The 288,358-nt window shown below is 34.5% G+C and overlaps 4 protein-coding genes and 2 pseudogenes across 10 annotated transcripts; 2 read left to right on the top strand and 4 right to left on the bottom strand.

Annotated features, from left to right (window-relative positions):
• Positions 1-747: 747 nt before the first annotated feature.
• LOC107519541 lies at positions 748-1,009 on the bottom strand (annotated as a pseudogene).
• A 12,716-nt stretch (positions 1,010-13,725) lies between these two features.
• On the bottom strand, positions 13,726-25,940 carry SIX4 (SIX homeobox 4). 2 transcript variants are annotated; one of them, XM_016162430.2, is made up of 4 exons: positions 25,851-25,940; positions 24,819-25,642; positions 21,495-22,180; positions 13,726-18,051 (listed from the first exon to the last, which is right to left on the bottom strand). In XM_016162430.2, the coding sequence occupies exons 1-4, from the start codon at positions 25,851-25,853 to the stop codon at positions 17,258-17,260; spliced, it is 2,307 nt and encodes a 768-aa protein (XP_016017916.2). In that variant the 5' UTR covers positions 25,854-25,940; the 3' UTR covers positions 13,726-17,257. The 2 variants fall into 2 exon arrangements, with proteins under 2 accessions (XP_016017916.2, XP_016017915.2); XM_016162429.2 differs by lacking the exon at positions 25,851-25,940 and having other exon boundaries at positions 24,819-25,832.
• A 6,424-nt stretch (positions 25,941-32,364) lies between these two features.
• MNAT1 (MNAT1 component of CDK activating kinase) lies at positions 32,365-199,414 on the top strand. Of its 3 annotated transcripts, XR_004950088.1 has the most exons (9): positions 32,366-32,586; positions 85,228-85,380; positions 86,770-86,843; positions 95,668-95,771; positions 101,041-101,181; positions 105,717-105,842; positions 136,754-136,875; positions 141,198-141,313; positions 198,956-199,066. XR_004950088.1 is itself a non-coding variant. In XM_036218195.1 (8 exons), the coding sequence occupies exons 1-8, from the start codon at positions 32,498-32,500 to the stop codon at positions 151,573-151,575; spliced, it is 852 nt and encodes a 283-aa protein (XP_036074088.1). In that variant the 5' UTR covers positions 32,365-32,497; the 3' UTR covers positions 151,576-151,590. The 3 variants fall into 3 exon arrangements, 2 of the variants coding, with proteins under 2 accessions (XP_036074088.1, XP_016017850.1); XM_036218195.1 differs by lacking the exons at positions 141,198-141,313; positions 198,956-199,066 and adding an exon at positions 151,533-151,590 and having other exon boundaries at positions 32,365-32,586; XM_016162364.2 differs by lacking the exon at positions 141,198-141,313 and having other exon boundaries at positions 198,956-199,414.
• Positions 71,134-71,252, bottom strand: LOC118601187 (annotated as a pseudogene).
• Positions 199,415-203,868: 4,454 nt separating the features above from the next.
• Positions 203,869-211,615, bottom strand: TRMT5 (tRNA methyltransferase 5). 2 transcript variants are annotated; one of them, XM_016162358.2, is made up of 5 exons: positions 211,484-211,615; positions 209,695-210,347; positions 208,106-208,230; positions 204,949-205,603; positions 203,869-204,583 (listed from the first exon to the last, which is right to left on the bottom strand). In XM_016162358.2, the coding sequence occupies exons 1-5, from the start codon at positions 211,486-211,488 to the stop codon at positions 204,507-204,509; spliced, it is 1,515 nt and encodes a 504-aa protein (XP_016017844.1). In that variant the 5' UTR covers positions 211,489-211,615; the 3' UTR covers positions 203,869-204,506. The 2 variants fall into 2 exon arrangements, with proteins under 2 accessions (XP_016017844.1, XP_016017842.2); XM_016162356.2 differs by lacking the exon at positions 211,484-211,615 and adding an exon at positions 211,226-211,458.
• Positions 211,616-211,701: 86 nt separating this feature from the next.
• Positions 211,702-262,649, top strand: SLC38A6 (solute carrier family 38 member 6). Of its 3 annotated transcripts, none has more exons than XM_016162359.2 (16): positions 211,702-211,836; positions 212,920-213,050; positions 214,851-214,924; positions 225,831-225,883; positions 229,027-229,066; positions 239,313-239,391; positions 247,948-248,030; positions 248,509-248,567; positions 252,465-252,530; positions 252,778-252,831; positions 254,699-254,814; positions 255,118-255,218; positions 260,319-260,443; positions 261,632-261,776; positions 261,883-261,977; positions 262,162-262,649. In XM_016162359.2, exons 1-16 carry the CDS (start codon positions 211,732-211,734, stop codon positions 262,240-262,242), a joined length of 1,407 nt encoding a protein of 468 aa, XP_016017845.2. In that variant the 5' UTR covers positions 211,702-211,731; the 3' UTR covers positions 262,243-262,649. The 3 variants fall into 3 exon arrangements, with proteins under 3 accessions (XP_016017845.2, XP_016017846.2, XP_016017847.2); XM_016162360.2 differs by having other exon boundaries at positions 254,699-254,778; XM_016162361.2 differs by lacking the exon at positions 212,920-213,050 and having other exon boundaries at positions 211,724-211,836.
• Positions 262,650-288,358: the final 25,709 nt, after the last annotated feature.

Consider the following 288,358-nt stretch of genomic DNA (forward strand, 5'->3'; position numbering starts at 1 on the left):
CATCCACTTACTTCCAATGAATGAGCTTATCGATATTATTGTGTTTCAGTCTACCATATTCTGTTTTCTCTTCATTTTACCTTGCATTTATTCCTCCTTCCTGTCTTCTTTTGTAGTAGTTAATTAGTAGTAAAGTTTTCATTTTATCTCCTTCATTTAATTTTTACTTTTTAGTATTTTTTTTTTAGTAATTACAAAATGACATATTTAAAATATTAAGTCCTATTCAAGAACATAGTATATTTATTTATTCAGGTCATGTTAAGCCTGTAATGGGTTGAATAATGTACCCTAAAAATTCATGTATATTCAGAACTCCCAAATGTAACCTCATTTGGAAAAAGGGTTTTTGCAGATGTAATTAAAGTAAATATTGAGATGAAGTCATACTGGATTGAGGTGGTCCCTAAATCCAATGAGAGTCCTTATAAGAGACAGAAGAGGACACACAGAACAGCATAGAAACCTATGTAAAGGTAGAGGTAGATATTGGAATGATGCCAAGGGATGACGAGAATTGCCAAACAACCCACCAGAAGCTAGGAGGGAGAAATAGGACAGTAATTCTTTCAGAGCCTCCATAAAAGAACCAACCCGGCTGACATCATCACTTAAAACTTCTAGCTTCTGAAATGTGAGAGAATAAATTTCTGTTGTTTAAAGCTATCAAGTTTGTGGCGATTTATTACAGCAGCCCTAGGAAACTAATACAAAGCCCTTCAGAAAAGTTGATGTTCCAAGACTGCTCTAACCACTTATTGGTGTCTCAGCTAAGAATGCCTATCTCAGTTCCGCCTGAAAATTCACCACAGATACTTTCAGCTACTAGATTGCCTCAGGTACAACTGATACTCTTTGTTGCTCAATGAGGCTTTTTTTATGCCCTTCTATGTTTGACTTGGATTTCCACCTCTGACACAAGCTGGTCTGTAGCCCGTCTCATGTGTGAGTGGTCCCTGGCCTGCTCTATTGCACCACTGATGACTTCTCTGGCCAGAACAGCAAGCATCTCCTACAGCTGCTCTGCTGTACCCCATTGCTTTCTGGAACCCCATGTGGCAATAAGATCCCTGAAATTGTAATTTGTAGTAATCTGTTCACCTAACCTCTCTCCCAAAAGCTTTAGTGTATTCTCTTTATCCATGGTGTTCTGAAATTTCACAATGTGTGTAGGTATGAAATTTTTTTTTTTTTTTTTGGTATGAACTTTAAAAAAAATTCATCCTGTTGTATTTAACGGGCCCTTTCCGTCTAAAGTTTTACACCTTACATCAATTCTGGGGAATGTTCTTCTATTATTTTTACAATTATTTTCTCCGTTCTCTATTTCTGGAACTCATTTAATTCTTTTAGTGGGTTCTACCTCTCTTGACATTCTCCCATGTGTTTTGTCTTTTGGTCTTTTTGTTCTATGTTCCAGGAGATTTTCTTGGCCTTTTTTTTTACATTCTTTAGATTTAGTGTTTTATTTTGGTATTTTTAATCTCATGAACTCTTCATTGCTTCTTTATTGCTCCTTTTTCACAGTAGTCTCTTTTAGTTTAAATTGATACAATCTCTTCTCTTTTTAGACACAAATAAAAATTCTGTGTAGTGACTTATGTTTTATAAATTATTTTTAATTTTACTGTCTTGGTCAGTTCTGTTGACATTTATTTTGGTTATTCCCACTTGAGCTACAGATCCCATCGATCTATGGCCTTTTAAATATCTTTTTGTGAATCAAGGACAAATTTGTTTAATATAGATGTCTTGAGCGGTGTTTCCTTCAGCCTTCCCCTGAATTAGAGCTAGATTTTATGTTTTGGGGTAGGAATATGAATTATAGGATTCACTTTAGGGTGCTGGAGGCAGGTGGTCAGGCTGAACTTCTCCCCAAATGCCAAAGAAAGTGGGTTCTCTCTAGTGCTCCAATCTGTACTCTGAATTGTTATTGCATAAATACACTACATACACCGCCTAAATTTTTCAGAGATGTTGTTTCCAACTTGGCCTGGAGTCAAAAGCCATTCCTGTATACAAGAATAGGAGTAGGGGACCTAAGACCATGGGCAGCAGGACTCCATGCTTTGGCTCCATTAGTCCTGATACATGTATCCATCTTTAGAGTTGGAAATAAGCATCAGCACTCATGACACCGTGGATTAAGCAGGAAAATTGTATTTCTCAGAGAAAATTCAAATGCTTTTATCTGAAGATTAAGACAAAAGCAATAACTATGCACTGTAACAAGCAATGTGATTAACCCCATTTTATGAGTACATTTGGTGAAATATTATGATGAATCATGGAGGTTAGGAGTGAGGAGCAGCATGATATAGTAAACCAACCTAATACAAATAACACCATTGCTCATAATTGCACTGATCATTGTGGGGAAAGCTAGACAGATGGTTAAAAGCATTTCTATCATCTTAATCTTGGTCCAGTTCACACTAGTTGAGGGAGGGTAGGAAGAGGCTCTGAGGGGGTGAGAGGCTCTGCAAATCACTAACACCATAGCAAAGGTGCTGTAGACTTCACTAGAGACCAATTTCCAGTTTCCAATTCACTGACTATCATTCCCAAAGCATCGAGTTATCATGAGAGGAAAATGTAGCTGTGGTAAAGACATTTGGAATCTTACAAAATATTTGATACCTTATTTACTCTACTTGTATTTCCCCTTCCCTTGTCGAGTTCCTATCCATTTCGAAGACTTTTCTGAGTGCTGACAGGAAGAAAGTTATGCTAAATTGGAAACTTTTAAATATATCAAGATTTTCTACACATCCAAAAAATGGTTAGATTCAGTACAGATAAATCTCAGCCACATCACAATGTTGATGGGATCATTTATTTCCTTTCCTTTTAGCAGAGTAACTGTCAAACCCAAACACAGATCAGGCATTTAGCCTTAACAAATGTAGTTACCAAAATAGAGAATGACCAACCTATTGAGCTTTCCATCTGTGTTTTAGCTGAGATGTTTAATTTTCATTACCTCTTTTCCATTGACATCCTAACCTAGTCAGGGAGATCTGATAGCCCTTTTCAGGGGATGTTGTTACTTCCTCATTTGTACATAAGAGCCGGAATTCCATTTGGAAAGAAATTACGTTGGGCTTGATCAATAACCTCAAAGAACTAAAAGAAAAAAAAAATTACCTGTTATTTGACTTTAATATGTACTTGAGGTCCATGATTTGTGTTCTTATGTTAATTGTAGGGTCACTAGCAATTAGATTAGCCATTGATTTAAATGCAGAAAGAATCAATACTTGAGCTAAATGGTTAAATATCATGACACTAACAAGAGAGGAGTCTTCTCAATTGAATTATTCTTTGCTTTCTGCATTTTAGAACACTGAGAATATGTAAGAGAGGTGAAAATTACCTACTGCTGTAAAGGACAATGTAAATATCTTTCTGTGGTCATAGAAATGATGGCAGTGGCATAGGTATGAGCAGTAAGTGGTAATTGTAGTTCGTGAAACTAAAATATCTTAGAATTAAATTTGACAAAAAATTATAGTAATTACAATGGCTGATGTTTTTAAGTACTTACTGGATGCCTGACACTGTTATTTTGCTTTTTTCTCATTTAATCTTCACAACAATTTTATCAAGCAGATGCTAAATGAGTCTAGAAGGGTGTGCCTCTGACAGGTCACAAGGTAGGTTGAAGACTAAGTCTTCTAACTATAGGTCCAGAAACCATAACCTGTCTGCTATATTTTAGCAATTGTGATTCTAGATATTCTAAACAAATGGAGTCTTGATGGAACTTTAAAGGGTGGAAAGTCCAAAAGACTGATATATACTAAAAGATATTGGAGTTTACCAATTACTTGCTCTTGTATTTCACTAATTTAAGTCTCAGAAATTATCTTGGTAAATTTCAATACCCCAATAACCTTAAATTTTGTTTGTTGACTTGGATTCTACAATTGTAATAGTGAAATTTATAAAAAAATTTAAAATGTTCAAATCTTCTGACTCTCACAAGTTCTCTAACTGAGAACTATTAGAGTATATACAATCATTGATCAAAGAAATATTTATGGATTTGAGTTGGGGGATTAAACCTAGCTCTCTCTCTCTCTCTCTCTCTTTCTCTTTCTCTGTGTGTGTGTGTACACAGCCACATGTGTGACTGTATGTCAGTGGTGAGGTTGCCTGGTTATGCTTCAGCCACATAAATTGCATTTAAACATTGTCTTTGTTTAAAAACAGCAAGACACCTTGGTGCAGATTCTCGTTCTTTTTTGTTCTCAAGGATTACTTGAGAAGTTAAACATAGTTGTGCAGGTACATGTCAAACAGGCCCCCCAGGTCCTAGGGAAAATGTTTAACAGGATCTTTTGTGGCTTGACAAAAACTAGTTGTAAGGAGCCCTTGATTTGCAGAGCTGGACCCTGAAGAGGGCAGATGGTGGTAAAATGAGTAAATCTGCTGAAGTTCCGGAGAACCAACACTTCTTTTTCTGTGGCTCTATATTATTAGACTCTCTGAAGGACTGAAATAATCACCAAGGCAGCCAATCAGTAGGAAAGGACACCAACAGCCTCCAGATGAAGTGACTGACCCTCAAGGCAAGGAAAGTCTGACCTGGTGGCCTGGCACTCAGAAGGTCTGGGTGGTCCTGCCTGGTACAGAGTGCTTGCGCTCCTAACATTGTCACCTCAGCATAGAGAATGTGCTTTAGAAGCAAATAATTGAGGATTTGAGGATAAAGCAGCACAACTGATACCCCAAGCCTGCCACATTCTGGGCTGAATATAACATTGGAAGCAGTGGTTCATCCTTTTTTAGCTCAATGATTCCAAAACTAGATAAATTATTTGTACTCCCAGCTATTGTAGTGTAAATCACAGCAATATTTTTAACACACACATTTAATATTTAATTTAGGTTTTGACTACATTGACAATTATATATTCGAGTAAAACTTTTACTTTAGATGAATATATGCTTTATTTGGGAATATCTTAATAGTCTTAATATTTATTTCTTTTCAACTCAATTTGCTTTGTTAAAGATTATTTCAACTTAGGAACTACTAATTTCCATCATTTCGTCAAAAATGTTTGTGTTGGATCTCAAAGAATTCTGCCCATCTTTTTTTTTTTTTTTTTTTAATCTCTGCAGCCAGGGAAAAGGTATTTCTTCTCCACAAGCATGTCTATAGAAGTGTTTGTAAGAATTATGCAAATCACACCGAGAGATAAATACGATAGGAATTATTCTTTCTATTTCTGGTCGAGGAAAGTGAGATAGATGAAGTGATTTGAAGAAGGTCTCACAGCTGGCTATCAGCCTCCCTGGAACTTGCAGGAGCTATTCCTGACGTTTATAGCAACAGGTCCTCCCCACCCACTGCTAAGTGCTGATGATCCTTATGAATAGTTTTCTAGACTGAAACATGCTCTTCAAAGAGGAAGCAGATCTGGATTCACATCCTAAAGCTTCCACCTCTCATCTTTGGTTTTGCAAGGTACCTAAATTCTTTGAGCTCTAGTGTTCTCATGTGTAGAATGGGAGAAAATGATATAAACTTTGCAGGGCTGTTAGGATTTAATGAGCTAGCTACAAGTACTAAGTGCCTGGTACTATAGCATTAATATAAGAAACACTGTGCAGTTAAGTGGGTCATAAGAAAATAGAGTACATTATATAATTTTTTCCAAAATATTGAAATAAGTTATTTTAAAAGGCATCTACAGGGGAGGGAGGAAGCAATTGATCATTTTTATGAACATTGTAGATGTCTAACCAATGTACTGTATACTTGAAACTAATTTAAATAAATAAATTTATTTTAAAAAGGAAAGGTATCTAGTATGTATACAGAAAAGGGAAAATTGATTTCAAGTCCTAGTCAGAAGGTGAATATAATTGTTTTTCCAAGTGACCAGAAGGCCTATAAAGAAGTATCACTAAACTCCAGGGCAAAAGGATGAAAGAAGGAAATGGTATCATTTTTTTAACTGTACAACTTTTCCCATGATTATCCAAGTAAGACATGGTCATTGAAAATACAGTGCAACGGACGATTGCTATTTTGATGGCCCAGCAACTCTCTTCTAGGTACATACATCACACTAACTCATCACACTAACCAACTGGCAGAATGGGTACTGATTTTTTTTTTTTTTTAATTCTGCTATAGCAAGGGGGATGTGGGAGGCCCTGACTTGCCCCAAACTCAGAATAGATCCTGTTACCTCCCCTTGGTGCTGTCTTCTTTCATAAGCCTACCTTTCTGTTCATGGTGATTGATCTAAGAGTAGAAACCTGACCAAGGTTAATCAATCAGTTTCTCACTTCCACCACGCTGGCCAGTGTGATTGGGCAATGGTTGGACATATGGTCTAAAGTGGAGCAATGAGAATTTTTCCTTGGGATTCTTTTAGCGGGATATTTCCCCAGCCTATCCCAAAGAATGGGGGAACAGTCTTTGCTTCTCTCCTGGCAAAACTAGAAAGTATGAATCCAGGAGCTGCTTGCAACAGTTACAAGTCTTGTGGAGAATGTCTGCCATAGGAGACATTGACTCCAATGTGTAGAGAAAAGCAAAAGGTAGAGTTAGAAAGAGTCCTTCATTCTAGTCAGGCCTAGTAACCGGTTCAGCGAGCCAATAAATATCCTTTTAATTAAACTATTCCGATTTTGGTTTCTATCATTTACAGTCAAAAGCTCTGACCGATATCAAATAAAAAAAGCATAAAGAAACAATAACACACATACACAGTGCTACTCTCCAGTGGCAACAACTGATAATGCTCTGTTATATGTACTTATGGGTTTTTTTTTTTTACTAAGGTTTCTTCTTGTTTTTTCATTATATCAGTTTCCAGTATTATTGAAAATGTTAATAAATAATCATATTTTCCACAACTATTCCCATAATAGTGGACATTTAGGTTACTTCCAAGCTTTTGATGCATCATAGGCATAAATTTTGGTTTTATCTCAAATTATTTCCTTGGGATATATTGCTAGAAAGAGAATAACAGAGTCATAAAGTATTAATAGTGACTTTTAAAGTTTTCTACTTTTCTTGAAAAAGTGACATATGATAAAAAATAATTAAATAATTTAAAAGGATATAAAAGTGAACAAGTTATGCTTCTAACTTCAATCATGTTTCATCATGTTTCTTTTTCCCCAGACACACTCTCTCTCTTTGTCTCTCTCTCATCTTCCTCTGCCACCTTTAAAGAAACCAATCAAATTATGGTATTGTATAAATACCCTCGTGTACTTTGATTTTCATGATTTTAACAATATATTTTTGGTAGCTACATGGCATTTAATTTCCCCCTTCCAATGATGGACATTTAGGCTTTTTCCAGTCTTTTGACAGTACAAACAAGTCTGTATTGAGTACCTTTATATATAGAAGTTTCACAAATGTGTGAATATGTCTGTAAGACAAATCTCTAGAGAGAAAGTACTGAATCAGAGTATGTGCATTTTTTATGAGTGCTAGGCATTCCCAAAATATCTCCACAATGGTTATTCCAAACAGACTCCCACCAGTAATATACAAAAGAGCATGCTTCCAGATACCTCACTAAGATAATGTATTAATAAATTTTTGTCTTTTGCCCATGTGATCAACAAAAGTTTGTTTCTTTTTGTAGTTGTTTTACAAATTGCCCTCTGGAAAGGTTATATGAATTTATACTTCCATCTGTAATATGTGAAACTTTCTGCTTTATTGCATCTTCATCAGCGTTAAGTATCATTATTTTAAATCTTTACTAATATAATAGGAGATAATAGTATCTCATTTTTAAAGCTTGCACCTTATTCATTCATGCAACATTTCTTTTCCAAACACCTATAGTGTGGGACATTGTTCTGACAACAATGGTAGGACACTTCCTTCGCCCTCAAGAAGCTTGAATTTATTTGATTACTAATGAATTTGAACATTAAAAAAAAAGAAGCAGTTTTGATTTGTATTTAAAATAGGAATTGTGCGTTACATCAGACTTTTTTAATGGTAGTAATTTAACGATGATTTTTACCATTCTTTTTTTTAGAAAAATTAAATGTATTGGGATGACACTGATTAATAAAATTATATAGGTTTCAAGTGCACAATTCAATAATATGTCATATGTATATTGCATCGTGTGTTCACTACCCTGATCGTTATCTTTCTGATTGAAAGCAGAATCTATAGATCAGTAGTGAAAAAGTGGCATTTCCTGACTCATTGATATGACTAATTCCATTCTGTTATCTAGAAAGGAGAGTCCATAGGCTTCAAGAAAGTAGGCTAAATACAATGGCAGATACTACTCTTTTACCTGCAGTGTCTATTGTCCCCTTCTTCTTTTTAGGAATAGAATTATCTCACTTTATAGTAGGATGTATGGCCACTCAGCTAGAGACTGTATTTCCCTTAGAGCTAGACATTGGACATGTGACTAGGTTTGGGCCAATGATATATAAGAAGTGATATAATCATTATTTTGATTGTTTCTTAGAGAGGAAGTTCCTACTCTAGACTTCTTTCTTCCTCTGGGCCAGGAAATAACAGGGATTGGAAATCAATATTGAAGGTCACAGAGACCAACTGCTAGCCTGGGATCCTTTATGACCTCATGAGGCAGAACTGCCTTTTCGACCTAGACTATTCACCTCTGGACTGTTCCATGAGAGAAATGAACTTCTAATTTATCGAAGTCACTGTAATTTTGGGCCCCTGGAATAGCAGATTGGCTTTGTCCTAATTGATATACTTACAGAGGCCAAAAACATCTATTCTAGTTGGCCTGTATGATGCCTGAAATTTCCTCATTAGAGAGTCCTCCTTCTAAGTTAAGGGGTCACAACCTTAATATGATCAGCAGGTGTATGAAGTAATGTGGTCAGATTTAGGATATTATATGAAAGATTGCACTTAACTATTTCATTTTTTTTTAGAAAATTACCTTGGTTTACAGACACATCTAACAATTTTTGCGAAGAGATCTTATAAAGACTGAAGTCTCAATTTGAATTATTAAAAACTTTTGGATTACAGAAGAAAATTTAAGTTTTCTTTATAAGCCATATAATAATTAGGAAATATTTTCTTTTAGGCTCCATATGGGTATCTGCTATGATAAACAGAGAGAAATACTTTGTATTTAACATTTTAATGGGTACTATATTTGAGAATGCTTCTAAGGTCTTATAGTGCTTAAATTGTTTGATAGTTTTCCACCTTAGATACTTTACATAGGGACCCAGTCTTGTCCATACATTTAATTTATGTTGTGAATATGCACCATTTAAAATAAAATAACTAAAGACAAAATTTAGCCTAACTTATCCCTCCTTGAAAAACCACAAATTCTTTATTAACATAGCTTCACTCATACTGAGAGATTAGTAATACTATCCATTTTGCTACCTGATACGAAAATCTGTGCTTGTTTTTGAGAAAGCAGATATGTGTTCAATAAGATATCAGAGTATTGACTGTGTGATGAGACTAGAAGTAAGGGACTCTTATTAGATAAGATTGTAGTGTATGTTCATCAGGAGATTTTGGAATCTACCTGGAATAACTGGGATAGGCTACTTGGTCACTTAAGGGTTAAGGCCTCCAAGATTATTCATGCAGAGGCAGGATTAATCCATCCTCATCCCCATTAAGTGCTAATAAAACAAGTTTGCCAAGGAATGAGTAATACATTTGTACTAAGATATTCAAGGCTATTCATCTGTTAAAGAACACAGTAAAAAGTACTTATTAAATAAATAAATAAATACAAACTTATATTCTCTGATTTTCAACCAAATATGTATTTAAGGTTTCTCTTCGGCACATCTACCTAGCTGACATCTTAAAAAGCAAAACAAAATAAAACAAAAAACCAGAAAAAACTTTTTTTTTCCCCCTATGGCTAATTTTTATGGTTTTATTATAGCTAATGATTTTTTAACCCAGGAATCTTCTTGAAGGAAGTTTTCCACGCTCTGGATCAGAATGGTGTGGAGAAAACTACACTGTTAACTGTTTTCAGAGGATCCTACAGCTTAGATGCCTCTGATACACAGTGGGGAAGGGGAGCACACAAAGAAGAGAAATGGTGACATTCTCTCTTTTCCTCTGTTCATTTATCCTTCTCTCTCTATGCCTCACCACTCCCCCATGCACACGCTTGCTCCATCTAGAAATAGGGAATACCTTGCTTAGTTTTATTAATCTGCATCTTGTCATCCATGATTACAGCTGGGTTCTTTTGAGTCTTTAAAAGCCTTTCTTGAAATGCGGATTCCCCAGGGGTTGAGGGTGTGTGTGTGTGTGTGTGTGTGTGTGTGTGTTTGGGTTTGGGTTTGGGTTTATTATACCTTAAACTGTTAACCACCCACACCAGGATTATCACTTAAGGCACTTAAGGAGATAGGGCAATACCCAGAGAAGGGCAGACCCATTAGTGAGCAAAGTAAACAAAAGTGAAGTAAGTAGAAGAGTATAAAACCAGACCTACCTCACCTAGCTCTACACCTCAAATAATTCTTGGGGGTCACAGGTTGTTGACTCAATATCCATTATTTTATCTTTTATGTTTGTAGCCCTTGGCAGTTCACAGTGTACTTTCACTCTGTAATTGATTTGATCTTCTTAACCTGAAGAGAGTGGGGGTTGTGATGGGGGGAAGTGCATTTTATTAACCCTTCTCTCTTTTTTTTTTTTTTTTATAACTACATGGATCTCAAATATAGTCAAAACCAACAAAGCCATTTCAATGGGGGGAAAAATAAGTTCAGAGAGGTGAATTGATACATCCCATATCTAAAGGCTAATTAGAATCCAGATTTCCTGGTGCCTAAACTCTGCGTTCCATTTGCTATTCCACATAGACTCTTTAGACATCTGCTCATTTCAAATACAAGTAATAAGAATATATCCTCAGAGAGCATATTTTTAGAAAGCATATCTATTCATAATTAATAATAGCTTTTCTATACATCACCGCTATTTTTAAACATTGATCTGAACATGCTTAATGAGTACATTTTTGCTAATGCCTCAGTTGTCTGTCAAAATTTAGCCAACCTCTATCATCTGGAACTCAGCCTATATTTGCAAGTAAGTGGAAAAAATCTTGGAGCAATAAGAAAAATAATTACTATAAAACCATCCACTAATGTTAGAAAATTCAAAGAGCCACTCTCAGGCCTTACCCCACAATGTATTGATTTATTTTTATTCTCTAAATAGGGATAATACTTTAACCAGTTTAGCCATAAAGTTCCTTAATTTATAGTGAGTGACATGATTTAAAGGGATGAATGACCATTAGAGTCACTATTCATTCAATAAATAATTTTTGAATGCCTACTATGCTCTATTATACTAAGTGCCAGAGAAAGAAAGACAAAAGTGTAGAAATGCAGACACATAATTCCAGTGATGTGATAAATTCCACATTAAAAGAAGGTATAAAAATCCCTGTTTATCACTGAATGGGCCATGTGCTATTCTGCCTATGAGGGCGAGACAAAGCTTCCTGGAGGCTGTGACCTCTACTGAGTGAGTCTTGGAGACTGGGTAGGTAAGAAAGAACCTGGTCCCTTTGGAGAATAGTTTCATATGGCTAGAAATGTGACTAGGCAGAGATATAGGGTCTGGGTCTTAGAGACCCAGGAATTTAAATGGTATTTCATAGGCAATGGAGAGCCATTGAAGGTTCTAAACTGGAAAATGAAGCTGGAATAAGAAGTCTTGAATTATGAAAGTTCCATTTGAATATAGTTGTAATGCAGCCTGGAATGAGGACCAGAAACTGGGATACCAGGTAGGAACTGGTTGTGATAATTTAGTCAAGAAATAGTAAGTGCCTAAACTATAGCGGTAACTTAGATGTGATGGTGAAGGAACAGAATCAAAAGATAGAGAAGACATGGAACCACATAGATCTAGTGGAAGAGGTGGGAAGAAAGGGAGATGGCTCCAGAATGAACCCTAGGTTTTTTTTTTTTTTTTTTTTGGTGAATGGGGAATGAACACTAGTAAAATGAGGAACACAGAATGGGAACAGGTTCAGGGGAAAGAGAATAGTTGGAATTTTCATATATGGAATCACAATTAACTAGGACATTCTGAAAATATACCTTAGGGAAGTAGATCTACTAGACTGGAGTTCAGGGACAGATTCAGGCGGGGACAATCCCAGCAGGAAGCTGGCAGCTTTGGCTAACAGCAGGAGGCAGAGTAGACAGAAAGCTTGGACAGCACAAAATTCTGGAGACATTTGGGAATGAACTGCCATACATACTTTAAATATTTCCTGTCCAACAGCTTAGGACAATCTGACATAGTTTCGTAATTCCTACCTTCACTCTTGCCTGCTGTAATGCCATTTTCCAAGGAATAGGCCAGATGATATTTTAAGGTGTAAATCATGTTTTATCATTCCTTGCTTCCCAGACTCAAATCCAAATTATTTGGCACCGAACAATAAAACTCTACCTGTGATGTGATCCCTGCCTATCTCTTGGCTGCATCTCCTATCACATGATCCCTGGAGTTAACACAGCCATCCGGTTGCTCTGCTCCTCCCTCAGGGTCCTGCTGTTCCCTGTCTGGAATGCTCTTTTCTAGGTTTTGCTGGCTGGGTTCCTCTCATCATTCAAGCCTCTCTCCTGATGATACTTCCTCAGAGAACTTCTTTGACCAACCTAATGTATATCCTCACCTTTACCATTCTCCATTCTCAATCTCATTATCTGTTGACTTTACAGCACTCACCATGATCTGAATGTATTTTATTTACAATCTCTTGCATTGGAAATGGTGATGTGCAAAGGTAAATTTCTACCTTTATTATTTCCTAAGAGAAATGGGCAAAGTAGGATGGAATCAGAGAGCACGGTCTTGAATTGTTATTAAGCGGTTTTATTTAATTCGCTAGTTTTCAAGGAGCCAAAAAAAAATGTTTGAAGTAGGTCAGTGACCTTGTCAAATATTTTGAAATATTTGTTTGGTTAAGATGTTATAAAATGTAATCACTCTACAATACTCTGACCCTATACTCACTTGCTGAGACACTACTCGCTTTTAACTGGCTTAGCTACATAGAAAATTGTTAAATAAACTGAATGACAAGAATATACAAAAGTCTAGGCATATCTAGAATTAACTTGATGGCTTTAACTAATTTTGTAATAGAATTGTACATTTCTACTTTATTACTAGTCTCCTTCCTTTCAGTGTGGGAGGCATGCAAAATCAGATACCATGTAATTTTTAAATTAGGACCAAACTGTACCAAAGCTGAGTCTTCTACACACTCAGTAATGCAATTCTGCCTATAACTGTAAAGTCAAACCCCTGTAGACCCAACTGTGGCGTAACCAGACTTTGGCTAATGGAAGTGCTTTAAAAGATGGGATATACTGAGCTCTTTCAATAAGATCAAGAACGGAAAAATGTCTTTGGATCCTTCAATTTAATTCTATTAAACCTTCTAGAGTACCAAATTCAGATTTTGGGACACCCAAGTGAGTAAGACACATTTCTTCTCTTTAAGGAGGATGAAATCTAATCATTTAGTTCTGAGTATGCAATACAGTTAAGTGAATTACAGAATTTTGTAGAGATCAACAGAGTTTATATTTCCAAAATGACTCCCGTTGTCCTGATATTTGCCAACCTATGAAGTGTATAGGATTTTTTCCCCCCTTCTCTGTTCTTTGCTTTTTTGGGATAAATAACTTTCAACACAAGGTATGTATAAATATAAAGTTTATTTAGCATAGTGTTTAGAAAAATAAGTTCACATCATTTCAAAAAACAAATAAAACACTTAATAGTCCAGGCATAAACCCCTATTACAGTACAACATACATACTTTAGATCTCTTTGGTTGGGTAATTAAGCACAGAAATGTTCTGGAACATGCTCTGTGTGCCATCACCTAACAGTGCAGTACAGATTCTATTACCCCACCCCATGATATACATTCTGTATAGATTTTCTCTTTGTGTAAGGCACAGTAAAAACATGAGTATATAACTGGTTGCCTCTAAACATACAGTACATGCAACTAAAGAATAAAAATTTTTTGAGAACCCTGAAAGCCAAGAGTCACATGCTATATAATTTTGATTAATAAAATGTATGGTGGTTAATGTTAAATTAACACGACAGTATCTAATTAACAATCTAACTAATTGTTAATATCTAATTAACAATCAATTAGAGACAAAATAAATGTTAGGCTCTAATCATCTAAGTTCTAGGAAGACTTTGAAACATCTTTTATAAAGCGTAATTCTTTTCCCCATAATTTCCTGAATTATTTATATTTTTATGAGATGATGTCAAAACCATTTTAAAGAATGAAAAACTTTTTGCTATGTACTAATGCACACTTGTCTAACATGTAGCAGGGCAGGCTGCAACACATGCCCAATAATCCAACTTTTAACATGCAAGGTTAAGGGCATATACAAGGAGATTTAAGGTCAGTGTGCAGTTTAACTACGGATTTTTACCTATGGCTATAACGTCTACCTGCCTTTCATAACAGAAGGCACTGAAACGTGTATACGATTCAGTCTTTTCGTTACTATAAATATGCATAAAGCAATACAACACAGGTGCTTTTGCTTGATTGAGGAATGCACCTTCTTTTCAAACAATAGACTGTCCTTTACCAGATGTAACTAAAAGCTAAATGTCAAATTCTAGCTGATAAGAGTGCATAGTTAGGCTCACACCAAAAGTCCCACAGCCAGCAGTAGGAGTTTGCTCGTTGAATAATTTACCCCATCCTGATTGTTCTGTGGGGATCATTAAAAGGTCATTTGCAGCATCTTCAAGCATTGGTTTATGTAAGAGAGAAATTCTGCCACATGAACTCCAAGGGTTCTGAGTTTGGCCCTTGGTATTGCAAAAGACATTTGCAATTCTGTGCATGGAGACCATGGGGTTTATCTTATTTCATTCACATATATATGGGCTATATACAAACTGGCCCGTATTTTACTAAAAGAACAGAAAAGAACAGTAAGTTCTTTATAATGTGCATTGATTCTTACCTGGTATATTGTGTAGCTACCTGGAGAGATTGTAGGGGTATATTTTATCATGTTGAAAGTATGAATGAGTTTCCTAGGTATGTCTTTAAGTTTTGTGCTATCTTTTAAGGGAGAAAAGAGGAAGAACTTTGAATAAGAGGACTATTATATTTTTGGAAGACATACAAAACTTTTCTAGTTATATATGTAACATATGTAACTTTTAAAACTTTCCCATTTCCCTTATTAGATGGGTATTTAAAAATAATTAACAAACTTTTGATAACTTCAGCAAATAAGTGGAAAATATCATTTTCATGTAAACTATACTATAGAACCATGTAATTAATCTCAGTGATATCATCAGCACACACCTGAAGAAAAAAACAAGCCGTGTAAATAGTGGTGGAGTAGAAGAGAACTCTAAAACACGTGACTTTGTAAAAAAACAAACCAAAAAAAACATGTAGTTTCAGCAGTTTAGGAGCATTCACCAATTCTATAAAAGTATGGGATCTAAATTCTTTATCAAAATGATGGGAGAGGAATTCTTCATAGGGTTTTCGTCTATGCCTGCAAGTTCCATTTGCAATAACAAGAGAAGTTAAATCCTCTATGGCCCTTATTCAACATGCTCAGCATGTAGAGATCTAGAGTGGACCCTTTGTTCTGATCTTAAAGAAAGCAAGATGTGGTGACACTGGTATGTTCAACTTTAAGTCATCTCTGAAGAGATCATTTTCTCACTTTTCATGCTTTTCAGAGACCAGAGACTTTACTCACTACATAAATGTATTTGCAATATTACATCTTGTGTTCAGAGTTCTAACCATGGCTCACAATAATTATCAAACAAGCTTCTTACAGAAACCCATAAATATTTACTTTTAAAGAGGACATGATGAGATAGTGCAAACAACAGTCATATGTCATAATGTAACAACTGATTCAAAATATTTAGAACTAAGTTTCAACAGGACAGAATTTTGCTCAATATATTCTACATATTCTTTGTTTACTTAAAAATGATTGTTTTCATAGCCTACAGAATTGATTTGACATGGTAGTCTATACTTATTTTCATTGTAAAGAAAAGCATTAACAAAGATTAGTTGTTCACCATTTGCATCATAAACATTATACGTAATAAAAGTGAAACTTAAGTTTTTTGGATTTAAAGCAATTCTGTGGTGAAATTAACCCTGTTAGACTAGTAGAAAAGAGCCATCAGTGCTTCTGTTGACACTTCTGTACCTTAGTAAGAATAAAAAGGCCACAAGGTAAAAAGGCACATAGAAGTCTATATAAAACATATTTAAATGAATCAGAGACCTGCTAAAGAACAAAATGTGAAAAAAAGTACCAAAATTCTAATATTAGGAGTTGGATTTCCTGTTTCAGTGTTATTAATATTGACCTTATAGATTTCTGATAAAAATCATTACTTTTAAAACCTTACAAAAAGTAAAATTTTGTTGGAAATAATTATGTTCACTTCCTGTTCAAACAATAAAAATAAATTAAACAGTAAGAAAACATTTTTCTTTTCAGTTCATAGTGTCTGAAGTATAAGAGAAACATATACAGCATAAATAAAATTCACTGTAATTACTCAAATCCTCACTTTTAGGACTAATGTATTTACACTCATACTGAAATTTGTTTCAGAGTTTTTAGTGGAGTTGCAAACTTTCTCAGCCACACAGATTAGCAATCACATTTGGAACTTTGTAGAGACAAATCAAGAGTTTCACAAAAATGTTGAAAAAAAGAAATGCATATATTCATAAATATACTCTTAGAATAGTATGGAGTACCATTTATGCTTCTTAACTTTATCAATGCCCATGGAGTATAAGTAAACAAAAAGAATCATATTGTTTCTAATGCTCTGTAGCGATACTTAATTTTGTTAGATGTATACATTTTTAACTTTAAAACTATCAAGTTCCATTTGACCTTAGAATTATGTTAAGTCAACCAAATGATACACTTTGACTTGATATATTCCATCTTGTTCATCTCCATTATTTAAAAGAGAACATATGTGAACAAAAAGGCTGCAGTAATGCAGTTCTACTCTATATTTAACTGTGATCTTCATGCAGATCAATTCAAAGTCTCTTGAATGCATTTACTTGTAAAACTAGTGTTTCCCTTTAAATGGGAAAATGTTTTATGTCCTGGGGCTTCATGAAAAGATTTGCTAACTGATGCCAGAAAAAAAGGGGGGAGGCGCTGTTTATAAGTCTTGCATATCTTCATCCAATTGGACAGTCTGGAGCTTGGCAAGCTCCTTTTTGTCTGTTTCTAAGTCTTCACAGACAGTCTCCACCATGCCCTCTAGGACATACTTGGATTTAGAGTCCAGCATCATTAAGTTGCTTGTTGCTTTACTCTCAGAATTTAAAAAATTCTCTTTTATATTAGCTACTGATTGTAGAACCAAACGATGTTCTCTGACAAAATCCTGGTGTACTGCTGGGGAGGGGTGACCCACCTGGTCTTCAGCTGTAGGAACTATTTCCCCAAGGGCAGCCTGGGTCATGGGGACCGACAACAGATCTTGACCAGTAATAAGGGAACAGTTCTGAAGAGTTGCATAGTTAGTGTTGCCGACGGATGTCACAGTAGATTTGCTTGTCACAGGTGCAGACATTGGCTGGCTATCAGCAATGTCGGGGTTTAGCTCAGTGGGATTTAGTAGGGAAGGGGGAGTCAGGGAAAAATTGTGAGTTGGGGATACATTAACTAATGAGGAGGCCAGTGGATGGAGGCCACTCCCGGAGATATTTTCAGAAGACAGGTTTGTATTTACTTGTGCATTCTGATTGACAGGCATCAATTGAGAAAATACCAGGCTCCTCTCCAAGCCCTCCTGTTTAACAGATCCTATAGTCTGGCCTGAATTAGGAACAGTGTATACCACTGCACTGGGAGCAAGAGAGCTCAAGAAAACCTTTCCTTGCTGGACTGTGGTAGACTCACTTGTAAATGTGCTCCCATCTGAAGTGCTTGAATTTACTGAAATACTACCTAAAAAAAAAAAAAAAAAAGTTTAGATTATCATTGATGGAACTGATAAGGAAAGAAAAAAGTTACTTTTTTCACACATGATTTTTCTCAAGTTCAGTAATCACTTTGAGCACTTAAAACTACAGATTCCCAGGCACCACTCCTGAGAATCTGGCTCAGTAAGTCCCAGAACACGTGTATTTTTAACTCCCCGAGGAATTCTGATGACCAAGTGGGAGTGAGAACTACTGGTTTAGAAACCAAATGTGAAAAAAAATCTTTTCCAAGTTCTAATTTCAATCATGTTTCTGGTTCATAAAAGATATACATTATTTTCCGTATAAATCCCAACTTGTTATCTTTTGATTAGGTGCCAGTTATCACTGGTTTGCCAGTCAGAATAGAAAACACAAATGCATAATAAAATGCCTTGGTTCAGGACGAGCTCAGTAACTCACATAAAATATAAATGGAAATGTAGAAAATACCACATAAAATTAGTTACCCTGGGGCCGAAAGTTAACCATAATAAACCTGTACAGACAAGTTGCAACCTTTTGCCAAACTAACCATAAAGAAATGATAAGTCAACAAAACATTCAAGATGGTTTTTCTTTTCTTTTCTTGTGCCAGTACTGAATTTTCAGTGTTGTAGTGATAGGAAGAATTAATGATAATAATGAAATATGCTTTTAAAAATCTAGATTAATATAAAGAACTAAAACCAATGCTTCTCTAAAAAGGTTGTATCTTTTGAGGCTCTCACTATAATGGTCTGCAGGGAAATGGAAGTAGAAAGCTGAGAGATTCAAATCAGGTAACTCAGACTATGTAGATGAATCAGACCCTCCCCCCCATTCCTACCATCAAATAAAACCCTTTTCTATTTTTTATGAAGGCACAATAAAATGATGATGATTACCTTGCCACTGAAGAAAAGGTGGAAAAGGGGGAATTTCGTGTCATAATAGTTTCAGAAGAGCTAATTACCCTGATCTTGAATTAGAAGTTCAGTAAATTTTTTATTGTTATAAAAAACCAACCTAAATGGTAAAGGTAATTTACCTAAAATATTTCCCTTCTGGAATTACTACAGTAATTGTGATATTACTACCTACATTGATAAATCAATGTTGCAAGGCTGTTTATCTATCTTCTAAACACTTTCAAGCATCCTAAATGCAAAGGAATGCCTTCAAATGAAAAAAAAACAAAAACACTATATATGAACTATAAAAATCTTGACCATCTGAAGTATTCATCATGGAAATACTTGTGTTAAGAAAAACATTTCTATGTATGTTTGGGCTCTTCCCTAACAGAAATGTTTGTTCTAGAGCAAACAAAAAAGGTTTTTATTTGAAAATGTTTGACTTCAACTTAAGTACGCTTTAAAATTCTTGTCGGTTGCTAACTGTAGCAAAAAACATCTGAAATAGACATTTATTTTTTTGTGTTATGTGTTTGTAATGTTTGCCAGGGGATAGGTAAATAAAATGATGTTATTTTTTGATGGAGCCATAAATAACATGAGAGAGGAAACATTTTCCCAACTGCTATTGAATGTAATTAAAGTAGTTTTTCTGAATGTGTGGAAATTATATATAAGTGAAGGAGGGAAAGCAGATATGATCTAAAACTTGATATTTGAATGTAAGTGCAATTGAATTATAAGTTGGACATAATTTCAAAATCAGCTAAAAAATTCAATTGAAAGTGATAAGTATAACTTTGTAATGATGGTAAAGAAAAAAATTTTCTCAATTATAAAGTGAGAAAAAGATGTAGATATTCTGCTTTTCCATATAAATTCCAACTATAAAAAGATAACCAGATAACCTACTTTCTCCAGATATTTTTAAGAAAGGCTTGGTATCTGTTTTTGAGAAAGGCTGAATCCTCAAATGCTTTATTAAGAGCTCCAATACACAACTACTAGAAAGGAATACTGCTTCCTGGATCCATCTGGTTAAACTTAAGCCTTCAACTCATCCAGACAGTCTAAGAATTGACGGCTATGTCATTTGATCTTAGCTTTTTAAACTGAAAATGGTATTCTTATTCATATTAAATGCTCCATTAAAAAAATTAGACATTAGTTTGTAATAATTTTCTATGGTACCATGCTTCTAGATTACATGTGAAAAGTTTTCTGCTTTTCTCCTCCCTCAATCTATATACCATGCTTTTTAGTCAAATATGTTGTATTTAAAATGTTACATACTGTTTGGAAATTTCCTAAAGAGAGAAAGGGGATTAGATCCACATTATAAAACTAAGCACTTTGGTTTTCCTGCTGTGGTTTTCATAGTTTTGCTCTATATTGGATAGTGACTTAGCTCAATCCTTTCCATAACCTAGAACAATGAAAAAAAAAAAATAGTATGCTGCAGGACTTTTGTGTTTAACTAACATTTTACCTAAAGAGAAACAAATGTACAAAATGAAATTTACTCCACAATCATTTTTCCATTAATGCCTCAAAAATAAGCTGAAGTAGATCACAGCTGTCCAAAAAAATAGTACATAAATTTACTTATTTTTTTTGATAAAACCATTTATGGGAAGCTAATCTTTAAGGCAAACAATTACTTATTTTGCTTTGGTAAAAAATCTGGACTTTCAGATTTGCTTACAAGAAGGTAAACATGCACTAACATCTCCCATTCCGGAATTCAAGGGGCTATGCAACCTCCACTGCCATTCTGACCATCCTGTTTCTATATAGAGAAAATGACAGAGCCATCCAGACTTGCTTAAAGTCAGTGAAGAACTGGCATATTAGCTTAAGGTTTCCTGAATTTTAGATCAGTTCTTTCTTTAGCAGATTACCTTTAGTAAAGCCACAAACATATGAAGTAAGGCTGACAGTTGCATTCGTAAACAAACCCACACATTTAGGAGGTGAGTACATTTCATGAAGAACAATAGCCACCCAATCATATATTCTTCTGATTTTCTTTAGGGCCTGTTAATCTTAATTATAGGAGGAACATGAATTAAACACAGTTGATCCAGTCTTGCTCATCTAAAAAACTTTTAGTCAAATAAATAATGCTTAGGGAAAGTATACACATTGTTACCAACTGCTCCACTAATTTTGTGTTCTTAGCAATATTATTAATTTTTAATCTTAAAATGTCAAGCAATGGGTTATTTTGTAAGTACCAATTGACATCATTTTTCTGTAATTGTAGAACTGGCAAGATTTGCTAGGAACTGTATTTTTCCATTCAGTTGTTAGGAAAATAAAAGCCCATCCCCACGATGACAGAGAACCAAGCAAGCTGGCTATTATTACATGGGTGTTATGAAGGAGAAACAAATCAAGGCTATTCCGCAGCTGTGGCAGCCAATAAGGTACCTGAACAGTCACATCAATCCATAGCTCTCACCAAATGCGTCACTTACAGCAGCTGGCTAAACATTCACTGGTGCATTATGGTACCAAATGAGACTTTTACCTTGTGAAGCTGCCACTGAAACAGGAGGCAGCTGCAGTGGAGAGAATCCAATGCTCCCATTAAGGAACTGGCTGTTTGCTCCGGAATTGGGGATCTGGACAATGCCATACTGATTAATTTGCACTGGTGTAGTAAAAGTCACGACAGAGCTTCCCTCCTGGGAAGCCACTGTTTGAATGCCTTCTCTTTTCACCTCAGTGCTGGGGATCAGCCCTGGGAATGACACGGGGGCACTGGGGCTGTAGGAGGTGGTGGCTGCTGAGTTAGCTGAAGAACTCTGGAGGACTTTGAATTCCTTCACATCCTGGGAGGTAGTGCCCAGTATGTCAGTCATGGATATACCATTGCTCACAATGTTTGATGCCATTTTTGGTGGGTTCAATGACACCGTCTGTGTATTTCCCACATTTAATCCATTTAGGATAACTCCATTAGGTCCCTGAATGAAAGAATTACCATTAAGGAAGACAGGTGAAGTACTTGCAGGCACCAAGCTTCCATTCAACAAAACTCCAGAAGAGCTTAATATCTTAGCATTTCCAATTTGTTGCATATATACTGGCTCCATGTGACTGGAAAGGCTGAGGTTGGTGACACCGTCAGAAGAACTGGAGAGTGGATGAGGAGACAAATCTTCATGGCCCTTGCTTGATTCATCTTCAGTGCTGGGATTGCCATCTGACTCACTGTATTGAGAGGAAAATCAAGACATTAAGAAAGTCAGGAGGCTGACATTCTACATAGTGCCATTTATTTGGGAAACTAGCTTCTAACCCCATTAAAGGCAGTTTTTAAGGAAAGCACAGCAGGAAGTCTTTTAGTCCTATTAGCAGATTCTGACCAGACAGAAAATCTGGGAAGATGTAAATTCAGCTAATACAGGAGAATTATGTATGTTTTCCTAACGTGGAAGTTATTCCTTACTTTTAAATATGCCACTACCTATACCACAGAAAAAACTCATTAAGTGATTGGTCAGTCTTTCCTGTATAGGAACTCCTTCCCCTCCCCTCAAACCAATTCGGATTAGTGTAATTTTGAAGGTAAGTGAAATTGCCAAAGGAGCAGGAGGTGGAAGTGTTTTGTTTGCCAGTTAGTTAATAAGAGATCATTTTCTCACCTGCTCCCAAACTTCTATTCCACCAGCCTGACAACTCTTTCATTCCACAAAGTGGATGGCCTTGTTGTAGGAAAGGCACTTTCAACCCAAGAACTGTTATGTGCAGTCTCCTTTGAATCCAAAAGAAGCCATAGGGGCCTATTTAACATACACGTACATCCAGTGCCCTGGTGAGGTGGGAGGGAAAGGGTGTGGGTCACTCAGCTGCCCTGGAGCTATCAGACCGGCCCCAACACCGTCGGTCCTTTTATTCCAGAGGTTCCTCTGCTCCCCGATTTAGGGGTAAATGCCAAATAGGAAGGGGTAGTGGTAGGGGTTTCCCATTTGGTTTGAGGCTGGGTGGGGAAGAAATGGTGAGAAGAACACTGGCAGTTTGGAAGCGCGGCGGTACTTGACCCAGCGTAAGATTCTACATCCTTGCAGAGCCAGGCGGTCGGTTCGCTTTCATGCCGAGGGGAGGGGATTACCCAGGCTTTGGGCTGCGGGGCCAGGAGCGAAGAAAGCGCTTTGATTTACGAGCTGAGGCTGAGCCGCCGTCGCCGTCTGCGAGGGTGACTCACCGGGGGTGCGGGTGGGAGGTAGATCCGGAAAGGGGCCTAAACCAGGCAACTGCTCCTGGGGCGGGGGTGTGGGGTTGGAGGGTGGGTAGTGAAGCCGTTAGAGTGTGGCGGGGGAGACCCGGAGAACGTGTCCGCAGGGGAAAGGAGGCTGCAGGACAGCGGGCGAGTGCCCCGCGCCCGCTCCCCTCTCTGCCCTGTCCTCTGGATTCTGTCGGGGTTCGGAGCGACGGGATCCGCGGCCTCAAGCCCGCGCGCGGGCAGGTGGCGTGGTGTTACCAACGCGCCTCCTCTGGGTCTCCTGCAAGCCTGCGGAAGGGTGCACGCTGGTCGTAGTGTGTTTTGTTTTGGTTACCGCGAGGCTGGACTTGGACTAGCGCCTGCCTCCCCTCCCAGCCCGAGGTTAGGAACGCCGGAGACGTCGGGCCCTGCGGGAGCGCAGGAGCCAGGGAGGGCAGCGGAGGGTTCTGGAATGCTCCGGGTGATCACCTTCGCCCGGCTGGGCAGGCTCCCAGGTTTCCTGATTCCTTCCCTGGGCAGAACCTCCGTGCTCCGCTTGGATTCTTTCGCCCTTAACTCCGAGGGGCTGGAGACGCCATCTCTTTAGGCGACCTTCTCTTTACCTTACTTCGCCCAACAATACACAGAGAGCCACACACCAGGTGTCTAACTCGGGAGGATGCACAAAAGAGGTGGAAAACCCGATTATATCCTGCCAGTCGGGGGGAAAATACCCCTTCCAGTCAAAAAGTTCGAACCCGCCAGGGTGGGCGCTCTGGAGGTGCAGAGTTGATAGCGCCCCCACTCCTTTTCTGCTGTCCGCCTTATGCCAGCCTGCCCCCGCCCCCGACCACTGTACCGCGAGGGAGGCAAGCGGCGTTCCGCGGCCCAGGAAGCAGCCCTCCAGCCCCTCTACCCCCGCGGCGCTGAAATCCGATCCGAAGGAGTTCAGAATCAGGTTTCAAAACACCGCAGAGCCGAGCCGCATCAACACCCCACGTTGCCGCGGCCGCGAAGGGTACCACGGCTGGCAGAGTGAATGATTAACTCTGTCATATAAAACCTCGACGGCCCCAGACCCCCTTCTGCGCCGCCAGCCCCCACCGATACTCTCCTTCCTCCAGGGCAGCCACGGTGACCTCCAGTGCAGACCTGGGGGCAGCTGAACCCTGGGGATCGGGGAGCCCCGGCACGCGCCGGGCTGGTGTGACTCCCGTGGAGCTGCGGACCCCACCGGCGCGGGCAACCTCCGTGGGCCTCTAGCGGCAGCGAGAGCGGCCTTTCCGGCGCCTACACACGCTCCTTTGCCCTGCCAGAACCCGGGAGAGAGTGGCAACTTCAAAGACAGCGGGATGGGGGTGGGAAACCCGGCAGCAGTGACCAGCCGAGGTGGGGGCGGGGAGTGAGACCAAGGCGGGCGACGAGAAACTTCTGGGGGGGAGGGTAAGGAGGGAGCTTCCCCCGCCCCTTGCCACCGCCGCCCCCCCTTCCCCGGTCGCACAGAGAGGTGGGGGGCGGGGAGAGGTGGGCAGCCGGACCAGGCTGGTGGGGAAGGTAAGCGCCATGTTTGCGAGCGCTTGGAGGAAAAGAAAGCTGGGAAGGGGGTGGGGGAGAGGAAGGGGGAGGAGGAGGAAAGTTGGAGCTCACCTTTTGGACTGGGTCTCAGAGGGGTTCCGATCGCGTTGCCGCCGGTTCTTGAACCAGTTGCTGACCTGAGTGAGGGAGAGGCCGGTGATCTTGGCCAGGTGCCGCTTCTCGGCGGGCGAAGGGTAGCGATTCTGCTTGTAGAGCTCCTTGAGCGCGTTGCGCGACTTCTCCTTGAAACAATACACCGTCTCCTCGCCGTCCCAGATGGTGCGGGGCAGGGGAAATTTCCTGCGGAGCCGGTACTTGTCCACAGCGCCCAGCGGCCGGCCGCGGGCTCGCTCGGCCTCGGTGTAGCGCGCCTTGTACCAGAGCTGCTGCAGCATTGGGTGGTTGGCCGACTCGAAGCTGTGGCTCTCGAGGATGCTGTAGAGCTCGGGGTAGATGCCCTGGTGGAAGGCCACCAGCGCCCGCGCCTTCAGCAGGCTCTCGTTGCCACGTAGCAGGTCGCTCTGGGGCAGGGACCACAAGAACCGGGCCAGGCGGTCCAGGTTGCCCCCCTGCTGCAGCGCTTCGCACACGCAGGCGACATGGTCCGGCGAGAAGGCCAGCGGGGTCTGCGCGGCGGCGGCCGCAGCGTGGTGGTGCCTGCCCAGAAGTTCCGAGTGGAGTTGTACCTGATCCGCCGCCGCTGCCGCCACTGCCCCTTCCTCTTCACTCACCCTGGCGGCGGCGGCCGCGGCGTCCCCCCGCTCCAGGGGAAAAGGGGCTGGAGCCGGGGGACTCAGCCCCGCCGCCGCGCCCCCCGCCACTTCTCGGGGCGCCTCCTGCCCTTCCGAGGCGCTTTCCATCCCATTCTCCTGCTTGATGTCCGCCGCGCTTGCAATCTGCCCGGTGGGGGAGGAAGAGGACATTTTTTGTTGTTTATTTTCCTCCCTCCCTCACTCCCTCGCACTCTTTTCCTCTTTCTTTCCCCCTCTCTTACTCCTCCTTCTTCGTCTCCCTCCCCCCTCCCCCGCTCCGGAAAGCCCACTCCCTCCCTCCCGGTTTCGGCTGGATCTGGCCGATCAGGTTTCCCCCCGGCCACGCAGTCACCATTAAGATAGCTGCTAGAGCAAAGTAGTGTAAAAGGATAGCTGCTTTCTGCCGTTCCCCCAACGTGACTCCTCGGGTTGCTGCATACTATATGGCACTGGCGGCCCGGCCGGCCCGGCCGCGCCACCTCATTGGTTATTTCACATTCAGAGGGAGGAGGAGACACCATTTCTATCCCTGTCGATCACTCGCCTTCCACTCCACCCCTTGCCTTTCCCTCTCCCCCTGACCCCCAGGCACCTATACCTGAAGGAAAACACCGACATTCTTTACAGGCCAAGCTCCTGGGCGGGAAATTACCCAATGTGGCCTGAAAGCTGGACAACAGACTCTTTCAAAGACAGTCCTTACGATTCCAGAGGGAATATTAATTGTGTGGCCTAAAGGTCCAGATGCTAAACTCTTAACAAAGAGACCACCCTCAGCATTCAGATGACAAAATTTCAAAGAGGACAATCAGAAACTTCCCTATCTCCCTGCTCCCCTTTACTCACCACCCCGCTCCCCGCCCTCCTTACATCTTTATTAAGGATTTTGTATTCAAAAGGGTCAAGAATAGAATGGCACTAGAGAATGTTCTAAGGAGGAAGCATTTACAGTAAATTAAAATTCCAAAGATGAAAAACACTTGAAAACAGTAAAACAAGCTGTATAAATAGCCCACTGAGAAGATAAAAAACAAGAAACCTTCAGTAAACGTGTTTAATCTTAAAAGTCACCTGAAGGACTGGCAATTCAACTGAGTTAAGCATAAGCATACAGAATATTGAACCATATGTTTATCCTGGGCAAGTCCAATGGAAGAGATCATAATAACAGTATGGAAACATGTCTTCTATGGGAACATTTTTAAACGTAAGTGTATAAATAGTTCTTCAGAGATGATATTACTGGTGGAAAGACCATCTCAGTGTGCAGGTGCCTTGGAGAAGATCAGTGCAGGATCAGCAGCCGTTTCCACAGCATAGACAGATGGAAGATTGCCCTCTGGTTTGAGGTGAAGGTCCTGGGGGCAGAGGTATTGGAATCTGCTGCTCTTTGCAGTTATCTCTTTCTTTCATGGTTTGCACAAGGTCTTAGTTCCAAAGAGAATGAACTCATCTCTGTCTCTCTGGTTATTGTGGGTCAGATAGGTCTGCCTACTGGTGTTTTTTTCTCAAAATTCAACATTTTAATGACATCATCCTAACCTTTATTTCAGGGTGGCCTTGTGTCGTTTCTGCTTCCCAATTACTTGTAACTGCCCACTTCAGCATATTATAAAGCAGCTGTTTAGGTCACCTGCTGTTGTAATGAACTTGGTGAGGTTTACTTTTCTATAAACAGGCTTCATTTTATTGCTGGTCAACCAAGATGTCGTTTGATTTTGTACTTAACTTGCTTTTGTACTACGCTAATGAAACTAGCACTGACTTGACTTCTCTGGCAGGTTTAAAATTCTTAATCATGGAAAAGACCATATGTTTCTACCCCATTGGAAATATCTAGTTAGGTATTAAGCTTCAGGACAATGTCGGAGATTCATAGCTTCCTTGAATTTTTTAAAAATTTACTTTTTCTTTTAGAATAATTTTGGCTTACCGAAAAGTTACAAGAAGAGTAGAATTCCCACCTACTCTTTATTTAGTTTCCCCTAATAGCATTTTACATTTCAATGGTACATTTAACTAAACAACAAATTAACATTGGTACAATACTATTAATTAAAGTCTAGTTTTTCTACTAACATGTGTCTTCTGTGTCTTCTGTTCCACGATCCAATCCAGGAGACTACATTGCATTTAGTTCCTTGAATTTGAAAAGCATATTTATCAGAGCAAAGTAGACAGGGGGTGGTATGGTTTAGTAGAAAGGACATGGATTTTGGGATCGACTAGCTAGATGTAAGTTTAATCCTAGCTCTGCCATTTATTAGCTACTTGACTATAAAAAGTGGACAGGATTGTTGTGAATGAGATAAGATGTGCCAAAAAACACTGGGTATATAATTAATCTGTTAAGTGTTCATTATTTTCCTACTGATAGCGCAAAGTAGATAACTTTTCAGTTGTATATGCCTAAGGAAAATTCATTCGACTGTATTATAGGGCTATCCAAGTTCAGGTCATAGAAGTCTTCTTCAGGTGTGTTATCATTTAAATATAGCACATTTACTTGGAAAACCATGTATTGGGTTTCTGCATATATTCAGTATAGTGCCTCCAAAGCACCAAGTTCGACAGATTATATAGAAGCAGCCGTGACCTTTTGTGATATCTGTAGCCTGCCTGAGCTATGTTGGTATTCTATAGCTCCAGGAGGAGATTCCTGTAGGACCAGAAGTGAAATCCAACACCAGGCTCTGGATTCCTTTAGCAGGCTGAGCCTCAGAGCTCGTTCTGGCTGCAATTTAAAGTGGACTGGAAGTCCTCGATGCAAATGTGGTCATCTACAGTGGAACACCAGACTTGAGGGTGTGTAGAGTTAATCTCAAAGCATTGGTTGTGCCAAATGATTTGTAAGATTGATGAATACTTTCTTCTATTTCCTGCATCTACCATGCTGTGAACGTTGAGTCTGCTGTGCCGATATGCAGTCTAAAGCTGTGTTGTGATTTGGAGAGACAGTTGAAGCTGGGATTGTGTGAGAGTGAAAACCAAGCTGCTTGTTTCTGTATCTTTCCTTTCTGCCCAAAGAGAGTGATGAGGGTGTATAGAAATGTTTTGTCATTTTAATGTATTGAAGAAAATTTGTTTCCGCACAAAATGTTATACTTTGCTAGACTATATTTAATGATGTTGCCACCAAAAATGGAGATTTCCTTTTTTTGGTGACTTTGGCTATCTGGAAGATAGAGGGAAGGCCATGTAACTGTATCTTGGTGGGTTCTTTTTATTTCAGAAAACTATGTACTGGTACTATTAAGGAAGTTAGGTTCTAAATTTATCTTTCAGGTAGGGGAAGTATTCTATTGTTATTGTGACCAACAGCTGATGATATGTAGTCAACATTTCTGAAGATCATTCATTTGCCAAAAATTTAGCGAGTCCTCATGAAGTACAAGGTATTGCCTCAAGTACTGAAGGATAGAAAGATGAATAAATTGATGAGCTTAACATAATGTGAGGGAGATAAGACATTCATAAGTAAATACTTTACAGGGTATGGAAGTGGTGAGGATAAAGAAACTAATTTTGAGAGGCAGAGGACAGTAGGGAGTGGATTTTTAGCTAGGCCTTTAAGGACAAGAATTTTGAGAGGACAAGGATAGAGTTCATCAGAGGCAATGGGAACAAAATGACTAAAAGCATGGAGCCACGAAGGTATGTGGTGTATTTCTGAAATATCGAGTAATTCAGTGTGTCTGGAGTGTGCATTTTATGTAAGTGTGTGGTGGGAGATTAGCTTAAAAGGCAAGTTGGGGACAAATTATGAAGGGCTTTGAGTGAAATGCTCAGTTTGCTGTGGTGTTATGGACAGAGAGGTCCGTCTCTAGTGGCTACGGCAATATAATAACATGGCCACAGTCAGTTGGTCCAGTGATGGGAACTTGACCCAAACTAAAACGATCTTTTCCTGGGTCTTTTTAACATTGCAAGGGGAGAAGAGTTAGGACTGGTAGAAGAAGACTTGGATGTAATGCTTGACAGTTCTCATTGAACAAGCTATCTCCCTGTGGGGATGCTGATGAGCAGTAAAAGTGAGAGGGAAGGTGACTTAGTGAGTTGCATGGGGGAGAGTGGAGGGAAAAGATCCTGGCAGAAATGCAATGTGTGTCAGGTTCTAGTCATCTCCCAGGTACAGCAGCATTCTCCCCTTCTTGTGGTGATATGAATTTCCCCAGAAGCCGAAAACCCCATTTGAACTGGCCTAGGACAAAAGATAAATTTGTTGGATCATGATACCAAACAATGAGAAGAGCAAGAATGCAGCTGTTTGGACTTGAAGATGCATTGTCCCTGCCTTTCTCATCAAGTTAATTTTAGACTGTCAAAAGAGCTTTCCCCAAAAGGGTTGGAGTCATGGCTCTGAATAACTTCCAGCTCACATTTTCCAACTTTATTAGAGAGGTCTTCTGCTGCTTTTTCCTTATCGCCAATTTGAAAAATCCTAGGGAAGATTTCTGATTGGTCCAATAAGGACTGTATGTCAACTCCTAAGCCAGAAGGCCAGCTTTGTGTTGGTAGATCCATTGGAACACCAGAAGCTTGTGGGAGAGGATCTGTTTTCCATAAGATGGGAGAGGGATGATAAATGTGCCCTTCAGATGGGGAAAGCCTAACCTGAATCCATGGCCTTGGGATTGGTAAAGGAGTCTGCATTTGAGAAACACTGCCTGGAGGAGGTAGAATCTACTCTTAACTGAGATAGGAATGCTAGAGGATAAATGAATTTGGGAAGAGAAACAGGCTTAGTAGGTTCATTGTTAGGATGCATCTGTCTTCAGAAATGTAGGAAACTTGTTAGTTTGGTGGTATTAACATAGGCTGAGGTTCTATTTGAATCTGAAGTCTAATGCTGTCAGTACTTCTCTTTTCAAAACTTTCTGACCATCTGTGTTAGTGAAGCCCATCAGTAATAATGGTGTACATTTCAGAGTTTCTGTTAAGTATAAGACATTGTAGCAAGGCCTTTGAATATAAACATGTCATGTAATTATTACAGCAGTCTTGAGTGTATTATATGGAGGACGGAAACAGGTAAGAGAGATTAAGAAATTTAGCTGAACAAACAGACCTGTTTCAAAGGGATAGGCTCTTCCCATTACATTATGCTGCCTCTTTTAGATAGTACTGCTAATAATACTCATATTACTATTAATAAAAGCTGACAGTTATTGAGCTTTTACTCTGTGCTAAGTACTGTGTTAAGTACTAAAAATGACATATCTCATTTAATCTTTACAAGTATTATCCTCAACTTATAGTTGGGAAAATTGAGGCCCAAGGTCATGTAGCTAGCAAGTCATAAAGCCCACACTCGAATCTAGTCGAATCCATAAGCACTACTTTCTACTGCCTCTAGCTCCATGATTATTGTAGTAATTAGTATTGGTTAAAAATTGTATTTGCTCACTGACCATATTCACTCTTTCACCAGAAGTTTCCTGTTCTGTTAAAATATCATGATCCTAAAAATGCCTCTATTTTTAGAGAGCTTCACTCTGAGTCATGTAACTGGTTTGGATGTGGCTCTCTTTCAGTAAGACAATAGCAGCATAATAAGCCTCCAGGTTAGCCCAGCATTTGGTATTGCCTGTTTTAGTAAACTTACTTTTGGTTTGCTGCTGTTAATGTTATGATCAAGCAGATGATATGATTTGTTTATTGGATGAATCTCTGATATCTATATACTAATATAAAGCCCTGTGCTGTCATGGCCTGCTTCGGTCTACTAGTTCCCAAATGTGGTATCTAGCTGTTCGTCAGGTTCCACCTTCCTAACCCATGGAAATCTTGACTGTATTTCCACACTATGGGTTGCCTACTGGGTTTATTGTTTAAAAAGGTGGGAGTTTAAATGTTCTTTTTTATGTTTTTATTGAAAAGAGCAAAAGTGCCATGAAAAGTTTAAATTAGTATGAGTGTATACAGCTGGTATTCATTGTATGGGTTAATTTGAAAAGCTTTGTCTGCATGCCCACTTCCGATGAAATTTGGGTCCGATTACAAGATAATGCTTGGCATAAAATTTGTTTCACATTACACTACTATTTGATAGTCATTCATTAATTTTTTGTTTACTTATTCAGTATCAACAAATCCTTGTTATGGAGATAAGACATGACCCTTACAGTGGGAGGAGTTTATTATTTAATAGAACTGTTTACAGACTGCACTCTGCAGTCTTGATAAATGCAGTGCACATGGCTTACAATTTACAAAGAGATCCAGGCTCTCAAATCTTGGAATTGCTGAAATAAAGTGTATATTCTTGTGTGGTTTCAACCCCCGGTATTTAGGGGAAATAAATAGTATCTTCGATGGGGGAGGGTAGAAGATATTAGAGCCAGGTGACGCCGGTAAACCAGGTAACACTGTTATAATCTCTGCAGAGCGGATGCCAGATATTATTTATAGAAGTATTCTGACATTTAGTGAGAATCTGTAATATTTAGGGTCGGTGCAGAGACTTTCATTTTAGATAACTTCTCCAAACTTTCTTTTTGCGAATGCATAGTATTTTGTGCTTGCATGGCAGCAAGTATAGAGAATTACAAAGCACAGAAATCGTACTGTTCAAAAGAAAATACTAGTTTGAATTATTGAATATCTTATGTACAACGGGCATAAATCTTTGAAGCCATGGGGATTTTTGTTTAGACGGAACAAGATGGAATGTATATTCTTTGAAAAAATACAGCAAGGTGCACAGAGATGAGGCTTTGTGTACAATATGCCTTTTTAAAAGTCCTCCCCTGATATCCAAAGTATTGCGCTGGTTCACGGAAGCTAAGACTGAGCACCAGCGGCGGGACCGGAAAACTCGCTGCCGGAACTTTTGTGCTGCAGTGCCTCGCCCCAGCCGGAGCTCGTTCGTAAAGGGACCGTCTCAGCCAAGTGCCTGTTGGTAGAAATCTGCCTGGCGTCGGGTCTGGAGGGGCTTGGAGGTGACTGTGGCCGTGGCTGGAGCAGACGTCCGGTGGAGTTCTTACGAAAGAAGGCGCCATGGACGATCAAGGCTGCCCCCGGTGTAAAACCACCAAATACCGGAACCCCTCCTTGAAGCTGATGGTGAATGTCTGCGGACACACTCTGTGAGTCGGGAGACAGTGGGTATCATGGGAGTGAGACGCGCAGGTTTGGAGGAGAGATATTTGGCCTCTGTTCAGGGGAGAAAAGGACGTCATTAGTTTCGACACTGGGGAGGAAAATGGGAAAAGGAAACATTTCTGTAAATGGACTGTAGCCGCTAGCTGTAAGCCGCTTTGGCCTGCTTTGGACTGCCGGTACCCAGATGTCAATTTGTCAAGTTCCTCCCTCGATTGCCGAAAACATTGACTATTTTCAGGCTGTGTTGTCCATTGGGGTCCGGACATTTCGTTGGTTAGAAACTTGGGAGTTGGAATGTTTATTTTTGCATGATTTTTTTTTTATTATTAAAGAACGAAAGTGCTATGAAAACAAAATTACTGTGAGTCTATACTGCTATTGTGTGAGTTAGTTTGAAAACCCCATCTATATGCCCACTTGTCCTGATGGAGTTTGGTTAGATTCTCATCACTGGAAGGAAGAAAATACAGACTCTAGGCAGTTAATTTTTGAGATATAATAATGGCTGGCATTTATTGAGTGCACATTATGTGCCAGGCACTGTTCTACACTCTTTACCACGAATACTCTCACATCGTTCTCTTAACAGCCCCGTGAAGCAGATACTAGTGGTATCATTCCTATTTCGCAGGAAAAGAGAGATTGCCCCAAGTCCCTTATTAGGTAGGCTCTGCTGGAATTAAAACACAGGATGTCTTACTGTAGAAAGCCCATTTTTGGGGTGGGGTTGGGAATGGGGGAGGAGGGTGGTTGAGTTTGTATATTTTGAAGAATAAGTGCAGAAACTGGTTAAAATGTTACCACATTTTTGTGGTCAGGAAAGGTGGTTCTATAATAATGAGATGTAAGGTGCTATAATGGTGAGCATATATTATATTCCTGACGTTTCTCTGAGGTTTCTTAGAGATGAAAAATGTTGGAATATCTACCGTGTAGTAAAAAGGTGTTTGGGTAAGCATAAATTGCATAATTAGTTGTAGTTATAATGATTTAATGGGGTTTATTAACTTAATGGATCTCTTCTTTTAATTAATCTTTATTTTATCCCTTATCTACGATTGAATGGTTTAAGATTAAAAATAGGGTAAAAGTAATCAAGTAGAATGCATGGGAAAGGAAAGTGAGGCAAACATTGTATATAGACTATTAGGTTTTTAAAGAGATTTTGTTTAATTTCTCTTCATTTTCCTATATCAGGTTTATTACAGTTGGTGCCCAAGGAAAGAGAGTTTGCTTTTTTTGGCAGGATACTAAATAATTGACTGGAAGAGATGTCTGTCTAGCAGAAATTAGCCAATCGGGGAAGATTATTTGACTTCACTAAAACAAATGGCATTTTTAAAAAATAATTTTTTATTTTTCAATTACAGTTGATATACAATATTATATTAGTTTTAGGTGTGCAACATAGTGGTTAGACATTTATGTAATTTATGAAGTGATCACCCTGATAAGTATAGTTAGTACTCATCTGACACCATACATAATTATTACAATATTATTGACTATATTCCCTGTGCTGTGGTTTACATTCCTGAGACTGTTTTTATAATTGGCAATTTGCACATCTTAATCCCTTCTCCTTTTCCAACCATCCCCTTGGCCCCCTTCCCATCTGGCAACCATCAAAATGTTCTCTGTTTCTATCAGTTTCTGTTTTTTTTTTTTTTAATTTTATTTTGTAGAGTCTACATATAAATGAAATCATATGGTATTTATCTTTCTCTGTCTGACCTTTTTCACTTAGCATAATACTCTTAGGTGCCATCCATGTTGTTGCAGATGGCAAGATTTCATTCTTTTTATGGCTGAGTAATGTTCCTGTGTGTGTGTGTGTGTGTGTGCGTGCGTGCGTGCGTGCGTGTGTGTGTGTACGTACCACATCTTTATTCATCTATTGGTGAATACTTACATTGGTTCCATATCTTGGCTATGGTAAATAATGCTGCAATGAACACAGGGATGCATATGTCTTCGAGTTAGTGTTTTAGGTTTCTTCAAATACCCAGAAGTGGAATTGCTGTGTCCTTTGTCTCTTGTTACAGCCTTTGTTTTAAAGCCTGTTTTGTCTCATATAAATATAGCTACCCCAGCTTCTTTTTCACTTCCATTTGCATGAAATATCTTTTTTCATCCCTTTACTTTCAGTATGTGTGTGTCTTTTGATCTGAAGTGTGTCTCTTGTAGGCAGCATATATACGGGTATTGTTTTCTCCATTTATCCTCCTGATATCTTTTGATTGGAGCATTTAATCCATTTATATTTAAAGTAATTATTGGTAGGTATGTAGTTATTGCCGTTTTACCCTTTGTATTTTTTATCTTCTTTTCTTTGTCTTAAAGATGTCCCTATAACATTTCTTGTAATACTGATTTGGTGGTGATTAACTCCTCTAGCTTTTTCTTGACTGGGAAAATGACATTTTTTTTTTCAATTATAAAATACTTATTTTTAATTAGAAATTGCTTTTGTTGTATCCTTAGTCTTTTTTGTTTTCTTATAATAGTTCAGAATTGTCCAAGTCATTCTGGTATTGCATTTATTTTGGTTTATTTGCTAACCTGTTAGATGGTTATAGACCACATTTATAGTCTTTTTTTGACGTGAAATAGGAATAAAATGAATAAAAGACTATAGGGTATTGGCTAAGAGAACAAATTTGTGATTTTGAATTATTTTATAGCCTTTGTGGCTTAGGGCAAATTACTAACTCCTGTGCTTCATTTTTCTCATGTGTCCAATAGAGAGAATAGTGCTACTACCTATGTTAAGTGAGGATTAAATAACACGTGAAATATTCAGAGGTGTTTAGTAGAGTCTCTGTCACATAGCATTTGTCCTGTTTATTGGCTATTATGTTTTTTTTTTGTGGGTAGCATGAGTGTAAGCAAAAATGAAATTAAAATAGGGTCTATTTGGCTATGAAAGACTTGAACAATAGTGATTATCTTTAAATTAATGAGACTATAAAATTTGTAAATATAGCTTTAATTATAATGACCCTACTGTAATTTTCTCATGTTCGCTCATGAAAATGAGATTTTGTGTGTGTGTGTGTGTGTGTATTCTTTTTTCATTATCTTAGATATCTTAGGTATCTTTTCTAAATCAGTATTATATATTTATATTTAAGAGTTGGATGGTAGTCCATTGTTCATTTGTACTATAATTGATTTAACCAAACATTTTTTGATAAATATCTAGATTTCCAGTTTTTCACTGGAGTAAATTGTCTATCTCTTTGAACACTTATGCAAATATATTGTAAGATATAACAGACAAACCATAGTGTAAATGCCTAGTAGTGCGTGTGACTTTTAAATTTTGGTAAATTTTGCCTAGTTCTCAAAAACGATTGTATCGATTATGCTTCCAGCAATGATGTATAATAATTCCTATTGCTACTAATCTTGCTTTTCTGATAGGTAATAAAACATGGATTTTGAGGTGTAATACTTCTGATGTGCTAGTATGTTGAGTTTGTATAGCATGTATTTCACAGGGTTGAACTTGGGGGCATTTTTATAATACACTTGTATTAGTTCTCTATTGCTGTGTAATGATTTAGTAGTTTAAAACAAACATTTATTATCTTATGCAGTTTTCAAGGTTCAGGAATCAGAGAGTGTCTTAGCTGAGTGATTTGGGCTCAGGGTCTCTCTTGAAGTTCACTCAAACTGTCATCTGAGGTTGGAGTATCTGTTTCCAAGGTCACTCATGTGGCTCTTGGCAGGAGGCTTCAGTTCCTCCTCCTGGGCCCTCCATAGGGCTATTCATGACATGGCTTTTCCTAGAGTTAGTGATTAGAGAGAACCAGAAGCCTTTTATAATCTAATCACAGAAGTGCCATTACCATGACTTCTGCTATATTTTGTTTGTACCGAACAATCCTTTTATAACGTGGAAAGGTATTTATACACAAAAGTGTGAATACCAGGAGGCAGGGATCCCTGGCTCATCTCGATACTGGCTATCCCATAATTTTACTCACTTTGTTTTTTGTTCGTGTTCTCAAGTAGCAAAGGTATTTCAGGAGGCAAGTGATAAGAGTGTCGCTTCCCGAAAGACAGGAGGAATAGGATATAGAAAGGTTAATTAAGGGAACTATTTATGGGAGAAAATACAGGAGCAGAAAGGAAAAAAGGTGAAAATACTTTTTTGTTATGAAAATACTTTTCTCCCTTAACTGTTAGCAGTTGAGGAAGCATATTCCATATGTATCAATTTAATCCAGCAAACACCCAAATGAATTGATTGCACATCTAAGAAGATTGGATTCTATAGTTTTTTTTGTTTTTGTTTTTTTCAATTCGAAGATGAATTTTGTCTTAATTACAGAAAAGGATAATTTTTTTCTTTGTTTATCAGGGCCACCTATTTTCATAAATGAGCCTTTCATAGAATTCTTTTTAGAATTCTGAAGGCATATTGAATTAGGTGGAGTCAGTTATATCTAATTCTCATTTCACTATAGTCTTTAATGATTTTATTTCTATCCCAACCATTCTTAGCAAAACTTGTCTCTGAAACCTTTACATTTATTTGACTTTGCTAAATCTACTTTTTTTTTTCATTTTAAACATGCATAAGACAAAAAGTAGTGGAATAAACAAAAACATGTCCAGATATGTAAAAGTCAATATTTTGCTTTGTTTACTTAAGATCTTTCTTCTCTCTTTCCTTTTTTCTCTGTTCCTCTCTCTCTTTCTCCCTTATTTAGTGATGTTACCTGGTAGCTTGTTTGTAAGTTTCCAGTGTGAATTTTGCTGATTGCATTTCTGTGGTATTGTATAATGTTTCTCTGTATTTTCTCTATATTATTAGCTACATTTAGAAGCTTTAACAGATTTAGGTCATATTTATTTATTGTTGGAAAGAATAACTCACCAGTGACATTCAATTGTTTTAACTAACATTCTGGGCTTATATAGCACATTTGTGTAATTTAAGAAACGGTACTTCTTCTAGGCAGAAAAATTAGGAAAAGGCACTTATTATAATTAGAAAAGGGAACTTTCTAGATTTATTGTTGGTAATTTCTAATTTTATTCTTTCGTGGTAATAGACATACTCTGTTAAATTTCAATCTTTCGAAATTTTTTGAAAACATTTATAGTCCAGCATGTAGTCTGTCTTGGTGAATAATCAGTGTATTTCAAAAGAATGTGTATTCTGTGACTGTTGAGTATAGTGTATAATGTATGTTAATTAGGGCAACTTGGTTGATAGTGTTGCTCAAATAGATCCTTGCTAATTTATTTATCTATTCATTTTATCAATTACTCCAACCAAATTGTGGGTTTGTCAGTTTCTCCTTTTAGTTCAGTCATGTTTCATTTATTTTGAAGCTCTTATTAGATACATAGATATTTCGAATTGCTATGCCTTCCTGGTCAATTTCTCCTTTTGTCATTATGCAATGTCAGTTTTGTCTCTTGTATACTTTGTCCTTAAGTTTAGTCTCATATTAATATAGTTATGTCAGCTTTCTTATGCTTACTTTTTGATGGTATTTCTTTCTCCATCTTTTTGCTTTCAACCAATGTGCCTTTATTTTGTAGCTAGTATATAGTTGAGTCTTTATTATCTGGTCCAACTATCTATGCCTTTCAATTGGTGTTAGTCCCTTTATATTTAATGTAATTATTGATAATATTGGGTTTAAGTCTATTTGCTTCTCGTTTGTCCCTTTTGTTTTTGTTGCTGTTCCTTTTCTGCCTTATTTTGGATTAGTTCAGTATTTTAAAGTATTGGCATATTAACAGTAGCTCTTTATTGTTATTTTTATTATTTTTTAGTGGTTTCTGTAGGTATAACAATATGTATTGTTAATGATCTATTTAGAGTCAACCTCTGACACACCCTTGTCATTTCCCATTTTAATACCTCACAAATGTGAACAAAATAATTCCATTTTCTTACCCCTCTCATCTTTATGCTGATGATTCATATTTTTTACTTCTACATATGATTTAATATTGTTGCTTTTGTGTTTAAGGAAATGTAGAAAATAAAAAAAGTTTTAAAAAATACCTTTATTAAGATATAATTCACATACCACAGAATTAACTCATTTAAAGTGTCGAGTTTAGTGGTTTTTAATATATTCTCAGAGATGTGCATCTATCACCACAGTCACTTTTAGAACATTTTTCGTTACCCTACAAAGAAACCCCTCACCACTTAACTATCACCAACACCTCTCACCTTCCATTCATGTTGTGCCTCAGCCCTAGGCAACCATTAATTTACTTTGTCTTTACAGACTGCCTATTCTGGACATTGCATATAAATAGAATCATACAATAAATATATGGTCCCATGTGATCAGCTTTTTTAGTATTGTTTTCAAGTTTCATCCATATTATAGCATGTATTAGGACTTCATTTCTTTTTTGTTACTGATAACTTTTCTATTGTATGATAACATCACATTTTATTTATTCATTATTTGACAGACACTTTTTAGTTGTTTCCACTTTTTAGCTATTATGAATAAATGCTTCTGTAAACATTCATGTACACGATTTTATATGGACAAATGATTTTGTACCCTTGCATATATATTTGGAAGTATACTTTTTAGAGCATATAACTCTGTGTTTAACCATTTGCGGAACTGTAAAAGATTGTTTTCCAAAGTGGCTGTTGCATTTTATATTCCCACCTGCAGTTACTGTTTTAACTACATCTTTTGCTAACACTTATTATTTCTCTTTTTGATTATAGCCATCCTAGTAGGAATAGAGTGGTGAAACGTAGTCTTTTTCATTTACCTACTTATTTATCACCTTTGGTGTCCTTCCTTTCTTTGGGTATGATTTTACAGTTGAATTGATTTTCTTCTGCCTGAAGAACATTTTTATCATTTCTTATAGTCCAAGACTGTTGGTTAAGAATTCTCCCAGATTTTGTTTATCTGTAAGTGTTTTTATTTCAGCCTACTGTTTGACGAATATTTTCACTTAATATGAAATTATGAGTTGGCATTTCACTACTTGAAAGATACCATTCCATGGTTTTATGATCTTCATTGTTTATGAAGAGAAGTTAGCTGTTACTCACATCTTTTGTCCTCTTTATGTAAAAATCTTTTGGAGCCACTTCAAAGGGTTTTCTTTATCATTTGTTTCTAGCAGCTGAATATGATAAGGCTCAATGTGGTTTTCTTTGTATTTATCCTAGTTGAGGTTTGCTGAGCTTAGATATGTAAGTCAGTGTTTTTTTTTTTAAATCCTATTTAAAAAATTTCAGCAGTTCTTTCTGCATTAGTTTTACTCTCTTCTTATTTTGGAACTCAGATTACATGTATGTTAGACTCTTTGGTATTGTTCTATAAGCCCTGAGATGCTATTTTTCTTCAATCTTTTTTCTCTGTGTTCTTCAGAATAGGTACTTTCTGTTGCTCTGTCTTCATGTTCACTGGCTATCATCTGCCATTTCCGATCTTCTGTTAAGCCCATTTAGTAGATTTTTCATTTGTTATTATACTTGTTGTTCTAGAGTTTTCATCTTGTTCTTTATCATTGTCATTTCTCTGATTAGATTTCCTATATTAGCTGGTTTAAAAGTTTCTGTCTGCTCCATCCAAATATATTGGCTGCTTCAGGGTTCGTTTCTATTGACCGCTTATTTTTTTAGACTGTGGGACACTTTTTTTCTTTTCCTTTCTGCATTTTTAATACTTTTTTCAACTGCATACTGAGTCATGTAGATGGTACATTTTAAAGATTCTAAATTTTATCTTTCTGTGAAGAATGTTTTTTAAAAAGAATGTTTTGTAGGTAGTTCAGTTACTGGCTGAAAACCTTGAGCTTTGCAGGCTTATTTTTAATATTTGCTAGAATGTCTTTATGGAGGGCCCAATGTATTTCCTTTCTTTAGTGCAACTCAACCTCCAAGATTTTAATTCCTTGCCAAAACGTGTTGGGGCTTGATTTTAGGCGTTGTTAGGGCAAGTTTAGAGTAAGTCTTATTCTAGGATGTGGTCCTTACTTTTAGTTGAGTCTTTTTTGGTATCTCAGCTGGATCTGAGGTGTTAATAAGGTGTTAATGCGGTTTCTCTGCTCTAGCAGGGTGGGGATTCCAAAGTATACCCAGCACTTCTTAACTACCCTCAATTCTTCTCTCAGCCATTTTCTTTTAAGCCTTGTTTGGTTTTGTACTCCACATGTATAGCTCGTTCCTTGGCCAAGGACTTATGGCGGTTCCCTACACAGACTTCTGGACCCAGTTCTAGAGATTTGGTATCTCATTTTCTGAATATTAATTACAATGAAGATCTCAAGATCATTCTTTATGAAGGAAGTAGTTTTTGTTTTCACTACATAAGTAAGAGTTGGTGTCTCATATGTAAGAGTTGGAGTCTGTATTTTAATAATCCAATTTTGGGAGTAGTGGAAAGAACCCTAAATCATAAGTTAGAAAATCTAGTTTTAGTGCTGCAATAGACTGGCCAGTTTTACAATTTTAGACCAGCCATTTAACTGTAATTTGTTCATTTATTTAGAATAGATAATATTTAGCTCCCTTCAGTCTCTTAGCATTTGGGTAATTTAGTTAATAGTTCATTAGAAAATCATTGTAGTTTTAGTCTTTTTTTTTTGTTCTTATGCCATTAATAAAACTTGTAAAGTTAAAATTTTAGTTATTTTTGTTAGCTGTGATTTTCTCTTCCAATATGGGGGAGAGTACTGATCACTGTATCTACAGAATACGAACTGTGAATTGGTTATTTTATGGCTGTCATATATATTTTTTTGTTTGACCAAAAGTGATTATTAATGCACTTTAGTCTTCAGGGTGCCATGTATGCTAAGATACTCATTTCTGTTCCTTTTCTTATCAAGTATAACTTAATGTTGTAGTTCTTAAAACCGATTAATAAATATTTAGTACTTAAGTTATTCATAATGTTTCTCTTTATATGTGTGTATATATAGCTCTATCCTATCTAGCTCTTCTCTAATTCTTTTGTAATGGGAATCCTTTTAAGATTCATTTTATCTGCTGACTTGTTTACATTCTATCATCCATCCATCTATCTTATCTATCTATCATCAATCATCTATCTATATCTATCTATCTATAGCTGTCTATCATTTGTCTATATCTATCTATCTATCTATCTATCTATCATCTATCTAATCTTTATCTGTTTCTCTCTCTATATTTTTGTTTTCTGTCTTAGAGGAAACCTTTTATGAAATTTTGCCTGCAAGTATGTTTCATAGGAACTTTGGCTTCATGGATGGGCACCCTTTAGGATCTCTTTCTCTGGAAGTTACCAAATTTGTGTTGCAAAAGTCAAATAGGTAATATGAAGCGCTCTATTAGATGGTAACATTTATTTGTGAAAAGCAAATTATTTTATTCTGCAAGAATCTGAAACAATAGCTCATTAGTTTCTTTTAGGGATACAAGTATGAACAGACTTAATTTTCTCATTGGCTTTTTTCTACTGTGGGCTGTGTAATGGTGTGTAATGATAGCCTGCATGAGTTTGAACCCTAGGTTTGCTACTTATGCTTAGCTGTGTTACTTAGGGAAATTAGTCATTTTCTTTAAGCCTTTGTTTTCTCATCTGTATGGTAAATTTACCAGTAGCCTCACCGGGTTAGTGTGAGGATTAGTTCACGAAGGTTAAGAAATCAGATAAATGTAAGAGTAAACTTACATTTAGTTTAGTACATATAATCAGCTATAAAGTGTTAATCTTTATTATTCTTAATGCAGAAGTATAGTTTTTAGGAAGTTTCAGGACTCTTTTGACAATTTACTTCTTGTATACTTAGCAACTAGTACCTGAGACAGTAGATAGAATGAGAAGTGAATGAAAATTTAACCTAGTGATTTAAATGGTTTTAAGTCTTAAATGTGTTAAGTCTATTTTCAAAGAAACAAAGTAAAGCTCAACAATAATTTATTAGTTGTTGGTGTTTACTAATAAATACAAGTTTTCAGTCTTATATACTAAATAAATTTTCCAGACCACTGATTCTCAAACTTGCCTATCCTAAGAATCATCTAGCGTGCCTATTTAGAATACAGATTTCTGGGCCCCACCAAAGATATTTGGAGGAGTGACCTTGTATTTTATATTAGCTATCTAGGAGAGTCTTGTGCTCAAGCAATTTTAGAAAATACTGTGCTGGGTATATACTGCAGTGAATGTGGCAGATGTTACTACCCCCCCTCCCCTGAGTTTTATAGTGAGTGAGTCATTAAAAGGAAATTAATTTTTATCTCTTCTTTATAAAGAAGAAAAGGGAAGTTTAGAATTGTAAAAAATATTCTTTGTAATTAAGGAGTGAAAGTGAGCTTTATGCAATATGTGAAGCAAAGAGTTAAAAAGTACTGTTAAAGAAACAAACCTGAAATCTTGAAACCAAATTTGTAACCATTTCCCTGATTTAGATAAAGGACCTTTAGGGAAGCAAATACTTTTGGTGGGTATATCATAAACTTCAAAATTTGTATCAAGGGAACAAAAATGTTAAAGTGATTCCAAATGCATAAACATTTTTGTAGAGCAGTCACTGAAGATGAAAGTTCTGAATATTAGACCCGTTAGGAAAGTAGAAGGTGATGTCTGATTTGGCTCTCAGGCTGAGGATCAAAACCTGTACTATAAATAGTACATGCTACAAATTCTATTTGTTTTGTCAAAAGGATTGATAGGAAACTAGCAGTCTCAGTTAATTTAAAATTGGGAAGAGTTTAGGAATCATCTTTTTAGTTCTATTCTATACCTGTCCCCCACCTTTTTTTAAAACAGTGGAAAAACTGAAGCCTAAGAAAGGTTATATGGTTGTATTGCCTGCCTAGCCAGTTCCATTTTTTTTATTTCTGTGTAAATCCCAGTTAGGAATTAATTAAATTTTGATCACATTTGCTAAATAAAATTTTTATTAATGTAATATGAAATTGCAACTCAAACCTTATTTTATATAAAAATGAAAATACAGTATTATCAAAATCAATTTGATATGTTAGAATGATTTTCTCTTTATAGTTTAGTTTCCAGGATACTAGCCTAGAATAAAAAAAAATACCTTAAACATTCAATATTGATTTTCCCACCAATCTTGTATTTCGCCGTATCTTTTTCTTTGATTGATAATATATAAACAATGTCATAGTATGTTGTTTTTGAGGTATAGTTGTATGCAAAGTAGGAAGCCTAAATGTGTTGTATTATGCGATAAAATAGATTTGGAGGATAACTTTTTTTTAATCAGAGGCAAATCTTATTTCCTTTTTTTTCTGTCATCTAGTTTCTTTGGAGAGCAAAAGATATCACAATATCTCTGAAAAATACATAATTTAGACTATTTTGTGTTATGTTCAGGTGTCTAGAAAGATTATATCAACTACTTCATAAGGATAACTAATTTTATAGTATATTTTGTGTATTTCACTTTTTGATATTGTGAATCAAAAATATGTTATATACATGTACAAATATATTTTCTATAAAAAGACAAAAAATTTGATGAACATCATTAGAAATGTTTTGGATTATTAGTTTTCCTTTTATTTACTAAGTTAAAATATGTGAAAAACAGATGAAGAAAAATGATTGTATACCTCATTCAGTTTTTTTAAGAACACAAATATGATAGTGGCTATATCATTGAAAATTAATGAGGGCTCCATCAATATGGTGCAGTGCCTCTGCATCACTGATTTATATATTTTTAATAAGCCTTCTATTCTAATTTCAGGTAACTGAAACAAACTGCACCTAGCACTAACTCTGATTTACTTAGAAACAGTTCATTTTATTAAAATATAAATGTTGTGAAATCTATTACTGTTAAGTATAATTTTTTCATAAATATTTTTAAAATGCTTACTATCTGACTATAACTAACTTGTCTCTAAACAAAGCATCAGTTTTTAGTATTATTTCAAATAATGTTACCAAAACTCATTGTTTTATATGCCCTTGCTTCTTGCTACAGATCTGTGGAGTTGGAGTAGAAAGTATGAGGGAAAAAACTTTAAAAAATAATAGGATTGTGAAGTGTGACATGGAAGGTGTTTTATTTTTGAGATCTATTGGAGCATACATGAGGACCATTTAAGAGTATATTTCTATATTCTATGGCATTAGGAATATAATTTTTAATATTTGCATCCTTTTTAGTTTTATTTTAAAACTTGTTTTACAATGTCTATTTTGTTAGTTTTATTGAAAATATAATATTAAAAAATATTTTGACAACAAAAAAATTGTATATAATACTTTTACAGAGCATTTATTTTCATTTTTACCTTCTTGTTCTTATGTCTACCCCTCCACACACAAATGAACGATTAGATAGAAATCAGTGTCTTATTAGGTATAGGAATTTGCTGAGCTACATTATTACTTGGTTTTCTAAAAATGCTAATATTCTAAAAATGCTAATACGTAAGTGATATCTTAAATTTTAATAAAATATAGGGTTAGCAGGTAAAAACTTTGTATTGATTCTAATGCCAGTCATTTGATAGCAAAGGGAGTTGTTTTTTAGAAAGATTAAGTTGATAAGCAAAATATTAAAGACAAAAATTCTTACTCTTAAGGTAGTTTAAATATAATTCTAAGATGTAATATGTTACAATAGATGTTTCTCCATTATTCAGATTGTGAATGTCTTATTTCTTATAAGCGTATCTGGCACATTTATTAATTTTTAACTTCTTTTGGAAGTTAATTGCAGAAAAAACTGTAATGTGCTGAAACTAAATGCAAAAACATACAATTTATAGTAGGAATGGTGTCAATAATAATAAATTGTCATAGCTAGTGTAAGTTTAGTATTTGTAATTCCTCCTTGGGAAATACATTATTTGTGTCTCCTGTTTGCTTTATTTTAGGTTTATATTATTTGGAATTAGAATAGAAACTAACTTTTATATATTTTATGTAGAAGTTAGAATGTAATAAAACTAGAAGTTATTTAAAACATATGGCCAAAGCAGATTGATTAATAAAATACCTCACAAAGGGCAATTATATACACATGTAAATACCAAGGTATTTTTTCTACCAAAAGATAGAACCAGAAATTAAACCCCTGCTTTTATTTATATTCTCTTTACTAACACTGTGTACCTAATTGCTGTATTCATTTATGGATTTTTGATTTCTAGATTATGCTTATAGGGAGACATTTTGGTGCAGTGGTTAAAAGCATCAACTTTGGAATCAGAGAAACTTGGGTTAAATCCTTGTGCAACCACTTACTAGTTATGTGACCTTCAGCAAGACTTTTTTCGACTCCTAGATTCCATTCCTAAAATGTTGATAAAAATAGTATTACCTACTTTACAAGTTTGTTGTGAAGATTAAATAAATGGCAGATTGTACAAAGGGCTTGGCATATTATGCCTGGCATCCAGCTGTTAATATTTATTGGGTAGTTACTGTTATTATTATTAAGAGTGATGGTGTCAGTCTTAACTGTTATATAATGTTTCTTTGTGAAAAATTACAAAATATTTGCAATAATAGAAAATTTTAAATGTGCTAAAGATGTTGGTTAACCAGACATAATCATAGCTTGCAATTTCTATGCATATGCATTTCTTTTTTTAAAATAAATTAAACACTAATGGGATTGTGGTATATGAATTTCTCTGCAACTTAGTTTATTCATGTATCAGTATATCTTGGATAACTTCTCATATTCAAGCATGTAGATATATGTCATTCTCTTTTTATGGTTGTAGAGTAGTCCATATTTTGAAAATGCATTACAGTTAGCCCTTGAACAACACAGAGGTTGGGGTGCTGACTCCCTCACAGTCGAAAACCCGCATAAAACTTTTGAATCCCTAAAACATAACTACTAATAGCTTACTGTTGAACAGAAGCTTTACCGATAATATAAACTGTTAACACATATTTTGTATGTTATATGTATTATATACTGTATTCTCACAATAACGTAAGGTAGAGAAAAGAAAATGTTAAGAAAATCATAAGGAAGACAAAATACATTTACATAATTTATTGGGGAAAAAAAAATCAGTGTATAAATGGACCTGTGCAGTCAAACCTGTTGTTAAAGGGTCACCTGTAACTTTTTAACCAGTCATATATTAATGGAAGTTCTGGTTGTTTCCAGATGTTTAATATTCTATGTTTTCAGCACATACACATATCTTTGTGTGTATGTGTGTGTATGTGAGTATATTTGTAGGATAAATTTCTAACATTAGAGTATGCATTAAAAATTTGGTAGATATTACCACTTTCAAAAATTGGTAGATATTACCAATTTTTTCCTTTTAATGTGTTTAGCTTTTTTCAACTTTATTGAGGTAGAATTGACATTCACTAAACTGCACATATCTAAAGTGTATAATTAATCAGTTTTGACATATTTATACATCTATGAAACCATCACCATGATTAAAATATTTCTTTCACCCCCACCTCCAATTTCCTTATGCCCTTTTGTAATCCATTCTTCCCTCTACTCCCATCTCCAAGCAACTGATTTGCTTTATCTTATAGAGTATTTTGCTTTTGCAAATTTTATATAGAATCATATAGTTTATATTTTTTTGCCTGGCTTCTTTTACTCAGCTTAATTATTTTGAGATTCATCCATGTTTTTCTGTGTAGCAGTGGTTCATTCCTCTTTATTGCTGAGTAGTATTACATTGTATAGATATGCTAATTTGTTTATTCATTAACCAGTTGATGGACAGTTGGCTTGTTTCTACTTATTCGCTAGTGTTACAAAAGAATTACTATGAACTTTCATATAAAAGTCTTTGTGTAAACATTTGTTTTTGTTGCTCTTGGATAAATACCTAGGAGTGGCATGGCTGGGTTGTATGGTAGGTGTATGTTTAGTATTTTAAGTTTTATAGTTTTAGATTTTACATTTAGATCTGTGATTCATTTTGAGTTAATTTTTATGTATGATATGAAATAGAGTATTTTTCTTTTCTCTACAAAGATATCTAGTTATCTAGCACCATTTGTTGAAATATCTTTCCTTTTTTTCATTCGGTCACCTTAGCCTTTTTGTCAAAAATCAGTTGACTAAATAAGGGTGAGTTTGTTTGTGAGCCTTTTTATTCTATTGATTTATGTGTATTTTTGCTGATACAACCAAACTGTTTTAATTGCTACAACGTTATGGTAAGTCTTGAAATCAGGTAGCATAAGTCCTCCAACTTTGTTTTTTATTTTAAAAATTGCTTTAGTTATTCTAGGTCCTTTACATTTACATGTGAATTTTAGAATCAGATTGTTAATTTTTATAAAAATGCCTGCTGGAATATTGATTGGGGTTGCTTTAAATTTGGGGCAAATTGCCATCTTGACAATATTGCGTCTTCTAATCAATGAAGATGATATATCTTTTCATTTATTTAAGTCTTTAATTTCACTCAGCAATATTTCGTAGTTTTCAATGTAGAGGTCTTGGCCACTTTTAATTATATTTATTCTTAGGTAATTTCTATCTTTCACTTCTTCTACATAGAGTGCTTTTAAAAAAAATTCACTTTCCTATTGTTTCAACCAGTATATAAAAATACAATTGATTTTTTTAAGCATTTTATTTTATTATTAGTTTCAAGTATACAGTACATTGGTTAGACATTTATATAGTTTATGAAATGATCCACCTGATTACTCTGTCATCTTTCTGGCTCTACACATAGCCATTACATTACTGCTGACAGCATTCTCTATGCTGTACTCCCCATCCGTGTAGCCATCTATCAACTACTAATTTGTACTTCTTTAACCCTTCACTGCTTCTCTTATTTCCCCACCCTCTCCCCTCTGGTCCTCACCAGATTGTCCTTTATATTTGTGAGTCTGTTTTCAATTAGTTTGTTCTTTTTGTTCCTTTGATTTTGCATATAAGTGAAATCATATGGTATTTATCTTTCTTTGTCTTATTTCACTCAACATAAGAATTCTAGGTCTATCCATGTCATTGCAAATGGTAGGATTTCATTTTGTTAATGGCTAAGTAATATTCCATTGTATATATGAATTATAACTTCTTTATTCAGTAGCCTGTTCATGAGCATTTAGGTTGCTTCCATATCTCGGCTGTTGTAAATAGTGTTGCCATGAACATAGGGATGCATAGGTCTTTACAAATTATTCTTTTTCTTTTTCTTTTGGATAAATACCCAGAAGTGAAATTGCTGGGTCAAAGAGTAGATTCGTTTTTAATTTTTTGAGGAACCTCTAGACTGTTTTTCACGGTGGCTGTACCAATATGCAATCCCACCAACAATGTATGAGGGTTCCCTTTTCTCCACATTCTCTCCAACACTTGTTTTTCTTTGATTTGTTGATGATAAACCATTCTGACAGGTATGAGGTGATATCTTGTTGTGGTTTTAATTTGTATTTCTCTGATGATTAGTGACCTTGAGCATCTTTTCATATGTCTGTTGGCCATCTGTATATCCTCTTTGGAGAAATATCCATTCAGATCTGCCCATTTTTTAAAAAAGGATAGTTTGTTTTCTTGTTGCTAAGTTGTATGAGTTCTTTGTATATTTTGGATATTAACCCCTTATCACCTTCATAAGTGAATATCTTCTCCCATTCAGTAGTTTGTCTTTTCATTTTGTTGATGGTTTCCTTTGCTGTGCAAAACCTTTTTAGTTTGATGTAGTTTATTTTTTCTTTTGTTTCTCTTGCCTGAGGAGATATATCTGAAAAGAAATTACTAGTAGCAGTATGAGAGAAATTACTGCCTATGTTTTCTTCTAGAAATTTTATGGTTTTGAGTCTTACATTTAAGTCTAATCCATTTTGAGTCTCTTCTTGTATATGGTGTAAAAAGGTCTAGTTTCTTTTTTTTGCCTTTATCTGTCCAACATCATTTATTGAATAATCTTGCCTCCTTTGTCACATATTAAATGAGTGTGTGGACATGGACTTATTTCTGGGCTCTCTATTCTGTTCCGTTGATCAATGTATCTCTTTATGCCAGTACCATGCTGTTTTGATTACTGTAGCCTTATAGTATGGTTTGATATCAGTTAGTATGATACCTCCACCTTTGTTCTTCTTTCTCAAGATTGTCGTGGCTATTTGGGATCTTTTATGGTTCCATATAAATTTTGAGATTATTTGTTTTAGCTCTCTGAAAAATGCCATTGGTATTTTGATAGGGATCACATTATATCTATAGATTGTTTTGGGTAATATGGCCATTTTAATGATGTTGATTCTACCCGTGAACATGGTATATGCTTCCATTTATTTGTATCTTCTTCAATTTCTTTTTTCAATGACTTATAATTTTCTGAAAACATTGGTTAATTTGATTCCTAGATATTTTATTGTTTTTGATTCAGTTGTAAATTAGATTATTTTCTTAATTTCTCTTTCTGAAAGTTCATTGGTGTATAAAAATGCCATTGACTTTTGAAGATTAATTTTGTATCCTGCTCATTTACCGAATTAATTGATCAGTTCTAACAGTCTTTTGAGGGAATCTTTAGGGTTCTCTATGTATAGTATTATATCATCTGCAAATAATGAAAGTTTACTTTTTCCTTTCCAGTTTGGATACCGTTTATTTATCTTTCTTGTCCGATTGCTGTGGCTAGGACTTCCAGTACAGTGTTGAATAGAAGTGGTGAAAGTGGGCATCTTGTCTTGTTCCTGATCTTAAGGAAAATGCTTTTAGTCTTTCCCTATTGAGAATGATGTTAGCTGTAGATTTGTGATATATGGCCTTTATTATGTTGAGGTATGTTCCCTCTTTTCCTACTTTGCTGAGAGTTTTTATCATAAATGGATGCTGGATATTGTCAAATGCCTTTTCTGCACCTATTGATATGAACATATGATTTTTATCTTTCAATTTGTTAATGTGGTGTATCACATTAATCGATTTGCAGATATTGTACCAACCTTGCATCCCAGGAATAAATCCAACTTGATCATGGTATATGAATTTTTAATGTATTGCTGAATTCAGTTTGCTAATATTTTGTTGAGGATTTTTGCATCAATGTTCATAAGAGATATTGGCCTATAGTTTCCTTTCCTTTCCTTTCCTTTCCTTCCTTCTTCCTTCCCTTTCCTTCCTCCCTTCCCTTCCCTTCCTTCCCCTTCCCTTCCCCTTCCCCTTCCCTTCCCTTTCCCCTTCCCTTTCCCTTTCCCTTTCCCTTTCCTTTCCCTTTCCTTTCCTTCTTTCTTTCAATAATGTCTTTGTCTGGTTTTGGAATCAAGGTAATGGTGCCCTCATAAAAGGAATTAGGGAGGCTTCCCTCTTGAATTTTTTGGAATAGTTTGAGAAGAATAGGTGTTAATTCTTTGAACGGTTGGTAAAATTCTCCTATAAAGCCATCTGGTCCAGGACTTTTGTTTTTGGGAGGTTTTTGATTACTGATTTGATTTCATTGGTGGTAATTGGTCAGTTCATATTTTCTGTTTCTACATGACTCAGCCTTGGGAAATTGTATATTTCTAGGAATGTATTCATTTCTTCTAGATTATCTAATTTGTTAGGTATAATTGCTCATAGTATTTTCTCATGATCCTTTATATTTCCTGTAGTTACATCACCTCTTTCATTTCTGATTTTATTTATTTGAGTCCTCTTTCTTTTTCCTTTGATAAGTCTGGTTAAGGGTCTGTTAATTTTCTTTATCCTTTCAAAGAACCAGCTCTTGGTTTTATTAATCTTTTGTATCGTTTTTCTATACTCTTTTTTTTTCTACTTTTACAATTGATTTTGTATATTAACTTTGTATCCTGCAGTCTTGCTAAGTTCATTTATTCTCATAGTCGGTTTGTAGATTCTCTGGGTATGTAAATGATATGATTATTATATAAATGGTATTGGGAACTGAATGCAACTGAGAGAGCAGCTGACCGATATCTCCCATTTTATGCTTTACTCTGGAGCATAAGCATAATAAGAAGAAAGGCAGGTGATATAGGCTGCTTTAAAAAAATGTAATGCCATTTTATAATAACAATGCCTGTGAAGTTTGTCCTTTTTGGGAAAAGAGGGCTTTTCATTTACTTAATTGTGATTATTAGATTATCTGATAGAATATTGAATGGAATGTTACATGAAAGGTTAAATTGTTGATTTTCATTTAGCATGTTATGGCAACCTCTGTTCATAATGAGGAGTCTATGTCACTAAGAAAAGTTTCAGTTATATTTAGCTAGCACACAACCAATATACTACATATTTGTTGAATACATGTATTATAGGAAGAGTAACATAAAGTAGTTTAAAATAAAACTTATGCATTTTGGAGTATGCTACAGTTGTCTGGAAAAGTTACCATCTGATAATGTCTTATTACTCTTGGAACATGCCTTAATGTACATGAAATCCTTAACTTACATTGCAGATAAATTAAGAAGTGATTTTTCTCATTACTAAAGAGATGAAAAGAATTGATTTTTCTCATTACTAAGGAGGCTAAATGTTCAGAAGTGATCACCAGGGAATTTCTTTAAATAGTACATTTTTATATTTCACATCTTATGGATTGCTGCTCATCATTTAATATCCAAACATCACCAGGTTCTACCCATACTGCCCCTTAAATAACTTTCAAATCACAGATTTTATAATTATTCTGTGATTTAAAAGGACTTTTTTTTTTTTTTTTTAACTTATAAGAGCAATTTCTACTTAGAGTTTTTGTTCTGCTAGGGCAATATACTATCATATGGATGTAAGTCTTCTAATTAGATTTTATTTAAATAACAGCAGAAAATTGAAGCCAATTTGGATAGGGAGAAGATAAAAAAATTAGAGGAACTGAAATATTAAAGATGAAAGTTTCATACAGTTTTTGTGCAATTAAATAATATATATGTATTTCAAATGGAAAATATAGATTTATATCTTAAGGAAATAATATGAAATTTTGATAGCCCTTTTTAAATTGTTCTTTTTTTTTTTTTAAATAAAGTACACCAGTCAACTCCCTGCAGTAGTATATAAGAGTTCCTGTTTCTTCACAGACTTTTGCAACACTGAAGATTTCATAAAGGCTATATTGGTTTTAATCCACTAAAATCACAGATATACTTATTGCATTTAATATTTGTATTTGGCAGCAAGTCTCCAATGTGATTGTAAGAATAGACTTAAGGTATTTTTCCTTGATATTTGTGCTTTATGCAAGTATACAGATTGAAGTTATAGTTTAAAATTGTTTAATTTTCTGAGTAATTAAAATCTGAAAAACGTTTAGAAATGAAATTGTATGAAAAAACCATTGTTTGTAAGCATTTTATCCACCTTTTATTTCTGTAAAAGAGTCGTATTACAGTTAGTATGAGGTCTATTCTTTTGACAGCTGGGAAGCAGGACAAGGAAAAATCATTCTCCTCTTATCCGGTAAAAAGTACATTGTGCCCTCTAGTACCAGACTTGGGCTTTTTTCAGAGGATAATGGATTCCACACAGGTGAGTCAGTCTTTTGTGTTCTTACCAGGTGCATTATTAATTTTCATGGTGACAGCCTAAGTGCTCTCATTTAACAGCAATTTTAGCAAATTCTCCAAAAGCAGAAAGAATCAGAGATTTTCATATCTTGAGTGCAAGAAAATGAATTTCCTCAACTTTTTTGGCCATTTTACTTTTTCCTGATAAAAGCTTATCAACTCTCCTTTGAAAAATTATGTAATGTATATAAAAAATAACCTTTTTTTTTTTTTTTGGCTTAAGTTGTATGCCCTGATCTATTCATTTAGAATGTGAAGCAAAATATATTGATTTATAGTTCTTTTTCCTGCCCATAAACTGGGTTAAATTATGGGAAGGATTCCCTGTGTCCTAGATTCTAGGAATAGTCAAGTTCAGATAGTCATCTAGGATTACCAATCATTTAATATTCACTTGGCCCTTAAGTGACAATACTAAAATAAAATACATTTTGTATTTTAACTAAGGCAGACATTTCAGAGTATTAATGTAAGAACTCTTCACAACCATTGGTGGGACTGCAAACTGGAGCAGCCCCTGTGGAAAATAGTATGGAGATACCTCAAAAAATTAAAAATGGATATACCATATGACCCAGCAATTTCACTTCTGGGTATTTATTTAAAGAAAATGAAAACATTGGAAAAGATATATGCACCCCCATGTTTGTTGCAACATTATTTACAATCGCCAAGCTATGGAAGTAACTTAGGTGTCCATCGATAGATGAATGGATAAAGGAGATGTGAGATATATGGAATATTATACAAAGCAAAGCAAAAATAGACGCATAGAAGCAAAGACCAAAGGAGGATAGTTACCAGAAGGGTGGATTGGAGGGGAAGGGTGTAAAGGGGAAGGGAAGTATAGTCAATAATATGGTGATAAGTGTGCATGGTGACAGATGATTACTAGAATTAGTGGGGTGATCACATCATAAGGTATAAAAATGATGAATCACTGTATTGTACACCTGAAGTTTATATAATCAAATAAGATTATATACGAAATATATACTTAAATAAATTAAAGAAAATCTCTGCGCAGATTTTTGAACGAAAGCTATAATCTGCCTGAGAGCCCTTAGTAATTGAGGAAAAGAAAATACCTACTGCTTTAAAGTTTGTGATTGTCTTTTTTCAGGTTTGCAAGTTGTTTAATTTTAAATTATTAGCACTAAGTAGCTTAAACTATCGCAGCACTGTGAGTTTATTTTATACCGATGTTGAGAAAGTATTTCAGACAGTTAATGATGAAACCTTATTTAGGTACATTTCCTTTTTTGGTACATTTCCTTTTAGGGTTGTATTTTCCTTTAAAAAAAAGTGTTCATTGCTTTTTTCATTCAACAAATAGTACTACTATGTGCCAACCATATTCATAGTTACACATTAATATTATCTTATGCTCTGGTTATTAGGTTTCTTTGGTTATCAAATATAACTCTAATTAAAAGTTTTATGAGTTGCTTTTCTTGTCTTAAATCTTGTTTTGTAAATAATAGTTTAGTTTCAATGTGTTATTTAACATTTTTGTGTGTTGGTTGGTAATTTTTAGTATATATAAATTAATGTCCTGGCTAACCATGGGATCAGACTATTTAGATCTGAGTTAATAAGTTCTAATTCTAGTACTTTATATGTTGCAGCATTTTCTTTTTCAAATCAGATATTTATATTTTATTTTCCCCTATCCTTTATTGATTCTAGTTTTCCTCCTTTTTCTAGTACATAAATAATTTGCTGTCTTATTACGCAGCAAATTGCTATTTCAATTTGAGTCAGTGACTTGAAGTTTGTAGCATATGAACGGGGAGACCATAATCTTCTTTCTTTGTTAGAAATATCATATTTAGTTGTTAGGAGAAAAACACTAGAATTCTTTGATGTAATTACTTTCTGGTGAAGTCTCTTCTTCATGAGAAAATTTTTAGTTCTTTACTACAATGCTGTATAATAGACTATAATTGGTGTCAAATAGATTATCAAGAGAGAGTGAATGTTGGAAAGTATTTTAAAGACATTCTGGTAAAATAGTTCTATGTTATGGTATTTTTAAAGTGGTTTTTCTGTGTTTTATGTATGCTTCATCAAAAACTAAATTGTGACTACCACTTGGCTAGAAATTTTTACGGAGCTGTGGTATTGTATATCAGCAGACTACAAAAAGAAAACTAAACAGGTTTCCTCTAGCCCAATTTGCAGTTCAGTTTATCAGTTGTTGTATAGAGATAGCTTATTCTCTTATATAGACTTTTTAAAGCCGAAAAGAACTTTAAAAATCATCTAGTACAATTTCTTGATTTCAATAGATAGATTTTTCTTGTAAAGTTGTTCTGGCACTAAAACTTTGCAAATTCAGAGTGGCCTCTTCCTCAGTTAAACTAAATTAGTGAAGCTAAAAAAAAGAGTTTAATTACACAACTCTCATTGGTGCTAATGAAAATATCTTACTGAGGTTCAAATGGGCACAGTTCTTTTTGTCACTTATCTTTAATTGTTAATTTGTGGATGAAATTAATATTGCTGCATTGTTGGTTAGAACTTTATTTTTTAGTGGATGCAACAGCTACAGTTTATGTCATTTTAAATGAATAATTGAAGAGGAATGGCTTATTATCTTCCAATATATACATATAGTATGTTGATTTCTTAGAGTCGTACACTATGTTGGAAGAGATCTCAAAGCATCTAGTCAGTGTTCTTATAAATGAATAAACTAGGGTATGCTTGCCTCCACTGTGATTTAGTAAGGTTAGAGACCTTAATGCTATCTGACTTCAACTTTCACTTGGTTAAATTCCAGTTTATGAATGTGTTATCTGCTTTCCTACTTAGTGTAAGTTATCAAACAATGAAAACTCAGAACTTATGGTGAGTAGTAATTGATTGAGCACAATCATTTCTTGAAACCTATCATTATCTGTAATTTAGAATTACAATGACCAGGAAGCAGTGTTAGTATAGGCATGGTGTAATATATCCGTATTAATCCACCTGGCAGAATATAACATTTTAACATACCTTTTAGATCCACAGTGATGGAAAAAATGATTAAATTGCTTATTGTCAAAACAAAGAACTGCTTTAGATATGGTCATTTAATAAGCTGTTTTGCTTCATGTAAACTAGTTTTGCTTAAGCTCTAGAGATAAAGTCACTTGGAATTATCTTTCAATGACAGTCATTTACAGTCTGGGTTTATGTTTAATGCAGGTGTTGGTGTTAGTTTGAGATTCTTGACTTGCTGCCCAGGATAGAAAATGATTGGTTTTGCTAGCTATACACTGTCTTAATGTTCACTTTTTAATGCAGTTAAACCTGTCTTAATTATTCTATCTTTATAGGGTTACGAAAGAGTTGTTAGTAGTATATCTGTTGAATTAGTGTATATGTGTAAACTACTATATATATATGTATGTATATATAAAATGAAAAGTTTATTTGTACATGGTACTTATTACAGTAATGAAAGGTTGAAAAATAGAAAAACATTAGGTTTACACATTTATACATTTAACTTGTACAATATTTTGTAGTCCTGTTCTTCTGGAGGATCTGTTTGTGTTCGTCTGTTTTCCTTGTTTATGATTTTATGTCTGCAATAACAGTGACATATTGCTAAGGAAGCCTCTCATCTGTTTATCAGATACTGAAGCTAATTGTCTTATGAGTTCATATTGCTTACTAGCTATCAAATAATCTAATAAATAAAGTTTTTTTGCAAATGGTTACAAGTTAATGGGCTATTTGGTTTTAGAACCCATACTTTTAGCCATTGATGTTGAATAATATGTGAAGAGGATATTAACTAAGGCGTCAAAATTTAGTTGAAGAAAGTAGGGAAGATTTGAGGCAGATTTAGTAAATAGATTGAAAGAATTTGGTGATTCTCTTGGCTATGAAGTTAAGTAGGACTAGTCTAAGATAATGCTTACATTTAGAATTTCAATGATTTGGGTGAAAAATGGAATTTTGAAGATTCGGTGAAATTCTTTCTGAAACAAGATGGAATAATGTATCAGTAAATAAATAGGCAAATAAATTAGCAAGTGGTAATAGCTGAAATGGTATGTCTTGGAGTATGAGCTGATTATGAAAGGTAGTGTAACTAGGAGTAAGCTGTAATTAAGAGAAAAGGAAGTATCAAAGGATTGGAGGTCTGGTTGAGATCAAGGGGGCCAGTGTAGGTAATGAGGGATTGAGAGCTGGTAGTTCAGAAGTTTGTGGCCAGAATTTAGAATATAACAAGGTGATGTTGTGTCCGGTGCTGGAGAAGATGGCGGCAAGAAAGCTAAACAATGGACAAAAAATGTTTAAAAGATTAAGAAAAAGAACGTTCTTAAAATTAAGATTCCTTGGAAAACAGAAGCATAAGCAGAATAGTTTGTTGCTGATTGCTTCTATTTCTATTAATATGACCTAAGACACACTGTGTTGCGTTAAAAATTAGCAGGGGTTGGATCTTAGTTTCTTTAAAGTGTAGAATCCTTTTCTGTCTTTGTACAATTTAAAACCTGTAATTTTAGAATATATATATTAATATGTTAATATATTTTTATTTTTAAATCTTGACATACAAAAGCATAAATATAACTTAAAAATGGTTATTTTAAAGTGAATCTCTTAACTTTGCAATGTTTGTTTTTGCTGGTGTCCTAAGATTATTCAGTTAATGTAAAAGAAATACATCTGTTAAATGCAAACTACTCCCTCCCTCTTTTTGGGTTCGCATCTTGATTTTCAGAATCGAGAAACTCAGATATAGGACAAACAATAAATTACTGAATAGTGAATGCCATTAATTATATGACTAGATTTTATTTTTGGGAGGTTTATTAATATAGTTTAATAATTTATTAAAAGCCAAATGTATTGGGTAGCTACTTGTTAGAACCTAAAATGTTACAGTTGAAATTTGAAACAATAAAAAAAGAATACATGTTCCTAAGAAGTAGGAAATATTTTCCAATAATATGGAGAAAGTGTGGAAAATTACAGTTCAATAATAAAAACTAATGTTTGTAGCTAAATCAAGTTTGCGAGTTTCTGTTTTAATAAATTATTAAGGTTTGGGTTTGGAGATCTGTTTCTTTTATAGTAAACATTTTTAATATAGGAACAGATCAAGGAAATGGTTTCCATATGCTTCTCGAGGTGTTAACAATGCACTTTTGGATTGGGACTGCAATATAAACCTGAACTACATTCTGAAAGGTGAGTGGAAGAGCATTTCAATGGTAATATGTACAAGAAACCCTTGTGCTTTATGGATTTGTGACTTATGTTTTTGTGAGTTTCTGGTACATGCAAATTACTCCCCCACAAACCTGGAGTCTAACACACCTTGCTCTGTCTGGCCAGCTTACAACCTTAGTCTGGCTCAATATTTCTTTTTACTACAGTTCATCCCTCTGGGATCTTTCTTGGATAGCCTTACATTTGGGAGAATTTAAGCCAGTTTTGGGGCTAGTCTAAGGGACTCAAGATACATGGAACATGGAACAAAGAGGATGGCTGGGGATAGAAAAACAAAATCCAAGTGGTAGTTATATCTGTCAGACACTTCTGGATTTTCTAATTATCTTTGAGGCAAGAATAATTCAGTTTTTGAATTATATCTAACTTTATTAATACTTGAGATTGGCTATATAATATTATATTATGCTCATATTAAGAGCTCTAGAATATATTCATTTAAAAATAAAATGGTTGTCCTTAATGATGTATGTAATTTTGAACACCTGCATGTTTAATAAGTTTATTCTTGGTTGACTTTTAAAAGTCTTGGTTTGACATCAAATATATTTTTTTGGTCTTTGTAAATATGGCCCATAGAAACACAAGAAAAAATTCTAATGGGTTTTAGCATTATATTTCTGAACAAAATTTTTCTAACCTACCTTTTAGGATAACAACAGAAACTTTCAGATGGAGGTAGGGCAAGAGGAGGATAACCTAGGAAGGTCTTAAAAAGTACTATTACTTCTTTAGAAATGCTTATTGTATCCTAGGTATAATACTGAATGCTCTTTATTCATTATTTCATTTAATCTTTATGATAACTCTAATTGGTAGATACTATTAATATCCTCTTTTTATAGATGCGAGAATTGAAGCTGAGAGACTTTAACTTGCCTAAGGTAACAAAACTAGTAAATTGGCTCAGCCTAGATTCACCTAGGTCTAATTGACAACAAATCTCTGCTTCTGAGTTACCATGCTATAATTCACTTCCCACACACCCTTTTTGTCTGTCCTCTCTGTATCAGAATGGGGATGAGAGCAAGGCCATGTGCATTTTTTTTTGTGTGTAACTTGTATAACCTAATAAATACCACTTAAACACTTGTGTTCTTACCACCTAGATTAAGAAATAGGATATTACCAATAATTTTGAAGACCTCTACCTTTCTCTATCATATTTCCTCCTTTTATAGAGATGACTACTACCCTGAATTTTGTGTTAACCATTTTTTTGTTTATAGATTTGCCACATATTGCTGGATCTCCAAGCAATATTAGTTTTGAATTTTACGCATGTGTATATATTGTATATATGTGTTCTTTGTAGAAATATTTTTAAAAATGTACAGTAGTGTGAAATATATTTACATTGTTGTGCAAGAGATCTCTAGAACTTTTTCATCTCGTAAAACCGAAACTATACCCATTAACACTCATTCTCACTCCCCATCCCCCTGCCTTTGACAGCCACTTTTCTATTTTTTGTTTCTGTGATTATGACTACTTTAGATACTTCATGTAAGCGTGATCATACAATATTTGTCCTTTTGCAGCTGGCTTGTTTCACTTAGCATAATGTCCTCAAGGTTCACCTTTTTTGTTGCAGTGGTAGGATTTCCTGTTTTTAAAGGCTGAATTCCATTGAATATGTATTACCATATTGTTTATTCAACCATTGATAGACACTTACATTGTTTCCATATTCTGACTATTGTTAATAATGTTATAATGAACATGGGAGTGCAGATATCATTTCAAGATCCTGATTTCAGTTTTGTTGGCTATGTAACCAGGATAGGATTGCTGGATCATATAGCAATTTCTATATTTTTAGGGACCTCCATTCTGTTTTCCATAGTTTACCTGCTTTTGCCCATGCCCCTCCTTATAGTCTATTTTCCACACAGCAGCCAGAGCAATCCTTTAAAAAAGTAATTTGTATCATGTCACTCTGTCTTCTAAATTCTACAGTAACTTCCCATTTCATGTGCAGTAAAAGCCAGAGTCCTTACAGTGTTCTTTTGTCTCATATGATCTTTCTACATACAGCCTCTCTGATAGCCTGCATGAAGGCAGGGATCTTTGTTTTGTTTGGTGAGGCATCCCCAGTACCTCCAACAGTGTCTGTCACATAGTAGGCACTTAATGAATATTTATTGGCTGAATTTGAATTTGGCAACTAAAATAAATGCCCATTTTCTACGGTGTGTAGATTTCCTCACAATATTTTAGCTCTTCGAGTAAATAGAGATTTTCTGTAAAACTAAATAATAGACAGCACTTTTATACTTTCAGTTATACTGGGAGTTTTCATTTTCCTTTGTTAAATACTTATTTAGGTGAATTAAAGAGCACATGTCTAAGGGATCGACTTATAATCACTTATGATCAAAATTGATTATGATAGTTTTATAACAGAATAATCACTAGGTAATTTTAAGATCAACACTAGAATTTAGGTCAGAAACTCAGATTTCATTGTTGGTTTCATCACAAAAATAACCTCATTTCATGTTAATCACGACTTGACAACCTAATGAATCCAAAAGTGAAAAACCAACTTGAGAGTTCTTGGATGTTTTCTAGTGCAGGATGTGGTGTTCCAGGGTGCTGGGAAGAAATGAAGGGTCATTCCAAGACTCTGAGGTGTCTAAATAAGCAAATGAAGAGAGAAAGGCAAAGTCCAAAAGCTACTGTTTTTAATGAGATGAAATTTTGGTAGATGATAGAGAAACTTTGAGAGCTGGTGCTGTTATATGTGATGTAGTGAGTGAAACTATACTTTATTAAAGTTTTCTATTCATTCAACTAATATTTGTCCTGTAATACAGGGCTCGAGATACATAATGAGCATAACAAATGTGATTCCTGTGCTTGTCAATTAATCTAGGAAAGACAGATATTAAACACAAAATTAGCACTTATAAAATTATTGATTTTGATAAGTGAGTGATAAAAGAGCAGAATGTGTATCACTTGGGGTTTAGTCAAGAAAATAAAAGCTGGATGGATTGGAGGAAACATGGCGGAGTGAGAGAAGTCCTCAGATCTCTCCCTTTGAAACAACAATAAGCTGAACATCTAAAATTCAACAAAAAACACCCGAACTGCACACCAGCATGTCTGTGCGCGGGATCTGCACATAAGAGCTACCACAGGTCAGAATTCCAGGTGTCAGGCGGTGGATTGGGAGGAACAAGGAAGCTGCCTCTTGAAGCCACAGGAGCTCCTGGTAGGGGTAGGGGTAGGGGAGAAGGTGCGGTGACTTCCCTGAACAGCCCTGCCTGGGAGAGTTTGTGAGTTCCATGCAACCAGTGGCAGGGCCCAGTCATCAGGGCAGAAAGCAGAGAAGTGGACGACAGAGAAACAACAGTTCATTTTTATTGTCCGCAGTTAAAAAACCGAGACTGAGCCACATTCCTCGACCCCCAATCCAGAGGGCATCTCCCCCCTTACCCTCCGAGACTGAACACTGTGGAGCCCCAGGGGGAATCTGAGAAAACACTTATGAAACTGTTGCGAACACTGACGGGGACTGAAACTGAGGGTAGCGAGCGCAATTAAGAAAATCAAAGCATTGTATAAAGGTATTAATAAGGCTTTATATAAAGCAGGGATCCAGGAGGCTTAGACGCCACCTACTGGAAACCAAAAGAGAAGCGCCTTCTTTGAAACGGCTAAAGAGAGACCTTTATATAATAAATCTTTCTCAAAAAAAAAGCAGAATATGTTTCCATTAATGCCCAGGTAGAGAAATAGTCCATTAAACACCATGAACAACCAAGGTGACAAGGCATCTCAAAGAAAGAGAAAAATCCTGAAAATAAGCTTACAGGTGTAGAAATATGCAACTTAAAGGACAGAGAATTCAGGATGGTACTTCTGAAAAAATTCAGTGAGTTGTGAAATGAATCATATCAACAATTTCAGGAACTGAAGAAATAACTAGATGAACAGAGCAAGGAGATTGGAACCCTCAAAAAGAACCAAATAGAACTTCTGGAGATAAAAAAACACACTGCAAGAGTCGAAAAATGAAATAGCTAGCTTGAGAAATAAAATTGACCAAATGGAGGAAAGGATCAGTGATATCAAAGATAGAAATCTAGAAATAAATTGGAAGGAAGAAGAGAAAAACTGAAGAATGAAAACTAATGAAAGAGAAATACCAGCTGAAACCATCAGGAGAGGAAACATGACAATAATGGGTATTATCAAAGGCGAGGAAAAGGAGCAGGGGCTAGAAAGCATTTTCAGACAAATAGTTGTTGAGAATTTCCCAAATCTAAGGAATGAGCTGGAGCTTGGAATTCAAGAAGTCAACAGAACATCCAATTACCTCAACACAAAAAGGCCTTCACCAAGACACATTGTATTAAAATTATCAAAAATCAATGACAAAGACAGAATTCTCAGGGCAGCCAGGGAGAAGAAAACGGTAATTTATAAAGGAAAACACACCAGATTATCCTCAGACTTCTCTGCGCAGACCTTACAAGCCAGAAAGGAATGGAATCAAATATATAAACTATTAAGTGAAAGGAACTACCAGCCCAGAATAATGTATCCAGCTAATCTCTCTTTTAGATATGAGGGAGAAATTAAGACCTTTCCAGACATACAAAAATTGAGGGAATTCTCCACTACGAGGCCTGCACTACAGGAAATACTGAGAGAGGTCAGCTCACCTAAAACAAAAATGACAACAAAAAACCCACAACATAATTAGAAGTAAAGCAACTATATGGCAGATAAAAGCAGAGGAGTGCTGCCCTTACTGAGAATATGGCACTATAAGCTTAAATAATATGAAGAGAATTGCTATGCAAGATAGTAATGAACGTTCAGCATACATAGGGACAAATTGAGATAACAGTGACTGAAAAGAGGAGGATTCAAAGATCCAGATATATATATATACACACACACACACATACATACACACACACACATACATACACTATCCTTTACATATTTGTAATGGTAACCACACACCAAAGATTCAGAACTGAAGTATATAACATAAAACAAGAAGAACCAGAGGGGAAACTCACAAAAGCCAACCCAAATAAAGAAAACAGAAACACAGGGACAAGGGAGCATTGGAAACACCGAGCTACCAGAAAGCAAAAGATAAAATGGCTGTAAGAAGACCTCATATTTCAGTAATCACCCTAAATGTAAATGGACTGAAGTCCCACTAAAAAGGCATAGAGTTGCAGAATGGATCAAAAAACAAAACCCAACCATGTGCTGCCACCAGGAGACCCATCTCAGCTCCAAAGACAAATATAGACTCAAAGTGAAAATGATATTTCAAGCAAATGGAATTCAGAGACAAGCAGGAGTAGTGGTACTAATATCAGATGAAATAGATTTCAAAATAAAAAAGGTAAAAAAAGATACTGAAGGACACTTCATAATGATAAAGGAAATCATGCACCAAGAAGACATAATACTTTTAATATCTCTACTCCCCATCAGGGAGCCCCGAAATTTGTAAAGCAATTACTAACAACTAAAGGGAGAAACAGACCAAAACACTAATGTAGTAGGGGACCTAAATACCCCACTGTCAGATAAGGACAGATCATTCAAACAGAAAATCAATAAGGAAATAACATCCTTAAATGACACATTAGTCCAATTGGACACAATTGACATTTACAGAGCCTTCTGTCCCAAAACAGCTGCTTATACATTCTTCTCTAGTACACATGGAACATTCTCAAGAATCGACCATGTACTCGGACACAGAGATAGCCTCAACAAATATAAGAGAGTTGAAATCCTACCAATCATATTCTCTGATCATAATGCTTTGAAACTAGAGATCAACTGCAAAAAGAAATCAGGAAGAACTACAAATACATGGAGATTAAACAATATGCTACTGAAGAATAACTGAGTCAGAGAAGAAATAAAAAGAGATCAAGAGATATATAGAAACGAATGATAATGATAGTACAACATATCATAACTTTTGGGACATGGCAAAAGTGATCATAAGAGGAAAGTTCATATCATTACAGGCCTATCTCCCAAAACAAGAATGAGCCCAAATAACAAACCTAATGCTTCATCTTAAAAACCTAGAAAAGGAAGAACAAATGAAGCCTAAAGGCAGCAGACGGAAAGAAATAATCAAAATTAGAGCAGAATTAAATGAAATTGAAAACAAAACAAAACAAAAAGATACAATGAAGAGCTGGTTCTTTGAGAAGATTAATAAATTTGACAAACTCTTGGTTAGAATAAAGAAAAAAGAGAAAGGACACAAACAAAATCAGGGATGAAAGAGGGGAAATGACTGACATCACAGAAATACAAAGGATTATACAAGAATACTGTGAAAAAATATTTAACACCAAATTTAATAATATAGAAGAAATGGACAAGTACTTAGAAAGATACAACCTTCCTAGACTGAATCAAGAAGAACTGGAAAGTCTAAATAGACCGATCAGCAGTATGGAAATTGAAACAATCATCAAAAACCTACCAAAAAGTAAAAGTCCAGGACCAGATGGCTTCACTAGTGAATTCTACCAAACATTCAAAGAAGATTTAATACCTATTCTCCTCAAACTCTTCTAAAAAATCGAATAAGAGGCAATACTTCCCAACTCATTTTATGAAGCCAATATTACCATGATACCAAAACCTAGTAAAGATAACACAAAAAAGAAAACAACAGGCCAATATCTCTCATGAACACAGATGCAAAAATCCTAAATAGGATAGTAGGAAATCGAACACAGCAACATGTTAAAAAGATTATACACCATGATCAAGAGTGCTGCTTTGCAGGGGCACAGGGATGGTTCAACTTATGTGAATCAATTAATATGATACACCACATAAACAAATTAAAAATAAGAATCACATGATCATATCAACAGATGCAGAAAAACCCTTTGACAAGATACAGCATCCTTTATGATCAAAACACTTAACAAAATCTGTATAGAAGGAAAGTACCTTAACATAATAAAGGCCATCTATGACAAATCCTCAGCCAACATTATACTTAATGGTGAAAAACTAAAAACCTTCCATTTAAGATCAGGAGCAAGGCAAGACTGTCCACTTTAGCCATTGTTATTCAATATAACATTGGAGATCCTAGTAAGTGCAATCAAACAAGAGAAAGATATAAAAGACTCCAAATAGGAAACGAAGAAGTCAAACTGTCACTATTTGCGGATGACATAATTCTCTGTAAACCATAAAGATGACACAAAAACACTACTAGAAACAATAAGCAAATACAATAAAGTCTCTGGATACAAAATCAACGTTCAAAAATACATAGTGTTCCTATACTCTAATAATGAAGTGTCAGAAAAAGAAGTGGAAAAATAATTCCTTTTGCAATTGCGACAAAAAGAATAAAACACCCAGGAATAAATTTAATGAAACGTGTGAAGGACCTATATAATGCAAACTACAAGACCTTATTAAAAGAAATTGAAGAAGACCCAAAAAAATGGAAAGATATTCCATGTTCTTGGATTGGAAGAATCAATATAATTAAAATAAACATATTACCTAAAGTATTATACAGATTTAATGCAGTCCCTGTCAAAATCCCATTGGCATTTTTAAAAGATAGAACAAAGAATCATCAGATTTGTATGGAAGCACAAAAGACTCTGAATTGCCAAAGACATCCTGAGAGAAAAGAACAAGGCTGGAGGCATCACTCTGCCTGACTTCAAATTATACTACAAAAGCGAGAGTAGTCAAAAAGGCATGGTATTGGCAGCAAAACAGACACGTGGACCAGTGAAACAGAATCGAGAGTGCAGAAGTAGACCCATATTTATATGGGCAAATAATTTTCAACATAAAAGCCAAAAACATACAGTGGAGAAAGGAAAGCCTCTTCAATAAACGGTGGTGGGAAAACTGGAATGCCACCTGCAAAAGAATGAGAGTAGACTGTTGTGTATCACCACACACCAAAATTAACTCAAAATAGATTAAGGAGCTGAATATAAGACCTGAAACAATGAAATGCATAGAAAAAAACAGGAACTAAACTCAAGGATTTAGGAGTTAAAAGTAGATTTTATGAGTTTGACCTCAAAAGCAAGGGAAGTAAAATCTCAAATAAATGAATGGGACTAAACTAAAAAGATTCTGCTCAGCAAAAGAAATCATCAACAAGGTAAAGAGATAACCATCCAAATGGGAAAATATATTTGCAAGCAACATCTCCGAAAAGGGCCTAATATCCGAAATATTCAAAGAACCTATACAACTCAATAACAACAAAATGCCAATGATCCAATGAAAAAATGGGCAGAGGACCTGAACAGACACTTCTCCCTAGAAGGCATACAGATGGGTAACAAATATTTGAAAAGATGCTCAACATCACTAGTTATTAGGGCAATGCAAATCAAAACCATTATGAGATACCATCTTGCACGTGTTACAATAGCTGTAATCAACAGGACAAATAATAACAAATGCTGGAGAGGATGGGGAAAAAAAGGAAACCTCATACACTACTGGTGAGACTTCAAATTGATACAGCCACTATGGACAACAACGTGGAGGTTCCTCACAAGACAAAGAATTGATCTACCATATGATCCAGCAATCTCTTTACTGGATATTTACCCCAAAGACTTGAAAACCCATATCTGAAAAGATATCTGCACACCGATGTTCATAGCAGCGTTATTCACAGTGGCCAGGTCATGCAAGCAACCAAAATTTCCTACAATAGATGATTGGCTAAAGAAGCTGTGGTACATATATATGATGCAATATTACTCAGCCATAAGAAGAGATGAAATACTGCCATTTGTGACAACATGGATGGACTTTGAGATAATCATGATAAGTGAAATAACCCAGACAGAAAACGTTGAAAATCACATAATATCATTTATATGTGGGAAAGAAACCTAAAAGCAACAAATGAACAGGACAAAAAAACAGAGGCTCATGGACATGAACTATAGAGTAGTGGTTACCAGAGGGTTGGGAGTGGTCAGGAGTGGGGAGGTAGATGGCGTAAAGGGGGTTACACATGGGGGGTAGGGAGAGGGTGAAGTGGGTAAAGGGGATCAAATATATGGTAGCTGAAGGAAACTGGACTTTGTGTGGTAAACACAATACCAAATACAGAAGTCAAGTTATAATGTACATCTGATAATTACATAATTGTATTAACCATTGTTACCCCAATAAACAATTTAAAAAAAAAATGATAACAACCTAAATGTCCATCACATAGTAAACTGGTTAAATAATGGTACATGCACTAAATACTATGCAGCCCTAGAGAAGAATGAAGCTTTTTATGTATTGATAGGGAAATAGCTTCAGGATATAGTAAATGGGGGGAAAAGTGAGTTGTAGAATTGTGCATAGTGGGATATGTTTTTTGTAAAAGAGTTGGGGAGCACTTTGTGTGTTTGCTTATAATATGTGTAAAATATCTTGAAGGGTCCACAAAAAAATTAACATTAGTTGCCTATGGGAGTGGCTGGAGAATAGAAGATGTTTTATTTGTACCCTTATAGAATCTGACTATATGAATGTACTATTACTTAATATTTAATTATAAAAAATAATTTTAAAGAAAAAAAAACAAAAGCCATTCTAGATTTATTTATTAGGAATTTAATATAGGTAGTTACAGACTTATAAACCTTTTACAAGGACTGGAGCAGTAGGGAAGGGAAACTCCCACATTCAGGAAGCCAGGAAGATAAACACTACAGAAAAACTGCTGCCGCTAGTCTCAGTTGTATTTATCATTGAAATCAGTGATTCATAGAACACTTGAGAGCTGTGTGTCTTTTGCTGATGTCCACATGTCTGTCCTTTGCTGCTGAATGAGTAATGATGCTTCTACTGTCCTTTAGCCTTCCAGATCTTTTACACCTGTTTATCAAGAGGTGCAATCAAAACTGGATTTCTGCTGCTAGGGATTTTGGAAAATGTAGTCCCCAGATTTCCCAGAGTCCTTGGGAAGACAATAGAATGATAAAAATGGGGTTGAGTTGCCATAAGACAATCTACCATAGTTAACTATGAGAGAAAATAACAGTGTTACCAGCTTTAGATTGGGTAGTAAAGAAGCTATCTCTAAAGAGGAGACCTCTGATGGATAAGATCTTTTAGAAGATGGAGGGATCAATTTCTAACAAGAATTTTGGCTATTTCATGGTACAAGTGGAGGGACAGTTTTTCAACAAGATTCTGAATAGATGACATTTGGTTTGAGACTTGAGTTATGAGAGTGGACAGCCATCGGAAGATTGGGGAGAAGAGAGTTTCTGGTAGAGAAGTGCAGTTGCCCTCAATCTTCAGTGACCTTGGCATTTTGGAAGGACAGAGAGAAGACAGAAGTATGTTGATTGATAGAATATGAAGCTTGAGAGTTCGGTAGGGGTCAGGTCATATAGTGTCTTCAAGGCTTTAATAACATGAGGCACCATTGGGTCATGAACAAGGAAGTGAAATGAGCTAATTTACAATTTAAAGAGATTATTCTGGTGTTCTATAGAGAATAAATTAGAGGGAGGTAGGTGAGGGTTGGGAGCAATAGCGGAAGCAAGGAGATCAATTTGTAATCTTTAGCAGTACTTCAGGTAATAAGTTACAGTGGCATATAGCAGCGGAGATGGCCAAAAGTGGATGTATTTTGGCAAGTATTTTAGATGTGGTCAGTTGGCCTTGTTATAAATTAGGAAGAGAGAAGTGAAGGAAGGTTTCTAGATTTTTGGATTGAGCAACTATGTGGATGTTGGTGACATTTACTGAAGTAGGAGTACTTGGGGAGGAGCAGGTAGAACAGGATGAAAGGATCAAGAATTCTTTTGGAACTTGTTATGTTTGAGATAGGCCTAGATATCTGAGTGGAGTTGTTGATTAAATAGTTGAGCTGGAATCTGGAGCTCAGAAATGAATTTAGATCTGTAGTCTAGTTCTGAGAGTCATATTTAAAGTCATTTATACTAGATGTGATCATTTGTGGAGAGAGAAAAATACCAAGGACATAACTGTTGATGCTTCAACTTTTAGATGTCTTACAGAAGAGGAGCCAGGAAAAGAAGTGAAAAAAGAGCAGGCATGTAAGAGGAAAACAAGATAAGTGTGAGGTCACAAAAGCCTGTGGATTATAGTGTTCCCAGATTGAGAAAATGCCAATTGTGTTAATGCTGCTAAGAGGTGGTGTAAAATAAGGACAGAGAATTCTCTGTTAACTACTGGCTTTGGCAAAACTGAGGACATTGGTGAAATTCTTGAGAACGTTTCAGTGGAAAGTCAGGAATGAAAGATGGATTGGAATAAGTTAAAGAGAGAATGGGAGGTGAAAGCAGAATTGTAGACAACTATTGCTTCAGGAATTTTGCTGTGAATGGGAGCAAAGAAATTGGGTGATAGCTGGAAAGGAATGTAGACTCAAACTTGTGCACCTGTGTTTTAAGATGGTGGTTAATACTAAGACGTGTTCATATTTCAATAGAAATGATTCAAGAGAGGAAGAAATTCACAGTGCAGGAGAAAGAAGGGAAAATTGTAGAACTAAAGTACTTAAGTAGAGATTAAGGAATGGGATGCAGAGCACAAGTGGAGGATAGAGGTTGATCCTGGGTACGAGCAGGGATACTTTTTTTCATTTTAACATACAGAAATGCACACAATCCGTTATAGGAGCAGTTAGATCGATGATGTTCAGAAATGAGGTGATTTTTTTGTCTGACCACATCTCACATTAATCTGGTATGAGGCTAGGTTAACAGGTATGATCGAGGTAAGAGTAGGAAGTATTGGAAGTCTGAGGAGAGAGAAGAAAGTATGAAATAGTTCTCCCAGAGACTGGGAAAAGGAATTTACTTATAAAGTGTGGTGGTGATTTTAAAATAAATATAATCCATAGGGTTATGAGATGTTTTCTCTAGCAGAATTCAACAGCTCAGATAATAGCGTGGGCTGGAATAGATGGATTCAATCTCAGACGATTAGGGTGTGAAACAGTGGAGGGAGGGGCCAGTGAGTTAAGTGTATTTGCAAAGGATTGGTTATACTAAACGCTGAAATCCGAGCTTGTTTAAGTTAGGACCTACAGAGGGGTGATCAATGGGGAAGAGTAGTAGGGTTAGTGGATGGGAAGTCCTTGTTGGGTTAAAGGTTAGAGTGATATTAATTAGTGCAAGTTACCTGAAAGAGGAAGACATGTTCAGAGACTCGAATGTTAGAAATAAAGAATCCAGAGGAGATATATCTACTGATAATGACAAGGTTGAGTGTTGAAGGAAGGAGAGTGGATGACTGAAGTAGGATGGGGCACGAGATCATTAGGGTTAAGGAAGTCAAGGAATTAAGTGGTTATTATAATGACTGGCTCATTTTTGAGGATGTTCAAGTTGCCAAAAATGATGGTAGGCATAGTGGTGAACAGGAAGACCTTAAGCCAGATACAGAAAACTGTATTTGGGAGAGAGAAGTGGATACTGTTTGGGGAGTCCATAACTGAGGATAAAGACGATGGGATTCACAGTCTGTATGGCAGTGGTTGAAATATCTGGACAATATCAATACATATTGGTTAATTTTTGTATATGGTGTGAGGTAAGGGTTCAACTTCATGTGGATATAACTTTGATTTTCAAAATAATGAATTAATATTTTTGGTTGTAAATTTCTACAAACATCTGCTTTATAGTTTTAAAATATAGTTACATTTTTTAAAATTTGTTTTTTGTCTGTAAAAATTAGATGTGATAGATGATTAGTGGAGGATTCAATGAAGAATATTGCATATGATAGCATATTATTATTATTTTTTTATTTTTATTATTTTTACGCCTACAGCACCTGGTCTTCCTTGGTGATCTCCAATCCAAGTACTAACCAGGCCTGACCCTGCTTAGCTTCCGAGATCAGACGAGATCGGGGATGTTCAGGGTGGCATGGCCGTAGACATTATAGCATATTATTAACTAGTGTTTTAAGTATTAGATTTCATTTGCCTAAGAAAGTGTGCCAATATGTTTCACAAAGCTATTTTTACTTCGTCATAAAAATAATGCTTCATATTTGAAAATAGAAAGGCCATTGTTAATATATGGATTATCTTTGGAAATTCAAAATAGCAATGAGGAGATCTTAAAAAATAGTTTATTTTATCTTAAATTCTTGAAGATAAACAATGATTTTGCTTAACTCTGGCGTTTTTAAAAAGAAACAAATCTTTCTTCAAAGTTTTGACAATAGAAACCCTAGGTATCAGCTATAACCTTACTGAGGTTTTCTTCTTTATGCTGAGTTCTAACTACTTAACTCCGTCTAAGCCTTAAAATTTTTTTCTTAAATTCTGGTGGCCACACGTATTTGAATAATTAACCAAACCACTAAGCTGTCTTTATTAATGGAGTTAATAACACCTTCTCAGTCTAACAACTCAAGAATTTTTATCAGAAGTAATGCTTATTAGCAATTACGGTTAAAAAAAAATTGGGAGAGATGGTTTGTGAAATAAATCCTTTTCCTAAGATATGCCCTTGGTGTTAATGAAGATGGGGAATATCCATTAATTGTGTGAAAATGCCAGAATTCAGGGTATTGGAGGTTGGAAAATATTCTTTCTTGAAGTTAGTCTCTGGACAGTTTAAGAATTATTTGGTCAGATGGAAAGGACTTGATAAATGTAGAGATATAGCTAATAATTATTGACTATTTACTTAGTGCTAGATTCTGGTTTAAGTTTTTAATATGTAATAACTCATTTAATTGATCAGATGGCCATTTGATTTCTTAAAAGGTTTGAGTTTTCCATCTTTATTAGTGAAATTTAAAATGAATTTTCCCTACCATTAAAAAACTTTAGTAAAAAATTACAAATTTAAATGTGACTTAGATCTTAAAGCAATCTGGGAAACAGGCCTCAGTATTGTCTATTATATTAATATTAATATAATATAAACATATAATAATATTGGATATTTAGATTAATTGAAAATATTAATATATGTTAAGTAAACTTTGATATACTTTGCTTTCAAGAAACAAAAATTAAAACATTTTTAAAAATAAATTTATTTAAATTACTTTCAAGTATATAGTACATTGAAAAAGAAATTGAAGAAGATACAAATAAATGGAAGCATATACCATGCTCATGGGTAGAAAGCATCAACATTGTTAAAATGGACTTACTACCCAAAGCAATCTATAGATTCAATGCAATCCTTATCAAAATACCAATGAAATGTTTCAGAGAGCTAGAACAAATAATTCTAAAATTCATATGGAGCCATGAAAACCCTGAATAGCCATGGCAATCTTGAGAAAGAACAAAGTTGGAGGTATCAAACTATACTACCTGATATCAAACTATACTACAAGACTACAGTAATCAAAACAGCATGATACTAGAATTAAAAACAGATAAATTGATCAGTGGAACAGAATGGAGAACCCAGAAATAAATCCACGCCTATTCGCTCACCTAATATATAACAAAGGGGATAAGAATATACAATAGAGTAAAGACAGTTTCTTCAATAAATGGCGTTGGGAAAATTGGACAGATACATACATGCAAAAAAACCCAAGCTGCATCACCTTATATTGTATACAAGAATAGACTCAAAATGGATTAAAGGCTTAAATGTAAGACCTGAAACCATAAAACTTTTAGAAGAAAACACAGGCAGTAAACTCTCTGATATTACTAATCGGAATTTCTTTTCAGATAAAACATTTATTAAGAGACTCTTTAGAGCAGTTTTTTATTTACAACAAAATTGAGAGGAAGGTACAGAGATTGCTCAAATAACCATTACCAGCATCACATATCAGAATGGAATGGTACTTTTTTTTAACCAAGGATAAACCTATGTTGTCACATCATTACCCAAAGTCCATAGTTTACCTTAGAGCTTACTCTCGGTGTTGTATATTCTGTGGGTTTGGACAAAAGTATAGTGAAAAATATTCATTATTATAAAATCATAGAGAGTATTTTTCTATTCTAAAAATCTTCTGTGCTCTGCTATTTCTCTCCCTGCTCACTGCAACCCCTGATCTTTTATTGTCTTCACAGTTTTGCCTTTTATAGAATGTCACATAGTTGGAATCTTACACTATATAGGCTTTTCAGATTGGCTTATTTTCATGGCTTGATAGCTTATTTGAATAATATTCCGTTGTCTGGATATACCACAGTTTATGTATCCATTTGGCTATTGAAGGATATCTTTGTTGCTCTCAAGTTTTGGCAGTTATAGAAAAAGCTGCTATAAGCATCTGTGTGAACATAAATTTTTAACTTTATGGGTAAAACCACGAAGTGTAATTGCTGGATCATATGGTAAGTGTCTTCTAAAGGTACTGTGCCATTTTGCATTCTTAGTAACAGTGTATGAGAGTTCCTGTTACATCTTTGCCGGGATTTGATGTTATTGGGTGTGTAGTATATCTTGTTTTAACTTGCATCTTCCTGATGACATGATGGAGAGCATCTCTTCATATGTTTATTTGCCAAATATATATTTTCTTTATTAAGGTGTCTGTTAAGTCTTTGGCCCATTTTTTAATGGGGTGTTTTCTTGTTGCATTTTAAAAGAGCTTATTTATTTATTTATTTATTTATTTATTTATTTTTTATATTTTAGATAACAATCTTCTATCACGTGTCTTTTGCAAATACTTTTTCCGTATCTGTGGTTTGTCTTATTCTCTTGACATTGTTTTGAGTAGAGCAGAAGTTTTTAAAGAAGTCCAGCGTATCAGTTATGGCTAATGCTTATGGTGTTATATCTAAAAATTCATTGCCATTCCCAAGGCATATCGGTTTTTGCCTGTGTTATACTCTAGGAGTTTTATAATTTTGCATTTTACATTTAGGTCTTTGGAGCTTGAGTCTGAGTTGATTTTTTGAAGTGTGTAAGGTCCGTGTGTAGATTCCTTTTTTTTTTTCTGGTGGTTGTCCAGTTGTTTCAGCACCATTTGTTGAAGAGATTGTCTTTGCTGCGTTGTGTTGCCTTTGCTCTTTTGTCAAAGATCAGCGGATTATATTCATATAGGTCTGTTTTTGGGGACTCTGTCTCATTCCATTGATTGTCTAATCTTTAACCAGTGCCACACTATCCTTTTTTTTATTCTTTTTTTCGAACTTTAATTTAACTTTTTAATTAAGTTTATTGAGGTAACATTGGTAGTGCCACACTATCTTGATTACTGTAGTTTTATAGTAAATCTTGAAGTCAAGATGGTAGCATCAGTACTCCAGCTTTGTTCTTTTCAACTTCTGGTGGCTATTTTGGGCCTTTTGACTCTCCATGTAAACTTTAGAATTAGTTGCCAATATCCATACAATAATACACTGGGAATTTGATTGGGATTGCATTGCATCCATAGATCAAGATGAGAAAAACTGACAACTTAAAGTATTGAGTTTTCCTATCCATGAACAGTTCCTATCCATACACATGGAACATCTCTCCATTTATTTAGTTCTTTTTTGATTTCGTTGATAGGAGTTTTGTAGTTTTCCTTATATAGAATTTTACATGTTTTGTTAGACTTAATACCTAAATACTATTTTTTTTTTGTGGTAATGTAATGGTATTGTGTTTTTAATTTCAAATTGTACTTGGGGTTATATGGGAAAGTAATAGACTTTTGTATATTGCCTTCTCTCCTGTTACTTTGAGTTTTTTTTGGTTGATTTTTTTGATTTTCTACATAGATGATCATGTCATCTGTGAACAAAGACAGTTTTATGTCTTCATTGCCAGTCTGTATCTCTTTCATTTATTTTTCTTGCTTTACTGTACTGGTATAAACTTCTAGTACTATATTAAAAAGGAGTTGTGAGAGGGGATATTCTTGCTTTGTAACTGATTTTAGTGGGAAGACTTCCAGTTTCTCACCATTAAGTATGATGTTAGCTGTGGGTTTTTAAAAATCTGTTCTTTATCAAGTTGCGAAAGTTCCCCTCCATTTCTAGTTTACTGAGAGTTTTTATCATGAATAGGTGTCGGATTTTGTAATTTTTTCTGTATTGATATGATCATGTAATTTATCCTTTTTAGTCTATATGATGGATTACATTAATTGATTATTGAATATTGAACTAACCTTGCATACCTGCAGTAATTCCCACTTGATGATGGTGTGTAATTCTTTTTGTACTTTTTTTGATTGGCTTTACTAATATTTTGAGGATTTTTCCATCTGTGTTTATAAGAAATAATGGTCTGTAGTTTTCTTGTAATGTCTTTGCCTAGTTTTGGTATTAAGGTAATGCTGGCCTCATAGAATGAGTTAGTAAATATCCCTACTGTTTTTATCCTCTGAAAGAGATTGTAGGGAATTGGTATTTCTTCCTTAAATGTTTGGTCGGATTCGCCAGTGTATCTGGACCTGAGGCTTTCTGTTTTGGAAGGTTGTTAATTATTGATTCAATTTTTAATAGAGGTAGGCCTCTTCAGATTGTCTATTTCTTCTTGCATACATTTTGGCAGTTGTGACTGTAAAAGAATTTGCCTAGGTTATCAAATTGGAGGGCATAGCATTGTTTATAATCTTTTATTTTGAATTTTCATGGGGTTTATAGTGATATGCCTTCATTCATTTAATATATATATATTTAATGCTGTAAAGATCCCTCTAAATTCTGCTTTCAGTCTAGTCTACAAATTTTGATGTTTTATTTTCATTTATTTCAAAAGATTTAAACATTTTTCTTGAGAGTTTTTCTTTGGCCCATGTGTTATTTAGAAGTGTGTAGTTTAATCTCTAAACATTTCCCAACTGTCTTTGTTACTGATTTCTAGTTTATGTAATTCTGTTTGTGGTCTGGGAGCAGATACTGTATATTTTCTATTCTCTGAAGTGCCCTTTGATAGATAATTGTATAAAGAAAATGTGCTAATATATACAATGGAATACAACTGTAAGAAAAGATGAAATACTGCCATTTGCGACAGTTTGGATGGATCTTGAGATTATCATGCTAAGCAATATAAACCAGACAAAGTTGAGAACCATATTGTCTCACTTATATGTGGGATATAAAACTGAAAGCAACAAATGAACAAGATAAACAAAACTCATAGACACAGAAGACAGTTTAGTGGTTACCAGAGGGAAAGCAGGGAGGGGCGGAGGTAGATAAGGGTAAAGGGGGTTAAATATATGGTGACAGGAGGAGATTTGACTTTGGGTGGGTAATGAACACACAGTGCAATATACAGATGATATATTATCAAATCATACACTCAGAACCTATATAATTTTATTAACCAATGTCACCTCGATAATAAAAATAAAACTTGGAATATAGTAAAAAAAAAAAAAAGAAAACTGAAACTGATATGTTTATGTGTGTGTGTGTAAATAAATTTGTTAAGGTATATTTTATGTCCAGAATGTGATCTGTCTTGGTGAATGAATGTCCCAAGTGATCTTGAGCAGAACGTGTAATCTGCTGTTGTTGGATGAACTAGTCTATAGACATTAATTACCACTTGAGTGATAGTGTTGAGTTCAGCTATGTTGATAATCTGCCTTTTGGGTTTGTCCATAGAGAAATATTAAAGTTGCCAAATGAAATAGTGACTGCATCTGTTTTTCCTTCAGTTCTGTCAGCTTTGGCCTCACATATTTTTGATGCTCAGTTGTTAGGCATATGCAAATTAGGATTGTAATGTTTTCTTAGAGTTTTGTCCCCTTTATTATTATGTAATGCCCTTCTTATTCCTGATAACTTGCTCTTAAGTCAGTCTGAAATAAATATTGCTACTCCTGCGTTATTTTGATTAGTGTTAGCACAATATATTTTTCTTCATGCGTTTACTGTTATTCCGTATATGTCTTTATATATAAAGTGGGTTTCTACTAGATAACATATTGTTTTGACTTGTTTTTTGACCCACTGTAACAATTTTTGTCTTTGTGCATAATTGGCGCATTCTGACTATTGACATTCACATCGATGACTGATATAGATTAATATCTAACATATTCACTACGATATCCTATCTGTTGTTCCTGTTTTTGTTTTATACTCTGTTTCTGTCTTTTGTGTTTTTAATTGGGCTTTTTATGTGATTCTTTTTTCTTAGCACGCATTTTTTTTTTTTTTTTTTTTTTTACTTTTTGTAGTGGCTGCCCTAGAGTTTGCAGTATACATTAACAACTAGTTGAAAGCCACTTTCAAATATCACTGTACTACCTCACAGAGAGTGTGAGTGAGTACCTTATAACAAAGTAATTCTGATTCCTTCCTCTTGTGTCTTGAATCATTGCTATCATTCATCTCACTTATGTATCATCATACATAAGCATATATGAGCACATAATATATATACATAAGCATCCATAATCAAATATATTATGATTATTATTTTGAACAAGATGTTGTTAGATTAATAAAGAGTAAGAAAAATAATAATTTTCATTTAACCTTCACTTATTCCTTCTCTGATACTCTTCATTTATTTAGATATGAGTTTCTGACCCATTATTTTTCTTCTCTTTAAAGAACTTCTTTTAAACATTTTTTTGCAAGGGAGGTCTATTGGCAACAAATTCCCTCAAAATTTGTTTGTCTGATAAAAGTCTTTATTTCTCCTTCACTTTTGAAGGATAATTTCTCAGGGTACTGAATTTTAGGTTGAAGGTGTTTTTCTTGAAAAAACTTTATTTCATACCATCCACTTCTTGTGCAGTTTCTGGGGAGAAGTAAAATGTAATTCTTATCTTTGTGCCTCTATACATAAGCAAAGTGTTGTTTCCCTCTGGCTTATTTCTTGACTTTGGTTTTATCTTTGCTTTTCTGTAATTTGAAAATGATATACCCAAATGTAGCTTTTTTTTTTTTTTTTTTTTGCATATTTATCCTACATGATGTTTTTTCAGCTTCCTAGATCTTTGGTTTGGTGTCTAATGTTAATTTGTTCAGTTATTGTTTCCAGTATTTCTTCTGTTCTTTTTCTGGTATTCCCATTACTCATATATTATTTCTTTTGCAGTTGTCCCATAGTTCTTGGATATTCTGGTTTTTTTTTTTTAGTCTTTTTGGCTTTCAGCTTCCAAGGATTCCATTGATATATCATATTGCTCAAAGATTCTTTCCTCAACTCTGCCCAGTCTACTAATAAGCTTATCAAAGGCATTTTAAAATTTCTGTTGCAGTGTTTTTTTCTTTTTTATATCTCGTATCTCTTTTTGGTTCTTTTTTAGAATTTACATCTCTGTTTACATTGCCCATCTGCATTTCCATGTTGTCTACTTTATTTGTTACAGCCTTTATCATATTACTTACAGCTGTTTTAAAATCCTGGTCTGATAATTATCACATTTCTGCCTTGTCTGGTTCTGATGCTTTTCCTTCTCTTCTGATTGTGTTTTTTGCCTTTTGGTATGGCTTGTAATTTTTCTTTTTGATAGCTAGATATGATGTACCATGTAAAAGGAATTATCGTAAGTAGATGTTTAGTAATGTTGTTGTGAGGTGTATAGGAAGGGAGAATTTTATATTACTATGGTGAAGTCTCAGTCTTTTAGTGAGCCTGTGCCTCTGGACTGTGAACTTCACTTGTATTTCTCAGTTTTTTCTTCCCCTTTAGATGGGAAGGGACAGGATGATTATTAGAGTGAGTTCATGTTGGTTATTGCCCTTTTCCCAGATGAGCTAGACTCTGATAATGCCCCACCCGGTTAGGCTCTGGCTAATTAGTTTTCCCTGAGGTCAGGCCTTGTTGAGAAGAATAGAGGGTGCTGTTGTATTTCTAAATGGTTCTTTCCTGGGCCTTCCTGCCTTTACATGCAAATTATGATTGTATTAATATTCATTTTTTTTATAAGTAAACCTTTATTGATCACATATAGTCTGGTTCTCAGATAATTCGGTAATCTTGAAAATTACTCAGGACTCCCTAAGAGCTTTATTTATGAAGGTTATGTCTGTTAACATTTACTATATTGGAAATTAAAATTGAGAAAATTTGAAAATATTAAGTACTTATTGCATATTAACATAAACTGTGTTTTTATGAAATATAACTATTTTCCAAAACAAAAAAATTTTGTGAGCGAGTAGCATTGCTTTACGTTTTTGCAAATCTCTTTAATGTTTGGCTTAAGAGAAGATAGATGGATTGTGATATCTGCTTCTCTGGTGAATCTGTTATTACATGTTTTGTTCTAAATATATGAGATTGATTTGGACTTCATATATATGTAGTTAGAAAAGAGAAACCTGTCTATAGCCTTTTGAGATAATTGTTGGTCTAGTTAGGTAAATATGTGTTTAGTTTCTATGGATCATTGTGAAAGTAAAGATGATGTTTTAGTGCAGAACCTGCGTTTCTGGAAACTGTAGTATTAATTAAATTTGCCTTTTCCTTTCCAAAACTGGAGTTTATTGTAATGGTCCCTATGAGATGCATTCTTGACTTAGTACACTGGCAACTTGTTTCTTTTAAATTCTCCAAAACCCTGAATGTTCTGATGGCCATTGTGTGTTCCTTTACCATTTATATAATTATTTGTTAGTTCTCTCAGTCTGTAGTATTATTTCTGTAGCCCTTCATAAAGTTAGCTAGAGGTCTTTTCTTCTAATTCCTAACCAAGCTTCACCCTGTTTCCTCAACAGGGTCCTTAAGGGCGCATCAAGCTGCTATAAAACTTATGTCCTAACATCCAACACTATCAGCTGCACACAACTTTTTTGCCTCTTCTGGGTCAAAACTATTAATCAGTGGCAGAAATAATGGGTACAAAGGAGTAGAGTCTACATACTTCAGAACATACTTCACTCAAGACAAGTTAGAACTATCCTTGGCTGAGAGCATTTGGAGTATAATGTGTTAACACTCACTGGCCAAGAGTGTGCAGTATAATTTGTTGAGCTATTGCTCATTGAGAGCTTATGATACTATTCAGATATACGTTTATTAACGAGTTTTGTTTTTTCTATTTCTACCAATATAATATAAACCCTTATGCACACAGTTGGTGTTATTCTCTTTATATTCCTCAGGAGCAAAAGATATTGGTTTTAGATATGCTGAGTTTGAGGTAACTTTATTTTTCAAAGCAACAACAACAACAACAACAACAACAACAACAACAACAACAACAACAGTAAAATACCTGTGGAACACCAAAGAGGAATTGTGCAATAGGCAGTGCCTAACAGGAACTCTGGAAAGACATTTGTGCTGGAGATAGACACTGAGGATTATTATTATAGGTCATTGTAAAAGTTGAGAGTAAAAATAAAATTAAAGAAGAAAATATGGAATGTGAAGAGGATTGATGTCAGTTCTTAATAGATATATGACTTTAAGCCAGTTTTTGACTCTCCCATGCTCATTGTCCTCATCTATATATAAGGAAAATAATATCTACATCACGAGATCCTCAATACATGTTATCTTCTTTCTAGCTTTCTTGTATTTTGAACCTCTTTTTAGAAATTATATACAATATTGTTCAATAACAGTTTTAAATTTGGCTTAGGAGTTTATTGGGCAAGAGGGCAAAAAGGGAAATTGGTTATACTCCATGATCCTTACCATTTGTAAGAATGGTACAAACACAGTTTTTTGGGAATGGGGAGCTCATGTTTTCTTGGTACAACTATACTAAATTATTGGCTCTTTTTTCCCCCCCTGTATATAAATATTTATTTATATAGTTCTTTTTCTGGCTTAAGGTGGGCTTAAACATATTTGCTTGTTGGTTGTAAATTCCTATGCTAAATGGTAATAGCCAACAGAAGATTGATTAATTATAAATGTTGAATTCTAAGACAAAACAATGGGTAAACATAAGTTTTTCTTCTTAATTTTGAGAATGAAATCTCCCCTCGCCAAGTCTATTGTCTCATTATAATGTTTTTTAACACCTGTCCCAAGCTGTCACTTCCTTTTTTTATGGATGAATTCTTTGCTTTAGATCCCAAACCACTGTGTTGCAGTAGTTTATGAATCTCTTTCCTCATGCTTTGTAATAGATTCTGAATTCTCTTTTAGATATAAAGTGACTTATACCAATGTAACCTAAAGGTATGAAAGAACTGATTGTGAAATTTAACAGCAAATGTGTTAAGATTTAAGTTGAGAATGTTGCATAAGTAAATATAATGCATTCTTATTTTAGTTGCTAGGAAATGATTATTGGAATAATGAAGGTTAACTGGATTCCATGACTAATTGGCTTGAAATTTACATTATGTGCAAATAGGTAACTCCTCACTTAAACAAGATTTCATGTTCCTTCTATCAAATATTATTAAATTTAGAGTTTTAAAGTAATCAAAAATTTGTTTTGACTACAAATAGCAGAAGTTTAAGAAAATCCAAACCTTTTTAAGACGAAGATTCAAATTTCTACCCAGACCACTGGAATACTCTTCTTTTACCCCATTTTAATTCCCATTTGAAAGCTGATCATTATTTTTCTGGTGAAGGGAGAGGAGAGAAAAATTGAAAAAAAATTGCTTAATACACTGTTCATCTTCTGTAGGCCAGTATAATTTAGTTGAAAACCTAACCATCATATATAAGTTTTTTGGGGGAAAATGTATTCCAGGTAGCAAGTTAATAAGCAGAGTATTAGAACAAGGTCTATTTGTAAATTGGCTATCTTTTTCAAAATGCAACAGATGTTATTTTTATTTATTTATTTATTTTTTAAACACCTACAGCACCTGGTCTTCCTAGGTGGTCTCCTATCTAAGTACTAACCAGTCCTGACCCTGCTTAGCTTCTGAGATAGGGCATGTTCAGGGTGCCATGGCTGTAGACCAGATGTTATTTTTTGTGGGTTTTCCATGAACTCTTGAATTATTTTATTAATGTATGTTAGTAATATTTTATTAATTTAATTAACTAGTGATCATTTAGGTTATCTACCTCTAAAATTTTCTAATTCACTTAGGGCAATTTTTTTCAAATGATTTATTTAGTTAAATTAAGATTCCTAAAATTTTAATGTTCAAAGACATAGCTTTACAATCAATATTCACTGGTACAGAAAAGTTAGGCAGCATATTTTGGGAGAAAAATTTCCTTAGTAATATCAAGATCCTACCTTAGAGAGTTCAGTACACATGGGTTAAGAAATAATTTATTTTAGGAATAAAATTTTTAACAAAAGTTGTCACTTGTTTTTTTATCTTTTAAGACCATACGCTTCTGTTTTGAGTTGTTTCCAGAAGCCAAGGAGTTGAAGAGTGAAAAGTGCTGATAAAACTAGGTTACTTCAAAGAAAGTCTTAAATACAGAGTTTGTGATTAATTATTTATGTTTTCCTAACTCAGTTAATCTGTTTTAATAATTATTGAAATTTCGTGCGGAGTGTAACTGCTTTCGAAAAAGTAAAAGGAAACAGGACTATTAAAAATGTTGACAAAGTATATAAGTAGTTAAATATTCTTGATACAGAAAATTAAAATCTAACAGAAAAGAGGATAGGCACCATTCTGGTTTTTAAAAACAAAATAAAACCATAAAAATATCTTTTGAAATGGGTAATGACCAAGGATTTGGGCTTTTGCAGCAATTTTCCTTTGTTCCACAGAATGTAAGATTTTGTTTGGAAAAATTTGGAGCACTCTTTGAGGCAAAAGATTGCCCACATACTGCTGTTTTGGTTTCTCTGTTGCCAAATGAAGTAAACTAGCAATTATCAACTTTTTCTAATTTTTTTTATATGACTACATGCATATAATTTGTAAATATATATTTTATAAACATTCAGAAAAAGGTCTGGCTGCATAAACTCTAACCAGTAGTATGTTACCTGTGGGACATGGGATATAGAACAGAAAGAAGTAGAACTTTCAATTTTCCTATATTTGAGCCTTAAGAGAAAGAATGTTCTTTCAGCAGTTATAATCAGAATGGGAAAAGGTTGTATAGGAAAATAATCATTTAAAAAATTCTTCAATACTGCCGAAGTCCTTATAAATTTAAGGCAGATTTGTAAAAAGTGGAGATGTAGAACTGATTGTGGAAACATAATATATTATGTATAATATACAGTATGACCTTTAGAAATATTAAAGTGTTCTATATTACCTTGTTAAGTGAATTATCAATGAAGACTACTCTCCAAGACCTTGGTATATTGAATATTATTTGTGGCTCAATAGTTTTGAGTATTTTAAAATGCTCCTTGCCTATAAATATCTTTAGTCAGTATAAAGTGTGCTCACTTTCAACTTCTGTAGTTGGATTAATTTTCTCTAACTACAAGATTAGGGGAAATGCACCTCTCCCAATCTTTCCAATCTCAAAGCGAATTTTCTGGTATTTTGTTGATCTTGATAATGACAACTGTGCTCTGTTCTCCTTCTTAGCGATTTTACCCCTCTATTTTTTAATGGCCCTATTATGATAGAATGATGCGAAGGTGAATGTTAGTATTTTATAAATTATTAATCAAATTAATAGCTTATCAATTTATTCATAATTAAAATTTCTTATTTCCCTATTTCTCCTCACTGAGCTTATTTCTTAAGTCAACTACTTATTTGGGAGAAATCAACTTTTCCCTATTCATTAGAATTTTTCTTTTTTTCTTTGTCTTATTTATTTTGTTATGTGTAGTTTGAGTACTTACTAGATGTCAGACACTGGAGATAGAGAACAAGATTGTCCAGATTCCTGCTCTCATGGAGTATACATCCTAGTGGAGATTGCAGAAAAATCAACACATAAAGAAATAAATTATTTTAGGTAATGCTAAGAAAGGAGTAATTAGGGCTTGTGTGGCCCCAGCATGTATGTAGTTGGGCAAGATTACAACTGGATGACTACATACCAAAATGTTTAAATATTTAAAAGTTATGATTCAAAGTACATCCTTGGGGGCAGCCTTTGTTTCCACTCTGCATCCCAAGTTCCCTGCTGTGTGCATCTTCAAGACCAAGAGGCTATAGGAATTACTCTTTTTTTCCAGTCAGCCTTTCCACTTGCCAGTCTCATAGTAGCATAGATCTGTGGGGGCAGGCCAGAGATGATTGGGTGGTAGGTACCTGGACCTGGACCCATCTAAAACAATATAGGAACTGATCCCGTCAAATCCCTAGAATTTAGTACAGAGAGGATAACCTCTCCAGCTCCTTTCTTTTCCAAATCAGAATTTCTAAGGTCTTCCCATATTGTATTACCAAAGAAGAGAGGAGAGAAGGAAGAATATCTGGGAAACCTGTGTAGGCAATCACTTTGGTTGGCTTTGGGGCAGCCAGCTTTAACCAGTTAAAATTTTTATAAGTAGCCATCTTTCTAGTATTTCATGGGAAAAGCTATGATAATTTTCTCCTTTCTCCATATATATGGGGACACTGTTAAGTTCTTTATCCTCTGGCCTGGGCCAGGGGCGGGGGTTGGGGGGGGGGGAGGCGTGCCTCTTTAGCTAGCGCCTCTCCCTTGTGATTCTCATTTGCACCATTGCTTCCCGAACTTTCAAAATACTTTTTACAAGGCTGAAAGGGAAAAAAGTCTTGGTTTTAGTGATTGTGGTATGCAGGGCTTTCTTCCCAGGTCTAAGGATGACTGAACTGAGACTGCTCTTTTACCTGTCTCTTTCTTTGACTTCTCCTTATCCTGCTACTTCTGAATCTTCCTAGTCCCCAACTCAATTTTTTTGATTTGTAAATTTATTTAATTTGAAAACCAAATTGGTATCCCTTGGGACTATGTCTGAAAAGTAAGCTCCAAATGAAAATGGACATTTTCCAAAAGATTTTTTGTAAGATTTTAAGTAGCTATTTTTGACCCCCAAAAGCCCACCCAAAGAAGAAAACACACACACACACACACACACACACACACACACACACACACACAGAGGCAAACTGTATGCAGACTTGTTGTACATTTGAATACTATTATATACATATAAAGTATATAAAGTTATATTTTCTCTGTACAGGTGTGAAAGTTGTGTGGATTTACTGTTCGTGAGAGGAGCTGGAAACTGTCCTGAGTGTGGCACTCCTCTTAGAAAGAGCAACTTTAGGGTACAACTCTTTGAAGATCCTACTGTTGACAAGGAGGTTGAGATTCGGAAAAAAGTTCTAAAGATGTAAGTATTATTGCTTGAATGATTCAGTACATAAAGAGGACAGTTATTGCAATAATCGAAATGTGGACAGTTTGGCAAGTGAATAAATAAGTATAATTTCATCTGTGTATTTTTTCAGCAAACATTAAGTTCTTAGAGAACTCAATAATATTAATTATCTAACCTTGGTTAGAGTAGATCTACTTCATCATGGCTTTCCAATTCATTTATTTGCTGTGTATCCCTTAATTTAATTAACAAATATATATTGAGTACCTGCTGTGTGCAAACTGCATCATACTTATTATGTACTGCTTATGAGTTAAATGACTATGAACCTTGCCCTCAAAGGCTTAAGTATAGTAGCATATGATAGCATAGAGATAGATAATTAAAACAGGCAAACAAAACAGTTGATTATAAATTGAGAAAAATGCTGTGAAGTTAGTAACTGAATTTTGGCGTGGGTCATTGTTGTCAGATAAGGCCTGACGAGGTAATGTTTAAGTTGAAATTTGAAGGCTATTAGAGAAAATCATGTGTTAGCTATAATTTAATTTGATATATATATCTATATCCATGTATGTATGTGTGTGTACATACATTTTTAGAAATTTATAATTTAGGTTTTTACTCTTTGTTAGTAGTTTTGGGTTTTATTTTATCTGTACTCTTGTTACAAATCACCTTATTGTTTTTGAAGTTTAAAGAATACATATATTTAATTTATCATTGTTTTGTTTGTTTGTTTGTTTGTTTATTTATTTTCAGTTGTTAGGTGATTTCAACCTTGGCCAACATTGTTTTGTCAGCATCTTTCCAGATACTTAACCAGTGTTACTATATCAATGTTCCAAGCTGTTCTTTTATTATTTGGATTACTTCTCAGAGATAGTTTCTCTTAGATTCTTATCTTTTTTTCATTAACACTTGTGGTTTTCTGATTATTCATGGGCATATTCCAATATTTACAGATTTTCCTGATCTAACATTCCTTAGACTATAACTGTTATGAAAAATAGAAAGTTATTTTTTTGAATTAATTTTTAGCTTTCTGGAAATTAATTAATCTATAAGAAGTAAACAGTATCATAATTTCTAGTGATAGACCTGGTTTAAGTTCATTTCCATTCCTCCAGGGTCCTAATTTCTTTTTCTTTCCCTTAAGTCTTGGAAGGATTTTGCATATTGTACCATTCTCTCCTGATTCTACTCCTTCTCTCTAGTGACTATATGAATTTAAGAACAACATTGTTGGTCTGGTTGCAAACCTGGTGTCAAGAAAACAGTATTTTACATAGTCAGCAATCCTTTTCTATGTATCATGTGTGAATTAAGTACGAAGAAACAAACTAGTTAGATAATACTGAAAGCAAGTGATGTGACATGTTGATGTTTCTTCTCTTAAAGATATAATAAAAGAGAAGAAGACTTTCCTAGTCTAAGAGAATATAATGATTTCCTGGAAGAAGTGGAAGAAATCGGTATGTTTTTAATGCCTGAACTTCTGGTGTGCTAGCCCATGCGCTTCTATCCTTTAGATGCCTAGGAGAACATTTCACAACTCTCTAACAAGTTTTGTTGTGATAGCTGATGTTTATCTAATTACTTTTGCAGTTAAATCATGTTTGTTAAGTTGGAGGTATACTTAAGTAAAGGACATACTTTTAGGTAATAAACATTTCGTCTTAGGAAAAATATGATGAATGGAGGTACTACTACTTTATAGCTGGGAAGGAAGGCTGTATTGGTATGCTGCTGATGTATTAGAGTAAACAAAAGGAAAGAATATTCAGATTTTTAAACAGGGTTTCCATTAACTATATTCATGGTGAATAAAGGCATATATTTATTGTTTATCATCATTTATGCTTCCGTGTATACAGTAGTTTCAAAATACTTTGAAACAGTTCACTGTTGAAGTGGCATTCTATTATTCAGTGTTATTCTAGAATCAGAGGTTAGAGTAATAATCTAAGTTCCTTTTCTTTCTATTGTGATTAGTTAAAAGGATGCTTTCATCAAAAGAAAGTATTGTTTCTGTTTTCTTAAATACTATTTCAGAGATGTTAAAACGTGTGGAAGTTGTTATATATCAATTTAAAAAATTAGTGGTGTTTTTAAAAGTTGCCACAAGTATTATTACTCAATACATGTTTTGAAATGATACCAAAAAAATCATAAACTGTGAAAATTAGAATAAGACTAAGAGAATTAAACAGTCATCTTTTTTTCTTCTCAAACTTGATAGGCAAGCCATACTCATATTATTACTTATTTAAATTAAATGATTATAATAAAATTCATAATTCTTGAGAAGGTTTATACATGGTAAATTTTTAGAAGACTCAAATTCCTAAGGAATGAAGTATTCTAATTCCTTTTATGTCTTTATTAACTGAGAAAAACCCAGAAAATCTTTATATTTCAACTGTTGCTGAAACTTTTCTAAAATATCTAAGTTCATTTGTTATGTCATAGCAAATAGCATTTACAGAACATAATGTAGGCTTTTTCTGGGATCTTGTAGTGCTTTGGAGCCATTGCTTTTTCATTCTAATTGTTCTTCACACTTTGTATGTAATCTTAGTAACCAGTAATGGCTATGGATTTCAACTGAAAAGATGGTAGAATTGGGAGTGCCAAGGCAAAATAAAGAAGTTAGGATATAGACTGAGAAGATAAACAAGAAAGAAATTGTAAGAACTGGGCAAGTATGCAGATATGTAGAAATATGGGTATACATAGACGTTAAGTATAGTATAAACAGTCTGATCAGGTAATAAAGAGAAAGGAGATAATAGATATCACAGAGCATGTTCAATACATGGTCACAAGTGCAAGCAGTCAGGAAGGATAACTGAAAGAAACTGATGGATAACAAAGGTGGGGAAGAAGGGATCTTGATTCTGGAACGAGGTTCTCATTGAACCACGAATTAAAAAAAAAATACACGCGCGCGCACACACACACACACACACACATCATTTACTATAAGATGAATTAGTTTGAAGATATGAACTACCTGGGAACTGGGGCCTATGTCCAGGAGTTGGAGCTAAGATTGACAGGTAAGAAGAGCAAATTTAGATATTAGAGCTATACAATATGTAATCCTTTCTTTAGCAGATAAGGAAATGGTGGTTCAGTGCATTTGATTTGAAAGTGATTCTACTATTATGCATATTTATGAAGGGCTCTCTTCAGTTGCAGTATGTTCAAACTCTCTTAATCAACCTCCACTTAATTGACTCATTAGAGTGACTGACATTTCTCAGGTTTTCTGTAAAATGTACTTACTGATGCCCAAAGTGTGATGACTATATCATGAATCCTGACCATTAGAAGAGGTCCTCAAGTACACCTATGTACTTCTCATACTAGTTCAGTTATATACCATAAGTTGGTTGCATTAGTAACCAAACTGTCTTTTGCCAGTGGTACTTGTTATCATAATTATGTAATTTAATTAAGTAGTTTACATGTTCGGGGAAAATTGCAAAACCTCAGAAGGATTCTGCTTCTCAAGTTCTTGATATACTTTAAAAAAACCAGAAACTGAACAATATAGATGACAGTTATGGTTTATACAAGATACTCCAATTAAAGACTAGACCTTGGCTGTATGTAGTTAAGTTAGAAAATGACTGTACACTTACTAAATATGTTTTAAGTTAAAGAGTTGAAAGAGTATTTATGTGTTTCAATTATAATCTTGATTATGTTGGGTAAAAAACAGTTCTCTTGTATTTGAAGATATTGATAAGGTTTGGGACCTAGTCTAGTGGACTTATAGTTTATTTTCTGAACTTCAGCTCAGTTTAGCAAATATTAATTGTTTTATGTGAACTACTTTACTTGCTGGGGACATATGATCTTTGCCTTCAATAATTCAAACCCTAAAGGGAGAGATAATTATGTAAACTGATAACTATAATGTGAAAATGTATAGGCATTTATTTATAAAGTGTTACAGGAATACAGATAAAATAATTTAGCATTAGGAAATAGAGGTGTAGTTTGCTGATGTTCAGAGAAGAGGTCACATTTGAGTTTGATCTTAAAAAATGAATATGAGTTTACCTGGTAGAAAAGAGATGGAAGAACCATTCGTAGCAAAAGACAGTCACAGAGATACAGGTATTGAGCATGTTGGAGAATTAGCACATAATCTGTTATAAGTAGATAAAACTGGGTAATGACTAGAAATGAGGCTTGAAAAACAGACTAGATCTTGCTTGGTTAATGAGGGCTTTGTAAGCTAGGCTGTCAGAGTAAGAATTTATTCTATGAACAATAGTGAGCCAGTGGAATAATTTGGCAATGATGTAGAATATTGACAGGAGATACTCAAGGCTTGGAAACCATTTTTAAGGGACTATTACAGCAATTTGGATGAGAAATAATGAGAGCTTGGATTAGGTAGCAGGGGTCATAGATAAAGAGGATGCTCTAGAGATATAATTTTCAAATGACTAATTTGCTATAGGAAAGAGCAGGCAGGGATGAATTAAAATAATCTGACCTTGAGTAGTTGTATGGTATTTATCAGGAAAATAAAAACTGGAGAATAGGCAGTCTTTTTTATGGTTTTGTTTTGTTGAATGGAAAGTGTAGAAATGAGGGGAAAACTAGGTTGTAGCCCTTTTAATTTATATTAGGGAGTGGCTCTACCACTTAGTTGTGTGTCATTATTTTGATTGTTGTGGTATAAATCAAACTTCCTTTTAAAATCTTGTTTCAATAGCTGTCTACCTTGTGTTTTATTTATACTTTTAAAGATGATTAGTTAGATGTTTGTTATATCTGTATTAGCCAACTGCGTTAATCAAAAGTATAAAATGTTAATTTCATAGGCATCTGCTAAGTGCTAGACTGAGCTATACTCATATTATCTCGTATAATAATTTTTACGACTCTAAGATTAGAGACAGGCATTTTTATCCCAATTTTGCATATGGAGAAGAAGCAGAGAGAGCTTAAGTATTGTGCCCAAGAACACATCGCTAGTAAATATTGGTGCCAAATTGTGAACATAGGTTTTTCTAACTCTCAGAGCCCATGAAAGTGCTTGACAGTGTCCAAGAGTAGTAAGTAGTCTGAATCTGGAACATGGGGTGCTGATTGGTAGAATAGTGGGAGATGATGGGGGGTGAGGGGGGGAGGTCGGCTTTGGGTATATTTTGAAGGATCTTAAAGAAGTTAGAACTCAAATCTTACAGGTAGAAGGATGCTCTTGAAGATCTTTAGGCCTAAAATGAGAAGAATGAAGTTGTTAGAGTGGCTAAGGAATCAATGTTTGAGGACTTATAAATTGAGGATTAGTGTGATTTGGTTATATAAATTTTGTTATGAATCCTTTGAACATCACAAATATACAAATTTAGAAATACTAGAATTTTGAATAATGGCATAAAATTACAATATAAGCGGCACACAAGAAGATGAACTTTCTTATAGCGTTAACAATAGGCTCTTTTCTGTGGTTATGACAATCTAAACATAAAAATTCTTGTTCTTTTGGCCCCAGGGATTATCTCAAAGGTTTGTTCTTAGTTCCATAATAAACAGATTATTCTTTTGGTTTAGAGTATGCTTATTTTAAAAGGGTGAGAAAGTCCTAAGGGCTTTAATTATGAATTCTAGATGTCAAAAAGACTTCAAAATTGTGCTTAAGTAACATTAAATCTTTCAGAAAATACAATAGGTTTTTTGTTGGCTTTTAATACTTGACTAAAGGCAGGTCAACATCTGAACTAGACCAGTAACCAGATAAAGGGCCAAGTGATTCTATAGAAAATTATCTTCTATTCCTTTTTCTTCAAGGCTATTATACCAACCTGATTCACTGTGGGAGTGAATGAAACTTGCTTTATGTAAAAAGTCTTTAAAATAGTAATCCACTTTTGTGTTTTTTTTTCTTCTTTTTAAAAGAAGAGATTTGTATTATTTGTGATTATGATTCACATCTGTTATATTGCTATTACCTTTGCCTTCTAAATAAAAAAAATGAATTAAACAAACTGTTATTTAAGTTTTATTGGAATTCATCAAAATTTATAATAAGCATAAGAAAAAAGAAATTCTATGTAAACAGTTACTTAGAATCTGCCTTCAAGGGACACTCTAGTGGGTCAAATAGATATGTACATTGAAAATAATTATACAGGGTAGAAAGTGGATGCGCACTACCAGAATGATATTAGGTAACATATTATGGACATTTGGAGATGGAAAGATTGTACCTGCAAAGTGATTTGTAAGGAAGATCTGGGGATTAAATTGGATATGGATATCTACAGTTGTTCTGGGTTGAGGTTGGTACTAAGATAGGCCCTCTGGGAGCAGTTTGATCATAGGTATGGAGGTAGGGAAGTGTGAGGCCTGTATAGATGCAGAAGAATAGTTAAACTGGACCAGAAGTGGCTTTTTAGGAATTGAGAGAAGTGATACAACTAGTATTATAGAAAAAAACTCAGGCTTTGGAATCAGCCTAGGTTAAAATCCTGGTTCCATATTTACTCGCTGTATACCTTGGATGTAGTTATTTAATATTTTAAAACCTTATCTGTAAAGTGTGAATACTTATAAGGTTGTTAGGATTAAGTGATATAATTTGGTTAAATGCTGGACATAATGCCTAACGCCTGTCATATGTATTTTATAGTTGTTTGATTGATACACACACACACACACACACCTTACTGAGTATATAACTCAAGCAAAATTTGCAGATCAGTTCAAGTAAATAGATGAGGGAAAGCCACTCAGTTTGGAATTGTACTCTGATTGGAATTGCTTGGTCTCTCTTATCCTTGCTTCTTGAAGAGGCTCTGAGGAATCTGCAGAACTCACAAAGCAGAGAGAGAAAAGTGATGTGAGAGATAAGATTAGATTTTTTTTAAGATCCTTATGGATGTAGAAGCAATGAGTGAATTTAGTGACTTATGACTGAATAACATAATCTGAACTTTGTTTTAGGAGGGTTATTTGGTAGTTGATTCCATTAAAAGGAAGGACAATTTATTCCTTTAATAAACATTTATCCACCAACTAGCACAGTGCTAAAGATTACTTAATGAATGAAGCAAGGATACTTTTAGTTTTCCCCTATCATCACTTGATCGTTTAGTGTGTTGTATTATTACTTTAATTTCATGTGTGTAGGGGTGATCTCCCTAATAAGAGTGTTAGTCTTTGAAAACGAGAAGTCCTTTTGTATGCTCACAACACCACAGTGTTGGGAACCTAATATATAATCATTAAATTCTTTTCTCATTTCCTATTTTTCCTTTATTTCTGGATGATATAAAAATTGTATAAAATATAATCTTCTAGTACAAGATAAAGTACAAAGTAAAGAATGCTATATATGTATGTACAAATCATGTAAAACACTGATTTTTATGAGCTGTAAATAATGTTTTTAACATTTATAAGAGAAGGTAGTTATTTCTTGTTGGGGAATCAGGGAGAACGTTACGGAAAAGTATTTGGGTAGACACATTAAGATTGGGTATATTTTCAGTAATAAGAAAGGGGGATAAGGCATTTTAGGTACAATGGTATGATCAAAGGAATTGGAGCAGAAAGTGTGGGGGACATTTGGGAAATGCAGAGCTGTCTAGTTTCAAGAGAGGTCTTTATTAAGGGGAGATGAAAGTAGTTATAGCCAGATTGTTAGTTTATAGCCAGTAGTTAATAGCCAGAAGGGTTCTGGATTCTGAAAGTCTTTGATTTTTAAAAATTTTTTCTAGCAAAAGGGGAGAAGGTAGTGGGGATGAGAGAGGACTCTAGGATGGTAGAGGTGGAATTAGTCTGGCAGCATTGTATATTATCGATGGGGTTAAGGTATAGGGTAAGATGCAAAGACTCTGGAGGTAGGAGGTTAAATCAAGAGATTATTATAAATTATTCCTGGAAAAATACGATCCTGACTTGGTGTATTGACAAGGTACTTTGAGATTAAGGTCAGTTTTAAAGAAATATTGGTGGTAGAGTTCTGTGGGATTTGGCAACTGGTGCTTGTGGAATGCAAAGGAGAATAGGTCAGATGAATGAGTGTTAAATTTTGGTGTTTTAGCATGATAATCCTATCATTAACAGATAAAGAATTTACAAGGAGGAGCAAATTTGGAGATGGTTATATGTTTAGTTTTCTAAAATGCACTCTGAGACATTTTCAGCATTTCCTGGCATTTATTTGATTGAAACTTGGAAGTGATGAGATTGTCCAAAGAACATGGAGGAAAGAGGGCAAAAGCCAGTCATAGAGATTACTTAGAGACCAAGCGGTGCCAGATGGAAATAAGATGAGTATTTGAAGTAGTAGGAGGAAAGTAGATCGGGAGAATATTACCAGATTAGTCAAGGGAAGGACGAACCTGAGGGGAAAAATGTGATCAGCATTCTTACACAGATGTTGAGGATAGTGAAGGTTGTGAAGGATTATTGGATTTGGATGACCTTTTAAGTATAAGGAGTAAATTGTGAGTGGTTGGCAAAAATAGTGAATTCAGACAGTATTAACTAAAGGATCACAGTTGCCTTGCTGAGGGCCTCTGCCATTGGGAGTTTTCTTCCCTGTTTTGTGTTGGGGCCAGAATGTGATTTATGGAGAATGCCCTGCATTGCATTCTACCTAGATTTCCTAGTTTACCGCCATCACTACTTTCTTTTCTACTTTGTGGTAAAAAAGCTGGAAAAGTATCTACAAGTCTATTATTGCTTATTTTCTCTCATTTCTCCCAGTTTTAAAATTGCATATAGAGGAATTGAGGGTTGCTTTTATTTTCCTATGTATCTAAATGAGCCTGGATTTTCATCAGTGATTATGATAAATTGATATTTTGAAATAAGTTGGCCTTTGAAGAGATAAAAAATGGATTTATGGATTAGATTGGTCTTTCAAATGTGTTTGATGGCCTTTCTCAACAAAACAGGTAGCCCCATGTTGGGCCTCCTATATTACTTTTCAAATCTTATAGAACTCTAAAATCCAAAACTCTGGGAATTATTTTAGATGGTTGTTTAGATGGAGTGAGATGGGTAATGAATTTTAGAAACACGGAAAAAAGCAGTTGTTTAGGGTAAATCAAACTTGTTTATAGGACCAGCAATAGGAAGCAGTGGTAAATAATTGGAGCAAGGGTAGAAGGGCTAATGATAATGGATAGAGAAGATTACAGAGGAAGCCAAGGACGGTCCAAATTGAATTATGTAACAGGAGAGTCTTAATGATACAGATCTCTCTTTAAACAGGCTGATGCAAACACTATAAGGGGTGGGTGAGTAGGGCTATACATTATAATATGAAAATTATATATACCAAAAGAGGTGTTTTTTTTTTTTTTTTGTTCAGAATATTGTAGCAGCCTTTTGATTTATATATGTAAACTTAGAAGGGAGTAAAGCATTTGTAATTCAAATTATTTTCAGTTGGAATTGTAAAAAGACAGGTCATTAAGAACTTAGCGTATATCTTAACATGTCTCAGCACCATCTATGAAATTATTTCAGTTTTACGTTTCAGTGCCAGTTTATCCTTTACCTTCCTTATTAAGTTTCAGCTTTCTTCTATTTCATACTTTTCCAGCTCTAGCCTGTATGAGAAATAATTCAAGCTGTGACTAGTCATGTTGGAGACCATTAGAATGTAAATAAAACCTGTTTTTTTAAAAATATAAATTATATAAGTATATAATATTTTTTATTCTTTTAGATATTTTTTCCTGTTTTTGGAGCACAGAGTCTTTTTTCCCCACTATTATTTTTTTATTCTTTTTTTAAAAGTTATTTTCAAATATGCAGTACATTGGTTAGACATTTTATATAGCTTATAAAATAATCCCCCTCATTGTTCCTTCTCTCCTCTGATTTTCCACCTCGCCAATATATATTAATGCTACCTGCCTTCCCTATGTGGGGAGCACAGAATCTTTTGAATATTGATTCTGACCAGTATAGTAGCTTTCATACCTATTCTTTTTATTTAAAAAATTTAAAGCATTCTTTTATATGCTTTTAAAGTTAAAGTGGGGACTATAAAAGTAAAATTTAACGTGATTATGGCAAGCACATATTTTGTGAGAGTCCAACAGTTATTTCTATATATTTGGCCCAAAAAACAGTTGTTCAACAACTAGAGCTAGTTTCTAAAATAGATAGTAGGTAAAAGGGCACAAATAGAGCTGTAAGAAATGACAGCCTAATGATAAGAAGTCACTGTGATGAATAGTTGGTTTTTATTATCTACTCAAGATTTATATTAAAACTATATTTCATGTCACTGTTTCCTTTCTGATGCAGTTTTCAACTTGACCAACAATGTGGATTTGGACAACACCAAAAAGAAAATGGAGATATACCAAAAGGAAAACAAAGATGTTATTCAGAAAAATAAATTAAAGCTGGTTGGTTGCTAAGTATTTTCTTCTTCTTTTGTATTAGAAATGAATGCATCTACATGATATTTTAAAAAGCTATCGTCCTCTAAGAGTAGTTATATTTATGAAGAATTCAGCTGTAGTTTAGGGCAAAAATACTAATATATGTATATAAGCATATAGGTAGGACACACGTATTACTGTAGCAAAAACCATGTTGGTGGTATTATTAAAATATATTCTATAAAGGAGAAGTAATTGTATGCATACAGAGATTTAATTGTCTAATTTATACAATTTGGCTATTATTTCTTTAGTATAATTAGGCTTTCTAGTTTTAGGGAAAAAATATTTTTGAGGTACTTTATAAGGAATTTGTAATCATTGCTAAAATTAATACAAGTGTATTTGGATCACATAGCTTGTATTTTCATCTTGTGTTTATAAGGCTTTCCTCCTTATAGTCTGAGAGTGTTTCATTTAGGCACTTCTTTTATATAGCTCTCAGAGAATTCACACTGTAGTCTTATTCCATTCAAACTCAGCTTGGCTTCTTTAAAAAGTGCCTTATTTCTGAGAGCATCAGTGTGCCCTTAAATTACTGTCTGCCCAGTAGACTTTGCTGGGTACATCAGAAGATAATACAGAATAGTGGAAGGTTGTTCCTTTCAAGTGAATGCTTTTTTCATTCATAGTTTTAAGCTAGGAAATAATACTGAGAGCTGCAATGGAAGAATAATTTTAGGTGAGTTATATTATTTTAGAGTAGAAATTTCTAATTATATGAAAACTTTTTAATGATTGGTTATTGAATAAAACAAGTACTTTATTTCATTTATGTTATAATGAGGTTTTTTGGAGTGCTTCTATTCTTATTAATTTTTAGCACCTGGGTATGTTATAACTAAGTTTTTTGTCAGTAATTCATTATAATATATTGATCATTGTGATACTTATCTGGGTATTTGATATCGGAATAAACATACATAGAGTCATATTTTTAAAGATTTTGATAGTTAACATAGCTATATAAATAATTATGGTATCAGTGGGTGGAGCCCTCAAGTGATCCATAGTGCACAAACTAACTTACATGGGTGATGTCTTTTTACTAGTCTGAGGCAGCAACTTGCTTTTAATGTTTCTGTGAAAGTTGAAGTCTCACTGTTTCAGAAACATGAGTTATATCAAAGAAGGAAAGAAAAAAGCAATCTCTTTCATGATTAGTACATAGAATGACCCATTTCTGATGTAGACATTGTTACTGAGTTGTCTGCACGGAGATCTTATTTGTTTCATGGAGTGCGCAGCTAACATTGATTAGTGTGAGCGTGCAGAAACTGAATAAAAGTGATCTAATTTTGAAATAGAGTCTTAGTGAAGATTAGCTTAATTTTTATTTTCAGTTTCTAGATTCTCATGAGCAGGAGATATTGCTACATTAGAATGTCTTATCAATTTAGCATACAAAAACATTCAGTTCAATAAACATTTGTTGAACATCTACTGAGAATATAGTACACAATGATGAGTAAGAATCCTGGTTCTCTAGGGACCAGATAATATAATGTCATAAGCACATAGAAAGTGCTCTGTGCTTATTAGGGCACTTTCTATGTGGGCATATATATATATTTATACTGTGTGTTCACCTCCCATAGTTAGATTTCTTTCTGTCACCACATATTTGATGCCCTTTACCTGCCTACCTCCCCACTCCCCCCACCCCTGCGCTCTGGTAACCACTAGTCTATAGTCCGTGTTCATGAGTCTCTATTTGTTTGTCCTGTTCATTTGTTGCTTTTAGGTTTATATCCCATATATAAGTGATATCATGTGATTTTCAACTTTTTCTGTCTGGCTTATTTCACTTAGCATGATTATCTCGAGGTCTATCCATGTTGTTGCAAATGGCAGTATTTCATCTCTTCTTATAGCTGAGTAATATTCCATTGTATATATGTACCACAGCTTCTTTAGCCAATCATCTATTGTAGGACACTTTGGTTGCTTCCAGGTCTTGGACACTGTGAATAATGCTGCTATGAACAAAATATTAGAGAAATATTTTGAGTTTTAAATAGCAAGTCTTACGGATGGATATGAAGTGGGAGGTGACCGCAAGGGAAGTTGATTGGGTAAGGTGGTGCTATTAGAAGGAACACAGAGACTTTTAGTCCTTCAGCCTTCTTCCCTTCTCTTAGTCCAATATCTTCTTCACTGCCCCCTGTCTGCAGTATTTGATTTTTAATGATGGTTATTTTTCCAGTTATTCAATCAGCTAACTATCCAACTAGTATTTATTGAGGCCTACTATGTACAAAATACTCATATACTCTATTTCAGTGAGAAAATGGAGGCTACCAGTTCCTCATTACCAAACCCAATAGAGTGTGTATTGGTCCAAGTCTTATTGGTTTATAGGCAGTGTTTGCTGTAGGCTTCTCCTTTAATGTTGAAACTTTTTATTAACTTTGGTAGGGCCACTCTACTCTCCTCATCCTGCTTTTTTCACTTTCTTCTTTCGTCCTTTTAATAGGCTTCTTTCCTTCTTGAGGTTCCTCTCAGTGCTTTTCTTTATGAATTACTCCTTTATGCTGGTTACTCTTAAATGTTTCTGCAGCCCATTATTTTTCTCCTGAGCTCCTAGAATTATATTATGTAATATATCTATATATCTATAAATAATTAATAGACATTTCTTCCTGGATGTATTATAGGTACTTATAATTCAGTATTCCAGAAATGAACATTCTGATCTTCACAGTTACACCTTTTTCTCCTGTTATATTCTTTAACCATTGTTCATGCCATAGCTGCTTAGTCTTCTGGTTTTGTTGATAGTCTCTCCTTATCATTTTTCAAACCTGGTTCCTCCTCTGATTCTATTATTATTGCCTTATTTAGATCCCACATCATTTCTTATCTGAGTTATTGAAATATTTTTCTAACTAGTCTTCCTGTCTTCAGTCTTGAACTCCATTGATTTATATAATTCACTGCTTATAGTCATCTTTCTAAACCCATCCCTCAGATTTCCTTATTTCTGCCCAGTTGCCTTATATGGTACAAATTCCCTTAGTATGGTAGGATGGACCTTTCACAATCTGCCTGCTGCTTGCCTGTCCAGCTTTGTCTAGAGCTTCCTTCTACCCCTGTACTTCATGACTTGACCATACCCAAGCATTCCAGCCTGATTCGTGTCTTTACATCTTCGTTTTTTTCTGCCTATATGGCCATTCTACTCTCCAGGGGGGCTAAATACCTGCTGTTTGAAGTCTTAGCTCAACCTCCATGTATTAATTTCCTAGGGCTGCTATAACAAATGACCACAAACTGGGTGGCTTATAGCAACAGGAATTTATTCTCTCATAGTCTAGAGGAGGCTAGAAGTCTGGAATCAAGGTGTCATCAGGGTCATGTTTGCTGTGAAAGCTCTAGGGAAGAATCCTTCCTTGCCTGTTTTAGCTTCTGGTGGTTGCCAGCAGCCTTTGGCACCACTCTGTCCTCTGTCTCTGTCTTCACATGGCGTTCTTTTTGTGTGTCTGTGTCCAAATTTCCAGTATGATCTTAACTTGTTTACATCCGCAAAGACATTTTCCAAATAAGATCATATTTGCAGATACCAATCTGCAACATATATTTTGGGGAGACACAACATATATTTTGGGGAGACATATTCAACCCACAACACTGTATGAAATCTTTTCTGACTCTACTTGTTCTCTATCATCACAAGAAGAATTTACTACTCTCAGTTCTATTCCCACTATACCCTATGTGTATGTCTCTAACAGTTGTCATATTTAGTTGCTTATAATGTTACTGCTTCATTATGAAGTTCATCCTTTTCTGCTCATGGGCCTCCAATCAAGTAGTTCACTTTTCTAGCCCTCATATCTTAGCCCCTGACTTTTTATGTTTATTCCTATTAATCCTTCTAGATGAAATTTGAATTCTCTTCTCCACTGGGGGCCTGAGTTAGAGTAGCAGCCTCAGTACTAGAGGAGGAAAAATTTGTCAAATTATGGGGAGGATGCCAATAACACTTAGTGACAGGTTTAATTTAAAGGGAATGGCAGGGTAGGAAGATTGTGTAAATAAAGATGACTTAGAGCTGACTGAGATATAGGTGTGCATTTAGCAGAAATAAGGAATATGGGAGGAAGATAGCTTTGAGAGACCAGTTGCTAAACTTAATTTTGGTTATACTGAGTTTAAATTGTAAGTGAAACATCTTTTTGCATGAAAATTTTTGTGTTTTGGGGTTTATCTAATGTGTGAAGTGAAAAAAATCCAATAATGTATTTTAAATATTATTTTAATCTACTTCTTTTTCTGAGATCTCTGTTAATTCATATGTTAGTGATCCCCAAACTTATTCTGTTAGCTCCTCCTATTCTATATTTGAGCATTTATGGTCAATGTTCTGTTGAATTTAAAAAGTACTACAATATTTTCAAGAGCAAGAGTCAAAGTTTTAAAATAAAGCCATTCAGATTTTACTGTACTTTTTTATTTATAAGATTTAAAGAGCATAGACTAGGTATTATATACAGCTTTCAAGTATGAGTTAGAGTCTGAATAAATTTTAGAGCCTGGAAGTATTTAATATTTCTGAGGAACTTTATAAAAGGGGAATAAGTAGACCTGTAGTTAATTCTGTGTGCATATTAGCTTTGAGTTTTGAGTTTTTTAGTCCACAAAGAGGACTCTTGAAATTTATATGCATGTGTTAGAAAATAACCTCAGTTTTTTCAAACTTATCTTAATGAATGCTATTTGGAACTCTAGCAACATAAAGATTTATTTTAGCTTGGGAAAAGGAAACTTAAGTATTGTGGTAACTTTTCATTATCTTATATGTTCTAGAAATCGTTGCTATTAAATAAGCCAGCTTTTTAAATGAAGTATTTCAATCATTAGTTCTGTGTGGAGATTGTTATTTTTGTTTCCTTTTTTTTTCTCATTTAATTCCTTAAAATGAACGACTTAAAACTCTCTAACAATTATAAACAAACTCATTCTTAAGCACAGTTCCTATCCTACTGCAACTAGACTCAGTGTACTTTGTTAAAGTGTTTGTTTTAGTGCTAGATGTTATTCTTCTTAATAGTAACACATCTACATGAAATAAAAGGATTTCTAGTTCCTTTAAAGTGGAATTGCTGCACTATTAAACAAAAAGTAATGAGTGTGTTTTATGCTTCCAAAAAAGATAGAATCAGAATATGGTAGAGGATTGTTGTTAGTTACTAAACTTATGCCATGCCATATGTAAATGCTTCTGTTTTAGACCCGAGAACAGGAGGAATTGGAAGAAGCTTTAGAGGTAGAACGACAGGAAAATGAACAAAGAAGACTATTGATACAAAAAGAAGAACAGCAGCAGCAGATTCTAAAAAGGAAGAATAAGCAGGCTCTTTTAGATGAACTGGTATGTATTAATGCTAACTGTGATGAAAAAATCATTAGTTTTTAGGGTTTATCTTTCCTATTTTGCTGGATAATAGCATTTAAGAGGCATTTCTGCAGTTTTTGCTGGTACATTCAGATTCTGTTTATTTTTTTAAAAAAACTTGTCAACATCCATTTTATTTCAGACGAGAGAGTAATGTTTAACTGACATAATCCAGTGCAGTGTTAATAGTTTTCTTTATATGTTTCTAAGCCTACTGACTAAAGGACATTGTTTTCAGAGCATTTTTCTCATGATTAATACTGGTTTTCTAGTAACTGGCTCATTTTTAAGTGTTTCAGCTTCATGCTGAAGTTTGTAGTGACTCTGGTTACTCTGCGAGAAGTATATTTAATATTTTTGCATGAAAAATAATATATTTGGAAAAAATGGTGAAGTTCTGCAAATTATTGGTGTCTTCCAGCAATTAGCTCCCCAAGTAGTTGACATTGTTAGATAACAGCAATAATAACTAGACTTTATGAGGTGTTCTATAGATTTCATATGTTATTTGATGCTTATAACCCTATGTGATATTGATGAATTTAAAACTAGAAAATCATCCTCTCCAGGAAAGTCCTTTTGCATTCTTCCCTATCCTTTTCTGTCCACGTAGTTTCCGTGAGGTATTAACACACTTAACTCCTCAGTCTAGTTGATATACTGTTTGTTATTCTTTGATCTGATAAATGTGTATGTATATATTTTCCTACTATGTTTTTGCCCCAAAAACATGAAAGCCAGCTAACCAGGAATAAAAAGAGAAAGCAGGATTACTTAAATTAGAAGTAGACGAGAAAGTAAAGGAAAAGTAAGGGTAAGGGCCTTAATGAGGCTTAGACAGAAAATGTTTATCATAAACCCTATCGACTTTGTCTGAGTGTAAGGTAAATTTGGTTCTAAAAGTGAGGCCAGTGGCAAATCAAATAGCATTTAGTTTTTTCCTTAGCACTTCTATTAATTTTTCTTGACATTATTAAGTAGCAGATATGGCTTTAACTTGTGAAATAACGTATTGTTTTACATTTTTTGTAAATGTGTATTTTGTAAGAAATTAAAAACTTTAATAAATCAGTATTGAGCAATACTGATTTATTAAATTAGTAAATATTGATGTTGTCGTTATTTTATTGAAGGTTCTTTTCCTCATCATTTTATACAAAGAATACCACACTTGTCTTTGGTAATGCTTCTCCTCTATAAAATCAATTGAATTAATTATAAGTATAGAACGTAGACATAAAATGAAAATACAGTTTAACATTTTAAAAATGTTTCATCTATTATAAAGAAATTTTAGTTTTATTTTGCATTTTATTAGCTTTGCATAGTAATTATTCTTGCATATTCTTTTAGTCTTCAAAGTACAAAGGTTTTTGCTGCCTCATTGAGCTGCTATTGGCATGAAGCTCCCTTTTAATTCAGTGGGCCATGAAGCAAGATGTGAAACTGCCAGTGTTGTAGATTGTGTATAATCTGGAGTTAATATTGGTTTTTGTGAGGACCCCACCCCCCACTTCCTGTTTTCTTCACCTGCAAGTCATTACTGCACATACTTTCTTCACTGTTTAGATCATGTAACATGGTGGTTTAAATAATCCTTAGCAATTTACTGTATTCATTAGAACAACTAATTACAGCAGATTGGTTCAGAATACCAGTGAAGCTTGAATTTCTGGTTTCCATTTTAAAATTTATTTAAAAAAATTCTTTGTTACTTTAATTTTTGAATATTTATTAATTTTCTTTTGTTAAAATGTTAACATATGTTTAGTCCTTATTGACTAATTGAAAGAATTTATTAAAATTTTTTTATTCTCCTAAATCCTTATTAAGTAACAGAATACATTACATTTCTTTTTCTATGTATGTTAATATGTTAGATTTTATTTAAAAACATAGCATTGGCATTCGTAAATATGTCTAAAAGCTTAAATCTTAGAATTATTCTCTGGATCTAATTTAGGCAAGTACTATTTATTGTAAATGTTTTTTTACTTTTTGTGAGTTTTGTCCTTGTGCTAAAAGTCACTTTTTCACCTTTTATAAAGCATTGGTATTACATTATGCTATACATGACAGGATTTTAATGTTATGGTCTTCACGTTTGTGGCTTAGTATTTACTTACCATAATGTTGTCTAAAAAGTACATTTATTCAATCCTATGTGCAAATTCAGTTTTTTTAAAACTTTGGAAAAAGATTGAAAAACCAGTTTTGACTTAGTAAATCTCTTTATGTTCTTGTTTGAAAATTCTCTTCAATTTATGTCTGAAATTTTGTATGAGCTAATATTGCTGTCAAATGCAGTAGCCAATTTTTATTAGAAATATTATTTGCCAGATGGCTTGCTTAAAGTCAGTTAAAATAATCTTTTAAAAATGGTCATTATAAAGCTTTTAATGAGTATTACAGGCAGTCTTATTAAAATTTCTTTAAGTATTAAACAAGGTACCTTCAGGCAATTAATGTAGGTTGGGGAACCTTTCAAGGTAAAATGGAAAGCCAAGAAGAATGAAATAATTTGAAAGACTGAATCTGCATTTTATGTATTCCTGAGAGGATATGTATTTCCTATAGCTTATTTTACTCTATAGATTTTTGTTGTTGTTAGAGCTCCTGCTTAATTCTATTTTAACATTCACGAAGATTTCCAGCCCTTAAAGTTTTGAGTGCTAAAGTGGAATAAAGCAAATTTGAGGTAAATTGTACTCTTAGTATCAAATTTGGTTTTATAGTCCTAGAATTTTATTTTTATTAAATATCATCTGTTTTACCAAAACATTTTAATAGTTCCTTTTATGTGAAATTGAAACAAGACCAAAGTATTGATTAGTAGCTTTTTTGAAGTGAACACATTGTCTTGCTTTTACATAAGAACTTATACTTTTTAAAAGTAAATACAAGGGTATGGAAGAGCATTTGAATTCACTTAGAGTATAAATTGGGAAGCAGTGTTTTAACTTTTTAGCCAAGGAAATTAATTTTTCTTTTGTTTTTACATATGAAAAGATAGTAATTGCTTTTCAAAGATATTTTGGGCCACAGCCCATTTAAAATATACTTTAATTTTACATTTATTATAAAATTCTTAATGGAACTCTAGAATACCTGTGGGAATTCACAGCAACACTGTCACTAGTACATTACTAATGCTTTGTTGTAAGATATGAAAGGTATTCAAGTGTATTGTCATAGGGTATTTTATTCTCCATTATTGCTAAAGCCAGGTTGCAAGGAGTTTACTCTTTAATAAGGTTCTTTTAAAAGTTTTAATCTTTGTAATATTACTGTTGCAGAGCACTTCTGTTACAAAGTATTGAGGTACAAATTTATTTTACCATAATTCTGTTGTAATAAATTGCTTATTTGAATTACTTCTATCCTAGAACCTTAAAATTCCTTTAACTATGTTAATTAGCCATATTTGTGCCTAAAATATTATTAAATTGTTGGATTTGGAAAGAAGCTTTACATTCTACTATATGTTTACTTTTTATACTATGAAATGTTAACAATATAGTTTTTTTTTTCAGAATTAAATTCTGGATAGTTACTATTTTAAAGATCTGTAAGTCATTTTAAGAATATGTTCATTTTTTAGGTAATCTTGGCATAGGAGATAGAAATGCGTTTGTACCTTCATTTTTGTTTACAGATATAAAAGGTACTCTGTGTGTGTGTATGTGTGTGTATTTGATCTCCTTCTCTCCTTATCTCCATTTGCATATGTTTTTGTGTTCTTACTTAACTGACAACCCAGAAAGGAAACAGTCTTGTCATTTCATTCAACTCCACAGCACTTTAAATGTGTAAGAGGACTTCATGTTATATAGGATTAATAACAGCCTACATGTAAGAATTAGTAATTAATTTGCTTGTGTTATTAATATGTGTGTATACAGATTTATGTAAATAGTGGCTTTAATTTAGTATCAATATAGATATTATAAACATTTACTATTATTTTGTTAATTAAAAAAATTAGACTTAATTTCTAAAAGTAAGTCAGTAAAAGAGAAAATAAATATACTTTTGGTTGTTCTTAACAATTGTCCCATTGTACAAAAACAACAAGGATCATTTCCAAACGGCCTCAGGTGAAAGCTAATGGGAAACAATTTCAAACTGGTCTGAATTCACTGGTAAAAAGAATGTGTCTTAGATAAACATCTGATCTAAGTTATAGTACTTTGTACTACTCTTTTTGTGATTAGCTTCAAATTTTTTTATTTTAATAAATATGGTTGGCATTGCTAGATGAAATAAGACCCTATTATATTGTCTTTAATGTGGATTTTATAAAAATAATTTTTTGCAGATTTTGATTTATGAGTCTAAGACAGCCTTTTCTTATTATGTAATGTTAAATTTTTTTGTGAAGTGTTCTCCATAAAGTAGATATTTAGGTTGACATCAAATGCTTATGGAAAGGCATATTTTAAAATAAAGGACCTGTTGCTCTTTAGTTTTTTATTTTTAACTTTCATATTACACTTTAACTTTTCTTACAGGAGAGTTCTGATCTCCCTGTTGCTCTGCTTTTGGCTCAGCATAAGGATAGATCTACGCAGTTGGAAATGCAACTTGAGAAACCCAAACCTATAAAACCAGTGACATTTTCCACAGGTATCAAAATGGTAAGTTGCATTTTAATTGCATGTTTGAAAATATATTTCAGGGATTACACTCTATAATTTTATACTGAATTTTGCAGATAAACTGAAAGGTTAGATGTTTAAGAACAGTGTCTGATCTAGTCTAGATGTCCAGAAATATAAATATGTGCAGTGTAAGAAGAAAGGGAAAAGTAATAAATAATTTTCAAAGTACACAACACAATTTAGTTGTATATGATAATGGGTTTATATGTATTTTCTTATTCTACATAAATTTTTAAGCTTATAGTATTGGAAAACATTGCTTAAAAGAAAATGCAGGCTTCTGGGTTTTGGTATGGCATATAAGAAGCTTGGAAATTGCCACTTAATCATCACAACAAGTAAAAAGCTGGACACACTGAAAAATCAACAACTTTTCTTAACTCTGTAAGTGAAGAGAGGTCAAAAGGCAAATTATTGCCTTTAAAATTAGAGAGATTGACAGAGAATACAGAGATTCATAACTTACTAGAGCAGTGACCTTTCTGGGAACCAGTAGTAGTGTAGGGAAATCTGACTCATAATTGACAAATTGTAGAGGCTCAATGTGGACAACTCAAAGAGTTAAAAACTTCAGGAGGAGCCAGTCCTCAGAGGGTCTCCACATTTTTGTTTTACCACCTACATCTCTACCAGGTTTTTTCAATGACTCTCAGAGGAGAATCCCCATGTGCTTCTGGCAGAACCATTTTGAAATATGCCAGTGCATTCTGTTCTTTTTAACAAGGCTTGCCCTCAGGAGAAGCTGTTTCATCAGAGCTTAGCCTGTTGGAGTTTTATCAGAGCCTAACTGATTGGGAGAAGGGTAATACGCAACTCCAACCACTTAAGCCTTCCACATGAGAGAAAGGAAATACACAACTTTAGCCCACTCTTGACATCCTGTCCCACCTAAAGGGAGGAAGATGGACTGAGAAGCATGTGTGAAGTTCACAGTAGAGAAACACAGGCTCTCTAAAAGACTGAGACCTAATCAAACTACTATAAAATGCTCTGCCATCCCCCATACCTTAGTGCCACATCACTAAAGGTGTTTTTACAGCATTTTCTTTTAACCAGTGCATCATGCTTGACTATCAGGAAAAGTTATTAGATGTACTAAGAGGCAGAAAACATAGCCGGAAGAGACAGCATACTTGAGAACTAGGCTCAGATATGGCAGGGATGTTGGAATTATCAGACCGCGAATTTAAAACAGCTGTAGTCAATATGCAGAGAGCATTAATGGGTGAAGGAGACAACATGCAGGAGCAGGTGGGAAATCTAAGCAAAGAGATGGAAATTCTAAGAAAGAACCAAAAAGAAATGTTAGAGGAAATAAACACTTCTACAGAAATCAAGAATGCCTTTGATGGGCTTGTAAGTAGACTGGACACACCTGAAGAAAGAATCTTTGGGCAAGAGGATGTATCAATAGATCCTTGAAAATTGAAAACCAAAGAGAAAAAAACTGAAAAAGAAACTAACCAAAAACAGATATGTCCAGAGACTGTGGGACAACTATAAAAGGTGTAACATACATGTAATGGGAATACCAGAAAAAGAGAGGAACAGAAGAAATGTTTGAAACAATAATGACCAAACTCCCCTAAATTAATATCAGACAACACACTAAAGACCCAGGAAACTCAGAGAACCCCAAGTAGGATGAATGCCAAAAAACTTCACACCTATGCTTATCATTTTCAAATAGACAGCACTGAAGATAAGGAAAAAGTCCTGAAGGAACCAGAGGGGAACAAAAAAACCTTAACTATAGAGAAGCAAAGATAAAATTGAATCTGGCTTCTCCTCAGAAACCACACAAGTAAGAACAGAATAGAGTGAAATATTTAAGGTGTTGAGAGAAAATTGCCACCCACTTAAATAATGTGCCCCGCAACATTATCATTTAAAAGTGAAGGAGAAATAAAGATTATCAAATAAAATGGAGGGAATTTTTTTGTCAGTAGACTTTCCTCGCAAGAAGTATTAAAAGAAGTTCATTAGAGACAAAGAAAATGAGGTAGATCAGAAACAGATCTACATAAAAGAAGAGCATCAGAAAAGAAATAAGTCAAGGTAAAATAAAAACTTCTGTTTTTGTTCTTAAATAATCTAACAGGTAGCTGTTTAAAATAATAGCAACACTGTATTCGACTGTGTGTGTGTACATATACCATAAATACTTATATATAAGTGAGATGAAAGACAATGATAATACAAGGGACAGGAGGAAGCAATTAAAATTATTTTGTTATTGTAAGGTATTCACATCATCCATGTTTCTTACCCACCAATCCATTCAGCTATTTTTTTTTTTTTGTTTTAAAATTGCCTGCCTTGTTTGTCATATGTGTCAAAGCTATTTATAACAATCTTGAGGGCAGAGGCTGCATATTTTAACTTCACGTCATATGATTACGGTTATCTGGGTACCTGAATATTATAAAATACTTATGATCAGTTTTTTAAATATTATTATTTTATTTAGCTTCAAGTATACAGGACATTGGTCAGGCAACTATAACATTCATAAAATGATCCCCCCTATTGCATCCTCCCTCCCCCGACCTTCCACCTAGCCAGCATATTAATGCTAACTGCATTCCCTATGCCATGCTCTCCAACCCTGTGACCATCCATCAGCTACTAATTTGTACTTCTTTAGCCCTTCATCCCATTCTCCCAGCCCCCCAAACCTCCCTCCCCTCTGTCCGACACCAAATTGTCCACTATATTTGTAAGTCTGTTTTAGTTCTTTTTATTCCTTGGATTCCACAGATAAGTGAAATAATATAGTGTTTATTTTTCTGTGTCTGACTTAAATACCTTCTAGGTCCATCAAAGCAATATCTTTTCCCATCCTCTTCCTTATCATACGTAGGGGTTTAGTTTTCTTATCCTTTCAGCCACTCTATCTTTTGGTTGGAGCACTTAATTCTTTTCCATTTAAGGTACTTACTGATAGGAATGTAGTTGTTGCCATTCTTTATTTCTGTTTTGGATACATGTTTTTTCTTCTTAAAGAAGTCCCTACAACATTTCCTGTAGTACTGGCATGGTGGTGATAAATTCCTTTGGCTTATTTTTGTCTGAGAAGCTCTTTATCTGTTCTTCAACTCTAAATGATAGCTTTGCTGGATAAATTATTCTTGGTTGTAGATCCTGGGTCTTCATCCTGTCGAATATTTTTTGCCAAGCCCTTCTGTCCTGCATAGTTTCTTTTGAGAAATCAGCTGCCAACCTTATGTGTTTTCCCTTAGAAGTAATTATTTGTTTTTCTCCTGCTGCTTCTAATATTCTTTCTTTGTATTTAACCTTTGACAGTTGAATTATGATGTGTCTTGGTGTGGGCCTTTTTGGATCCCTGATTTTTGGGATTCTCAGAGCTTCCTGGGGTTTTATGTCCATTTCCTTCACCAGGTTAGGGAAGTTTTCTACCATTATTTCTTCAAACAGCTGTTCAGTATCTTTATTTTCTTTAGTTTTGCCAGTCAGATGAATATTTGGACCCTTAATAGTGTACCATATTCTTCTTAAATTATTTTTATAGACTTTGCATCTTTTTTCTTGCCATTCTGATTGAGTGTTCTGGTTGGCTTTCCTGTCCTCTAGATAGGGTATTTAATCCTTTTCTTTATTCACTTTGTTTATTCCATTTCATATACTTCTCATCTCAGACAATATGTTCTTCATTTCAGACTGATTCCCTTTTATAATTTTCATTTCCATTTTTATGTTTTTTATCTCTTTGTTGAAGTTCTCACTGAATTTATCTACACTTCCCAAAGTGTAGAAGAGATCTCTGTTCTCTGCTTCTTTGTCTTCCCATTTTGGCTGCCTTTCTGTGTCTGTTTCTATGTACTAAGTGAAGCTCCTAAGTCTTCAGTCTTATTTGTGTGGATTTGTGAAGTAGGTGTCCAGTGGCACAGTCCTGAGAAGGATTCAGCTGTAGGCTGAACTTTTTCCAAGCCACCTGTTAAGATTCAGCAAACAATCTACAGATGCTGTGCTTATAGTTGCCTCAAAAGACCATGCAGAAACCAAGGCCAGCTGCCTTTAGTGTGAACCTAGGTGCTGCTCAGCAGGGAGCACCTGACTCGCTGAGGCTATACCAGGATGTGGCTTGGGTGGAGCCGTGAGTTGGGAAGGTGGGGTTTCAGGGAATCCTCTGGGCTGAGACCTCTGTTATCTAGTTTGATGATATCATAGCTATGGCGGTGCTGTTTCCATGCACTGGGAGTGAGGAGGGGGCTCAACAGGGAATAATGAATACTGCCAGCACTTCCGTACAGAGCAAGTCTCCTTCAGCCTTCACTCCGACAATGTCACCCTGTAAGTCCCTAGTGCCCCTTATGTGTAGCCAAATCGGCACTGGTGCTCAGAGCCAGCAGGTTCGTTACCGCCAAAATCCGCTCAGGGGTGTGGCGCCTTTAAGAGCCTTCTGCCGTTGCTGGAACCTCTGTCTCACTCAGCCTCTTGGGACCGGGCAGCCTTGCGTCCTCGCCCCATCCTATCATCTGCCATTGCAGGGTGCTCTCTTGGACTTCTCTCTAGTTATATGGCTCGTTGCTCTAGATCCCAGGTGATTTTTCCTTGCTGCTCCTCCTTGTGTCCGTCACAACTTTGATTTGGTCGCCAGAGGGATGAATAGAGCCTCTATCATCTATGCCATTTTTTTTCCCTCTCCCTCATGATCAATTGTAAACTTAGTAAATGTAGGAGATATTAACACATCTTCAAATAATGTAAAGAAAAACACTGTTCATTCAGGAATTACCAAAACTTTTGAATTAAGAGGCAATAAAGTGTAAAGGGAAGAAAATGGGCATGTAAAGAGTCAGATACAATAGGATTAAACTCTAGCTTCACCACTTACCAGATGTGTATCCATGGGCTATAAGGTACTACTTTATTCTTTCCGAATTTGTTTCCTCATTGTTAAAGTTGAGGTAATAATTTTAACTTTATATGATTATTTGGAGGTTTAAAATGTGTGTGTATATATGTGCATATATATAATGTACAAAATGTATAACTAGGTAATACACATTTTTAGGATTCCTGAATTTGAGGGAATTTTATGATAACTTTAGGATATTGATACTTCTATTAATCTGTGATAGTGCTGTGACCATGGTATTTTGTTTTAAAGTTTTTACAATTAATGTAAAAATTCATATGTAGTAAAGGTCATTCTTTGTGAGGTACATGTTCTTGACAGAGTTATGTATCTACCACCACAATCATAATATGGAACAGTTCCATCACTGTTTGAAATTCCTTTGTGCTACCCTCTCATAGTCAACCTTGCCCCGAAACACTGCCTCTTCCTCCCCCCTCCCCTGCCACCCTTGACCTTGCAACTAATGATCTGTTCTTTTAGGTCTAGTTTTGTTTTAGGAACAAACATTTGAGATCATCCATATTGTTGCATATATCCATAGTTGTTCCTTTTTGTAATATACCATTGTATGGATTAACCAGTTTCTTTATCCATTCATCTGTTGAAGGCCTTCTGGGTTGTTTCCTTTTTTTTTTTTTTTATGATGATAAATAAAGTTCTGTAAACTTTTGCATACAGTTGTGTGTGTACGTAAGTTTTCATTCCTCTTAGGCAAATATTAAGAATGAAATTGGTGATTTAGATAGTAAGGGTTTGTTTAGTTTTATACGAAACTGCCAAACTGTTTTTTGAAGTGGCTGTACCAGTTTGCATTCCCACCAACATTGTTTCACTTGCTCTGCATCCTTGCTGGCACTTGGTGCTCAGTATTAGGAGTTTTAAAAATATTTTGCGCATTCTTAACAGGTGTGTACTGGCATCTCATTACTGTTTTAATTTGCATTTCCCTGATGATAATGATGTTGAGTATCTTTTCATGTGCTTATTTACCATCAGTATTTCATTTGATCTTAGCATTTAATTTAATACATTGGATATCTTTTCAGAAAGTGTTGTGACTATATTATTTTCTTCCTTCTTTTCTTTCCCACTCTCTTACAACCTTTTGTTCTGTTAAATATAATGTATACATACAAAAGTGCACAGAACCAAACCATATAGCTCAGTGAATTATCACAAAGTGAATATCTGTGTAACCATCAGTCATGTAAAAGAAAGAAAAAGTATTGTCAATGCTCTAGGAACACTCCTCATGACTCTTCTTACCTGGTTGGCACCCAGGTATTTTCCCAAAAGTAGTCACTCTTGACTTTATGGCATTTTCTTTCTTGAACTTACAAATAGCCTTAATGTCTAAGCATATATACCTTAACCTGATTAATGTTTCCCTGTCCATGTTGTATTGGTGAGATTCATCCAGGCTTTTACGTATAGCTGTAGATTTTTCTCATTTTCATTGTTGGATAATGTTCCATTAGAGGAGTATACAGTTGACCCTTGAACAACATGTGTTTGAAGTACGCAGGTTCACTTATACACTGATTTTTTTTCAATAAATACATGTGGTGTTTTTGGTTTACAGTTGGGAGTCTGTAGATATCCAACTGTGTGCATTGATCTATGTCATTTTATATAAGAGGTTGGAACATCCGTGGATTTTGGTATCTGTGGGCAGCCCTGGAACCAATTTCCCGTGGATATGAAAAAACAATGTAAATTTGAGGAGTCAAAAGTCATTAGCGGAGGCTGCCTTGGGGTTACACTCCATGTTGTTCAAAGGTCAGTTGTACTGCTATTTATTCGTTCCACTGTTGATGGACTTTTGGATTATTTTGTTTTTGGTATTATGAATTATGCTAACATTTTAATGTGTTTCTTGGTGCACATGTACAAAAATGTTTTTGGTAGCTATTTATATACCTAAGACTAGAGTTACTAGCTGATAGTGAATATGTATGCTCATTTTTGGAGATACTGCCAAATCATTTTCCAAAGTGGTTTTTACCAGTTTTACTTTTACCTGCAGTGTTCTTGATATTCCATGTTCTTGCCAACACTTGTGATTTTCTGTCTTTTCTGGTTTAACTGTTCTGGTGAGTATTTAGTAGTGTTTTGCGATTTTAATATACATTGTATTTCACCGGTCACTAATGAGGTTGAGCAGTGGTTGTCCTATTTTTGTGAAATGACTGTTTAATACTCTTGCTCTTATGTAGGAGTTCTATATATGTTCTGGACTTAGGCCTTTTATTAGTCATGTGTTGTAAATATGTTTTGTCACACTGCGGCTTCTTTTTTCTACTCTCTTAAGGGTGCCTTTTATTTCATTACTGTTTTACTTTTCTATTATCTACCTGGAATTGATTTTTTTTTTTTTTTGGTATGGTGTGAGGTAGGTGATCCAATTACTTTAATGCATGTTGAGATTCATATAACTTAGTGTGTGATGGAACACCTATTCTTATAACAAAATTCAGCATTAGGTTCAGGGAAAGGTGAAATTTCAAATGACAGTTTTTATGTAGATTTATTAATATTATTTACTAAATGTGGAGAGTGACACATAGTATAGATGAAAATTTGAATTCTGTTGAAAGAATCATTTTTACTTTATTGATTTACTTTTCTGTAATTTCTCTGTTATTCATTCCAGCTATACTTTATTTTCTTCATTCTCCTTAATTGGGCTATAATTTGCTTTTCTAGTTTTTCTAAAGGTAGAAATCGAGATTATTGATTTGAGACCTTTCTGATTTTTTATTGTGACACTTAACGTTATAAGTGTTCTTTTAACCACATCTTTAATTGCATCTAACACATTTTGACATGTTGTCTTGATAGTTTGAGTCCTTCGAGAAGCAGTTACCAAGAAGAGTTTAAATGTGCAAGAAATATAGAGAAAAAATGAGGCAGCTATAGGAAGCTGAGAGAGTCATCAGACTGTAATGTAGGTTTGACCCCAAGTGAAGAAAGAAGAAAGGTTGAGTAGAAGCATCTCATTCTATAGTATATTTCTAAGTTTAGCAAGGTGGCTGGGGAGTTGTGGCAGAGTTTTCTGGCACAGGAGTCTTGCACTTCCGAAGTATAGAACTGCTTTGGTATTCTTGCCTCACTTAGTCTTTGGCTAGATGCAGCCTGTAGAAATCATGGAGGAAAATCATGGACTTGGTGCAGATGTGGAGATGGATATCAGAGTGCAGCAGCAGGGACTCTTGGTCCATTACACTTCTGTAGTTGGAGAGCTGAGAGGTGCATTCATGTGGTCATCACGGTTGTGTTTTCATGTTCATTTAGTTCAAATAATTGTTTAATTTTGTTTTTGATTTCTTCTTTGACCCATGGGTTATTTAGAAATGTGTTGTTTAATTTCTGAATACTTTCAGATTTTCAAAATAACCGTTTCGCTACTAATTTCAAGTTTAATTCCACTATAGTAAGAGAAAAAAACTTTATATGGTTTCAGACATCTTTACTGTATTGAGACTTTTTAACTTGCTTGATGTATTTTGTGAACCTGGAAAGAATTTGTATTCTGCTCTTGGGCAGAGTGTTCTGTGGTTGTGAACTAGGTCAAGTTAATTGATATTGTTTAGTCTTCTGTTTCTGTATTAATTTTTCTTTTTTCTTTCAATTATTGAAAGAGTAGTGTTGCAATATTCTAGTATAATTGTAGGGTTAACAAATAAATTTTGTACTATAAATTTTCAAGCTCTGTTTTTAATTGCATAGACATAAGATTGTTACATCTTTTTGATACTTTGACATCTTCGTTATTATGAAATATATGTATTTATTCCTGGTAATATTCTGTGTTGTAGCTACTACTTTTTTCTCATGTTAGTATAGCCATTCTGCCTTTTTTTTGAATAGTGATTTTATGGTATGGGTTGCTTTCTTAAGGTTGTTTACATACAGTTGGATTTTGCTTTTAATTAAATCTGATAATCTTCCTTTATTGTTTTAAGGCAGTTATTGATATTGTTGAATTTAAATTTATCTTCAGCAAATTTGGAAAATCATTTCATATACTTTTCAATTCTTTTCATCTACCTTCCTCTGATTTTAATTACATATAAGTTTTATTGCTTAATATTGTTACACAGTTTATCAATGCTTTGTAATTTTTGTAGCCTTATTTTCTGTGTGCTTTTGGTGGCTACTGTTGATGTGACTTTAAGTTCGTTGATCTTTGCTTCGCTAGTGTCTGATATGCTTTTTATCCCACTTGTTATATACTTCACTTTAGGTAGTATGTGTTTTAAGTCTCTGCATAGTCCATTTGAGTTTTTATATCTTCCATTTCTTTCCTCGTCATATTCGTGTTTTTTTCTCTACCTTCTTGAACATGTGGAGTGAATTTATAATAGCTGTTTCAACGTCCTTGTCTACTAATTTCATCATCTTTGCCATTTCCTAGTCTGCTTCTATTGACTAAGTAGTTTTCTCCTAGTGTGGGCCATATATTTCTGCCTTGTTTTTGAATACCTGGTAATTTATGGTATTCCAGTAAATATTTTCAGACTTTGTTTGGGAATGCAGTTAAGTTCCCTATAACCTGGTAGATCCTTGCAAGGATTGCTTTTAAGGATTGTTTAAAGCATACAAGAGCAGACTTTAATGTCAGGCTAACTTAGCTCCACTTTCACAGTGATATCATTTTGAGCACTATGCCTGATGCCCCATGAATTTAGAGGCCTTTTTACATTGTTTTTTTCAGAACTATTCTTGTCCTGTGTGAGCTTTGGGAATTGCTTGGCCTCTTGGTTTCAAGGTTATTTTCTTGGCCTTGAGTAGTTTACACTCTCTGGTGTGTGGATCACTATTATTTAGATAAAAATTAAGAACATCACTCTTAAGATCTCTAGAGCAGAAGTAGGCAAATTACATGTTCCAGGCCAAGCCTCACCTACCACCTGTTATTGTAACTAAAGTTTTATTGGAACATAGCCATACTCATTCATTTATGTATTGTCTTTGTCTGCTTTCATGGCTGAGTTGAGTATGTATGACAGAGATCATATGAACTGCAAAGCCTAAAATATTTATCTGCCCTTTACAGAAAATGTTTCCTGACCCTTGCCTTAGAATTTTCTCTCTGTATAGCATTTTCTTCTCTGGTAATCTGCCCTGCAAATTATAGCCACCCTAATAGCTCTGAAGTCTGATCTCAACCTCCTTGACTCCCAGACTTTGTTTGGGTTTCCCTTACATATTCCATGGCCTGGAAAGAGCCTCTATGAGGTAAGCTGGGACAATTTAGGGCTCACCTCATTCGCTTCTTTTCCCTTGGAAGTCACAGGCCTGCATTAGCTAAAAAACATTGATTCTTACATTTTTGTCAGTCTTCTAGTTATTTAATGTGGGGAATGGTTTGTCTAGTTCTTGTTATTGTAAAATGACGGTATGTAGAAGAAGCAGCATGATATTTTGATTGCTATGTAGTATTCTATTTGTTTCACTATTAGTTTACTTAGCACCACTCTTATTCATTGACACGAGCTATTTACAGGTTTTGACTACTATTAATAAAGCTGCCATGAACTTTCTTATATGTTATTATGTGAACTCATATTTTAAATTCTCTTAAATAAGTATGAGTAGAATTGCTTGTTTATAGGGTACTTATTTATTTAATTTTAGAATAAAATGTCAATCCTTATTTCCTTAGCAGCTGTACAATTTTATACTTGCACCAATAATATAAGAGTTTTGATTCATTATTTTGTCATCATTTTAATTTTAGCTATTTTGGTGGGTGCTTAATGTATCTCATTGTAATCCTAACTTATATTTCCTGAGAACTAATAGTTTTGAGCATTTTTTCAACTTATTTGCCTTTTTTATATCTTTTGTGATGTCCCTAAATCTTTTGTGTATTTAAAAAAATTGTAGTGTTTATTCTTTTATTATTGATTTATAAAAGGTTTTAAAATATATTGCGTATAAGTCCTTTGTCAAGATATCTTTTTTACAAATAATTTCATTCAGTCCGTTGTTCACTTTTTCATTTTCCTAATTGTATCTTTTGATGAAGCAAAGTTTTTAATTTTGATGAAGTCTAATTTATGGATATTTTTTTCTTTTAAGGTTATTATTTTTTGTGTATTGTGTAAGGAACCTTTTAGTTAAAGTCAGAAAGATATTCTCCTATTTAGAAGCTTTATAGTTTTTGCTTTTGAAGAGCAGTCCTGATCCATCTTGGGTTAATTTTTGTATAAGGTATAAAATACATGTTGAGGTTCATTTTTTTTGCATATGAACATCCAGTGTTCCAACACTGTTTGTTCAGAAGACTTTCTTTTCTCCATTACATCGCTTATACACATTTGGGGCCTTTGTTTAAAATCAATTGACTGTATATAAATGTGGGTCTATTTCTGTTCTATTTGGTGTCAGTAATTCACTGTCTTGATTGCTGCAATTTAATAAAATTTCTTGAAGTCAGGCAGTATAAGTCTTCTACTTTTTTCTTCCAGAATTGTTTTCTGTATATTCTTCAGAATTTTAGAGTCAATTTATTACACTTTACAAAAAGACTTGGTGAGATTATGATTGGGATTCTTTTGGGTCTATAGATCAATTTGGCAGAGAATTGAGATATTAACAATATTGATGAGTATTCCATGAACATGGTATTCCTCGTTGTTTATTTAAGGCCTATTTAACTTATCTCAGCAGCATTTGTAGTTCTTGGTGGTTGGTCTTACACTTATCATCAAATTTGTTTCTAAGCGTTTTATGTTTTTGGATATTGTTTTCGAGGAAATAGTTATTTCAAATTTCAGTTTGTCATTGTTTACTCCTAGTGTATATATTTTTTATTGACCTTGTGTCTTGTGCATGCAGTCATTTTACTTTTTTTTTTAGTAGTTGCTTTCAGATTCTTTTTAGGCAACCACGTAATTTGCTTGTAGACAGTTTTACATTTTCTATATTGGGTTTTATTTAATTTTCTTGCCATAATGCAATGCATCATTCCGTGTCTAAAGGGGAAATCATTTAGTCTTTTAATACTATATGTCAAATTAACTGTAGAGTTTTCATGAATACCTTCAATTAGACTGAAGAAAGTTTCTTCTATTTTCAGTATGTGTAAATTTTAAAAATTTATGAGTGGGTGTTGAGTTTTGTAAAGTGCTTTTTTTACTACATCTGTTGAATATGATTTTTCTTTACATTGTCAATGCAGTGAATTTAATTCACATTGAAATGTTAAATTTTTTTACATTCCTGTGATAAATCCTGCTATATATTTATTCAACACCTTAATATTTTTATTAAGTTTTTTGTGTGTGTGTCTGTATTCAAGGGGAGATTGGTCTATAGTTTTCTTGCCTTAAGATTTTCTTTTTCTTTTTTTACTCCCCCTCCCCTTCTCCCCCTACTCTGTGGTAATCCTAGTCTATTGACCATGTCCATGAGTCTCTGTTTGTTTGTACTTTTCATTTGTTGCTTTTAGGTTTATATCCCACTATAATGGATATCATGTGGTTTTAAACTTTTTCTGTCTGGTTTATTTCACTTAGCATGATTGTCTTGAGGTCCACTTTTGTTGTTGCAAATGGCAGTATTTCATCTCTTCTTATGGCTGAGTAATATTCCATTGTATATATGTACCACAGCTTCTTTAGCCAATCATCTATCGTAGGACACTTCGGTTGCTTCCATGCCCTGGCCACTATGAATAATGCGATAATACTGTTATGAATATTGGTGTGCAAATATCTTTTCAGATATGTGTTTTCAAATCTTCGAGGTAAATATCCAGTAGAAGGATTGCTGGGTCATATGGTAGATCAATTCTTAGTTTTTTGAGACACCTCCATACCATTTTCCATAGTGGCTGTACCAATTTGCAGTCCCACAAGCAATATATGAGGATTCCTTTTTCTTCGTATCCTCTGCAACACTTGTCATTACTTGTCCTGTTGATAATAGCTATTTTAACAGGTGTGGGATGGTATCTCATTGTGGTTTTGATTTGCACTTCCCTAGTAGCTAGTGATGTTGAGCATCTTTTCATATGTTTGTTGGCCATTTGTATGTCTTCTTGGGAAAAATGTCTGTTCAAGTCCTCTGCCAGTTTTTTAATCAGATTGTTTATTGTTGTTGTTGTTGTTGTTGTTATTGTTATTGAGATATATAAGTTCTTTGTATATTTTGGATATTAGGCCCTTTTCGGAGATGTTGCTTGCAAATATCTTTTCCCATTTGAATAGTTGTCTCTTTATCTTGTTGACAGTTTCTTTTGCTGTGGAGAAGCTTTTTATTTGATGTAGTCCCATTCATTTATTTCAGCTTTTACTTCGCTTTCCTTTCAGGGCAAATTCATAAAATCCTCGTTAAGTCCAAGGTACATGAGTTTAGTTCTCATGTTTTGTTCGTGCAATTTATTGTTTCATGCCTTATATGCAGGTCCTTAATCCATTTGGAATTAATTTTATTGTGTGGTGCTAGGCAGCTTCATTCTTTTGCAGGTGGCATTCCAGTTTTCCCAGCACTATTCATTGAAGAGGCTTTCCTTTCTCCACTGTATGTTTTTGGCTTTTTTGTCAAAAATTATTTGCCCAGGTAAATATGGGTTTACTTCTGGACTCTCGATTCTGTTCCACTGGTCCATGTGTTTGTTTTGCTGCCAGTACCATGCCGTTTTGATTAATGTTGCTTTGTAGTATAATTTGAAGTCAGGCAGAGTAATGCCTCCAGTCTTGTTCTTTTTTCACAGGATGTCTTTGATGATTTGGGGTCTTTTGTGCTTCCACACAAATCTAATGATTCTTTGTTCTATTTCTTTAAAGAATGCCAATGAGATTTTGATGGGGATTGCATTAAAACTGTATAATAAATACTTTAGGTTAATATGGTCATTTTAACTATGTTGATTCTTCTAATCCAAGAACACAGAATATCTTTCCATCTTTTTGTTTCTTCTTTGATTTCTTTTAATAGGGTCTTGTAGTTTCATTATATAGGTCCTTCACATTATAGATTTTCTTGACCACGGTATCAGGGTGACACTGTTAATGTTTTTACCAGTAATGCTTGCAATGTTTTGGTCAGGGTATTTGGCCTCATTTGGAAGTGGTGTCCGCTATTCTATGTTTGAAAAGAGTTTGTATGAAATTGGTGTTATTTATTTCTGGAATGTTTATAGAATTTACTAATGAAACTGTTTGGGACTCTTAATTTTCTTCATAGGTATATTTTTATAAACTCAGTTTTTAAAGTAAATACAAGCTTTTCAGATTTCATATCTTCTTTATAAGATGTAGTTATCAAGGAATTTGAGCATTTCATTTAAGTTATTGTATGTGTTGACAGTTGTTTATAATATTTCCTAAAAATTCTTTTAATGCCTTTAAAATTTATAGTGATAATTCTTTTAAAAGTCTCAATATTCTCTTTTTTATCTTGATTATTCTATCTAGAGTTTGTTGATTTAGTGAGCCAATTTTTTTCTTAATGTACATACAATAAAATTCACCTGTTAAGTGTAAGATTTAATAATTTTTAGTGTTATTTAATAGATGTGTGACCACAATCCAGTATTAGAATACTTCATCGCCTGAAAATAGTCCTGTGACAGTTTGCAGTTAATTCCTGTTCCCATTTCCAGTTCTAGGCAACTGCTCATCTACTTTTTGTCTTTGCAATGTTATTTTTTTTGCATAGTTTCTATAAATGGAATTATACAATATATAGTATTTTTTTTTTTTTTTTTGAGTCTAGCTACCTTAGCTTAGCGTAATGTTTTATGGATCATCTGCCTTATAGCATAGCCTTATCTGGCTGTAATATCAGGGTAATGTTGACCTTATAGGATAAATTGGAAAATATTCCCTTCTGTTTTCTGAAAGAATTTTAAAGGATGGGTATTATTTCTTCTTTAAATGTTTGATAGATTTCCCCAGTGAAATGGGGAAACGTGACATGGACTTTTCTTAGTTGCAGGATTTCTAAATACTTTTTAAATTTCTTTATTTAGTATAGTCTATTCAGACACTTTCTTTTTCTTTTCTTTCTTTTTCCCTTTCCCTCACACTCTCCTTTCTTCTTATACTCCCTTTCCCTTCAGTAATTTGAGTCTTCCTTGGAATTGGTCAATTTCATCCAAGTTGAATTTCTGTAGAGTCAGAAGTTTGTCTCCTCTTTCATTTCTCATTTTGGTAGTTTGTGTCTTCTTTTTTCCTTGATTTGTCAGGTTAACAGTGTGGCAATTTTATGTTTTCAAAGAAGCAATACTGGTTTTATTGATTTTTCTGTATTTTTATTTCTATTTATTATATTCTTCCTTCTGCTTATTTTGGGTTTATGTTGCTCTATTTTTTTCTAGTTTCTCAAGGTTGAAACTTAGTATTTATTTGAGATCTTCTTTTCTACTATGGGCATTTAAAGCTATAAATCCCTCCATGCACTGTTTTAGTTGCACTAATATGTTGAATTTTCATTTTTATACAGTTGAAAATATTTTCTCATTCTCTTTGTGATTTCTTGTTTGAGCATGGGTTATTTAGAAACGTGTTGTTTAATTTCCAGATATTTGTGGATTTCCCAAGTTTTCTTCATTGTCAATTTCTAATTGAAGTCTGTTATGGTTGAGAACATACATTGTATGCGCATTCTTTTTAAATTTATTGATACTTTTTTTTGCCTAATATATTCTCTTGCAGAGTATGTTCCATGTTCACAGAATGAAACTAACGTGTATCCTGCTATTGTTGATAGAGTGTGAGACATTAGTTACATCATATTGGTTGATCGATAGTGTTGTTTAAATCTTCTGTATCCTTACTTATTTTCTGTCTAGTTTGTCAATCAATTATTGAGAAAGGAATGTTGAAATCTCTGTTATTGTCAAATTGTTGGTCTCTTCATTTGTGTTCACTTTTGCTTCATGTACTTTGGAGCTCCTTTGTTAGGTATGACTGTTTATAATTGTTTTAGCTTCCTGATTCATTGACCCTTTTATCATAATGAAATGTTTCTTTTGCCTCTTATAACTGTTTTGGTCTTTATGACTTTTTTGTCTTTAGTGTAGCCACTCTCATTCTCTTTTGATTATTTGCATAATTTATCTTATTCCACACTTTTGCTTTCAGTCTTCTTTGTCTTTGATTCTGATATGTTTCTCTTATTGACAGTTTATAGCGGGGTCTTTTGTATTTACCTGTGTAATAATTTTTTTAGTGGTTTTTTTTTTAAAATTTCTTTGTGAGAAATACCCACTGTCATTTCCTTTTAGTGTGAAGGATTGCTTTAGTTTTTTTTTTTTTTTTTTTTTATGTAATGTATATCTGCTACAGATTAGTCAGTCTTTGTTTATCTGGGAATGTCTTCATTTTACCTCTGTTGTGTTATGTAGTTTAATTGGATAAAGAATTCTTGTGGACAGAATTTTCCTTTCAACACTTTGTATGTATTATCCCACTACATTCTGATATCTGTGCTTTTTGATAAGACGTCATTTAATTTTATTTGGGTTCCCTTGTGTATCAGGAGCCATTTTTCCTTTGCTATTTTCTAGATTTTCTCTTTGTCTTTCTGCATGTTAGAGGGGCTTTAACTTTCTTAATTTTGTTACCCTTTTTGGTTTTAGTTTAAAGAGGTAAATTTCAAAGAACAATTTTATATATTTTCATTGTGTTTTAAAATACTTATAGCCTAAACTTATTTTTTGTATGTTTGCCTTTTTCTTTAAGTTTTCATAGCCCTATAATTCAGTAATAGCTGTTTGAGGAGGGACTACAGAAGCATTTTTGCTAGTAAGAAGTATTAATAGTGTTTTAATTTTATGTTTTTTTTTTAACATTGTGGCATTATATATTTATATACTATTGCTTTCAGAATTTTCTTTTGCCTTATGAAGTTTTATACACATATACCTATATATACTTATTTTCTATGTATTTGTCAGATAACACAGGTATCAAAATAAGGCTTGTAGGAATGAAAAGTATTGACTTTTCTTAAGGAATATATGATCTTAATATATTTTACCTTTGATGAATAATGATCTTTAAGACTAAAACATACTGTGGTATATTTAGTATTTGCATTGGAGGCATGTATTAGTTTTATTTTAAAAGTTTATGTTCGTAAATATTTAGCTCTGGACTGTATCATTGTTAAGTAACATCTGGGACGAGAATTCCCAATTAGGTATATGTATCTAATTTTGCTGCCTTATTCTTTTAGAAGTGTTACTGTGAGCAATAGGCAAGCAACAGAAAGAAAATGAGTTAGACCAAGAAAAAAAGGACTAAAACAGATGGCAGGGAAATAAAAATAATAAAAAAATTCTTAAGCATTGTTTGTTCGGGTAGTTTTCTTGTTAAGCACATGGAAATACTTTTCACATTTGAGAATTACTGAATTCCTACATTCTCTTTTTGAGAAACAGCAAATCATTCATGTAGTATAAACACAGTTATAGATTATTTTGCTGGAACTTTTGATTTCTGGGTCTTACATTTTCATAAGAAAATATCAGTGCCTTTTCCAAATCATATTTTGACAGTATATTTTGGGGGATCATAAACATAAATTTAAATTGAATGGTGCTAATGCAAATAAACAACAAACATTCTTTCAAAATTTCTTCAGTATGTTATAGTCTTTTTGAGTTATATTCTGTTCTAAAAATGAATGTTATTAATGGGATCAGACTTTTTAGAATATACCTGAAGTCAGTATTGTGAGTTGTTTTGCAATGTCTCTGGTGCTAGATTTTTGTATCTGTAATCATGTTAATAAAACCTTGTGATTAAAGTGTATTTTGTACCATTAAATAAAATTGCATGTTAATATTCAGCATTGATATTATTATTCTTACCTGCCCCCCTGCTTTTTTTTTTTTACTGATATGTTCTCTAAGCTCAGCAGGAAAATGGAAGTCAGAATGAGAGTATAAGTCTTTGGTTCTTAGTTCAGTTTATTTTCATTATACCAGGACGTTGTCTCTTGAGTTAAACATACTAAGTAAGAGAGAGATAGGTAAAGACAGAAATGAAAGAAGGAAAAACTGTATAGAAAGTAATATTATACCTTTAAGCAATCATATTATCAGTGGTAGTAGCTCTTACACCCTTAGTTTCTTGAATGAGGATTATTGATAATGATATGACTCTGTAAAATAGTCTTTTTATTTCTGTAGTATTGGTTTTAGTTTTAGAAATTAGATCCATAAATATAATTACCTATTCCTGGTGCAAAGCCTCTTTTCCTTGACATGTTAAATAATGTTGTAAACTTCTTCATTGCTGTCACCAGTTCTAGCAAAGTTTCACTATGTTTTATCAAGAGTTACCTAGGTATTTCCCCTGTTTGATAAAATAGCAACTTGCATTTTTTTTTTCAATAAGAGGATATTTGAATTGTGAACTAGAAGTAATGGGGAATAATTGTAGCCTCCTGTCATTCTGTTTAATGGCACAATCAAGAGACTGTTTCTCCTTGTCCTTTTACAGAAGATAGGATAGCAGTGTGATTAGGGATAGATAATAGCTTTAGTATAAGACCAAGTGGGTTCAAATTCTGGCTTTGTGAGTTAATGCTTATGTGAAGTGGGCAAATAACCTTATTTATTTGGTCACTGGAATAATATAAATTTTATTCATTTGGATATACCTTACAATGTAGTATTTGTGAGAATAAAATGAAATGAATTGAAAACTCAGAGATGATTCTTAGATTTTTTAGATACTGTCAATTACAAAGATAAACTGTTTTCCAGATTTAACCTATTCTCTGGTAGATAGTGTGTGTGTGTGTGTGTGTGTGTGTGTGTGTGTGTGTGTGTGTATATTTATATTAATGTAGAGAAGTTAACAACAAATTAAAAGGAAGAGAGAGAGAGTGACTAACTTCAAACATAAGATAAATCTTCGAACTGAATGTAGAATTTCCCCAAATTTTAAGCAGTCTAAAGACTGACCTAGTCTAACTTATAAATAGGATAATAGGACATCATGATACAGTCCCTTAAAAAGTATTAATGACTTTTTAAGTCATTAAAGGGGGGCTTAGGAGATTTTATTTTGCAGAGAATAGGAACCCTAGAAGTAACTTTATTCTTTACTAGGCTTCACATTTTATTGGAATTTTTGTTGAGTAGACATTGTGTGGTGAATATATGTAAAAACAAACATTGGTCTGGCCATCAGTTGCAATTATTGGGAGCAGAAACCAAGAATGCAGAGTAAATCAAAGCTTTAGATAAAATCATAGTTAACAAACAATCTGGTGCTTTCTTGATTAGAGTACTGTAGTTAAAGAAGTTTCCTAAATATTTATAAATTTATATCATGTATTGCTATAGTGATTGATGTTAATGCATTTTCTCAACAAAATCATGCCTCCTCAGTAAGAATCATGTATTCTGGTCTTAAGGGACAAAGAAACTGAAGAGGTCTAGTTTAACTTTTGTTCAGTTGTGTGGTTTGTGTGCATTAATAGATATGTAGAATTTTGTCTGTGCCCTACAGATTTAATCATTCCTTCATTTAGTTAGGTGTGTACTTTTATGCATCTATTTGGGTACTGAAGTATATCTTCATAGGCTATTTTGGTGCTTTCACCTGTTTTGGTAAGTTGTGAGGCATTTAGCCAAAGATGGATATTGAAGAAAAGTATTCAAAAATCCAGTAGCTAATAAAACTGCAGAAGACCTTTAATGTCCTGTCTACTTTTGAGATTCTCTGAATTTCATTATAGACACTCATATTTTAGCCAGGGCTTCTGTGCTCTTCCCGCCATGAAATTCCAAGTGTTACTCTAATTGAGTCATGGTGAAAAATATTACTTTTTTTGAGGATCTGTTTTTTATAGGGAAATGTAGAGATGAAAAAATTTGGCCCAGATAATTTGTTGACACATTAAAAATGCAAAAACATTAGCAAGATATAAAATCTCTTACTATTTCTTAGTCCATGTCTTTGAAAGGCAACCACTGCTTTGTATTTTGTTTCAGAAAAAAATGTTTTACAAATGTTCTTTTTTAAAAGCAATAATAATAAAAACCATATGTCCACTAAGCAAAATCATACAATGCAATTTCTTTCCTCCTAACACCTTATAGTGATACTAGGAAATTTTGATTGTGGTGAGATGCAGGTTGGTAACTTAAGATTAGGAAGCGTATTTGGAGTCAGTAGTTTTGAGTGGAGTGTTTCCAATTAGGAGATTAGTGTTAAAGTGTTGTGGGGAAATAAATGCCTGGGAAAGGCAGTAGGTGCTGCATAGGAATGCAAAAGGTAAAATGGGAGGAGCTAAAATTTCAGAAATTTGAAATTTTCACTTTTTGCCAGGGTTGCTGCTAGGAAAGAGAAAGTACACTTTTCTTTGTTTTCTATATTGATCCCAGGGCTCTAGACTAAATTTAAAATAATGTATTTTGTATATCGTTAGCTTAGGACTGTACCACCATTCAAAACTTTATTTCTTCAGGAAGATGTTTTGAGTTCTAACTTTGAAGCAGACTTGAAAGGTTACTGTTCATATGGTGATGATTGCTTGTAGTGGTTTTATCTGGTTGTAGGGACTTATAGTCTGTGGAGCTGGTACAAAATCTCTCATCTCTTCCTCCTGATGAAATCGATGATACAAAAATAATAACTACTGGTAGCATTTTGTAGACACTTGTTTCTGCTGTGTTTTTTTTAATATATATATTTTGTTTTATTTGATCATTTAAAACAATTTTACAGGTGAAACTGAAGCATCTTTAAAAAAAGTTGCTCAAGGTAAAACTGGGATTTAACTCTTTTGGACTCCAAAGGCCATGTTTTTAACATGGTGTTACTCTAAGGGGACAGGTAAAATGGGGACTTTTAACAAATAGGGAGTTAACAGGCAGAGATAAAGCATATGCTTACATTCTCGATTGAAAGAGATATAGATGGGAAAGCTGTTGTGAAGAACCAAAATAAATAGAGACTGAGATTTTTCTTCCAGCTGCTTTAAGTTATTTGGAGGTTAACCTGGGTTAACCTGATTAACATTGCAACTATGGTTATTTTTAATTATAGTTATGATGTTCTCAAGAGTAGTTTTGGATATTATGGAAATCTTGAAGCACATGCATTTTAAAACAAATTAGAGGGCTTAGGCATTTAAAAAATACCACCAGTCTTGACATAGTGAGTGTTAGAACGTAGTATAAGATCAGATCTTGGGGCTTTTTTTTTTTTTTTTTTTTTACATTTTTGATACATGTTTTATAGTTATTCTCAATTTTTGTGTTGCCTCAGCATAAATTAATATTATGGAAAAACTGGTTTGTAATTTTCTTGAATGCTAATTGTATCTGTCAAGATGTAATTCCCATAAAACACTGGAAATTTAATAGTTATTTTTTCTGAAGGACTAAATATTGCAAGAAAAAAATGTTTTTTGTTTTAGTAATTGATTTTTAAAAAGTCCAAACTCAGAAACTTCTACTTGTAGTTCCTAGGCAGAGGGAGAAAGTATTAGGAATATAAATTGTTTAAAATGTGTTTTCTTAGAAAAATGTGAATATGTTGCTTAAAATGTTAAACTTTAATGAAAGAAATTTTTTTTGTTTAACTCTTCAGTTATTTTGTCTTCACAAAATATATTTGGTGCCATCGAATATATTTGTTCACTGTTGAACCTGGAATTCCTAAAAATGTTTCAGATTTTTTGCCATTTAAAAATCAATTTGATAGTTAATCTTTAACAATTTTTTTTAAATTAAGGATTTTTTATTCTGGTAAAATACACATAATATAAAATTTACCATCTTAACCGTTTCGAAGTTTACAGTTCAGTGGTATTAAATACATTAATATTGTGCAACCTTCACCACCATCAATTTCCATAATTCTTTTTATCTTGTAAAACTGAAACTCTATACCCATTAAACAATATTCCCTTCCCCCATATGCCTACAGGCATTTTTTCAATTGTACACTTAATAGTAATAAAAATTAGAAGAATTTGGAGCAAGGAACTATTCACCTGAATCAACATATTTCAGTTTCCTTTATGTTGAGCAATTAGCTGATAAGCTAGTTTGAACCTGACTTTCAGGATCGAATACTTTTGAGGTCATATTCTCTTTTTTGTTGGCATCAAGGCAAGTTTTGATGATAAATCAATTAGCAAATCCTGAAGAATTAATGTAAATAATGTGGTAATTCTGTTATAAGAGATACTTATTAGAACTCATGAAATTCCTCCTTCCCTTAGGGTATCAGATTTACTGTTGAATTGAGGAAGTAGCCTGGCAGCAGTCTTGTGTATCAGCCCAGCTCAAAATTGTTTAGAATGGGAAGTGTTTTTAAAGTGCTATGAGGAAACTAATTAAAGCTGAACTTTGAAATTAAAAAAATAAAAACAGAAAACCAAAAGTAAAGGCTGTTTTCTCTGAAATGTTTTTTAAAAGATCTTTCAGAGTGATGTAGAAAGATTATTTTAAACCTGCTTTACTATAAATTCTTGAAGACAGGTGTTTATTACTTCATTCCATTGACATGGCTAAGGACAGCAAGGCAGGTAATTGTCCTTAGGTCCGAGTATTACAAGTGTTATTATTTTTGAATAACTATTAAGAGACCACTTTTAACAACTGTTAGTATAAATGATTTGTGTACTAACTTTTTCCAAATGTAGAATGAATCTCAATATGCCATATGATTGGTGACCAATAAGAAACTCTTTGTGCAATTAAGAGATCTGTTTATTTAAAAGCTTGCAAAGGTAGTAAAAGGTTATACTTGGCTATATATGAAGAATAAATGTTGTGCAATAATGCCTCTTAGTTCCCCTTTTATAATAAATCTCAGCTGTGTGTTCAGCACAAGGGCTCAGTGCCAAAAAGAACAGGTTCAACTTGTCTGTGAAGATTTGCACCACAGTGAAGTGCACAACTGCTTTTGTAGAGGTCATTGTGGAGGTCACAGGCATATACAGTTGAATAAAGGCAACTTTAAAAACATAGTAGAACAGATAGTGTTACTTAATATTCAAGAATCAATTTAAAACGTTAAAAGGATGGAAAATCATAAAAAGAACCTTCACATACATTTTTCACTTTATATATGTTTATGTTTTCAAATGAATTTAAAACGAGTTCTTTGACTATTTTTATGTTTGCTAAATTTTGAGTAGTGCTATTAACAGAGTTCACATAATAAAGGTAAGGTATGAGGGTAGTAGAACAAAGTATACAGGGTGTGTGTATGTATGTTGGGGATGGGGTTAAGGATGTGAGGGTAAGTTCTAATGAAAAGGCAGATGTGTCTGAAGGAGAATGCCTCCGCGAATCATAGTTCTTAGCTTATGGTTGAAAGGTTCAAAATTAACAAAGGAAATACTATCTTACATAGTGACTTTTTCCTAAGTATCTCACATTTTCATTTATCTGTGGTAAATAGAAATAACTCAGAAATAGCAGGTGAAAGTACTATATAAGTCTCCTGACTCCAGCCAATAGTAGCTTTGGATTTAGTATAAACAACATCAGAAGATGATATAACTAAGTAAATGCAGAGCTTACTTAGAATTGTGATTTATGTACTTGTATTTGGTCATAGAGTTACTGTTTCTCTTTCTTTTATTAAATGGTGATCAAAATGGCAGCAGCCATTGGTTTCAGTATAGAGATTAATTAGTAATCTTTAGAATATTTTTCAGCAAATGCAGCTGATTGGCAGCAGCATCTGTTTCAGCAACTGGTAGAATGTTAATGCTTTTTTTCAAGCCTGTAATTTCCAGAAGGCTTCAAAACTGTGTTTAAGTCTCCCGTACTAATTACTTTCTTTTCCTCTAGGATACTGTTTTACCAAATGTACCTCTTTATTTTTGTTTATTTATGTGTATATTTGTGTATTTTATTTGTCAAGGCTATAAAATAATTTTTTTAATTAAAAAAAACTAAAATGAATTATGTGATAGACTGTGCACTCCTGTGTTTGTGGAACCACCATTTATACTCAGTGACTACATAATGTTCCCAGAAGAAAAATATACCAAGATCATGATTTCTCTGTATTGCTTTTGTAATTCATATCATAAACTTAAAATATATGTCTGTTATAAAAAACGATCTGTTAAAGTATAGTAAAATGTAATTTAAAGGATTGGTTATTATAATCAACTTTCTAGGAAGGTAATTTATTCTTTGTAGTTGAAATTGTCTTTCTGGTTCATATTTAAAAATATATTCAATTTACATAAATTCATAGATAAGCCATCATTTTGTATATTATTTGAGGAAGATAATATTTTTGCTTGTTATGAAAAGGAGACTGAACTGAGAGTATCTAGAATAATGAAACATCTCAGTACAGGTGAAATTTGCATCAATCTATTATGGAATAGTTAAATGTGAATATTTTCTAAAAATAAATAGTTATATGTTTTAATGAACTAGGGTAACTTTCATTTAAAAAACACATATATTAATATTTAAAAAATAGATGAGCACTTTCTAATTTGTTTAATAAATATAAATATGTATTGTTAATGATTGAAAATAGAATCAGTTCTGATGATATATCCTTTCTGTCATAACTTCACAGTGCCTGGATATTCACTAAATGTTTAGATAAATGAATTTTCATACTATAGTCCTGTAATAGAAAAGTGTTTGGTATATTCTGACTGTATAGGGTTTGAAACCTGAGTAGATTACTTGGTTTTGAGAACTTAAGCTTCTTTTACTGTAAAATAGGCAAAAGAATAACTACCTCTAATGTATATATAGTGCCTAGCATGACATATAGTAGATGTTCAATAAATATTTCTGTATCCTTTGCATGGAACCCCACTGTTAATAATCACACTTCGTAAAGCATGACTTTTGTAAAAGACAATTTATGCTAATTGCACGTGAAAGAAATCAGAAAATCCTAAATATTCTATTCTGCGTTTAAGAGTTCAGGTTTAATTGCATGGTGGTTTTTGAAGGTGGTGGTAGTGTTGGTGATGTGTGTTGCAAAAGGAAGATTGGGATGGGTAATATTTGTAGTATTTGTTGTTTTAGGATAGAAGAAGGATAAAGTAAGTTATGGCTTGGCTTTGTTGTTTACTTATTTTCTACAATGTGAATGGCACAATAATGCATCATTCTGTAATTAAATGACCTCAAAGAGCATCAGGAGATTTGTTATATAGTTTTTGGGGGATTGGTGTGGAGTAGAGGATTAGAGAGAGTGGAATACTGTGGATCCTTACCAAAAGTTGTTAATCCATGAAACAAATATTCTTAAGCAGTGTAGTAAGCACAGAGTTTAGATGTAAATAAAAATACTATACTAAATAAAATATGATCTCTTGAATTATTCAGCCCCGTTATGGCATAAAGAAGCTTTTTACTACCTTTTCACTGAAAAATATTTTTTGCTTCAGAAGATTACTAATCTTATGTGATATTTTTTCTTTTGCTTATAGTAATATTTATAGAGAACTTATATAAAGCCATTTTCATGTTTTATCACATTTAAAAATTTAAAATTATGTATAAGTTGTCATTATTGTTGGTTAACTAAAAGGTCCCTTAAAGTGCCAAGATAAGAATTCTTTCTTGGAACTATTTTTGTAATTACTAAAAATAAATAAGCTAAAATGTTATATGCCTGAAAAGTTGTTTTTAAAATTTCTGGCAAGTACTGTTTTTCTTAAAATTTATATAGATCCTTTTAAGGAGACAGGCTTCGTTTCACTAAATAGTTTCCTTGATATTTTTCTTTTCTGATCTTTTTATAAAAACATATGATATGCTGGGCGCTCTTGTCCTCTTGGCAACAAATGATTCAGTAGCAAGAGAAGCATCAGAGAAAGAATGTAAAAATAATGATTTTCAACACTGCCTCTTTTATCACTTCTCAGGGAAAAATAGAATCTAGAACAACAAAAACAAAGCAAAATAAACAAAATCTCTTGGACTCTACCTTTTCTTTAAATTACTTCCATATCTTCCTATCTTCATTTTACCTTGTAATTTGATGAAAACAGTAATCAAGTTAGCTCAGTATTTCTACTTCTCAACGTCCATTCATTCTTTACATTTATATTCTGGCTCTTATTTCCATTATTGTACGGAAGCTGCTCTTGGTATTGAAATTCCCTGTACTAGAACTGCTCTTTCTTCCCTCTATTTCAGCTGCATTTAGTCTTTACAACCCATCTCAAATGTCATTTTTTCCCCCATGGTTTCAATTGAATGAACATACCTGTCATGTTCAGCAGTCATGTCGTATGTACATTTAACTTATTTGAATTTAACTAAAGTTGAAAACAACACCAAACTAGGTAGAAATGGTAAAGAATTCTTCTCTTCCCCCAGTAAAAAAGTGTTTTTGAACAACATGGCTGCCAAAGGCAAGCCAACTACTTTATCAAATTTCCAACAGAACAAACAGTAATTTATTCTGATGCTGGATGATAAACTGGCTGAGTTGGATGTATATAAAGATATTACCATAAGCGCAGAACAATGTATAGTATACTTTATGGGCTATCTTAAGAATTTTTCAAGGGATTAATTTAACCAGTTTTTGCCTTACTCTCACTTTAGAACTTAATCTCTGTTCAAGGTGTGATTTTACTATTACAGCTATTTTGAACTTAAGTCAGTCAAATCACTTAGGACTCTTCTGATAACATTTAGGTCTCTGATGTTTTAGATGTAGAACTATTTATTGGAGGTAGTGATAACTAGTTTAGTTCCTTTTCTGTCTTTATTTTTGCATTTTTTGGGAGATAAATTTGTATCATGCAATTATAGTCAAAATAGGTTAAAGCAGAGGGAGAAAATGCAGTTCGTTTTTATTTCATGTTCATCTATAGTTTGAGACCCTTGGCTTTCTGAAAACTAATTGCATGTGTCCACAAATATATTGTTGCATTTATTTTCCATATGAGCTTTAGTAGTTCTATACCAATATAAAGGAATTTATAGAAATCTTTTTTTTAACATATAAGGTGAGGGTGTAATTATGTTTGAGATGCTTTAATGTAGTAATCTTTTAAATATAGATTCAATTTCCTAATTTTGTCTCAACATTTTATGTTTCTAAATGTGTTACATTTTATTTTTGAAGTTCTTTCTCTAAGAGTAGTGTATATGGTATAGCAGTAAGAGTTTCAAAATAGAATTGATATATTATTAATTCGAAGACGAAAATGGTATGTGTTTTGGAAAGGGGATTGCAAATGAACAGAGAGTTATTTAATAGAGCGTTAAAGTAATTTCAGTATAGTAAGTAGATTTTGATGAAGTTTACAGAGTCGATTTGATAGAAACAGATTCAGAAACTTGGCTTGGCCAAATGAAGATATAACTCTTTTAGGGCTACTTCCAGTGTTGAACAAGAAGGTTAAATAAGCTCAGGTTAGTTATAGAAATTCTTCTTTGATGTTGTAAAGTGTATCTTACTTATGAGAATGGAACTGGTCATCACTAAAGAGCTAGAAAAATATGGTGTTCTTAGTGTATTCAGGATGAAACCTCTTGAAAGGTTTGAATATGAATTCTGGAAAAGCCTTTTTTTGCCGAAAAGGAAATTTTGGGGGAATAATTGGTAATCTATCAGGCACTGTATTTTAAAAGACAAGGAATGCTTACAATGCTGATGTGGGAATAAATCAGCAAAAAAGCCAACCATAATAATTTTTTTTTTAAAGTTATGTATTCTCTTTATTCTAAAACACGCATTCAGAAAGGGAATGTAGTCTGATGATTCCAGTAGAGAGCTGGGAATCAGGAAATTAGTGCTTGTTTGTTTTTTTCAGGTGGCTGTTTCTCTAGTATATATAGAATCAAATTATTTTCCATTAAATTTTGGGAAAATTCTTTTAATTTTTTTATGATGCATTTTGAGATAGTGACTTGTTTCCACTTAGTGGTCATGAAATCATAGCAGATTAGACTTGGAAAAACATATAGTTGAACCCCCCGATTTGCCTCCTAACTCCCATTGTAGGTGATAAAAATGAAGCTTAGAGAAACTATATCACTTAAGTTCATTTTAGTTCAGAGGCAGTGCCAGTGTAAGTGTATAGTTTACCACTTACCATACAGGCTCTTGTCCTTATCCCTCATTTGTCTTAAGCTGCTTACTGTAAATTTTAAAAGAAATTAAAGAAAGCCATTTTTCTGTGTGTGTGTGTGGGGTGGGGGGATGATTTGTACTTACCATGAAATTATGTGCTACTGGGAAGTTATTACTATGCAGCTGTTATAGTGATGATGGGATGATATCTGCCTAGAGTGACCATAACAGCAGTCTATAAAAATTGCTCTGATTGCTCCTAAAATAAATAGAATATAACTGAATTACCGAAAGAAATTGTTATTTAGAATGAGCAGCTTGAAAGCAGTGTTAGGTATATTAAGTATGATTATATTGTCTCAAAATAGGATAATAAAAGGCGATGTGGTATGGTAGAACCCACTCTGGATAGGAATTAGGAGCTATAACTCTATGTGACCTTAGGAAAATTTACATTTTGGGAGTCTTAGTTTCTTTAGCTATAAAGCAATTTGACAAACTTGCCTTCTAATTCTCAACCTGCTCCAGCATGACCTTGGCAAGTAACATATCTAAACCCCTGTTCCTCATCCATAAAGTGAGGATAGCAGTATTTATCTCATAAAGTTATTGTGAATACTAATGAAATAATGCATAAGAAGCTCTTAGGCCGATGTCTGGCACTGAGTAAATAATGTTAACTGTTATTACTATTAGGTGATCTTTTATGTATTCAAACTTTCAGAGATTTTGGACTATATAACAGCATGACTTCAGTTACTTGGGCATCATTAATGATATTTAGGAAATGATCACTTTTAGTATGTTGTTTCCTACTATAGTGACTTAGGAGAGCCTATGTTTGTTTTATTCATTCATTCATTCATTCATTCACTTATTTACTTACTTTTTTCTTATTTATTTATTTATTTGTTTGTTTGTTTTTAATATTAGCTTACCTGGAGGCTGCACGGCGAGCATTAAGTACAATAAGTGCCTCCATTGCCACTGTTCATCTCTAGAAATTTTTATCTTCTCCAACGAAAACTCTATACCCATTAAAATACTAATGCACCTCTTCCCCTGGCTCCCCTAGACTCTGGCTAGCACCATGCTGCTTTCTGTGTCTGTGAGTTTTACTACTCTAGGAACTTCATGTAGTTGGAATCATTCAGTACTTGTTCTTTTGTGACTGACATATTTCACTTAGCATAATGTTTTCAGGGTTCCTCCATGTTTTAGGATGTGTCAAAATTTTCTTCCTTTTAAAGGCTGAATAATATTCCATTAGGTATGATACCACATTTTGTTTGTTCATTCATCCATTGATAGACACATGGATTGCTTCTACCTTTTGGCTGTTATAAATGAATAATGCTGCTATGAACATGAGAGTACAAATATCTGTTTAAGTTCCTGCTTTTACCACTTTGGATTATATACCCAGAAGTAGAATTTTTGGCTCATATGGTAAATCTGCAATTTTTTGAGGAATTGCCACTCTGTTTTTCATAGTGGCTGTACCATTTTACATTTCTACCAGCAATGCTTAAGAGTTTGTATTTCTGCATGTTTGCCAACATTTGTTATTTACTGTGGGTTTTTTTTTTGTTATCTTTTTGTTTGTTTGTTTTTAGCTAATAGCCATTCTAAGTAGCCATGAGTATTAAGTGGTTTATCACTGTTTTTATTTGCATGTCCTTAATGACTTGAGATGTTAAGCATCTTTTTATGTGCTTGTTGGCCATTTATATATCATTAGAGAAATGTCTGTTTAAGTCCTTTGCCTGTGTTCGGTGAAAGACTTTTGAGGTCACAGAGTCAGAGAAGCTATTGATATGTTGGTAAACTAGCTAGGGTGATGCTTCATGGGATTAAACTTGTTGAAGAGACAAACCACAAGTCAGATGAAAACATCTTTCATTGTCGTTCCTTACAGTCTCAATTATACTTTATCACTTTTTTAAAATTAAATTTCTTGGGGTGCCATTGGTTAATAAAATTATACAGGTTTGTACTTCATTGCTTTTTAAGTGATAGTTTTTGCTTAAAAATAAGATAACAAATATAGTATGTACTCAACTTAGTAATTTAGGGGGAAAGTAAAGAAAACTAAGGAGGTAACAATAGTAATAAATTATAAACTAGAAAGCAATGGAATTAAGTACAAGAACTGATTTTTATTTAAAAATTTGGAAATAGAGAAATTGATGAGAACTATACCAAGAAAAATTACAGAACTAAAGTTAGAATTGGAAACACAGACTACATTAAAATATAGGGATTTTTCAAAATAGAATTCTATCCTGAGATGTATAATTATGTAAATCTCATTGTAATGATGCCAAATGGCTAAGTGGCATTTTCGTTTATATACTTGTGATCAAATACGGTCCTTTTTGTTATCTAGTAGATCTAGTAGTTATTTTTAGAAAAATACCTGGATGCTTTATTCAACCTAGTTTTTAGCATAAAATTTTCTCATTTTTGGTGTGTGTGTGTGTGTGTGTGTGTGTGTGTATGTATAAGTAGACATCATTACACACATTTGATAAGGAAGTTTTATTCCATTGTAAAGACTTAAGAGAACAAATATTTATGTGACAGACTTTGCAGAGGATAATTTCATTAGTGTCCTTCGTCGGTGAGTGCTTTCAACAAAATACTGATTACCAAAACTGTCAAAGCTGTATTATAAGAAGTAGGAAATGTGAGGCTGGATTATGCTTATATAGTTGCTGAATTCTACCATTGACATTGAACAGCTATACTCTTTAAGGATAAATTTGAATTTAACAATGGATTTGATTTTTTTTCCTTTAATTCATAGTCAGTGACTATATGTTAATTACATAATGTGGCTTTCAGTAATGTAATGAATTGTATGCATGGAATTGCAGTCATGATAATATTTTTAATCTGCGTAATTTATTTCACCTTTAAAATGATTACAAGTAAATAGTAAATAAAAGTAATATTAAAAGGTATTTCCTTCTTTTTTCGAACAGGGTCAACATATTTCATTAGCACCTATTCAAAAGCTTGAAGAAGCTCTCTATGAGTATCAGCCACTGCAAATAGAGACATGTGGACCACAAGTTCCTGACTTTGAGATGCTAGGAAGACTTGGGTAAGTGCCCAAAAGAACTCATTGAGGAGCTGATGTTTAGGAGTTTTGTTGTGTTGTTACTATTTTTAACTGACACTTTGCCATTATTAGATTTTGTGTTTACAGAACTTTATACCCTTTTGTAAAAAAGAATAGTGCTTAATACTAACTTTTAATACATTATTTTTTTTTTATGGTCTTGTTAGATCTTTTAAGATTGAAATTGGATTGCATTAGCTCCCTTTTAAGGCTGTCTTTGGCAGCAATACTAAAGTAACTGTTCATTTTCAGCTCATTATATATTTTTTAGAAATTAGGGCTTAATTTGTCAGTAGTAAGCCAGTAAAAATATGAGAGTTGAGCTCCTTGTCATAGAAAAGAGTAGATTTACTCACTGTCTGCTGTCTACAGTGAAACTATATTTATGAGAAGTGAGTTACAAAATACATTTTATGAAAAGCTGTGTGTAGGGCTGGCCAGTGGCTCAAAAGCTGTTTATATGCATTCATTTTGAAAACGAATGTGGGATTATGGCGTTTGTAAGTGATGGAGAGGATCAGTCTTTCTTAGGGGAGGAGGTGGGCATTTTTATATTTAAAAAATACAGACACAGACTTTGTTGGATGGAGCAAATAATATCTTGTTCTGGTATCTTGTTGGATGGAGCAAATAATATCTTGTTCTGGTGTCTATTGAATAAAAAGATGATCCAGAATTGGTTGTTTCCTAACAAAGTAAAATAGTGTAAAGATATAATGTGACAAGAAACTAATGGATACAGTGACACCAAGTAATTAAAAAATAATTTTAAAAAAGACCCCAATAGCAAAAACAAGATATATGAAACAGATAAAATCTATTTGAAAGTTCAAAAGCAAAGCCAGTTTTGAACATGCCACCTACTATTTTGATTATGAACATGGAGGCTCCAAGGTAAAATTACTACTAAAATGACAGATAATGTACTTATCTAATCTTTGGCAGATCTTTAAGGTTTTCTTTAGTTCTGAATGCTCATAAAGTCCTGCATCCTCCAATCATGAAGCCACGACATGAAGCAAAGCCTAAAACCCCTTTTGAGTTTTAGATAAATTTATCAAATTATTGGCCTAAATGCTAACACTGAAGCTTCAGGAGACAATCTGGGGTTTTATGACATAAAAAAGTTATAAGTGATTTAGACATTGATATTTTATCTCTTACTGGGTAAATAAGAGCCAGAATTCTATATCTCTAAAATAAATTTTCTTAAAATATTTACTTTTATGTCAGTGAAGACAAAGTATTGAAAATTGTACTCTGTTACAGGGTTATGAATTTTCTAATAATTTTGTCATCAAAATTACATTTGAAAGATCATAGAAATGGCCATACATAATAACAGTGCACAAGTAAAATGTATGACAATTAGTACAAAGGATAGGAAGAGGAAAAGAACTGTGCTGTTGTAATGTTCTTACACTGTGTGTGAAGTGGTATAATAGTATCTGGATACAGACAGTGATAAGTTAAAAATGTTTAATGTAAACCCTAGAATAGCTACTAAAAATGTAAAACAAAGTGGAATGGTTAGTAAGTCAATATCAGAGAAGACAATGAAATCATAAGAAATACTCCATTAATAAAAAGAAAGGGAAAGAGGGAGGAGAAAAATAAAGAAATGAGACAATTAGGAAACAAATAGCATGATGGTAGATTTAATCTTAACTATGTTAGTAATTACATTGAATGTAAATGTTCTAAACCAACTCCAATAAAACTTTCTGAAGTAAAGAAATAGTCTCAGTCTGTGCTATCCAAGGTAGTAGCCACAGTTACATGTTTTTGCTGAGCACTTGAGTGTGCCTAGTGTAACTGAGGAATTGAATTTTAAATTTTAATTCAATTTAATTTAAATAAACGCGTATGACTAATGGCTACCATATTAGACAGTATGGGTCTAAATACTCCAAATAATAGACTGAGATTCCTAATTGGATTTATAAAAGCAAGATTTACTGTATGTTTTCTCTAAGGATCTGGCATTGTATATAAAGATATAGTTTCTCTGAACTTCTTGGATCTATAATTCATTGTTTTTATTTTGTAGATATAACTATTATCTCTTTACAGATTTATTCTCCATTTTCTGTTTTTATTCTGAGATTCTGATTTCGCATATGTTAAATCTTTTGCTATTTTACAGTTCTTGGGTGCTCTATTTTGTTTTTTTCAATCTTTTCTTAAATTTGTGTTTCAGAATCCGGATTATTCCTCTTGTCCTTTGCTAACGTTCAGTTATTCTGTTTCCCTTCTGCTGATAAATTCATCAAAAGAATGATTTTTGATACTGCAGTTTTCATATCTAGCACTTCCATTTCACTCCTTTTTGTAATTTCCATCTCTTTACAGAAATTCCCTATGTCTTTATACATGTTATCCACCTTTTTCACTAGATCCTTGAACTCATTAATCATGTCATTTTAAAGTGCCTCTTTGATACTTCCAACATCTCTTGATCTGGTTCCATTGACTATTTTATGTCTTGATGAAAAAGTTGTTTTTCCTGCTTTCTTGTAGGTTTATTGTAAATATCCAATATTACTTGAATATTGGATATTCTGTGCAACAGGATGGTAGAGATTGAGGTAAATAAGATTTACATGCAGAAATATTTGTCCCTTATTCTGTTTTAGGCCATTAGTGTTGGGAGTTGAGTATTAAGTCTACAGTTTGATCTCAGTTTGGGTTTTGTGGTTGCTCTAGTTACCATCAGTATATCAGAGGCTTCAGATTCTTCCAGTTGTGGTCTGTTGCCACATTGTGACTAGTACAAGGCCTAGAGTGCTGGAAGGATTTTCCCAGTTTTCTTCCTCTGCCCTCAGCTTTCAGCAGGCCCTGTAAGCCCAAGCCACGCAGGGGTTTTCTCTTTATGCCCCTTTTTGATTTTGCTTTTTACTTGGAATAAGTCTTATGGTGGGAGCAAGGAGATTGCTTAGCTCTCCTATTCAAGCTTTAATCTTAGAAGGTCCTCTGTGCTGGAGCCTTGGGTGGTACTCTCAGTGTACCTATCTCTTTCCCAGAGGCAAACAACTTTTGTCTTCTACTTCAGGTTGCAAGTGGATTTGCTGTTGCTCTCCCATCCCCACAGCTGAACTCTTGTGTTGTATTCATGGGGATGGGGGTGTTTTGGTCATAAGATAATGATAGTTTTCTGTCCCTCCCCTGATGCTTTGCATTGGTGGGTTAGTCTTGGCAAGAGTAGGTGTCCTGCTTTTCCTCAGTGGTTGAAGGTTTTGACTGTGTCAGTTTAGGTTTGACGAGAATGACAATAGCTTTTCTACTCCTACCCCAGTGGCACCCAACCTTTGCCTTTCCTCAGCAGCTGAATTTTGGCTGTTTCCGTTTGTTTGTTTGTTTGTTTGTTCGTTTTTTGTTTTAAATAGTTCATTTCCTCTTCTATTTAGTGTTCAGTTATTGCTGATTTTTATTGAGTCTCTTTAATAGCGTCCTCATCTTCCTCTTTTAATCAGTTTTGGTGATGGTGCTGCTATATACATGTGTACATGAGTATTTAATATAACCCTGATAGATGTAGCCTGATAGACAGTTTTTTTTTCCTTGTCTTGTTTTGAGTAAATAATTAAATTTAATGAATTTTGGCAATGCTTTCGATTGTTTAGAGCCCTTTTGTTTTCCTTCTGCCTTTACCATTATGGTTTAGATTTTAAAATGTAGGATAAGCATCCTGTAGATAAGGTATAACAATAGTGTTTTTACTTTTTCCAAGTTTTTTTATGCCTAAAACCTTATTTAAATTTAAATAAAGGGGGCTGGATTGCTTTATTTTGGTGGGGGTTGGGGATCTTTTATTACTAACCATTGACAATTTAGAATTTAGTTCTAGATTTCTAGAAGTAGACTTTTATCTCAACAAAGACCACATATATTTGTATCCACAAAAGTTAAGGCAAATTTTTCTGATTACAAACAAACGTGTATGTATTTCAAGCAATAGACCTTGACTGTAATAGTTTCTTTTAGACATTGGTGGCTAATGAGTGGAGGAATTTCTACATCATCAATAGTGACATCAGAATTGCTAAAGAAACACTGACTTTTGACATAAAACTATCTACCAAAATAGAATATATCTCATACCTTCCTTCTCTTCAGCCTTCTACCTTGAGAAAGGGATTAAATTCTATACAGATAATTTTTGGAGCTGGGATTAGCTCTATCGGTCTCTTTAGGTTATGACCTAGTATTTAAACAATTGCCAAAATAAATCCTAAATATATTTCTCATACTACTAGTTCATTTTTTATTCTGAAAGCCATATGTTTCCTTTTTTCTTATTCTAGAATACATTTTTACCTACTATAATTTTCAGAAAAATTTAGAAAGAAACTGAAGATATTACTCTGTGAAGTCACTTTTCAAAGAATGATTTGGTATCCTCAAAGGTGATGCTTTTAAGGTAAAAGGAATATTAACTTCAGTTGACTAACGGTGTAATTGTTAAACATCTGTCTTAACAGTTGTCCACATCTTCGTTAGGAGAGCGAATCTAATAAGCCTTATTTATCCCTGTACAGTAGGCTCTTCCCCCAATTCTCCAGCTTCTACTCCTCTCTTTTCTTTTCCTATTACAGCAGAATTTCCATTTTGTATTATGTTATTCTACAGAGGGAACAAGTTTAATTTCTCTAGAGGCAAATAGAGAATAAATTAACTACCTCATTTCCATTTTCTTATATCTGCTTTGCAATCTCTATGACATGATGAATTTAAGAATAGTACACTAACAGCTTCACTTTAATTGGTGCAAAATTGTTGATGCAGGCACTTTCGAATTAATTTTAATTATATATTTTTGAGAGTGGGTGACAATAAGGTCTTGGGAGAATGCCTCCAAAAACACTACATTTTTGTCCTCAGGTATAACTTTGATAAAGGATGAATCAAAAGTACATTGCCATGAGATTTTGGGTGGTTTTTTAATGATATCTTTTCTAAAGTTAAACTTGAGAAGTAGATGAAGAATAAATGAGATTTTCTCATTTGGAAGGGTATTATGAATATATATTTATAGTTCAAATTGTACTGGCAGTACTGTTCTGGTTTGTTCAAGGCAATATGTAAACACGTTTTATTAATTCTGTGCCAATGGGAGCAAGCTTTGGGAAAACTTAACTGCTAATTGAAATTCCCCAGACTGGCTTTAGTAAAGTCTCTTGATTGGCACTGTGAGATTGTCTTTTTAATAATCAACTAGCTTTCTAGTGAATGTTTTACTACCTTCTACTCAAAGAAGAATTATTCCCTTAACTGATACACATTTTAAGCATTTATCAACTTTATTCATCAATTTCAGATTATTTAATCAGATATCACTACTGTTTTAAATAGATATGTGATTTACTTAATATGAACTGTTCATTTGTGAACCTCTTAGAGAAATAAGGAAAAACTGTTGTTTTATAAGGTAAAATATGGTCTTTAAGTAAGAGTATATTTTTCAGTTATCCTTATTTATGAATTTAAATGAAGCCATTTGCTACCAAAATTTTAATTTTCATTTCCTGTAGAACATTTCTGTATGTCTTTTGTGGTAGAGTGTTATAGCCAAATGCACATGTTTATTTCTTTCTCTTCTGCTAACATAACCAATATGTTTTGTGCTATCAATTTAGTATAGCTTTAAAAAATGGATTTAAACTATGATGGTTTAAACCTTGAGTCTTTCCTAACCAGATAATAGATTATTTAACTATTATTGCATAATTAGTTGTGAAAATTGTGGTAGTAATAATAATATTAAATTAACTCAGTTAACTAGAACCTGATGATAAATAAAAAATCTTGTTTGACCTTCTTCAGCACCTATCAATTATTTTTCTTGTGTGGCTACAGACTGCATCGATAAACCCAACTTGCTAAACAAAAGTAACTGACCTATTACAAATCCATTACTATTATTAGCAAAGCAATTAAAAGTGTTCATTCTTGAGGAAATAGGGAAGGGTGTAATCCCCCCATAACAGAAGATCCACTCATGGTAACATTGGAGATACTGTTCATGACCATTCTTTTGCTCTTAAAAATTGATAAATTGGAACTTTGTATTTTAAAAATTCGAGATGAGATATTAAACATTCTAACAAATTTTTTGTTTTAACATTCTCCTTGTCTCCCTTCTTAAGTTCTTCCTCATTGTTGTTGGAGAAAACTTTCTATTTTATCCATCTAGTCATGTGTATTATTAATATCTTTCAGTAGCTCATCTTCACCTGCATAATCTGACTCCATCTAACTGCCATATATCATGCCCCTCTCATACTTGGTGTTTCTTAAGAACTTCATGGTGTCGCACATGTTTTTATGCCATCGCATGTGTCGTTTGGTTTCCTTAAGAGGCGCCTTGCCTTTACATTTGTTGTTCAGCTCCCCTAATAATTTCTTTTCAGCCTTTCTGCCCTGTGTGTGAATTATCTGTTTATGTCCCATGTGCCCCTTTCTGTTGGGGTAGTTAGTATTGTTTTACTTGTTTCTATGAGACAGTCATATAGTAAGACTATTAACCTTTGAAATTCCAAAAATTTTGTCTATTACATTTATGATGTGAAGTAGTTTTAATCTGAGCAATGTTACTTTAATCTGGTGTCATGATATTTTTCCATTGTTCTTCTACTCAGGAAGTTCTAAACCAACACTGAACTTTGTGTATATTTATATTCTAATTTTCATGTAGCTTCAGTTTTCACATTTAATCACTTAATCTATCTGGAATTTATTTTGTTGTGAGGAGCTATAAAAGAATTTTTATTTTTATCGACATAGTAAATCATTTGGCCCAGACTAATTCATTTAATAATCCCTCTTCTCTCCATTAATGTGCTACATTAATATACTAGGACTTTTCTCCGCTGCCCTTTCTTTTCCATTAATCTGTTTCGGTTTTTCAGCAGTATCACATTATTATTAATATAAATTCATAATGTGTTTTAATATTAAGTCGTGTATTTATTTTCTGTTGCTGTGTACCAAATTACCACAAATTTAAGCATCTTAGAACAATATCCATTTTTATGTCATTTATTATCAGTGTCTGAGTCAGCAGTCTGGGCACCGGTTATCAAGATCCTTTACTCTGGTTGCACATGGTTGCAACCAAACTATCAGCAGGTGCTGTGGTTTTATGTAAGCAAAGCTTGGGAATTGCCTTCCAAGGTCATTTATATTGTTGGTAGAATTAGGTCGCTTGCATATGTAGAATTTACAATGGCTTCCATCTTTTTTAATGCTAGCAGGAGAAAATTTCTTTGAATCTCTTTCTTTTTAAGGGCTCCTACCTGATTAAGTATGGCCCACCTAGATAATTTCTCTTTTATTAACTTGGAGTCAACCAATTTGAGATCTTAATTATATCTCCAAAATCCCTTTCGGCATATACAGTAGTGCCCCCTTATCTGTGGGGTACATGTTCCAAGATCCCCTAGTGGATTCCTGAAGATGTGGATGGTACCAGACCCTATATATACTATGTTTTTCTTAACCATACATGCCTGTGGAAAAAAGTTTTATTTATAAATTAGGCATAGTAAGAGTTAACAACAGTAACTTATAATAAGATAGAACAGTTATAACAATATACTCTAATAAAAGTTATGTGAATGTGGTCTTTTTCTCTCAAAATATCATATTACTATACTCACCCTTCTTCTTGTGATGATGTGAGATAATAAATGCCAAACCTATTTCTGAATTTGTGTGACCATCCCTTACTTGCAGTAAATGGCTTGATGTCACTCATTTCAGGGGATCTCTTGCTTAAGTCTTTATATAGAGTCAATGCTTTCCAGTGTAACACATTGCCTCAGTTGGAACATGTTTTCTTTTCATGTCTTCCATCCACAAATTTAATGCCATTTCCATCTTAACTAAGCACTTATCACGTACTATGGTGGTGAGTTCTGCAGTTAGGAGTGGTATAGCAAAACTATCATGAATTTTTTTTTCTTCACAATTTCAGGGATAGAAGATTCATTCTTACTGTAGATCTTAGCCTTGGTGTATGACATTTTTTCTTATTAAGTTGAGAAATTTTACCTTTTTACTTAAAGGAAGCACTTTATAGCTTCTCTTCGGCATATATGAATTAATAGCATCACTACTCTTGCACTTTGGGGATATTATTAAGTAAAATAAGGGTTACTTGAACACAAGCATTGAGATACCATGACAGTTGATCTGATAACCAAGCTTCTGGTGACTAATGGGTGAGTAGCATATATGGGATGGATACCTTGGGTAAAGGGATGAATTACATTTCAGGCAGAATGGAGTGGGACAATGAGAGATTTCATTCAACATGCTACTCAGAACAGCACACAGTTTCAAACTTATGAATTATTTATTTCTAAAATTTTCCATTTAATATTTTGGACTGTGGTTGGCCCTGGGTAACTGAAGCCACAGAAAGAAAAACTGTAGATAATGGAGGACTACTGGAATATAATTTCAGGAGTGAAATTTATCATACAGGTGATATGAATCTTGGGAACCATCTCAGAATTCTGCCTACCATACATGGGACAAATCTTACTTTGCTACTTATCTTTTTCAATGTATTCTTTGCATTTTTAGACATTTAGTCTTCCAAAAAAACTGTCCAGAGCAACAAAGCATTCTATAATTCTTTAAAGTTTTCTATACATTTGAAAATTTTCAGAATAAAATACTGTGAAACAAGTAATGAAAGAAATAAACCAAAACCTGCCAACAACGACTAAGATACAGTCATCCCTATAACACCCGAGAAAACAACCAAACATCACTCCTTTTGGGATTTTATTTGGATTGCTTTAAAATTATAAACTGAGTAGAACAGAATAGGCATTTAAAATCTACTGAGTTTTCATATATCTCACACATTTCTTGGAAATGAATTTTCCTTATATCATAATTGTGATGCTGTTATAAAATTTTCATTATGCTTTTTAACTGGTTCTTGCTTAAATATATTTTATTTTGTATCTAGCTGCTTTACTGAGCTCTAATAATTTTAATTGTTCTATTAGATGAATATCCAGGGTTTTATTTGGAAGTCAGTTATCTCAAAAAATGATTTTTGGGGGGGATTTAAATGCTCTAACTTCAATTTTATGTTTTATTGCATTTGGCTAGAACTTCTTGACCTGGTGTTACATAGTTCTGGTAATAGCAGTTATTTCTGATTATTTTGTGAATGCTTCAAGTGTTTCATCATTAAGTATCATGTTGGCTCTGTAAGTGATTTTTCTTACGTTAAGGAAGTATTTTTTTAAATCACATTGAATGAATTTCTGTTTTTTGATCAAGATCTTTACTTATTGACTAATTTTACATGGATTGCCTAAGAATGGAGAATAGGTGTTTTGCTTTATATTTGTTTTGTTTTTGATACTGTCCATTTAAGTTTTTATGTTAGTTTTAGAAGTCTCAGGAGCACCAGAAAAATCAAAGAATATGGAAAAATAGAAGTAACAAAAATGATTGCAACATGTATGTATATATAATTATTTTATATTATTATACTTTGTTGTAATTATGAGAGTATTACTGAATTAACTTTTTTTTTTTTTTTTTTTTTTTGCTGGCCATGACAGCAAAATGTCTTTAGTATCTGTTTTTGTTGGCATTTGAATTAGAAATCAACTCACACATCTAACATGAACCTTTTTGCTTTAAGTCTTAGTCTGGCTCTAGTCTGGTAAGTTTTAAATCTCTTTTGCAATCATGGAAAAAATATGTTTCTGCTTGAAGCAGTTGTCAAACAAGCTTCTTTCATCGACAGTCAGACACAGGGCAGCTGAACGAGGCTGTTTAGTCTAGAGTAAATGCTCACGAGATTACAAGGTCACCGAGGAAATGTAATTATGCAGTTGATTCCAGAATAGTCTTTTGTACTAGGGACTTTAAGAGTATTAAATCACAATATTAATAAAATATATATTTCAAAATTAAGCTCAGAAAGAAAAGCAGCACTAAATAAATCAAATTATTTAGTTTATTAATAAAATTATAACTATAAATTATTACAATGAAATATAGTTTTAATTCAAAATTTTATAGGACCCTAAAAAAGCAAGCTCAATTTATTATTGGAATTTGGTCAATTCCTCCCAAATCACTATAAAAGTCAATAAACCCCATATATCTATGTATAATTGTCTCCATTGGGAAATGAAACCTCATAGTATTTACCTCATGTTAATTGAGAAAACAATGGTTTATTTAGTAGTTCCTTTACTTTTCTTATTTTTTTGATTATCAAGCACCTCCCACATGCCAGTTGCTCTTCTAGGTGCTGAGAAAACAGCAGTGAGCAAAACAGAAAATACCTACTGTCATTAAGCTCACCTCCTACTGAGGTGAAACTAACAATAAAAATACATGAATGAATCTGTTAGATAATAATTAATACTTCGAAGACGAATACAGCAAGATAAAGGGATATGTAGTGATTGGAGTACAAATGTTATTATTATGTAGGTAGTGATGAAATCTTTTGTAGTATGATATTTGAACAGAAATGAATTAAGCGAAGAAGTTAATCATGTGATATCACAGAGAGAGTCAGAAGGAACTATTAAGTACAAAAGCCTTGAGGCAGGAGTGTGTATGAGGCAGAAAAAGGAGGTGGGTGTCTGAAGCAGAGTGAATTGGGGAATGATAGGAGATGAGGGCAGAGTGGTAGCAGTTTTTTTTTTTTTTTTTTTTTTTTTTTTGTAAGGAGGCATGCTGGGCCCAGTTAGATCATGTAGGATTTTTTTAGATGGTGGTCAAGACTTGGACTTTTACTTTGAAAGAGATGGGTAGTCATAGGAGAATTTTGGACAGGTGTGTTATATAACTTACATTTAGAAAGGTGTATTTATAAGAGAATCAATGGGATGAAAGCAAGAAAACTTGTAGCAGTCCGGGTTAAGATGGTAGTGGTTAAGGTAGCAGTGCAGCATTGAGAACGTGGCCAGATTATAGATATAATTTTGTTGGCCAACTAGAGAATTTTTAATTGATTGGATGTAGGAAGTATGAAAAAGTTGCTCCCAGGATTCTATCTGAGGAACAAAACTGGTATTTGCTGTGATGAGGAAGACCGCGGTGGGGTGGGGGGGAGGGGAGGGGGGAAGGGGGAGGTTCTTTGAGGCAGCATAGTTGTTCCAGTTGCTTTAGGTTCAGTTATTTGTCAAATATTATTACTAAAATATATGTTTCTAAAGAAATGCAAGAGCTGGGAGAAAAAAACCTTTGAGATACTCCGTGCAACTCCTATTTTATGGGAGACTTAAGTGTAGTGAGATCACTATAGAGGAAGAAATAAAACTCTTGATTTCATAGTTACATCTCTGGTTAGTGTAAAGTTAGGACTAGATTCTTAGTTTCTTAGGGTAATTTTTCTCTGCTATACCATATGACCTTGCCATATACAGAGCTTTCAGAATCTAAATGAGCTATATTTTTATTATGCTTTTAGATTATTATAGTTTCAGGAAGTATATTTAAGAACCGTTGATTAAATTATGTAGCAATTTTCCTTATATTCTCCAAAAACAAAAGAAGAAAAGAGGATTGTTCTACTCTAAGCGTGAGCCAAATTCTCATTCTCCGTTTTCTGTGTTTTTTTTTTTTGTTGTTGTTGTTGTTTTAGGTGTGTGTGTGTGTGTGTGTGTATGTGTGTGTGTGTGTAAAATAGATTTGAGTTGGGCATAGTGACTCACAAGCTTTTGGATTGGAGCAAAGGTAAAGGTCACCTGATAACCTGATAGCAGAAGTATAGCAAGGGTGGGTGGTAGGAATGGTCTGTCCCAGGAGCAGGCAGTACAGGGTTGCATTGTCTGTAGAAAATTTAAAAAATAATAAAACCAATTAAAAGCTACTCTTTTTTATCATCAGGTACTAGCAGTTCTAAACAATGTCTGTTTTTAAATACTCTTTCCTGAGGAAGAATTGTTTGTTGGTCCAAGTTCTAAACAATTGCTGTTATTGCTTTTGAATTTGATAGTAATATATGTGAGCTTCCAATTACACCTCTTTTATTCTTTAAAAACATCGTATTTGTACACAGAAGTTCATTCAGAGAATTTCCAGTTTCATAATCTGCTCCAGACTGTACCCCTTCTGCCAATCTCAACCCCCACAAACTCAGCTACATTTAGCTTTATTCAAGAGTAAGTTTGTGAGGTTTAGAATCCTTCCAACTCCTTTGGTAAAATTTCCATTTCCAACTCCCCTGTGGTACTGCATATTCCTGAGTTTCAGTGGTAGTTTAAAGTAAACAGTCATAGCCCAGTGATTGTAAAGATGAAGAAATAGAACGTAAGTTCTTGGAGCATTTATTTCTGTGTAAAGCTTTCAACTGGGGAGGGGGGGGTACCTAAAAGTTTCCAGAACCAATCTAAGGAAACAGAGAGATGAATAGCATTGCAATTTTTAGAATTTATTGCAAAATAGATATTTTATGAAACTCTGTCAAACTCATCATTAAGATATTTCCTAGCTATTTGGATATCTGTTGCTTCGGGAAAAAAACTTGAAATTAAAATTAACAAAAGAATTCTTGAATTGATTATGAGCAAAGATAAATTTACAAATCTGGATTTACTACCTACTGAATATGTATATGCAAAGAAGACCAATTTTAGTGAATTCCTTGACAAATCTGCAGAAATAGAATCTCAGAACAGAAACTATGATGTGAGTCCGTTATGTACTTATATTTTCCTGTTTTTGAAAATTAAATACTGAGTACTTTAATCTGTTACTTTTCCCCTCTTGTGATATAAATTTTATTTCACATTGAAAATTTTTTATGGACACATTTATGTGTACAAAGTTTGATAAAAGAAAAATCTCACTGCATACTTCTGCATTATTATTTTTAATTTCATGATTATTACAGACAATTTTATTGTGTAGAGGAAGAAGCGTGGTAAAAAAATGCTCTTTTCTGGTTGTCTAATATGCTAGGTATGCAACTGCCTGATAAGAGTTGGCCCTGTGTCATAGGTTTCTATCACATCAAAACATCTAGTGAATTTAGTCATAAATATAAATTCTCCATCATATTTGGTCATATTGCTTTTTAAAGAATGTGGAGACTTAGATTTTTTTTTAAAAAAACAAAAACCAAAACTATGTAATGGTTAGAATTTAGATACTACTTAAGTTAAAAGAATTGTGATTATTTAATCTGGAAAACAAATGGCTATACTTTGGGGAAGAGCAGAATAAACATGGTTGCTAATTATTTTTTAATTTATAAAGCATTTTTGAAGGAAATACTGTTTTTGAAAGGAAAATTGCCAGTAAGATGGTAAAATGTAGATCAGATGACCAGCCAAGATTGGCTTTTATGCTGAAATATTTCAGTGTAGTAGAAGGTGCCGATTGGTTCTGTATAGCTTTGATATTTATTAGAGAGTGAGATGCTATTTCAGATTATTTTTCAAAGCCTTTTGCCATTCTTGGTTTGTGTATGCCTCAACATAACTTCATTGACTTTGCCCAGCTTCTCAAGCTTAGCTTTTTGTCATACTATTTATTGTATATTTCTAAATAACACAATTATACTGTACTTCCTTGATTTCTTATTTTAGACCTGTCTTGTGATATCCTAATATAAGATATGAAGATTTAGCCTTTAGAGACTCCTTCCCTAATCTTATTTCACTTCTCCTATTATCTCCCAATAGAGTTATATCACACTTTAAAAATTGAATCAATACTTAACTAAAAAAAAAAATTTCAATGGTATCTATGTAAATATTATTTTCAGCTGAGCCACATGATATACTATGATTGTATTTCTTTAGATTTCTCATGTTGCTTTGCTGATTTTTTTTTCCTTCATATTTTTTGGTTGGACATCATCTGTATCTGGCATATTTCATCATACTCTCAAATCTTACCTTTTCTGAGGCTAATGGGTATGAAAACAAAATGGAAACTTACCATTTGTCATCTTTGGCTTTCTTTAACCTCCTTACCCAGTCTAGATAGCGCTTCAGTGCTGTTTTATTAATAGTGTAATGTCTCCTGTCTTCCCGTTTGCCTTGTGTTATAGACATGTAATTTATCAGCTTTGCTTATTTGTGATGGTAACATTAGGGCCTGTGGGATTGCTACTTTCTAAATCTTTTAAAAATATTCTGCCAAGGAATGATTAGTTGTCTTTAGATCTAGAGAAAATTCAGTCAACCCTTAGATTTCTTGCCTTGAGTTTTACCTAAATTTAGAAAAAAATTGAAAGTTAGGGAAGCAGAAGCAATATTTATTTACTTCATTCTATTCTCACCCCTCTGTCCCAGAGAAGAGGAAGATTCAATGGCTTAGACTTGCTAGTGAGAGACAGGAGTCTTCTTAATTGTAAGCAAATGGGTTACCAGCAGGAGGGTATTTCTTGGCACCCTTTGGTAACTTTTCCAAGAAGCTGCCATTTTTTCTTAGGAAGGCTTAGCTGTTACCTTTATTCTCTCATTTGGTTGAAGTTAATACATATAACCTGATAGTGGCTCTGCCACTTTGATTTTTTTGAATTTCTTGTCTTGGTAGTTTTTATTTATTTGTTACCCATTATCCAGTACCATCTTAATTCTTAACTTATACTTAATGTTTAAAAATGGCTTATTAAAGAGCTATATTATTATTTTCAGATTGTGGATCATGTTCAACATTAAAAAAAATGGAATAAAATAGAAAATAAACTAGCCAAGGGCATTATACTTAGTAAATGTAAGTATCATTTTGTGAAATTCTTATTTTACTAATATTTGTGTATACACATTTATAACAGGTTTTCATATAAAGTATATATACTAATTATAGTAAAAATGTTTGAGAAATGCTGCTTTAAAGACAGCACACTGTAGTAGAAATAGTCACTACTCAAATTGTTTTTAAAGTTTAGGAAACATACTTATAAGGTCTAAGGGAAATTATGTATGGGCATAGGTGGGCATAGACTCTGATTTTCTTCTATCTTAATCCATTATGGTCTTTCATGAGTTTCTAACTCTCTTTTTTATCAGGAAAAATAGTGGAAAACTACTTTAGTAGAATATTTAATAGAGATTTAAACACAGCACAATCAAATTATTATTCCATATTACTGGTTTAGAAGGTATATACACCTAAAATTGACAACATCTTTTGAGTGAAACTAATCACTAATAAGTGGTCATGCATGAACATGGAACATATCCATCTTGTAAATACTGAGTCCAGTTTTCAAATAACATCTCTAATAGATTCTAACTTATCACTACTTCTGGTCCTGCTTGCATTCGTATCATCAAAATGCAAACATCAATAATAAGTTTGAGCTTATTATCTTTTATTATTTTTAGATTTGAATTGTCAAAATTAAATGTTTTTGAAAACTTCGATGCCTTATAATTCGGTTGAAGAGAGGAACACCATCTCTTATTGTCCTATAATTACAAGAGAGTCTCATTTTTAGATTTATTAACACCAGTTAGAATGACCAATCCAATTAATTGTTCATTTCTACATCATCTCCTTTTTTTCAAATACCTTTGTATATGCATCTACCTGCCTGTTGCATTTATTTACTTAAAAACTGTAGTAGGTAAATATAGTATATAAACATCATAAAAATATTGACACATATTCTTTTAGCAAAATTGATCAAGTTCTTGTCCCATATTCTTGTGGAATGAAATCCATCCTGTTTAATGACTGGATGAGAATGTAGTATTCCTTTTCCGTCCTTAAAAATATACACTTGAGTGACTGTAAATTAGTATCAGGGATCCATTTTCGAGGTGATGTAAGTGTTCTAAAATTGGATTATGTTTATGGTTGCACAATTCTATAAAATTACTAAAAATCATTGAATTATATACTTAGATAGAATATATAGAATATATTGGTAACCCATTGGTTTTTGAGTTTGAGAAAATTCATCTAGGATATTGTCATATCCTCTTAAGAGATGATGGAAAAAAAGATGCAATAATATGGACAATGAAATAAGAAAACAAAATTGATATAATAGTTGTGATTTATTTAAATATTGTATCATACTTCAGGTGATTTAGATTTCATCATTCTTTTGCTTATATTTTTAGTTTTTTTTTCGCATCGTAAGGAATAATTGAAATAATTCCTAAGATGATTAAACAATAATGTTTCAAGCTATACTATAAATAAGGTCACTAAGATCTCATACTCTAAAATACCTATACGATAATTTAATTTTGGCAATTTAGAATTAATTTTGTTCCATTTTTAAATAGCTTTACTGAGTTATAATTGCATTCAATAAACAACACATATTTAAAATGCATGATTTGATGAGCTTTGATATATGTATACAATCATGAAGTCGCCTCCACAGTCAAGATAATGAACATATATCCATCATCTCCAGAAGTTTTCTAGTGTTACTTTGTAATTCCTCCTTTATACCCCACCAAGAAACCATTCATATGTTTTCTGTAAATACAGATTAATTTGCATTTTTCAGAATTTTAGGCTCTTTGGCTGTGACAATTTCTCAGACTTTCCTAAGATCTACCAAAATTTTGATTGGAATTATTTAATCAGTATATCAATTTGAAGTGGATTGGCTCTATTTTAAAAGTAGAGTCTTCCGATTCGTGAACAATGTATATTTTTCTATTTATTTAGGTCTTTATTTCATCAATGTACAGTTTCAGTGTACAGGTTTTGCATATATTTTGTCAGATTTATTCCTAAGCATTTTATATTTTAATGTTTTTATAAATGGCTTAATTTTTAAAAAATTTATGATTGCTTATTTCTAGAATGAACAGATACAGTTAAATTTTCTATATTTCTGTTATAGCCTGCAACCTTGCAAAACTCAGTTCTAGTGATATTTTGTAGAATGTTGGATGTGGTTTTTTTTTTGCGTGTAAATATTCATGTCATCTGTAAATGCTCTTTTGTTAGTAATATAAACATTTAGAATTGTCACAGCCTTTTTATTTATTGGTCTCTTTATCATTATGAAATGGTCTTCTTTATTCTTGGTAATATTTTTTGCTGTGAAATCTAATTAGTTTGATATTAAAATAGCCATTCCAACTTCCTTTTGATTAGTGTTAACATGGTATATTATTTATGTTAATATGTAATGAGCTTTACTTGTTATTTTAAAATGAATTTTAGTTGACCATTGAACAATGTGGTGGTTAGGGACACTGATCCCCAGTGCTGTCACAAATTTGTGTACAACTTTTAACTTCTTTCAAACTTAACTATTTATAGCCTACTATTGATTCACAAGTTTTACCAATAACATAAACTGTCAATTAATGCATTTTTTATATATGTATTACATTCTGTATTCTTACAATAAAGCTAGAGAAAAATGTTATTAAGAAAATCATAAGGAAGAGGATATACATTTATAGTATTTATTGAAAAATTTGCATATAGGTGGACCCACATAATTCAAACCTGTATTCTTCAAGGGTTAACTGTAATATTTTCCAATTTTTTAGTTTTAATTTTTAATATAGACAATATAGGTATATATAACCCACCTAAACAAAAGCTCTTTGAGAGTCTTTGGTAATTTTTAAGAGTTCGAGAATTGCTAAGCTATTATATATATTTTTTTCATTAGATATGCAGCTTCTGTACTAATCATATGGCTTTTTTTAAAAAATTTTTTATTTTTCAATTAGAGTTCACATTCAGTATTGTTTTTTATTAGTTTCAGGTATACAGCATAGCAGTTAGACATTTATATAATTTACGAAGTGGATCCCCTGATTAGTACCCACCCGGCAGAATACATAGTTATTAGAATATTATTGACTATATTCCCTATGCTATACTTCACATTCCCATAACTGTTTTGTAACTACCAATTTATACTTCTTAATCCCTTTACCATTTTCATCCAGCCCCCCATCTGGCAACTCCCAGATTCTGTGTATCTATGAATCTGTTTTTATTTGTTCATTTATCTTGTTCTTTAAATTCCACATATGAGTGAAATCATATGGTATTTGTCTTTCTCTGACTTATTTCATTTAGCATTATACCTTCTAGGTTCATCCATGTCATTGCAAATAGCAAGATTTCATTTTTTATGGCTGAGTAATATTCCATTGTATATATGTACCACATCTTTATCCAGTTATGTATTGATGGACATTTAGGTACTAACATATCTTTGCTGTTGTAAATAGAGGTGCAGTGAACATAGGGGTGTATATGTCTTTTCAACTAATCATCTGTTTTCTCATCCATTTATTCATCCGATATTCATTAAGTCCAAATAAAGTAGTAAGACATAGTTTTGATCATCAAAAAAATCTTAATATAGCATTGAAGGATATGATGGTATGTAAATAAATAGGATCTCGTGCTATATGCTCCCATAATGTCACCGTTAAACAGCATAGATCTTAGTGTTAAAGCTCTCTGGTTTCAAATCCAAGCTGTGTTCCTTAGCTGTGAGAACTTATCTTAACCTCACTTTTCTTATTTTAAAGTGGAGATGATAAAATAATCTATCTATCAGGATTGTTTTGATTATATAATTTAATTTAGGGCATAATACTTTTAATACTTAGAAAAATTTAATAAATGTTAACTCTTATTGTTGTTTTAATAGTAAAGAAGGTTTCATGGAGCAGTGAAGAGACAGAGGTCACATCTGGCTTTAGAGACAAGGGAAGGGTTCATAGAGGTGGACATTTGTTGAATGAATCTAATTTTGATTGGCCAAGAATGGGGGCTAGTTAACGTAGACAAAAGGAATGCGTTGTAGTAGTTGGGATTACATACTGCCTCCACCAGATAGAAAATCAGTGTGATTAATGAATGTCACCAGGAGGATAAATTACCAGTAGAAAAAATGTCATCTCTCCCTATGTTAATTTATCAAACATGAGATGTAATAATTTCAAACTATTTAAAGTTTATCACATTAACCTTTTAGGGTAGGGATTAGAGAACATACTCAGGAGCTAGACTGCCTGGGCTTGATTATTGGGTTTTTCATTAACCAGTTTCAATACCTAGGGTATTTTACTCTCTGTGTCTTAGTTTCCTCATTTTCAAAATGCAGATAACATTAGTGCTTATCTCATAGAGTTGTAAGGATGAAATGAGTTAATAAATGATAAACCGTTAGAATAGTATCTGACACATGGTAAGTACTATGTAAATGTTAGCTATTTGAAAGACAAATGCACCACTGGTGTTAACATTTGTTACTGGGAATATTGCTCATATGTAGTGAGCTTTGTAAATATTGAACTTTAGTTCATCTTTGTTGATTAATTTTATTTGTTTTCTCATTATGAGATTATCAAAATCATAATTTCTCATATCATAATCATAATTTGTCATTATCAAATTGCATTTTTGGACCAGTTATTTAATTATGTAGCCTGGGTCATTTAATTGTCCTGCATGAACTATATGAGTTTGATTCTTTTTCAGAATTGTTTTGTTTTTAATATAAATATTCTATTTTTATAATTTCTTTATTAAGTGTAATAATTTTTAAAAGCCTGTTAAGAATAATCCCACTCTGCAGTATTTCTATCCAGATTTATAGATAAATATAAATATATATAATTTACACAAATTATACCAAGGAGGATTATTTCCTAGTAAGTGTTGTATAGCAGAAGTAGTAATCAAAGAATTCTCGTCAAAAAATTAATTAATTAATTAAAAATAAAAAGGAATTCTTGGTAAAGGCTTAAATACGTAAAGTGGAAATGAGATGAGTATACTAGTCTTTGTCATTTATCTTTTTGCTTATAATTGTTCTAAAGAAGACTTAATAGAAACTGTTAAGTGTTTTTAGAGGCAGTTTTGAGTTTTGTAAATAATGATTTTACTAATAAAATATAGTACAAAAATTAATCACTTAAAGATTTATATTCACATTGGGGATAATATGCCCGTGCTTGTATGAAGTTAGTGTATTTAAAAACATCAGCAAGAAAAGAATCAAAGTCATTAATTCTTCATTTTCTTCGTGAGAACTCAGGATCACAGGCTGAGATTCAGGTAACTATTTGGAGGTGTGCCCTGAAAGATTTATATTCTTTTAAAAAGCACTTACAAGTAGAGGTAACTTTATTTTCTTTAGGTATATAGACATTGTTTCTTAATTTAAAGAGACCCTAGTTAAAAAAATAATCTGAAGATTGAGTTGTTAGGAAATTGTCAGACATGTGTAGCTTGGTGACTCTCTTAACCTTTCAAATATAAAACATGTTGGCTCTCTTGGGTTAAAGAACCCTGCTAATTTATAGTTATCATGTTCTATGATCGTAACCTAGGTCTGTTTTCTTTTTCTGTCTCCTTATTAACTAAGATATAATTCATGCTTTTAATTTCTCTAAATCCTTCTACCATGAATTTTCCAATTAAATTAAGCATCTAGCATAAGAAACATTAGATTTTATATAAGCTATTAGAAGTTATCATTCACTACTATTTTCAGGAAGAATAGAGATTATAAAAATTTAAATTTTAAAGTACATACAATAAATGCATTAAGACAAGTAAGGTTTTCCTTCTCTAAGTTACCCCCAATCATTGGAGTCACATGTAGCTTTCTTAAGAGCTTTTATTAATATAAATAAGTTCACTGAGTTTTCCCCATTATAAAGAATATATATGTTCATTGCAGAAAACCTTTGAAAATGTAAGTAAACAGAAGAAAAATTACCTACATTTTGACTATTGTTATTGCTTTTTTTTTTTTTTAATTTCAAAATCCTAATAAGCTGTAAGTGGTCTCTATTCTCAGGAAATAATTACCTATGTCCTCTATGCTTTTTTCTTATCAGTTTATTACTTAAATGTCAACCATCCTCTTCCTGGTTTGGAAGAAGCCAGTGTCACCACTCTTCAAACCAAAATCCAACAAATGAAAACTAGATAGTTGGTTTTGCTGGTACAGAATCAAAATGTATTTAAGCTTTGCTTCTAATAATACTCAGTTATTTTAACGTGGTAAAAATGCCCAAAGTAGTCATTTTTCTGATTTGAAGTTGCCATGTTATATTGTTTCTCTGTATAACTGGTTTTAAATGTAAAAGCATAAATCCTAAAGAGTAGGAGTAGAAAAACGGGGATGGTTTTCATTTGCTACAATTTCCTGTGAGACATAGCTCTAAACAAGGCCCATATTTACACAAGACAATATAGTTTTATATACAGTGGTGTATTCAGCGCATTTTGAAATTCTTTAACTAATCATTTGTATTTAATACTTTCATAGTAAATGTGTTTAATAATGCTAGGTGAAATTTGAAATAATTTAAAAATAATTTTACAGTAGAAACACCAGTTAAATCAACCTTTTGGTAATAAATGTCGGAAAAAAATTAATCACTTTTGCTGCCACTGCAAAATCAATTGTGTAACTGTTCTTTTTAAACTGACTTTTACATTACTAAATTCTAAACACTACACTCCTGTAACTTGTCAGAAGCAGGTTTTGGTTAATAGATATTTTCAGTGATGTAATGGGAACTTTTGGCAGTGAGTCAGAATATAATGGACTGTGATTAATGTTTTAATAAGTAGTTTTCTATTGCTCATAATGTAGAAGAGAAATGGTTTCCTGCTCAGATTGATAGGAGAATAGCAGGTGTGCAATAGTGTTTTTAAAAAAGCATTGGAATATTTTTCTTAGAATAACGTTAATGTTGTTATATGGTTAAAATACATTATCATAGGAGATGCATATGTTACCAAGAAACCTGCAATTGATTTGGAAAAAGTAAAAATTAAGGAATGATTACCTATTACCTAATTAAATCTTTTAATTTTTAACCTTTATTTTCTTATGAATCTTTAACTTGAAGTCTTTATAGTTTGATATTAGTTCTTACTATAAGATAAAAGGAAATTAGTGAACTGTTTAAATCCTAGGATATGTGAGTTCTGTGCCCTGTTGTTTCTAAAGCATTCATATTGTTCAAAAAATTTTAAAAAATTTTTAAACTTCTTTAAAAAATTTTTTCTTTTAAGCCCAGAAAGTACAGGTTGATAGTCAAATGGAATAGTGATCATGTGTGAATTCTACATTGCAAAAGCCACTAGTTCTATCTATAAAATCAATAAAATTCAGATGTTTGGAAAGTTAAACCAGGAGATTTTGTATCAGCTTTTAAATCTGAGTAAGTGAAGACAAATAGAAGAAATATCAGTGTGCCAGACTTGAGGGGTTGGTTTACAGTTTTCTGGTTCTTTCATTTTTCTCAATTTAATTTTGGCAACTTGTATGCAATAAAAATATGTTATTTGTTGTAGGTAAGGAGACCTAGGGCCCAATAGATACAGTTTACTTGGGAATAGTGTTGTACTAATGCAGATACCCTCTGTCCTATCTTTTTCTTTGAAATATATAAAAAATAGAACATTTGTCCAACTTTCTGGGAGAACATTCATAATTTTCATCAGAATTTCAAAGGGATCTTTATTCCAATAAGGGATCTAAAGTAATGGTTCTCAACCTTGGGCATTCATTAGAATCACTTGGAGGGTTTACTAAAACAGATTACTGTGTCCTATCTCTAGGGTTTCTGATTCAGTAGGATTGAAGTGTGGCCCCAGAATTTTCATTTCTAACAAGTTCCCTAGTGATGCTGATGCTGATGCTGATGCTAATGCTGTTGTTTGGGTACTAAACTTTGAGAATTATTGGTACAGCCATGGCAAATAGCTTTCTAGACCTTTCCTGTTTTTACGTGCAATGTATATTTTACAAAAACACTTATATTATTTTGTTACATTTTCCATATTTATCCATAGTATCATGTAAAGTATTCCATATCATAATTTATTTAACCAGTTTTCTATTAGACATTTAGGTAATTTTTCATTTGCTATGTTTATAAATAGATTGTTGCTCAATTTTTGGGCAGTCTTCCAATTTTTTTATTAGCAAAATCCTCGGATTAAAGAATAGACGTGTTTCTAAGGCCCACTTGTGGCTAATGACCTTTAACATCTGACAGGTACTTGAACATTAATAAATGTAATGACCATCACTTTAAAAGAGACAGAAGAAAATTTTAAAGTAAAACAAAAAATCTTGTTTTCGGAAACAAGTGTTTTACTTTTCATAGGTTTAACAGTTTGCATCTTTTTAACGATGAACACGTTTAACAAGTAGATTTTACTAACCTAAAGACATTTATTTCAGTCTTTGTAACCATAGTGAAATTTCTGGAGAGTAATAATAGATTTTTTAAAAAATTATATGATATCTATATAATGTAAAAATCATTTGGTTCACATATGATGTTCCCCAGAAGGTAAATGTGATAGTAATAGTAATTGAACTAAAATATAAAGATACATTAACACAGCTGAGTGCAGTAAGCCAAAGAAGAATGAATATGGTACTATACAGAAGCAGTCCCCAACCTTCTTGGCACTAGAGACTGGTGCTCCTATGAGAATCTAATGCCTGATGATCTGAGGTAGAGTTGGGGCAGTGATGCTAGAGCTACGGCGTGGCTGCAAATATAGTAAAGCTTTGCTCACCTGCCTGTTGCTCACCTCCTGCTATGTGGCCCAGTTCCTAACTGGCCACGGACATGTACTGGTCCACAGCACATGGGTTGAGGGCCCCTGCTTTAGGAGCTTGGAGCCATATATACCTGCCTCTCTGCAACAAGTTCTTAGTCATCTACTCCTTGCTCCTGCTCTGCTACTGCTGCTGCCACCACTCCCAGCAGGGCTGTGGACACAGGGAAGGTCAGGACCAGATGTATGCGTCTCACATTGCTTGTGAGGGTCTACACTTACCCGGTGAATAACTTTATGCCTGAGGGATCACAGTGTTAAACAGCAAATAAAAACTACCATGACAGGTCTCAAGAGATCACAGAAGAAAGGAAAAAAAAAATCTTGCCTTTTGAACAGTTTTATTTTGAACCGAGCCTGACCACAATCCTGTTTTAGAAATTTTCCATCATTCTAAAAAGATCCATTATGGCAGTTTACAGTTAATTCCTACTTTCCATCCCCACACCAGGGCAACCATTTTTATTTTCTTTTTGACTCTTCAGATTTGCCTGTCTAGACATTTCATATAATTGTAATCGAAAAGATGTGATCTTTTGTTTTTGGTTTCTTTTATGTTTTTAAGGTTTGTAGTTCATATTATAACATATAGCAGTGTTTCTTTTTGTTCCATTGTGTGGATGTGCTATATTTTATCTAACTATTATCTATCTTACTCATTTATCAGTTGATATGCTTTTGGATTGTTTCCACATTTGGGGCATTATCAATAATGCTGCTATGAACATTCACATATAAGTCATTGTGTAGACAAAGGCTTTCATTTCTCTTGGATATATACCTAGGAATGGATATAGGAACTGTTTTCCAAAGTAGTTATATCATTTAACATTCCCAGCAGCATGAGGGGTCCCATTTTTCTACATCCTCGGCAGCATTTATTATTACCTCTCTTTTTATGTTTTTAATGTGTGTGGAAGGTAGGGGTAAGAGTCAGGAGGAGGTAGGTAGGCTTGTGTTTAGTTTTTGAAAAGATTCAAAACATTTTTAATTCCACAAATAAAATAAGTTTCTGAGAAGTTATCGCTATTTCGCCCAGGTGTATGCGTAATCCAAAGGTAATATTACCTGTCATTTTGATTGTAAACCACTCTAGTTTATGAAAGTAGTATCCCATTGTGGATTTAATTTGCATTTCCTTAATGACTAATGACATCGAACATCTTTTTATATCCTTATTAATCATTCTAATATCTTTGTTGAAATACTTTTCAGATCTTTTGCCTATTTTAAAATTTGGTCATTTGATTAAGTTATAAGAGTTATATGTTCTAGAAACCAATTCTTCATTAGATATATAATTTGTCAATATTTTCTCCTAGAGTGTGGTTTTCATTTTCTAATGGTATCTTTTGAAGCGTAACATACTGAATTTTGATGAAGTTGAGCTTACCAGATTTTTTCTTTCATGGAGCATGCTTTTGGTGTTATATCTAGACACCTTTGCCTAACTGGAGGCCATGAAGATTTCCTGCTGTTTTTCTTCTAAAAGTTATATAGTTTTAGCTCTTAAATTTAGGCCTCTGATCTCTGGTTAGTTGATTTTTGTGTGGAGTGTGAGATATGGGTCCAGGTTCATTGTTTTGTACATAGATGCCCAATCGTTCCGGTACCTTTGTTGAAGAGAGTATCCTTTCCCTGTTGAATTCTCTTTAAAACCATATGTTTTGCATTTCTTCTCAGTAATTCTTACTATAAGGAAAGTTATATGATTATTGAGTCCTGAATTTTTCCTTGACCTGAGGAATGTTGTCTTTTCCCAAATTACAGTTTTAGCTTTGAACCTGTTTAGAGTAGTAAGTGTTAGACACAGGTGTGTATTAAGTTTGAGAAATGTTTAATTTTAAATGTGAAAACTATAAGGAAACATTTCACATCTTTGCTGTCAATTTATGATTAAATCGTGAAATAAATATTTATTATTACTCTTTTAGATACAAGAGGGTCTACAGTTACTTAACCAGGAAACATCTTTACAGGAACCACCCTCTTTCAACCTCAAACAAACAGATATCTAACTTTCTAATGCCAGTAATTCTAAATTCTGCTTTAGTCTTCAAATCCAAAATGTTTGCATACAGAGGTCAGGAAAATATAACATGCCTTGGTAAAACTAAACTGGCTCCCTTAATTACTTTTCCAGGTCAAAAATTAGAGATCATTGAGGCAGTGTTTAGTTTGGCTGTGTTATAAACACTATCATCAGTTAATTTCAGAGTATTTGCTTAAGAAGACATTGTCCTTCAAAATCCTTATTAGTAAATATTTATCTTCCTTCTTTATCTTTTTTGTGTCTGTTTTCCCCTCTAGATTTTAAGTTCTTCTGAGTCTGAGAACATCTCTTATTCATTTTTGTTTTTCCACCTCATTGCACCCCATCCTACCTCATCCCACAGTTCTTTGAAGACACAGATGTTTCTGAAATGACTTTAAACTGAAGACAACTTAAGATGTATAGCAGAGAGAGGTACTATAGTGCCAAGTGCCGATTCTTTTTCCTTCTAAAGTGTATTAAGTGTAATCATGCTGGGTGCTAAAATTATGAACACCAGTCATCCATGGTTACTCCTTCAAGAGCTAACATCTGGAAATGGAAATAGGCATGTAAACAAGCATACCATTATGTGGGAGAGGGTCAAGTCAAGAAAGGCTTCATAGAGATGATGGAATTTCAGCTTCATTTTAAAGGGTAAATGTGCATGTATAGACTATTCTATTAAGACAAGGAGAGAGATTTGAAAGGATGGTGTCTTTGATAGAAATATAAGTAGTTCAGTCTGACTAGAGAACAGAGTTTAAAACAGAGAGGGACAAGAAACTAGTTGGGATCCAGATCATGAAGAGTCTTACTTGTTATATTAAGTGTTTTGATACACATCTCCCCCTTTTTATTTCTGCGTGGCTTAAATCAAGTGTGAAAAATCACTGTTTTCTTTTATAGCTGGATTCTGGACTACGCACTTTTAGTGACAGGGAGTTGTTGAAGAACTTTTAATAGGTAATATATTCAGATTTATATTTCAGAAAAAGACTTCTGAAGTCAGCAATGTGGAGGATGTATTTGAGCAGGCTGAAATTTTAAAAAATAGCAAAAATAGGTCTGAACAATGAGGATGGAGTTTAAAAGAATGAATTTGAGATTTAATGGATAGAATTAGTAGGACTTGGCAACTGACTTCAAATGGAGAGTAAAGAATAATCTAGGAAAATGTCATGGTTTTTGGCTTGAGTGTCTGGGTGACTGATGACTTTCAGAGGGAGGGAAGTCCTCCTTCAGAGTTTTGCGTTGCTGACAGAATCTGACACTTGGACACAGGTCTTTGTGTATAAAAACTATAATAAGCACCTGAATGATTAAGGCAGCTGCTTTGGGCTTTCTTTCTCCCTACTCATTTTTGTTGCCTACTATGTCAGGAGAAGCCCAGGGAAAAAAGAAGTCAGTGGGTGACAAGGACTGCATTTATTCTGCTGCTAGAGAGTATGTGCAGCTGTCACTGTCTTCTGATTCACACCACCACTTGCCACAGCTGCTAGGCTGGACCAAAGTGGGTAGACAGTAAAAACTTCTGTCATAACAAATCCCATTGCAGCATTGGATGTAGCTTAAAATTTTATATTCATGATATTTCTCTAACTTTTGTCTTTATGTCCTTTTATTTTACAAATCTATCTGTAGATATATATCTTAGACCTAAACTGTTCATTTAATAAGCCTAAACCTTTACTATTCATGATTTATGACAAGTTGACCTTTCAGTATTAGTTACCATTATGTTAATGTTACTTTTCTGATGATCAGTAGATTAATTGCCATTTGTTTTTTATTTTATTTTTCATAACTTATTTGATAAAGAATATCAAATAGAAAAAAAATGAGAGGATCCTTGTCATTTTATGGACTGAACTGCATTTTTCATTTCTACTTCCTGCTTTGAGCCTTATAAAAGACAGATACTTTCAAATTGGCATGATATTGGTTCCAGTTGCAGATGGGAAAAATGAGGTTTTCTTACCAAAGGCATGCAGGCACTTTCTTTTAGTACTAACACTTTGCCACCCAACGACATCAGGAATTTATTATTACTTAACTTTGGGAAATGATTTCTCTCAAACAAGTTTTATTAAAGTTTCACTACCTTTTTTCTTATGTTAAGTGCAATCTAAAATTAGACTGACAAACTAGTTTCTTATTCTTATTTCTTAAATTTTTTTTTTTGTAAAAGCACTTTTCAAGAGAATTATATTTAGTTTTTCTTTTTCATTGCAAAACTACCACAACCTTAAATTATGCCATGAGTGTTCAATGTTGGGTCATCATAAATTGGCGTGCATCCCAGACCATTAATTCTGCTTAGTATAGCATTTTATTTCATTTTTAAAAAGGAGTTACCTTTTAAAAAATTTTTGGAGTTTTATTCCTCTTTCCTTAGAGATATAGTTGAATAACGATTAATGTGGGTTAAGGAAATACTGTAGGTAGAATGTGTAGGTGTCTCAGCTACTCGTTTTTTTACTTTTAAGGGTTAAGTATTATATTCATATGTAATGCCCATTTTTAATTCCGGTTATTTAAGAATCTTAGTCTGCTTTATTGATATTAATTCCAAAGATAGTTAAGCATACCATGTAGTTGTTGTTTAACTGTTTCTTATCCTGTGATGCTCTAGTATTTTTAGTTTTTAAAGCCACGTGTCACAGGTTATGCTCATTTCTAAATAGCTAAATGTTAGTGCTTTTGCACCACAATTTCATATACTGTTAAAACTTATTTTCAGAAAATTTGATTTGGTAAATATAATTTTAAAAACAAATTTTGAAGACATATAAATCACTTTGTCAATAATGATAAGTAGCAGTACAGTATAGATGTTGTGAGAAGAGTTTTTGGAGTTGTATTGCTTGGTGTTAAATACTGACTGTGTCCTTGCTTGGTCTGTAACCCTGAGCAAGTGACTTAAATCATTCAGTATCCGTGTTTCCTTCTTTATAAAATAGAGATAATAATAACACCTATCTTACACGGTTGTTTTGAGTGCTAAATGAGATAATATATCTAAGGCCCTAGAATACTGGTAGAGTATCAAAGTACGTTATGGAAAATCTAGTTTCTTAGAATCTCTTAGAATTATACTGTTTTTAGGTCTACTTAGTTTTCTTACCTTTCCTTTCTTCCCTCCCCCTTTCTTGATTTTGATCAATTAGGAGTGTCAACTCAAGGCTAAATGGTTGTATTGCTGTTCTTCCTTAGTTTCACATTTAGTAAAGTGTAAGCATTTGTTTTCTAATTACTTAAATAAAGACTTAGTTTATCTTTGAGGAAAAACCACGCTGGTATTCTAATGTTTTGAAATTGACAACATAGGAGGTAAGAAGTTTTGTCCATGTAATTACATGGTAAGAATTTAAGGGACAATATAAACTAAAAAATGGGAGGGGACATGAATGACTAATTCCCCACTTATTTATTCAATGACAATTTTAGTTGCCAAAGGAGAAAAGGATATGCCCTTCCTTCGTTATTTAAAAAGAATAATGATCTTCCTGCAGCTGAGCTAGTAAAATTGTATCACTTCCTGCTGGAGATACAAGCTCTGTAAATTATGAACTGTTATTAGCTCCATCTCATGGAAAAGGAAGCTGAATTACAGAGAGTGCATTTTAGGCCACTGGAGATCTTTGGAAGCATGATGGAGTGAGAGACGTCCCCAGAGCTCTCCCCTTGAAATAACAATAAGCTGAACATCTAAAATTCAACAAAAAACACCCAAACTGCACACCAGCACTGCTGAACGTGGGATCTGTGCATAAGAGCTACCACAGGTCAGAGCTCCTGGTGTTGGGCAGTGGATGGGAGTAATAAAGAAGCTGCCTCTTGCAGCCAATGGAGCTCCCTGCAGGAGGAGGGGGAGGAGAGAAGAAGCGGGCGGCGAGTTCCCTGAACATTCCTGCTTGGGATAGCTGTGGCTACAGGGCCCAGTCATCAGAGTAGAAAGCAGAGAAGCAGATGGCAAAGAAGCAACAGTTGATTTTTACCGACCGTGGTTACAAAACTGAGGCTGACCCTCAGCCCCAAACCCCCAACCCAGAGGGGCACACACGCCCCCCTCCGCCATAACCTCTGAGACCGATCACTACAGAGCCCCAGGGGAATCAGAGCGAACACTGCCAAAACTGTTGCTGACACTGACCGGGACTGAAACTGAGGGTAGTGAGCGTGATTAAATATCTACAAGGAAATTTAAAAAACATTATTAAGTCTTTATATAAAGCGAGGACGTCACTTATTGGAAACCAAAAGAAAAGCACCTTCTTTGCAATAGACTGAAGAGAGACCTTTATGTAATAAATTTTTTTCTGGAAAAACAGTAGAATATACTTCAATTAATGCCCAGGTGAAGAAATAGTCCATTAAACATGATGAACAACCAAGGTGACAAGGCATCTCAGAAAGAAAGAGAAAAATCTCCAGAAAATAAGCTTATAGACATAGAAATATGCAACTTAAATGACAGAGAATTCAGGGTGGTACTTCTGAAAAAACTCAGTGAGATCTAAAATAACTCAAATCAAATTTCAGGAATTGAAAAGACAACTAGATGAGTAGAGCAAGGAGATTGAAACCCTCAAAAAGAATCAAAAGCACTTCTGGAGATGGAGAACACACTGCAAGAATTGAAAAATGAAATAGCAAGCTTGGGAAAGAGTCGACCAAATAGAGGAAAGGATTGGTGATATCGAAGATAGAAATCTAGAAATAAATTAGAAGGAAGAAGAGAGAAACCGAAGAATGAAAAATAATGAAATTCAAGAACTAGCTGATACCACTGGGAGAGGAAACATAAGAATAATGGGCATTATCAAAGGTGAGGAAAAGGAGCAGGGGCTAGAAAGGATTTTCAGAAAAATAGTTGAAAAAATTTCCCAAATCTAAGGAAAAAGCTGGAGCTTGGAATTCAAGAAGTCAACAGAACACCCAATTAACCTCAGCACAAAAAGGCCTTCACCAAGGCACATTGTATTAAAATTATCAAAAATCGACAGCAAAGACAGACTTCTCAGGGCAGCCAGGGAGAAGAAAATGGTAACTTATAAAGGAGAACACATTAGATTATCTTTGGACTTCTCAGCGCAAACCTTACAAGCCAGAAAGGAATGGAATCCAATATTTAAACTATTAAGTGAAAGGAACTACCAGCCTAGAATATTGTATCCAGCTAATCTCTCCTTTAGACATAAAGGAGAAATTAAAACCTTTCCAGACATACAAAAATTGAGGGAATTCTCCACTACAAGGCCTGCACTACAGGAAATCCTGAAAGGGAAGGGTCAGCTCACGTAAAACAGAAATGACCAAAAAAACCCAAAAACCAAAAAACAACAACTCATGATTAGGAGTAAAGTGACTATCAGACAAATAGAAGTAGGAGAGTGCTACCCTTACTAAGAACAGGGCATTATACGCTTAAATAAGAAGAGAATTGCTCTAGCAAGATAGTAGTGAACGTTCAGCATATATAGGAACAAATTGAGATGACGATGACTGAAAAGGGGAAGAGTCAAAGATCTAGATTCGCAAAGGGGAATGGAGACAAGGCACGTGCAGAAGAAAATGGATGACTGTGTGTGTGTGTGTGTGTGTGTGTGTGTGTGTGTAACTATACTTTACATATTCGTAATGGTAACTACACAGAGAAGATTCAGAACTGAAGTACATAACAAAACAAGAAGAACCAGAGGCAAAACCCACAAAAGCCAACCCAAAAGGAAAATAGAAACACAAGGACAAGGAAGCAATGGAAACACTGAGTGACCAGAAAGCAAAAGATAAAATGGCTATAGGAAAACCTCATATTTTGATAATCACCCTAAATGTAAATGGATAGAACTCAACAATAAAAAGTCACAAAGTTGCAGACTGGATCAAAAAAACAAAACTGAACCATATGCTGCATCCAGGAGACCCATCTCAGTTCCAAAGACAAATATAGACTCAAAGTGAAAGGGTAAAATGATATTTCAAGCAAATGACATTCAGAGAAGAGTAGTGGTACTAATATAGGACAAAACAGACTTCAAAATAAAAAAGGTAAAGAAAGATACTAAGAGACACTTCATAATTATAAAAGAAAGGAATCATGCACCAAGAAGACATAACACTTATTAAGATCTATGCTCCCAATCAGGGAGCTCTGAAATATGTAAAACAGTTACTAACCGAATTAAAGTAAGAAACAGACCAAAACACTTTCATATAGGGGACCTAAATACCCCACTGTCAGATATGGACATATCATACAAACAGAAAATTAATTAAATGACACATTAAACCAACTGGACATAATTGACATTTACAGAGCCTTCTGTCCCCAAACAGCTGTTTATGCATTCTTCTCTAGTGCACATGGAACATTCTTGAGATCAACCACATACTGGGACACAGAGAATAGCCTCAACAAATATAAGAGGGTTGAGATCATACTAACCATAGTTTCTGATCATAATACTTTGAACCTAGAGATCAACTGCAAAAAGAAATCAGGAAGAACCCCAAATACATGGAGATTGAACAACATGCTACTGAAGAATAACTGGGTCAGAGAGAAATAGAAAGAGATCAAGATATACATAGAAACAAATGATAATGATAGTGCAACATATCAAAACTTTTGGGACATGGCGGTCATAAGAGGAAAGTTCATATCATTACAGGCCTATCTCCAAAACAAGAATGAGCCCAAATAAACAACCTAACGCTTCATCTTAAAAACCTAGAAAAGGAAGAACCAATGAAGCCTAAAGTCAGCAGATCGAAAGAAATAATCTAAATTAGAGCAGAATTAAATGAAATTGAAAACAAAAACAAAATAAATGCAACGAAGAGCTGGTTCTTTGAGAAGGTTAATAAAATTGACAAACCTCTGGCTAGACTCATTGAAGAAAAAAGAGAAAGGACACAAATAAACAAAATCAGGGATGAAAGAGAGGAAATGATGGGTGACATCACAGAAATACAAAGAATCATACAAGAATACTATGAAAAAGTAAATAACACCAAATTCAATAACCTAGAGGAAATGGACAAGTACTTAGAAAGATACAACCTTCCTAGACTGAATCAAGAAGAACTGGGAAATCTAAATAGACCAACCAACAGTATGGAAATTGAAACAATCATTAAATACCTACCAAAAAGTAAAAGTCCAAGACCAGATGGCTTCACTAGTGAATTCTACCAAACATTCAAAGAAGATTTAATGCCTGTTCTTCTCAAACTCTTTCAAAAAATGAAAGAGGAGGTAATACTTCCCGACCCATTTTATGAAGCCATTATTACCATGATACCAAAACCTGGTAAAGATAACACACAAAAAAAGAAACTAGGGACAAATATCTCTCATGAACACAGATGCAGAAATCCTAAATAGGATACTAGGAAACCGAACACAGCAATATGTTATAAAGATTATACACCATGATCAAGCGTGCTTCATCCCAGGGCACAGAGATGGTTTGACATACGCAAATCGATTAACGTGAGACACCACATAAACTAATTAAAAATAAGAATCATATGATCATATCAATAGATGCAGAAAAAGCCTTCAACAAGATACAGCATCCATTTGTGACCAAAACACTTAACAAAATCCATATAGAAGGAAGGTACCTTAACATAATAAAGGCCATCTATGACAAACCCTCAGCCAACATTATACTTAAGGATGAAAAACTAAAACCTTCCTTCTAAGATCGGGAACAAGGCAAGGCTGTCCACGATAGCCACTGTTATTCAATATAACATTAGAGGTCCTAGTGAGTGCAATTAGACAAGAGAAAGTTATAAAAGGCATCCAAACAGGAAACAAAGTCAAACTGTCACTATTTGCGGATGACATGATTCTCTATATAGAAAACCATTAAGACTCCACGAGAATACTTCTAGAAACAATAAGCAAATAGTGTAAAGTCTTTGGATACAAAATCAACGTTCAAAAATACATAGCGTTCCTATACTCTAATAATGAAGTGTCAGAAAAAGAAATGGAAAAAATAATTCCTTTTGTAATTGCAACAAAAAGAATAAAATACCTAGGAATAAATTTCATGAAACATGTGAAGGACCTATATAATTCAAACTACAAGACCCTAAAAGAAATCAAAGATACAAAGAACTGGAAAGATATTCTGTGTTCTTGGATTGGATGAATCAACATAGTTAAAACGACCCAATACCTAAATCATTATACAGATTTAATGCAATCCCCATCGAAATCCCATCAGCATTTTTTAAAGATAGAACAAAGAATCATCTGATTTGTACAGAAGCACAAAAGACTCCAAGTCGCCAAAGACATCCTGAGAAAAAAGAATGAGGCTTGGAGGCATCACTCTACCTGACTTCAAATTATATACTACAAAGCAACAGTAATCAGAATGGTATTGGCAGCAAAACAGACACATGGACCAGTGGAATGGAATTGAGAGTCCAGAAGTAAACCCATATTTACATGGGCAAATAATTTTCAACAAAAAAGCCAAAAACATACAGTGGAGAAAGGAAAGCCTCTTCAATAAATGATGCTGGAAAAACTCGAAAGTCACCTGCAAAAGAGTAAAAGTAGACTGTTGTCTGTCACCACAACCAAAATTAACTCAAAATGGATTAATGACTTGAATATAAGACCTGAAACAATAAAATGCATAGAAGAAAACATAGGAACTAAATTCAAAGGCCTTTGACTTAAAGTGGATTTTATGAATTTAACCTCCAAGGAAAATGAAGTAAAAGCTAAAATAAATGAATGGGGCCACATCAAACTAAAAAGCTTCTCCTCAGCAAAAGAAATCATCAACAAGATAAAGAGACAACCGTCCAAATAGGAAAAGATATTTGCAAACATCACCTCTAATAAGGGCCTAATATCAAAAATATACAAAGAACTCATACAACTCAATAACAACTGAAAAGCAAATGATCCAATCAAAAAATGACAGAGGACCTGAACATACACTTCTACCTAGAGGACATACAAATGGCCAACAAATATTTGAAAAGATGCTCAACATCGCTAGCTATTAGGGAAGTGCAAATCAAATCCACAATGAGATATACCATCTCACACATATTAGAATAGCTGTAATCAACAGGACAAATAGTAACAAATGCTGGAGAGGATGTGGAGAAAAAGGTGCCCTCATACACTGCTGGTGGGACTGCAAATTGGTACAGCCACTATGGAAACCAGTATGGAGATTTCTCAAAAGACAAAGAATTGATCTACCATATGATCTAGCAACCCTTCTACTGGTATTTACCCCCAAAGACTTGAGAACCCATATCCGAAAAGATATTTGCACACTGATGTTCATAGCAGCATTATTTACAGTGGCCAGGACATGGAAGAAACTGAAATGTCCTATGATAGATGATTGGCTAAAGAAGCTGTGCTACATATATACAGTGGAATATTACTCAGCCATCAGAAAAGATAAAATACTGCCATTTGTGACAACATGGGTGGACCTCGAGATAATCATGCTAAGCGAAATAAGCCAGACATTAAATGTTGAAAATCACATGACATCACTTATATGTGGGATATAAACCTAAAAGCAACAAATGAACAGAATAAACAAACAGGGACTGAGGGACATGGACTGTATGTAGACTAGTGGTTATCAGAGGGTAGGGGGTGGTGGAGGAGGGGGTAAGTAGATGGTTAACTGGGGTCAAATATAGGGGGGTAGGTGGAGGACTAAGTGGGTAAAGGAGATCAAATATATGGTAGCTGAAGGAAACTGGACTTTGGATAGTAAACACATAATAGAATATACAGTCATGAAATCATAATGTACACCTGAAAATTATATAATTGTGTTAACCAATGTTACCCTAATAAACTTAAAAAAAATTTAAACATACCAATGTGAATAAGAGCCAAGTGCAGTCTTGTATATCTTTATTAAATTACTATTAAATGAAAAAAAATTTTTTTAAAAACCACTGATGACATCTAAAACATAGATCTCAACAATTCAATAGCTTGACAGTCTAAAGCTCTCCACATAATCTTATCTCTTTCTCTTGTTTATCTCCCTGCTCTACTTCTGTGTTGTGGTATTCCTTTAAATGGCTCTGTCCCACCCTGAGACACCTTGGGTATAGAACTTTGTTACTTCTGTGAATTACCCAAAAATCTGCTTACATTTTTCTGAAGATTTAAGGGTTAGAGAAGGATTGATCATATCAACTTTGTACAACTATAATATTGTATCACTTTAGGTTCACTGTTCTCCATTTTTCTTTCTTCTTTTTGGTAACATAAAGAAATTTCTTCCCTCATCACATGGAGGGCAATTTCTCCCTCATTTAAGTGTCTTGGAAGAGGCAGAATGTTAGACCTCTTCCCCAGATTATTAAGGGCTTCCTTCTGAACAGAGTGAAAACACATACAGACAGTGCTTTCTCTGAAAGGAATTCTGGTAAGGTAGAAGTTTCTGTATTTTAGTATATTTGTATTTGCATTTGTTTATTAGTTACTTTTTCTTTATAGTTTAAAAGGTAAGAAAAAGCGTAAATGTGAGGGAGGCAGTTGAGTTGTCATGCTTAGTAGGTTCTAAACTTTACTCCATCATATATTAGTTGCATAACATTTCACAAGTGGCATAACCTCTCCAAGCTTTAGTTTCTTCACATCTAAAGTAAGAAATGTAATACCTACTAGGTAGGGCTGTTGTGTGGAACAAATGAGATAAAGTGTTAAGGGGCTTAGGACAACTCTGGGCATATAGTAAACCCTTAATAAATGGTAACTCGTCTTGCTGAAGTTACCACCACCACCACTATGGTGGAGTGCTACTGCCACACCCACTTCAATTAGGTAGTCATCTTCTTTGAAAGGAGAAGTGCCTGGTTAATGCTTTAACTGTCTTACTCATTGATACCAGCAAAAAGTATATGTACCAAATAATCTTAGATTATGATGTAATGAGAATGTATAGTACTGATTTGGGAAAACCAGATTGTATACTGTTTTTATGGATTGCCATTTGGATGTTTATTAAAGTCTTATAGTTTGTCTTATATAGTGCAGAAAATTTAACTGAGTTTTAAATGAACTTCAGAAATCATCTAGATAAATGTTGTTTTTCTTTTTCCTTCCCTCTTCCTCCTCTGAGGGTACCTCCAATTAGATGACTATCTCTAGTAAAACATGTGCTTTGGAAGAGGAAGGATCATTTGTGTTATATAGATAATGACCACATTCCAGGCAGTTACCTTTAAAAAAAATTATAATTTATATTGAAATAAAGATTGACATTCTGATTCTGATACTCATTTTCCATTAATTGAAGGAAATGGAAACTATTTTGTATTCCAAATGTTACTGTTATTCCCTTTGATCATTAAGTCCTGTCTTCTTGTATTTTTCCATATTTTTAATTCATTTCACAAATACCGTGAGTATATTATGGGTATGTGATATATTTGACATTGTAAAAAAAATCAAAGATATATTAGACATGGCTTCTGTTCAGAGCTTATAGAGTAGTTATATAAATGAGTGACTGTAAGACAAAGTAAAAGTGAGAACCATAAGAAAATAGATAAAGATTACTGTTGAGGTTCGGAGGAGGGAATAAAGAACTAATGTTGAGCATATACAGGCCTAGGTCTTACATGGAATACTGAACACACTCACTCTTTGCCATTGCCAGACTGTATTAAACATTTATATATATTAATTCATTTCACAACAGCCATATGATGGGTAGGTAAATTATCACCATTTTATAGATCAGGAAACAGGGCTTAAAGTGGCTAAATAACTTTCCAAAGGTATAGAGCTTCGGAAAAAGGTTTAAAACTAGAATGATTAAAACCTGGCTCCAAAGTATACTCTTCCTATTCTTTGGACGAGATCTAGGTAAGCTTAGACGTTTTTCAGGAATTTCAGTTGTGGAAAGGTATTTTAGGAATAATAGAATTCTAAAGTGTTATCCATACAGGTAGTACCCGTAGAATGATCTCTTACTGATGTCTCGCTAGGACTGCAGTGTCCTTGCTCTTTTCAAAGTAATGCAAGGGTGTTAAAATGCTTGCTTATAGTTGTTCCTAGCATTTCTGTGATTAGCTCATAATTTAGTACATCTGGCACTTTGGACCTAGAAAGTTGAGTGAAACAGAATATATTAACTATTGAAAGAGGTAGAATGTTTTTTGTATTGTAGTGTTGGGAAGGTAGACCGTTAACTGGCTCTTATTCTGAAGAAATGACATGTGGTCAGCCAGGTACCCTTACTCATCAGACTTTCAGTTTATACAGTCCTGTAGTATGGAAGTGATTTGTAAATACAGGAAGGACTTAATCAAGTCATAGATTTCTTGGAAATAAGAATTTTAGAAATTTAAAGAGTTAATTTTACATTGCTAATTATGTTCTATAAATATCTATTGCCATATAGATTATGTTAAGCTCCTTCTGCTTCTGATATTTAAAAAAAAATTGAATATTGTTTTCTTATTGCTTATTACAGAAAATTGTATTTTTGTATGTAAACTTTAACATACTTTAAAAATAACTTTATAAAATGATAAAAATTTTCACAGAATTTTTGTTTTATCTTCTAATTATGCTTGACTACACTTGAAATTGATTAGTAAAAGGGTTCCTGTTTATAAGAAAGGGTATATTTTAAATGTTCATTTCTAAAATGGATAGAAATGTAAAAAGTAGAATATACTAGAAAACATGTTCAGTCATTAAAAAGTGTCATAAATAGTTTATGTAAGTATTCACCTTTATTTTTTTTTGGTCACTCAGTATATAAAACCTTTCTTTTCTCATTTCTATCAAAATATGTCACTATTTAATAAATATGCCACATTGGTATTGTTTTCATTGTATCCAGTCTTGAAACTATTTGCTTTTGTGACCCCTTTATTTTTTCCCCTTATTCTGTTTCATAGTTACAGCCAGTCTTAAACATTTTATATTAAAATAAAAATAGAAAGTATAAATTAATATAAGTATTTTCAAATCAAAATCTTATTTTACAAACTCTTTAAAATATTAAAAACGCAGTAATATAATTATGTTAAAAGTGTGATAAAATTCAGAAACAGCATGTAAGAAGCAAGTCATTATGTTTGTTTTGGAGGGAAAGTAGAAATCCAGTCTGGGAAAACTTTTGCAAGAGGTAGTACCTAAATAAGGTGGAAAAGATGACTAAATATTTGCCCAGCTATTAAAAGTAGAAGGAGAAGGACATTCTAGTAGAAAGAAAAGTATATGTGAAGGCTCAGAAGGTTGTGTTTCAGCAACTACGAGTTCTTTGTTAATGCTAGAATAGAAAATATTGGTGGGAGGCAGTGCAAGGAGGAGAGATATTGGGAGATGAGATTGGAGAAATAGACAAGCTAGATTAAAGGTCTTTTTTTGTCCTGCTGAAGAACTTGGATTTTATTATAGTATAGGTGATGTGAAACTAATTAAAGAGTGTTAAGTAGGGAGGTGACATGGTGAAATACTCCTATGAAGGGTAGCTATGCAACACTGTGTAGATATCAGGGACCAGAGTGGTACAGGTAGCAAAGCTAAAGGCAAGAGAGGCTGGTTTATTGATCATGAACATTTCTGAGAAGTTTAATTTCAGTTATACTTAGAAGGTAATATCATGAGGTCTTAGAAAAAGATTCTTTTTTCTACTTTATAAATAAATTAAAATTTTTAAACCTTACTATTTTAGAGTTTTCATGAAAAGTCACATTTTATAAGTGACTATCCCAAAAAGATTGTCTGACTCACTATAAAAGAACTAATATAGAGATTTATTACAATTATTTTTCTTTATATCTTTTAGGGCTATTTTTAGGTACACACAAGTTTATTAAATCTTAGGGGATTACTCCTTTTGTTATTGTATAGATTCCCCCTCTATTCCTATTAATAATGGCTTGTGTTTTAAATTTGTAAACAGACCATTAGCAATATGTTAAACCAGTCTCCTTTCTTGTCAGTATTTGCCATGTATGTGGGATTTTAAAAAATCCCTTTATGTCTATCTTTTGTGTGGTTTTATTTTATATCACCCACAAATAGAATATGCATTACCTTTGTTGTGTATTGAAAGGAATTTACACAATCACATGTAAATTACTATGCAATTTATTAAAACTGTAAATGTAAACCTAATTATTCTTAAGCTTTTAATCTTACAGATTTTATTTTACTTATGAATCAAGTGTTTTTTATATAAAATAAGAACCGTTTTTTCTTAATGTTCAGTTAACTCAAATTTAATTCAAACTCTAATTATAAATTTCAAAGTCTGATTTCTTTTTGGCTTTAAACAACAGCTTTATTGAGATATAATTTATTCACCATAAAACTCACTACTTTATACAATTCAGTGCTTTTTAATATATTGTACAACCATTACTAACATCTAATTTTAGAACAAAAGTCTGATTATTTACAGCACATCAAACTCCTAATAAATTTGCTTTACAAATCTAACAAAATCTTCCAAGAACTCAAACAACTCCTGTAAGTGGAAAAAATCTGACTTAAAAATTAAGTAAGTCAAATTAGCTTAGGTGGTTCAAACATTTTAAAAAGAAAATCAGTATATATAACACAGCCCATTATTGACAGAACTTTGTATATATTCATGTAATTATAGTTTACACAGAAGTATCACTATTATAGTTTCAATTTACTTCTCCTGAGACTAATATTCACTCACTATCCAAGGGTAAACAGAGTTACTTACCTTAGACCTTCTGGAATTGAGTTAATAGCTTCTTGATTGGAAATCTGTCAATGGGACATAGGACTTGGGAATACTTTTCATGATAGATATCTTTTGTTAGCTCCTTCAGATCATTCTTACTATCTACCCTGCTCTATATCCTGGGATACTGACTTGTATGGATTATATCAGTGGCTTTTGTGCCTTTTGATTTCCAGGTAGGAGTGGGGGCGGGCAGTGGGCATCCTCAGCAGAAAATCAAAGAGAGGGAAGGGAGTGAGACAAAGGTATTTATTTCCATACCAGGTTACCATATGCTGGCTGCGTCATTCCACAAAAAGTCACCACTCTTTTCAAACAACCTTTTCTGAAATCTTTTTGGGTTCTTAGAACTACGCTCGTTTCTCTTGCTTAGAGTGGCAGTGTCTCTGCTGCTACCCTGGGTTACTGAACTACCCTACATTCACTTCTATAAATAGTCCTTTTGTAAATAAACCCTCCTCAGGTAATCCTAAGTAGAGCATGTCATTTGCTTTTAGCTGCAATCCTGTTACACAATCCACAACTCAAGACAGTGCGGTCAGATTTTTCTTGCTTGGTCAGTACGGCTTTCTGAACCCCTGCTTTTCACCTGGGACTTAACTAATTATGTCAATTTTTCCCCCCACATCCCTGCCCCTTTTTTGGTCTTGCTGTTCAGTGCCTTTTCCTGAGATGGTAAATTTCTTCAGCTTAACCTGAAGGTTTTATTTCATGACCATGGTAATGACTTTTTAAAACAAATTTGTAATTTTCAGTCTTTAGGTCTGGTATGTGCTGAGGGGATCCTAAATCCCTTATTTGGATTGAAAATGGACTTCATTCATTTTTAAAATTTTTTTCTAATAATTTATTGGGGTGAAATTCATATAACATGAAGTTAACCATTTTAAAATGAACAATTCAGTGGCATTTAGTACATTCAAAATGTTGTACAACCACCACTTCTATCTAGTTCCACACATTTCCATGATTCCAAAGTAAAACCTCTTACCATTAAGCAGTTTTTCCCATTTTCCAATCCCAGCCCCTGATAACCACAGATTTGCCTTCTATCTTTATGTATTTGTCCCTTCTGGATGTTTCATATAGAGTCGTAGAATTTGTGACATTTTGTGTCTGGCTTCTTTCATGTAGCATATTTTTGAGGTTCATCCACATTATATCAGTACTTCATTCCTTTCAATGAACAATATTATTACATTGTATGGATATACCACAATTTATGTATACATTCATTTATTATTGGACATTTGGGCTGTTCCTGCCTTTTGGCTTTGTGAATAGTGCTGCCATAAACATGCCTGTACATGTATTTATTTCATTACTTTTTAGTTCATTTGGGTATATACTGAGGAGTAGAATTATGGGGTTATTAGGTAATTCTATATTTAACTTTTTGAGGAACAGTAAGTGAACCATTTTTTATATCCACCAGCAATGTACAAGGGTTCCAATCTCTCCACATCCTCTCCAACATGTATTTTCCTTTTTAAAATTTATTATAATCATTTTAATGAGTATGTGAAATGGAATTTCATTGTAGTTTTGATTTGCATTTTCCTAATGACTAATTATGCTGAACAATTTTTCTGTTAGCTAGCCATTTGTATATCTTTTTTGGAGAAATGTCTATTCAAATCCTTTGCCCATTTTTTAGTTTGGTGGTTTGTCTTTTTTGTTATTGAGTTATAAGAGTTTTTTGCTCTGAATACTAGACTCTGCTAGCTATATGATTTGCACATATCTCTTGCATTGTCTAGGTTGTCCTTCCACTTTTTTGATAATATCCTTTGATGCACAAAATGTTTTAGTTTTGGTGAAGTCAGTTAATGTTTTTTTTTTTTTATTGCTTATACCTTTGATGTCATTTATAAGAATTCATTGCTAAATCTGAGGGCATAAAGATTTACCCTTTTGTTCTAAAAGTTTTATGGTTTTAGAGCATATATTTAGGTTATTGATGCATTTTGAGTTCATTTTTATATATGGTATGAGGTAGAGGTCCATCTTCATTCTTTTCCATGTGGATATCCAGTTGTCACAGCACCATTTGTTGAAGAGACTGTACTTTCACCACTGAATGGTATTGGCACCCTTGTTGTAAATCAGTTGGTCATAGATGTATGGGTTTATTTCTGGACTCCAAATTCTGTTTGCATTGAGCTTTATCTCTCCTTATGGTAGTACTACACTATTTTAATTACTATATCTTTATAGTAAGTTTTGAAATTGGGAAATGTGAGTCTTCCAACTTCATCCTTTTCTTCAAGGTCGTCGTGGCTAATTGTGGCCTCCTGCAATTCCATGTGAATTTGAGGATCAACTTTCCTATTTCTGTAAAAAAAAAGTAAAAATGCTTTGTAATTTTGATAAAGAGCGCATTGAATCTGTAGATTGCTGTTATAATGTTGATAGAGAGTGCACTGACTGTAGTATTGACATCCGATATTAGTATCACTACTCCTGCTCTTCTCCGAATGCCATTTTTTTGAAATATCATTTTCTACTTTGAGTCTATATTTGTCTTTGGAACTGAGATGAGTCTCCTGGAGATAACATAGGGTTGGGTTTTGGGTTTTGTTTTTTGATCCATTCTGCAAATCTGTGCCTTTTTATTGGTGAGTTCTGTCCTTTTTCATTTAGGGTGATTATCGAAATATGAGGTTTTCCTATAGCCATTTTATCTTTTGCTTTCTAGATACTCGGTGTTTCCATTGCTTCCTTGTCCTTGTGTTTCCATTTTTTTTTTTTTTATTTTGCTTGGGTTTGTGGATTTTCATTTTTATTCATCACTAAGTATTTTCTAATTTCCCTTTTGATATGTTCTCTGATCCATTGCATGTTTAAGTGTCTGTTGTTTAATTTTCACGTATTCATGAATTTCCACTTTTCTATATTGATTTGTAGCTTTATTTCATTGTGCTCAGCCAGGATGCTTTGTATTTCAATCTTTTCTCCGCTATTTCTGAATAAACCTATTTTTGCTGGCAAAAAAAAAAAAAAAAAAGAAATTCTTGAGACTTTTTTTGTGGCTTAACATATGCTCTGTCCTGGAGAGTGTTTCATGTGTATTTTTTTTTTTTTTAATGTGTATTCTCTCTCCAGCATTTCCTCCCAGGCTTTAGGCATTGTGCTATATGTCTCACCTATAACCTTTCTTCTCAGATAGAGAGGAGTGCCTTGTGTCAGTTCTTCACATAGCCCCAATGACAGTATAGAATAGGCAGACACAGTAATTTGCTTATAACGTCTGCTCTGTTCTCTCTGTAAGCAGGGGCTGTGGCCCTACACCAGGATGGTATATTGCCAAGCTGGGAGGATGTGGGACAAGGACAAGTGAAAATGCCACAAAGCTTTACTACCATTTCTAAGTTGCCCTTTTCTTGATTCAGCATTCCCTTGGTTGCTGTAAACCTTTAGCTGTTTTCCAGAGTTTGACAAAGTTGGTTCTGATGGTTTTTGCTTGTTTTCCATGTTTCTGTGGAGGAAAACAAGTTTGGAATTGTCTTCTCACTATTTTCCTAATGTCCTGGTCGTTCACCCACTTTTATAATTCATTTATGTCTCCTTCATTACCATCTGTAATCACTTTCTAGGTGTTCTTATTCATGTTTCTATTTCTCCTGTAGGCAAAGATGACTGTTTCTGTTACCTTGGGCATATTTAACTTCTTTGAGTCTTGACTTGCTCTTTAGAAATTGAGGATATTCTCTTTTTCTCCCCTCTTTTCTCCCTCATGGGTGCTTATGAAGACCAAAGATGTGAACACGAACGTCTTTTTGTCCAGTTACTCTAACTACATAATCTGTTTATGTGGAACCTTATTAATGGCTTATTTTCTTTTGTCATTGAAGTATGAGTCAAGAGCCAATAAGTAGAGATAAGTTAAACTGGGAGCTCTGTGAATCTATCCTCCGTTCCACATATTTTATCAGAAAATTATGGTTACAGCAGAACATGCATATTTTTTGGATCAGTGCAGACTAACATGCTTGCCCTTGGGCAAAGAAAGGAAAAGAAGCAAACCAGGGGAAAACTCACATCATTAAACTTCTTTCAATCTTTTGTAATCAAATCTGAGTTTAAACATTGCCAGTTACCTAGAATATTAAAACATAATTTGATTAAAAAGCTATACTCTGTTTTCTGTGTCTCAGAGATTGTTCTTAATCTGTTGTTTTTCTGTATACTCCTTTAAATTTCCATTTTCTTGATACAAGTCCCAAAGACACTCTGGCAGCCTTCTGAAAGGAAAACACAATAAGAATGATGAGATGGGCTGTAGACATATAAAATCAGCTTTGTTATCTGATTATAGTATTTCATTACTTTTGTTATTTAAAAGATGCCTTAGATGCAAATTAAAGTTATGATCTTTATGGGAAAAAATATATCCTTACATTCCTTTTAATTTCTACTTAATTTATGGTATGCTATCCTCCACCAATGTTAAAACATTTTTATTACATAATTATTGCATTACTTTAACATTTGACACTTTATAGTCTTGATTGTTTTGTGTAATATTTTATGAAGAAATACAGAATTATTCCATAGACATACTTTACCACATTCGGTGTCTGAATACTTATGAAGGCTAAGTGATATGTCATCCTCTTACAAAATTCCCCTTACCCACACATTAATGTATATAACAAATTAAATATTTGAGTTTTATATATGTATCATTTGTAACACAATGGCAGACATTTCAGTATACTCTATTATATGGGAAATGTTGATTTGAACATGCTATGTTATTTTAAAAATATTAAATTGAGATCTTTAGTTTCTTGTTTAGGTAACATCTAAAACGTTTGCCCAAATTAGCCAACAAGTGACCCTTTTTTAAATTTTCAGGGTATTTTAGTTTATACCAACATAAATGCTGATTTCCTCCCGATTCCTTAAGAATTACAAAATACCATGAGAATTATAAAATTACAAATTATCCAAGTTCTGGTAAGCCAGGCACTTTAATTTTGGTTTCTAGAACTAATAATTTTTTATGAAAAATTATCTCTGGTTTTCTGGCTAGTACTAAGAACCATTTTGTTGTCTTAACAATCATAGAAAAATAAATGATGAAAACTCAAGGAGTTTTCATGCAAACATAGCTATTAAGGATTGTTAAGTCGTTGTTCACTGTGAGGAAATAAATGTTTAGAAAATTCTTACTGTAAATATGATTATAACAGTTTCCCAAAGCCAATAAAATAAGTATTTGGTCAGCTAATGAAAAATTCAGTCAGTGCAATTAAGCAGCTAATGTGAAGACATTAATCAGAATTTCAAAGCTGCTAAGTACCACTTACAATCACGTAGACTCAAGTGCTTTTCACTCATCAAGTCTCAGCAGTGTTTTCTTGTTCAAAATAAACTTCTGTAGGAGTAAGGGTATTTCTAATACTATATATCTCCTCTGTGTTCAGAAATGTTTTCTTGAGAACATTTCAATTTTTAGAATTCCACCTTCTGAGTTTATGATAAGTATACGGCATGAAAAAACCTTCTTATTATTTAGGAGGGGTGCCTGGCACTTTGGCTTTTATTCAGAGTGCTTTGCCAGGAAAAAGAGGATCTCTATATGTAGGAATGCTAACAATATGTATGTTCTTTGTTTTTGTTTAGAGTAAATTTGAATGTAAAATGGATTTCTTATAAGAAACACTTTATAGTGTGGACTCAGACCTGAGGCCGAATAAATCTTTGGTTATTCTTCTCTAAAATTTCTTTATAAGCACATACTTTATTTTTTATGAATCAAAATCTCATGAGTATTTTTAGTGTTTTAATTATATTGTGTTAGTATATGACATTTACATACAAAGAATACTTGGAAATATTTTTAAAATATATGAATTATTAGCCCTGCTAAGTTCAGCTGGAGAAAATCATACAACTGAGCAGACTGGTGCTACTCAGCAATCATTTTGTACAAACCCATTGATGGCTTTTCTCTTTTCCCACAGTGGGCTTTCCCAGATTACCACTCTCCCAAATCTCTTATTCCGACTTTCCCTCTTTCACACTCAGCAGCTAACCTTTCAACCCACTACATAGAGAAAATATAAGTATGAATTTATTCTCTCAAAAGCCACACTCTCAACTATAAATTTGTCTATGTTTGCACACATTGTTAACTCCTGTTCTTCCTTAGAAGCAGAGGGGCCTACCTTATATCTAAGGCTAATCTTGCCACCTATGTTCTGGGGCCTACTTTGCCTTTCAACTCAGGGATATTATTACCATAAAGTTGGTCTTCACTGCCTTTTCAGACCTTCTCTTCTCTATTAGGACTTTAATTTACTTCATGAACATACTTGGTTGGATTTCCATCTTGAAGCAACTTAGTTCATCAATCTTAAATCTTCCTCTAACTACTGTCTTTTCTTCCATATTCAACAGACTTTTGAAAGAAGTTTGATGCTTGCTATCTCCTCTTCCTTATTTCCAATTCATTCCCCAAACCTAGTGCATTTTAGCTTTTACTTAGAATCTGATTTGGCTGATTCACCATTGATCTCCCAGTTATAAAATTTGATTGGTTATCTTGTAGTCCTTGTCTTATTTTACCACTATACTTAACCACTCTCTTCCTCAAAGTATGTGTTTCCTTTGGTTTTTGACACTATTTAGTTTTCTTTCATCCTCTCTGGCCTCTCTTTCTAAATCTTTTTTTTTTTTTTTTTGACCCTCTCCCTCTGCTGAAGTTGTTATTGCAGAAGGTCCCTTGTTGATCTTTTGGTCTTATTCATTACTGAGTACTTACTGTGTGCTAAGCTCCGTCCTAAGCATTTTTCGTACATTGTTCCTGATAATGTAAAACAATTCTGAACAGTCATGTAATTTTCCTGAGTTCATTACTAAGTGTGTAGTCAGGATTTCACACAATATCTGTTTGATTCTAAAGCTATATTATAATAGTTTTCAATTACAGTTTTCAGAAACAATAGTTTAAAAAAAAAATCTTACTAGGACCCCAAACTATAAAACAGATGAAAGCATAACTTCTCTACAGTGGGGTTGACAGGTCCAGCTTGGCCCTCCTCCCCATTCTTCCCTCATGATACCCAAAAGGCACTTACTTATAAATCACTGTAAAAGGTACAGTAAAAGTGATTTATATTAAATCCCAGGCCTGTGTTTATTTGTTTTGAACTCAGATTTCCAATTGGATCCTGGACATTTCTGTTTTTGTACCTGTGTGTCTGACAAGTACCTCAGTTCCTTATTTTCAAAATGGAGCTATTGTCTTTGTAAAACCTATTCTAACTATTGTACATTCTGTTGTGGTAAAAGTTCCTAGCCGAGTCAGTCTTCTATGTTCGAGATTTGAGAGTTGTAAGGGATTTTTTTCTCACTGTCATCTCACATATAATTAGACAAATAAGGACTTAGGGTCATAGCCTCTAGAGGTACTCACAGTCATTTTCTTTGCCTCTTTCCCCATCTCTGCAATCTGCCTTTCATACAAAGATTTCCGAAATTCAGGACAGATTGCATTACTCATCTACTAACATTTTTCATGAGTTCCCATTACCTATTTTAAAAAATATTTAAGGCATACAAGGCCCTTCAGATTTGACACTCAGAATACACCGTGTTCTCTCAGGCCTCTAGATATTGCATACTTTTCCCCTTTCTCTAATAACCTCCTTGCCTCTTTATCTACCTGGCAAATTATTGTTTTCCCTTCATATATCAACTTATGCACTGTTTTCTGTAAATTCTCTCCTGACTTCTCATGGCTTCCAGCTTTCTTATATTTAAAAATTATTTTCATGTCTTTCTTCACACTAGACTTTGAGCCCCTTGGGAACAGGGACTATCTTCTCATCTAGAATCTAGCACAATACTGGTACGCAGTAAGTGTTCAAGAGATGTTCGTTACATAAGTGGATTCTTTCCAAGAAAATAAAAAATTTTTTACCTATTTGGGTATCAGCTGTTTTACCTGTTTATGACACAATGGGATAAGATGATTTCTACAGTTTCCTTTTAATTTTAGGATTCTCTGTTACTTCCTTTATTGGACTGTGTATACTATCTTTACCTGCTATTTTTCTCATTTATGTTATAAAACATTAAGAATTTATTTTTAGTAACCACATCTAGGGTTAATCTGAAGTGTATCTATAAAGGATGAGATTTTATCCCCATGGTGTTTTATTATATCATTTCAAACAAAATCATTTTTTTGTTCTATGAAACATTAGTTTTTACAAATGGAGGCCAAATAGGAACTAAATATATAAAAATAGTCTTAGTTTGGATTTTGCTTCTTTTTTGTTTCTTAATGACTCATTGTGTCAGGATCACCCCAACACATGATCTATAAGAAAACTTTGTGGCTTATTTTATGAAGTTGGTATGATGGGTGAAAATAATTTTTCTCCCAAAAGGTAGAATTCAAGAAAACATAAGAGCTTTTTTTCTTTGATCCTTTTAAAATAATGAAATAAGAAATCTAAGTATTTAGCTGTGAAGAATTTTTATAATATATCAAAGCAGTTTCTGTAAAATTAAATGTTTAAAACTTATGATTCTCAAAACAAGTTATATGTGACTGATTGGAATGCATTTTTATTTAAAATAGTATACCAGCATGTGCAGAGTCATAATGCATTGCCAAAATGTAGTCTGGAAGCAAAACAGAATATTGAAAATAAAGCTATTTTTTAAATAAGAGGAAAATATTTTCTTTACACATGAAGTTTTTGGTTCAAATGGTATTTAACCAACTAACTGACTAGTTTGTTAAAACATTCTATTCCAGAAAAGCTTCATTTTTGATAAAAGTGATTGCATTAGCACATTACTTATGATAATGGGCATAGATTTCCCCGCGCCCCCCAAAGTGATGCTGTGGTTTTGCTTTTGGAAGAGTGTACAAGTTTTCTGTGGGCTCAAGTATTAAAAATGTTTCTTAAAAACTTAAAATTGTTATGCATTAAGCCAGAACTCTTGGAGCTTTTTCAAATTTTATTACTTGTAGTCCTTGGTTCCTTGAGTAGATATTTTATGAACATGTTTCTACTTGATGGAAAATAGGATTTTCTATAATTAAGAGAAAACATCAGTTATTTTATCCACTTGACTTTGTCTTTGCTTGTTATTGTTTGCTTTAGAGATTTATCTAAGTTATTGACATGATTCAGATTTCAGTGTATGAAATAGAGCTTTTGAGAAGGTGCTTTGAATGGAAAAATAAATATCTTACAAATGATCTAGCTTTGGGTGTGTCTAGTTCTGTTTGAATTTCTTGTTTTTGTTTGCATTCACAACTATATTCCATTGTGGTTTATATCTTTGGGTATAAAATGGGTTAACACACTGAGAGTTCAGGTTATAAGAGGATAGTAAAATCTCAAAGCAATTTTTAAATATTTCCGTTAAAGAAAATACCAATGTTTTTATTTTAAATAGTCATTTTACACTATAAATTATGCCCCATCTCTCTGTCATTATTATAGACATCTTCTAATTTCCAAAAACTGTTCCCATCCTCTTTAGTGACTGATGTACAACCTGTTCCACCTAGTCCTCTGCCATTTCCCTCCATAGCTTCATAATTTGTTGTGATAATTCTTCATATCCTCTGTATTTTTACTTGCCATCTATTATCATGGCCATTCTTTAAATCTGTATTTTAATCAGAAGCTTGATTTAATTTTCAGATTCTAGACTCTCTGCTTACCAAGTTAGGATGATTTTTTTACACAGTGGTGGCTGTTTAGCGAGATATTTATCTTGTTGTCAGGAAACTTATCTAACGTGGAATGTATAACATAAACAGCCATGGTACTTATAAGACAGGTGAGAGAAATACTATGCAAATTCAGGGGTGGAAAGAATTCTCCTTGAGCTATTCAAAGGAGGTGGCATCTAAAATATTGTTAAATATTTTAAACATAGAGAAGCACAGAGAGTAATGTCATAAAGAAATATAATGCTGCCACTCAGAATTAACAAATGTTATTTTCAAAAGTCTAAAGGTAACATCTCTCCTACTTCTGAACAAAACAAAGGCCACAGAATACTCAACCTTAGACCTCTCTGCTCTGTTTTCTTTTTCATTTTTGTTACCAGTGTATAGTGGTGGTGATGGTGGTATTTTGGGTTCATCTTTGCTCCTTGTGTCCTGTCCTTTCCATTAGGGTTTAATTTCCTTCTTGCTGAAATATCTCTCTCAATGGATCTTTCACATTTTGTATCTTTTTAGCTCTGCTAAATTCTTCATGTTTTTCCTCATATATACTGTCCAGTTCATTAATTTTCTTTCCATCTGCGAATAATCAACTACTCAACCTGTCCACTGAGATTTTTATTCCCAGAGTTGCTGTTGTGTGTGTATGTGTTTTTAAAGAAAATGCCTGTTCTTTTCATGTTGTCTTTTTCTTGCTTAATGGCATCTGTTTCTTCAACTCATTTAACGTGCAATACACTTGACCCTTGAACAACGTGGGGGTTAAGAGTTGCCAACCCTTGTGCAGTCAGAAATCCATGTATAACTTTTGACTCCCCCAAAACTTAACTCCAGTCCTTCAATACCCTTGAGGGATTGGTTCCAGAATCCTTCTCCCCACCTTCCCACCCCGACTGTAGATTCCAAAATCTGCAGATGCTCAAGTCCCTTATATAAAATGGTGTAGAACAATATATACATTCGGCCCTCTGTATCCATGAATTCCTGTCATCTACTGGGTGAATCTATGGATACGAAACCTAGGGATAGGAGGGCCAACTCTATATTTATTGAAAAAAATGCACATATAAGTGGACCTGGGCATTTCAAATCCATGTTGTTAAAGGGCAACTGTATTCTTCTTTTGATATTTCTTTTCGGGCTCTCTTCTATGGGTTGGGTGTGTTGCCCTGCCACTGGTTGTATCTTTTGACTCTTTTATAAATGAGACTTGCTTCATTTTTTTTTTAACTATGAACTTTTAGTGGGAGTTGTTTCCCCATGAGCCTTGGATTACGAAGGCATATTGACACAGAGATTCACTTGTGCTTCTTCCAAACTCCTGTTCACTTTGCTGAACCTGGACGAATTGTTATTCTTAATTTGCTGGGCATGGAACAGCCTTGGGTATTGCGATTTCTTATGTCTGATTTCTTTTCTTTCCATGACTGTAGACTTTCTAGTGACTGTCCCTAGGCCACTGAGCAGAATTTTTCTACTTATTTTACAGATGAGACAGCATTTTGTAGATCTAGGTTAATATACAGGGAGCCAGGCCCTGTTCCTACCTCTGACGGGACTGAAGCTTGTCTCCTGTCTTTATGTTGGTGTTGAATCACTGATACCTAGTACCTTTCTGAACTTTAGCTTCTGCTCATGCCCTGATTTTGAGTTCCTGTATAATGTCTGGCACCCAAGTTTTCTTTTCTTGCTTTTAAGCTTAGTCGTTTATTTTATTATTTTTGTTTGTTGTAGTATATGTAACATTTTTGTGTTGCATAGGGGAGCTTCTTATGTCTCTGCTCAGAATCGAGGGGTTGACATTTGAACCATAGCTTTGGAATACAGGCTATGGTGAAGGCATTCCAAGATAATGAAACACCATGAGCAAAGATATGGAGTGATTATGAGGCTTTCACAGGGAATATCTGAAAATCACATGGTTAACTTTGGCCTAAGTTCATTGTACATGGAGGTGATTAATGGGAAATATGTTTGGAAAGATGAATTGGAATCAAGTTCAGTAGGCCTTGAATGGTAGGCTAAGGGATTTGGACTTTATCCTACATATAGCAGGGAGCTGATGGATGTTAGTATGAGAGTGATGCAGAGCTTTCTTTAAAATTAATTTAGTAACCATGAATAGGTTGGAATGGAGAGAGCGTACTGTACCTAGGGAGATCCATTAAGGGACAGTTAACAGTAGTCCATGAAAGAGGTAATAAAGAGCTGAAATGAGGCAACAGTAGTGGCAAGAAAGATGATGTGAAAGATAAATTAGATGTTTGTATAGAGATAGTGATGTAGATTTCTTATTGGTATGCAGGAGAAAGAGGATTCTAAGATGGCCCTAGGAATATGTTGAAACTGTTAAGAGAAATTAAGACATGCTGAGAGAGAGATAGGTTTATAAATGAAGATGAGTTCAGTTATGAAAATATTGAATTTGCAGTGCCAGTTGGTCACCCAAATGCAAAGGGACATCCAAGCAGATAAATGCTATAACTAGGAAAGAAGAGAAAAAGAGTAAAAGTTAGAATTGTAGGGTTTAGTAGAACAGAGATGATAAATGAAGTCATACATTTCAGAGATATTATCAAGAATAAAAGAAGAGGCAAGGCAATAAGAAAACGAGTAATTAGGAAGCAGATGGAAAAAGAAATTTGAGGAATCATTTGTCAAAGTGTAGAAGTGTGGCCCAAATTATAGGCATCGTTATGGAAGCCAGAGGCGCTAAGAGTATTTCACAGCAGGGGACTGTCTTCAGATTTCCAGAGGTGGAGGAAGATATTGACGAGGATGAGGACAGAGAAATGACCATTTAATGGTGATGGGAATAAAACACTGGATATGAGGAATAACAGGAAGGAAACATAGTGAACGAGAGTGGAAATAATATAGCAATTTAAGTTTTGAAATAAAATTTACTGTATGCATAGTATTTTGGAGTCTGGACATATCTATTTGTATATACATAAAATGTATTATGTATGTAAAAATATATATGTAAATTTTCCCTTTTGTTTTTTAATATGTAGGTATTGTTATCCTTGGGTTACTGCATTATCCTGTGATAAAAGATTATCTTTTGTCTAATTAAAAAAAAAAAACCAGCACTTGGATCTTCATAATTGGTGTACAGTGAAAAGGGGAAGGAAGAAGGCAACATTGTTGTTGATGGAACAGATGTGGGAATAGACAGGAAGCTCACAGAGTTGGGAAAGGAGAGGTACATTCTAATTAGCAGAAGGTAAAGCATTTCATTTGGGCTATGAAAGGCCTATTCATGATGAAAGCATACTTTGTATTAATAGTATCAAAGAGAATATGTAGGGTGGACAAGGATGTTCTGTGCCAGAGGCATTACATACCTTTTCTTGTTCAATCTTCTGAAAAATACTATGAGGTATTATTGTCTCCCTTTTACAAATAAAGAAACTATGGCTTGAAAAGTAAAAGATCAGAATGTTATTGTCCAAGAAGGGATTCAAACTCAAATGTATCTATTTCCAAAATCTTTGTTCTTTCTATTAAACCATGATGTCTTTATTTGTTTATGTGATACAGAGAGGGGGGAAATGGTGCAGAGGAGAAGACTGAAGTGATTTGTATTTAATTTAGAGAGTCCGCTGTCAGCAGAAAACCACACCCATGTGGAAAATTTTCCTTCTGCAAACTTTGGAGGGTGCCTAACACTGGACAGGGAGAGGAATTGAATTTGGTTTCTCTATTTAGGTTGTTACCTTAATATTAGCTACAGAGAGCTCAGTCTGTTTCAATTTTAATAAAGAAATAGAAATTTGTAGCACTGTCATGGGGAAGAATTCCAGATTATCAGGGTTTAGGCTGAGGTCTCATTGACGACTTAACTGATTTCATTTGCCACTTTGTTTTTGTTGCTTTAGTAGATAAGCTTTTTAACTACTGACACTTAGGTTTGCTAATGGAATCAAAATAGCTATAAGTAGTAATATTTGTTGAAACCAAGGCCAACTGAGAATGGTTAAATGCAGTGTTTCCATGCAGATTAGTGACTAGATTAATGGCAGCTGTGCACCACTTTTTTATTAATAAAATCTCTCATACATAAAAAAGTATACATTGTATGTATTTTACAGAGAATACTAATAACATAATTGAAGAGTGTTTCCATTCTCATTGTTTCTATTCCTCCGCTCCTTCAAATCCTGTATTTTGATTTCCATTCATGAATTTAGGACATAGAGCATAACAAGTGCTATACATTCCTTTTACCCTCACTGAGGTCCCACTTCTCATCCGGTGATTATCGTTTCCTCGCTTTACAGATTGGTCATATCTATATGGTCCATGTTTAGTGGAACATGCTTTACATAGTTTCTGCAATTTTTTTTTTAATTCAGCATTGTTTGTGAGATTCGACAATGTTGATACAGGTATGTTACTGTAGCTCCTTTGTTTTGTCCATTCTCCTGTCAATGGACATTTGGGTGGTAGCTTTTGTTCTTTTTCCATAGGAAATACTACTGCTGGAAATACCACAGATAAACCCCTTGGAACCCCTAGATGACAAAATCTAATAGGCTTCTTGTCTCTGTCTCTGCTCTTATTATCTCCCTAAAATTACAAGCACAAGTAGCAGGTTCTAACTCCTTTCCAAGTAGCTTACACCTCTCTTGCTTCTACCTCCTTTATAAGTTCAGGGGAAGGGAGTGTATGAGGTATTGGCTGGGGATGGCAGCATGTGGTTGGTAAACCTGAACATACCTTCCTTTTCAAAATATCTTAACTTTTGTATTAGTCAAGGTTGTCCAGAGAAACAACCAATGGGAGAGGGAAGGAGAGGAGGGAGAGAGGGAGAGTGAGAGAAAAGAGAAGAAAGAGAGGCAGAGAGAAAGAGAGTATAAATAGAAAGGAATTTATTATAAGGTATGTGATAACCTCATGTGATTTTGGAGGCTGGTAAGTCCCACCATCTGCTGTTTGCTAGCTGGAGACCCAGGAAAGCAGTGGCATAGCTTGGAGGCCTGCGAGAGAACCAGTGGTGTAGATTCCAGTCCAAGTCTAGATACCAGTTTGGAGCATCAAGGCAGGAGACGGTTGATGTTCTAGCTGAAACAGCCAGCCAGAGTGAATTCAACCTTCCTCTGCCTTTTTTTGTTATTCTCAGGCCCTCAACAAATTGGATAATACCCACCACATAGGAGAGGAGCATTCACTTTTCTCAGTACATCAATTCAAGTGCTTATCTCTTCCAGAAACACCCTCACAGATACAAAGAAATTATGATTAGCCAGATAAGGTAACAACCTAAATAGCCCACTCAAAGGTAATTTTCTGTTGACAAATAAAATTAACCACCATAGCTTCTTTTGTCATACCATTATATGTTGTAGTTCTCTAGACCACTGCCTTAGGCCCTTCTCTCTTCTCATTCTATCCCTTCTCCCTAAATATTAGCATCTCCTTTTATGGTTTTAAATATCATCTAAATACTGATAACTCCCAAATTGTTATTTTTATAATTTCCTTCCTAGCACCTGTCTCATATATCTAGCTGTCACTCTACATCTTCACAATGCGCCTCTTCTATAATCGCTTAAGATTAAAGTCCAAAATTAAACTCATGATCTTTCCCTTCTTCTTCTGTCCCACCCCATTTTGCTCTTTTTCCGTTATCTCTTGAGGGCATCTTCCCTGTTCCACTTGACTGAAAACTGGAAGTTGCCTTTGACACTACTTTCTCCTTTTGTTCCCCTGCCCCCATATCCACTCATTCAATTGGTTCTTAAATATCTCCTGAACCAGATCTTTATTTCTGCTCCCACCACCCTAACCTAGGCGCCATTGTCTCAAGCGCGAAATAGAGAAACATTTTTATAAGGAGTACCTCTCTAATCATTGCTTGCTTTTCTCTAATTCATGGTGCAGCTGAAGTAACTTATTTAAATTGTCAGTTTCCTCACAGTAACTTTTCAATGGCTGTCCATTGCCCTATGAATAAATTTCACAGTTCTTAACATTTCCTGTAAGACCTTTGGATACTTTTAGCTTACATCTCTAGCCTCATCCTGGGCTGGAGCCACATTTTCCCTATATTTTCAATATGTGCCATGGCTTCTTGCCACTTCATATACACTCTTCTCTCTGCTGAATCTCCGCTCTATTTCTCTTGCTCTTCTTCATCCTTCGGGGCTCAACTTAACTGTCATTCATCAGGGAGACCTTTTCTGAACTTGTTCTTGTTGGCTTCCTTTTTTTTTTTTATCATAGAGCACTGACTTACTCATAATATTCATTATTTAGCATCTTTTTAATTTTTCCTGCTGAATTATAAGATTCACGAAATCTTTGCTCTGTTTTATTCTCAGAGTTGCTTCAATACCTGGCACATAATCAGCACTGAGTGATCTTTAAAATTTTTTTTGAAGAATGAGTGAGCTGCATGCATGTAAATTTTGGCATTTTGCCTGGCCCACCCTTAGGGAAAAATAACTCATTTCGCCTTTTTAAAGATGTGATGAAACTTATGGCACATGTCTGTTGTTAGCATGGAATTAATCGTAAGAAAAATTATATTAGACAAACCAGAATCAGGCGCTAGATTTTTTAGGAACTTTATTTAATAAATTCAGAAACTAGGATATTTATTTTTATAATAGCTGTTATATTTCCACCACAGAAGTGGCACTTGTCCCTCATTGGGATATACAAAATATACATATGATTGGTTGTTTTTATGACTTTGATATGACTTGTTATTTTTAGATTTTTTCATGAAACTCTGCCTTCCACTCTCCCCTGGTTATTATCTTGAATAAATTCATAGGAACGAGTATTAATGTTTTAGAATCAATAAGTAAAAACATTTATACCATTTTTTTGGCTTAATCTAATCTAACTATATAAGAACAATATTGAAATTAGTCAGGCATATTATAATAATTGTTACTGAGATAAACATCTTTTGGTTTTGAGGAGTATATCTAAGTTTTTTCAAAAATGATTTGATCTATTTATTATCTACTGTTTTCATGGTTCTTTTCAAATTTATCTCATAGCACCTGATGCCTGAGACATTCCTGAATTTGTCTATATTATATAGATGAAATCTATTCTTAGAGACCTATCAGTTGAGATATTCAGAACCACCAGCTGCCAATTGTTCATAGAATATGTTACAGCTATATCTTTTATGTGTTGGACAGTTCACATTCAGATCAAGAATGTGTTCCTTTCGCTGTGTAGTTTCGTAAACTTTCAGTAATAGCTATACTGTCCTAAAAGACCTAGTATATTCTTTGATAACAGTAAATTTCATAGTTTACTTCAGTTATAATTCAAAAAGGCTCACCTGAGCAATTTGTATTCAGCAGTACACTTGGGCATTATGTGGCTTTTAATTTCCAAATCTGAGCTTTGGTGCTTGGATGGTTTAAATGTCTGGAATAATTGGTTACTTGATTCCCAAGTGTATTATTATAAATCTGAAATCAGCTTTAATAATGAGTTTATTCTAGTTGTGTTCTCACTTGCTGGCTAGATAATAAAGCAAAGAGTAACATTGTGACTATTTGTGGAAGTTTGTTATATTTTTGCTTGAAGCCATGTTTGTTTGTTTTTTTTATAACCAAACTGCCTTCAGAATTATGGACAGTTTTGACTTGTAGTGCTTTCCCCATTTATCTTAGAATATATTGATCATCAGTTTCCCTCTGTAGACAATTTGTTTATTGGTCTATTATTCTGACATCATGATTAGGTTAGGATACCTAAGCACTAAACTCAGGTTTCAGAATGTTTCTGCTCTTTAGTGGTAATTATCTGAGCACACTATTGCTGTGATTGTTTTTAAATCTTATTGAGATATACTCTGGGTTGTTAATGTAAATCTTTTATAGCTTTGGCTGAATTTCTTACAAGAGCTCTTGGTCTTGACAGCACAGATCAGACGGCTGATCTCTCTTAATGGCTCTTATATTTGAATTTTGTAGGCTGGGAGGCAGAACTACTTGGAACTGGTCTGTTTAATGCATGATGGCTTTAAATACAGACTTTAAAAAATGGGCCACCTTGTAAAAATAAAGTCTTAGTCTCTAGAGTTCACTCCCTTTCTTAGTTTAAACCAGTCCAAGTTTTTTTTTTTTTTTTAACTCTATGATATTTTTTTCTTTTAACTCTCCACAGGGCCTGGTAATTTGAGGTAGAGGAAACTAATATGAACTTCACATTTTCATTTCAATTTAAATTCCAAGATTCTTTGATTCTCTGGAGCCAAAGTGTTTTAAGGGTTTTCGTCAGGAGGTTATGACTGGAGGGGAAGAGTGCTGCCTCTTGGGTTTGAATGACGACCCCTGCCCTGTGCCCCTAGCTGAGAACTCAGTGTTGTTGAATAGCACTAAAATGAGCTGAGTCCAAGGCTTCAGCCAGATGGTCAATATAGGGCTTTTAAAGCAAGGGAAATGGTAAAAGCGTAATCTCAGAGGAACTCTCTTATGTTAAAGAACTGAGAAAATGAAGCCTTTCTAAAGCTAAGTGTAAATTATATCACCTTCTTTGGGAGCAAAAGCTGCTAAGTGTAACAGAAGAAAATAACAGTGCAGGAAATCAAAGTTCAGGAAAAAACTTCAAGTCTGGTTTTCTAATGCTTAATCTTCTCTACTCCCCTCTGAGGATCCATCCATTGCCTTCTTTTCTCCCTCTTCTCCAAAGTCTATTTGAAAAGGATTTTGATGGGTGATGGCAAAAGAAGGCAACTTTAGACAGAGTAAAAATTAGGGCATAAGATGCCCTTTGTATAGGGATTATTTTAGACATGCTTTTGAAAACATACTTTTTTTAGCCTTATTAAGAAAATAATCAAAGGTATGATTTTTAAATCTTTGAGTTTAGTCTGCTTTCAGTAAAAATAAGGCACAGGTACCAAAATAAGCAAACCTTTTTTCCACTCTGGTTTCTGCTTATAAGATTTACAGGTATTTAAAATAAACCCACAAAAAAACAGAAATACTGCCCTGGGATTGGCTAAATAGTCAGAGCAATTACCTCTGGGCTCCAGAATCCAACTGAGCTTGACTTTTGGAAATAAATTTGGCTAAGACTTCTTCCTCATTCTGTTGTATAAAGGTGTATATGAAATGATACTGACCTCTGCCAGAAACCCCAGGAATCCTATTCAGTGATGTACTTGTAACGGTTATGAAAGAATTAAAACAACACAGATGTGGATTAATGTGAAAAAGTAGGCAAAACACAAAATTCTCATTGTGTGGTTTCAGTGTGGCAGATCCTTTAAATATTTTGGTGCACCACAATAATTAAAGTGTTTAAGAACATTAAGATACCTAGAAAATAAAAGCCCACAGTTGAATAACAAGAATGAACTATGTTTTATTTTTTTAATTGGAATTAATGTAGGTTGCCATGGTGAAAATAGGTTGAAATATTTAACAGTAACTGTTTTGTGCAGCCCTAGAGATCAAAAACAGCAGTGTAAAAAGGCAGATCTTTAAATAAGCATTCTCACAGACATGTTTAATGTAAATGATTGCTAGAAAGGAAATGCGTTTTCTTCAGTGCTATGCAAAGAAATTTTAATTGACTTGGGCTTGGCAGTGAGAATCTACAACTGAGCATTAATAACTCAAATCTAAAAATATTTGCTCATTGCTCTGGATTATGACTGTGTTCAAGAAACACTATTTTCAAACACTAATTAATCATTTTAAATAAACCTTTTTTACACATTTATGGCATCAGCAAGTATGACTGTTTATTACATTTTACCTATAAAAAGTTGAACTGTTTTATATACTCTTTATAGAAACAGTGCACAGTCATAAATTAAAAGATGCAACTGTTTGGGGTATTTTACTGGTGGCCCTGTGTTTTCCTGCCAGCAGTACAGCTGTTTCAGGTTTCTCAGGATAACACATAAAATGCTGTACGTACACTGCAGGTTTATGCTTGAATTGCTGAGCCAGAGATGGTATGACTCAACTTTCCCAGAAGCAAGTTATACCAAGATGTGATGGATCAAAATAGCTAGTTGCATAGTAGTTTGTATTACAGCTATGAAAACCAATTCTCATTTATGGTGGTTGGCTTCTTAAAATTAACAGACATTCATTCCTCTGTGGTACTTGAATTTTGCCGTGAGTGAACAACCACTGGAGCTAAGACTATGCTTTTTTTTGAGGGTCTGAGGAATAGAAGAAGGGCGATACAACATTATCTGGTGTGTGGATAAAAATTAGCTTGTAACTTGTATCAGGAATGAAACATTGCATTACCAAGCTACTTGTAAAAATATATACTCCCTTATTACTTATGTGACAGTTATTGAGTTCTCAGTGATTTTATGCTTTTCTAGGTTGATTTTTAGACTTTCTTAACACTTACCTCATTTCTTGTGTATCAAAATCTTAAATTTGACATTTTATTGTGTCCTGAGAGGTAATAAACAGATATCTTTATGGCCATGCACTAGATGTGGTGAATTCCTGTTTAAATCCTGTGGGACCTAAGATTCTATCAAGAGTTTGATAATGACTATTTAATAACATTAGTCTCCAAAGTGGGATGCATCACACCCACCAGGGGATGTAAGATGGGATATAGGGAGAAATTATTAGAATTTATATTTAAGTATTTTTATCTCATCTTTTATTTCTATTACATATTTTATATTAGTATGTGATATATAGAATTATGTATTATATAATAGCATATAATATATTAATACTATATGTATATAATTTATAAATAAATATACAAATTTTGGAGATGCATGTTCAAATATTTTTACTGCTATAAATACTATCAAAAGAGTTTGTAGATTGTTGCCCTTTCACCCTTGGCAGAGAAGCAAAGAATTGAGTTAACACCTTGATTTGTGGCAATGTGAATAAATTATAGCTAATTCCAGGAGCTTATGCTGTGTCTTACTTTGACCACCTTTGCTGCTTGGCCTCTTATATTGCCATATATTTTTTAATCACACAAGGTTATTAAATATGGATACAACTGAAAAACAGACTTGTTATTATGTTAGAAATAATAAGTTGCTCATGCATCAAGACTTTGACACACAGGAAGTTTGAATGAATGAGTAGAAAAGTTTCCAAGTTATTAAAATGTTCTGGTACCTGATTTATTCATTTGCCATACCAGTAATTCTAAAGCAGGTGAAGCTACTTTACTTCCTGAGGTCTGAAGAAACAATGTGATTTCTTAAACGAGGCATTAAAGCAAAGCTGGGAATACTTGTTTTCCACCAATGCTGGTAGTCTTGTTAACAAGTTGCCCCTCTTTAGCTAGGATTGTCCCATTTTTTTGACCTGTTCGTCTACCTTTATCAAGGTAGAAAGATTTGTTAAATAACATGTATGTGATTGAAGAAAAATAATGTCTTTTACACTGTCTTTTACGATCAGTTCAAAAGATTCTTCTGTATTTACTAATTGGAACATTTATGTTGAACTCAGGCTCAGTCTCACATTTCTTGGATGTGTAATTTTCTCAGGTTTCCTCTTACAAGGAAGGAGACAATATATTTTGTAATATTAAAGTAATTTTGAAGGAACTAGTATGTTCTCTCCCCAATTCCAGTTGTTTAAGTATTTGTTTCAGAACATATGTAAAATATTCAATATGTAAAAATATTAGTAATACAATAGTATTATGATGTTGTATGTTAATAGTAAGTCAGGAAGGAGAGTGGCAGTTTGGTGTCCAAACAACAGCCAACAAAACACATTAGTTGAAAATTGGAAACAGTGAACATTTTAGTAGCAAGTATTATTTTTGAAACATTGTTTAAAGCTGTTTTGTGATCTTAAAGTAATTTGCTTTAGAATTTAGTACTAGTTTAGGCATTCTATGTACAGTTGGTATTTTCCTTTTAAAAGGTGATAATGCACTTATAAAGCCTGAACATTTCAAATCAGATTCCTCTTTAAAATTTGTATCTACTATTGCTTTTAAAAATGTTATCAATTTTTATGTGCACTTTCTATATCAGTGCTACTTTTTGTTTTGTTTTAGGTATTTAAATCATGTCAGAGCTGCCTCGCCACAGGACCTTGCTGGGGGCTATACTTCTTCTCTGGCCTGTCACAGAGCACTACAGGATGCATTCAGTGGGCTCTTCTGGCAGGCCAGTTAACCTTTGCTTCTCCTTTATAAGATTTGGACCTTGGAGCCGAACCGGGGAGCTAGCAAAAGTAAAGGAGACTTGTAAAATTATAGTCGTATGCAGCTGCACGACAAAAGTACCACCACTAGCAGCTGTGTTAAAGGATTTATAAAGAGAAAATTTCAGAACTAAGCAGAGTAATATAGTGAGTATTTGTGGAAAAAGATTTATTTTTTACTTATATTTTCCCGAGAGGAATTGAAACTGGAGGCTTCATCTGATGGAAGATATGAATAATTTACCTATGTATATTTGAGGTTGACAGACTTGTAAAATCTTTTCAAAAATAAAGCTAGACTTTATATTAAGTCTTGTGGTTTTTCTCTTATTACAGTGTTTTACTTGAACACATTATAAAATGCCATTTTGAATACGACATTTAGTGTTAATATCCAAGTCTATTATTTCTTCTCATAAAATGTTCCTTTTTATTCCCAATGTCTTCTTAATATAAGCCCAGACAAGTCGATATATTTCCTTCTACTAGCAGGTTGTGGTGAGTAAAACCTGACTTGTGATAATGTCACTCTCTTGATATTAAGGACTCAGTGCCTGTTTTGAGCAGTGGAAAGTGCGACAAACCTTGATCAAGGTGTTATAGTTCCCAGCTGTGAGCCACACTTAGGATAAACCAGAGCAGAGTATTAACCTGCTTTAATGACAAATTCAAAGAAGTAAGTTAATAAAATTTAATACTTAAACAGCACCTTTCACCTCAAATATGAACTCATTTCATGATGAAACCTTGGAGACTGGAATGGATACATTTTAAATGGAATTTCCCTATAAGATTTGATGTAGTTTCTGTTGAAACTTCAAGGGCTTTTAGTATAACCAGGCTTTTGCTCAAAAGAATTTGGATGTGGATAGGCTGTATATTTGTAGAATCTCAGCCTTGTAGACTGTTACCTAGTCTACTGGGCATGGGACATAGTTTCTCAAGGAAATTAAGGGATTTTCTAGCCAATCTCCATTACAACAGATGTTAATTTTATGAGTGGAAAGTTATGTGAAACAAGATTGGTAACAACTTCATATTATTTGAGTGAGCAGGTATTAATTTCAGAAGTACATCTTCATCTTTCCAGTACTTCTAACCATCTTTGATAATTGAAAAAACCAAGGCATCGAATAATTGAGTAGGCCAAGATCATATACACAAGTCAGTAAAAAGCTAGAATTAAAACACAAGTGTTTTTAAAAATTTTATTTAAGTCTAATTCTGTATATACTCTACCAGGCTGCATCCTATTTCTCATATCTATTAGTATTCCTCAGATGAGTATTAGCATTTAAGTACAATCTATAAATCTTTTCAAAGAATTGTGAGAACATTGGACCTATGGTTAAAGCTTTGTTGTACTCCGCTGCCAAAGTTAGATATTCAGTCTTTAAAAAAGAAACACTGTTACTTGTTCTCAGTACCCTGTATGATACATTTAAATGGAATTAACTAATAGAACATTTTTGAAAGTTGTTTGAGCCTACCTTAATATTGTAGGAATTGCATGCACTTGATTTGGCAAAAAGATTATAAAACTTTTATATGTTTGTAAATATTTTGCCCTTACTATTGCCTTACTATGTTCAATAGGCCAAATTTAGAAGTTAACTGATCCTATTTGGTCAAAGGGAATGGTGAAAGATGACCTAATGACAACAATTCACTAATAATAGAAATATTCTAAATTGATGAGGTTATCTCCTGTCTTCCCAGTGATTTCCTTTCTGAGACAAAAGTCTGTACAAGCCTTTCATCTACACTAATTAAGTCTTAACATTTTATAACCGTAGTATAGAAATAATGGCTAACAGCTATTGAGCATGTGCCAAGCACCATGCTTCATGCTTTGTGCATTATCTAATCTTTACAACAGTGCTAGTATTATTTTCCCCACTTTAATAGAAGGAGGAGCTGAGGCATAGAAAGAGTAAGTAAATTGCCAAAGGTCAATACAACTTAAAAGTAGCAGAGTTTGGATTTTAACCCAAGTGGTCAAACACCAGAGTCTCTGCTCTAGAAAGGACTCAAATTTACAAACAACAGCTATGTAAAGGCAAGACTAAGTAGAAAACTTCTTAAGACTTCAAGAAATTTTATAGATCAAGTATCTATTTTTTGTGGAGTATAAATGACACCTACTAAATAACATTATTGATATCCTTGAAATTTTAAGAAATTCATTATGTAGAACATGATTGACTGTTAACTACAATACACCCTTTAAAGCAGGTATTAATGGTATTGAATACATTTACATCATAGGATGCATTATTATTTAGTGTTCCTTAATTTCATTCAATAAATGTTAGATCTAAGCTTGTCTTAGAAGTTTTCTTTAAGCTATCAACAGGTGGTCAGATAATCATTTCAAATTAAGGTGGCAAAAAACTTGTCAAAAAGTTAACAAAATTAAAAAATTGAGTCTAATGAGTTTTTCCAGCTGTCATTTCCTAGTGGATTCATCATTAGAGAGTTTAGTTCCAGCTATCACATCAGAAAGTTTAGGGAGGGCTTAGATTTAAATCATGAACTAATCACAAGTTCAGTTATCCACTCTGAGGGAAAAAGAGGGAAAGGTTAAAATGTTACTAGAAGCATTTAAGGATTGTGTTTTCTTTACAGCTATATACCTCATATTTTGACTAAGGCATACTAAATGGAAGCAGGAATCTTACCATTTTACATGAATAAGAACATCATTTGTATCCACACTTAATATTCAGAACCTAGCACATCAATTTACAGTATTAGAAAAAAATTTTATTCCTACTTGCAAATTAATTCTCTTTGCTTCAGATAGATCAGAAGGCAAACTGTCAACCCTTGGCCAAATCCAGCTGCTTCCTGTTTATGTTCCATGAGCTAAATTGGTATATATATATTTTTTAAGTTTGAGAAAAGCCATAAGATTAATGTACTTTTTAACATATGAAAAGTGTATGAAATTCAAATTTCAGTTTTCATAGTTTTTTTTTTTTTTTTTTTTTTTTTTTTTTTGAACACAGGGTTTATATATTGTCTGTGGTTACTTTTGGGCTACTATGGTAGAATTGAGACGCTACAGAGACCTTATGGCTCGTAAAGCCTAAAATACTATCGGATCCTTTACAGAAAGTTTGCTGACCCCTGACCTACATACCTCTCACTGGGAGAAGAGGGAGAGTAAGAAAATTAGAAGTCACACACTAGCAATCTCTAGCTGAATCAGCCCCCAAAATCTTGCAGAAGGTTGATTGGGTTGTTTCAAAATAATTTTAAGTGCCTTTAGATAAAGAATGAAGGTCCAATTCATTACTTCCTTACATATCTTACCCTCTATTGCCTTTATTTATTACCTGCCTGGCTTCTAAAAGGCATTTGAGTTTGTAATTAAAGATTTAGATTGGCGGGGGGTGGGAGGGAGGAGTCTTCAAACTTTTTCTGTAGAGCTAGACAGTAAATATTTTAGCTTTGTGGGCTAAAAGGCAAAATCAAGGACATTAAGGTAAGTACTTACATAACAAGATGTAAAATAAATTGGCACTTATTTTAAAATTCAAAATAAAATTCGGTATGTTTTTTGTAATGTCCTTTTTGGGGGAATAACATTTCCTTTAATTCGGGTTCTAAGTGTTTCCTATCATCAATATCAATTGTAAATGATCACCAGTTAATGGTTTTCTGCAGTGATATTTTATACATTTCACCTTTAAAAATGTCTTTTCACACAGATAGATGCTGCCAAATGCTGGTATCAATCCAGGAGCATACGATTTTATCTGAGTATATTAATCATTTGGAAAGCATTTGTAAAACTCTGTTACATTCTTCCCTTGATAATCTGCCTGTTAGTATGTCATTACACATAGCACGTTATTCACTTCCAGTTGAAGATTAGGTGGAAGCTCAAATCGTAGTTAAATGTATTTTGAAGTATGGAAATTTTCTTTGCATTTACACGGAGGTCCCAAAAAAGCTGAATTCAGAAAGTATATCCACTACTAATTAGTGTGAGAATGGAAATCTTGTTTTAATTTTTGATGTCATGAGAAATGTTTAAGACAGGATATTGTTTCACATGTCTGTTGTTGAAATCACTGCAGTATGTTTCATATGAAAGTTGTTTGCCATGTAATTGTAGGTTGAAATCTTTCAGAAATATTATCAAGTCTTTAGTAAAAGCTAATTTCCAAAGCCTTTCAGTGTTCTAGAATAGTGTTTAAAGGTGGTTCTTAAGAAAAGTTTTAGACTTGACCCTGTACTCAAAAAAAAAATTGCAATTAAACTTTGCTAAGCAAACCAAACTTAGTCCAGCAAGTCAGGAAATTCAGCTTCAATTTCTGACAAAATTCAAGGACTTCAGGATGGTTAACATCGATGAAAACAAAGTTTACTATTGACACTACTGGTTCAGTAACACGTGGTAGTCAAAATTTTTCTGCAAGGTACTTGCTGGTGGATAGTGATTAACCATAGGTTTTAAACATGTTACACTTTCTCGAAGCTTTGCAATTTTCTCCAAGTAGGTTTTATTCTACCTCTCACATGTTCACCAAACATCAGTTATAACATCTTAGCAGATTCTACTTCAGATTGTACAGAATTAGTAGTGTTTTCTCAACTTCTTTGAAATTACTCACTTGTAGTTAGTTGTTCTATTGCAGAGTATTCAGGGGCTAACTCTTTAATAACTTCAAACTCAGCTTTGATGCCTCAAATTAGAACTGAGCAATATAATATCTATCAACTCATCAAGTGTCAAAGAACCACTTGGACTCGTTTACCTTTTTGACTATTGATATTGCTCCCAATGTTCTCAAATTTTTGAGCAATTGTTCTTGCCAAAGGCCAATAGTCAAAAGTTTACTTTCTCTGGACACATTTCTTTGGCTGCTACATTTAAACACAATTCACCATTAGCAAATGGGTTTTCTTGCTTGGCTTACAAGAGTCATTTGGAGACTTACTTTGGTTGCAAGCTCGTTTTCATTTATTTTGTAAAGAAATTCTGCTGTGACATTTCTTATTACTTTTATAGTGATAGTATAAGAGTATTTATCCAAAACTTAGCTATATTCTTCAACTAAGGATAACCACTAAGTGATTAGTGCTTTCCTAGTTAGCACACAATTACCTTACCTTCAAAAACCATTTTCCCAAGAGACAGACATATTTAATGAAAAAATTAGTTATAATTTAGATTATAAGAATAATGTCATAACAGATAAAATATATTTAGGAGGCTTATTTCATTTAAATTTTAATTTGATAATCCTCAATTTATCAGACAGCAAGGGTAAAATATAACAGTTCAATACTACAGAAACAATGCTAAGATTTGATGAAATAATAAAAATCATATTTCACTACATAATGACCTAATGGGGAGATAGAGAAGACATTTCCAGTTAAGTGATTTAAGCAAGCTGTGTTTTTTCTTCTGAAAAGGCTTTATCTGTCCTCTGGCGTTTGAGAGGTGGATCTTCATGATTCTCTGTAACAAATCCAGAAAATCTATATTAGATAAGATGCTTAACATTTGAAAATACTTTTAAAAGTAAATAATATAGGCATTTAAAAAATTTTAATCTATTCAACTTATACACAAAGAGTACCATTCCCGTGGATTTATTATTTTAATGAAATAGCCTTCTACTAGGCTAAATAGTGTATCATACTAAAATTTGTAAAATTCAGAGAAAGTAGTCACAAATGGCAAGGGATCTTAAACTGAAATATCTAACTAGAATTAGTTTAACTTCTTCAAAATTTAATAAATAACATAAAATATACATATAGCCTAAGAAAGCTACATGAAAGGGATTATAGTTTACATTTAATTTCCCATAAATTTCTTACCTAGATTTACGGTCTGGTTCTTGTAGAGTATAGCAGCAGGAATCCTAAAGGTGATGCATAACATTTCCTTGTTAGGGGCAACATTTCTTACTAGGTGAACTGAACTGCATGCATCCAAGGAAATACCTAAGGCAGCTTCAGCTTGTTGCTGAACATCCTTAGCAGGGTTAGCATCTTTGGAAAAGCTGTAACAGTGCACCATGGGGAGGAGCTCACTGCTGCATAGCTGCTCATCTAAAAGTGATTTGAAAGCACCAAGAAACTCAATAGCCTTCGCTGGCAAGTTCATGACAATGTGCACAGAGTGTTTTCTTCCTTTTGACAGTGGTCCCAGCTGTTGCACTAACTCTTCTCTGACTGGTCCTTGGATGAAGTCTTTCCCATCCAAGTTAAAGACTTTTACCTTTTGGTCCACTTTATTTAACTTACAGTTGTGCAGTAGCCATTTATGGGATTCAGGATTGAGATCATTGGCAAATACAGTGCAGTTTTTCTTTGCTATGGGAATGGCAAAGGGCCCAACCCCAGCAAAAACATCAAATAGGACATCCCCAGGTTTGAGAAGTTCTGTGATACGGCTGTGTTCTGTAGAGAGACGAGGATTCCAGTAGACTTTTGAAAAATCAAATTCATAGGTGTAGTTGTTTTCTCGAACCTGAAAAACGTATTATACTTTTGGTCAATGAGCTTAGTCTTAAATTTCAGCCACTGATTATGGAGAGCTGCACCTACACACACAGACATATTTCAATTTATTACTATTAAGAGCAAATAACAATACATTTAAAGGCATTTTAATTAGAATTCTGGTATTTATGCTTTACTTTAGGCCAGTTAATATCCCGTATTAGACTTTTTCATGAGAAGTCATCTCTTCAGAGCCAAATGGCTCTCTATATCATCCTAAAGGGTCATAAAGTGGTTCCCAAATCACATGAGGAATTTTTCAGATAGGCCAATTTGCTGGCTTAATTATACTCTATGTGACCAGATAGGAAAAATCCTAACATTTATAACAACAGACCACGTGTATCTTCATGGTGTGTAGCTAAGTTGCAGACAGCACTTCCACACCACAAACAAGCTTCCCTCCTTATTTAGCTTTCAGTTTGTAAGAGGGAGGCATGATAGATGTGTCATGTGTCAATGAATTTTCAAGTATTTTGCTACGTTTTTAGACAGTAACGTGGACTTTGCAAGTTTCATGTCTATAAGTTTAGAGCCAATGTATAGAACAAACCATTCTCCTATTTTCTCCTTTCCCAATTTTAACTTACAAAGAATCAAAGGTCAGAAAGTTCTATAAATCCGATAGAGCTATATCTTACATATTGCACTTTCAGTGGACGTTAATTCTAACTTGGTACATATTTTTTTTTTTCTTTCAACCACATTAGACACTCTGGCCATATTATTAAGGTTCCAGAGTTAGGAATGTTTCCATGATTCTGCCAACTGAAAGCATTTTGGGGTATATAACCTGTGAATGCGTTTCCTGAAATCTTATGAATGCTTTTCCTGCAATCTTTCTACTCCCCTTTTAAGGTTTTAAATGTGAAGCACAGATCTACTTTTAAAATTAAATGCTAAGTACCCTCTAGGTTTATTTATACTGTCTTTGCTCTCTCTCTCCCTCCGCATTAATTTCAGCTAATTAATATTATGGTATCAATATTAGGTATAAAACGTGTCCTAAGAACAAACTTTATTGATTTAGGAAATCAAATACAAGGCATTTATAAAATTACAGACATTCCTCAGAACTTTTAGATCTTTCTGAGAAGAATGATGTTACCTGTTACCCTAAGGATCACTGCCTAGTGAACATGCATCATGTTTAATCGGGGTATACCTTAATGTCAGTTGAGATAAGCACTGTTATTACCAAAAGGTTCACATTCAAATCTTACTTGCCATGACAGACCTCATACATTTTATACAAGCAGTAGACAGTGGAGGTCTGGAGTTACAAGCCTGGTTCCAAATACCCTGGTCAGTTATTCCTTGTTACTTCATCTACATAAAGAGAATATTAATAAAAACCATTATCTTGTGGGCATCTTAGAATTTGTTACATTCCAAGCATTTAGTTCAGGGCCTAACAAGTAAGTGTGTGTAGTAAGTCGTATTTTAATATTCTGATCCTATTAAATTATGGAGAAATAATAAAATAATATTCGTCTAGGTCTACGTAGCCTAGAATCTTAAAAAAATAATTACTTTGCATATACTCTGTCCCAAGTTTTATAAAGTTCTATTTAAAAGATACATCTAACATTTAAGAGTGGCCTTTGTTATTAAAACTTTTGTCAAGTTACAGAGAGAATTTAGTCTATTTTTTAGGTTGGGTAGAAAATTTCACAAAATGTTAATAAATGATAATCTAAGAATTCTGGTTTAAAAAAAGTTTATTATATCCAGCACTCTGGAGGATTTTGGGGGTGGAGAATGAGAAAGTATTTTACTAGGAATCAGTTCCTACATATTTTTTCTTTGAAATAATTTTCAAAGAAAATTTTATTTTTTTTATGAAAGATAGTTTTTTCTTATAAAAGAAATGTGTTCAGTAGAAAAGTATAATGATAACAAAGGTCACCAATAACTATATCAAATAAAAATGGGCCCACTGTTAATATTCTAATATATGTACATATTTACATATTTAGTTAAAATGGATCTGTGTTCTACAGCTTGGTTTTTTTTGTCACTTAACCTGTCAATGAGCAATTTATTTTAATTAGTATGGAGCTAAATAACCTTTTATGAAGGACTATTCCATTTAATTATTATACTAGAATTTAATCAGTTCTCTACTGATGAACATTTAGGTTTTTTCCATTCTTTATTTTATTATAAAAATATTGATGAAGAACCTAATATATACATCATTACAATTTTGTTTAATTATATCCTTGAGATAACGTCATCCTATAAATGGGATGCTAGGTCAAAGGATACATTCATTCAAAATTGCAATTACCATACATTCTTCCTTAATGAATTAAATTTGCATTCTCATCTATAACATATGTAAATGTTCACATTCTTACATAGTCAATACCGGGTAGTAAAAATATCTCAATCTTTGTCATCTATTCTGATTCTAAATATTAATCTTGAAATATAACATTCTAGGAGACAATAAAATACTCCATACCTTGGTCATCATGTTCTCCTCTCCAGATAGTACTTCCATTTGGAAATTTCGGTATGTATTATCAATATTATTGATTTTATTTACTGCTGAGGTGATTCCTGGATTCTTGTCAATCATAACTTGACCTAAAAGATGACAATTCATAATAAATATTGGCTAATGATTACAAAACAAAAACTAAAACTGCAGATGTGAAATGGAAATGAACTGTATTTTCTTTTGGTTCATTGATAAAAATGGCGTCTAGTGTGTGTAAAGTGGTATGCAATTCTCAAAATTCAAGATTACTAAATTTAATGCATGAGCCTCCAATACATACACACAAAAAATGTATAGGTACATTATTAAGGAAACAATTTTGAGGAGTTTAGGTCTACCTACTATTTTTCCATGAATATACCAAAAAGCAAAAAGGTAGACCATAGGGAACTGGTAACACTATGGAAGTATATACCAGCAAAATAATGCTTTCAAATATAGGAAACATAAATTCTTTAGTCTTATCTAAATTAAAAGTTCATTTACTTAAATTGTTCTTTTGTCAAAAATTTGCCACACCAGAAAAAAATTACAAAGATAATAAAATATACCAGAAATGGTAGGTATATTGATGCCCTTTAATCAAAGTGTACTTTGTCAGCAGTTAAAAAATTTGTAAGAATCTATATGCTACTTCACTACATAAAGAGAGATAACTTGATATGTGTTAGTAGAGAGTACTCAATAATACGAATTTGCTAAAATACAATCAGAATTTGTCCAATTTATTTCTGACACCTGATTTTGAATATGATATCAATAAATTCCAGTCGATCATTGTTCTTTTCCTGTTCTGCTTCAGGTACCAGAACTCAAGTTTTAAGGTATAGAAGTTAGTTTGAAATGAGGATTAAAAAAAAAAAAAAATCTGAAAGTTTATAGTAAAAGTTTTAAAAATACCATTGTATGAAAATATTTCACTTTTAATCTATGAGTGCCCCTTTATGAGAGTTTATAAAGTAGGAATGACAAAACAGATGTCTGAGGACAGGCAATGACTCATAGGAAAGCCTAGATCTGACATTGCACCCAGTCATAATTATAAAGATTTGCTTAAGTATTTACTATGTTATTGCTATGCATTATCAATCTCTTTCATCAAAAACAAAGGAAATGCATTAATATTTCTGAAATCCTACCCATGCAAAATACTGAGTACTATATTTTAAAGCTGAAAATAATTCCCTGGAGTTCTGACAATAATTCTACATTAAAATGATTAATCTGTAGAATGCATGAACATCAAATATTCACATAAGGAAAGTGCAATTGTGATTAGTTTTCTACTTTCTTTTCCCAAAGAATAAAGAATCCAGGTTCAAACTTGGGGCTTTAGAAATATGACAAACACAATTATTTCTAAAAGGCTAGGGGCACTAACAAAGTATGGTGCCTGACATATAGAAGGAGCATAATTAGTTGAATGAATTAAAGTATAAATAAACAGTGTCTTGTACTTTTATAATTTGGCATTTAAAAAATAATTTTAAAAACTAAAATTAGAACTTGCTAATTGCTTTCTCGTGTTTGACTTTCTAGGATTCACCTACCAATTAAATGCTTAAAAGGTAGTTGGTGATCTCGAAGATTCAGGTGGGCAATATGTCCAACTCTGCTAAATCCTGAAGTCACATCTTGACCTTCAGGAAGCACAGCTCTCAAGATTTCTTCTGACTTAAAGTTTTCATAAGTTAGTTCCAAATTATATTTAGATATCTGTGGATTGACATTAAGCTGCTTTAAAACATTGAGTTCTGTTTTCTCAAAGGAATCCTCAGTAAACATTTTATAGGGATCCAACATAATCAGTCTAGTTTCTTCATCTTCTGGATCTTCAATCACACGTTTTATGCCTGGGCGCTGTAGTGCTGCCCTTTTAAGGGATCGCATCAATTTACTAACAATTTCTTTCCTCACTTTAAGGACTGGGATGGTGACTGTCTTTTTAAAAGCGGTTCTATCAAGTTTTGTCATTCCTCGAACATCAGAGGGTGGTGAAAACAATTCAGAGTTTCTCTGACTTGTTTCTATTTCAGGCATAGTTGAAAATCTTTTTCTTTGATCCAACAAGAAAATACCAGGTGCTCTGCTAAGTTTCTGTATCAGTGATGTCCAAGCTAGTGGAATCAATGATTCTGATTCGGTTAGTCTACAGCTTTCCACTTTGAGAAGTCTTCTTAATCCAAATGGCCTCCATAAGATCCTAAAAAAAAAGCATTGTTAAAAAAAAAAAAATGCCATAAAGCTACAAACCAACTTACATGTTTACAATAGGTTTTAAGAATAAAAATCTAAATTGTTTTACATAGTCTGCTAAATGCTGGTAATTTAAACTTTTAGTGGTGTATGAGAAGTATACTATCTTTTCCAGGACAGAATGACTTTTGTAGTGGTACATAATAAATTTACACCTTCAACCCGCCTGCTGCTAGGTTGAGGTCTTAGTGATCAGCCTCCCTGTACTTAATGACCCTCTCTTTCCACAATTTGCTACAGCATGCATTTAGGGTTGGAACTGAGATTTGAGTTAAAGGATATCTCTAAATGAAATAGTCATATGTTTATGGCAGTATTTACTAGGATATTGTTATGGGTGCTTATTGTGTCAGATGCTGTGATAAATGCTTTACACACTATAAATTTTGGGAGGCGTATGGTATCACATCTTTATTTTTGTAAATGAGTAAACTGAAGTGCAGAAGTAGATTAACTCACCCAGTCTCCTTGCTGGTAAGTGTTTGGGCAAGGATTAAAACCCAGGTATGACTGAATTTAGTGAACACTTTATTGCTAGAAGTCCTGCCTATAATTAGAGGTTTCAGTATTTTGAGACCGAAGACTGTACTGAGTGTTATATACATATGTCATTAAGAGTAATAGTTATTCAGTTTTCCTCCTAGAATGCCAAAGAAGTAATTGTAAGAGGAAGGGGCCCTCCCCAGAATCCTGTAAAAAAAATTTCAAACTTCACAGCCAGTGTTCAAATTGGGTCTAGCCGTTAACCATCTGAGTAATCTTGGGTAAATTACTTAAGTCTGAGTCTCGACTTCCCCACATGTAAAACGTGGCTAAAGCATCTACCAGAAAGCGTTGGAAAAGATTAAATTCCTCACTATCCAGCATTTGGACCCGGACTCAGCACCCGGGATGGTGGGCGACCTCGCCACGTTTCCGCGGCCAAGCACGGCGAGGCGGAGAGCAGCTCCGGACAGACGTGTACCGTCACCAGGCCCTCGGCTCCTTCGAACAATCAAGGGCATCGCGGCCCCAACCTCACCAAGGCCACCACCCTAATTCGTAGCGTCGCTCTGCAGCTGGCTCCGCGACCAAGCCTCTCACCTCATGCTCTGGTGCAGCTCGAAAATGGGTCGCTGGTGGCTTGGGATGGCCCTGAATTACATCATTACTGTTCGCCACCGAGAGGCGAGCGTCATCAGATCACGTCAATGTCCTCCTTTCTCGCCGGCCCTGGTGAGGTACGGGAACCCGGAAGGGCCAGGCTGACTGCTCCGCCTCTGGCGCGACTGACTGCGGGAGGGCCAGGGTAGTAGCTCGCAGATGGACCTGGTCGTCGGCCAGCGAGCAGCATGGAGGCACCCTGGGGGATCGCCAACGTCGAGCCGGGCTGGTATGTCTCTACCCAGCGGCCGGACGAGGCGGAGGCGGAAGAGTTGAGCCCGTTGCTAAGCAACGTAAGTTGGCGCCGCTTGCTGTAGGCGAGGCCACCAGGCTTCCTTGGATTGCCTGCCAAATAAGACCGGGGAAAGAAGGAGGATGGCACGGGAAGAGGGGGAAAGCTTGGGGCAGGAGGACCAAAGTCAGCAGCCAAGATTCACATGCGACCCGGCGGAGTTCATGACTGTGATAGCAGTCTAACCTGCCCTAGGCATAAAAGCCGACGTAAAGGTGCAGGCTCAGGTGGAACAGGTGCAGCGGGGGACCTGACTAGAGGGGCAGCCCTAGGGTTAAGGAGCTCACTGCTGTTAGTATGTTTGTCAGCTTCCTGTTTCCCCCACCAGTCTTGTGAGGTTTTTGCAAGAGTCACAAGATTTTTCTTTTCTCGACTTAGTCATCGGGGTCCTGTAAACATCTTAATTCAGAAATCCTTAACAGTGAAGGAATGGAGGTGGCTTGGTAATAAGTACACAGCACTTCCCTGACCCTAAAGCCTGTGCAATAGGCACTCGGCTTTTTAACTTAAGTCCCCCGACGGTAACATTTTCTAGGACTCTGTTCCTAAATGCTGTTTTGGGTGAGGATGTTTTCAGTGGTATCCTCACCAGAACAACGTGAATTGCTTCTAATATCGTTTGTAGTGTATGCCTAACCTTCCTTCCAGCTCGGTGGACTTAATTAATTGAGTATATAAATAGAGATAGGATTTGCAGTAATTGGGGAGCAACACTTGTGTACAGCAGCCCCAAGATGACTCAGGAATTCTTCAGTAATCACATGAGCCGAGGCCATCTGCTTCCTCTGTCCCCACCCTATTCCTATCCTATCTTCATGTTTTGCAGTCCCAAGGTTAATCATGGCTCTTCCCAAAGCCTACCTGGCTTTTGTATTGGTGGAGATGATTTTCCTAGGAAACCAAATTCCTGGAGCTTCACTAGAGAGAGGTGAGAAGGAAAGGAAAGGAAACCAGTGCTGACTGAACGACTAGTGTGTCACACAATATCTGTGGTTTGCAGGGGATTTTCTCAAAATCTTTCATTTCTTGATGAAACAAACTTCACCATCCAAATACTTAACAGTATTAAATTTGTGTGCTACAGGAACTTCAGAGACAGGGATCCCCAGGTGTTTCATTTGGCTTCTCAGTGTTTAATTTGATGAATGCAATCATGGGAAGTGGCATCCTTGGCTTAGCTTATGTTATGGCTCATACTGGTATCCTTGGATTTAGGTGAGTTTTTTCTTATTTTACCATTACTTACCCCCCATTCCATTTTGATAGTACAATGAGAAGCAAACAGGCTCCAGAAGCTGGTGTTTACAGTTTCTAGTTAAATCATTTCTTGGGTTTTATCATTTTCCTGGTATTCTTATATCGTTGCTCTTCTATAGCTTGTAGGGATGCTATATAATTCGCATTTTTTATCCAAAAGTATGGCTAATTTTAAAGAATGGAAACTTGATTCATACTTGTTCATAACCTTAAGAAGTGGCTTGTTTGCTGTGTCAAATTGGCCAATGTGAGTCAAAATTTATCAACCATGCAGATTCCTTATAAATAGCAATTTTATGAGTGGAAGTAAAGCACATAATCTTTTCATTTCTCTCCATCTCCTTCTCTCCTGCTACTCTCTTGTTTCCTCTCTGAGACCAGACATGTGTTCTGCGCCTATTCCTTTTATCTTTCAAGACTGTGCTAATATGCCAGTTTGCCCCAAGTAAAAGACATTCCTGGCTTTTCTATGTTCCCATAGTACTTTGTATATTCATTGTTATTATAATGTAATATAACGATTTGTTTGTAAATTAGTTCCACCACTAAACTCTGAAATCCTTTAGAACTGGACCCTATTTTAGCATGTAGCACCATGGTTAATAGAATGAATGATCAAGTTTGTTTTGTTAGTAGACACAGACTTATTTTACTAGAAAATTTAAAATAACTAGATTCTCATTTTTTTTCAGTTTTATTTTGAATTTCTTGATAAGCAAACCAACTCTTAAGTAACCCAACCTGCTTTTATTATGAGATATATTCAGAAACTTTTATAATTTTAAAACTTCAAAACTATATGTGACACCTTAAGTAAGACATAATCATAGGACTTATTTTATAGTTCCCTTTGAAAAAACATGTTTTATACTCCAGCATCTTACATGCAGGTGTGTGCAGATTTATACCACTGAAGGTGTGCTCACTGAATCGTATCAAACATCCCAGTTTTCATATGGTGACGCCAAACTGTGATTTTGTGATGTCTTGGATGTCAGTTTACTGACAAATATACTTTCACCTTTCTTTTTGCCACTTATTAACAAGTATTACGTGAACCACACAGAGAATTTACTCTACTCTTGGGGCACTCCACTGTGGATAGCTTTGTAGAAGCTTGTCCTGTCACTGTCATCTTGAGAATAAGAAGGGGATTATGCCTGTTGTTTCTTTTTTACACTGTTAGTGAGAGGAACCCAATTAACACATTGTTTGCACATTTTTCAAGTTGTGTCATTAGAAGTATGTTAACTGCATTTTTGGGGGGGAGGGGAGTTGGTTTGGTGATTGTGTGTTTTTAACAGATGCTAGGAAATTTAGTCTTAATTCAGTATTATAAATAAAGACATGATAGATACACATCATTCTAAGGGGCGGGTTGGGGGTAAGTAAAGAGAATACAATGAGATTTCACAACTAAAACTTTTGTTTAGACTTAGCATAGGAAAAAATAGTCATAAAAGGGAAATACTGTAAGGTCATTGAATGGCTGAATCAGCAGTCAGCAAAGAGTGCTGAGGTAGGAAATTTTATTTTAGATAAAGTTTGTTTCTTTCTGATTTTTTTATTTTGCAAGCAGTGTATTTTCATTTAAATAAAATTTAGTAAATACAGAAACATACTTTCTTTAATGGCTAATCCAATTACTCAAAGTCTTTATGAACATTTGAATGTGAAAAAAAAAGTTGTCGTTGTAATAAGATAATATTAAAAAGAAACTTTTAGGGGAGTTTGACTATGTACTCTTTTATATTTTAGTTTCTTGCTGCTGATAGTTGCTCTCCTGGCTTCTTTCTCAGTTTATCTTCTGCTTAGCATGTGTATTCAGACAGGTGAGTAAAAACATTGTATTGATTTATCTGATGAAGCAGCCCCTTGAGATCGTATGCACATACAGGATTGGATGTCTCAAATCGAATTTCCAGTGGGCATACATTATTATCAGTAGGGTGGTTGAAATGGAGAATATATAGGCCAGGAGAATATAAAAGACTAGGATATATAGACTCAGTTCTATTAGGGAATACCCAAGGACAGAATGGGTGGAGGAAACTAGCATTCTTGCCTGCCTTTCTCCACAACACACAACATAGTTTTCTGGGCTGAAGGAGGTGAAAGATGCCCAAAGGTATTTCTTGAGAGTTTTAAGATTCTTCAGAACATAGTTCTATATCCACAACTTTAGTCTATTTTCCTAAAATGTGTCTGTGCATAAGACACACCTGCAGATTTTTATATATAAGTGAAGATTTCTAAGCCTCAGGGATTCTAATTCCCAAAATCTAAATTGGGATTTAGGAATATGTTTTTAACAAATCATCTGGTGATTTTTCCAAATAGCCGATTTAAGATCCATAGTTCAGAGCTGTAATTTGTGATAATGCCTTTGACCATCACCCTACAGTCATATGCCCCTGTTTTCAAGGGGCTTGGGCAAATGCAGACAGATAAAAATACTAGGAAACAATGCAAATAGTAATCTCAAAGTAACAAGTTGTTCATAATAGCATCCCAAATTCAGCTCTACTAGCATTAAAAGAAGTATATGTGTAAATCCTGAAACTTCACTGGAATTTTTATGATGTTTTGAAATTTTGCTCTTTGTGAAAAAAATTATTTTTATTTAATTATAATAGTTATGTGGCATCTTGATAGGTTGTTTCATTATGGATTCTACTAAAAGATTAATGTCAGTCAATTATGTGGCAATTATGTCTTCATAACTAAACATTTTGTTTTATTTCAATTACTTGAGAGAAATATTCAGTTTATGAATATTTCCAAGTAACACTAAATATTTGTTTTCCTTTAATTTATCTATTTTTAACTTTAAAATTATGATACTATCTGTTATTCTTTTCTGTAACTTTGGTGCATATAAAGTGAATACTGCTGTTTCTCTTTTTTGTTGTTGTTGTTTGTAGCTTACTTGGTCTATGAACTAACTTCTTCATGGTTCTTCATACACACTGATGCACCTTCTGTTGATTGAACTTCTTCAGTCATTGTAAAATTCTCTGTGGAGGTAGGCTATTAAAAAATATACTAGAGAATAAAATATAAATTATCTTTTCAGTTTGTTGGACTATCATAAAGTAGTATTATGCTTATATAGAGTTTATTGGTCTGAGAAAGGGCTATTATAAGTCTCTACAAAATAACTTCATTTATTTAGAGGTAAAGATGAGAAATATTTATTTATATAAAAATAAAGGACTTTTTCATTTGAAATTCTGCTATTTTACAAATTCTGCTACTTTTCCTGGGAGCTGAGGTAGCATATAAGGTCTCTAGCCTTAGTTTGTCACCTATAAAGTGGTAATGATAATACTTTCCTCTTGGGATTGTTGTGAGAATGAAATAAAATAATGTATATGAAATGCCAGATCCTTGGTAGGTACTTTTATTATTGAGTTCTCATTGGGGCAAAACCCTTCAAGATTGCAAGATGTTGTACACATTGCTATGAAACAGTTGGCTCATTGCAATTCTTTGGGAAAACATTTGTGCTCTGGGAATAAACTCATAGCTCCCCTCCTCTGTCTTCTACATCCCTCTCCCCTGGAAAGAATGAGAGTTCTAGAACTCTGCATGCTTCTGGTAAACTCCCTACTCCCTAGTCCCCGGTCTCCACTATTTCCTTAATTATTACCGTTATTTGCCTTGAGATCCTTTGGATTAATTACATTATACCTCTTACTTCAATTTTTGTCAGTCACTTCAGGGGTCCTAGGTTATCCTTCATTTCCCAGACTCATCCTATATGGCTCTGTCATCCATATTCTGACCTCATCTTCTATTTCTCCCCAAATCTGGAAACCCTTCTACTTTGGTCAGTCAGAAGCAAAACTCCTGTGTGCTTGACTCTTCTCTAAACATTTCCTTCACTTTCTTACTCTATGAGAACCTAAGTCATGTGAGAACACTGCTTTCCTTGTAGTCCTCTCAAGTAGCCACTCTTCCACGTCTCTCATGCTAGTCTGAAGATAACCTTCAAAATTCTGGGGGAAAATGATTTCAATATAGAATTCTATACCCAGCCAAACTATCATTTGAATGTGAAGATGGAATAAGGACATTTTCATACATGCAAGAACTCAAAAATTCTCATGCATCCTTGCTTAGTAATCAGTGAAAGATACCATTTAACGAAGTTAGAGAGTATTAATGAAACGGGATCAAGCACAGAAGAGAAGCAAAGGGAATTTCCCGGACAACAACTGAGCAGCAGATCTAAGAGCCACCTCCATGCTTGCCCTCAGGATTGTGTTTAGGATGGAAATCCTATTCCTTCTGTCCAAACGGAGTGCCTTTCTCATTTGTCTGTCTAGCTCTAATTTTTACTAACCATACCTGAGTAGGTTAGCAGTCAGGCCTGGCTGTTACAAAGGTCTAAGAATCAAACAATGGGAGATTGAAACAAGGCATGATCAAGGGGAATAAAAAAAAAAGAAACAGGCTAAGGAATGTGGGGGAGTTATAATTGAGAGGAGCTGATGACTGAATGTGCAGAGTAAAGGCGAAGGAGATGTCTAAGGATACCTCTCAGATTTCTAGTATGGGATGCTCAGTTATTGATAGTGTAATTAATGGAGACAAGAGTGCAGCAGGAGGTGTTGGTTCAAAATAAAAATGAGTTAAGTTTTGTATACATGGACTTTGTAGTATATCTAGATAGACAGGTCCTAGAACTAAAGCCCAGGATAGATGTTCATTCCTTCCTTCCTTCATTCATTCAGTACTCCTATCTATTACGAATACAGAGATAAATAAGAATCACTTCCTTCCCTGAAAAAACATATAGTCTAATAAGGGAGGCAAATATACAAGCAAATAATTTATGATCTATTGTGATGAGTGTAATAATTTAAATATGTGTAAGGTACAGTGATAGCTCAGAGGAGACAGTGATTTGATTGTCGGAGTTGGGGATTGAGGGTCAGTAAATTTTACTGGAGGACTAAGCTGAAAAGGAATTTGACTAACAGACAAGCAAATGAGAATACCCCAGCATATACAAAGGTACAAAGGCATATACTGCATATTTTACTCAAAGTACAAAAAATAGTTTACTATATTCATGCACAATGTACAGAGAAGAAAATGAAACTAAAGAGATAGACAAATGTCACATCCTAAGGAATTTGGAGTTTTTGTTGAGGCAGAGAGAAGGCACTAAGGTGGTCGAAGAGTCAAGGTAGATACTGAGATTCACCACTTCGTTACTTCCAAAGAGAATTTTGGTCATTTTTAAAACTTACTGAGAAAGAGAACATAGTCCTCTATCTTTCTCTTTCTAAAATAAGGTTACAATTTTTATAAGAATTTTAATTTTTAACGATGATGAGGAAATAAGGAGTAAAACGGCCCCTTATGCTCTGCATTTTGTTGTTGTTGTTGTTGTTGTTGTTGCTTAAACTCTCTACAACAGTGATTCTCAGCACAATCCATTGCAGCCCCTTACTTTTATGAAAAAAAAAAATTCTAGATGCTCCCTTTACTATCTGAAATGAAATTCATAGAGGTATGTAACCTACCGGTTGTGGGGTGTATATTGGCCCCCGAAAAGATATCCATATCCTAATCCCTGGAATCTGTGAATGTTAACTTATATGGCAAAAAAGGACTTAGCAGTTATGGTTAAGTTAAAGACATTGATATGGGGAGGTTATCCTGGTGGACTCTAAACACAGTCACATGTGTCATGGAGGGAGATCGCAGAGAGAAGAGAGGAAGGCATTGTGACACAGAGGCAGAGATAGGAGTGATATGGCCACAGATCAAGGCATGCCAGCTGTCCCTGGAAGCTGGAAAAGGTGAGAAGCAGAGTCTCTCTAGACTCTCTGGAGGGCGCATTGCCTTGCTGACACTGTGATTTTAACCCAGCGAAACTGGGCCTCCAGCACTGTGAGGGAATAAATTTCTGTTGTTTTAAGCCACCAAGTTTGTGATAACATGTTACAGCAGCCATAGGAAACTGTTACACTATTTATACTTAATGTAATGCCATGCAGTAAAATAAAGGGAGAAACAAAACCGAAGTAACTGCTGTTGGTAATGCGACTTTCCCAAAAGCTGAACAATTTTTGACAAAGTTCCAAACAAAACAAAATATACATTTACAGGGTAATTGTATTCCTGGATAATTCAGTGTATATTCAAATGATTAACCTTTTTATTTCTCAGCATCTCCCAAACTGTGCTTGACACACAGAGGGTATTTAATATAAGTTGGATACTTGGGTGATGACTGGATGGATGTATTACAGCTACAGAGAGATTCTGTTTTAAAATTATGAAATCAATATGCAAGGCAAAATTATGTATAGTCAAAATTACCTTTGAAAATTTCTTATATAGTTTACCAAATAGAGTGTTCAACATTTATACAACGTGTTGGAAGCTAACATACCATTTCTCAATAAAACTGAGAGCCTTTTTTTTTCACCCCAGCCTTGGTCTGGGTGCATATGAGATGGATTATTTCAGGGTCGCAATGAGTACCATTCAGCACTGCAAGATGCTGTCACTGTGAGAGCACACAAGAACTGAAACTGACTGAAAGAGTGTTGATTCCTTTTTCATTTCAATGTTCACCTTGAGCAATTTGCTTATTGTTTGGAATGATAGCTGTCCAAACTGTATTTTCATCTCTTTTTCTACTTTTCATTAGCGAGTATAGTTCAGTAGACCCATAATAAATTAAGTGAACTGATTGTGTGACTCCATCTTCCGTGGACTGATGTTCCTGTCTCATCCTTCTGGTTAATGGGTAGTTCTCGGCTGAACTTGATTTTGCTCCTCCAGGTGCATTTGGCAATGTCTGGAGGCATTTCTGGTTGTCACAGCTAGGGATAGTGGGGTGTGAGGTGCTACTGGCATCTAGTAGATAAAAGCCAGGGATACTGCTAACCATCCTACAATACACAGGACAGCCCTCCACTACAAAGAATTATCTGGGCTGAAAATGTCAGTAGTGGTGAGGTTCAGAAACCGTAGGCTAGGTTACGTGTGTGCTCTGCTCATGCAGTGACTCCGTACAGTTTGCCTGGACATTACAGTAAGTGTTTCCTGTAGCAGAAATTGAACTTTTTGTTATTGGGCTATAGGAAAAGGATGGGTGTGAGTCTGTGCAGAGTGAAACATACTTTTAAGTTAGCCTTTGTTATTTTTATCAAAAATCATATATAGTCACACACGTATGTGCATATGTGCATATGTGTGTGCACACTTGTTGCAGGAGGTCTTGAAGCAATTTCCTGCCCATTCTTCCTCACCTCTAGTTCCATTTCTCAAAGTTAACAACATTGAGAGTTTTTGTTTTTAACTTTTGGTGTTACCATCTTAAGTCTACTTTTATTTATTGATTTAAGAGATTATATGTTGACACTCATTGTGAGAAGTGAGCAGTTAGCTTGGATACACTGTCTCCTTCCCCTTCTAATTTTAATGATTGTTTCATAACTCTAAATAATACATTTAAGCCCTTATTTTTGTCGTATGTGCTTTAGACAGCATCTCGACTCTCCATATATGATCTTAGTGCTCCTTCCTTTCACCTGCTCTCGTTTTGTTTCCCGCATTCTTTCTGAGGGCCCCTTACATTGTCGGGATGACAATATTTACTTCCTGTTTGTATTCATATGTAAGTCATTCATTTTTTTATCTATAAGTTGAGTCTAAAAGTCAAAAATTAATTAATAGCATTTATAGGATATGATCGTGAAAATATTGTTCACTGCAGAGCCAAGCTTTCCTTATGCATGCAATAGCACAGCTTCTGTGCCACTTGAAAGGAGAATATTCATCGTATTCCAGCATTCTATTTTTTTTTTTTTACTGCATTGAGTTCTCAAAAATCATACTATATTTAGTTGGTAAACTGACACTTAAACATATATTAAGAAAGGTCAGCAGTGGCAATGTAATTGCATAGCAGACATTCAATAAGTGAAGGACCTGCTTGACACTATTAGGGAGAAAAATGGTGAGAGGAAAGTGCTGGAAAACACAAGAAAGAAAAATATTTCAAAATAATAAGGGTACATTCCAAATGGCCAACTTTCTGAGAGCTGAACTGTTTTTGAATAACTCTTGTCCCTCAATCCAGATCCAAAGATAATATTGCTGCTGCTGAAACTTGGGCTTTGTACGGTAACCAGAGTTTATTAATTGTCCTATTTCATTGAGGAAAAAATGCAAAGCAGACAGAACACTGGAGTAACTAGCTGGAAATATTCCACTGCTTCATGGGAAGCAGCTTTCCAAATGATTCCTGTGGAGGCCACGGTCTCAGTCTAGCCAAAATAGCACTAATATGTGCCTTGATGGTACATTAAAGATGAAAATTTTCCCCAATTTATTTCATTAAGTTTTACAGCCATTCTTTTCCCTCAAAAACATAATGTTGATTTCTTTAACATCAAAAATAATTTCCTCAAATAGATCGCTTATGACTGCTTTCAGTTATTTCAGGATGATTGTGCCAAGTACTGCTCGTATGAATTCCTGTAAAAGACTGAATTAACTTCACAATTTTCAAAATTAATGTTATTCCTATTCTATGGGGATGTGTTATTAATGTGACTGACCACCACATCTTATTTTGATATCTCTCAAAACCTCTTTCACTTTATAAATAAGATATTAAAACATTGATCATATGAAAGAACAGAAAAAATATCCCTATTGGTAGACAAAGTGACACTTAAATTATTAAACACCAGAGAAATTAAAAACTGCAGCTTAAATAAACCCTATCAGATATTAGCTGGAGGAAACAGAACTATTCAAATATGTTTTTTAAAAAGTAAAGTTTAAGCATACCTTATAGTAATTACAGAATATTTGAAATTCCCCTCCCTCAAAAAAGGAAGAAACACAACCACTTGTTTATAATTCATTCCACTCTTTTTGTGTTTTGCTTTATGGATCATATTCAAATCCTGTTTTTTTCACTTAATATTTGACATTTTCCATGTTATTATAAACACAGTTTTTGATGGCTACATATTATTCAATCAGGTATACTTACCATAATTTACTTAACTACTTTACCATTATAGAGCCCTAGGTAATTTTTTATTTTCATTGTAAATAATGCATGATGAGTATCTTTGCAAATAATGATTTCTCTGATTTTTGTCATTTCTTAAGATGGAAGCTCTTAGTGGTCAAATCTTATAAATATTTTAAAAGTTCACTGTTCAGATTACATTCCAAAAATCAGTACCAGTTTATATTGTTCCCAGCATCTTAATTACCCAAATGATAGAACTTTAAAAGACTTTCACTAGTGTTGTTTCAGTTTATGTTTAGATGATCTAGAAAACCATTAAAAAGTGAATATGTGGAGATAAAGCGTTTGGCTGACTATGTACATATTTTAATAAAGCCTCAATGTTAAGCCAGAAGCCATAATTCATATTCATGATGTCTCAGATATGGAAAAGTGCTTCTGATTTTGCAACATAAAAAAAAAATGTGACAGTGACAGAACGGAAAGACTAGCCAGATATGCTGACTTGAAAGACAGTTAGAATTTGAACACTGTACTCAATGTCCACTTAAAAATCTAAGCCTTTTTCACTCTGAATTTGGGACTGTGCTATATTTTGAAATACTTTTATAAAACTCGAAAGTAATAGAGAAAAATTTGAGGTTGCTAAGACATATACCACTATTGTCGGAAGTTGGAATTACAACTACCCCTATTATGCTGTTGGTTTGATTATATTTTCTGGAATAATAAAGGTTGTATTATAATTTTAAAATTACAAGTAAATGTTTACTTTTTGTAAATTTAATTAATTGAAATACCAATTATTTTTGGAATCTTTTAACATCATAATTTTTGCTCATGGGAAAGTTATTTGCTTTTCATGTTTACTAAATATATAATCTGCACTTGCTTTATTCTATTTAAAAATAAACCCTAGTTAAACTTCTTGATGAGTATTGTCTTGATAATTTGCTCACCAACTGAGAAACCAATGCAAAATGGGTCATTTTAAAAGCAAGTTATTTGAACAGAACAGAAATAGACGCATAGATACAGAGAACAAACTGGTGGTTGCCAGAGGGGAGGATGAGAGAAACAGGTGATGGTGGATTAAGAGGTACAAACTTGTAGTTATAAAAGAAATAAGTCACAAGGTTGTAAGTACAGCATAGGGAATATAGTCAATAATATAGTTATAACTTCGTATGGTGACAGGTGGTAACTAGACTTATAAATAGTTACCATTTTGTAATGTACAAAAATGTAAATCACTATATTATGTACCTGAAACTAATGTAATATTGTGTATCGATAAAAATAAAAATATATAAAACTAAATTAAATTAAAAAATAAAAGCAAGTTATTTGATATATTTTCATATGTAACACTGAAAAGTCTCCTTGCTTTAAATTCTTGGAAGGAAAGTTTTTCTTAAGAAAGAATAGACACAATTAACATTAACATAAAAGAGATGTGAACAATGATATTGTTTTAATCTCATGCCTCATAGTGACCCAGAGACCCTCTGGGGCCTTGGTTCACACATACATAATATATAACAAAATTACCTTCTCAGTGTCAAATTTGATAGAAGCTAACATTGAGAAATTTTTCTAGTTTTTAATATATATGCCAAGGCTTTAGAATGTTAAACATAAGGAATTGTGCTCCTATGTAACATTAATACTCAATTATGTTTAGAAATATTAAAACCAGTAAAAATTTACTGATTAAAATATTAAGTTTTGTGATGGCATTTACTTTAGAATATGTTTATTTGAAAAAAAGAGAAAAGAATATTGGCATTTCCCATAGGAGGAAAAAATTTCAGTTCTTAGTTTTGTAATTCTGCTTTTTAATTTTATGTCCTAAAATACAGTTGACCCCTGAGCAACATGGGTTTGAACTATGCGGTCCACTTATATGCGGTTTTTTTTCAGTAAATATATTGGAAAATTTTTTTTTCACAACTGTGAAACAATTTTATCAATCACACAAGCTACCATAAAGCAATCATATTGCTGCTTTTTTGTTTATCAATGCATGAATTGTTATACATGTAAATATGAATTTCTTTTTCAAATTATTTTTTCAAATTGAAGCTTAGTGTTAATAATACATGTATCATCTATAGTGTTTTGTGTCATATAAGACAGTATTGACGTAGGTACTAACACATGATTCATCTTGGAAACAGATAACATGCACTTATAGTATTGATAAATATAGTACAGTACTATAAATGTATTCTTATGATTTCCTTAATATTTTATTTTCTCTAAATTACTTTACTGTAAGAATACAATATATAATACATATACAAAATATGTGTTGACTGTTTATGTTATCAATAAGACTTCTGATCAACAGTAGGCTATTAATAGTTAAGTTTTGGGGGAATCAAAAGTTATACACAGATTTTCGACTACTCAGAGGTCAACCTCTGCATTGTTCAAAGGTCAACTGTATAGCTAAAATCTGCCCCTGTAAGATTATTATTGAAGTCGTTCCTTGTTAAAGCATAAAGTTTCCTACTTCAAATGAAATTGTGTCCCAAATTCCAAACTAAAATGTCCTTGTCCACTGTGTTTAGTATTATGTAAATACATTTTTAAAAATAGATGTAAAATCCAAAAAGTTTCTAAATTCTTTGATCGACTCTGATAATAAAGTTAAAATTTTAAATGTATACTTAGCAAAAAAATAATTAATATTTTTCTTAATTATTAAAACTCATTTTTTTTCAGGATTTTAGTGTTTTCTTTTTGGCTTTGTTGTTATAGCATGTAAAGACCGTATACAATTTTTTAAAAGCTTATTTTTACATATTCGGCAGTCTTCGTTTATTAAAGTAGAGAGGAGTTTTTTGTTTAGTGGCAGTTTAAAGGAAACCCATCTATATTTTTAGTCCCAATATATTAAAACTTGCTTTAATAAATGATAAGCCATATCTTTGACTCAATAGGAGATGTGTGTTGCTGTACTGATTCTTAATATCTGCTAATCTGCTTCTTTTTAGTGTAAGGACTATAAGATTAAGTACTTTTCAAACAATAGGATTTTACAAACGTTTTTACTTCTCTTACTTGTACCAGTGGTGTTGCTAGGTAGAACATGAGGCTATATGGGCTTAGGACAAATTTAGTTCTTCTATCAGCCATTTAATTTTCATCTTTTCTGTAACCATACTTCTTCAACATATGGAATAAAAATATAACATTATACTCTTTTATGATGAAAAAGAAAATGTACGCCCTACTATTTGGGGGATAAGGGTATTTCTTCTATCATGAACACATTATCATCATTTTAGGTAGCTGGAAAAGTGATTGTCTATGAAAGTATGATACAACTTCCATACTTTATCTAACTTTACTTACATATGCAATTTTCATGAACCATTGCCAACAAAAACTTACATTTGGAAAATGTAGTGTGCAAGTACTGTTTAGTGAGAAGTGGAGTTATTCCTCAGTAATTATTTCATTTGAATTAATGCAGCCTGGGTGGTTGGTAGACAACCTTGTGATCTGCTAAGCTCTATTTATTCTAAGAGGACTCTTTCCTGACAGACCATAAGTCTCAAAAGTTTCCCAGAAAGTGGTTACTTCTGTTTTAAATTTAATTTGACCATCCAGTATCTCTAAGGTAGTAGTGGAATATAGATCTCTTCCCATTAAGTCTTGGTGCACATATAGTTTTGTGTAAAAGTGAAAATTATAATTTCTCTTAACAGCTGTGACATCTTATGAAGATCTTGGACTCTTTGCGTTTGGATTACCTGGAAAGGTAATTTTTTTTTTCCCTTCTCACTATGTCCAGAATCCAAAGAGGCATATTTCCTTCTGTTCCAGTTGAAAGAGACAAGTATAGATGAGAGAAAGAAATTAGGTGAATAAAAGGAAACTAAACTGAAGAAAGACAGAATAATGGGAGCAGGAAGAGAAAGAGAAGAAATCTCTCTACACTCCCTTTCTAAAAATGCATCAATAAATTTAATTCAACACTTAAAAGTCTTTTAGCATTTTTGATCCAAATGAGAGTAATCACTTGACTAATTTTAAAATAGTAGCAATGGCCTGTTTTAAGTTTTCATTATTAACCTTAATTATATTCTCCGAGCAAATCCTCATAAAGACAGAAGAAGAAAGAAGCACGGTATTAAAATTAGAGCATGACTCTTTACAAAACTGATAATTAGAAGATCATATCATTTAAGAGCTGAACAGTGTTGAAACATATCTAGCTATCCTCTCATTTATAGGTGAGGAAATTGAGGCCCAGAGAAAGGGAGGGGCCCATTTTTCCACAGTTACCGAAAGCCAGTTTTATACTGTAGGACTCTAGACTCTAAATCTACTGCTTTTCCTCCTCAGAATAAAAGAAATAACAGCAGTATTTATTGGGCAATCATTTGTGATCGGCATGCTAACCTAATTTAAGAGGTGGGGAAACACTGTCTTCTTCCATAGGTGATCAGGATTTCAATATTATTAGTGCTGTGGTACTTTTCTATTTCTGAAGAGCTGTCATACTTCTAAAAGCTGTTTTCATGTTGTTTCCAAACAGGCCTTTTTCTTTTCATTTTTAAATATGTCGTTTGTGTTTTTTGCTTGTTATTTATTTTTTATCTAAAAGGATACTGTATTTGTAGATGGCTAAACTAATTTCTAGGAACAGAGTCTGGGAGAAAAAGATATGTAGTGGGGGAAAACACTTTTATTTACATTCAAATTAACTTTGTTTTAAAAGTGCAAAAGGGAGTATTTTAATTATACTATGTAGCCTCCTGTTGTGGGCCTTATCTTAATACCTGAAAGTTGAACAACATGGAAAATAGTTACTTGACGGTAAAGGGTTTTGTTATCCCTAGTAACAATTACTCTTTCCTGAAGATCAGAATGTGTGGTATAATCATGATCAACTTCCTGCATTCGGTTTTACCAAGGAAGAAGGAAATGTTATTTATTTAATAAAACTCTCCAATTAATTTAATATGATCCATAACATGACTCTTAAGCATCATCACTGTTATTTCACACTAGTATTTCCTGCATTCCTTGTGTAACAGCAGGTCTAAAAGAGGGGCATGGATTGCTGAGTGTCCCCTTTCCTAAAACTAGAATAGTTCATTATCATTTTGATGTGCACACCTGGTACTTAGTAGGCAGGCACACAGAGGATACTCTAAATGAGGAATTATTTTTGTTTGATTTTTTTATATTTCCTCTTCACTTCCACAATTGGGTTGCAACTTTCCTCTTTTCTTCTTTCCTGATACGGATATGGATGTGATGTGTGACAGGATGACATTGTTCTGAGAATTAAAGAAATATTTTTAATGTTCTCTGAACTCTTCTAAGGAAGGTTTTAAAAATTATTTATACCTTGATTTATTTATTCACCAAACAAGCATTTCTTGCGCAAAAACCATGTGTAATGCACTGTGCAAGGCACTGAAGACAGATAGGTAGATAGACTGACTTTGTAGATCTTGAATGCCTAAATTCAGCCCCCAAATAGAAAGGTAATCATCATTAAGTTGCTATTATTGCCTTTTGCAACATATTAATAGAAAAGAAATTTAATTTTCACACATGACTGACAGCAGGTACCAATTGCATACGAAAGATAGTGTCCAAAAGTTCAAAATAGTCTTTTCATAAATAACTGACATTTTGGAACTAATTTTTAGATGGGATGACATGCAAAGTTTTTTCTAGAAAATGTCAGAGTGGTGGTTACCATATCTTCAAAGACATCTTCCCAGATTTTCCTATCATTAGTCCTGTTCTGCACACTTCAAGGTCTCAATAACTTAGAATGTTTCCAGGACAGGCAAATGCTGTGCCACTGATGGAATCCCTAGTAGCAGTGGGTCTGGAGGGTGATCTGTTCCCAGTCCTTGTAGGACCGAATGATCCTAGATAGCCGTTCAGCTCTAAACATTCATGGGGGTGCAGATCCACCAAGATTTGAGTGATTAAAGGGCCCAGGGGGAAGCAGAATGTCTCTTTCCTCTGACGACATCTCATTACCAAGAATGGTTAAAGTGCTGTCTTGAGTTTCCAAGGAATCTCATCAAAGATCAGACTCTTACAGCCTGCAGGCTGAACTTAGTCCCCAAGCATATTTTGTTTGGCTCAGATCTTTTTCTTTTTAACTAATCAATTGCCAATTACAAGTTAGAAAATTTTGAAAAAAATTCAATTTCTGACTGCACTGGATCCACAGTCTCACATGCCAGCAACTGGCCAGGGCTGAGTACTAGCTCCCCCATTTTGAAAAGGGAGAAGTTCACCAATACTATATTATAGTATTTACCATGCCCTGTTGTCTTATACTCAGCCCACTTCATATTTTGAGTTTGAAACATTTTGCTAAATTTTCAGATTTGAGATTATGTGGGCTTTAAAGTTTCCTGCTCTAGATTATTAATCCCTGAGACAGGAATGTTCAAAGGCTTGATTTATACCAAGCTGGTATACTCAGAAGACCATATCATTTATTTCTTTATGCAGTACACCATTGGCACAGTACACCGTAAGCTGTCTCAATCTACCTATTGAAGCAATGTGGTAAAACTAGTAAATAGGGGAGAATGAGACCAGATAGATTCAATTTCAGTTTTGGGGTACTTTGATAATCACTGATTACTAGCTTTTTAGTACTTTTTTAACTGTTAAAAATGACTGCCAAGAAAACTTTCAAAAGTATTCTTTATAGTAACCATGGAACTGTTAAGGAACAGCTTTTTATGTGATAATTATTTAGTTTTATGTATTACAAATGGCTGGCAAAATTTATTCTTTCCAATTTCTCTTCTCTCGACTTCTGCATCTGTTTTTTAGTAATAGTTATTGGATTTTAATAAAATGCTGATCCTTTAATTTTTTCCCTTTCATCTTCTGAATACATTTGTTCTTTTATAGATGGTGGTGGCAGGCACCATAATAATTCAGAATATTGGAGGTAAGTAATTAAAAGTGCACTGCTTATGCATAGATATAACGGAAATGATTTCCTCCTTTGGTTTCTTGCCTTACCACAGGTCTAGCCAGGAACCTGACATAGATATCTTTGGAAACTCTGCGTCATCCTCATTACTCTTTTTTGTAAATCCTTTTTAGCAGCCTGTCTGGACAATTGCTTCTAAATCAGTTCCAGGTAAACCCTTGATTTCAATCTTGTTATTAGGTCTGCAGTACACCTCTAAAGCAATGACTTTCTGTAGCTGTGGTAGTGGTGACATACTGTTTGGGAAAACTCTTCAGGTGGTTCTAAAATATTTCCCCTCTGCTTTTGTCCTAATCACCCCCAATGGTGTTTACTGCTTTAGCAAAAATGGTGTTCCATGAACTATGAACAATCGGGTGTGGACAAGCGAAGTCCTCTTGTAACAAAGAAATTTTAAAATGACCAAATGTTCTAAAAAATAAACCTGAAACAAATAAATATTCTCACATTTATCTGTTACCTTGTTCCCATTGGAAAAACAATCTCAATATCAAGAACTATGTAGAAACAAAAATTACTATTAATCGTAGACAGTTGTTGATTAAATGTATTAAACATTTAAATACAAAAATAGGGAGATTATATTTATATATAAAGATGTTATGAAGTGTTGAGCATGCTTTTACCATTGATAAATGCTATTGGTTTAAAGGAAAATACAGAGAAAGTTGCATAAGACTTTGGTCTTATGCAAGATTATATGGTTAGAGGAAATTTTAGTCTTATTTCTTACATGTAACAGTTCAAAATAATTTAGAGATGACAGTTTTAATAAAATTCAGCTCTGATACTCAAGAGATCTAAGCTATTTCACTTTAGGTATTATTCAACCAAATTCCATCTTTAATGGGTTTATTGGTCAAGGAAAATATTAATATTTCAACAGTAAATTGTAGTTGCCATCGTTTTGGAAATCCTCACCATTCATGTTTTAATTCTTTGAACGTTCATGGGAAAAAAATGTTATTGAATGAGAAGAGTGCTTTCTTGGATGTCATAACAAATAACTTCTTTCTAACATACACTACTACACTTTTCAAACTAGAAATCAGTAAACTAGTCTTTTCCTTTATGAATCAATGCCATTGATTTTAAGATCTACTTTGGAAAAATTTATTTTATTTTAGCAAATATGTATTGCTTAACTGTACTTGTCTCTAATATGAATATGTATTTTGATATTTCCAGTCCCTCATTATCTTCTCCATATGATTACTAAGAACCATTACATTTTGTTTAGATTGAGCTATTATTTAGCATTGTATATAGAATTTTCAGTCTAGGAATTTGGATCCAAATTTGTGACCTTGACACAATGCTCACTGTTGTATGTACTCTCTATATCCTTCACTCCGATCCTTTCCTTGTTCTCTAATCTTTTATGTAACTATCAGTGAACATGACTCTGTTTTACCAGTTGCTGTTATTAGATCAAAATTATTTGAAATATGCTGTTCTCCCCCACTATACTGTAAGCTCCTCCAGGGCAAGGATTATGTCTCATTTCTCTTCGTACTCCCAGAACCTAGCACCATACCTGGGACTTGATAAACCTTTGTTGAACTGAATGGAGCTGAATATGATTTGTATCAGTTATTTTCAGGTACTTTTAAATATTCTGGATTTATTTATCAAGAAGGGGAGAAAGGGGGACTACTAGACTGATCACTATAAATATTTGAAATGCTGAACATGAAATACAGAAAAATTCAGTATTGTTTCAGAGAGCAGAACTTGTTCTAATGGGTAGAAGCCTACAGTGAATCTAGTTCAGGTTCATTTAGAATACATTTGTAACTAAGCTGTGTGATAATGGAGATGACCTACACTCCCTTGAAAATGCTCCTTATCCCTGGATGCATTCAAACAGCTGGTTGGTCAGTTGTCAGAATGTTCTAGAAAGGGTTCCTGCACTTGGTGGCAGATAAATCATCAGTTCTCCCAACCTAAGTTTGTTGATTTGCTTGTTTGCTTTGTTTTAGAACCTTTTTAAAAATGACTTGGAAGCAGTCATAGCAATTTTTAATGTCCCTCAAATTCAGAAAAGGTGGCAATACTCATTTAGTTTTTAGAATAATGTCCTCATGACTTCCTTTACATTGGTTAAAAGTTTATTGACAGCCCATTAAGTAATAACTGAAACATATTTCAGAAGTTTCTTTTCTTTTGTCAAAACAGGTATGCATAAATGATTCCTTTATTATAATAGAATTGAAAGCTTACTCTTGTAAGCAAAACTTACTGGGCTGGAAGTCAGATCTCTCGAATTCTATCTATTTCAGTCTCTGCCCTTGGGTAGCCGTGTGTCTTGGGGAAATCCCTCTCTTGGCTTCAGTTTCCTCTTTGTTAAATTGCTGGGGGTAGGATGGGAAGCAGAGATCTTAATTAAAGTCTATTCTTACCCCAAAATTCTAATTCTAACTTGGTACTTGGAAACATTTTAATTCTTTCTGAGCATTAAAATATTCTTACTACAAGAAAGTTCAGTGGGAGGATTATACTTAGTTCAAAAGATGATTTGGTCTTTTATTAGATATCTTTAACAAATCAGCAATTATTGCTCTAAAAACTTTCATAAATGCTGCTCCTTGTCTGAAAAGGGGAGTCTCAGTTCTTGGAACTACCATTAGAGCAGCTGCTGAACCTCTAAGGTTAATGACTAGGAACTCCAGCCTTCAGAAGTAGTTTCTTGATTGAAATAAGTTGGGTCTGTGAAAGACCTAACAGTTACTATACCATGTATGCTTGAGAAGAAACACTTATTTGTGAGGATCTTTAATGTGTGTGCATATGACTTATTTAATGTTATTTCTTCAAAATGGATTTTTACATTTTTCTTTATTAATTAGAAATACAGTGGATATTTATAAGATGATATAAAGTATATAGCATCAGATTGAATTTTTAAACTTACATGCCTATCTGCATGTAATGTAGTTCAGATAGCATTTTTCAAAAGATAGGATGTTCATTATTAGTATAAGTGATCTGAGTTTTTGCAGTGATTGTTTAGAAATGAAAAATAATATAATAAATTCTATTTAGGTCAAGTATTCCACTAGACACTTTAATTGTACTTACAACAACTCTTCAAGGTAGGTGATATTATCCTCATTGTATAGAGGAAGCGATCAGTGCTGAGAAGGAATAAATAACCATGTACCTTCACCCCTTAATAAAGGTGGGGCTCAAACCTTGCTCTGTCTACTTTCAAAGTCATTATTCTTTCTGCTATGATATAGTAAATGTTTTAAAAGCCATGAAAAGATTAAATGTTGAGGATTTTAAAAACTCCTTGGGGACAGGAACTATGTGTTTTCATAACTTGACCTAGTTTCTGGTAGAGGAACTCAATAAATAGTATTTGCTGAATGAATGAGACAGTTTAAAAAGTTCTACTTAAAAGCCTAAGATTTTGCCTCAAAAAGACAATTTTGTAAGCTATATATATGATAGAAAGAAACTAGAAAGCCAGTAGAATGATTTGTAGTTTAGAATTGCATAAAAATTAAAAGGTTGAAAGTATTGGGGAGAGTTAAACCTTGGGTAAAACAGAAAATATTTTTGAAATCTACTTTCTTCAGGTTAGGTAATCATGTCTTAGATTAATGCTTCCTAACTCTTTGTAACATTTAAACATTTCTCAGTTTTCTTGGGATTCTGTGCCCCTGATGAATCTATGAGAAAAATGAAACAGAGGAAACTTTAAAGGCAAATGATCATGAATTGCTCTTGATCGATATTTGTTACATGGATCGTTTAGTGAAGACCCAGTTTATTCTCTATATTTCCATATTCCATAAATCTAAGTAACCTGCTCATTCATTTATGTCTTTAGCACCTAGCACACAGTAGGCATTTAGTAAGTAATATTTATTCTAGGAAGAAAGGAAGGAATAAGAGAAGGAGGGAGAGAAGGAAAAGGCAGTGACCTGACTTAGTACTGCTTTAGGAGGAAAAGAGAGTTGATCAGCTGGAAAGAGAAGACCACAGAATATATAAGTGAACATAGAATTTCTTTAGAAAAGAATCAATTATCAGAACTTCACAGAAAATCTTTTTTCCCCCAAGATCAATCAGACACCAAGTATCAGTCACAGGGCACTTATGTGGTCTAACAAAATGATTGGAAAAGTCTAGTCTTTGAATAATCTCTAAACTTTATGATAGAAAAAAATGTGATTCACTAAATTTAGTGCTCTTATTCTACAGTTATGAGAAGCTTTGCTGTTGGAAGATGGAGAGCCATATAATAAAATACCACTTAAAAACAATTCTTTATCTCTTCCCAACACGAATGAATTAGGGGCATGGAATAGACCAGAGCTAGAGAGAGCCCTCAGTTGCCTATTTTCTCAGGAGCCGGAGTGGCATTTGCTGAGAGTGATTGCTGCTGGGACACAAAGTCAAAAAAGAAGCCTCTGAAAGTTTTAATATTTAATGCTGTTCCAGGAAAGAGAACTCTGGTTTAGAGTTTGTGTTTAGTGTACTACTAGTAAAAGGATTAAGAACTATAATAGCAAATAAGTATAGGTAGTTTCCACATGGTTTCCTCTGTGTTGCATTATGAGATTCTTTTCTTAAAACCCAAGGTAAGTAGTTAAAGTGGTTTTAATTCATTTGAACTCCTGAGATAGACCATCCAGTAGGCTAAAATATTCCTAGAAGCTAAACAGTAAACCCCAAGTCATCTTTAGTCAAGCTTGGGAAAGTCCTATTAGCTCTTATAAGTACATGGTAGAAGTGAAGTTATTGATGTTATTTCTGGTTTCATAGCTTGCCCAATGCAAAATGTGTAAAGGTGAGTGGCTCCTAGGAGTATGTTAAATTCTTATTTTGCTCTTATGAAATATGAAGGACCACTACAGATTACGTATTCTTTCCTTAGTTCTTTAAAGCTCCAGTTCTTTAAAGGAGATTAAATATTGAATCACTACTACATATCATGAAAGGAGAACCCTGAACATCAATAGTCTTACTGAAACCCCTGAAATAGCTCAAATGACCCAGGTTTTCCAGTCTGGCACACATCCCACAAACCTTACTCTGTCAGCCTTGATTAACACCTTGGTTTGGGAATCTAAATTTTAAGAGAAACTCAGCAACCCTTTTATGTACTGAAGCAGCACAATTACTGAATCTCATAAACAGGTATAAATAAGATCATTTCCAGTTGAGAACTATAAAAATTTCAAAGTCTCAGTATTTTTCAAATTTATGATTTTAGACATATTAGAAACAATTTGGTTTTACTTTCTTCCCATTTCGATTTTGTTTGTCTGTTTGTGGGATAGTGAAGTCTTTTGATGTACTAATTTGTATTGTCTCCTGGGAAACTGGGATTAGGTATGCTATTACAGTGTGCTGCCATCTGCTGGTAAGATCATCTGTAGTCAAACTGCAGCTTTTTGGGGCCTAAACAATATTGTCCAAAAATTCTAGAAAGCACTGCCTTAGAATAGGAGAGGATATAGGAGATTTGGAAGGTATTTTTTCTCACAAGTACTTCCTTTGACAAAATGTACTGGCAGCATGTCACTTTAAAAAAGATTAGAAAATAATGCATTTCTTAGTAATAATTTTTATTGAAATTTTATTATAGGATTTTCAGAATAGTAAATATTCTGGTCACTTTTTATTCAAATTTAAAATCTTGATAAATAATAAAATAATGATTTTTTTTCTAGGGTTATAGGGGAAAAGTTACATCATATATTTTGATTTCCATTCATGTACAAATTAGGGAAATCACATTGTTTTTCAGCTTTTAAACAACATCCTTTAAAAAAAGATATTGTGTTGTGTACTATTTTGAATGGGGATAGACTTTCAATGGTATTTGGACATTTAGTAGGAATACCAGGTTAATAAGAAATGTCGAATAGAATAAACCATGTACTATCCATGACTAAAAACATGTTTGAAGTAAAATTGAACCTCACTTAGGTGAACTTATTATTTCTTCCCATAGTACACCTGTTTAGGGCTGACTGACTAATCCTTTAAGAAGTTGCTGAACTTCCTCCAAGCTGAAAACCTAATTCTGTTTTAAAAATAGCTATGTGTAATCTTATCTTCATATGCGTATTTTGAGTGTTTAACAAAAAGGGCAATTATTTTTGTAAACCAATGATTTCTTAGGCCCAAACTCCAATTGAAGCTTTGTCTTTTTTTTTAAGGAGTCCTGGGAAAATAGTCCATAGGAGTACAGGGTTTGTGGGAAAAGGGATTGGTTTTTGTTTTAACTTTTTTAGATTTCAGTGTGGTGTTAATATCTCAGATATGTAAGAATAGGAATTATTCTCTTCTGAACTACAATAATAGCTGTTGATACAGTCGGATTGTAGTGTAGCATCCTACCCTGTTAGGTAGAGTCCTATCAGAGAGTTTTATCATGTAATTCCTTAGCTTGTCTGAGGAAGCTTGGACTAATCACTTCACCAAACCAGCTAACAAAAATGAAATGAATTATACTGAAAATACATGTCAAAGTGAAATGAACATTATAAGTGTTTTTCAAGCTTCTAATCAATGTCCTGTTATATAAATCCTTTATTTTCTTTGAACCCAACTGTTAAACTCAGCATTCAGAAACAATTTTTTGTTTAAATGCTGATGAATAAAGAAAAAAGAGTAATCCTAGGGAGTGGTCCTTTTGATAGACTTTCCATATTTTTCTTCACTGTGGTATATTTATTCTTCACTTTTCTTCCACACTTCCCCACAGCAAAAAAGTTAATAGTGCAGATTTTTCAAGCCAGACTGGCTGTTTCTACCATTGCTAGCTTGGGCAGGTTACTCCTTTGTGTCTCCCTTTCTTCATCTGTGAAATAACATCTACCTCACAGGTTTGTGGTGAAGATTCAATGAGGAAATAACTTGCAAATCACTTAGAATACTGTCAGGCATTTAAGAGGCATCCAAAACCCTCAAATGTTTGCTGTTCTCGTACTTCTTCTGCAGGGCCCTTTCTCTCCCCTTTTCTGTTGCTGACATCTCTCCCCTCAACCTCCATGCCCCCAACCCTTGTGTTTCTCTTCATTATTACGTCAACCAATATTAATACCTTACTACTTGCTATTGCCTAATCAAATTTTACCCTATTTTAGTCATTTCTTAATGTAAGAGTTGCTTCTCCACATGGTTTTTAAAGAATACTTTCAAACTTCTGTGTCTTGATTAAGTAGACAGATTTTTTAATTTCCTTCCCAGGGCAGTTTCCATTAAATGAGTTTTATTATGTTTAAAATGAAGGAGAAAAGAATATCTACTTAGTTAATGTAGTGAAACTAAATGATTTATAATGGTCGAATACCTGTCATCAAGGTATGTCTTCTAGCACTACTGGCTTTGGTGCCGTGTAGGCCAGAACCACTTAACTATATCCATGGCTCTTATGGATGACCCTGTTACAGCTATTAATTTAAAATACAACATGGTGTGTCTTGTATTAGGAGGCTATGCTATGTATTGGTGTCAGCAAAAATCATTTACAAATTCTTGCTTATGACCTGTCTCTAAGATGTCTTTAAATACTTCCTTATGCCATTAATAGAAGACATGAGACAAAAGGTGTGGCAGGCAGCTGTTTGATCTGGTGAACTTTTTGGTTAAAAACAATGGATATGTGAAATTTCTTGTTGATATTATCTCTAAAACTTGTCCGGTTTATTTTATTGAGCTGATAGTTCTTTTCATGTGAATGTAATTAAGATGTATTTTCTAACAATGTATATTTTTTGTTTCCTCTTTGTATTATATATACTATCTTAAGGTACTAGTCCTTGCATGAAAGTTTACTGTGGTTAAGAAAAAATAATTTAGACAGTGAAAAGGATAGTGTCTGTCTTTGTTTTACTTGCTTAGTGTGGTTTTTCCCCATCATGAACTCTGTGTTTTTGTAGCTTTTAAAACAAGCACCAGCATTTTCTAAGAAAGAAGCAATATTTTGCATGTTTGTATCATATGCTGAGGTTTTTTTTTTTTTTTTTGAGAGAGGAACATATGTTTGGTGAGTTCATATTTCTTGAAATATTACATGATTCTTTATACTGAAATCTAATGAAATAGGACACGCATTTGAAAACCAAAGAGTTAAGGCTATAACAGAGGATAAAAGTGATCAAATGATTAGCCAGGGGCTAATAGAAATTCTGGGAAGAATGACAGATTGTATATTAGAAAGAAATATGATCTCATATTCATTGAAGCTTTTTACAACTAAATATCTAAAAGAAATAATAGAAAATTACTGAAAGAGATGAATGTCTGAAACTTTAGAAATGCATGTGGTATTGGATTAATTCAAGCAAGAAAGACCGATAGGCAGATAATAAATTACATCATTGTGTAGGAAGTCTGCATTCCTTGTTTTCAAGGTACTTCTTCTTCTTCTTCTTCTTTTTTTTTCTCCTGGCAAGATATATTTAAGTAGCTCTAGGCCAGTTTCAGAAAATTCGGTTTTTGATTTTCATCATCACACATATGTGTATGATTCTTTGGAATAGATAAAGTATTATAAACAGAGGCTCTAAATCCTTTAGTAGAGGAAATTAAACCTTGTTCTGTGCCAAATTGATAGCATTTTTTCCTTATAAGAGTATAGACAATATAGAACAGCTTTTCACTTACAATCAATTATAATGGCCCATAAGGAAAAGAGAGTTTGAAGAAATGTATGGAACTTCTGCTGGGGGAAAAAGCTATACTTCAACAGCTGTACTTCTGCTGGGGAAAAAGAAATAGTCATAAACTGGAAAATGTGTATATGTACATTTTTATTACAAACAAGTGATTATTTACTTAATTGTGCTAAATTTTACTTTGCCAGAGGGACATAGTATTTTATTTTTTAAAATTGAGAGTATGCTTGTGTGTAAGTATTGTATACCTTTGTATAAATTTATACACAAACTAGTATCTATCCTTTTTTCTCCAACATTAAGTGGTCACAGCACTGTAATAATTGTGGAGAAGTTCAGCTGCTTTTAAATATGTTGATTGAGAAATACACGTTCTTCTTAAACTATTTGAACCTTTTAATCAATTTTCCCCCAGATTTTTGCCATTCAGACTTGGCATTCATTTGTGTTCTTAGTTTTTATAGGTCCAAGGAGAAAGTGAAGTGTTTCCTGAAATATATATAAGTAATAAAATTAATCTGCACACAGAGTACACTGTTTATTCTTCATGGACATATTCTTGTTGGCTCTTTTTCAATGTATACTTAATCTCTGGGGGACAGAGAGATTATTACTCTGTTAAACTAAAGTTCTGACTTCAAATCATCTGGGTTTCTTAAGCTTAAACTCAAGTATGTACATGTAAATGAGTTCTATTTTCTGTAACCATATTAAAACATTTCCTAATACGTGATGGAAGTTTTATAAGATTTGTTTTTTGGATTTGTTTTTTTATAGCTACATCAGAAATAGGATCATTATTAAAAAACTGTAAAAGCTAGTTATTTCTTCTATCCTGTCAGATGAAATGTGAGAAATAATACTGTTTTCAGGTTTCAATTATGTAATAAAGATGAGCTATGTTAATAAAAAGGAATAAAAGTTGTAAGTTTTGTTACTTTAATATGCTTAATGGTTTTCATTGAATCTTTTGTAATCTGTTTTAGAGGACAATTTAAAATGTAACTTACTATGCCTTTTGTTTTTGCTTTATAATAACATTTCCATAATGTGCTTATGTGTTGAGTGGGGAGAAGAACAGAGAAAGGGAGCGGGAGGGAGGGAGACTTCTTGGGAGAAGTCTCTCTACTAAGAAATAATGAAAGTTATTATTAGCTATATTTATTAAACTCCTGTTTCTATATCAGCGGTTGCTAAACTAACCTCTAATGCCTTGAACGGGGGTGATACTTGTAAGATATTTTGCAAAACTTTAAACAAAATTTCTCTTATAAATGGCCTACATGCAAAACCCTTTCTCTTGGTAAACAAAGGATACGTAATGAGCTTACAATTATTCTTCTCTACAAAGTTATTTATTTCCATTCTTGGTATATACTGGGAATGGAGATAAATAACTCCATATGGAAATATATGTATTTGAGGATATTCAATGTGAGTTAATCTTCCACATGTTGTAATAGTCCTACTCGATCGATATCTGTGTTTCCAGCTAGATTATTCTTCAATGGTTAACAATTATAGAATTCTAACAGGAACTCCTTTTATTCTTTTTACAGCTATGTCATCTTATCTTTTAATTATTAAAACAGAGCTTCCTACTGCAATTTCAGAATTTTTGTCTGGAGACTATAGCGGGTAAGAAAAAATACTTCACATTGTGTCCATTTATTTATTCAATAAATGTTTATTAAGTTAATGGTAAATAAAACAAACATAGCACCTACCCTCAAGATACAAATTAGGCAGGGGCAGAGTAGTAACAGAGATGAAAACACTCAGCTGATGTTTACTGATGCTCCATTATGTACAAAGCGCTGTTCTATGAACCCTCCGATGCGCCCAGTGTAATCCTTGCATTCCACAGGGCTATGATAGGACTGGACATGTGTATGAGCTAGACCTTGGAGAAGAGTAAAGGAGAAATTTTGGGGGATATGAAAGATTGGGTGGAGGGTGGAAGAAGCCTGAAAGTACTGATAGTAAATGTCTTAAAGGAGGAAGTGGTAATATTGCTGTCGCTTCTCAGCTAACCATAGTGATAAAGATAAATCATACTGATAAAATTACAACCATGCTTGTGTGAGATTCCTATTATAAAGCATGATTTGAAAAAATAAATTATTTTCAGGGACTTGTTTCATTTCTTGATTTTTAAAGAATATTATAAATAATACTAAACCATATTATACCTCCTTTCTCCTCATTTTAAAAACACTGGATTCTAAAGACTGACTCATCTTTGTTATGGGGAAAATAACAAATTAATTATACTTTTCACTACAGAGAACAAGAAATTTTGAGAAAAATAAACTTGAAAAGACAATATATTTTTTTGTCATTAAGTTATTTCACATAATTTCTAAACTACAACAAAAAATAACCTATCAGACTTTTAGATTTGAATGTTTGGTGGTCGTTTTGCTCCAATATTTGAACTTGTTCTAGATTTGAAGGGCAAGTTTTCAAAATTTAGTTTTTAGCTTTTACAACTTGGCTTCTAAGAAAGAATTCTACTTAGACAACTGCAAATACATATTTATAAGGAAAGTATGTTATACTTTAGATCTGAATATGAACCATCTAAAAAATGTGGTTTAAAATGGTAGGTAGAAGTTCTTAGTGATTTTTCATTATTAGAGTCTATCGTACTTTTATATAGTACTTTATAGTCAACAAGGCTTCTACATTCATGATCACATTTGATACTCCAAATATCTTGTTTTATCTACAGCTTTAAATAGTTGCTTTTAATTTTTATGCTCTTAGTTTGATAAACAATTCTTATAAGAAATAGCTATGTGAGATTCACTTCTGCACTTATATTGAAGACAACTTCTATTACTCAAAAAATTCTATGTGATAATTTCTTTTAAAATTTAGAGCTAATAATTCAAATGCAATATGAGGTAGAATAAAGAATGTTTGATGAAAAGTAAGGAGGCATGTGTCCTGTCAATTTCATATTCAGTAACCTCAGGAAATTAATTTAACTTCTTTTCGCCATATAACTTAACTTTGAGCCTTGAGTTTCTTCACCTGGTGTGATACCAGTGTTGCCTTCTTAACAAAACCGTTGGGATTATCAAATAAAATATTATATGTACACATGCTTTTGTAAGCTTATAGCATAGCGTAAATGTGGAGAATTAAGAAATTCCATAATGTATGTCAATTACTTCAATTTAAATTACTTCAATTTAAAAAAGAAAAGAAATTCCAATAATAATAATAACAACTGTAAAGGTGTTTTTTTCTTATTTGCTCTGCTTGCCTGAGAAGGTTAGAGTCAAATCTGAATGTGTTGCATAAATTATGTTAATCCTAATAGTTATCACATGTATGTGTTTTTTTTGGTCCTGAATTTGGTGATTTCTATTTACATTTTTAAAAAATTCTTATATGTATTTGTGGAAATAGGATAAAAATATATATAAAATTTTAGAAATAATAAAGGTGGTATGTTATGGAACTATTAAAACTTAGGTCTTCTTTCTCTAAAAGTGATACTTTTTACCATAGCTTCATTTTAAATCACTAGCCATTTACTTTTTTTTTCTGGTTTGCTTAAAAAAATAGTTAACTCCCATCTCACTCATATTAGTAGAAAATTGATAAAAATGTCATTTTTACCTGTCATGCATAAGTTTTTAAAACTATATACTTCAAAATACTGTGACCAGTTTGTATAATCTCTGTTATGATGTTTTAAAATTGCACATTTTTAATAGCTTTATCTTTTTTAAAATGCAATATAGTTTGCTTATATTGGTTAGAATATAGATAAATCATTAGTCTTTAAAGCTTAATGCTGTAAAGTAATTAAGAAATTTTATAGTAATTTACTAAACTATGGAAGGCAGTTTATTTCTAAATAAAGTTACATAGCAATATTTCTTCTATGAGATCAATAATATATTGATATGCTTTTACTTTAGGGTTTTATTTACAGTGACTTGCAGTTAAGATCTCTTAAGTGTGCTAATATTCTGGGTTATCCATGAGATTTGATGTACCTTTGTGAAATATAAACCTTTACAAAGATGTCATCAAAAAGAAACTGCATGTTCATAATATCCTAATTTCAAAAATTACATTTAGAAGTCAGAAATATAATACTTACACCAAACTTTTATGTGACATCTGTATTTTTTGTAGAATAACATATTTTAAAAATATATGGCTATTAAAATTTGGAAGCTCTCTGTTAACATTTAATGATCTTGTCAGGGGACTATGATTGACACAATTAAGTTGTCTTACATTTGAGTTACAAAATTGATATGAGATGTGAATAAGATCCTAATTCAGAACATATGATACTCTTGTTCCATTCCGTTCGAGAATGAAATTAAAGCATCTTATAAATAAATCTGGTTTTCATTAAAATATGGAAAAAAACATCTTGATGCCAAAGCATTTGAAATACAGCTAAGGATTTATACTCTATATTTCATCCTTGGAACATTTTTAGCATATAGGATTAAATCTACAGATCAAACAAGTTTTCTAGGAAGTATAAAACTTTTTGCCCTAATTCTATTGGCTTAAAGAGAATGTATATTTAGATCACAGTGGGAAAACAAAGGCTCTGTTATTCTTTTTTTCCTCCTTTTAGGAAAAAAAGTAAGGTTAGTATATTCTTCTAAAATCTTGATTTATAGCATATATTTATTTAATTTGTGCTTTTTTGAGATTTCTTTTCACTGGTTTGTGTTTCTCAGGCTGAGGTTTTATGTTGTTAGTTTAATCATTTCTGTTCTTTGGAAATTCATTGCCAAACACAATTCATTTGACTGTGACATGCACATGAAATGTAAACTGACTTCACTGTGCATTACTGTGTTTTCTTTAGTGTTGATGAATGGTAAAGAAAGGTCCTCTATTTACAATTGGCTTTATTAATATAGCTTAATAGGATAAGAAATGATTAATAATAACTGGTAGCCAACCAGGGATAGAGAAATTATGTTTTGAATACAGTTCTTTTCATATTAGGAATTTAAAGGTCAATCTTGTGAAGAAGAAAGAAAGCACAATCTTGAGAAAAATGAGGCAGTATCTGAAAAATACCATAAACTCTGACTATGCAAGAGAGTATTTCCATTGCTTCTATCTCTAAGGGCACACTTAATCCTTTTGCTGATTTTACCAACATAAAAATGAATTTGTTGAATCAGATAATCTGTGAGGTCTCTTTAGCTCTAATGTGCCACAGCTCTGTGATTCTGAGTTGCTAATGGGAAAAGGTAACCTTATCTTCAGACCCACAGTTCAATGTTTTGGGCAATCACGTGGCCGTCTATGGACCTGAGCAAATTGTGATCTGAAATAGTATAGCATCGTAAAGTATAATATAACACTGTAAGTTAGAAAGTTCAGGATTTCCAAGTGTGCCCAATCTTAAGCCAGAGAGAGGAGCGAGTCTGGCCCTGGGGGTTAACGTGCTGCTCCCTTTACACACCTCTCCCTACCTTCGTGACAGCAGGGGCAGCAGAACTAACAGATGGAATCTGTTTGGTGCTCCTTTGGGCCCTTTTTCTACTGGCGCTGCAACTGTCTGGGTCTGATATTGTGTCCCAGAGGGAAGATCTCAGGCACAGAGCACTGGATTTTTGCCAGTTTAAGAAGTCGAGTTGCCAGGTGTCTCTCGATGAGGGATATTTTGAAGTTCTTGTTCCAATACTTATTTCAGGGCTGGAATGTGAACATGCCGAGTATCGTTTTGTACTCTCAGGACCTCCTACACACCAGGAATTGGGGGGCATACACAAATGCAGAGAACACTGTCAGACCTAGAAATACTTGTTCATAGGTTTTAATTTCTAGTATATGCATTTTCTAAGACATAAAGTAGAATGGAGAAAGGAAAAGTGATCATGGTGCTATTTCTGCTGCTGTTCCTTCTGTTCTGTCAAAGAGTGAGTTGTCAAACACCCAATAGTACCCATTAAAGATATATTAGAGAGGACTTCCTCATAAACCAGAGTGTAAAAAGAGACACAGTGAATCATAAAGTCCATGTTAGAAGCCAGCAGTTGAGACCATGTAGAGGAAAACCTTTTCCTTTTTCTTTCTTTTCTTTTTTCTTTTTTTCTTTTCTATTTTCTTTTCTTTTCTTTTTTCTTTTTTCTCTTCTCTCCTCCTCTTCCTTCCCCTCCCTCCTCTCCCCTTCCCTCCCTTCCTCCCCTTCCCTCCCCCCTCTCCTCTCCTCTCCTCTCTTTTCTCTCTCTCTCTTTATAATTGAGATATAATTGATATGTAACATTGTGTAAGTTTAAGGTATACAGTGTGTTGGTTGGATACACTTATATATTTGCAGTATGATTACCACAGTGTTAGCTAACACCCCCAACGTGTCACATAATTATTTCTTTTTTGACCAACATCTTTGTTCCCCTGACCTCCAGTTCCTAGTAATCACCATTTTACTCTGTTTCTAAGAGTTAGGGTGTTTTAGATACCACATGCAAATGATATACAGTATTTGTCTTTTTCTTATCTCACTTTAAGTATAATGCCATCAAGATCCATCCATGTCACAAATGGCAGGATTTCCTTCCTTCTCCTGGCTAAGTAATATTTCATTATACATATATACATGTATGTGTATGTATATGTCAATGTATACACACATATAATTTCATCATATATAATAGCTCATTATATATAATATTTCCATATATATCACATCTTTATCCATTCATCCACTGACAGACACCTACGTTGTTTCCGTATCTTGGCTCTTGTGAATAATGCTGCAGTAAACATGGGAGTGCAGATATCTTTTCTATATCCTGTTTTTATTTTCTTTGGATATATACCCAGAAGTGGGATTGCTCGATCATATGATAATTCAATTTTTAATTTTTTGAGGAACCTCCACACTGTTCTCCATAGTGGCTGAGCCAATTCACATTTCCACCAACAGTACACACAGGTCCTTTTCTCCACATCCTTGCCAACACTTGTTATCGCTTATCTTTTTGATGATACCCATACTAACAGGTGTGAAGTGTTATCTCATTGTGGTTTTGATTTGTATTTCTCTGATGATAGGTGATATTGAGCCTCTTTTCATGTACCTGTTGGCCATTGGTATGTCTTCCTTGGAAAAATGTCTCTTCGTTTTCTTTGCCCATTTTTAAAATGGATTTTTGATTTTTTGCTATCAAGTTGTATTGGTTCTTTATATGTTTTGGATATTAATCCCTCATTAGATAGTATGGTTTGCAAATATTTTCTCTCATTCTCTAGATTGCCACTTCATTTGTCGATTGTTTCATCGACAAATGGAAGGTTTGTTTTTGTTGCTTGTGCTTTTGGTATCCTTTGCCTGAGGAAGGAAGTGTGATGCCTCCAGCTTTGCTTTCTTTCCAGGATTGCTTTAGCTATTCAAGGTCTTTTGTGATTCCATACAAATTTTAGTACTGTTTGTTCTATTTCTATATATAAAAAAAGTCATTGTAATCTTGATAGAGATTTCATTAAATCTGTAGATGGCTTTGGTAGTACAGCTGGTTATTTTAACAACATTAATTCTGATCCATGAACACAAATGGGATATCTTTCCATTCAATTGTGTCTTCAATTTCTTTCATTAAAGTCTTATCATTTTCAGTGTACAAATCTTTTACTTCTCTAGTTAAATTTATATCTAAGTATTTTATTGTTTTTGATGCTATTGGGAATGAAATTGTTTTCTTTATTTCTTTTTCAGATATTTCATTGTTAATACATAGAAACATAATTGATTTCTGTATGTTGATTTCGTATCCTGCAGCTTTACTAAATTTGTAGATTAGTTCTAACACTGTTTGTTTGAGCCTTTAGGATTTTCTGTATATAAGATTATATGATCTGCAAATAAAAACAGATGTGCTTCCTTTCCAATTTGGATCCCCCCCTTTTTTTAACCTTGCCCAATTGCTTTAGCTAGGACTTTCAGAATCATCCTTGCATCCCAGGAATAAACCCCACTTGATCACAGTGTATGATCCCTTTGATGTGCTATTGAATTTGGTTTGCTAATATTTTGTTGAGAATTTTTACATCTACATTTATCAGAGATATTAGTCTGTAGTTTTCTCTTTTCGTAGTGTTCTTATCTGGCTTAAGTATTAGGGTATGCTGGCTTTGTAAAATGAGTTTGGAAGTGTTACTTCCTCTTCTTCTTTTTTGGAGTTTGAAAAGAATTGACATTAATTCTTTAAATGATTGATAGAATTCACTAATAAAACCATCTGGTCTGGGGCCTTCCTTTTGGGAGGAGGTTTTTGATTACTAATTCAATCTCCTTACTCATTATCGATCTGTTCATATTTTCTATTTCTTTATGATTCTGTATTGGTATGTTGTGTGTTTTTAGGAATTTATCCATTTTCTTAATTTAACATGGCAGTGGGAGACTTTGGTTATCTGGTAAAGACAGAGGATGCATTATTGCCAACTAAGAATTCTGAGAACATCTACCAAATTAATTGAAAAAAGTAATCCATATTGTCTTTAATGCTCCCAGCTCTAAAATTAGCATGAATTCTACTTTGTTATTGTTGTGCCTCTGTATATATGTATATGTTTCTATGTAAAAATATGACAGCTATATTATAGAAAATTAAGAAAGCAATAAAAATTATAGATAATGTGATCTCTTACCTAATCACTGTTATTATTTTATTTCCTTTGAATTTTGCCTGAAGAGCTTTATAAGAACATAATTAATAATCTTATATTTTATGTTTCTATTATTAAGATTTTCTATTTTGCTAAATTGTCTTTTTTAAAGCTGCATAATATTCCACTGGGTGTGCTGCTATTGATCTAAATATTCTCTATTGTTGGAAGTATAGGATTTCCCCCCTAGTAAATATTATAATAATGTTATATTCACAGCTTTATGCACATAGAATTCTTTATATTTTAGATTATTTTCTTAGAGTAAATTACCACATTTTTATTGCTCTTGCTACATATTATCAATGTTTTTCCAGAAGGTAGTACTAGATTGGCAAGATTACTAACAACATGTGAAGGACCGGTTTTGCCATATCCTTAAATATTCTGTTTACAATAATTTTACTGGTTTAATTTAAATAGCCTCATTGTTTATTTCTTTAATTGGCACCTAAGGTTGGATTTTTCTTCATGTGTAGGAGTAATTCTTTCATGAATTGTTTGTCCTTTACATACTGAAGTCTTTACTATTAAAGTCTTGGGAAATTAACTTTTAAACACTTTTACACAGGTATTTTATATTGAAAAATTGAAATCATATATATACAAACAAGGAGAAAATAAAATTGCTCATATTGCTATCATATAAGAAGTATCCACTTTTGGTATTATAAGTATATCCTTATTTCTTTTATGTGCAGCCAGTTTTTTTTTTTTTTCAAATAATCCAATATACCATTTCACTTTTAACCTACCTTTTCTCATTCAATATTCTAATGCCTTTATGTGAAAATTTTAATATTTTTTTCCTGGTAGTCCATGCCCTTTCCTGAAAATTTGAAAAGTGTAGAAAACTATAAAGAAGAAAATTTATCCATCATTCTACCATGCAGAGATAATAGCTATCAGTTTATTGTGGTTTCTTTCCATTTTTAATCAATCTATATTTTTCCTCAAAATTGCTATCATGGTGTATATATTTATGATGTTTACTGAATATCCATATTATTTTACATACGAATTGTTTTTTTTTATCATTGTCCCATAGTTCCATAATTTATTTTTAAATTGTCATGGTTTTAGATATTAGTTTCCAATATTCAATAGATATCTTTCAATAAACATCTTTTCAATAAACATCTTTTCACCAAAATTTTATTCTTGTTGCTGATTGTTTTTTTAATAGTCTTTTGTAAGTGTTAAATATTTGAAGGTTCTCAATAATATTTGTAAAATTGCTTTCTTGAAAGGTAATATACACAGTTGTTACTTTCACCAGTTTTGTGCACGCATCATCACTCCTCAGCAGCCTTGACTATTATCTTAATATTTGCCAATTTGGCAGTTGAAAAATAGCATCATTGTTTTGATACATACTTAAATGTAAATTAATTAATACAAATATTAGGATCCCACAAGAATATATTTTAACAAAAGAAAGTAGGTTTTTCATAATGGTGTGTGTGTATACAAACATGCTGGAGTCCTGTGCCTAAAACAGAACTATTTTTTTTCTAATAGGTCTTGGTATCTTGATGGACAAACACTACTAATAATCATTTGTGTTGTCGTTGTGTTCCCTCTTGCACTTCTTCCTAAAATAGGTAAGTCTTTACAGAAGAGGACATTATTAGTTTAAAATAAAGAAAAAAGAAAGAAGGAAAATAATCTTAAGGAGCTTTGAAAGTTCACGGTACCACATTTTTAGCAGAAGGATGGTGGTTGTGCATAATTTTGAACTTGGACTTATTTTAGGTTGTTCAGCCTTCAGCCCTGTCTAGTTAACCTATTACTTGGTTCACAGTAGTATTTTGTCTGCCCCACTAAAATAAAATCTTTACAGCGGAACATTAAAGAGCAGCTTTTCCTTACAGTATACCATTAGTGGTAAGCCAGTTCCAATTCTGCTGTACAGAGCTACATAAATGATCTGTAACAGATAGTTGGAATGTTGTTATTCTCAGCCCTAAGCCCCAGATACCAAGCACTGTAATAGAAAACATGCCCAAGATGTATAGCTTTAGCTGTACGTTAGGATCATTTTCCTTATAAATTGCTTTTTATTTTACTGTTATTTTACAGGCTTTCTTGGCTACACAAGTAGTTTATCATTTTTCTTTATGGTGTTCTTTGCTCTTGTGGTAAGTTTAAAATATAGTGTATTGCTTATCTCCTCGCTAAAATTTAACTCATCGTGTTAATGTCTTTTTTCTTTTAACTCTTGTTTTGTTTCGGGGAGGTATCCCATTTTATTTCAGTGTGTTATTAAAAGCACTTTTGTTCCACAAAGTTATTTCCTTCATTTTAACTGTTTTGAAGAGGCTTAGCTAGAACAGCATTTCAAATTGGGTATCTCTTGTGGTTAACTAGAGAGGAGAGCATACCAGTTTCTATTAAAACCTTAGATGGAGTATAATTTTTTTATATAGGTAGTATCCCACATTATTTCTGTGCAATACTGTGTGTATATGTGTGCATATGTGTGTATATGTGTACTTACATATGAAAATCAGGCCAGTTCTCCTCTTTAAAATTGGTTTGATATTAGTCATCTTAATTTTGAAACTTTGTTCCACTAATGAAAGCAGAGCTTTCATTAGGGTTTAACTGGTGAGAACTAGTAGGAATTGGGGTATTTGAATTCTCTCTGCTCTGCTTTATTCCATATAGATAAGTGCTTATAAAAAGGCTATTGCAAAGAAATATTTTTCTTTACATGTGGAATGTTTTTTCTTATTTTTTAAAAAATAGCTTATTTTTATTACAACATGAAAATATCAGATGGTAAATATAATTTATTTGAATTTATTTCCTTTTAATTTTCCAAAAACAGATGTTAACATCGCAGATAGTATCTTAGTGTGAAAATTTGCAAAAAACCATTTTCCTCTTTGTATAACAGTTTATTCCATAGTGTATGTCATACCTAATGTAGGATTGAATATTTTAAACTTGCCAAAAGGATACATATCTAAATGGCTTGATTAAACTCTTAAAATTATAAACTTGATTAAACTTGCCCCTCCCTCAAATTGTCTGACTTGTGTCTTACCAGTAGGTGAAGTGATCATACACTTTCCTTTGAATTTTTTTCTTTCAATTTTATTGGGATGTAATTGACATACAACACTGTGTAAATTTAAGGTGTATAGCGTAATGACTTGACTTACATATATTATGAAATGATTGCCACAATAAGTTTAGTTAACATCGATGAATATATAGTTTTTAGTCCCCACAATGAAGAGGGGAGCAACAAATATTTTCATCATAGGAGTGGCTTGTGTACACAAATGAACATATGGATGGATGTTAAAGAGAATCAGTATAGATGACAGTGAATTTTTTCTTCACAGATAATTGGCAATCCAAGCATTGCATAAGTAGAAATTTGGTTTTTTAGATAATAGTTTGAAGCAGGTGAAATGTATTGATACAATATGTCTATTGTATATAGTTTTCACAGTATTCATTTCTGTCATTACAGATACTCTTTAATTCGATGCAGGTTTCTGCTATAGCAGTCATATGGAAGTAATACCCTTATTCTGCATTTACTGTAATGCTTTACAAACCATCTGCTCAGATTTTTACCTGTGAGCACAATTTAAATTTGGACTACCATGGGACAATGAAGAGACACTGTATACATTTTTTTAATGCTCTTTTTAACTGATATATTTATTTTAGAGTTTCCAAGTATTAGGTTTTGAAATACATAGTGACTGGGGAAGGATACATGTCTATATTAACCCAGATTTTTTTGACAGATGCCAATTTTTTCATTGATTGTTTTTGTCAGTGTGTGTGTTTGTAAATCTGTATAACATTTGTATTACATTAAAAAATTCAGAAAACTATTGTTTTTTTAAATTGCACTCTACAAATAATGCAAATCAAAACCTATACTCTTATCTGTTGTCTCAGATACTGACTTTGCATAAAACTTTTAACAGAAATTTTTGCCTCCTCTGAAATATCTAAAATTAAAAAAATAAATTTTATTTTAGCAGCGGCTCAGAATGATGGTAACCAGATGGACTTACCTTTTCTGGTCCATTTTAGAACACAAATGTATTTATTTTCCTTCCAAAAGTTCTGTCTTGAGTACAGATTAGTATTCTAAATAATATTTTAATGAGTCAGTAATCAGAATAGAGAACTATTTGAATGGATTTTAGTCAGAAACTTTCCTTCCACTGAGCACTATCCTAGTCATCATGGAGTTATGGGAGTTTAACCTGGACACAACTCTTAAGATCTGTCAATTTAGTATGTGAGATAAGATGAATTTATTAGGAAAAAAATAGAGAACAATATAGGCAATGCATAATTAAGTATTGATTTATTTGCTTCAGAGTAACAATTACAAGAGTTGAGAGAAGGATCACAGAGCTGAGTAAACGAAGGCTATGGAAAGAAATAAAACTTGAGCATTAAAAGATGGGAAAGACTAGGTGCAGAGAGAATAGAGGGCCTTTTGTGCAAATGCACAGTATTTTTAATACTTACTCATCTTTTCCCCTTTGTCTTTCTATCTTCTTACTGTTCTGTCTTCGTGCTGAGCGAGGACTCCCTGTTACTATTTGTTGTTGGGTATCTTTCCATTCCTGTGCTGTACTTCTGCCCTATCGGACATCATTTCTCTCCACCCCAATCCACCATGTAGGCTTGGGGTCAGAATGTGTCTCTGCAGAGAAATTAGCTGTAGTAACTGAATTTTATATTAATATAAAATCAGCTTGCTAATAATATTTTTTAATTAATGAAAAAATGATTTGCGTTTTGGAGCATTGTTTTGAAATATTTTGAATTGCAAGCCTAGTAATCACAGCTGATAAAATCAATGAGGTAGCTCACATACCAGCCTTATCACAGTACCTGATACACAAGTGCTCAGTATAAGTGAGACACCAAACTTGGGGCAGGGCTGAAGGGAAAGACCAGCAACAGCTTTGCTTCTCTAGCTTCTACTCGACCCCATCCTCATCCTTCTTTTTTTCATTGAAAACAAATTAGAAAATGAAAAAATGGTGGGATTATCACCTTTTATTTTTTTTTTCCTCTCGGTAAGTTGACCATTTAGTTTTATTACATATTGAACACTTATCTAGAAATATCAAAACAGTTTGCCCAGTTTATCCTTATAATTTCCTTTTCCCCGCCTAGAATGAGGGTTTTAATTAAGAGTCATTCTTTAGTTCACACATTAGCTTAATCTTAAAAGTATATATTTTCCTTTGATTTGTCTTATCACTATATAAAAATCTTGGTGACTTAGTCTAAATCCCAAACTAGATAAATACCAAATAGGGATAGGAATAGGAACAGTATTTACTTATCGGTCTCCTGCAGAGGACAAATGCTTCCTTTATTCTCCCCTGCCCGTCTTTACCCTGGGTTTCAGCCTGGAGCAAATATTTACAGAGTAATTATGTGCCCTGAAACAACCACAACAATGGCGATGTTGACACAACCACAACTGTAGGTCTAGGAACAAGATGGCCACAATTAAGAGTAAAATCCTGAAACATTTTCATTGATCGTTTCTGGGAAATAGCGTCCCTCTGGATTTCTTTTAATTGTTTTTTATTTTATTTTATTTTTAACAGCTAGAGTTCCCCAAATCTGTGCTCACCCCTTGCATAAGGTCCCTATTTCCGCCTGTGGCCATTTCCATGAATATTTCTCTATCTGCTATTGATACCAGGTCCCCAAATAAGCATACTTTTGTACCATTGTCACTAAAAACATGATGTTTCCATTTGAGTTGCACTTTTTCTTTAACGCCTTGATAGTATTGGAATTTTGAAAGTTAACATAAGAGTGCTCTCAGTCTTTAATGAGGGAGATCACCCATCATAGGTGACCCTATCCTAACTGGGGAAAATCATCTGAGCAAAGAATTTTCTGTTGGCTAGCATATTATTTGGTGTGGCATTAGATTAATTGAAATAATACCGACCTATTCGAAATCATTTTCTTACTATGAATTTTATAAGAAATAATCTGAGTTCTGATTCTACTTATTTTTACAGATAATAATTAAAAAGTGGTCCATCCCTTGTCCTCTGACATTAAATTGTATAGAGCAAAACTTACAGGTAATAGTTTATATTTTCCTTTCAGTTTCTTCCTTTTTATTTTAAGCTAAAAAAGAAAAAAAATAAGACTAATAATGACTTTTCCCCTAATAAATGAAAAAGTAATGACTGTATTGCATTTTGGAACTTTGTTTTGAAATATTTTTATTTGAAAGCCCAGGAATAATAAATTCATCATGTTTGTTGATGTATTCTGACTTTTAATGATGGTTGGTTTCTCTTTTTCCCCCTCAATCCTCTTAAACAGATTTCAAATGCTACAGATGATTGTAAACCAAAGCTCTTTCATTTCTCCAAAGAGGTGTGTAAGTTATTAACAGATACTTTTGGTTGATTTTTCACATTTCAAGTTTTAAGAGATTTGTGTAACAGGGTCTCTTAGGTCTTTGTACCTGTAACTAATTAATTTTCATGAAAGTGCTAAGTATAGGGTTGCCTACCAGAAGAATAATATTATTTAACACAGGGTGGCCCATTATGAAACAGCCACCTTTTTTTCTTTTTCTTTTTCTTTTTTTTTTTTTTTTTTTGGCATGCCTTTAAATGGAGCCTGTTTTAAATGGGCCACTGCCTAAAAGAACAGATTTACTAAATGTCTGGTCTGGCCAATAAGGTCCTCTGTGGATACAGACTTCCTGTTGCCCTCTGGACTTGTAAAGCTAAATAGCCAATTATGTCAAAAACTCTTCCCTTGTGAGTAGAACCTTGGTCTGTAGCTAAACAGCCTCATCATTGGACCAGCAATTGAGCACTGCCAGTATGTCTTCTGGCTGACATTCTAAAGTTGAAATTTATGATGCCTGGTGTGGAGACTGCAAGACCAAGCCGTCTTGCCTTCTCTGAGAGCTCTAGGACACTGGAAATGCTTGCAAGGGCCCCTGAGCATCAACAATGGAGACATGAACTGTGATTCAGGTGATCTCTACTTTGCCATTCCAGAAGAGCTAGAAGTCTTCCCTGTTGCTGCAGGTTTCTTTATCTACAGTTTTTGATTTTGCTGAAATGCAGGTTCCAGACACTGGAAGGCCCTCCACTCATGTCCAACTCTATTATTGTAGCATGTCAGTGTGGGAACTCCATCATACAGAATTTTTCTTTTTATTCCCAGTTTTTACATGAGAAATGCCTCTCTGGACCCACAAGGGAGATTACACATCTTTTACATGGTAAAGGCCTCCATGCACCTTAAAGATCTGGATAGGGTAATTGACAAGCCAGGAAATTGAGCACTATATGAAAGAGAATTTGTGAATTAACTCTCATTCCCCTAATCCAGCCTCAGGAAACACTATAGCTTTCCCTCCTCCCAGTTCTTTTCAGATATTTTAGGGGCTATTATATCCCAAGATAGGCGTTCAGTCATCTGGAACTTCTTTTGCCAAAGAGTCTAAAGTTAAGGGATATGTTTTTAAAGTAAAGAAAAGAAAGTAAATCACCACCATCCATTTTGTAAAGGCGGTATTTTCATTTAGGCGGTAACTTTTGTTTGCCTTGTAACTATCCCTGGCTCTTAAGTATTCTAATTAAAAAGAAAAAAACAAGTTTGTGTATTCTAGTGGATCCCTAAGAATTTGTCAATCTAAAATAAATCAGGTTCATTTTCATTGAGACCCTAGTCAAAGATGCTAAGATGTGATTAATACTTTCAGTATTCTTTAGATTAAATTGGTAATATTCCCTCGGACTGAGTTGGTGAAAGAGGTTCAAATGCATTAACTATTATTGCTGCCTAGAGTAGTAAGTTATATTTAAGTTTCCTAATGCATAAAGAAAAACTGAGAATTACAATGCGATTTCTAAAATGTTATTATTTTGAATCTTACCTAAATATTATTTATCTCTCTTAAGTTATTTTTATCTTACTCAAATAATGTAGAAGCAGCAGTGATTATAGTATAAGTAACGTGCTGTCGAAGCCAGACAAGAAATACTTAACTAGTACAGGCAATCCATTTATCAAGGAAAACATTTGCTGGTGCCCATAATTGTGTCTATTCAAAAACAACAACAGCAACAACAACCACCTTATTTTATAGACATGATTTATAAAAAAGGAAATAAATTTAACCTAATTGATTTTTTAATGAAAAACTGAGCTTATTGTCAAATGCAGTAGTGGTTTCAATAGAGTAGCATTTAATGATTTTGTCTTTTAAAATTTTTTTCAGAGTGCTTATGCCGTACCAACCATGGCTTTTTCATTTCTCTGCCATACCTCAATATTGCCCATATACTGTGAACTTCAGAGGTACTATAGAAACCTGGAATGTTTTAAATGTATTAAGTATGTCTTTTTACTCTAAGACTTTGATATTGAATGATATTCCTCTTTATGAATCCTTCCCTCACTGGATTCTAAGTGTTAGTTTAAAACAAAACAAAACAGAGAGTGAGTTCTATCCAAGTTGAAAATATTTCCTGGAAGCATAATCTTTGTGCAATAATTTCAAATGAGGAATTCTAGTGTGTTATTAATGAAATAGGTCTTGAATGATTAAGGAGTCTTCTTGACTAGCTTGGTAGATATTTGCTTCTATAGATATAATTCATTTCACTAATTCTACTTTTGCCATTTTTTGTCTTTTAGCCCTTCAAAGAAAAGAATGCAGAATGTAACCAATACAGCAATTGCTTTAAGTTTTCTCATTTATTTTATATCTGCACTCTTTGGGTACCTCACTTTTTATGGTAAGTATATTATTTAATTATAGATTACAAAAGAAATTGTTCTGTAGTTGATCTCACACTTGACTATGGGCTTTGTTTCTGCCTTTCATTAGTAAGTTAATTTGTTCAGGCAGCCAGAATTAACTGCATTACCATGGTGGATCTACAGGCCTTAAAGAATTGATTTGCTTTCTCTTATAAAGGTAGTTCAAGTTAACCAAGTTCAAGATTAATAACTTTATATGAAAATCTTCTTAAACATCTGATTAAAACCTCAGGCTTAAGGACATTGATATCTTTCTATAAGAAAAAAAAATGTGTAATACTGATTTTATTTAAAAAAAATATTTTAGAATAAATTTTATTTTTGATATATTAGACTCTAGTTTAGCAGTTTGGGAAGTTGGAAGAGTCAGTCATCTTCACTGCAAAAGAACAAGTTGAGAATGGAAAGGGTTTTATGTTGGACTATAGCAGTACATGTAGAAGACAGACATCTCTGCCTTCAGCCTTAATCCGCACAACCCAGCGATGTGCTTTCTGTGAGGCACCATGACCTTTCTCCTTAAGTTTTTTTTAAAGAGTTCTTTTAAATTTATAAAATACAAGTAAATTTTTTTGACTTATTTTTGAAAAATTGCCTTCTTGATATGTGTTTTGTTTTCTCTTCTGATAAGAACCTCAAGAAAAAATAAAACCTAAAAAAGTCTAGAACAAGAAAAAACTGTAAGCTATGTTGTTTAATTTGCAAACAAATACATTATAACAAATAATACTCAATTTGTCAAACTCTTGAATACATTTTTCAGTTTATGAATGCTTTTGTAACAACTCCAAGTAAATGGCTGTTACTATTTTGGTGAGAGCTGTTCCAACTCTGATTTCACAGCTGATTCCTTGTTTTAGGTTTTAGACACCCATGGTGACTTATAATGGCACTTTGCTTATCTCTCAGAGTTTGTACACATCTGGCTACTTTTGGGACAAATTTACGTGCACAGTTACCTTTCCTAAACCTAGTAGAAAGAGCATAAATTTTGAAATCCAACAAGTATGGTTTAAATAACTACTCTGCTCCAACCAGCTATGAGACCTTGAACAAGACACTTGCAGCGCCTTCATCTCCTAATCTGTAACACAGGAATAACTGCACAGAGTCGTATCAAGGAGGAGATCGGTTATATGTAAAATGTAACTATTATAGTATTTGTCACATAGCAGTCTTCCACAAAGAGCTGATGGTGTGTTAATATTATTTTATTATTATTATTATTATTATTTCATAATTACAGGTGCTCTATTTTTCAGCTCTGTACTTCTTACTATCTTTAATGAAATTTAATTTAAATATGGTAACTGTTCAGTATATGTGGTAAGTATTATCTTGGAGTTTTCAATGTGTGAGAAAATTATAATTGCTCCACATAGTCCTTTTCTTGCTATCTCTATGTTATTTCAACAGTTATAAAGGCCATGTATTAATCTAAATTTGCTATTGCACTTCTGTACTGGTGATGGATAGGAGTGGTAGCGCCCTGTGTACACTCTCAGGAAAAACATCATTTCCCACATGCGCATGGTACCGTGCTGGATACATGACAAAGAAAGTGAAAACAGATTATTAAACTTCTGATCATCGCAAAGGAAACAAAATTCTTGAAATACAAAGCTCTATTTTTGGTTGTTGGGTTTGTTACTTTTTGTACAAACTTGAGCTCAGTCAGATTTTTTTTATATCAATAAGATACTATATGAGGGTCTCCATTGGGATTCAGCAAAAACAGTATAACAAGAAACCTCAACTGGCCTGTGGCTTTCCAGGGTAGATGAGAAATAGTTATGTAAATTATTGTGAGCTGCTTAGGAGCTGTATTAAATTGTAAGATGGCTTAGATTGAAAGGGAGGTGGAGGAAGGATGGATACTAATACAGTTATTGAGCTAACATTCGTTATGCAAGTGCCAGGTATTTATTTACAGTGCCTAGTTTAATCTTTACAACAACTCTGCAAGTATAGGTTCATCTAGGTTGAGTAATTTGGCCAGATACCTGCAGCTAATGAATAATAAATTGGGATTTGAATCCAGTTCTGACTCTCTCTGAAGTCAATGCCTTTATTATTGTGCTGCCTCCTCAGGAATTATAGAATCCAGATTTCTGTCATTCCAAGTTTTTGTCAGGTTTTGGGAAAACCTGGCTTGCTATAGTTCCAAGCATATCCCTGCCTCCCTGCCTGTCCATCTATCTATCTATCTATCTATCTATCTATCTATCTATCTATCTATCTATCTATCATTGCCTGACTACAGATGCTAAACATTTTCATGATGTAAATGTAATGTTTCTTACACTGGGATTTTCCTGTTTATCAAGTAAAGCTGTTAAAATTGTCTGTGACTTAATCCTTCTCTGCTAATGCAAATTTTTCAGAATAGCCACTTTATTTAGTGAAGAAATACACATCTAAGAAGAATCATATAGTAGGTAGGTAGGTAGGTAGGTAGGTAGGTAGGTAGGTAGGTAGGTAGGTAGGTGATAGATAGATAAAGAGAGGAAAGAAATTTCTTCTCCAAAGATAGAAGATTGAGATAGTGATTTGCAATTCACAGTGGGTTTTTTGGGGGGAGGGGGGATGATGTGTTAATCATAACCATGGAAAATCTTTTATGGTATATTCTTATAGGGACAATAGTAGTTCTCATTCTATGGAAAGAAAAAATTTGCTAATTGAGTCTGAGACCTTAATCAAAAGGGCTTATCGCAAGTTAACACCTTCAACTGATTTTATAGATGAGTAGCTACAGCCTAAAGAGGTGAAGTAACCTGTTACAATTAATGACAGGTCTCCTGTATTAACTCAGTGATCTTTCCACTGCTCTGGGGTAATCTTTATAAACTTCGCACCCAGTTTGATAATGTGTGTTAAACAGGACAGCCTCCTGACTTCAAGAGCAGATACAACTTGCAGAAATAGTCACCAGGTCCTTACTGAGATTTGTAGAGATTTGTCCGAATCCAGAGAAGCATATTGTACTCTATTCCTTACATATGTTAAGACTCAGCTAAGAACACAGAACTGACTGGCTTAGAAGGAAGGTTTTAATCCTGGGAGAGTAGAAAGTAGACATGTAACATATTTTGAATATGTAATAAATCTAGTTCTTCAGGCTTCTGGAGCTGCTTGGGATCCTTTCATCCAGTATTCCCAAAGCTTAGTTAATACTTAAATTTTATCAGATTAAAGGGACCTGTACGTACCTGAATTACTAATATTGGCTCTGATTACAGATGTTAAAGCATTATAAGGTGAGGAAAAAAAGGCATTCCTCTAGTGATCCAGGCTAGTACCCAAATGTTGCATAATAACCAAACCATTTTAAAATCTATGAGGTTATTATGTCATAAGTATTAATAGCTCATTTTTCTAATTCAGAAAGTGGAAATAAAATAGTTTACCATATTTCTCCAAAACTCACAAGTTTCTCACAGATTTGGGAATATAATCTAGCTTCAATCTCCTACTTATAGTCCCATATTGTGTAAAGTATGTCTTTGGTAATTTAGACCATTTCTCTCCCATTTCCATTATCTCTAGTCTAGTTCAGATTCTCATTACCTCTCACTAGGCTTCTAACTGTTATTCCTGTTTTGAGTCTCTTTTTCTTCCAAACTGCCCTCCTGCTTAATTCAGATTATAATACACCATTCTTCATTGGTCATTGCATCCCTGTGGCCTACCAGACTGAGTCCAAACCCTGCGAAGAGTTCCATTGCTGGGTCTTAAATGCCTTTCCAGCCTCATCACCACTACTCTGTGCCACAGCGTGCTCCGTTTCAGCCACTGTAGTCCTGCCAGACTACTCATTTTCTCAGATGCATATTCTCTCTACTACTTCAGGGCGTCTGCCTGTGCTGGTTCTTCCTAGAGAGAATCTCTTCACCCACATCTTTCAGTCTCAGCACACATACCTTAATTCACTTAATGCTCTCAGTAACTCTATAGGTCAATAATATTATTGTTTCCATTTTACAGATGTAAGAACTGAGAGACTCAGAGAAGTTAAGTTGCTGTTGAGTAGTAGGGTTTGAACATTAGTCTGCGTGGTCCCAGTATTCAAGCCTTCTGCCATCCTGCTGCCCACTGGGCTTCCTTCTTGCTTATCCCAAAGCCATAGTTGTCTTTCACTGTTCAGAATCACCACAGCTCTTTATTTAGACCTTCTTCTGCCACTTACGTGTATCTGTGTTTCTATACTATTATATCTTCCCTTTAAATGTTAAGATTCTTGAAAACAGAGTATTTCCTCCAAAGCATCTTTTTCCAGATGTGTACTCCCAAATCCAAAAAGCACCATTCTTTCAAAAGTGTAAACTGATCTTTCTGTACAGGCAACGATAAGCAATGTCCTTGAATTCCCTCACTCTCATTCCCCTCGTCGGCTTGGAGTACGGAAGACATTTGCCCCTCAGAGCAAAGCATTGTCAGCATGTACGAACTGTCACTGACTATCACATTGGCTTGCTAAGTGAGCCATTGCCCTAAAACTGCATTCTCTTTTATGAAAGGTGAATTTATAGATGAAATGTTGATGAAGGAAGTAATGTGTGCACAATTCTAGAAAACACGTGGTATTGAGGAAAAGGTATTGGCCCTGGCACCAAATAAATTTGGGCATACAGCTCTAACCCTTTGTGTTGTGTGATCCTGGGCAAGTCCTTTAGTATTTTTTAGCCTGGCTATCTGTCTTATAATACTGTTATCATATGGACCAAATTCAGTAGTACATGTGAAAGCACTTTACATAATAACATAAATGTTCAAAACCTTCATATTATGGAAAAGTTCTATAGAGATTATTTTTATGCGTGTTTTATTGTTGTAATTTCAGAGGTTCTGCCTGTGCTGATTTCTAGTTTCATCAAAAGAAAAGATTGGCAGTTTCAGAAAGATGTTTAACTACTGTCTCTGTGTTTTATAGGATAGACAAAAGGCCAGAGACTGATTGGGTATGGGATCCAAAATCCGTTAAGATCCATTTGTGCAAAGGAAAATAATTTTGCCATTATTGACATCCTAGGAGTTTATAATGTGATCTTATTGTTATTTTTTCAAATTTACAGATCAAGTGGCATCAGATATACTACAAGGTTACAGTAAATACTTGCCACATGATGTTGTTGTCATGACTGTGAAGTTATGCATACTATTTGCTGTGCTTTTGACAATTCCTTTAATCCACTTCCCTGTAAGTACTCTTAAAGGTTTTGTTGCTTAGTGTAGCAGCTCCCTAATGCGGCAACACTAATTCTTTGCAGGCTAGAATGTTTGAATCACATTTAGTCTTGTATATCTTATTCATTTGTCAAGTAATTGTTCAAAGACCTCATACTTGCATATGGTCCCATGAAAGCACAAAAATAACAGTGAACCCACTAAGCCAATTTGTGCCTTTTGAGATTTAGTTTAGATTTATGCTTTCCCACAGCATTGTTTCCAATTTAGACTATAGTTCTTCTAAAGTTTTGGGGTTCCCCCCTCCCCTTGAATCCATATTCTGTTTTCAAAAGAATGTGCATGAGGAGGAAGAAGTAAAGGCAACAAAAATATGTTCCTTCTGGTTTATTGTAAATTTATTTTTACATAGACATTATAGTTTAATCTTAGTCAAACTATTTTATTTGCTCTAGAATTATAATTTAAGGGGCAGAACAGATCTTCATTCTGCATTTCATTGCCATATGTAAGAATCTTAAGAATTTCAGAGAAAATGGAAACAAAGGCTTTGGGTATAAATGCTTCTGCATGGATGTCTTGAAGTCCTAAACAGTGAGCTCCTTAAGAGCTGGGCCTTCAAGATTTTTTGCCTTCTCCCTGTGCAGACTGCAGTGCCAGGAGCGCAGCGGGAGCTGAGTAAACATTTGTGGGATGTGACCATCTGCTGCCTGCCTTAGAAGTGAGAAGTGTCATGAACTAGTTTTCATATTTACATGCTGTAAATATGAAACAGATAATACAAAATAAAATAGTAAATGGGGTTTGTTTCCCATGGCATGATTTCTTCTTCCTTTTTAAACTTTTTGTTGTTCTGTCTGTTGAATTTAATAAAAACAGTTCTCTGAGATTTCATTGCACAGTGTTATTGTTGTTAATTTTGAAAATTATACAGTCTAAAGAAATTGAATGTGAAAAACTTGTGAAGAATTAAAGTAAAATAATTCTATGAAGCTCACATAGAAATCATAGATTTCTTATATATTTCTTAGTTTATGTTTAATAAATACTTTATGATAATAGTTTGTTATATTTTTGAAATTTAAATGGTTTAGGGTACAAAACTGTCATAGTTATTGTACTATACATGTGTTTCCTTAAGTGAGTATTTTGGCTTTGACACTTTCTCTTGCTTAAATTTGTTTTTCTTTATGTTTTACAGGCAAGAAAAGCTTTTATGATGATATTTTTCTCCAATTTTTCATTCTCATGGATTCCCCATTTTTCAGTCACTCTAGCACTCAATATTATCATTGTTTTACTTGCAATATATGTTCCTGACATTAGGAATGTATTTGGTGTAGTTGGTAAGTTTTTTATTTCAAAAAAATCCACATAATAAAAGGGATAAAATTGTCATCTAGCCTCACATCAGAATCTGGCAATAATCCTCTTTTTCTCCCACTTTTAAAGGTTCCAGTACATCAACAGGTTTGATTTTTGTATTCCCAGGACTATTTTATCTTAAACTTAGCAGAGAGGATTTTCTCTCCTGGAAAAAGCTTGGGGTAGGTTGGGTTTCATTTGTTTCTTTTAAGAATCCTACTTTCAGAATTAATTTGTCATTTTATAATTATTTTATCTACATCAAGAAAGTTAATGTATTTTAAACTATGACATATAAATATTGGGGAGGGTGGAGGTTTGAAAAATACTCTAATTGTTTTTTATCTTTTTTCTCTATTTTTGCAGGCTTTTGTTTTGCTCACCTTTGGAATTTTGGTTGGGAATTTTAGTTTAGCACTCATCATTTTTAATTGGGTTAATAAATGAAAGGTGTATCTTATGAAGAATAATTTACCTCCATATGCAAAAAGGAATAATTCCGGAAGAGACCTTGGAAGAATCCTCTTTATGTGGGTTAACATTTTATAAATGTATTAATAGAAAGGTGAAACAAAATGAGAGTGGGTAGGGGAAAATGGGCTCACAGCAGTTTTAATCAAAATAAGAAACAAACTCAAAATGCCCTTTAATATATTAGGTCAATCTTTTGTTTATTTGTGGGTCTATTTGTTTTTAAATTAATGGACTTTATTTTTTAGGGCAGTTTTCATGTTTACAGAAATATTGTGCAGTAAGTACAGAGTTCCCATATAATTCTTTCACCCCTAACACAACCACAGTTTCACATATTATTAATTATTTTTTAGAATTAAAGCAAAATAATTTTATTAACACCTTGAATTAGTGCAGTGCATTTGTTATAATTGTTGAGCCAATATTGACACATTAATGAAAGTCCATAATATACATTAGACTTCACTCTTAATACAAACTTTAGCAATCAGCAATGGTTACTGTCTTCATAAAAACTTTTCAAGAATGTCATATAGTTGGAATCATGTAGTATCTAACCTTTCAGACTGACTTCTTTCACTTAGCAATATGCAATTAAGTTTCCTCAATGTATTGTTATGGTTCGATAGCTCATTTCTCTTTATCACTGTATAATATTCCATTGTATGGATGTACCACAGTTTGTTTTTCCATTCATCTATTGAAGGACCTCTTGGTTGCTTCCAAATTTTTGCAGTTTTGAATAAAACTGCTATAAACATTTGTGTGCAGGTTTTTACACAGACATAAGTTTTCAGCCTCTTTGGGTTAATACCAAAGAGCACAACTGCTGCATCATGTGGTAAGAATAAGAATATGTTTAGTCTTATAAGAAACTGCCAAACTGCTTACCAAAGTGGCTATAATATTTTGCATTCCCACCAGCAATGAATGAGAGTTCCTGTTCCACATCCTGGTCAACGTTTGGTGTTGTCAGTGTTTTGGATTTTTGCCATTCTAGTGGGTGTGTAGTTGTATTTCATTGTTGTATTTCCTTATGGCATATGATGTTGAGCATCTTTTCATTTGCTTATTTGCCATCCGTGTGTGTGTGTGTGTGTGTGTGTGTGTGTGTATTTATTTATTTATTTGGTGAAGTTCAGATCCTATGCCCATTTTTTAAATTAATATTTAATTATTATTCCATTTGATATTTGTTTTCTCATTATTGAGTTTTAAGCATTCTTCGTATATTTTAGATACCAGTCCTTTATAAGTGTTTTGCAAAGATTTTCTCTCAGTCAGTGGTCTGTCTTTTCATTCCCTTAACAGTGTCTTTCACAGAGCACAAGTTTTTAAGGTTATTAAATATATTGAGTCAATCTTTTGTTTTTTATGAAATCAGTTTGTTTAGCTTATATACAAAATCGAATCTCATCTTGTGGGTTAATATTAACCCACATTAATTACTAATAACAAATCTGTGGGATTATTCCATTTGGCATTTTGCCCTGCCTCCAAATCTTATCTAAGAATCTTTTGTGATTTTTTTTTCTCTCTGTTGTTCATTACAAGAAAGAGCTGCGATGATTGGCTATGGATTTGAAAGTTCTCTAAGCATTCTTTTTCTGTCGCTAAAACATGTGACTTTCTACTTGGCAAACAGACAAATATTGATGATTTATGTCATTTTTTGTTTGGAGGTTATAAATTATTTCAGACTTCCCATTGATGTGGCTTCTGGTTGGAAACTAGAAGCTAAGTCTCCCCTCCCCATGAGTATTCTATGTAATGGTCACTGTTACCAGCCTACCAAAGCCAGGGTGTATCAGTAAAATGTAATCCCACCCCTGTGCACATGGAAAGTAGGGAATTGCATGCAAAGTGCCAATTTGCATGTATGGAAATGAACACTTTTGCAGGTGCCCACTTGCTTCCACATAGGAAATGGGCCGAAAATTTGACGACTGTGCTTCTCTTTTGAGTTAAGATATTTATTTGGCAACTTGATGTTAGCGTAGTATAATGGAGAAAATCTCAGTTTGGGAGTTAGAAAGATTCAAATCTCAGTGAGTTTAGGCAAACTGCTTAATCTTTCTAAGCTTCCACTTTCACATAGGTATTAGATAGAGTTAATACCAATTTACAGGGTTGTGTTGAGAGGATTAAATGACCTTGTATAAATTAGGTACAGACCAAGACAGACTCCCTTAATAGATTAGATATATATCCCCTTTCTCCCATCCCTCCTGGAACAGTAAAATGAATTTGCTTTCAATCCGGGGCGTAGAATTTCTTCATCTTCCATCTTGCACAACTCATATGTTTAGAATCTCTCTCCTGCTTTTACTCACAGGGGAACTGGTCCCATGTGCACTCTTTTTAGTGCTTTCCCACAGTTCCACCGCAGCTGTACTCTCCTACTATTGTCTTCCTGAAACTGGGCTCTTAGCATGGTCCCAAGGGCAAAGCCAGGCATGGCCTCCCATGTGGCTTCACATCAGCCAGACCCATTAATCTGATAAACTCATTCTTGGACTCTCTTTTTATGAAATTATAGATCCAAATACAAATAGGTGTTCAGCTGCTTAAGTAAATCTAACTCCAGTAATACCAAAATAACCCTAAACTTGCAACAACAGATGCAACCGATGCCCCTAGGGCAAATGTTAAGTGTGATGACAGCTGGGCATCAATTAATACATTCGTCACCTGCTCATACGATAGGATCATGGGAGGTTTGGCAAAGGGATGAGTAGCCTATTGAATGCTATGTACAAAACTTAGTTACTATCAAGAGAAATCATTTGTGGAGGTGTTTATTTGTATTTTACTTTAATATTCTCCCATATCTGGTTGGCTGTTTAGAATCACAGTTTTCCCTACAAGTTTGGAAGAAGCTAATATGACTAGTAAGAGCACTGCCCCCTGCACCAGGATTGCAAAAAACTTTGTTCAAGTACTCCTCAGCATTTTTCTTGGGAAATATAGCCCTTCTCATTATGGGCTCAAATGTTCATAATTTATTGGGTAATAACTATTCAAACTAAAACGAAGTAAAGCACAAAATATATAATTTCCAACACTTGGAGACTTGTTTGCTAAATTAAAAGACGAAGTGCTGAGAATATAAATTACTTTCGTATGGTGAGGGTGAATGTTTACATTGTACTTTTTTTGACTGAATGTTTACTCATGAGCTTAGCATTTAAATGGTTAAAACAAGCCTTTGAAGTTAACACTCCATTAAGATGAATGGGGGTAATTCACACCTCTGCTGGTGCTGTATTATTTCAGTCTGGCTGTGGAGCAAACAGGACAGCAGTAGGTTGATTTACTGTGTGGAGGCCCTTTAAACACCCAAGGTCTGGAAATCTTCGCATTTGGGTGTTTTTTTTTCTTTCTTTCTTTTTTTTTCTTTTTCACCTAGAAGCAGAATCTGAAATTCAGCACAATATAGGTATAAAATTGAAGTGTTGAAAGTACCATAGGTTCTCTACTATCTAGCAGTTCCTAACTGGCTTTATCTGCTCCTGTACCCTTGTGTTCCTTCCTACCGTGGCACCTTTGAAACTTAAGTTTAGTAATTCACCAGTGGAAAAGCAGAAAAAAAAACATCCATTTTCAGGTAAACGTCACATGGGCCTTTAAATTGGCTATGAACTAATCCTCAGCCTTCTAAAAACATCACTTTGCAAAAATTGGTGTTTTGTGTTTGCCTTTATATAAAGCATCCACTTCTAAAAACTTTTTTAGGGGGTGGGGTGAAGGGAGCAGAAATCATTTGGGATTCATTTCTTTCTCTGTCCTTTGCACCCGTACTATTTTGTGTTTGCATGTATATCAGCCATTTGACTGAAACGGATTTGTTTTAGAGTCTAGGAATAAGGTTATGTAAGCATTGTATGAGATGTTAATGAATTTGGAAGATCTCTTCTTAAGGTAAACAGATTTTTCTCTTCTCCATTCTCTGCCCTGTGTATTTGAGGATCAAGTTACTAGATAATCCGTGGGGTAGCTGGGTGTGGAGAGTACTTCCATCTGGGCTGTCTCTTGTGTTGACATTGCCAGTATATTATATAGAGATAGAAAATAGATGCTAGAAATAAAGGGACCAATACAATTAGTTTTCACCTGTTTTCTTCGCCCTATTGAAAATATGCTTTGTTTTCTGCAAATTACTTTGCCTAAAATTTGGATGTCATCATTATTGGTCTTAAAACTTCTGAGAACCTTCAATAGTACTGAGAAATTTGTTATTCTGATTTATACACACAGTTTATTCAGTTTTTTCCCCCTACCATGATCCTTCTGTAGTCTTTCCATAATGAAGTAGGAAAAATAAGAAAACAAAATTTTGGTGAAGGACAAGTAAAGATATTGTGGATATGGTTTCCTCATCGCAATTGGAATTCTTTCTATTCCTAAACAGTCCAATATATGTTTTTATTATCATCATGATCCACTGTCCTAGTTTGCCAGGCTGTAAATTAAGGCAAGCAATTATGAGGAACAGGAAGACTCATCTTGGCTGATAGCCAGATGGACAGGTGGGAATGAGGGGTTTATTCACTGAAGGGGCAAAGTAAGTGGGTGGAGAGGGAAGGTGAGTTGCCAGGAAACAAAAAAAAACCAGATGGATTTAAAGGCGTTGTCACATGGGACACTATAAAGAAGAAAGAGTTGCAGAGAAATGTTTCTCATTTGTTTGAATGTGTATGTTTTATGTTGATCAGTGGACTGATGCATAACACAAGCAAAGAGCTCAGCTAATTCACTGAGCAAATATTTACTGAGTATCTTTTATATACTAGGAGTTGTACTAGTCCTAAAGTTATGAAGTTAAATAAGGCACAGAAAGAAATCTAACTATGGGCAGTGAACACACAATGCGACATGTATATATATATATATGTATGTATGTGTGTGTGTGTGTATATATATATATATATATATATATATATATATATATATATTTGCCTTACTGTTGAATTGTACACCTGAAACTGGATTTCGTTAACCAGTGTCAACAAAATTAATTAATTAAGATAAATAAGGCACATTTCTTACCTGAAAAAAGTTCAAATAAAACCTTGGTTTTTCTGACTAAACCTTTTCAGATAGATTTGGTAAGTGAAACTGCTTAACTAACTCAAAGGAAAAATTAGATATACATTTTTCACACACATATATACGTGTATATATACACACACATACACGTGTATATCGTTTTTTTAAAGAAGATTTTGGAGTCAAACTTACCTCTGTTCAAATCCCAGCTCTATCTCTTTCTGTCTAAGTTTGGACAAGTTACTTTAATTCTCTGAATTCTCTGAAAACCTTCAATGTTTGAAGACTAGGGTTTCTCTCAACCAAGGGAAATACACCCTGTTTCTTCAAGTTAGGTTACATATTCTGAAGAGCTCAGGCATGCTGTGAAGCATTGAAGGGAATATATGTACAATTTTATTACTTGACTGTTCCTAAATCACATAGTTTTCTACCTAGTCAGCAGCCTGTTTAGAAAATAGTATTCTAGAAATAACTTGGATAAATGCACTTTATTTCACTACTGATTTATTATTCCCCAGAAAAAAAATAATTTTTGTAGTTTTGTTAATATTATCGACATACTCTGATTTTACATTAGCTTTCTCACAGTGACATTACACTTTAGGCTCATAAATTATGTGGTCAGTGAAAGTTACAGGTCTTTTTCAAGTGAACTGTCAGATTTCAAGGACTGATCGATTTTAAATTGTTTTAGTATGAAGGAACATCTATATACACACGCATCCACATATGTATACTTATACACGCACATCTGTTATCTGTGTATCTGTTAAATTTCATCTCGTTAAATTCAGCTCATCCTTCCAGCAGCTGAGATCTTTTCTGAATCTTGATTCTAGTGCATTAGTCTTTATTCCCTGCTTTTTGATAGTCTTCGTTATCCTGCCATTGCTTCATCCCATTCACAGATAAAAAAATGTTCGACGAGACATGACTACAGAGCCCTGACGCCCACCACTAGAAACATTTCTTTCAAGTTATTATTAATGTTCTTATAGACCTGCAGTGTCATCTAACCTGTATTTCTTCAGCCCCAGTGGAAGTGTCTCCTCAGACAGTAGGTACACCTATTTTTCATATTTCTAGTTGCTTTGGGGCATTTCTGCCTGGATGCTGCAGTTACTTCAAACTCAAGATGTTCAGATCTGTTCTGCGCCACAGTTTTCCCGTGTCTGTCAGTGGCCCCACTGTTTTAATCTAATCTAACCTCCCCACTGGTTTTCTTGCTTCCATTTCTAACACCTGCAATCCATTTTCACAACTGCAGCCAAAGTAGTTGTTTCAAATGTAAATCAGATCATGTCACTACCCTGCTTAATTTCCTCCAAGGGCTTCCCATCTCACTTAGAATGAAACCCGTGCCATGGCCTACAAGGCTTTATTTTGTCTGTGCCTGCATATCCCTCTGACCTCAATGCATGTCTGTCTGTCACTCTTCTCCAGCCACTCAGGCTTGTCTGTCCCTTGAACACATCGAGCTCATTTCCCTGTGCTTACTGTTTTCCCTTGTTAGAAGAGTCTCTTTAAAGACCTCTGCACGCTTGTCTCCTAATCGTTCAAGGCCCAACTCAAATACTACCTGCTCAGAGAGGTCTTCCCTGACTGTCTGTCTGATATAAACAAGAAGCCCCCAACGTGCAGTCATGCTTTACAACTACCCCGCTGTACAGGTCACTACCACAGAGTTTATTTGTTGCCTGTGTCCACTAGACTACAAGTTTCATAAGAACCAGAATTTCTCTGTCTTATACATCACCAAATTCTTAGGGAATAGGGTGGTACCTGGTACTTGGGAGTGGCTTAATGTTTGTCAAATGAATGCATAATGGAGTCTAACAGACCGTGTATCTTTTCACTTCACCTCTGGTCTATCACCATATCAGTTCTTCCTTTGAAATGTCTCCCAGATTTGCTTTTCCCCTACCCCACTGTCCTGCCAGCACCTGAATTTTGGTCCTCTCTGTGCCTGGATTACTGCTGATTCTCAACCTTGGCTGCTCTCTAGAATCACTTGAGGAACTTTCGAAAAAAAATGTCCAGGCTCCACCCCAAACCAATGAAATCAGAATCCATGGGGGAGTGGAACCTAGGCATCAATACATATTTTTAAAGCTTCCCAGATAACTGTAATGAGCAACCATTGGATTGCTGCATCGGCCTTCTCACAGATGTCTCTTCCGGTCCATTTCGTTGCTGTCCACTGAAGCCTTTGGAATACAGCTTTCGTAGGGCGACTTTCCTGCGCAGGACCCTGCAAGGGATTCCCTACTGCTCACGAGGTCAGTTCCACGGTCCCCTGCCTCATCTACTAAACAGTGTTTAGTTCTTTCCTTGCCTGCGTTCTGTAATACACAAAGCATTTCTCTGTCTGGCACTCGACTTGCCATTCATTGTTGCCCTGTTTCAACATTTTTACGGCCATTGTCCTTGTCTCCGACTCCGACTTCCACGCACACACTCAGGATGTCCTTATTGCCGTCCTCCACCTGTCCGTATCCTTCCCATTCTTCAAGAACCAGCTCAAATTCCATCATGTAAATACTTTCTTCTCTACTCCAACCTACCCCCTCGTTGTCCATATAATTCTTTTAGTATATATCATTAGTACCTTATAATATATTTTCTGTTTTTTTTTTCTTAAGTTGCTTTTGTGTTTCATTTTTTAATAGGCAATATGCATGTGGTCAAATTTAAAATTTACGAAATTGCCTCCTTCCCACCTTTGCCCCAAGGACCCAGTTTTCCTCCTTGGAAGCAGGCACTCTTTCTGTATCCTTGTAAATGTGTTCTAAGCCTAGTTAACCATATATTTATGTAAGACACACACACAATTGGTGGCATACCACATGCAATCCTCTGCATCTTGACTTCTTTTCACTTGGAGTTATAGAAATATATATATATATATATATATATATATATATATATATATATATTTAAAGAGGTAGATAAGTTTTTCAATTGTAAACAAAACATGAAATATGCCCTCTTAACAATCTTTTAGTATACGGTGCTATTGTTAATTATATGTACATACCTGTACAGAAGATCGCTAGAACTTTATCTTCATGACTAGAACTCTATACACGTTGAACAGAAATTCTCCATTTCCCCCTCCTCTCAGCCCTGGTAACCACATTTTGCTTTCCACTTCTATGGGTTTGACTATGATAGCCATTTCATACAGTGGAATCATGCACTATTTGTCCTTTTGTGACTGGCTTATTTCACTTAGCATAATGTCTTCAAGTTTCATCTATGTTGTAGCATGTGACAGGACTTCCTTTTTAAGGCTGAATAATACTCCATTATATGTACAACAATTTCTTCATGCAGTCTTTTGTCAATGGATGTTTAGAGTGTTTCCACCTTGTGGCTATTGTGGACAATGCCCCAGTCAATGAACATGGGGCAAATATCCCTTTCAGGTCTTTAGAATAAATACTCACAAGTGGAATTGCTGGATTATATGGTAGTTCTATTTTGAATTTTTTAGGAACCTCTATGTTGTTTTCAATAATGACTATAACATTTTATATTTCCACCAATAATGCACAAGGTTCCACCTCCTCACCAGCATTTATTTCTGTTTTTTGATAATGACCATCCTAATAGGTGTGGAGTAATATCTTATTATGGCTTTGATTTGCGTTTTCCTGATGTTGATGTTGAACATCTTTTCATGTACCCATTGGTCATTTGTATATCTTCTCTGGATAAATGTCTATGTGAATCCTTTGCTCATTTTTAAATAAGGGTATTTTTGTTGTTGTTGTTGTTAAGTTGTAGGAATTCTTATATATTTTAGATATTAACTCCTTATCAGTTATTTGGTTTGCAAGTATTTTCTTTCATTCCCTAGGTTGCATTTTTACTTTCTCAATTATTTCCTTTGCTGCTCAGAAACTTTTAAGTTTGATGTAATCCTACTCATCTATTTTTGCTTTAACATTATGTTTTGGAGATTATTCTGTATCAATACATATGAAGCTCTCTAATTCTATTTAACAGCTATATAGTAATCCATCAATGCATGTACCATAATTTAATTAACCAGTTTCCTATCAATGCATATTTAGGGTTTTTTATGTCTTTAATTTTGCTATTTTATATAGTGCTCCAATTACTATCTTTGTACACACACCATTTAGCCCATATATGAATATACCTGTAGGTTAAATTCCTACCCATTTAGCTGGAATTCTGAGTCAAAGAATATGTGGATTTCTAATTTTGATAGAAATTACTAAATTGCCCTCTGTTAAAGGTTTTTCTGGCTTATGTTCCCACCAACAGTGTAGTAATTGCTCTTTAAATTTTGTGCTGTTATTTACCTTTTCACATTTAAACGCCTTCTTTCCTTGACTTATTATTAACCCAAAGACAGAAACTGTATCCTGTACATTTTAGCATGTACCTAACATTGTAAGTTTACTTAATGGGTACTCAGTAAATATTTGTTAAATTTACTTCTTTGCGTGTTTAGGGAGTTTTCTTATGGCGATGACTAATGTCACGCAAGAGTTGTCCTCTTTACATGTGTGCTCTTCCCAGGGGAGGAGGTGACCTACATGTGCCATTCTTAGGAGAGGCCATCATTGTTACTGATCTTTTAGGATTCTGTATTGTCATTGTCTCAGAAAGGTCAGTCAGTCCTTGAATCTGTTATCAGGTTTAGTCAGTTTGAATATTTCAGTATAAGGACTGCAGCTGACACCAAACATGTGCCTGGTTCCTTTCCTATCCTAAAACTTTGTGAATAACCCATTTTTCTACCCCCCTCTTTCAATCCCCTCCCCCTCTCCACCCCTGACCTATGGATGTTGCCATTTCCCCTTAGGAACTGAATCTCTGAAGGTGGGGCGTCTCCTCCCACATGCCTAGGGCATGTACCTGGGGCCTGGCGCACTTGGGGTATGGTCATTGGCTACACCTGGGGCACGAACCCAGGACCTTATGCACGTAAAGCAGACATGCTAACTGCTACACTGCGGAGTCAGCCCTGAAAAACACATTTTTCTACCATTTATTATAAATTATCTATACAGAAAAGCTCTACCCCATGAGTTGTTTCTGACTTTTTATTATGAAAAATTTCAAACCTACATGTATAAGTTGGAATATAATAAGTTTATAATACCCACCACTGAAATTTAACATTTATTTATATTTGTTTTACTACCTATACATAAATATATATGTGTATATATGTATGTGTGTATGTGTGTGTATTTGCTGAATGATTTGCAAGTAAATTCTTGATATTCCATTGAATAGTCAATAAAGCTGAAAATTAGTTTTGTAAATATCACCTGCTGTGAACAAACCTATTTTAAATGTTTACAACATTTTATTTTTATAAATTTTATCCTTTTCTCCGAAAGGATTAGAAGCTGTTGGATGGCATCTTCTCCTCAAATGCCAAAAGGCTTGTACCCATGGAGAACGAGGTTTAAGTTGGGGAAACAGCTGGCAGCAGAATTTCTCTTAGTAAGGGAAATATCTGTAATGTCTTTGTTTAGGAAAATATCTTGATATGTCATTTGGGATGAAAAGTGAGAGACCCTGTCTGGTTTCACAACAATATGGGGGCATTAAAGACCTGAGAGTTGTATTCTTTAAAATGACTAATTTTGTTATGTGAGTTTCACCTCAAAAAAAAGAAAAAGTGAAACTCTGTGAGAATGGATTATCTGGAAAAGAGAAAGTGAAAGCACTCTGCATTAAAAAGAGCATGGATTTAGGTGTCAGGAGAGGCAGAGGGAAAAAGCCAATGGGTGCTAAGCCAGAGATGGGAGTCTGGAGCTTGTGAGGAAAAAGTTGCTGAAAGGCGTTTTAAGAATAGAAATGTCTAATACTCGGTTTTAATTTGCCTGCCTTTGTCTGCTAAAGCCAATAAGTCAGCTATAATCAGAATGCCTTGTGTGAGCAGAATTATGTGTGTATGTTTGTGTAAACCTTTCTCTGGAGCTACAAGGGGCCGAACAAGAACAGCATGTATGCAAGCCAGGTGATCTGGAAATGTCAGAAAAAGTAAACTTCAAAGCCAGAGATGACCAGAAAAAAAACTGTAAGCCACTGCTTTCTCCCTGAGTCTTTGGGGACATCAGAAGGGTTGTGAGGCAATCCTCATATGAGGATGTGATTGAACCAACTTAGCCTGACTCTAAAAGTGCAAGCAACTTTAGTTAACCTCTCAATGGGAATATAGTGTCATTTCATTGACTCCAGGGTTCATTCTTGATTAGTCATCAATCGTACTTGTAGGGAAATGCCTCTGTTTTAACCACAGACGACCAAACCTTCAAAGAAGCGCATCTTGGGTGTTGGGAATAGCTCCACACTTCCTAACACTTCCCATTAAAGTCACTGTGCTAGGTTCTCTGGAACTAAGCCTAGTAGTTCAGAGACTGGGTTCCCAGAACTTGCCTTCTATCATCCTGAGATGTTCTGCATTTGGGATCAGAACCCTTTGATCCCACTTCTAGTTGGATGGTGATAGTAGGAATCAGGGAGTTGGACCCCTAGGGAAGGGCACTGCCTCGGAGAAACAATGAAGACCATTTTTATGGTTCCCTGGTTCTTACTCAGTTCTCTGTTCAAATCTGAGAAAGTTTGGTATTTTGTATGAATGAAAGGCTGTCTCGTCACAGAATATGACAATGATAAGCAAGTGCTTGGGTATATAGACCAGGCACCATACCAGGTACATTATCTCATGTAACCTGAGGTAGGTGCAGTTATATTCCCTCACTGAATAGGTTAGAAATTAAAATTTAGAGAAGTTATAAAGTCAAGTGCCTTTTCCAAGGGCACACAACCAGAATGTAATCCTAAATTTGACTATAAAGCCAGCATGCTTAACTCTCATGCTAATAGTTAAGTATATTCACCTGTTGGAGTTTTCCCACAAAAAGGTTCTGCTTATAGTAGATGCATAATCAGTGTTGACTGTGTTGAAGGCAGCTTTGTTTATTTAAAATGTGCCAAAGTCTAAGTCTTCCATCACACCAGCCAGACAACATTTGAACCTGCTTTGTGTGCTTTGAGTCATGGACTTTTGCCACAGCATTGTTGTTTCTTCTTTGTTAAGTATTTCAGAGGAAATTCAGGGCAAAGGAGATGTATATAGGCTTTTAAGTAGAGCAGAAATATGTTTCAATATTTGTCAATCAGATTTTGAGAAAACTTGGATCTCTTAAAAAAGAAAGTGTGAGAAATTCATTTCTGTGTTCTATGACTCTTTAAAAATACAGTTTAAAAATTCAAATATAGCTCAGACCACCAACGATCCAATTTAGTATTTCCAGAATTTGGATTTTTATTTAGCAAATTGATTGAAGACATTAAAAAAAAAAAATTGCCACCTATCATCACCATCGTTTAATACAAAAAAGTAAGGAAGATCACAATATAATAAGATATAGTCCTTTAAATTCAATAGGTCGAGGTTTGTTAAAAACTTGCCATATATTCCTTATTTTTCTTGTCAAGGACCAGTGGAAACTCTCATGGGCCAGCATTTGAAAACTTCTGGTCTAAATAGCCAGAGCCTATATTTAAAAATTCAGTAAAGATTTCTGTACTTCTAATGTTCATTGACTTCAATTATCTTATGTTTGGAAGGAAGTATACATAAAAAAATAGATCTTGGTTACAAAAATATATTAATAATTTAGTTGGGTTTCCCCCCAATAATTGCTGATCCTAAACTTTGGAAGAGAAAAATATCTAAGTAATCGATTACTGGTTTACAAATTTACAAAATTTAGCCAACATTTTAGGATTTAGAAAAAAAACAGCACTTCTATTATAAAACAGAGGTTTAAATGTTATATCAAATGTATTATATTTCACAGTCATATTTACATTTCACAGGAAAGCAACATACTTGCAAACTCCCCATATCTCTATCTGAAGATTTGTCATTCATTTGCATTCAAATAATCGTTTTCATTCATCCAGAAGAGTTCTCAACTTACTAGCTAACCAGACTAAATAGAGTTGCATTCATGCACTTTAATGTCAATATAAAAATGGTTTTCTAAGGTTATTTTCTTTTCAATCAAATCCTCCTAAAGATGTCTAATCACTCCCATACTCAGTTACTTAAATATTTCACAATGTTGTCACTTCTACAGTCAAACAAAAAGAAACTAGCTTTCAGTAAATCAGCCATATTCTGGCAACTTAGAACTTTATTCTGGTGAGAATTCTCGAATTCCATTCCCACCCTCATTTGTAGATGGGTGGTATTACATGTCACACAGGTATATGGCAGTGTTCAGCATATGTAATACTTGTTCTGTAGTTGGTAAGCCACTCCAAGAGGCAACCTGTATACAATAACTAAGATCGTAACATCCTGAAGGACAGGGTTTGGCCACAGTGTGTGCCATGTGCCTACTAAACCATCAGTAGGTGCTTGTTGAACGAATGACATAGCTTGATGAGTAACATGAACATTAAAAGCTCTGCTGGATAATTTCATTGGGATAGGGGCTAACTGCCTTCTGGTAGAGTGGAAATAATTTTGTGGTGGAAGTAACAGCTGAGTAAAATTGCAAGATAACCATAGTAGAAATGAGAATGGGAGGAAGGCATTCCTGTTTGGAAAGAAAATACTGACAAACTATAAGAAAGTGGTATATTTTGGAAATGACAAGTAAAAAATTTAGCCAGGAGAAAAGATGTAATGGCAGTTTGAGAAATAAAGCTGAAGGGTAGGATTCTGGTTGTAGAGCATACTGGAAGCCAGGCTGAGTTTGGACTTTATATCAGAAGGTAGGGTCTTAGCTGAAGGCCTTTGAGAAAGGCATGTTCAAAAACGGTGGGTGATAGAGAAATGTCAGTTGCCTCTCTGCACTAAAGCCATCATCATCTTCCGAAAGCTATATGAAAAGAATCACCTTCAGCCCTCAAGAGTTGGTCATCTAAAACTCACACTTAATTCATTCCAAAGTCTCAGCTAGAAGGGTCATGAGGAACTCTTTCTGTAGTTTTGGGAAATCCCTCATGCCCTCAGACCCGTTAAGACCTCTGGCATCTTAAGGGACTCCCCATGGGCTCCGGCCTCCATACTTTTGCACAAGCCATTCACGTTGTATTCTCTTTGTTCTTTCAAACTCCAACTCTTCTTCATAACCTAACTCAATACTCACCTCTTGAAGGACTTCTAAGACTGACTTCATGTAACCATTCACTCCATTATTCAGGAGACCCATCCCCTACATCTCGATGCTATGTTACCTTTCTTTACAAAACATACAAATTCTTATATATTTACATCTAACCACATAATAATAGCTTGTAGGAAAGACACTGTATCTACCAACCCCTATATATCCTCCATCCAAGACCTGCCTCCCATCCCCACCCCACCACACTCAACTTCACAGTATAGTGCAGTGAGTGTTGGTGGTTTAAGAGCTTGTTCTAAACAAAGGATTTCCTCAGGGCTGAAGTCTATGGGATCTGTGGAGTGCGAGTTTTTACCTCTCTTTAGCTGCTTTTCACTGGCATGTTTATAACTTCTAGAACAGTCCCCTCCAAGAGAGAATCACTTCATATACCCCCTTCCTATCCTGACTGTTTCCAGTTTGTATGGGCCTGCTGGCAATGATCAGAATACAGGCTATTAACATGGTCACGCTAATAACCTGGGATAGGGCACCATGAACAGTAAGCATTAAAAATAAACAAACAAAAAGAAACTGTTAATTTTATCCAGGCTTACTTTCTTGCAAACTTGTTTTTATCCTTCATCTACTCTCCTTACTTATGACTAACAATGCTAGGGATAGCCCACCCTGCATACACACCTAATTCCATCTCTCCAAATTTTATTTAGTGTTCTCTAGAGCCTGTTTGTCATGTGACCTGCTGTCGGGCGAGGCCTTGCTTAGAGAATTAGTGATGCCAGATGGGCAAAGGCATACTTTTATCTCCAGGTGCCAGCCAGGTAAAAATCATAGCACCTGAGGATTTGGAGCAGGTTCTTCTCCTTGGAAATTGTGCCTTTGAAAACTACAAGGCTGCCTGTTCCTACATGCATTGCCTTTGACTGTCACCAACCCCTGCTTCAGACTGAGCTTCAGGGTCCCACCTCATGGATGCAAATCAAAACAGAGCTCAGAATCAAGTCTGGGAAGCAAGTCGGAGTGATTTGATTTGCATGGAAGAGTTTTCTCGCTGTTGAAGCCAGCCAAATTCCCTGGGCTCCCCACCCCTCCGGAAATAAGCCTTACAGGGCCTGGGGGCCTGGGCCCAACAGGGTAGGCGTGATTTGAATGTTCTCTGCCACAGCTGTTGCACCCAGCGCTGGTCACTGCCATTGGTTTTGCTCCATTTTACGGCCTCACAATCCCCCTGTGCATGTTAGTGGTTAATACAGCAGCCAGGAGACGCCAGACAGCTCTCGGCACCTGGTTCAAATTTAAGGCTCATTTACACATGATGTCACACACGCATTGTCAGCGCAAGGGAGGTCAGGATGGTTCATTTTGGGAAGGTTCGCATTGTTGAGTCTTTACAACACTCACTGCTATTAATGCCTTAACCATCTGACTTGGATTTCGGTTTTCTGGCATGAGGTAATCCCAGGCACTAGATTTATATGCTGAATGGGAAGCCAGCAGTGGTGGCTAATCATGCTGGTTTGCAGATCTGCACCTCTGGAGCCTTGGGATGGAATTAGAGGGCCACATGGCATGTAGCAAATCATGGAGGTTTGGAGCAGGAGGAGAATTAGCCAGACCTGGAAGCAGGAGCAGAGGAGGTGGTGCCTGAGGCCCAAGGCTTGATTGAAGAATAGAAACCACTAAGCCCAGAGACCATAGGAATTACTTTCATTTGGCCAGTGTTTTGGGTCATTACTTGACCCATCCTTTTGCTCACCATCCTTAGAAATTCCAAACCCACCTTCCCAGACTCAATTATGCAATCTCATATTTCATGAAGCCTTCCTGACCACACAGCCTATGGTGATTTCTCTCCCAAGTCCCTCAGTACTTTTGGCAATAAAACAACTAACAATAACTGAGTACTTAATTTGCGCTACTAGCTAATTTTACCCTCACAACACTCCTTTGTGGAAGGCACTGTTATTTCCGTCGTACGGATGATGAGACAGCTTCAGAGAGGTTAAATAATGTCTCCAGTGTCAGAGCTGGCAAGAGTCAGGGTGATCGACTGGTCCCTAAGTCTGTGTCTGAACCTGTGGAGTCCGTTGCTTGTGATGTCGTAGTGTTAGGTTGCCTGTGCGACTTGGGAGAGACAGTCTAGCCTCCGGGAAATGTCTCGGAGGAGTAATAGTGCTCTCGTCTAATGCCTCACACGTCTAGTGTTGTCTCTCCTGCCTGGCTGTAAGGAAGTCCAGGGCAGGGCCCAGCACTTCTGCTGTTCTGGACCTCCTGACCTCCTAGCACAGTGTTGCCCAGGGTATGCTCAGATGGATGAGTGGATACCAGCCACCCTTCCCCCTCACCTGCACTATTTTCCTCCCTAAAACATCTTAAAATGTTGAGATCTCTGGATAACCACTCCTATCACTTGCTATTGTCTTCTGACACATGGCTAAAACAATAAAATTGGTTTGCCTGTTACATCTCCAATAAGGGCCTCCTTATATTACAGGAAGTTCAGAGAATGTCTTTTAGTCCTGCTGACGGCCTTAACTTTGTGTTTGAACTTGGACCACAGCCCATTGCCGTGGTGGGCCTTCCCAAATGGGCTTTTTTTTGCCGTTGCTGTTCTATGAGTCTCTGCTTCAGTCATGCAAACAGGTATTACAACAGGCACATCAGGTATGATGGGAGCACAAGGAAGGGGCACCTGACCTGGCCTGAGAGTCCAGGAATGCGTTCTGGGAGTGGGAACACCTCTCGAAAGATAAGAGTCAGCCAGTGAAAAGCGTGTGAAGGGCACTCCAGGCAGAGGGAGCAGCATGGACAAAGGCCTACGGGCGTGGTCACATGCCCCCGTGAATGCGGCTGGACTCAGTGATTGTACCGGGCTCCAAGGAGCGGGTGGAAACCCAGGTCACGCCTGACCCTTCTCCGCCGTCCACCTGAGCAATGTGGATGGCACTTCGGACCCTAACTCCGTACGAGATGTCTCTGAAGATTGTTTTCTGAGGAAAATCTCCTCAGACATAGTTGTTTCCTCAGTGTCCTCTCAACTTTGAACATGCCCAGGAATAATGGCAAAACCAGGCATTTGGATGCCCCTCTCGTAAATAGCCACTGTGTCAGAGCAGAATTTAGCGTTTGGCTTGCCGGTCGTACTGAATATCTTGGACTGGCCCCTCTGCCCTTTCCCACGCTGCTCTAAGCCTGGGAGGCTAACCCCAGTGGACCATATCAATGGGTCCCCTTGCCTCTGGCTTCCCCTTGGGTTCAGCCAAAGGGGGGCACCAGTGGGAACTCAGAAATGGAAGGAAAGTGATGTCAGTATTTATTGTCCCGCACACACCCTGCCAGGCCCCGTGGGCTGCACGTCTGTACCAAAGGCACACTCCTCTCAGGTGGCTTTCTCCATGTGGCCATCCTTGTCAGAATCTGGGTCCTGGTAACTTCCCCCTTCTTCTTACCCCTACAGTCATAGGGTGTTGCTAGCCACCCCTTTCCCCACCCTGCCCCCCCCCATGGGGCTAAATTGTGTCTCGTTTAAAATTCATATGTTGAAGCTCTAACCCCCAACACCTCGGAATGTAACTGTATTTGGAGATAGGGCCTTAAAAGGTGATTAAGTTAAAAAGGGACCATTCCAGTGGGCCCAATCTGATATGCCTGGTTTCCCTACAAATTGAGATTAGGACATACAAAGAGATGCCCCTGCACAGAGGAAAGACCATGTGAGGACACAGTGAGAGGATGGCCTTCTGCAAGTCAAGGAGAGAGGCCTCAGGAGAAACTGAACCTGTCAACATCTTGGTCTTGGACTTCCAGCCTCCGGAACTGTGAGCCAATTAACTCCTGTTGTTTAAGCCACCGGTCTGTAGTGTTTCGTTACGGCAGCCCTACAAACTACTACTAGCTCTGAGGGTACATCACTGTCCCTTGGTGATTTCCGTAAATCTTGCTCATTAGATTGCTTAAGTTCCTTTACCAAACTCTCCTTTTGGGCATGTCATTTGTTTCTTGCTGGGACCCAGACTGATACACAAGCTTAGACTTCGGCAGGAGGAATTAGTGACAAAGGCAAGAAAGTACCTCACTGAACGCAGCTCCCACTTAAATGAGTCCCCACCTGCCCTGTCCTGTGAACCCTGCTGGGTATTCTAGTGCTGCTCCAAGCTGTCTCCTTAGGAGCTATGTAACTTCGGCTTAGTTATTCCCTAGGAGCTTCAATTTTCCTATCTGTAAAACAAAGGTAACGGAAGCTACTTCTTTGATGGTATGTTTGAGGTGAATGTTGGATATAAATGTGAATTACCTGAGAGAAACCTGCAAAAAAAAAAAGTGCTTTTCTGTAGCACATCCATAAGCAATTTCACGGATATATATGCACAAAGCATTTAAATCTTTGAAGGTGAGAGAATGGTGGTTTTTACCATGAAAGACTACCCTGAGTGTAGTTCAGGGGGGGCGTTCTGCTATTTGCTCAGCAGTTCCTCGTTAGCTCTTAAAAAGAAAGAAATTAACTTTCCTTTTACACTGATACAGGACCCATAGATACAACAGGAGAATGTGTGCATCTCTTTGCCTTGACCCCACCCCTCGCACGCCTTTTTGTTGGAGAATGAAGTCAATGAACCAGCTGGAGGCCAGAGCAGCTCCTACATGGGGTGGAGTAGGAACAGATTGTGCCTTCTGGGTCCTGTGTTCTACTTCCAATAAATGAGGCTTCTCAACCATGTTGTCTCCACTTGCAAAAGCTGAAACTCAATAGTCACTGCCTCCCACAGCTGCAGAGAGGGAGAGCCTGACATTACATGTGGGGTTACTGCTAACACAGGGAGGTCTCAGCTTCCCATGTTACAACTGTGAGGGGACAGACAGGCGCTGGAGACTGAGACAGGGCCTGGAAGGCGAAGGGGCTCAGGTGGCTTTTTGCATTCTTATTGCCTTCTCTGCAAGCTGTACTCTACTGGCCCTTCCCCGCAGGGGGCCGGAGACCCAGGCTTCCCATTTCTTAGGACTTCTGGCTCTCCACAAAGTAAAGCTGACTCCTGAATGAATGGTACCTCCAGGTGATAGGGGCATCTTTTTGTTAGTGTATTATTCATCCAATTTTCACCAGCTGTGGCTGTCACTAAGGCTGTCTTGTAGCTGTGAAAAGCATACTGAGGAATGAAATGGCCTTTTGGTTTAGCCAAGTGAAAAGAGAATTAAAAGCTCAAGACGCCACTCATTTAAAAAAACAACAACAAAAAAAACAAACAAAAAAAACAAAACAAAACAAACAAAAAACTCCAGAGAAACTGCAACGTTACTACTTTTTTTGGACCCATCAGAAAGCTGGAGTCACAGGGCAATTAACTAGCCTGAAATCTAGACAGGACACGAGCCTTGCTTACCTGGGTGCAGATGCAGCCAATAGAATTCACCTGGAGTAGGTGAGCATCGTGGAGAATAAGTGTGGGCTGGGGAGGAAGTGTGGGGCCTCTGGGACTGCACACACAGGGAGTTCGCGTCCTCCTGCAGGAGGCTTCTCTCCATGTAGCACACCAGGCACTCTAGAACGGGCTGACCTAAGTCCTGAGAAAGAATTCCTCCGTAGTGCAGGTCTGGGGAAGGGAAAAACAGCCACTGCCCAGGGGCGCCACCTCCCTCTGGAACAGAGACCTTAATCTGCAGGAGAAAGGGCAAAACACTTTTTCGTTTAGAGTAGTGGAAAAACTGAGGGAAGGAAACAGGAAAACGAAAACAAAACTCTCCACTTTAACCACCTTAACAATTCAAAAAAAGAAAACTAAGACTTCAGTGCCAGCAGATGTACTCAAGAAGTGTTAAAGAAGTCCTTCTGACAGGAGGAATGTGGAATAGGATAGAAACACTTCTAAACAAAGATGTGAGGAGGGAGTTGAATAAATGAAGGTAAAATGTAATATTAAAAATTTTTAATTATGACAGGATAAATGACTGTCAAGAGTAGCAGTATAGTAGCATTGTATTGTGTATAAAATGTAAAATACATAAAATAATACAAATGTTGGGAGGAAGGAATTGGCAATATGCTGTTGTAAGGACCTTACATTATGTGTGTTCAAAAACAATTTAACTGAGTACATTGTAAAGAGCTTATTGGCTTTACTCAACAATCCTTAAATTGGGCAGTATCTAATCCAGCAGACAGAAAGGACCTCTGAGGAGCTGTGCAAAATGAGAGACTTTTATAGGCATAAGGGAGAAAGAACAAGGAAGTTTAACTAGGCAAAAAAAGTGGGTTGTTTATTGCAGAGTTACTCCTCTTTAGGGGCTGGCAGAGGTGTAGCGGGAGGATTACCCAACTAGTGCAGATCAGGTGATTCCTGTTTAGTGTAAGATTCCACTACTGGGAGAAACTGCGAGTTAAGTCTTGCTTTGGTGACATGGAACTTAGCATAAGTGACTTCATTTTAGGCCTGTCGTCTTGTTTTCATCTGGCCTGCACCAGGGAGGGATGGTTCTTTGCTCTCCTATGTTGCTTTCAGTCCTTTCTCAAGCAATGGATGGAGTCCTCTGGAGAAAAGCCTTCGAGTGGGTGTGGATTCCTCTTATATTTGCAAATGTGTGCACGGTGGGGGTGGTCGCTAAACTCTCATGCTAGTCAACTCTTAGCCTTTAGTAGTTGGTTAAAAACGTTAGCAGAATTCTTTTTATTTTTTGCATGGTGCCCAGTGTTGTTTCTTCCCGTACTCAGCCACAAGTAAGCCCTTGCTCATGTCCCATCTGTCCTTGGAGGGTCTTTATTTCCTTAGATTTCAGGCTTTTAGATTCTGTATGACTCTGGGTTTCTGATAGAGTCAAAAAAACTTATGGCTTTACAGTTTATCTGACTTCTCTGTTGTCGTTGTTAGGATGGGAGAGGCACTATTTTCAGCTTTCTACATACTAAGTGGGAGTGGAACTCATGTTTTCATATCAAATCAAGCATATATCCCCTCCGTATTATTCTTTTCAAAATTTTTCTTGGCTAGTCTCATGTATTCATTCTCTTAAATACACTTTAGAATTGTTTTGTCAAACTCTTCATCTCCCAACCTCTACACACACACACACAATCTTTGCTGATTAAAATGGTGTTAAAGTATGTAGACTAATTTGAGTCTCAGACGGTGCTGAAACTCCCATCCCCAAGTTCCAAACACAGCAGCCAGAGCAGGTGTTGTGATTGGAAGACTCCCCAAAGGCCACCCTGCCTCTAAATCCTACCCCTTTGCCCTGGCGTCTTGCAATTCCTATATTAGAGGTAAGAGAAATATTTTCAGAACCTTAGAAGATTAAAAATGTATATGCAGTTTGCCTTGGAAGGACCAGTATAGTAACTAATTTGCAGCCATCACTCTACTTACAAATGAAGGCCACAGAACTAGACAAAGTTTTGAGTTGATCGAGTGAGTGAGTGTGTGAGTCTGTGGGTAAAGAAGGGAGAGGGATTTTCTTCACAGGAGAGCTGGAGGGGAATCGCTGCACTGGAATGGAGCACACCTGAGTGATTGAAAAGGAGGGCACTAAACCACCTGGTGGGGGGGGGGCAGCTGAGAGTGAAAGCCCCACACCATCTCTGTGGTTGTCATACTTCAGTGTGGCAGCCAGAGCAGACGCGACCCCTCAGAGCCATTAGGTGTGGCTGGGTGGCAAGACAACCTGGAGTGTGTTGGAGGAAAAAGTTCTCGGTGAGGAACCAGCAGTATTTACACCTATCGATTTGTAGTCCCACGGCCCTCACAACTGTGAATCTCTTAGAATCGAATGACAAAAAGGAAAATATCAATAGCTTCAGAAAGAATTTTCCAGTAGGGGAAATAAAGAAAAAAATTCTGAGACAGAAAAAAAAAAAACTTGATGTCTTCCACAGACTGCTTTAGAAAGAAAAGAATTATGCAATTCAATAAAAGATGGTGATCCTTGGTTGACCCAGGACATTTTACAGACCCAAAGCCAGAGGAACGCAGAAGGTGCAGGCGCCCACAGGCAGGCTTCAGTTTTGATTTTTAAGATGCAGCATTTTTTTGTAAATTAATATTTAATTTTCAACCAACTCTAGCACCTCATTAAGGAGGGGCCTGTTCTTTGCCAAACTCTTCCAATGGAACCTGCTGGGGTTGAGTGTAGGTGTCAGCAAACATTTCCCAGTGTGCTCTAATGGGGAAATATTTATTTTGTAACACTCCTCCCTGACCAAAAATACAATTATGTGACATGTTTTATATGACCAAGGAGATTTGGACTGAGATTCCATATCCATAATGTACCCTAATATTGAGAAACAGTTTTAAAAGTGTTTTTCCTTTGGCATGAATAGGGTGCTGCATCCTGGAAGAATGGGGCTTCATGGGAATTTCTCTTCAGCCAGAGAAAGAATGATTTGGGAACACATAAGACTGTATTTGGTTTGGGAGCTTGAATCCTGGAAAGTCTCTGAAAGAGGAAGATGGGTGTGTGAATTAATTACTAGTTACTGCAAGTTCATTTCATAGCGGCCCAGAAAAATACGCATATTCCATTTCCAAAGTTGCTGTGTTTTTACTAAAACGATTTTTTTTTTTCAACAAAAAAGACTTTCCACAAAGTCCGTTACTGCTTTTGAAGGATAACATTTAGAGCAAGGTATAAGGGACCTTCGCCAGAATAATTACCATTTAAGGCAAAGATCTCCAGGATTTTTTTACTTGGAGCCGAAGATGCTGGCACTGCCGCTGCTCTGTGGACACACGTCATGCTCATCCAGCATCCATGGGAAAGCTAGCTGCCCTGCTAGGCAATGCTACAACAATAATATAAATCACATGTCCTAAAGGGTGAAATGTGATTATCTGCTAAGCGAAGGCTCTGTCAGGAGAAGCCAGGGGAATGGCAATGGCATGCCGAACCAAAACCCATGAAGGGGTCCCAACATTTTTTCATCATCCCCTTTTATGTGTTAGAACATGTTCCTGGGGACACCTCTGTGGTATGGGTATCTGGACTCAGTGTCCCAGCCCAAGTTGAGTTTATGAGCAGAGGGATCATTGACATGGCTGTTGCATCTGGAATGCATGGTAATTCAGTGATTTGGGATCACTAAAAGGAGGGATGGAGCTTTGTATAGCCAAAGGCAGAACTTGAACTAATGTTAGACCAGTCAAATAACCTATGCGTTAATGAGTGTCCTGCTGGTATTCTGTTAGGAAGGACTATCATTTGTCACTAAAATAAGGGTTTTTATTAGGAGGCAATTGTTTTTATATAATAACGATGCTATAAAACTGGTCAGAGGGAGATAACATATATTAGTGAAAATAAAATTCATCTAACTGATATACAGGCACAGTGGAAAGTGTGTGCACTGGTTCGTGGCGCATTCAGCATACTATTTGATTTGAGGCGTGGCTGGTAGAGGGCATCGTTAACAGCTGCAATGTCATCTCATCGGCTTAAGAAATACCTTCCTCCCCCACCCTTTGTTTTTGCTTAGCAATTTATTATGATTCCTTAATCCATCTACCTGTAAACCAATGATCTGCTTCTAGTCATCAGTGTGTAAAAAGTAGCACTTTTTAAATCCTCCTACCCAGTAATATTTCTTTTTATGTACATCAATTTACCTTGATCTCCAAGGTAGAAAGAAATTATTTTGAAATTTGGAACCAACTCTCTATGTTTTTCTTTGTACCTTTCATAGTTTTATAGCTTTTTATCACATTTTCTTTCACCTCTCATTTTTTTTTTTTGGCTGTATAGAAACTGTTCATTTTCTTGAGCATATTATTGCATTTATCTGGATCCTTTCTAGCTCCATTTTTGCCTTCCCAACAAAAAGATGTTTTAAAAAAGTAGTGATTTGGGGAAATAATATCAATATGGTTTATTATTTTTTCTGCTTCATTATACACCAGTTTACTGTACTAATAGCTACTAAAGGTTAAGTAAGTCAATAATGTAGTTTAAAAATAGAAGTGTTGACACAGACATAATGCACTAATTTGCTAATCCTTTGGGACACACACAACACTAATTTTGTACATACCCACCTAACTCCAGAACATCCAAGGCGGCGATAGAATTACGAACCTACCCACAGCTGCCAGTCAGTGGTCAATAAATTGGCAAATTATGAGTGTATCGATACATTTATGCACTCAGACTGTAGAGTGTGCACGTTCATGATAGGCTTCCACAGTTAAACAGCTGCGGAAATCTCCCAAACATCATCTAGACTAGACCCATATTCCTAAACTTGATGACACCTGAAAAATCCAAGTCCAACTATATATATAGTCTTTCTTGTAAACTCAAAGATCTTTGATTAGGCCAGCACTGTGTCAGGCACCTGAGACAAAGATCAAAGGGATCTGGTTCCGGCTTCGAAAGTGGGGGTGATGTTGGGGTTGCTGCGTCACTGGGGTTTTTGAGAGGATTAACTTGGGTGACATCTGTAAACTGCTTAGAAGCGGGCCAGGCTTGTAGTGAGCTCTGCATAAGTTTGTCGTTATTATTTAAGTTTCAACATTTTAACATTTTATGTTTTCATAATCAGAAGGAAGTGGCCTACTTAAGAATACCTACTACAGGTGCTCTACTGGAAGTGTGAATAGAGTAGTGTGGAGGGATTGGGCCTGCCTGGGGGAGGTGGGACGGGGATCAGGAAGTCATTTCAGTTGGGCCTTGAAGGGTAGAGAAGGTTGAGGGGAAAGAGCTTTCCAGGCCTGGGACACAGCAAGTACGAACCAGATTTGTTCTTGTTTCATTGTGAAGCAATTTCCTTTTGTTCGGGGCTTTGGAGAGATAGAGAACACTGATAAGAGATGCCCGTACAATAACCCATCTTTTTTTGACGGATGGTAAATCATCCATAATATAATTTTCTTCCCAGACTAATCTGTCCGGTTCTTTTTTCTCTGGGGATTTATTTGCATCTTCCCGCCCCCCACCCCCACCCCTCTCTATTTGGTGGAGAGACAGCTAAGGAGGGCCTTGGCAAAATTATAAAGTGAACACCATGCCTTTGCCTGGACCCCCTCCCAGTATGAAGCCTTCCTTATCCCCCCTCCACGTGCCTACTGAACTCAGGGCCCCACCTTTCTGAGAAGAAGGAACCTATGAGCTCACTCCCATGGGACTGTCCTGGGCTTACCACTCACTGCCTGCATCCTAAAGGCAAAGTTCCTGAGAATAATGTTTTAATACAGAGGTTCTTAGACCAGTAAATTTTTCAAAAAGTCTGGCAACCCCTAACAAAGTGTTAACTTTTTATTTTGCTATGTGAGAATAATGAAAACACATTCTCACCTAGTATCATTACTACTTCCTAAAATAGAGCACATTTTAACAAGAAGTAATGGAAATGGTAGAATTTTGAAATAAAGGATAATCTTTTCCATGGAATGTAACTGACTTATAAAAATACGCTACCTTTATCTCGCTGCTGATCTGTGGTGTTCATTTGGGAAGTGCCGCATCAACTACAAGGGATGAACACCTGGAGGTGGGAAGTCAGACAGCAGCAGGGGCTGAGTGGGAACAAATCAGAAAGTACTGTGTTTCCTTGCTGCTCTGCCTTCCGTTTCCAGCATCAGCTCTTTCATGTGCCTTGGTAGCTCAGCTTTGTCAGCCTCCCGCTCACGACTGTTATGGGAACTGAGCCTCAGTTGCTAGAATCAGCTGCCCAGACCATCAGAGTCAGGAATTAACCTAAGTGAACCTGTTGTTAGTTAAGGCCGTATCAAATCTCCTTAGTCAGTCATCCTCACTGTTTCAAAACATTCAGTCAAAACCCATGCTTGACCATGGCCCAAGCCTTGAAGAGCACATTAGTCCTAAGTGCCTATCAAGGTTTAGAGAATTTGGCTGCATCAAGTGAAGTTAATGTGCTTAAAATATTAGGCTCTGATGTAAGTACTTTCCTGAAGGTA

This window comes from Rousettus aegyptiacus, unplaced genomic scaffold (genome assembly GCF_014176215.1).
Source record: "Rousettus aegyptiacus isolate mRouAeg1 unplaced genomic scaffold, mRouAeg1.p scaffold_m13_p_3, whole genome shotgun sequence".
NCBI lineage: Eukaryota > Metazoa > Chordata > Mammalia > Chiroptera > Pteropodidae > Rousettus > Rousettus aegyptiacus.

Excerpts from the sequence above, each read along its gene's own strand:
- SLC38A6 (XM_016162359.2), top strand. The coding sequence starts at position 211,732 with ATGGAGGCACCCTGGGGGATCGCCAACGTCGAGCCGGGCTGGTATGTC. Across the intron at positions 229,067-239,312 it reads AATAATTCAGAATATTGGAG|CTATGTCATCTTATCTTTTA; the intron begins GTAAGTAATTAA and ends TTCTTTTTACAG. Across the intron at positions 261,978-262,161 it reads TCTCCTGGAAAAAGCTTGGG|GCTTTTGTTTTGCTCACCTT; the intron begins GTAGGTTGGGTT and ends CTATTTTTGCAG.
- TRMT5 (XM_016162356.2), bottom strand. The coding sequence starts at position 211,404 with ATGCCCTTGATTGTTCGAAGGAGCCGAGGGCCTGGTGACGGTACACGT. Across the intron at positions 208,231-209,694 it reads ACCTTTTAAGCATTTAATTG|GTCAAGTTATGATTGACAAG; the intron begins GTAGGTGAATCC and ends GTCATCTTTTAG. Across the intron at positions 205,604-208,105 it reads AGGAGAACATGATGACCAAG|GTTCGAGAAAACAACTACAC; the intron begins GTATGGAGTATT and ends TACGTTTTTCAG.
- MNAT1 (XM_016162364.2), top strand. The coding sequence starts at position 32,498 with ATGGACGATCAAGGCTGCCCCCGGTGTAAAACCACCAAATACCGGAAC. Across the intron at positions 86,844-95,667 it reads GGAAGAAGTGGAAGAAATCG|TTTTCAACTTGACCAACAAT; the intron begins GTATGTTTTTAA and ends TTTCTGATGCAG. Across the intron at positions 105,843-136,753 it reads TTTCCACAGGTATCAAAATG|GGTCAACATATTTCATTAGC; the intron begins GTAAGTTGCATT and ends TTTTTCGAACAG.
- SIX4 (XM_016162429.2), bottom strand. The coding sequence starts at position 25,669 with ATGTCCTCTTCCTCCCCCACCGGGCAGATTGCAAGCGCGGCGGACATC. Across the intron at positions 22,181-24,818 it reads TCTGAGACCCAGTCCAAAAG|TGAGTCAGATGGCAATCCCA; the intron begins GTGAGCTCCAAC and ends CTCTCAATACAG. Across the intron at positions 18,052-21,494 it reads TTCAGTGGCAGCTTCACAAG|GTAGTATTTCAGTAAATTCA; the intron begins GTAAAAGTCTCA and ends TTTTTTTTTTAG.